Raw genomic sequence first — 271,741 nt, 5'->3', positions numbered from 1 at the left:
AAAATTTGCTGCCATCTATCAAGATAATGAAAATGAAAACAAGGGTGGGTATTTCATCAAGACCATGATCCCAAACACACAGCCTAAGAAACTCTCAACTGATTTCAGAAAGGGCAACTAAAGCTGCTAGAGTGGCCTAGCCAATCACTGGATCTGAATCCATTAGAAAATTTATGGAATGAACTGAAGCTCAGAGTTCATAGTGCCTTAATGATGTGAAGAGTGTTTGTGTGGTAGAATGGGCCAAAATCACACCTGAGCAATTCGTGAGACTAGTATCTCCACACAGGAGGCGTCTTGAGGCTGTCATCATCATCAAAGGTTTTTGTACAAAGTATTACATACATTTCAGTAAGCAGGTTCAATTACTTTTCCATGTGTCATTTCTCAGAGACATCTATTGTTTGATTTTTTTGCCTATGAGGATTTGATCAGACTATTAAATATACATATTTTTGGTCTTTAGTTAACTCTATAAGCACTATCCAGTGCATTCATTGTTCATTAATTAACTCTATAAAATAAATTCTCTAATGCATAACATGGTCCATGTTACAAGTGACTGTCACAAGTATTCTATAAATGGTATTATCTTCTGCTAGACCTTTGAAGCTCATTTTTCGCGAGAACTTTGAATGTTCCTCTGATACTTTGGTGGACCAGTGTGACAATGTAAAAGTAGTAAATGTGTTTTTTGACCCTGTAGAGTGACAATTTTGATAAAATAATAAAGACCTCTGTATATGGCAAGTAATGATTTTGCTAAGCAGATCTTGATATTTTCTTTTCCTGAAACCCAATTAACATGGCAGTGAGGAAAAATGGTTTAGCAGCATGTTGAGATTAATTGCTCTCATTACTAGGGATGAGCGATATTGCCCGATATCGTATCGGAAATCCGATTTCCGATATTTAAAAAATATCGGATATCGGAATTTCCGATATCCGATATCAATGCAAGTCAATGGGAGAAAAAAATCAGAATTACAAAATGGCCACTACAGTGCTATATAATGGATAAAATGGAGGGGAAACACCTCAGGATAATGGGGAAGGAGTTTGCAGAGGCAGAGGAGCAAAAAAATCGCTAGAAAATTGCACAGAGGGAAACCTGTAGCAGGAAAACATCTTCTTAACAGCGGTGTTTTTTCTTTGGGTTAGGATTAGTTGGGGTAGGGTTAGGGTTTATGGTTAGTAGGGTAAGGGTTAGGGGGTAGGGACAGTTAGGGTTAGGGTTAGTGATTTTGCATTATTATATTAAAACTGCCGTTGGTGGTGTCAATATGCCCTTTGACTGACATGTGTCCGTGTTCAGCTCACCTTGCTTTGCAGGGAGTTTCCAGGAGCACCACGTGGAGGAATGGATACACTCCCTTTAAACTATGCTTAGTCTTCTGCTGATTATATTACTGTTATTCAGTAATTCTGCATATTGATATTCTGCTTTTGGTTCATGTACATCTGCTCCTACTGCTTCCTAAGCCTCTGTCTATGGTTATCCTGCTATTGGCTGGTCGCAGAATGTCCCAAACCCAGAGGAAATACGCAGAAGTAACAGTAGGCTCAGGAACTTGAGAGAACCAGCTGGTGAGTCTGGAACCCGTATAGGCAGCAGAAATCAGCATAAGAGCCAATGGAACTAACGGGCACCAGCTGACGTTACCAGAGGCCGATAACTAAGCAGGAGGTAACCTATGCCAGAATGCACTACCAAGGACCTGCAGACGTTACTGGAACTCGGATACCACAAAGGAGGGACCTAAGCCATTGACTCTACTGAGAACCAGCTGACGTTACTGGAACCCAGATAAGCAGCAGAAGGTAACAGTGCCACTGGCTGTACTGGGCAACAGCTGACATTACTGTAGCCCGGATACCACAATGTAGTAGTGACATAAGCCAAAAACACTGCCGAGAAGCCTAAAAAAAGGCCACAAAGACGCAAGTTCAAGAGCAAAAAGACAGGAGTCCGGGGACATCTCCATCTGTCTTCTTGTCTTGGGTCTTCTCATCTGTCTTCCTGTCTTGGGTCCTCTACCGGAGTAGTGTCTTCTCGGCAGAAGGTGCAAGAGCCACATTTGCCCCCGCAACCCGGACACAGTCTTCTTTACTCCGCAGTCGCAGCAGGGGCAGAGGAGGGCCTACTGGCACTGTCGAGACCAGCCTTGAGCGCCAGGTCCTGGAGTCCAAGTAGGGGGCTCCTACACTGCCGACACCACGGATAACAGCAAACTGAGCCGGAATGATATACGGCGGGGGCGTCGAACAGTGAGGTGGACACAACCGTGTAACGGCGAGCGTTGGCGAAACACGGTTTGGGGCAGGAGGTACCCGTGCCCTTGGGCACTCCCGAGAACCAGCTGGTGATGCTGGAACTTGGTTTACCCCTCGGGGGAGGCACCTGTGTCCGCACTTCACTGCCAGGAAACAGCCGGCATGGCTGGATCCTGCCTCTTGTGCTTCTGCCTATAGGTGTTTGGCTAAGCTCGGGCCATGTATCCAACTTGGAGACCCAAAACTTGAAGGGGGCAGATCTATCCTGAAGCACACTGACAGGGGTGGAGAGGTATTGTGCCATCATGTCACAGTAACGTTGCCTCCTAGTGCGTTGCACTGTCTGTGCTGATGATGCCTGAACTGTTTGCAGGTTCAGAAACCATTGGAACAGGTTGGGTATACTGAACCTGTCAGTAGCAGATGTACTGCTTCTGCTACCGGCTTCGGAACGGATTACGCTGGGCCCAGGACGCACTGAGGTGCCTGCTAGTGCACGCGCATCACTGCTATGCGGTGGAAAAGAGTACATGAGTGAATTAACCAGTGCATCTTGGTACTCCTGCATTTTACGCGCCCAGTTCAACGGTGTAATTAGGCTTTGAAGGCTGTCCCGGTAACGAGGATCTAAGAGGGTGGCCACCCAGTAGTCATTTGTGTGGAGAATATGAGCCACGCGTGGGTCATTTCTCAGACACTGCAGCATGAAGTCATTCATGTGCTGAAGGCTGCCAACTGGCCATGCATCGCTGTCACCAGCTGGAGGAATGTCCTCTGGCTGCTCTGCATCACCCCATCCATGCTCTATCTGGTGACTACTAGTAGAGCGCTCTGTACTTTCCTCCTCTGGCTCATCCTCATAGTCCTCCTCATCCTCCTCGCTTGCTGTGTCCTGCCTGGACCTTTGTGACGCACCCACAGAGCTTTGTACCAACCGGGCCGATGAAGATTGCCTGGTTGGTGCAAGTGTCTCATCATACTCCTCCTCCTCCAGAGAAACCTCATCCCTTAGTCCTTTAAGTGATGATTCTATAAGGCATATAAGGGGAATAGTCAGGCTGAGTAGGGCAGCATCCGCGCTCACCATCAGAGTGGAGTCCTTAAAGCACTTCAAAATGGTGCATATGTACTTCATGGATGCCCACTCTGTGGTTAAACAAGGGAGGGGGCGCAGACATAGGGCTTCACCTGGTATAAATCAATGAAAATGAAAAAAGTACTCTGAAGTACTCACCCTTTATGGGTTGTGTTCAGACACAACTACTCACAACATTTTTTGCAGTTGTATTGCTGCTGCAGAGCTCGTGCAGGTGGAAACGTCCACTAAGAATCACAAGTTGAGGATCAAGAAAAGCACTTCTGAGCAACCGCGCTGCTACAGTGACACGAATTCTTCAGAAATCCATATAAATATTTCAAGTTCTTTATTAAATGTACTACAAACACTACGCATTTCAAGGAGACAAACCGCACCTCTTCTTCAGGTTACAGTACATTTAACTTGTCACTCTGTGGTTGTAAAGTGGGAGGGCTGAGATGTGCACCTGCTGCAGCTGCAACTCCATAATTGCAGGTTGCTGCTCACACAACCTCCGCAGCATATGCAAAGTCGAATTCCACCTGGTGGGGACGTCAACAATGATGCGGTGCTTGGGCAGGCCCAATCTGCGCTGCATGGCTGAAAGACGCGATGCAGCCATGCTTGAACGCCGCAAATGAGAGCACTCGTATCTGACTTTGTGCAGCAGCTCCTCAAGGTCAGGATAGTTCCTAAGGAAACTCTGCACCACCAAGTTTAGGACATGGGCAAGGCATGGAATGTGAGTCAGACCACCTAGGCCCAGAGCCGCGACCAGGTTTCGTCCGTTGTCACATACCACCATACCTGGCTGGAGGTTGAGCGGCGCAAGCCACATGTCGCTCTGCTCCTTGAGCGTGTTCCACAGCTCGGTTGCGGTGTGGCTAACATCACCCACATAAACCAATTTCAACATGGCCTGTTGATGTTTGGCCGATGCAGTGCTGAAATCGGTTGTTGTGGTACGTCTGGGTGCAGGCGAGTCTGACGAGGAGTATGAGGAGGAGTCAATTTGTACGGAGGAGAGGCCTGCAATCCGTGGAGTTGGCAGGACCCACGCACTTGCACTGTCTACTTCAGTTCCAGGCTCAACTACATTTACCCAATGGGCGGTGATGGAAATGTAGCGGCCCTGGCCATGCTGACTGGTCCACGCGTCGGTGGTCAGGTGGACCTTGCTACTAACTGCATTTTGTAGCACATGGTTAATTTTACACTCCACATGCTGTTGCAGGGCAGGGATGGCTTGCCTGCTGAAATAGAAGCGGCTGGGAACGCTGTATTGTGGGATTGCAAACCCCAACATATCGATAAAGGCTGGCTTGCTCACCAGCCAGAATGGTAGCATTTCCACTGCATGCAGTTTGGCAATGCGAGAATTCATGCCCTGTGCTCGTGGGTGGTATGCCGAGTACGGGCACCTTTTCTCCCACACCTGTGTGACAGATGGCTGCACACTGGATTGGGAGTGTGAGGATGACAGCGATTGGGATGCTGATGCTGACGAAGTACAGACAGTGTGCCGCCGTACAGCACTGCCTGCAGATGCACCCTGGCATTCTGGCGAGGAAGCGGGAGCAGCTGTTTGCGAGCTGGAGTAAGAGGTGGCCGCTGTGGCTGAAGAGGTGGAAGGTGGGGAACCAGCTGCAGGTGGCGAATCATCTTGGGTGTGATGTTGCCACTCCACAGGGTGCCTCTTCCTGACATGCGTCAACATATTGGTGGTATTAAGGTTGTTGACGTTCTTCCCTCTCCGCACAGTTTGTCGACAAAGCTTGCATCTGACTACTGTAACGTCATCTGCAACTTGATCGAAAAAGGCCCATGCACCACAACTCTTGGGCGCACCCCTTGTGTTCTTTAAAAGAGCCCTGCTTCTAACGGGGCTGAAGTTGAGGGAGCTGACAACCAATTTTTCCCTCTTCCTCTCTCACGTGGACGGCCACGCTGCGCCACACCTGCAAGCTCTTCCTCTGAGCTATCCCCACTTGCTTGCTGCCCCCAGCATGCCATGATGGGTCAAGGACCTCGTTATTCAATACAATTTCGTCAGCAGAAACTGGCAGCTGAGTTTCATCATCATCTGCTGACTGGGGTCTGGTCACTGTGGGCACTGGCCCACCCTCCACTTCTTTCTCAGATGGACGCAGTGGTTGCGCATCTGTGCACACTACCTCTTCTTCAGCTGCAGGAATGCTGTCTGGCTGGCACACAGATTCCAAGCCAACAGATTCTGAGAAGAGGATTAAGGTTGGCTCCTGGCCCTCTGAATGTCTGGGCAATTTAGTGGGCGGTGAAGAAGCAGATGGGTGCTGCTCTTCAGTGGCCTGACCCGATGTGGTGGAGAGGTCCTGGGAGGATGCTGCGCTCATTGAGGTGGATTCCTCAGCTGCCATCCAACCAACAACGGTTTCTACTTGATCCTCTCTTATCAGCCTATGGCCCTGTGCTCCTAACAAGCTGCGCATAAATGACTGCTGCCGGGTGAAAGTAGGTGCTGAGTGACTTGGGCCTGCTGCTTGCTCTGGATGTGCACCATGTCTATCTGCTGATGCACCTCCTCCGCGGCCGCCGCGGGGACGTCCCTTACTCCCTGCCTTCTTCATCTCTATCGATGGATTCAGAACGGCAAGAAAGTAATTATTAGGAATTAGTGTGCTTATTCCTGTAGGACTACAAACAGGTGCAGTCATATGTAAAAGTTTGGGCACCTCTACTAATGTTAACCTTTTTTCTTTATAACAATTTTGTTTTTTGCAACAGCTATTTCAGTTTCATATATCTAATAACTGATGGACTCAGTTATATTTCTGGATTCAAATGAGGTTTTTTGTACTAACAGAAAATGTGCAATCTGCATTTTAACAAAATTTGACCGGTGCAAAAGTATGGGCACCTCAACATAAAAGTGACATTAATATTTTGCAGATCCTCCTTTTGCAAAAATAACAGCCTCTAGTCGCTTCCTGTAGCTATTAATGAGTTCCTGGATCCTGGATGAAGGTATTTGTGACCATTCCTGTTTACAAAACAATTCCAGTTCAGTTAAGTTTGATGGTCGCCGAGCATGGACTGCCCGCTTCAAATCATCTCACAGATGTTCAATGATATTCAGGTCCGGGGACTGGGATGGCCATTCCAGAACATTGTAATTGTTCCTCTGCATGAATGCCTGAGTAGATTTGGAGCGGTGTTTTGGATCATTATTTTGCTGAAATATCCATCCCCTGCGTAACTTCAACTTCGTCACTGATTCTTGCACATTATTGTCAAGAATCTGCTGATACTGAGTTGAATCTATGCGACCCTTAACTTTAACAAGATTCCCGGTGCCGGCATTGGCCACACAGCCCCAAAGCATGATGGAACCTCCACCAAATTTTACTGTGGGTAGCATGTGTTTTTCTTGGAATGCTGTGTTTTTTAGCCTCCATGCATAACGCCTTTTTGTATGACCAAACAACTCAATCTTTGTTTCATCAGTCCACAGGACCTTCTTCCAAATTGTAACTGGCTTGTCCAAATGTGCTTTTGCATACCTCAGGCAACTCTGTTTGTGGCGTGCTTGCAGAAACGGCTTCTTTCGCATCACTCTTCCATACAGCTTCTCCTTGTGCAAAGTGCGCTGTATTGTTGGCCGATGCACAGTGACACCATCTGCAGCAAGATGATGCTGCAGGTCTTTGGAGGTGGTCTGTGGATTGTCCTTGACTGTTCTCACCATTCTTCTTCTCTGCCTTTCTGATATTTTTCTTGGCCTGCCACTTCTGTGCTTAACAAGAACTGTACCTGTGTTCTTCCATTTCCTTACTATGGTCCTCACAGTGGAAACTGACAGGTTAAATCTCTGAGACAACTTTTTGTATCCTTCCCCTGAAAAGCTATGTTGAATAATCTTTGTTTTCAGATCATTTGAGAGTTGTTTTGAGGAGCCCATGATGCCACTCTTCATAGGAGAATCAAATAGGAGAACTACTTGCAAGTGGCCACCTTAAATACCTTTTCTCATGATTTGATACACCTGACTATGAAGTTCAAAGCTCAATGAGGTTACAAAAGCAATTTAGTGCTTCAGGAAGTCAGTAAAAAGTAGTTAGGAGTGTTCAAATCAAGAAAATGATAAGGGTGCCCATACTTTTGCACCGGTCAAATTTTGTTAAAATGCAGATTGCACATTTTCTGTTAGTACAATAAACCTCATTTGAATCCAGAAATATAACTGAGTCCATCAGTTATTAGATATATGAAACTGAAATAGCTGTTGCAAAAACCAAAATTGTTATAAAGAAAAAAGGTTAACATTAATAGGGGTGCCCAACCTTTTACATATGACTGTATAAGAAACACTAATGGCACTGTATGATGATGGTGTGTCTGCTACACTTTATTTGAATCTAGTGTGGCTTACACAAAGAGTAGTGTGTTTGTGGTATTGGTGTACACGTTATGGTCGGATGTCACAGCGCAGTAAATGACACTGCTGTGATACCAAAAAAAAAAGTATTCTCCGGGACTGGGTCAGGTGCTGTGTGGCACCAGCCACAGAGGTTGTTTGGGTCCCTCACAGCACAATCCCTATATAGTGTTTAACTTTTAGGAAAAAATAGGGGAAGGGGATTTAAGGGATGAAAAGAAAAGGCAGTGAGACACACACTACACAGTGCTGCAGCAAGAGGAGCTGCAGCAGCTGCAGTGAATGTAGGTCGCCCTCGCACACCCAGGGCAGCGGGGTACTCGGTACCAGGCCAGTGTCAAGGCGAGAATGTGTCACAGCAGCGGTGACCCGCTCCGTGGCCCTGGACGCCCAATATCAATGGCGGTGATATTAATGGTGTCAAAGTTTACATGAATAGTTCGTGTCGCCACCCGTGGTGTTTGGCAAGTAAGATGGTAAGCCAACACTGCATACAGATCCGCTGGGACTGATGGTGTGGTGCAGCAGAGATGGTATAGCTCCCCACAGGTGGAGCTGTAGTCCCAGGGCAGTGTAGGTGCAATGGATGAGGAGAGGCGCAGAATGGTATGGAGGCTGGTACCCAGGTGTAGTGGTTCGGGAATAACTGGAGGACACCAGATTGTGCGGTTCCAAAGCTTTACTCACTGTTTGCAGCTCACACAACTGCCTGCCTCCGTACTGTGTTCTCCAGGTCAGGGCTCCAGCCAACCTCCAGACAGGATAGGATTCTCCCTTCCACACTCCGCCAACATGTACCTTACTGAACGATTCCTCCAATGCGCCTTTAGGTGCGAAGCACTCCAGTACTTAGTTACCCTGGAATGCCTCTCTCTAGGTGTTCCTAGTCTTTACTTGTATGACAGACAGCTCAGCCTGCTTCACGGACTCCTCACTGTGTCCCGGCTCACTATTCAGTTGCTGTTGTGTCCCAAGTCTATGATGGGAGCAAGGCATTAGCGGCTCACTACTCCTACGGTGTCTGTTGCCGGACATAAAGATCCAATCAACCTCGGGGACTGGGCCCCGGCCTTTGCGCTCTCTGGACTGGAAGGGTTCTCTCTCTTTCTCAACCTGCTTCCCACCGTCCTTCTATTCTCCTTTGTTCCGATCTGTTCTATCTCTCTTATGGAATCTGTAGTCTTCAGTCTACGTCTCTTTCTCCTTCTCTTCCTTCCCTAGGGAGCTCGTTCCACTAAGACCAGTCCTCAGCCTCTCCTGACTGACTGCCTTCCTCCGTCTTGAGCTCCTCTTAGGCTGACCTGCTGTCAGCCTGCTCTCTCTCTGGGACTCACCCCAGACTGACCTTCTGTCAGACTGACTTGAAATCCTACACCTTCCCTCTCTTTTATATCTAACTCCACCTGCCTCCCCAGCACCTCTCGTGTTATGAAGCCAGGGACCACAAAAGACCTTATGACCTTTCCAGCATAAAGCATGGATGGGTCCCTGCTGAACTATCCTGTGTGTGGGGTGCAGGTGTTGGAATGCGGAAAGGAGTTCCCAGCCTACCTGGATGGTGGGGCACTACACCTTAGGAGAAGGTGCAGTACCTCTGTGGTGACTGAAGCCTCAGGGGCGCCACATACCCCCCCGTTAAACACAGCACGTCCGCTGGCTGTAAGACAACAAAAGCTACAATACAGGAACACGCAAATATTTTTAAATGCTATTCAACAATACTTATCTAATCTTCCTAATATAGGAGGTACATTTCTTAAACGTTACAAACAGGTTAACTTCCTATCTTAGTATCAAAAATTTACTTAAGTGCAATTCCTAATTCAAAGTGCTATACTCAACACATTTTCTTTATTACATTTTCTATCAATTATTCTCTTTTTCTTCCTTTCTTCTACTGGACGCAAGACACTGACCATCTACTCTTGGCCTGTCATATGTCAATTTCAATTCTTCAGTCTTTATTCAATTCTCACATTCTATCTCAAAACTTTTCTAATTCTCTGTATCAAACATGCTATAAAAGACATTTACTTTTTATAATACACAACATTATCAAATACGTTATCATAAAACATTCAAAATTCTTGTAAGGTGCTTAACACTGCTCCCAGCCGGGCTTTCTTGCAGTGTCCCTTGAGGTAGACATCATTCTTCGCAAAGTGTCTTTATATGTAAAACCAAGAAAGGGCACCTAAAGAGGTGCAACTATTTACAATAAAAGTTTTTGGATCAATCAGCATCTATTATCTCCACAGTTCCATTTCAAAAACAACGCTGCCAATCAAAAACTGGGCAATATGATGAACAAAAAGGCACAACTGGTGCAAACAAACCCTCCTGGGTAACGAGATTTGGAAAATTATAATTCTTCTACTGGTGATCCCCTCCTGGGGTTCTGGAAGCTGAACTGAAATTGGAACCATCACCTAATGTAACACTTTGGGTATCTTTGTCTTGGGGTAGAGGTGACATACTGGTTGGGGTTGACTGTTCTGCCACCAAGAAGTCGAGTTCTTCATGATCCCGCTGATTTCTTGCCAAGCGCATGTACTCCACTTCCCATAGAGAGGGATAGGGATTGGTGGGGCCCAGGGAAAGGGCCATGGAGATTTCTACTCTCTGCGGGGATATGGGTCCTTCCAGGTCAATGGGGAGTTCAGGGGATGGTGCTGCAGCCCGAGGCTGCCAATCAGGAACAACTTGATCATCCCCCCATCAACCCATTAGGAAGGCCAGGGTAAATACCTGGGAGTTCCCGACGGTGCGGCCTCTGTTTCGGTGCAGGCGTGATGGCAACGGGTGCTGCCCGGCGAGACACCGGGGACAGCGGTGGGGCCAGCAGCAGCTCCGGGTCCGCGGGGGTCGCTGGCGGGACCTGCGCAGCCACGCCATGTCCGGGCAGGAGCTTCTCTTCCTCCGCTTCAGCTCCTGGAGCTGTGTATAACTCTTCCGGTATCAGCGGCAAAGACGGGACGGAGTACGCTGCCGATGGCATGGCAGCGGCTCCGAGCTCTGCAGGGTCTGTCAGGAAAAGATCCGGTGCGGCAGCGGTGGGTACCGGTGTTGCGGGTACCGCAGGTGTGGGCCCTTCCTGGGCGCGCTGCAGGTCTAATGTCCATAGCGCTTCTCGCCTCAGTTGCAGGTGGCGTGTCAGCTGGATAATCTCGTCCTCCAGCTGTTGGGGATTCATTCTTGAGATCGGGTCGGAGCCTTCAGCCATGGCGCCAGGGAGATTCAGTTCCCCATGCTCCGCAGGCCTCCTTCCCTCACTCTCCAAAATGGCATTCTGGCGTTCTTCCTCTTGCTCCGCCCTTCAGCTCGCCACTGGCTTTCTCTGCCCCTCCTTCTGGGGGCGGCGTCTTCTTCCCGTGCCTCCATACCAAGCCAGTATACGAACCCCTCAGGGGGGTGGGCCATGCATCGGTCACATAGCAATTCAGGCAGGGACGGCCCAAGACTCTTCGCGGTCTTTTCTTAGGACCTCCCATCTCTTCACGCCCTTCTTCTCCGCGCCAGCGGCCATTTCTAATGTCCATTTTACAGTCTAATAAATTTGGTATTCTGCACATTTTCAAAAGTTGTAAATCCAAGGCACACAGAACCCGATGGCATCGGGTCTCGTCATCCTGTTGGTGACGCCAAAATTGGGTCACCCTCGCACACCCAGGGCAGCGGGGTACTCGGTACCGGGCTGGTGTTAAGGCGAGAATGTGTCACAGCAGCGGTGACCCGGTCCGTGGCCCTGGGCGCCCAATATCAATGGCGGTGATGTTAATGGTGTTAAAGTTTATATGAATAGTTCGTGACGCCACCCGTGGTGTTTGGCAAGTAAGATGGTAAGCCAACGCTGCATACAGATCCGCTGGGACTGATGGTGGGGTGCAGCAGAGATGGTATAGCTCCCCACAGGTGGAGCTGTAGTCCCAGGGCAGTGTAGGTACAATGGATGAGGAGAGGCGCAGAATGGTATGGAGGCTGGTACCCAGGTGTAGTGGTTCGGGAATAACTGGAGGACACCAGAGTATGCGGTTCCAAAGCTTTACTCACTGTTTGCAGTTCACACAACTGCCTGCCTCCGTACTGTGTTCTCCAGGTCAGGGCTCCAGCCAACCTCCAGACAGGATAGGATTCTCCCTTCCACACTCCGCCAACATGTACCTTACTGAACGACTCCTCCAATGCGCCTTTAGGTGCGAAGCACTCCAGTACTTAGTTACCCTGGAATGCCTCTCTCTAGGTGTTCCTAGTCTTTACTTGTATGACAGACAGGTGTAGCCTGCTTCGGGGACTCCTCACTGCGTCCCAGCTCTCTATTCAGTTGCTGTTGTGTCCCAAGTCTATGATGGGAGCAAGGCGTTAGCGGCTCACTACTCCTCCGGTGTCTGTTGCCGGACATAAAGATCCAATCAACCTCGGGGACCAGGCCCCGGCCTTTGCGCTCTCTGGACTGGAAGGGTTCTCTCTCTTTCTCAACCTGCTTCCCACCGTCCTTCTATTCTCCTTCGTTCCGATCTGTTCTATCTCTCTTATTGAATCTGTAGTCTTCAGTCTACGTCTCTTTCTCCTTCTCTTCCTTCCCTAGGGAGCTCGTTCCACTAAGACCAGTCCTCAGCCTCTTCTGACTGACTGCCTTGAGCTCCTCTCAGGCTGACCTGCTGTCAGCCTGCTCTCTCTCAGGGACTCACCACAGACTGACCTTCTGTCAGACTGACTTCAAATCCTACACCTTCCCTTTCTTTTATATTTAACTCCACCTGCCTCCCAGCACCTGTTATGTTACGAAGCCAGGGACCACAAAAGGCACCCTATGACCTTTCCAGCATAAAGCATGGATGAGTCCCTGCTGGACTATCCTGTGTGGGGTGCAGGTATTGGAATGCAGAAAGGAGTTCCCAGCCTACCTGGATGGTGGGGCACTACACCTTACGAAAAGGTGCAGTACCTCTATGGCGACTGAAGCCTCAGGGGCGCCGCAAATGTGCTCTGCACTGTCTCACTAAGCACCTCACTGAGAGCCTGCACAACACAAAAAATGAAACTGAGCGGGGTCAGTGAGGAAAAAGACTGAATCTGTAACACACAGGGGCTGCTAAAGTCGCTGAAAAACAATTTCTATCGCTATTAGATCCGAGATCTCTCCCTATCTCCAACAGCAACCTGCTTTCACAGTAGAGTGAGGCTAAAATGGCAGGCACAGCCTTTTATACTGCCTGATCACACCATCCAGCCAGCCAATCGCTGCGCAGCCCCTAACTAGCATGTTTGGACGCCTCCTACCAAGCTTAGGGGAGTTACACAATGTTCTCAGCAATTCTTCAGCTCCTGATTGGCTCCACAGAGCGCTCAGAGGCTGAAGGATTATGGGATTTCCGATTTCCGATGTGAAAAAAATATCGGAATCAGAAATCGGAATTCCGATATCGCAAATATCGGGCCGATTTCCGATATTTCAATATCGGAAAGCTCATCCCTACTCATTACTAATTTTACAGATTTTGGATCATTTTAAGATTGAATAAGGGAGTCGGCTTTTGTGCTTCATTACCTAGATAAGCAGTGTGATGCAATGGCCAAAGAATTGGTCACATATGTGAAAATACCATACATCACCCATTTGCAGAAATAGTACATTTAGTGGCAGATTTTTCATGCTTTAATTAAAATAGTCTAAAAAACCCTCAAATCATTGGACTACATAGTTGAAATTGTATGCTATTGAATTACAAGTGCAATGGAAGGTGGCCTGCACTTAGAGCTCTGCTGCTTCTCTGCCTCTCCCCCGCCCACTGCCTGCCTCCTGTTTTTGACTGACAGGTGACTAATGTTTCAGAAAAATAGAGAATTATTTATTAATAACAACTTAATGCAAAAACATTTAAAAACAATTAAAATCTACCAATAGGTAGGAGGCTTAACTTCTTTGTCCCAATATATATGAGCCAAGAGGATACCCATGCACAGAATAATAAGTTATGTATCGAATGCAGATGTGATACAAAAGGATGAGTTAATAGAGATCAAATGAAAAGTCACCAGAAAAAGTATTGTGTTGAATGGAGTAAATAACTAATGCAGTGAAAAATACAACATAAATCAGTGTATAAAAAACAGCTAACGAATCGCATGTGGAATATCAAAAACATTTATTGAGTGGTGTGCACTTTTTAAGAAATTTGTGTATAGAGAGCGGCTCATGTAACCTCACCTTCAGCATTTACTGACACCGGGCACTAATGAAGTGTGAGCTGTCAGTTAGTGCCAGGGGCGCGGCTAGAGCTGCCACTCTGTATGTACAGATCAGTGACTGAACGGTGCCGGCGTCGCACTTATGACTGAAAGCTAAATGCTGCCGGGGGATAAAAACGTCAATTCCTCCTGACAGTGTGTCTCTCATTTCGCACGATGCTAGAACGCTATCATCCTGCAAATTAACCCCATATTTGCAGGTTAATAGCATTATTTTACATGATAATCATAAATTTGATGCAAATTACACCAGCACAATTTCTCTTTTAAGCATGGTAATACCCAATAGAAAATAAGAGTGTGTGAAGTGACTTTTTATGCATGTTATAAAAATGACTGCAACATAAATGTATTTATTCCACACTTTTTTTTAAGACAGATATGACCTGTCTAAATTATGTGAGTTTTGGAAATGCTTTCATTTAAATGCATTCATAAATATTTTGTACTTCACACCACCTTTTCTTGGGATTTTAACCCCTTAGTGACAGAGCCATTTTGCAGCTCACTGACCAGGCCAATTTTTTCAATTCTGACCACTGTCAATTTAAGGGGTTATAACTCTGGAACGTTTTAATGGATCCTTGTGATTATGAGACCGTTTTTTCGCAACATATTGTACTTCATGTTTGTGGTAAAATTTCTTTGATATGACTTACGTTTATATATGGAAAAAATGGAAATATGGCGAAAATTTTGAAAATTTTGCAATTTTCAAACTGTAAATTTTTATGCCCTTAAATTAGAGAGATATGTGACACAAATTTCTTATTAAATAACATTTCCCACATGTCTACTTTACATCAGTACAATTTTGGAAACAAAATTTTATTTCGTTAGGCAGTTATAAGGGTTAAAAGTTGACCACTGATTTCTCATTTTCAAAACAAAATTTACAAAACCATTTTTTTTAGGGACCACATCATATTTAAAGTCATTTTGAGGGGTGTACATGACAGAAAATACCCAAAGTGACACCATTCTAAAAACTGGACCCCTCAAGGTGCTCAAAACCACATTCAAGAAGTTTATTAATCCTTTACGTGCTTCACAGGAACTGAAGCAATGTGGAAGGAAAAAAATTAACACCTTTTTTTTTGCAAAAAATTTACTTCAGAAACATTTTTTTTATTTTCACAACTGTGAAAAGAGAAAGTGAACCACAAAATTTGTTGTGCAATTTCTCCTGAACATGCTGATAACGATATGTGGGGGTAAACCACTTTATGGTGCATGGCTGAGCTTGCAAGTGAAGGAGCGCAGTTTGACTTTTTCAACGCAGAATTGGCTGGAATTGAAATTGGATGCCATGTTGTGTTTGGAGAGCTCCTGATGTGTCCAAACAGTGGAAACCCCCACAAGTGACCCTATTTTGGAAACTAGACCCCTTAAGGAACTTATCTAGATGTGTGGTGAGCACTTTGAACCTCCAATTGCGTCACAAAAGTTTATAAGGTAGAGCCGTGAAAATAAAAAATCATTTTTTTCCACAAAAATGATCTTTTTGCCCCCAAATTTTTATTTCTACAAGGGTGACAGGAGAAATTATACCCCAAATGTTGTTATGCAATTTGTCCTGAGTACACCCATACCCCATATGTGGGGGTAAACTACTGTTTGGAGCACGGCAGAGCTCGGAAGGGAAGGATCACCGTTTGACTTTTTCAATGCAGAATTGGCTGGAATTGAGATTGGACGCCATGTCGCATTTGGAGATTCGCTGACGTGCCTAAACAGTGAAAAAATCCCACAAGTGACACCATTTTGGAAACTAGACCCCCCAAGGAGCTTTTCTAGATGTATGGTGAGTACTTTGAACCCCCAAACGCTTCACAGCAGTTTATAACGCAGAGCCGTGAAAATAAAAAATCATTTTTTTTCCACAAAAGTGATTTTTTTAGCCTCAAATTTTTTTTATTTTCCCAATGGTAACAGGAGAAATTAGACCACCAAAGTTGGTAAATAGTGGAAACCCCTCAATTCTAGCTCCAACCCTAACCCCAAAACACCTCCAACCCTAATCCCAACCCTTATCCCAACCCTCACCTTAATGCTAATCCCTAACCCTTATCCTAACCCTAATCCCAAACCTAACTCTAATCCTAACCCTAATTCCAACCCCAACCCTAATTCCAACCCTAACCCTAATTCTAACCCTAACCCTAATGGAAAAGTGAAAATAAATTTATTTTCTTTATTTCATTATATTTACCTAACTAAGGGGGTGATAAACGGGGGGTATTTACTATTTTTTTTAGGGTTTATCACAGTGATCAAAATGTACCTTTAATGAATCAAATCTTCCAGCTGGCAGATTCGAAGGGGCGCACTGCACATACACTCGCCATTTTCTTCCAGGACCAAGATGGCGGCGCCCACCGGAGGAGGCAGGAGGGCCTGGGGACCCCGAGGACCACTGGGAAGTACCAGGGGGGTCGGAGACCCTATTTCTCTATCCTCTGATGTGCAAGCACATCAGAGGAGAGAGAAATTACATGCAAAATTGTGGCTTCTTTCTTTTGCAGTCGCCGTTATACGGTTAATAACGGTGATGGCAAAAGCGGGGTTGGTAAAAACTGACCCGAATCATGTTCTCTGGGGTCTCGGCTACCCCCAGCAGCCGAGACCCTGGAGAGAATCAGACTCTGGGGGGCGCTATTCAGTTTCTCCACAACGCCGGTAATTAATGGCGCTGTGGTTTAAGTACCCTTAGCAGCCGCCATTAAATTGCGTAGCGGCGGTCATTAAGGGGTTAAGCTTTGTAGTACAGTAGTGTTCACAATAATAGCAGTGAGTTAATCACAAAATTGTTATACTAGCTTTTATTTCCAGCATTGGGAACATTGCACACTGTTTTCTAATTCAAAACACAAAGAGAAATATAGATAATTTTAAACTATTCATAGAAAATTAAAAAATGAACATTATTATTATTATTTATTTATTATTATTATTATTATTATTATTATTGAGCCATTTATTCCATGGCGCTTTACATGTGAGGATGGGTATACATAATACATACAAGTACAGTAATCTTAAACTATTCAAGTCACGACTGGTACAGGATGAGAGAGGACCCTGCCCGCAAGGGCTCACAATCTACAATGGGATGGGTGAGGATACAGTAGGCGAAGGTAGAGCAGGTCGTTCTGCGGTTTGGTGGATCGGTGGTTACTGCAAGTTGTAGGCTTGTCGGAAGAGGTAGGTCTTCAAGTTCTTTTTGAAGGTTTCCATGGTAGGCGAGAGTCTGATATGTTGTGGTAGAGAGTTCCAGAGTAGAGGGGATGCGCAGGAGAAATCTTGTATGCGATTGAGGGAAGAGGCGATAAGAGGGGAGTATATAAGGAGATTTTGTGAGTATCGGAGGTTTCGTGCAGGTAAGTACCGGGAGACTAGGTCACAGATGTACGGAGGACTCAGGTTGTGGATTGCTTTGTATGTCATGGCTAGGGTTTTGAACTGGAGTCTTTTGGTAATGGGGAGCCAGTGCAGGGATTGACAGAGGGGAGAAGCCGGGGAATAGCGGGGGGACAGGTGGATTAGTCGGGCAGCAGAGTTAAGAATAGATTGGAGGGGTGCAAGAGTGTTAGAGGGGAGGCCACAGAGCAGGAGGTTGCAGTAGTCAAGGCGGGAGATGATGAGGGCATGGACTAGGGTTTTTGCAGATTCTTGGCTGAGGAATATACGGATCCGTGAAATATTTTTGAGTTGAAGTCGGCAGGAAGTGGAAAGAGCTTGGATATATGGTTTGAAAGAGAGATCAGTGTCAAGGATAACCCCGAGGCAGCGAGCTTGTGGGACTGGAGAGAGTGGGCAGCCGTTTACTTTAATAGATAGGTCCATTGGGGGGGTCACGTGAGATGGGCGAAAGATGATTAATTCTGTTTTGTCCATATTAAATTTTAGAAATCTAGCGGAGAAGGATGAAATAGCAGACAGACATTGAGGGATTCTGTTTAGTAGGGAGGTGATATCTGGTCCAGAGATGTAGATCTGTGTGTCATCAGCATAGAGATGATACTGAAAGCCATGAGATTTTATGAGCTGTCTGAGGCCGAAGGTGTAAACGGAGAAGAGCAGGGGCCCTAGGACTGAACCTTGCGGGACTCCGACGGATAGGGGGCACGGTGAGGAGGTGGTGTGCGAATGGGAGACGCTGAATGTCCGGTCTGCTAGGTATGACGCAATCCAAGATAGGGCCAAGTCTGTGATACCAAGAGATGAGAGGGTCTGTAGTAATAGGGAATGGTCCACTGTGTCAAAAGCAGAGGACAGGACATTGAGCCATTCTAAAAAATAGCAGTATCTGCATTTGTCTTTACAAACTCACAATATGCAAATTTTTTTGAGGATTTAGCATTCTGTGAATCACTAACCTAAATCTACAGTTTTTTATAACTGCTTCACATCTATGTGGCATAAAGTCAACCAACGTCTGGTTCCTGTCACCTGTTATTCCAGCCCAGGATGCTTTGACTACATCCCAAAATTTGGGGCATTTCTTGGCATTACCTCAGAAATGGCATTTTTAATGTAACCCCGCAATTTTTCTATCGGATTAAGGTTCGGGGATTGAGCTGGCCACTCCATAACCTCAATTTTGTTGGACTGGAACCAAGATTTTGCTCGTTTACTGGTTTGCTTAGGGTTGTGTTGCTGAAACCCCCATTTCAAGAGCATATCCTCTTCAGCATAAGTCAACATGACCTCTTCAAGTGTTTTAATATATGCAAACTGGTCCATGATCACTTGTAAGCAGAAAATAGGTCGGGCACCATAGTAAGAGAAACATGCCCATATCATGATGCTTGCACCACCATGCCTCACTTTCTTCAGAGTGTACTGTGGCTTGAATGCAGAGTTTGAGGGTCATCTGACAAACTGTCTGCGGCCCATGGACACAAAAAGAGCAATTTTTCTTTCATCAGTCCACAAAATGTTTCTCCATTTTTCTTTATGCCAGTTGATGTGTTCTTTGGCAAGTTGTATCCACTTCAGTACATGGCTTTTTTTAACAGTGGATCTTTGCAGGGACTTCTTGCTAAGAGATTAGATTCACACAGGTGTCTTCTGTCAGGCTATGTGCACACATTGCGGATTTTTAGCATTTTTGCCGTGTTTTTTTGCCGCAAAAACTCTTGCACAACGCAACTCATTGTATTCAAAGGCATTCCGCACATGCTGTGCTAATGCTGCATATTTTTCCGCGGTGGTATCACATCGCGGAAAAATACGCAGCATGCTCATTCTTTTTGCGGAATCGCTGGAATTCCGCACACATAGGAATACATTGATCCGCTTACTTTCCACATGTGGCTATGCCCAAAGTAAGCGTAAAATGTGTGGATGGTACCCAGGGTCTGGAGGAGAGGAGACTCAAAAATCTGCAGATCATGAATGCAGAGTCTGTTTGTTTTCTTAGAATCAACTGTACCATCTGGTAAATTGTTTGACATATGGGAATATAATATTATACCAAAACCAGCAATGAATCTGGTTAGTCATATTGGACTACTGTTATTTTGAACACTACTGTAAGTACTGAAAATTGTAAAATGTTTAGAAATTTGGCATAAAAATGTATAAATTGTTTAACATCTGTTGGGGCCACAACATTAAACCAATTTCCACCTACTTTCATGAAAGAGGAGAAGCTGGTATAAAAAGGTTGAAAATTATAACATTTGGAACAACATTAATAATAATAAAAATAATAATAATAATAATAATTTTTATTTATATAGCGCCAACATATTCCGCATTGTGTTATGGAAAAACGTGCAACTTTTATGCAAAAGTTTTTGGTGTAAAGTGTTTAATGAATTTGTCCCTTAGTTTATACTGCATTTCCAATATAGTAAGATATACCGTAATGCCTGAGATACCTATAGCACTATAATATGCCTATTTTTTGATCATGTGGTAATAGAGCCATATGGTACCACATTTGACAAAATAAGCTTTACCATATTAAAAGTATCCCAGAGATTGGAACCGCGCCCTTTCAAGTGAACCGTACGCATTAGTTTGGCTTGCATGATATTACTTACAGATTAAATCTCCATGTAATTCCTTGCCTTAAAACACATTATCCGTTCTGTTATTTACAGCGAAATGCATTTGTTTGAAAAAGAAGAATAAAGTCTGTGAATGTGATCCTGACACGCTAAATCCCTTCCAATCTGCAGCGACCATTGCTTCATGTTGGCAGCACATTCTGTGGTTATAGAGGAGAGCTCTATTGTAAAGTAATCAGTAGAAATATGAAGCTTTCACTAATTATATAAATATAATGATTCCCCCCATGCCCCTTCCACACATTATAATGCCCTCATAGTTCTCGTCCCACATGTTATGATGTCCCCACAGTGTACTTCCCACACAGACTCCACAGGGTATTTTCTATACTTTATGATACTCCCACAGTGCCTTCCTTATAAATTATTATATTTCCACAGTGCCCTTCCACACATTATGTTGCCCCATTACACGTTATAATGACCAAAAGAACCCCTACTTTATAATGCCCATCCCATATAAATTATGACACCCTAAAATATGATGATCTCCCAGACAGAATTATGCCCTGGCTGTGCCCTCCAAACAGTAAAATACCCCCATAGAGTCCCACCACACATTATGCTGCCCCTGAACTGCCCCCTCCTCCTACCTATATGGTGCCTTTTACTACAGCCCATTGGTGACTTAAAAAAATTCTTATCACCACTCTGTCCTGCGTGTGGCCAAGCACAGAAGATGCAATGTAGAGACATAATTGAGCTTCTTGTTCCACCATTAAAATGGGCCTAGTGCAATGTAAAAACCGGGTCAGTGAGACAAAAACACCTGTTTATAGAAAACACCTATCGAATCAAACATGACAGGAGAATAGATTGCTAGTAGTCATCAAAGGATGACTAATCAAATCCAGGTATTAGTCCATAGGACAAATACATAGGGCTGAAGTATTTAGTTCACCACAAATATGTATATGGATTTTAGATGAAGCCAGTGAAACTAAGTTATTCATTGAGACCTTTTGGGCTCATGGACTCAGTCTCCCTGTCTAATGGATGGTGAGACCACTTCTATTGCACAAAAGGATATAGATCCCAGAATGCCTCCCTGTACTGAGTTGACGTGGCGTGCCAGTGGTGTATCCCTGCCGTATCTGATGTCCCCCAGATGTTCTCCATTGCCCACACGTAGTTTTTTTGGTTTTGTTTCTTGATTGAGACCTCAACTTGTTAATTTTTCTTGGTTGAGCTTACGCTTAATCTCTCCCTATCCCGTGCCTAATACACAGCAGCAAATATGCACTTACAGGTGTTCTACGTTGAAAACAAGTAATCTCCTACAGGTGCTTCTCACAAAATTAGAAAATCATCAGAAAAGTTTATTTATTTCAGTTCTCGGGTGCTCGTTGCCCGGAATACTCCGGTACTCGGACAGAACAATGAGCCCAATGTAAGTCTATGGGAGACCCGAGCATTTTTACCGCAATCCCCCCGGAGGTCCTTTTAAGGTCTAAAAACGTCTGAAAATGATGGAAACACTGCTCAAATGACAGGGGAACATCATGGCAACTGCCCCTGGAAGAATTTCTGACTCCTAGGTCACAGTTCTAAACAATGTTGTCAGAGTTTCACGTCCTTTCTACAGGCGTACCAAAAAACCTACAAAAACGAAACCAAAAGGGATTTTGTTGGGAAATATGTTAAGGAACATCCTTTCCAGGTTAATGACTTTTATCTAAGCCAAAATAAATAACCCCCAAAAAAATGTTTCTGCACCACTTGGGCTATGTTCACACACAGCGCTTTTGAGGTATTTTGCAACTTTAGCATCGCTTTTAACCAATACAAATGCATTCACTGGAAAATGTCAATGTAACATTTAACAACCCTAGCTGGCCATATGGTGTGTGACATATAAGCAGACACATCTTGTTTCATTTATGAAGGAGGGATGCTTAAAGTCAGAGAGCCTATTTTTACAGGGGCCTCAGGCGGAATTAATCTTCTTAAAGGGCCATTATGTTAGGAACGGCGGAACGCACTAAATAAAAATATAAATAAAGTGCGTTCGCCGCTCGGGGTCCACCGTGCAGTAGGTGAAATAACCGCTGCTAAGTGGTGGCAGGAGCAATATGGCGGAATTGCACACAGGGTTATACTCCAACCAGGTGTGCAGAGCAATCTCAGTTTATCTCATGGAGATGCCAAAGCACAAATAAGAAAGACTGAGCCTGTTGTAGTCACAGTACTCAGTAAAAAACGCACACACGGTATACGGTTACAGGAGTAGCCCAAGACGGCAGCACTACGTCCGTCTAGACCTACCGTGTGAACGGCATTGCAACTGCAAATGCAAGGAGGCTGCTACTGCAGCGCGGCGTGGACACTGCCGCCAAATGACAAAGGCAAGGCGCAAGCGCATGTCTGATGCTAGCAGCTGTGCAAGTTGAAGCAGAGGAGCACTGGCACTGAGACTAACTCAGTTCCTATTCACATGTGTAATATCAGAGGGAAGGGGTTTCAAATGAGTCAGTCACCAGAATCATGCATCCGTCCTCATACACACAGCAGCAAGTATGACTATACTAGCACATGGCGGAACAGCCATGCGTGCCTTTTATAGCAGCCGGGACCTTCTGCACGCCTCCAGATCTCTGAGATGGACCAATGAGAACAGGAGCGGGACCTGAGCACATGACTCCCGATCTCCAATGGGAGATCGTCCCATGAGCATGCCCAGTAAGAGGACAGAAGGACTTAGCCTCAGGAGAGATTTGCTGCAAGGCAATCTCCTCTGCAATCTCCTCTGCAGTGGAAAAATAGGAGGAGACTGCAGAATGTGAGGATCTGGATCCCTGCGGAGTAAACACAGGAATCTGACTCCTAACACATTATTAAACAGTGGGTCTCCTATGCTGTCATTGCCTATGCAGTGAGTGGATAGGCTGCTAAGAATTACGACGCATCCCAATACCCCTTTTACGAGAGGTACAGGAGGGCTTCCTGAAAAAATGTTGCACTGAATGCAAGGCCTGGCCTGCTCCAAAGCAACATGCACCGCAATAAGCTTTTCAAGCCACGTACTGGATGGTCACAGGAAAATCCACTTCACATTATTCATTTTGTACTTCCATACTCTTTTCTTATGCATTGAATGCAAGGCCTGCCCTGCTATCAAGTCATATGCACCCCAATAAGCCTTTAATCCCACATACTGGATGGGCACAGGAAAATCCACTTCACATTATTCATAATTGGACAACAACTTTTGGGGTCCATTTTCTCCTGGTACCCTTGGGAAAATAAAAAAATGGGGACTAAATGATCATGTTTGTGGAAAAAATACGACTTTTTTATTTTCACGCCCGGGCGTTATAAACTTCAAAGTTCAAAGTGCTCACCACACACCTAGATAAGTTCCTTAGGGGGTCTAGTTTCCAAAACGGTGTCATTTGGGGGGGGGTTCCACTGTTTAGGTACATTAGGGGCTCTCCAAAGGCAACATGACACCCGCAGACCATTCCATCAAAGTCTGCATTCCAAAACGTCACTACTTCCCTTCCGAGCCCCAACATGGACCCATACAGTAGTTTTTTCCCACATATGGGGTATCAGGGTACTCAGTACAAATTGGACAACAACTTTTGGGGTCCATTTCCTCCTGTTACCCTTGGGAAAATAAAAAAATTGGGGACAAAATGATCATGTTTGTGGAAAAAATATGATTTTTTTTATTTTCACGCCCGGACATTATAAACTTCTGTGAAGCACTGGGGGAGTTCAAAGTGCTCACCACACGTCTAGATAGGTTCCTTAGGGGGTCTAGTTTCGAAAATGGTGTCATTTGTGGGGGGTTTCCACTGTTTAGGTACATTAGGGGCTCTCCAAAGACAACATGACACCCGCAAACCATTTCATCAAAGTCTGCATTCCAAAACGTCACTACTTCCCTTCCGAGCCCCGATGTGTGCCCAAACAGTAGTTTTCTCCCACATATGGGGTATCAGTGTACTCAGGACAAATTGCACAACAACTTTTGGGGTCCATTTTCTCCTGGTACCCTTGGGAAAATAAAAAAAAATGGGGACTAAATGATCATGTTTGTGGAAAAAATACATTTTTTTTTATTTTCACGCCCGGGCGTAATAAACTTCTGTGAAGCACTGGGGAGTTCAAAGTGCTCACCACACATCTAGATAAGTTCCTTAGGGGGTCTAGTTTCCAAAATGGGGTCAATTGTGTGGGGATTCCACTGGTGCTTTCCAAACGCGACATAGTGTCCGATCTCAATTCCAGCCAAAAAAGTCAAATGGCGCTGCTTCCCTTCCGAGCTCTGCCATGCGCCCAAATAGTGGTTTACCCCCACATATGGGGTATCAGCGTACTCAGGACAAATTGCACAATAACTTTTAGGGTCCTGTTACCCTTGGGAAAGTAAGAATTGAGGGTGAAAAGATCATTTTTGTGGAAAAAATATGATTTTATAATTGTACGGCTGTACGTTATAAACTTCTGTGAAGCCCTTGTAGGTTCAAAGTTCTCACCAAACATCTAGATAAGTTCCTTGGGGGGGTCTAGTTTCCAAAATGGTGTCATTTGGGGGGGTTTCCACTGTTTTGGTACATCAGGGGCTTTCCAAATGCGACATGGTGTCCGATCTCAATTCCAGCCAAAAAAGTCAAATGGCGCTGCTTCCCTTCCGAGCTATGCCATGCGCCCAAATAGTCGTTTACACCCACATATGGGGTATCAGCGTACTCAGGACAAATTGCACAATAACTTTTAGGGTCCTGTTACCCTTGGGAAAGTAAGAATTGAGGGTGAAACGATCATTTTTATGGAAAAAATATGATTTTTTAATTGTACCGCTGTACGTTATAAAATTCTGTGAGGCCTTGTGGGTTCAAAGTTCTCACCACATATCTAGATAAGTTTCTTGGGGGGTCTAGTTTCCAATATGGGGTCACTTGTGGGGGTTCCCACTGTTTAGGCACATCAGGGGCTCTTCAAAGGTGACATGGCGTTCGATCTGAATTCTAGCCAATTTTGCATTGAAAAAGTCAAACGGCGCTCCTTCCCTTCTGAGCTCTGCCATGGGGGACAGTGCCATGGGGGACATGCCAACAGTGGTTCCCCCCACATATCAGGTATTAGCATACTCAGGACAAATTTCACAATAACTTTTGCAGTCCAATTTCTCCTTTTACCCTTGGTAAAATAAAAAAATTGAACCTGAATTATTTTTTTTGTGAAAAAAAGTTAAATGTTCATATTTTTTTAAATATTCAAAAAATTCCTGTGAAGCACCTGAAGGGTTAATAAACTTCTTGAATGTGGTTTTGAGCACCTTAAGGGGTGCAATTTTTAGAATGGTGTCACTTTTGGGTATTTTCTATCATATAGACCCCTCAAAGTGGCTTCAAATGTGATGTGGTCTGGAAAAATAAAATGGTGTTGTAAAAATGAGAAATCGCTGGTCAACTATTAACCCTTATAACTTCCTAACAAAAAAAAATGTTGGTTCCAAAATTGTGCTGATGTAAAGTAAACATGTGGGAAATGTTACTTATTAAGTTTTTTGTGTGCCGTATCTCTGTTATTTAAGGGCATAAAAATTAAAAGTTGGAAAATTGTGAAATTTTCACCAAATTTCCATTTTTTTCACAAATAAACGTAAGTTATATGAATGAAATTTTACCACTAACATGAAGTACTATATGTCACAAGAAAACACTGTCAGAATCACCGGGATCCATGGAAGCATTTCATAGTTATTACCTCATAAAGGCACAGTGGTCAGAATTGTAAAAATTGGCCCGGGAGTTAACGTGCAAACCACCCTTGGTAGTGAAGGGGTTAAATCAAGTTTTAGTATTAAATTCATTTTTTTTATATTTTTATTTTTTTGTCATTTTTTTCCCAATCTGTAGTAAAAAAAAAACTATTAGAAATTTTATAATTTTAACAGTGCCCACTGGGGCTTTTTTAGACTCTAAATTACTGTTGTTTGAAGAAATCCACATGTACATTAGCAGCAGTAAATAGACTATGATTTTTATATTGAAGCATCTAATGTCAGAATTACCAGGATCCATGGTAATCCAATGCAAGCGGAAATACGCAGCCAAAGCCACAGTACTAAATGCACACATTTCTCGTCTGCATTTTTGGCTCGTGGGAGACGGAAGTTTTCCGTAACCTGATGGCATTGACTGTACCAAGATACTCTGTCCCCACCAGACACTATTTCTCTTGGTCTGCCGTAACGAAGACATTACAGAAGCAAGCACGTGTCCCACAACATTACCCATGCCCTCAACAATGCTGGTACAGGGAAAGTGCACCTAGCCAAGGACACGTGGACAAAGTGCTTGTGAGCAGGGGCACGACATCTCGCTGACGGCACACTGAATAATTAGCGTTGAATAAGTCATGAGCCAGTAGGACATTGGGAGACGATGTCACAGATGTATGGAGGAGACAGGTTCTGGAAGACTTTGTATGTCATAGTTTTGTTTTGTACTGTAGCCTATGGGCAATAGGAAGGCAGTGAAGGGCCTGGCAGAGAGGAGAGGCGGGGTAATAATGGAGGGACAGTTGGATTACTCTTGCAGCAGAGTTTAGGATAGATTTGAGTGGTGAAAGAGTGCTAGAGGGGAGGCCAAAGAGTAGAAGGTCGCACTAGTCGAGGTGGGAGATCATGAGGGCGCGCACAAACATTTTAGATGTTTCTAGGAATGTACCGAAATGTGTTTGAGTTGTAGTGGGCCGGAGGAGGCAAGGGCTTGGATATGTAGCTTGAAAGAGAGGGCAGAGTCAAGGATAACCCCAAGGCCACAAACATGCGGGACTATTTGTCACGCTGCGCATTACACAGGCACATGTCCCACAACATTATCCGTGCCCCCCACAATGCTGTTACTTGGAAAGTCCACCTAACCACAAACACGTGGACAAGTGCTTGTGGTCAGGGATGGTACATCTCACTGATGATACACTGGGTTAACATAGTGGAATCCGGGACCCACTCCAACCTTGGTATGGTGCACATCCTCCCCACCCTGAGTATTGTGGGCCCTATGGCAATGTGGGTTGCCCCCACAGTCTGCAGCTACTGCACCGCCTCCTTCTCCACCTTCACCTCCTCTTCAGCCTCCATCTCCAAAAGTAGCACATCAGTCAAATGCTGGAAGAACTGCAGCACTGCCTCATCAAAGTGGCAACAGGCTGTGCTGAAGCTAATGTGCTTAGGTGAAAAACCACACAATGATGAAGGGTTAAGGACAGCTCTGAAAGAGCAGGCAGATTTGTGGCTGACCCTGCTGAACCCACAGCCAGGCATGGTTGTGTGTGACAATGGCTGGAACTTGGTGTCTGCTCTGTGGCGAGACGAGCTCACACACATGCCATGCCCTCATTGGTCAACATTTTCTGAAAGCGACACAGAGCTACCAGATCTGCTATGAAAAGTCCAACGCTCTGTGGACCCATTTTAGAAAGTCAGCTACAGCTTCATCCACCCTTGCCGTGCTTCAGCAGCGCTTGCAGCTTCTGGCCCATTGACTGGTGTGTGATGTCCCCAGGCATTGGAACTCTACACTGAAGATGTTGGAAAGGATTTGTGAGCAGAAGAGGGCAGTTGGTAACTACTCTACCAGCATCAACAAGGTTGTCAGTATTCAGTTTTGACTTCACACATAAGATCTCAGGAGTGGACATGGATGTCAAACATATGTACCAGCCTCCAAAACTTTGAGGAATCCACAAAGATGGTGAGCATAATGACCCCATAATTAATGTCTCCATCCAGCTTCTCTGTGTTCTAATATGAATATTTATAGTTATTTATGTAGCGCAAACATATTTACAGTTTAACAGTTTCAAACACAACAGTCCTAATTAGCTACAATACCAATAATACAATTATGAAACCAAAATAAAATGACTCTGCTCATGACAGCTTACAATCTACACACACTAAAGAACAACGATAACAAAAAATGCAATAATTTTACAGAAAAACAATGACCCTGCTCGTGACTTCTTACAATCTACTCTAATTAACAATGATAACAATAATACAACAATTATACTGAAATAAAACGACCCTGCTCGTGAAAGCTTACAATCTACACTAAGTAACAACAATAACAATAAATAAACCCCCAAAAATCAATCCTGCTTGTGACAACTTGCAATCTACAATGAGGTGGGGGAAATAAAAACTACAGGGCTGTATTTACAATAATGTATTTACAATGATGTATTTACAATTATATTAATGAGGTTAGTAAGTCAAAAGTCATGGAGGCCTGAGGACAAGGAGGAGGAGAGCATGGTCAGTCATCCTCTTGGTGAGGACATGGAAGTATTGACTGTTAGGAGTCTTGAAGGCATGGCTGAGTTGATGTTACGCTGCTTTTCCTGTAACCCTCACGTTCTCAAAATTTTGGGTGATGGGCAAAACTGATGGTGACACTTCTAGACCCATGCTACCAGGAGAACTTTATATCTCTTAATCCAGAGGCAGACAGGTGTACTAAAATGTTGGAGGACCAGAGGGCCCTTCTTGCAGAATTATTAAAACAAAAATTCCATATGAAAATGCAGGCAGCATAGGTCACAGTTTGCTAGCCAAGCAAGGAGTACAGGTAAGAGGGACACAATTCCAATCCAGCAGAGGCAGTGTAACACTGGCAAAGTTCGGGGAGACCCTCCCATCGCCCTGGCTCTGAGGCGCGGGGGGACTCTCCCGAGAAGTGCAAAGTTTCTGGAAATGCTGAGGGAGTAACTTGCTGACCATACCAATGTCTTCTGTCATTCCTCTGTGCCTTATAATTATTGGTTATCCATGCTGAACACGTGGCATGAACTTGCTCTCTCTACTGCGCATGTGCGCTGTACTCATGGTCAAGGAGCGCTCGCTCTCTGGCGGTCACTGGGCACATGCCCCCTCTTCCTGGGTAATGTTGCCTGTCTGTTCCCCTATTCCTTCCCCTAGGAAACAGGGGACGCAGCGTTGACAGTTCTGGGCCCGCATCACAGGTACCCACAGCCCGGTCATCCTAACTCTGTACATATCTAGCCATTCAGTTATTAATGCAAGCATCATAGAAACCATGTTCTTCCAATTTTCATCCAGAACCGTGTCATTTTGAAGGACCTTGTGGCTCATATCAATCCACTAGATTATACCATAATCATACTTCAAAATTTCAGTGGAAAATCATTTCCCCAGTGATAGTTTGTGCATGTTCTGACTTACAGTACGTAACATCATTTGGGTGATAATAATTATTCATACTGTAGGGATTTGCTTTGGTAGGCAATGGCAGGGACACAGGAATGAGGCAACACACAGGCTTAGAGTCCAACTTCAGTGGTTTAATGTCACTTTAAGACAGCAGGTTAACAGAAAATAACGGAAAAACACAAATATACTCCAGCCTGGAGAACCACTGGTCCCAGACTCACCCTTGCATGGGACAGGCTTAACTAAGTGGCTGCCAGGTCAGAGACATCCGCCAGGTGCCATTCCCAGGGTTTGTTTGGAGTCTTGCTGCTATAGCTCTGCAGCACGTGCAGTCCAACAAACAGATTCAGGCTATCTCAAGCCAAGTTCCTGTATCTTCCACACACGCTCAACATGTGCCAAATACCAGCCTCCATTACATAGTCCATAACTCCTCCCACAGGTGAGTTAGAATCACATAGGCTGATCACGTGACCATGACATCATCGCAGGTCCTTGTCTTTAGGGAAAATCCTGGCCAAACATTAACCTGCTAGGAGAAATGTATCTCCCATCCAGTAAAACACTGTTGTGAATTTGCTTTCTCGTCTCCCTCTAGTTATTACTGAAGGTAGTGGAACTGGTCAGATCGACAGAGGGGTTGCGAGTTCTCTTTCTGGGCTCCCTCTGGTGGTTACTGGTGGTAATCGAGCTGATCTGATTGACAGAGGTTTGCCACCTGATAATAATGATGATGACGATTGGAGATCTGGGATTTCAGATTTGGATTTAAGACAGCCAACTCACTCTATCCCTGCTGGTGATTTGCTTCCTGTACCTCCTGAGGTCTGATTTCTCCTGCTCTGTCCCTGCATGTTCAGCTAAGTGGTTTATTTGCTATTCTGTTTGCATTTAATCTGGTTTTGTCTATCTCTTCTTGGTGCAGGTCAGCCAGCTCCGGCTGAGGCTGTGCTGAATCACCGCCCATATGTTACTGCTTGTGCCAGTTTGTTTTATTCCCCTTTAGATTGGTCTCTTTTTGCTCTGCTTTCAGAATATGCCAGAGTGCTGATATAGTGGGGGATGAAGTCGCGTGACTTCAGTGTTTTTTGCATCAGACGTGTTGAACTTTTTGCAAGGTTTTTTGTGTGATTGCAGACAGTGTCTTTCCTTTCCTGTCCTGTCTAGTCAGTGTGGGCCCCATCATTTGCTCAGTCTATTTTCCTGCCTGTGTTTGTGTTTTCATCTTGTCTCACTGACAATAAATATTTGGGGGCTATCTATTCCTTTGGGGTCTGCTCTGGGGCAGTTTAGATTTCCCCTTTCTTGCTTTAGGCTTACTTAGCTCCCCGGCTGTGCCGAGGCATCTAGGATCATCGTAGGTACGCTCCACGGCTACTGCTAGTTGTGTGGATAGGATCAGTGATCTGCAATCCACTTCGGTACCAACCTCTCTGGTTTTCTGTGGCTTGGCTCGGTGACCCATTCATACAGTCATATGTTAAAGTTTGGGCACCCCTATTAATGTTAACCTTTTTTCTTTATAACAATTTTGGTTTTTGCAACAGCTATTTCAGTTTCATATATCTAATAACTGATGGACTCAGTTATATTTCTGGATTCAAATGAGGTTTATTGTACTAACAGAAAATGTGCAATCTGCATTTAAACAAAATTTGACTGGTGCAAAAGTATGGGCACCCTTATCATTTTCTTGATTTGAACACTCCTAACTACTTTTTACTGACTTCCTGAAGCACTAAATTGGTTTTGTAACCTCATTGAGCTTTGAACTTCATAGCCAGGTGTATCAAATCATGTGAAAAGGTATTTAAGGTGGCCACTTGCAAGTAGTTCTCCTATTTGATTCTCCTATGAAGAGTGGCATCATGGTCTCCTTAAAACAACTCTCAAATTATCTGAAAACAAAGATTATTCAACATAGCTTTTCAGGGGAAGGATACAAAAAGTTATCTCAGAGATTTAACCTGTCAGTTTCCACTGTGAGGAACATAGTAAGGAAATGGAAGAACACAGGTACAGTTCTTGTTAAGCCCAGAAGTGGCAGGCCAAGAAAAATATCAGAAAGGCAGAGAAGAAGAATGGTGAGAACAGTCAAGGACAATCCACAGACCACCTCCAAAGACCTGCAGCATCATCTTGCTGCAGATGGTGTCACTGTGCATCGGTCAACAATACAGCGCACTTTGCACAAGGAGAAGCTGTATGGGAGAGTGGTGCGAAAGAAGCCGTTTCTGCAAGCACGCCACAAACAGAGTCGCCTGAGGTATGCAAAAGCACATTTGGACAAGCCAGTTAACATTTTGGAAGAAGGTCCTGTGGACTGATGAAACAAAGATTGAGTTGTTTGGTCATACAAAAAGGCGTTATGCATGGAGGTTAAAAAACACAGTATTCCAAGAAAAACACTTGCTACCCACAGTAAAATTTGGTGGAGGTTCCATCATGCTTTGGGGCTGTGTGGCCAATGCCGGCACCGGGAATCTTGTTAAAGTTCAGGGTCGCATGGATTCAACTCAGTATTAGCAGATTCTTGACAATAATGTGCAAGAATCAGTGATGAAGTTGAAGTTACGCAGGGGATGGATATTTCAGCAAGACAATGATCCAAAACACCGCTCCAAATCTACTCAGGCATTCATGCATTGGAACAATTACAATGTTCTGGAATGGCCATCCTAGTCCCCAGACCTGAATATCATTGAACATCTGTGGGATGATTTGAAGCGGGCTGTCCATGCTCGGCGACCATCAAACTTAACTGAACTGGAATTGTTTTGTAAACAGGAATGGTCACAAATACCTTCACCCAGGATCCAGGAACTCATTAATAGCTACAGGAAGCGACTAGAGGCTGTTATTTTTGCAAAAGGAGAATCTACGAAATATTAATGTCACTTTTATGTTGAGGTGCCCATACTTTTGCACTGGTCAAATTTTGTTTAAATGCAGATTGCACATTTTCTGTTAGTACAATAAACCTCATTTGAATCCAGAAATATAACTGAGTCCATCAGTTATTAGATATATGAAACTGAAATAGCTGTTGCAAAAACCGAAATTGTTATAAAGAAAAAAGGATAACATTAATAGGGGTGCCCAAACTTTAACATATGACTGTAACAGAATTACCAGCCTAACTGTAGACTCTAGGGTTCTCCAAAGAAGGAAAAAATTTAAAAAAAAAAGGATTTTTTATTTTATATATATATTTTTTCCTCTTTTTTTTTCTGGAGCTGCAGGAGGAGATTTTTTTTCTCTAAATGGAGACTAAGCAATTGTCTAATCGTGTTGAGCAACTCGCTGCTGAAGTGCGGGGAATTTCTGCCTATCTCGCTCAATCATCTGCTGTTGAACCAAAAATCCCTACTCCTGATGTGTTTTTTGGGGATCGGTCTAAATTTTTGAATTTTAAGAATAATTGTAAATTATTTTTTGCTTGGAAACCTAACTCATCGGGGAGCTCTGTGCAGCAGGTTAAAATTGTCATTTCCCTGCTGCGCAGTGATCCATAGGATTGGGCCTTTTCTTTGACACCCGGAGATCCTATTCTGGTGAATGTGGACACGTTTTTAAAGCCTTGGGGTTGTTGTATGATGAACCTAATGCTATTGATCAAGCTGAGAAAACCTTATTGGCATTGAACCAGGGTCAGGATTCTGCAGAGTTATATTGTCAAAAATTCCGAAAGTGGCCGGTCCTTACTAAATGGAATGATGATGCCCTAGCAGCTCTCTTTTGGAAGGGTTTGGCAGAAACCATAAAAGATTCCCTCTGGTCAAGACGATTCTATGTCATTGACCATTCAAATTGATCGGCGTTTACGTGAACGTAAAAATACACGAGAGGCATTACCGCCTTTCGAATGAACATGTGAACCCATGCAATGTAAGGGTTTTGACTAGGGCGCAACGTCAGGAGTTTAGAAGGCGTAATAAGCTGTGTTTTTTCTGTGGAGACGCCTCTTATACTATTTATTTCTGCCCTAAACGAGAAAAGCGCTTTGCTCACACATTTGCAGTGGGCAGTGTACAGCCTAAGTTTCTTTTGGCGATTACCCTGATCTGCTCCTTGTCTACATTTTCCGCTAAGGCTTTTGTAGATTCAGGAGCAGCTTTGAATCTGATGGATTTGGACTTTGCTAAACGTTGTGGTTTTCCCATGATACCCCTGCGGACTCCTATCCCTTTGAGGGGTATTGATGCTACTCCCTTGGCAGAGAATAAACCCCAGTTTTGGACCCAGGTGATAATGCGGGTTGCCCCGGACAACCAAGAAAATTGTAAATTTTTGGTATTGCACAATTTGCATGATACTATTGTTTTGGGTTTTCCTTGGTTGCAAACTCATAATCCTGTTTTGGATAGGAAATTTGTTTCTGTGGTGAGTTGGGGTTGTCAATGTGTTCTTAGTGACACTCCTGTTTTCTCCACCTCTCCCCAGTCTCATGATATTCCTGACTATTTGGCTAATTTTTCTGATGTACTTAGTGAGAGTAAGTCTGTGTCTTTGCCTCCTCATAGGAGTTATGACTGTGCAATTGAGTTAATGCCCGGGTGTAAATTTCCCAAGGGTCGACTTTTCAATTTATCGGTACCCGAACATGATGCTATGCGATATTATATCAAGGAGTCGTTGGAGAAGGGTCGTATTAGACCATCCTCTTCACCTTTAGGTGCTGGGTTATTTTTTTGTGGCCAAGAAAGATGGTTCATTAAGGCCATGTATTGACTATAGCTCCCTTAACAAAATCACTGTTAAATATCAGTACCCGTTACCCCTGATTTCTGATTTATTTTCCAGAGTTAAAAGTGCCTGTTGGTTTACTAAGCTTGACCTCAGGGGGTGTATAATCTTATTCACATCAAGCATGGGGATGAATGGAAGACGGTGTTTAATACTACGGAGGGACATTTTGAGTACCTGGTGATGCCTTTTGGGCTCACTAATGTCTTCCAATCTTTTATGAACGATATTTTCCGGGACTTTGTGGATAAGTTTTTGATCATTTATCTTGATGATATTTTGATCTTTTCCAGTGATTGGGATTCTCATGTAGAACATGTCCGGACTGTGTTCTGGATTTTGAGGGAAAATTCTCTGTATGTTAAGTAGTGTTGAGCGATACCTTCCGATATCATGAAATATCGGATCGGATTGGATCGGACCGATACCCAAAAAGTATCGGATATCACCGATTCCGATACCGGAAACCAATGCAAGTCAATGGGACAGAAATATCGGAATTAAAATAAAGCCTTTCTTTCCTTGTAGGTTAATTCTACATGAAGAAAAATAGCTAATAATAATGAAGAATGTATTGGTGGAGGTGGAGGAGACATTAAAGGCATAGAGGTTTAGCCCAATCAAATGGAATAGCAGGAATATTTTTTTTTTTTAAGACGTTCGGAGTTACAAAGATATTGACTATGTTAACCTTTTTTATATTTTGTCAGATATGTATGTTTCACTACTTCCATGCTCTTCACCTTCTTTTTTACTTCTCACACACTTTTCTCCTTCATGATCCTCAGCAGCAGCAGCATCTTTTTCATCAACATCTTCTTCACCTTATTCATCTTCTTCTTCTTCACCTCTTCCTATTATTCTTTTTTTTTACATTCTTCATATTCTTCTTACACACAGAGACCTCACAGACAGCCGTGAACAGTGCAGAGAACTGTGCACTAGCACTGAAAGGCTGCAGAAAGGCTCTGCTGTCTACTCCTATATAGTGTTTGCAACCAATGTAGAAGGATACTGATGGATGCAAACTAAATAGGAGAATTAATGAAAAATGAGCAGCAATAAAACAAAAATAAAAATGCATGAGGCAGTGATGCACGCTGAGCGGCCTACAACCAGATTTGACTGCTGAGGCGTCTAGGATCATCATAGGTACGCTCCACGGCTACTGCTAGTTGTGTGGATAGAATCAGGGGTCTGCAATCTGCTTCGGTACCAACCTCTCTGGTTTTCTGTGGCTTAGCCTGGACCTGCTCTCCTCCTCAGTGTCCCATTCATTACAAAACACCCTTTGCTGTTACATTCTACGGGATAATGGAGAAGAGGCAGAAGTTCAGGGGTGCGGCACCTCAGTTGGTGGACATGTAGTGGGGTGGACTGACCTATGGACCTGTCTGATGAAGAAGGGAAATGTAAAAGGTGATGTGTGCAATGCTTTATTCTGATTTGAATGTATATGTGTGGGACAACAGCTAGAATTAGTAAAAGACGGTGTAGTACCGAGTTTTGACCACTAGATGGTGAAATAGGGTAGTGAGAAAAGGACTTAACAGCAGCTTTAGGCTAGGGAAACGCAGAGTAATGGTGGACCGAGTCACAGGACTGGGAAGGGGATTTCCAGAATAAGGAGATAAAAGGAAAGAGAGTCCCAGGGTTAGACAGATCTCTCTCAGTAGGCGACAGAGATAGAGAAGAGCTCAGGAGAAGATAGAAGAAAGCAAAGTCTAGGAAGAGACAGAGGAGAGAGACAGATAGTTGGGGAGTGGCCCTGACAGTGCAGCTGCAGAACGAAGGATACATGACAAAGGAGGCCTGGGGTACCCGACGGCTGGACACTGAAGGAGTAGTAAGTGTCGCTGTGGACAGACTTGGTCGGGGGAAGTGCTGTGGGCCTAATGGCAGCCATGGGAAGGAACCCAGGGGTCTTCGCCAAACAGGAGTAGGAGGAGGTGACAGGTACCCGGGACTAGGAGCGTAAGTTGTCGAGTTTGCTGTGGATGTCAAGAGGACACCCAATAAAGTTGGACCTGGTTGAACGAGTTTCTGCATCTGTCGTCAGTCCATCTCGCAGCCAAAAGGGTCTACCCCCCCAGTCGGCACACGGACTACAAAATCTTAGGTAGCACGTGTGCACCTGCTCCAACTCAAGGTAGCCAGCAACGCTCCATCGCTTCCCCCACTGTAAGACCATCGCCACCGTTAAGCACACAACCAGCACTAAATGTGGAGGTGTCGTCGCAAGGCCAAAGCACTCAGGGAATCACAATGGTTTTGCAACACAACACTGAATCTAGGCCATCATCACCAATACCATCACCAACCCCCACTCACTCTGTCCGGTCCACCGCTACTTCCCCCATATGCAGCTCTCCAGTCCAGCTCACCCTACCAGACACTCTGAGTAGGACAAGAAAGTACTTATCCTCTCATCCACGTATGTGGCGCCCCCAGGAGTATGGTCACCACAGGGGCTTTGCCTTCCTCCAGGGGAGGGTAATGCCAGGCTTGGAGGCAATGATGGGTCTCTCTCGCAGTCAATCCATACATGCAACACAGTTCCACTCCAGGCCAGCAGGGGGAACTCTGAACCAGGATTAAGGGGAGGAGTGCTCTCTGAGGGCCAGGAGGAAGGGGAGGTCAGTTAGTCTGTGGAGGGTGAAGTGTGCAGACGTGGAGAGAAAAGCTGGAGGTTGAGCAAGGAAGGAGAGCTCCCTCAGCTTGAGAGCGCATGAACTGGAACCTGGTCTCCATGGCTGTACGGACACTAATGGTCCTACAGCAGATACCAGGGAAGTAGGAGGCTGTAAATTCCCTACTCCCATTTAAGACTTGAGGCACAACAGCAGCTTGGATAGAGAGCCAGGACTCAGAGAAGGGACTCCCTGAGAGAGGCTACAGCTGTCTGCTGTGCAAGTACGGTTCTTGGGAACATCTGACAGGAGAAACTTCAGAGTAACTTAGTACTGGAGTGCTTCATTCAAACAAGAGTTAGGAAGGAGACTGCACAGCCCATCTGCTGAGAGAGAATCCCTGAGTTGCTAGCCTGCTCCGTTACATCTGTAATCAGGACCCTGGACTGCAGTTATCAAGTAAAGCTACAGAAATTGCACCCTGCTGTGTCTTGTCTGCTTCCTACCCTAACGACACTGCTACATCCCCGTGCCAACCACCTCTACACTGACCTGGGACTATAGCTTCACCTGTGGGATGCTTTTACATCCTTGCTGCACCCTACCATCAGTCCCAGTGGATCTGCATGCAGCGTCGGCTTAACACCTCCCTTGCACAGGTGGCGCCACGAACTATTCTATTCCATTAACTACATTTCCCCATTATTTGGGCGCCCAGGGCCACGGACCGGGTCACCGCTGCTGTGACACATTCCCCCGACACCGGCCCGGTACCTAGTACCCAACAGCCCTTGCTGGGCGACCCACGTACACTTTGTTTGAACGCCTACATTGCCAAACTAATCTTATTAGAGATAAGGGGAGGGGGGAAAATAATAAATTACTGATAGGGGTTTGTTATAAGTCTCCAAAAATAATGGAAGCAACAGAGAATATCCTCATAAAGCAAATAGATGAAGCGGCAAATCAAGGAGAAGTCATTATTATGGGGGACTTCAACTACCCTGAAATACATTGGGGAACCGAAAACTGCAGTTCCAGAGAAGGTAATAGGTTTTTGACCACTATGAGAGACAATTACCTTTCACAACTGGTTCAGGACCCAACAAGAGGGGGGGGGGGCACTGCTAGACCTAATATTAACCAACAGGCCAGACTGCATATCAAATGTAAGGGTTGAAGGTCACTTGGGTAATAGTGATCACAAATTAATAAGTTTTCATGTATCCTTTAATAAGATATGTAGTAGAGGGGTTACAAGGACACTAAACTTCAGGAAGGCAAATTTGCAACGGATGAGAGATGATCTTGGTGCAATTAACTGGGACGATATCCTGAGACATAAAAATACACAAAGAAAATGGGAGACGTTTATTAGCATCCTGAATGGGACCTGTGCACAATATATACCGTATGGGAATAAACATGCTAGAAATAGGAGGAAACCACTATGGCTAAATAGAGCTGTAAGGGGTGCAATAAGAGATAAAAAAATAAAGCATTTAGAGAATTAAAGCAAGTAGCTAGTGATGAGGCATTAAATAAATACAGAAGATTAAATAAATTCTGTAAAAAGCAAATCAAGACAGCAAAGATTGAGACAGAGAGACTCATTGCCAGAGAAAGTAAAAATGATCCCAAAATATTCTTTAACTACATAAATAGTAAGAAGCTAAAAAATGATAGTGTTGGCCCCCTTAAAAATAGTCTGGGTGAAATGGTGGATGAGGATGAGGAAAAAGCCAATATGCTAAATGACATTTTTTCAACAGTATTTACACAAGAAAATCCCATGACGGATAAAATGATCAGGGATAAAAATTCTCCATTAAATGTCACCTGCTTAACCCAGCAGGAAGTACGGCGGCGTCTAAAAATAACTAAAATTGACAAATCCCCGGGCCCGGATGGGATACACCCCCGAGTACTGCAGGAATTAAGCACAGTCATAGATAGACCATTATTTTTAATCTTTAAAAATTCCATAATAACAGGGTCTGTACCACAGGACTGGCGTAAAGCAAATGTGGTGCCAATATTCAGAAAGGGGACGAAAACTGAGCTTGGAAATTATAGGCCAGTAAGTTTAACCTCAACTGTGGGTAAAATCCTGGAGGGTTTTCTAAGAGATACTATACTGGAGTATCTGGAGACGAATAACCTCATGACCCAATATCAACATGGGTTTACAAGGGACCGTTCCTGTCAGACTAATCTGATAAGCTTTTAAGAAGAGGTAAGTTCAGGACTGGACCAAGGGAATGCAGTGAACGTGGTGTACATGGACTTTTCAAAAGCTTTTGATACGGTGCCACACAAAAGGTTGATACATAAAATGAGAACAATGGGGATAGGGGAAAATATGTGTAGGTGGGTTAAGAGCTGGCTCAGGGATAGGAAACAAAGGGTGGTTATTAATGGAGCACACTTGGACTGGGTCACGGTTAGCAGTGGGGTACCACAGGGGTCAGTTTTGGTCCCGCTTCTTTTTAACATATTTATTAATGACCTTGTAGGGGGCATAGAGAGTAGAATTTCAATATTTGCAGATGACACTAAACTCTACAGGGTAATCAATACAGAGGAGGACAATTTTATATTACAGGAGGATTTATGTAAGCTAGAAGCTTGGGCTGATAAATGGCAAATGAGCTTTAATGGGGAAAAATGTAAGGTCATGCACTTGGGTAAAACGAACAAGATGTATAATTATGTGCTTAATTGTAAAACACTGGGCAAAACTGTCACTGAAAAAGACCTGGTTGTATGGGTGGACGACAAACTCACATTTAGTGGCCAGTGTCAGGCAGCTGCTGCAAAGGCAAATAAAAATAATGGGATGCATTAAAAGAGGCATAGATGCTCATGAGGAGAACATAATTTTACCTGTATATATGTCACTAGTGCGACCACACTTAGAATACTGTGTACAGTTCTAGTCTCCAGTGTATAAAAAAGACATAGCTGAACTGGAGCGGGTGCAGAGAAGAGCGACCAAGGTTATTAGGCAACTGTGGGTCTACAATACCAAGACAGGTTATTACACTTGGGGTTATTTAGTTTGGAAAATTGAAGGCTTAGGGGTGATCTTATTACAATGTATAAATATATGCAGTGACATTACAAAGACCTTTCTAATGATCTTTTTACTCTTAGACCTGTGACGGGGACAAGGGGGCATCCTCTACGTCTGGAGGAAAGAAGGTTTAAGCATACTCACAGACGCGGATTCTTTACTGTTAGAGCAGTGAGACTATGGAACTCTCTGCCATATGATATTGTAATGAGTGATTCCCTAATAAAAGTTAGGAAGGGACTGGATACCTTTCTTGAAAAGTATAATATTACAGGGTATACACACTAGTTTCCTTAATATTGCGTTGATCCAGGGAGCTAGTCTGATTGCCGTATGTGGAGTCGGGAAGGAATTTTTTGCACCAATGTGAAGCTTACTGTTTGCCACATGGGTTTTTTTTGTCTTCCTCTGGATCAACATGTTAGGGCAAGTTAGGATAGGATATGGGTTGAACTAGATGGACTTAAAGTCTTCCTTCAACCTTAATAACTATGTTACTATGTTACTATGTTACTATGGTGCCCTACCGTTTGGTTGAAAGCAAAGCTTTCCGCGACCTCATGGCCTACGCTGTCCCACGCTATGACCTACCCAGTCGGCACTTCTTTTCTCGAAAAGCCATCCCTGCCCTCCACCGGCATGTGAAAGACCGCATTGTCCATGCACTAAAACAGTCAGTGAGTGGAAAGGTGCACCTCACAACAGATGCATGGACCAGTAGGCATGGCCAGGGCCGTTACGTGTCCATCACTGTGCACTGGGTTAATGTAGTGGATGCAAGCTCCACTGGGGACCGCGGCGGTGGAACAGTGCTGTCTAGTCCACGGTATAGGAAACAGTTGGCTGTAGGCCTCCGATCATCCTCCTCCTCTATCAGCGAAAGCTCGTCCACAGAGTGCAGTCGCACGAGCACTCCATCTGCAGCTGGCAGTGTTGCGCACGAGGTGTCTCACTATGGATCAGCTAGTGATAAGCGTCAGTAGGCTGTGTTAAAGATGATGTCTTTGGGCGACAACAGACACACCGCGGAGGTACTGGCCGACTACTTGCAGCGACAAACTGAGTCATGGCTGCGTAGTCTACTTCTGGAGGCAGGCAAGGTAGTCAGTGATAACGGCCGTAATTTTGTTGCAGCCATAGTCCGTGCAAAACTCACACACATATTTTGCCTGGCTCACACTTTGAACCTGGTGGTGCAGTGCTTCCTTAATAATTATCTGGAGTTAACATCCCTGCTCCATAAGGTGCGAAGACTATGCTCGCACATCCGTCACTCGGCCACACACTCCAGTCGTATGCAGAAGTTGCAGCGATTGCTCCACCTCCCCAAGCACCGCCTAATCATAGACGTTGCAACAAGGTGGAACTCCACCATGCACATGGTTCAGAGGCTGTGCAATCAGAGGCAGGCTGTAATGGATTTGTGGGAGGATACACGGGCTGGCAGTTTGAGGGAAGACATGGAATTGTCAGGTGTGCAGTGGTCAAAGCTAAAAGACCTCTGTAAAGTCCTTCAGTGTTTTGAGGAATGCACATGGCTGGTAAGCGCAGACGATGCCATCATAAGCATGAGCATACCACTTATGCGTCTGCTCATGCAAAGTTTGATGCACATTAAGGATCAAGGCGTCTGCAGTGGAGGAGGAGGGAAGCCTTGATGACAGTCAGCCATTGTCTGGTCAGGGAACTGTCCTGGACGAGGTGGAGGAAGAAGAGGAAGAGGAGGAGGAGGGGGATGATTATTTTGGGCAGGAGGTTGCTTCTCAGGGGGCAAGAGAAAATGTTGGCATTCCAAGGTCAGGTACAGTGTTTGTGCGTGACTGTAGGGATGTGGATTTGCCAGAAAGTGCTCCTCCACCTACCACTGGCAGTGCATCATTGACACCTGGAACATTGGCCCAAATGTGTGATTATGCCTTGCGGTTCCTAAAAAGGGACCCCCGCATTGCCAAAATGATGAGAGATGACGACTACTGGCTGGCCAGCATCCTCGATCCACGCTACAAAGGCAAATTACACAACATCATGCCACAGAAGAACCTAGAGATAATATTGGCTAACAAACAAGCAACTCTGGTAAGCAGGTTGTTTGAGGCTTTCCCAGCACACAGCAGTGGTGCTGTTTCTCCCACGAGCCGTAGTGGGCACAATGGAAGAGGTGTTCGTGGTGCACACAGCCGAAATGGCGTTGGAGACAGGGGTTTAATGACCATGTTGTGGAATGATTTCTCAAGTACCGCTCACATGATTGTTAATACTGCATTGATTAAAAGTGACAGCAGTTGTCAACAATGGTTACAAACTACTTCTCCTCCCATATCGATGTTATCCCTCACAAGTCATTCCCCTTTGACTATTGGGCCTCTAAACTGGATGCCTGGCCTGAATTGGCACAATATGCCTTACAGGAGCTCGCTTGCCCTTCTGCTAGTGTGTTATCTGAAAGAGTAACATAGTAACATAGTTTTGAAGGCTGAAGGAAGACCTTATGTCCATCTAGTTCAGCCTATTTTTAGTGCAGCTGTTCTGCATTGTTGATCCTGGGGAAGGCAAAAAACCCACAGAGTAGAAACCAATTTTCTCCATAGGGATAAAAATTCCTTCCCCTAAGCTGGGTCAACCATCTACCTATAATATTATGTTATTCTTAACCTTCTATACTGTTACTCACAAGAAAAGCATCCATTCCTTTCTTAAATTCATTCAGTGAGTTGGCCATCACCACTTCCTCAGGAAGAGAATTCCAGAGCCTCACTGCTCTTACCGTGAAGAACCCTCTTCTATGCTGGTGCAGAAATTGTCTTTCCTCCAAGCGAAGAGAATGCCCCCTTGTTCTTGTCACAGTCCTTGGAACAAACAGTTCATTGGAGAGATCTCTGTATTGCCCTCTGATATACTTGTACATATATATTAAGTCTCCCCTAAGTCTTCTCTTTTCTAGAGTAAATAGACCTAATTTTGATAACCTTTCTGGGTATTGTAGTGAACCAGCTCCAGTTATCATTTTAGTAGCCTGCCTTTGAACCATTTCAAGTTCAATAATGTCTTTCTTGAGCACCGGCGTCCAAAATTGCACACTGCACACTGAGTCTTCAGTGCTGCTCGATCAATCCTGACAGAAAAAAGGACCCGTCTGTCTACCCAAAATGTTGATGATCTAACCTTCATTAAAATGAACCATGCATGGGTTGCAAAGGATTTTGCCCCACCTTCCCCTGATGACACATAGGTTCCCAGAAAACTGCCTCGCTTTTGTCCTCCTCTTCCTCGGACTTGCCCAATTCCGCCCTTTGCAGCAGCTGAAAGTCCAGCCAACACATCAACATATGCCATTTTTCAAACCTCCCTAAGTGGGCTGCCCACCCCCCCTAATGGCTGGGGTCAACACCTGGCGCACCCGGGCAAGAGCCATTGCTCTGAACAGGTAGATGGGCCCACAGATGGCCGACGGCACTGGCACAGTGCCCCTCATAGTACAATACAGTGTGTGTCTCTGAAGGTGGGGGGGACACTCACCGTCAGACACATCAGCGTACTATGAGGGGCCCTGTGCCAGTACCATCGACCACGAGTGTGCTCCCCCTGCTTGGTCATGGCCACAGCAGTTGCAAGTTGCAATACTTAACTATCCCTTCTCCACTGCTGTGTAGTCTGGGCAGTTAAATCCTTCACAGGGACAGCCACTAGAAATTTGGTGTATAGATCGATGATGGTTAAGATGTAGCTATGCCCTGTCCTGCTGGCGACTACCTTCAGATGATCAATGGCTACCATTTGTAATGGACGTCAACTTACAAGCGGATTCAGTGGTGCTTTATGATCACCTTTCACAGTTGTGATAGTCACAGACGTGTGACATTCCTGCCACCATTTTTCAATGTCTCCTCTCATGCCAATCCAATAGAATCGCCTACGCCCTCTGGCTTCTGTCTTTGGCACTCCAAAATGACAAGACACATCATGATAGGCAGTGAGGACCATGTCTACATCTCTCCCTGTGATCACAGCTTGATGGAGACGAGTAACGGTGATGTGATACACGCTACTGCGATAAAGTAATCCTTTCTTCACAAAGAACCGTTTTCGCTGTCTCCACAGACACAGCAATTGAGGGTCTGCATCGCCTCTGCAACATCTACCAGGAGGTTTTCCCGCGATGAATAATTCCCAAATTTCTGCTAACACTCGACTTTCCGTCTGCACTTGTATCCATGTAGTTTCCAGTAACTGAGAGTCTGGACTGGCTTACTGAGATTGAAATATATACGAAGATTTAAAAGTACCACAACACTTTATGCTGTTGTACGCTTCGACTACCTTTCCCTTTTTCTACTTGTTAAATTCTGGTGTAATACATATTGAGCCTGTGAGTGTCTGTGTCTGACTCCGGAAGTATAGACGGAAATTTACAATTACCCCTAGACTGGATACACCTGGTATGTGGTGATACAGTACCTTTGTTCCAAATTTTGTATTACGATATCATCCATAGTGAGTGAGCGTGAGTGGTTTACGCGCCTTCTATATATATGGTGAACTGAAGATACCAATTTTTACCCTATGCTCAATACAACTTGTATCTTGTTATACAGTACCTTTGTTTGACATTTAGTATTACGGTCAAATCCATACTGAGTAAGCATCTGAGACTGACTACGGGACTATGTATACAAAGATTTCAATTGTACCCTACAATATATATATATATATATATATATATATATATATATATATACTTGCTATCTTGTTATCCAGTACCTTTTTTACAACAGTTTTTTTTATGGTCAAACCCAGACTGAGTGAGCATCTGAGGGTGACCCCGGAAATATATACCGAGATTTCAAATTTGGCCAGCACTGTATACAGCTGTACGCTTGTGTTACATTACCGATTTACAGCTTTTCATATTGTGTAATCCATACTGGGCCTGAGGGCGTTTGTGTCTGCCTCCTGAAATGTATATGGAGATTCAGAATGTTTACCCTATACTATATATATCTTGTATCTGATGAAACTTGTATCTGATGATACTGTACCCTTTTTCACCCTTTTTATTTTATTGGGTAATCCATACTGAGCCTGTGAGCATCTGTGTATGACTCTTGAAATATATACGGAGATTTACTGTTATCCGTAGACTGTATAGAGCTGTTCGCTTCTGATACAGTACCATATATCTGCTGGTATTTTGGGTCAATTTTCTAAAACACGAGGAATTATGGTGAAAGAGGACGTGGACGTGGGCGTGGGGGGCACCTGGTACTGATGGTGGTGGTGGTGCATCTGCTGGTAGTGCCAAAAACACAATAGCAGCTAAGGCAGGAGGTATTGAGCCTGCATCATGGTGTAGCTCTGGAAGGCCTGTGAGGCTCTGTTTTCAGGGAGTAGGTAGACTGCTTTTAAAGCCGGAGCATCAGGAACTGTTTTTGGCTTACATTGCTGAAATAGCCTCCAGCTCTATCACCTCCTCTTCTGAAGTTTAAAAAAATGCAAGCACTGAGTCGTAAGTGCAGGCTTCTGGTCAGGAGCAACCACTATCCTTGTGTCCTTCACCCACACCTAAAGTGAAGGATGCGGCAAAACACACTTCAGATTACTCCATGGAGCGCTTTTCATATACAATGCCTGGGTTAATTAAAAATGGGGCCCATGATTTACTGAAGCATTCAAAATGGGGGACATCTGACACTGGAGCATCAACCATGAGGCCCACCATATACTGGAGCATTCCAAATGGGGCAGATCAGACACTGGAGCAGCATCTATGGGGCACATGATACACTAGAGCATTAGAAATGGGGCCCATTATATATGGAGCATTATTAGGGCCCATCATACACTGGAGCATCATCCATGAGGCCCATAATATACTGGATCATTCCAAATGGGGGACATCAGACACTGGAGCAGCATTTACAGGGCCCTTTATACACTGGAGCATTACAAATGGAGCCCATTATATATTGAGCATTATTAGGGCCCATCATACACTGGAGCATCATCCATGAGGCCCATCATATACTGGAGCATTCCAGATTGGGGACATCAGACAATGGAGCAGCATTTATGGGGCCCATTATACACTGGATAATTAGAAATGGAGCCCATTATATGTGGAGCATTATTTGGGCCCATAACACACTGGAGCATCGTCCATGGGGACCATCATATACTGTAGCATTATGTGGAGCTCATCATATACTGTATGGAACATTATATGTGGCCAATTATTCTGTATGGAGAAATATAGGGGGCTCATTATTCTGTATGGCGCACAATGTGGTGGCCATAATACTGTATGGAGTAATATACTGTCCTTTATTTTCTCTATTGTACAATTTAAAATAGATCAGTCATGTCATGTAAACAGTGAAGTATTTGTTATTGTAATATACCTATATTTCTGTGCCGTATCGGAGCATCATGAGTTGCGGTATGTGTTAAAGGGGCGCACTGACACTCTATGGCCCAGGGCACATGAAAACCTGGAGCCAGCCCTACCCCCCACAACTTTAGCCTAATAACCCCCTGTTTTCAATGCAAAACTATTATTATGAAGTAAATTAAGGTTGACAAGCTTCAGTAATAAGAATTAATGTTTTTGGCATTGAAATGGGCACTGTAGGTGTGTTTACTGTCCTCCACTCCATGCCGACTTTGCTTCCCCATTGACTTGCATTGGGTTTCGTGTTTCAGTCGGCCTACGACTTTTCCCTATAGTCGGCCGATTTCATTCCACCCGACTTTTGAGAAAGTAGGGTTTCATGAAACCTGACTCGACCAGAAAAAAGGAAAAGTCGCTCATCTCTACTGCCCACCCCATCAACATAGGAGGTGAGACCACGCCTAAGAGTTAAATGACCTGAGCTGAACAGGTTGAAGATGGTGCCTGAGTGTAATACAAATTGGGACTGTGATTAGAACTGTCAGAAAAGAACCCGAAGGAGAATTTGCGCACCTCCAGAGATGGCGACTGTCGGGAAGGAGGAGGTTGGCACTAAATTGGACTACCAGGGGCAGCTATGCCGAGCCTGCCCCTGGGGGGGAGCGGTGTACATCAAGTGACAGCCGCCCCTTCCAACTGAATGCTGGAAAATGGGTGGAGGGGCCAGCCGATGCCCCACCCTGGAATGGGAGTGACACCACTTATCAGGCTTGGTGCAGCTGTTTGGCGCCATTGAGCCCCGGAACAATGGACACGATGAGACGCTGCAGCTGTCGTGACCTTGGATGGGTTGAGTAGCAATGGCGGCGGGAGATCGAGGCCTGCCGCATCACCTGTGCCTGGGAGTCACAGCCGATGTACCGGACACTTACCCGTAAAGAAGATCCCCGGACTGAGTTGGAGCTGCTGTCATCAGGACCTGCGGAGCATAGGGAGAAGGCATGCCCGCCAACAGCACCAGCAGTGCCGAAGCAGCCATTGAAGAAGCCATAGCTAACGTGTCTTGCGGAACCATCGGACCTGGAGGCCGGTCCTGCCGGACGGCGGGATGAAGAACAGCAGTGGACACCAGATGACGGGACCGGAAGCAGCAGAGGAATGACGGGGCCCTTCCCATGGGTGACGGCTGGTGACATCGAGCCCATCCAACGGGAGGACGCCGGCGGCATTGTGGAAACTCCGGTCGCTCAGGTGCCCGAGTCCCCGGAGGAGCTGCAGAGCAGCTGGAAGGAGGCCGTGGCACCGGGGAAGGTGAGTGACTCCCTGCCCTGGCTGGCTGCACTGTAGGCAGCCCCCGCTTCCCCTCCCCATCCGGATGCAAGGCCCAAAGTCCCCGACAGTGATCCCCAGCTTCCTCGCCCAGCTCCGCCCTGTCGTACGTTACCGGCCCAAGGTGGTGTGAGGCCTAAGGTCCGTGCTCCTGAGTCTCAGCCTCCCCACCCAGCCTCCCCTCACTCATCGACATCGGCGCCTGATGAATCTGCGGCCAATGCTGGGCCAGCTGACATCCGCGCCATCGACCCCCGGCCTCCTTGCCCTGCTTCTCCCAGTCCTGCGTCACCAGCGCAGAGCGGGTCTGCAGCCTACATGGGGCCGTCTGTCTGGATCACCGATATCACCCAGAAAAAGAACAAGGAGCGGGAGATCTGGGCAGCCCTCCATGAGAAGGGGGAAACCGCCATGTCTGCCCCCGGAGCCACGGGCGGCTCGTATATACAAACTTTGAGCAGGTCTACGGGTTTATTAAAGAGGCAGAGACTGGCTACAAAGTTTACCTCAATGCAGCCGCCATTAAGCATGGGAGGGCTCTGCAGATGGAGGACTGGGTGTCCTTCTATAAGGAGTACTGTCTCCGCAGCTACTATGCAGTGGCTATGATCGTGTACCCCAAGGAATACGAAACCCTGTAAAGGGGAGGTGGACTCCTGGGTCTTGGGCACTAAGGACACTCATGGCCCAGGGACTGCCAGACATCCCGGGGGCCCCACGGCTTTGGGGTGCCTTTCTGCAGGCGAAGAAGATCAACCATCAGGAGATGGCCCGGAGCACCGCTGATGTTCACGGACTACTGGGACAGCTGCGCGCCGTTGCGCAGCTCAGGGGACTGTTCCGCTTCTCCTTGGGGTAAGAAACCCTTTTCCTGATGCAGCAGGGATGTGTTGGGGGTACTTTTCACAAAGGAAGGTGAGCTTTCATGTTTCCAAATATTTATAAAGGAAAAAGAGTTAATTAATAATGCTGGTTAAATAAATATTTGAAGGTAGAAGTAATGAAGCATATTTAACGGAAATACGTAATTTAAATGTTGCCAGAGGAGTTGGTAAAGTTATTTTATGAAAATGCGCTCAAGAAGGTCCAAACTGTGAAGAAAAAGAAAAAGCTTGCCATGATAAATCATAAAAGAAAGAGTGAGATGGTTTGTGATTTGGAACAAACAGTGGTCCACAGGTCAGGTCCTTGGTGGAAAGATACCCATAACAGAGGAGGGGGGAAACGGTGACCTGGTAGGCAAGAGCCTCGGTCATTCCGCCCCTAGAGTGGAGCGCAGTTCTGAAAGTGAGAAAAGTGGGGGAGAGCACCCGTTGAGGAGTCCGGGTGGGCCTACCCCAATGAATGGAAATTGTCATAGAGGAGTACGCTCCTGCGGGTAGTCATCTGCTATTCAGAGTTTAATTGCTCCCGGCTCTGCCCAGCATCCCATGTAGAGCTATAGAGCTCCGGGCTCTGTTCGGCAACCGGCCACACAGACAAAAAGAAAGTGGGGAAGAAAAAACGAAGGATACGGGATTGTCGGGGATGACAATGGTCAAAGGAAGGAGTATGTAGGGGGTGGACTGACCTATGGACCTGTCTGATGAAGAAGGAAAATGTAAAAGGTGATGTGTATAATGCTTTATTCTGACTTGAATGTATATGTGTGGGACAACAGCAAGAATTAGTAAAAGATGGTGTAGTACCGGGTTTTAGCCACTAGATGGAGACATAGGGTAGTGAGAAAAGGACTTAACAGCAGCTTTAGGCTAGGGAAACGCAGAGTCATGGTGGGAGGAGTCACAGGACTGGGAAGGGGATTTCCAGATTAAGGAGATAAAAGGAAAGAGAGTCCCATGGTTAGACAGATCTCTCTCAGGAGGTGACAAAGACAGAGAAGAGCTCAAGAAAAGATAGAAGAAAGCAGAGCCTAGGAAGAGACAGAGGAAAGAAACGGATAGTCGGGGGGTGGTCCTGACAGGACAGCTGCAGAACGAAGGATTCAGGACAAAGGAGGCCTGGGGTACTGGACGGCTGGTGTTGTGAGCTCATTTTTCCCTTCACCATTGAGGTCTGATGAACTCCCTCCTCTAGTGAAGGAAGGTAGTGAGACTGATTACCAAACACCTGGGCAGCTAGATGATGACTGGGTGGCTGGAATTGAGGACTGGATATAAGGCTGCCGACGCCCGTCTTCCTGGCTGGTGATTTTCCTGCTGGATTCTTGGAGACCAGTCTGATTCCTGCATCTCAAGCTAAGTTTTTCTGCTCTGCTTTGTACTCTTCAGTTTTGTTCTTGTTTTGCCTTGTTTTTTGGGAGTTCTGCCATCCCCGGCCGGGGGTGAGCTGAATTCCATTTTTGTCTCTGATCTGTTAATATTTTGCTCTGTCTTCAGAATATACCTGAGTGCTGATATAGTCTTTTTGAAGCCTAGCGACTTCAGGGCCTGTTTTTCCTATCAGTCGGTTGGCTCATTTTGATAGGGTTTTTGCGGATGCCAGACAGCAGCTTTCCTATCCTGTCCTATGTAGTCAGCTTGGGCCCCATCATTTGCTCAACCTCTCTTTCTATCTGTGTTAGTGTTTTTATCTTGCTTCACCGTCATTATATGTTGGGGGCTGCCTATTGCTTTGGGGTCTGCTCTGGGGCAGTTTAGTTTTTCCCCTTTCTGTCTTTAGGCTATATAGTTCTCCGGCTGTGATCGAGGGGTCTAGGGCACCGAAGGAACCCCCCACGGCTACTGCTAGTTGTTGTGGATAGGTTCAGGGGTCTGCAATCCGATAGCTGCCAACCTCTCTGGTTTTTCTGGACTTAGCTGGTATTTTGTTTTTTCCTCCTGCGGTGACTCATCATAACAGGCTGGACATTGAAAGAGCAGTAAGTGTCACTGTGGATAGACTTGGTCAGGGGAAGCACTGTGGCTGTGGGTCTAACGGTAGCCATGGTGAAGAAACGCAGGGGTCTTCGCCAAACAGGAGTAGGAAGAGGTGACAGGTACCAGGACCTAGGAGCAGAAGCTGTCGTGTTTGCTGTGGATGTCAAGAGGACACCCAATAAAGTTGGACCTGGTTGAACGAGTTTCTGCATCTGTCGTCAGTCCATCTCGCAGCTGAAAGGGACCACCCCCCAGTCGGCACACGTACTACAGAGAGGCAGCAGCTCGGGTGGTGGTGTAGAAGTCACATCTACGACCACCACGCTCTCCAATTGACACCTCTTGAAATGCAGCCAAAATGACAAAATCTCTAGCTTCTGTTATAGAAAATACAGGGGCTCCTTTTTGACGTCATCGTCCAACAAGTTCAGTATTAGTAGGTGATGCCTTGTCAGAATCCGGCCCAGGAACACCATCAGTAGTTGCGAGTCCTGGCCCCCTGCTCTTCCAGGTGCTCTTCCTCTGGCTCTTCCATTCATGATTTAATCTAGAACATTTTGCCTTCGTAATCCAGAGACAGAGTACAACACCGCCCAAGCGTTCACCCTCTGCTCCTCAGACTTTCTATCTGCGCAGTGACTGACACTAGTCAGAAGATGATGATGGTGGTAGCATTTAAGACAGTAATGAAGCAGCCATAACAACTTGAAACAGAAGTATTTTTACCCAGATACCACACTGTTCAATATGTGGCCCGTATTTTTACCCCCAAATAGTGTAGAGAACTACGGTAAAAGACAGTAAATACAAATACGTGGAATGTAGGCCTGAATTGCCACAATTTGTAGTCCACAAATACACCAGACATCTGACAGTGATACCAGACTGTTCAATATGTGGCCTGAACTTTTTTTTTTTAAAGTCTTTAAAAAAATAACAGACTAGGGAAGACCTAACAGTTGGACTGGCAATTTTCATCATGTTGGTGTTACTAGGAAAGGTTGCTCGCCTTCTGTCTGCAACCACCACATGGTTTCTTCCTGCCTGAAGGGGTGCTACGCCTCGCTGTGTGCTGCTGTCCTTGCTCTGCATGTCCTCCTGCCAGGTTGGGTCAGTTACTATATCATCCACCACCTCATCTTCCACTTCCACACCCTGGTCCTACTACTGACTTTCCGGCAAATGTGTCTCATCATCGTCCACCTCTTTGAACCGTGGCTGCTCAAATATTTGGCCATCGCTACATGGAATCTCATCTTGCCCCGCTTCAAGTGGACCGGGCGAGAGGCCCGAATCTATAAATGGAAAAGTGAACAGCTCTTCGGAGTGTCCGAGTGTGGGATCAGTTGTCTCAGGGCACTCGGCATGGTGGGAGGAAGGAGGATCAGGGTGAGGAATATGCGGTCCAGATTCACGGCTACTCAAACTTGACCGTGTGCAAGACAGGGTGCTTGTGGTGGTGGCCATGTAACTGGAAGTATTATCTGCTATCCAACCAACAACTTTTTCACACTGCTCTGGCTTCAATAGTGCTGTCTTGCTGTGGTCACCTAGGTCTTAAGACTCTAAGGTCCAGCGAGAAGAAGTGGGTGTTTTTGTTGACCCAATTTCAGCTTGCCCATAGCCGCAGCATGCACCATCACGACCACTTCCCTGTCCTTTGCCACGTTCCTTGCCCATTGTAAATGGACTAGAATATTATACACATTCACTACAAATGGCTGATTTGGGAGCGAACTTGTATGTGATACGTGTGCAGGAAAACCACACTTTAAACTATCTGGACTGTAGTTACAAATGTTATTTTGGTTATCCAATTGGTGCCACTAAGTACTGTAACAGACAGCACAAAACACTAGAATATGCAGACCTAAAATGCCCAAATTTGTAGCACACGGATGTATGAGGCGTGTCACAGATATACCACACTGTAAAATATGTGGCCTGTTTTATTGAAAAAAGCAACATAGTGCTGTTTATAACTTAAGTAACAGACAGGAAAGCACAGGAATACCGGCCTAAAATGCCCAAATTTGTAGCACATGGATGTATGATGCGTGTCAAAGATATACCACACTGTAAAATATCTGGCCTGCTATATTTAAAAAGCAACATAGTGCTGTGTATAACTTGAGTAACGGACAGGAAAACACTGGAATACCGGACTAAAATGCCCAAATTTGTAGCACTCAGATGTATGAGGTGTGTCACAGATAGACCACACTCTAAAATATCTGGCCTGTTTTATTTAAAAAAGCAACATAGTGCTGTATATGACTTGAGTAACAGACAGGAAAGCACAGGAATACCGGCCTAAAATGCTGAAACTTAGAGCACAAAGATATATGAGGCCTTTCACGGAGATAACACACTGCCAAATATATGGCCTGTTTTTTTAAAAAAATGCAAAATAGTGCTGTATATAACTAGAGTGTCTGCAGAAAAAATGGAATTCTGGCCTAAAATGCAAAAACTTAGAGCACAAAGATATATGAGCTGGCACGGAAATACCACACTGACAAATATGTGGCCTGTATTTTTTATGCTAATTTTTGTGCTGTATATAAGTAGAGTGACACACAGGAAAACACTGGAATACCGGCCTAAAATAGCCAAACTTAGAGTACGCAGATATATGAGCTGGCACGGAGATACCACACTGACAAATATATGGCTTGTATTTTTTTTCTTTTTTATGCTAAATAGTGCTGTAAATAAGTAGAGTGACAGGCAGGAAAACAATGGCATACCGGCCTAAAATGGCCAAACTTGGACAATGCAGATATATGAGGCCTGGCACGGAGATACCACACTGCCAAATATGTGACCTGTATTTTTCTTTTTTATGCTAAGTAGTGCTGTATATAACTACAGTGACACACAGGAAAAAACTGGAACAACGGCCAAAAATGGCCAAACTTGGAGCTAGCAGATATATGAGCTGACACGGAGATACCACACTGACAAATATGTGGCCTGTACTTTTTTCTTTTTTATGCTAAATACTGCTGTATATAACTAGAGTGACACACAGGAAAACACTGGAATACTGGCCTGAAATGGCAAAACTTGGAAAACGCAGATATATGAGCTGGAACGGAGATACCATGCTGCCAAATATGTGGCCTGAATTTAGGCCTAATATGCAAAAATTTTGAGCAGACGGATGGATGAGGCGTGTTAGGAAAAGGATCCGGCTGTATTGTTCAGTGTCAAAAATGCAAATGGAGAAAAAAAAAGGGCTCTGGATTGCTATGCAATAAAATAATCTCTATTAACATGGTAAAAAAAATGTTCCTAGCCAATTAGACCTGGGGTTAGGTATATACAGTTAATATATCCTATAGGCAGCAGCTGCAGCAGCAGACAGTAAGGAAATGGACCCTCTTGATGTATGCAATGATATCTACAGTATATACACACATACAGTGCCTGCAGGCCTTGCACTGATATGTATCGAGCAACGTACAATCCCCTACCTACCTAACATTGCAACCTATATACTCCAAAATTAGTCCTTAGAAGGACTGTTGGTTTAGCTGGATTTGAGTACTTTAGGATGGTAGACACACTGACTAATAAATCCCCAAATCTGACCCTTTCTCGGCAGCAGCTCTCCTGACACTATCTAAATCCGGAGCTGAATGCGCCGAGCAGGGCGGCGTCCGGTCCCTTATACCCCCCCTGATGATGTTGTGCGGCCAGCCAATCACTGCAAGACCACAACAAAGATGGCAGTTGTAATGTATAATAATTAGATCTGTCTCTTTAAGCAAGCCAGACTTATGGGACTTGGGGGGTGGAGACAAGAGGGATGAGAAGGGAAGTTTCAGTTTCACTTCTGTGTAGCATGGGAATGCAACTGTTATGCTGTGTGCTGGAGGACGAAGAATAAAACATATCTAAAGTTTAATACCTTGAATTCTTCATAACGTGTGGATATTACAACTGGCGACGAGGATGGGATATAATCACCTACTGCTGTGAGTACAGACTATATTTTACCGCTTCACACGCCAGCACCACTGAGAGACTCTATCATGGCTGACTACTTGCACACATTCCCACAATTTGATATGACTGATGTCATTAATCTCTCCCATAACTGGAGAAAATGGCTAAACAGATTTGAGAATTTCCTAGAAGCCATGGACATAAAGGAGGAGAAAAGAAAGAGAGCTTTGCTCCTGCATTGTGCAGGCACAGGAGTCTATGACATATACAGTACGTTACCTGCAGCAGAAACAGACACATACAGCAACTGCACTAAAGCTCTCACTGGCTACTTCAACCCCAAACAGAACATCAGATATGAAAGATATAAATTCAGGATTGCCAAGCAGCTTCCAGAAGAGTCCATAGACACTTATGTCACACGGCTGAAAGAGTTAGCACATGGATGTGCCTTAACAGATGTAGATGATGAAATTGTAACTCAAATAATTGTCACCTGCTCGTCTAATAACCTAAGGCGTAAGGCTCTGCAGCAGGATATCTCTCTACATGATTTGCTCAAAATGGCCCGTGCTATAGAAATAGCAGATCATCAGGCTACCGTAATGGAGAATGGGGATAAATTACATGTGCATAATCTCAAACAGAAAAATTTACCAGACAAACAAGCCCAGAAACAGAAGAAATGTTATAGATGTGGACAGGATTTCCCTCACCACCAGAACAAATGTCCAGCTATGGGACAAACCTGCAGTAAATGTGGAAAAGGGAATCATTTTGCAGCTGTTTGCAAATCAGCGCACTACAAGCCTCCGCTGCCTATGACAAAATCTGCAGATGTAAAAGTGATAAATCAGGACACAGAAGAAATGTCTGCGACTGAGAACTATGTGTTCACTACCTCTGTCACTGGTTCAGTACAGTCTCCCTGTGTTACACTCTCAATCTGCAACACTGACATTACCTTTACAATAGATACAGGAGCTTCAGTGGATATCATAGATGGCACTACATATGAACAATTGAAAACAAGGCCAGTCTTACAACAAGTGCAGACTAAAATCTTTCCTTATGGATCTAAAACACCTCTAGCTATAATGGGACAATTTGATGCTGAAATTAGATATAAAGAAAACAGGCAGAAAACCACTTTCCACACATTACAAGGATCGGGAGGATGTCTTCTCAGCTATCACACTGCCTTGGAGCTAGGGCTCATCCAGATTATTCATACCATAACTGACCCTGCGGATATGGATGTACAAACTATGATGAACAGCTTTCCCTCCCTATTTAGTGGTTTGGGAAAACTAAAGGACTCTCAAGTACACCTTCATGTGGATGACAATGTTCGTCCAGTAGCCCAGCTTCACAGGCGTATTCCATTTCACGTGAGACAGAAGGTAGAAAAGGAACTCCAATTGCTCATGGATGAGGACGTTATTGAAACTGTTACTGGTCCCACTCCGTGGGTCTCTCCACTTGTGGTAGTTCCAAAACCAAAGACTCCTGATCAAGTGAGACTGTGTGTTGACATGCGCCTGCCCAACACCGCTATCCAGAGGGAACGATTGATGACATTATTCATTTATTAAATGGAGCCACCGTCTTCTCAAAGCTCGACCTCAATAAGGGATATCATCAATTAGAACTGAGTCCAGAGTCCCGATATTTGACCACATTTTCCACCCATGTGGGCCTCAGAAGATACAAAAGATTGACTTTTGGAGTCTGCTCAGCAGCAGAAATATTTCAGGATGCAATAAGGAGTGTCATTCAACACATCCCAAATGCCTTTAATTACAGTGATGACATATTGGTTTTTGGTAAAACTCAAGCTGAGCATAATCGTGCTCTATATGCTATCTTCGAATGTCTGCTTTCTGCTGGACTCACTTTAAACAAAGAGAAGTGCGAGTTTGACAAGGGTTCATTAGAATTCTATGGTCACATCTTCTCGGCAAAAGGAGTACAACCAGACCCCAAGAAAGTGGAAGCTATCAGAACAGCCTCAATTCCACAGGATGCCAGTGAAGTGCGTTCTTTCATTGGAATGGCAAGTTACTGTGCTAGATATATTCCGAATTTTTCAACAATCAGCAATCCACTACGGGAACTTACAAAACAAAGTTATATTTTTCAATGGTCTCAAGACTGTCAGGCCTCTTTTGAAACAATTAAAAATGAACTCTGCTTGACAACCACTATGGCTTATTTTGATCCAGCTCTTCGAACTGAACTGATTGTGGACGCCAGTCCCGTGGGACTGGGTGCTATTCTAGCGCAGTACAAGGATAACAATCAAAATCCTCACATCATTTCTTATGCAAGTAAGAGTTTAACAAACACTGAAAGAAAATATTCTCAACCTGAAAAAGAAAGCTTGGCAGTTGTCTGGGGATGTGAACACTTTCACTTATTTCTCTATGGAGCTCCCTTCACCATTGTCACAGATCATCAAGCACTTCTTACAATTTTTGGAAATCCCAGAGCTAAAATGCCTGCATGAATTGAACGATGGGGCCTACGTCTACAGGACTACAACTATAAAATTGTTCACAAACCTGGAAAATACAGCAATCCGGCTGATTATCTTTCAAGACATCCTACTAATGATGATATACCTGTGCATTCCTCCATTGAAGAATACCTACGTTTTGTTACAGATCATGCCGTGCCAAAAGCACTTTCTCTTGATCAATTTATAAATGAAACAACAAAAGACAAGACACTCTGTGCCCTAATACAAATCATCCAAAATCGAAGGTGGCATGAAATTCAAAAGGAAAAATTTCCTGATTCTGAGATTGATCTGAAGGAGTTAAAACTATTCTCAAACGTACGTGAGGAATTATCAGTCACTGAAGAACACCTCATTCTTCGAGGTACCAAACTAGTTGTACCTAAGACTCTGCGTAACTTAGTCATACAGATAGCACATGAAGGTCATTTAGGAATTGTTGGCACAAAGAAGTTACTCAGAGAAAAAGTGTGGTTCCCAAATATGGATCACTTGGTGGAAGAAAAGATTAGACGCTGTTCTACTTGTCAATTAATCACTCCATCATCAACCTTAGAGCCATTACAAATGTCTCCGTTACCCACTGCTGTCTGGGAGGAAGTGGCAGTTGATATATATGGACCATTGCCAAATGGCCAATACATTCTCGTAACAATTGATGAATATTCTCGATACCCTGTCATTTCATTTATCTCTTCAACATCTGCTAATAATGTTATACCAGAGCTGGAAGACATTTTCTTGGCATATGGTATTCCAAGAGTGGTCAAAACAGACAATGGACCTCCATTCAATGGACATGTGTTTACACAATTTTCTGAATACTTGGGATTCAATCACAGGAAAATCACACCTTGCTGGCCGCAAGCCAATGAAATTGTGGAACGTTTTATGCGCACTCTGGGGAAGCGTATCAAGGCAGCGAGTCTGGAGCACATCCCACTGAAACAGTCATTATACAAATTCATGCGTAATTACCGCAATACGCCACACTCCACTACTAATGCTGCTCCAGCTCATTTAATGTTCAGCAGAACCCTGCGTATACGTCTCCCTGATGTGACCAGCCATCCCCGACCGAGTGACTCCTCAGTGAGATCCACAGATTTCTCCAACAAACAAGCCATGAAACATTATGCAGACAGAAGGCGAAGGACACAGTCAAGTGCCATCGAAAGAGGGGATGTCGTGGTGGTACGTCAAAGACCAACCAACAAGACCTCACCTGTATATGGTCCTGCAAAATATTATGTTACTAAAAGGAAAGGCAGCATGATCACAGCTGAACGAGATGGACACTCCATAACGCGAAATTCTTCATATTTTAAAGTCATACCGCAGAATGATGACAATGAACTCTCTTTGGTGGAAGATTTGGTATCCGATGGTGGAGAGGACCAACAAGAGGTAGCTGGTCCATCAATAATGAACCCTCTCAATGAGCCCAGACGTTATCCTACACGAGAGAGAAGAGCTCCATCGAGGCTTATTGAAGAAGTGTAATTACAATTTTGTTTTGTTTTTTTTTGTTTGTATCTCTGGTTTTGGAATTGAACAAATAAGACAAAACGGTCATATGATTTCTTTGGACGTTTTCATGTTGTTGCATTTATCAGTAATATGGGTTATTTATAAAAAAAAAAAAGGGGATGATGTAATGTATAATAATTAGATCTGTCTCTTTAAGCAAGCCAGACTTATGGGACTTGGGGGGTGGAGACAAGAGGGATGAGAAGGGAAGTTTCAGTTTCACTTCTGTGTAGCATGGGAATGCAACTGTTATGCTGTGTGCTGGAGGACGAAGAATAAAACATATCTAAAGTTTAATACCTTGAATTTTTCATAACGTGTGGATATTACAGCAGTGTATCAGAGCCTGGCAGACAAACCCTGCATGGTGATTGGGCCTCTAAAGACCTCCAAAAATGCTAGGTTGAGACCAGAGTACCCGCTGAGTTATCCCGGAAATGCTCTGTGCTCACCGAGTACCATGATACTCGGACGAGTAACGAGTAGTGGCGAGCACGTTCGCTCATCACTAATCATTACAAACAGAGTGATTTGTTGTGAATTCGCTTTCTGGCCTACCTATGGTTACTGCTGAAGGTGGTGGAGCTGGTCGGGTTGACGGAGTGGTTGCGAGTTCTCTTTCTGGGCTCCCTCTGGTGGTTACTGGAGGTAATGGAGCTGATCTGATTAACAGAGGCTTGCCACATGATAATGAGGATGACGATTGGAGATCTGGGGTTTCAGACTGGATTTAAGACAGCCGACTCCCTCTTTCCTTGCTGGTGATTTTTTTCCTGCCTCCTGAGGTCTTAGTTTCCAGCTCAGTCCCTGCATGCTCAGCTAAGTGTTCTTTTGCTATTCTGTTCACATTTGATCTGGTTTTGTCTATTTCAGTTTTGTGTGGGTCAGCAAGCTCCGGCTGGGGCTGTGCTGAATCACCATCCATATGTTACTGCTTGTGCCAGTTTTTTTTGTCCCTTATTAGATTTGCCTCTTTTTGCTCTGCTTTCAGAATATACCAGAGTGCTGATATAGAGGGCGAAGTCGTGCGACTTCAGTATTTTTGCATCAGACGTGTTGGACCTTTTTGCAGGGTTTTTTGCGTGATTGCAGACAGTGTCTTTCCTTTCCTGTCCTGTCTAGTCAGTGTGGGCCCCATCATTTGCTCAGTCTATTTTTCTACCTGTGTTTGTGTTTTCATCTTGTCTCACCGACAATATATGTTTGGGGGCTATCTATTCCTTTGGGGTCTGCTCTGGGGCAGTTTAGATGTCCCCTTTCTTGCTTTAGGCTTAGTTAGCTCTCCGGCTGTGCCGAGGCGTCTAGGATCATCGTAGGCATGCTCCACGGCTACTGCTAGTTGTGTGGATAGGATCAGGGGTCTGCAATCCGCTTAGTTACCAACCTCTCTGGTTTTCTGTGGCTTAGCTTGGGCTTGCTCTCCTCCTCGGTGACCCAATCATAACAGTGATCTATTTCAAGTGTTTATTTCTGTTAATGTTGATAATTATGGTTTACAGCCAATGAAAACCCAAAAGTCATTATCTCAGTAAATTAGAATACTTTATAACACCAGCTTGAAACATTTTTTTATAAAAACCAAAATGTTGGCCTACTGAAATGTATATTCAGTAAATGTACTCAATACTTGGTCAGGGCTTTAGCTCGTCTGCATTGTTAGGTCTGGTGTCTCATCTTCCTCTTGACATTACCCCATAGATTCTCTATGGCGTTAAGGTCTGGCGAGTTTGCTGGTTAATCAAGCACAGTGATACTGCTGTTTTTAAACCAGGTATTGGTACTTTTGGCAGTGTGGACAGATGCCAAGTCCTACTGGAGAATGAAATTTTCATCTCCAAAAAGCTTGTCGGCAGAAGAAAGCAAGAAGTGCTCTAAAATTTCCTAGTAGACGGCTGCGCTGACTTTGGTCTTGATAAAACACAATGGACGTATACCAGCAGATGACATGGCTTCCCATCTATCACTGATTGTGGAAACTTCACACTAGACCTCAAGCAGCTTGGATTGTCTGTCTCTCCACACTTCCTCCAGACTCTGGGACCTTGATTTCCAAGGTCTAGAGTGAAGTATCCACAATCAATGATGGTTTCGGGAGCCATGTCATGGTGTAGGTCCACTGTATTTTATCATGACCAAAGTCAGCACAGCTGTCTACCAGGAAATACCATACCTAGTTTAAAAACAACAATATCTCTGTGTTTGATTGGCCAGCAAACTTGCCTGACCTTAACCCCATAGAGAATCTATGGGGTATTGTCAAGAGGAAGATGAGAGACACCAGACCTAGCAATGCAGACGAGCTGAAGGCTGCTATCAATGCAACCTGGGCTTCCATAACACCTCAGCAGTGCCACAGGCTGATCGCCTCCATGCCAGACAGCATTGATGCAGTAATTGATACAAAAAGAGCCCAACCAAGTACTGAGGGCATTTACTGAACATACATTTCAGTAGGCCAACATTTTGGTTTTTAAAATTATTTTTTCAAGATGGTGTTATAAAGTATTCCACTTTACTGAGATAATGACTTTTGGGTTTTCATTGGCTGTAAGCCATAATCATCTACATTAACAGAAATAAACACTTGAAATAGATCACTCTGTTTGTAATGACACTATATAATATATGAGATTCATTTTTGCATTGAAGAACTGAAATAAATTAACTTTTTGATGATATTCTAATTTTGTGAGATGCACCTGTATAATAAGACCATGTCCACACATTCAGTATTTGGTCAGTATTTTGCCTCAATATATGTAAGCCAAAACTAGTAGTAGGTAATACATTCAGGAGTGGTGACGTGCTTCTATTATACTTCTCCTCTGATTGTTCCATTCCTGGTTTTGCCTTACAAATACTGATGTAAAATACTGACCAAATACTGAACGTGTGAACATGGCCAAAGGATAAGTGATAAATTATTGATTGGTTGTGGTCCAACTGCTGGGACCTGTACAGATCTGCAGAATGTGCAACTTTTATGCCCATTAATATGGAGTGACATGTACAACCCCTGACCATTCATTCTCTAAGGGACTGCACTTGACTTTTCTTGAAGCCCTCAAAGAGAATGAATTGAGCTGCGGTCAAACATCCCAGCTGCTGCTCCATTTAAAAAAGGGGATAAAAGTGTCCTGTCAGGGATAAAAGATCCCTGTTCTCCCGATAGGAGCAGTTTCCAATGGTCGGATTACACTGATCAATAAGTTGTCACCTATCTAACCTGTGGATCAGTGATAAATTGTTTTCATCAAAGAACCCTTTAATAGAAACTTCAGTAATTGTACATCCCAGGTATTGTGGCGCACAGTAGATGTGCAGGAGCCGCCTGAGCTTTACAGTCGATGCTCCACTATGACTGGGATAATGGCTAACAGGTATTTGCATATAGCTGTAGGGTGGGCCCCTAGGGTCTATTCACCCTGTGGGCCTCCCAGTCTGACTCTGGTGCCAAGTACTGCTCATATAAGAGGGTATATTAGGAGAAGGGCACAGGGGCCCACCAGAGGATTCTCCTGTTCTCCTATGGGCCAGTCCAACCCTGATTAGGAGCCTTATGATCATGACATTTCACACCAGACAACTGTGATCAGTGACGATAAATTTCAAAACTGCTGACAATACTGGGAAACTGGGTTTCCATTAAGTGATGATACTTTTGCAAACTGACAATAATAGGAAAGCTGCATATCAGTACAGTGAAAGTACTTTCTGGGTTTCTGTGCTGATAAGCTGAGATACAGTTCACTGATTATACTTTCTAACACTGCTAGCAATCAGAAAGTCATTTTGCATTTCAGTGATAATACTCCTGTGACTGCTGGTGATTTTGTTCATCTGTGAACAGGTCAAGTAAAGCTGCTTATGTTGCTACCACATAATGGAAATTTAACTATAGAAAAAGATGGTAATTTAAGTATACAGAATCAATTATAATCTTAGCAATAATAACAATTTCAATATTCTATGTTTATGCTTCTATGTTTATTTTACTCACCCAGCACCATTAATTCCACAGACATTATCATCACTGTCCACTTTGAGACTCACAATCTACAGGGTGGGCCATTTATATGGATACACCTGGGTGGGCCATTTATAAAGTTGTATCCAATATGGCCGATTTCAAAAATGGCCACCATGGTCACCACCCATCTTGAAAAGTTTTCGCCTCCAAAATACTAATGTGCGACAAACAGGAAGTTGATATCACCAACCATTCCTATTTTATTTAGGTGTATCCATATAAAAGTCCCACCCAGGTGTAGCCAAATAAATGGCCAACCCTGTAGATTCCCTATCAGTATGTCTTTGGAGTGTGAGAGGAAACCTGAGTACCCATAGGAAACCCACCCAAACAAGGGGAGAACATACAAATTCCTTGCAGTTGTCCTTGGAGGGATTTGAACCGAAGACTGGAAGACTGTAGTGCTAACCGCTGAGCCACAGTGCTGCTCATGTTCTATCTCTCAGTTAAACGACTATTAATGTCTTTCTGTCTTAGCTCAAAGGGCATCACTCCCAATGATACTCCTGTCACTGTAATATGCTCATCAAGCACTTTTGATTGTTATACTGGCACCAACGGGGGTCACCGGTGTTTCCTGATAGACAGCAAGTCCTTCACAAGTGGGTCATTTAATGCCCTGTGGGTGTTTGTCTCCCTGTCACCCTCGCTCCCTTCTGCAATGCTTCCACAGTCCAAACCCTGTACCGTACATCTACAATACACTAAAAGCAATAACGCAGTTCACTTCGGTCTCCTCTTCACAATGACAGGCGTCTGACCTGTGGTGTTTGGATGTCGGGTTTTGACTGATGAAGATTGGGCTTTGGTTCTGACTCTTGACCAATGTAGTCTGAGTTTTGGGTCTTGAGCGGCAAAATCTTGACTTCAGTACTTAACCAATGATACCTCGTCTGTTCAGGTTTCGAGCCACTGTCTGATTGCTCTGCCTCTGTGTTCCACCATTCACCCACGCTCTCTGTCTCATTTGCTGGCACCAACTGCCTTCCCACCTTACTACCCCGGCCTTTTATATTTGATAATTGTGCTACATCTACCACCTGACACAGCATCCCTTTCAAGATCTTCCCTCCAGAAATGCTTCTTCCATCTTTTAGTTTCAGCCTACTCGGTTTGCTAAACAGGGGGTGACATTTGCTGAATGTAGAACACCAGTATATAGTTAACCACAATAGTTACAAATATATTGACTCAAAAATGCCATATAATAAAAAAGGAGAACCTGAGTCACCATATATTAAAGATATGCCAATTTTATTTATACAAAGTTTATCTAATAAATATCAATTACAAAAACATTAAAAAATTCTAAACATGTATGGAGAGTAATGTAATCCACAAGAATGACAGAAAATAAGCAGCCGGAAGTTAGGACCAGGCCAGCATATTGGAAAATAGACAACCACTATCAATAATCTTATCATATAGCCTCATGGAAAAAGAATGGGATGGATCAAGCCATCCACCCACATGAAATGTGAGGGATTGAATGAATCCACCTAAGCTAAGCCATGTATCTGTAACAGACTTGCATATATCATGGATACAGTTGCCATTGAACGATATGCGGTACCAAGAAATGTAAGAGATAACGAGTTAATTACCCATGAGAACAGTAACTCCTAGTCCAAGATGCGGCCATGTCACGATCCCGCCACTGACACCGGTATGTCACGGACGGAGGGATGCGACGCACTGCCGACACATGGCTATCACAGGCACAGGGGGGGCTTATCTTAGTTATCCCACCGCTGGCACCATGTGATAAAAACAGCAAGCTAACCTTGCCCTAACAATTTATCGCAGGGGGGTTATTTTGGATGTCCCACCACTGCTAACAATCTCCCATGAACTGCAGGGATTTATGTATATCCCACTTTTCAGTTCCACTTGGGAACTCTCAGCTCTCCGGCACCCCCCTTACCCTCAGGTCAATCAGGGAACTACACCTGGGCTAATTGGTCACCAGCTGGCTGCTTCAATGAGGTCTGGCCACCCGGCACGCTGCAGTGAGGGAATTATAAAATGCTCTGGCCGCAGCCACCCAGTTAGTTTATAAAATCCCTTCCGTCACTCTCAGCAGTAACCAGGGTCCTGATCACGCTTTGCCTCTACCAGCTCCAGAGTTTCTCTGATTAAGCTATAAACTTAATAGAGGGGTTCGGAGCCAACCCAATTCAGTAGCAATTATCTTAAAGGCACGTGTTTGTTTTTAGAGCATGAAGACAGACTAATAAAGTTATAATTTATTCCCCAAAAGGGGGGCAGTGATTACATAGATAAAAGATGTTACAAAGTTGAGACATTAGGTATGTACAATACAAATATAAAATAAATGGGATTAACATAGAGATCAACACTTACAGTTGCTTAATGGTCTTTAGGCTAACCATGTGGGGAGGTGGGGCCACATGTCGCCCTGCATCTGGGGTCCTTTTGGCATCAAACCTCCAGCTCTAATGACCAATTTTAGGGAGGGAGTACCTTATAGCTTTGGATTTGTGACATCACGAAAGGGCGGTCTGGTGATGTTCCTCCCCCTGCTCTAGTAGTTACAATTCTGACTACAAAACTTATTATAACTGTATCTCGCAGAGGGTACCTCATATAAACATGCACATGGTATCATTTTCTTTAGGCTGTCGAAGGGTATAATTCAAGTCCAAACATGCAGTAGTTATTTCACACCGTTTAGGAGGAATCCATTTCTCGGATTCCGTGGGTGCTAGAACCGTGAAAATTATGGGCCAGAACGCTGGGTCGATGCATTTTGCAGAAATGTAATTTTCATATCTCTGCCGCTTATGGTTTTCAAGATCCAGTCTCTTTAATATTACCCATATTTATATCCAGCCGCATGGTGCTTCAAACAAAGACATTCTTTCCCCTTAGCTTAAGTAACATTCCTTAGCTGGAGAGGAGAGAAATGCTGGCACAGGAAGTGTCGGGTGTCCTATTACAGATGCAGGCAGAGGAGACACACAGCTGCAGCTGCTAAGGGTGGAAGGAGGGGGGTCACATCTGCAGCATGACAAGCAGAAGTCTCATCTGTAGTGTAACAATGGGAGATTCTGGAATGTTCCAGTGAAGTCATATCTTACTTATCATTACAGGCCACGACCCCCGATACGCATTTGGCGAGTGTAATGGTCACTTCTTCAAGGGAAGATTATTGATAGCGTGTTGTGAATTCACTTTCTGGCCTGCCTCTGGTTGCTAGTGAAGGTAGTGGAGCTGGTTGTATTGACAGAGGAGTCGTGAGTTCTCTTTCTGGGCTCCCTCTGGTTGTTACAGGAGGTAATGGAGCTGATCTAATTGACAGAGGCCTGCCACCTGATAATGAGGATGACGATTGGACATCTGGAGTTCCTGACTGGATTTAAGACAGACGACTCAATCTATCTCTGCTGGTGATTTTTCCTGCCTCCTGAGGTCTTAGTTTCCAGTTCAGTCCCTGCATGCTCAAGCTAAGTGTTCTTTGCTATTGTTCACATTTGATTTGGTTTTGTCTATTCAGTTTTGCGTGGTCAGCCAGCCCCGGCTGGGGCTGTGCTGAATTTCCATCCTTATGTTACTGTTTGTGTCAGTTTGTTTTTTGTCCCTTATTAGATTGGCCTCTTTTTGCTCTGCTTTCAGAATATGCCAGAGTGCTGATATAGTGGGAGAAGTCGTGACTTCAGAGTTTTTGCTATCAGAAGTGTTGGACATTTTTGCAGGGTTTTTTGCGTGATTGCAGACAGTGTCTTTCCTTTCCTGTTCTTTCTAGTTAGTGTGGGCCCCATCATTTGCTCAGCCTATTTTCCTACCTGTGTTTGTGTTTTCATCTTGTCTCACCGACAATATATGTTTGGGGGCTGTCTATTCCTTTGGGGTCTGCTCTGGGGCAGTTTAGATTTCCCCTTTTCTTGCTTTAGGCTTATTTAGATCTCCGGCTGTGCCGAGGAGTCTAGGATCATCGTAGGCACGCTCCACGGCTACTGCTAGTTGTGTGGATAGGATCAGGGGTCTGCAATCCGCTTATTTACCAACCTCTCTGGTTTTCTGTGGCTTAGCTTGGGCTTGCTCTCCTCCTCGGTGACCCAATCATAACATAGTGGTTGTTGTTTATTTTCCGGCTGCTTATAGCAACATTTGGTTGTAATTGCCAAAGGATGTTGATGAGCTACAAGTTTTGCTCACCATCCCCATACACTTCCAAATTTCCTTGTCTTTGCTATGTGTGTTTTTTTTCTCTTATCAAGAGAATAGAGCTGACATCCTTTCAGTCTTTCAAATCCTCCAATTACTGTTATAATGAGCTTACTTTTACAGCAAGAGCACACTGAAATTATTCTGTTACGGACTTTTAGATTTTCTCTGTGTTGAAAAATATATCTTTGAGACACTGTATTCACACGAAAATGCAATACTTAGTACTTTCATAAATTGGCATGTGACAAAGACCATAAAAAGATATTAGGTTTGTACAGGGTTGCCACCAGGAATTTCAGGGCCCCATACGGGCAAAATTTTAGATCCCTCTTGAGACTCCACCCAGGCTCCTCCTTAATGCCGCCTACACCCCTCAAACCTTCCACAGTTCCACCACCCACTCTTGCAAAAACTCCACTTCTGCACCACATCCTCACCAAACATACATTAACGGTTCCCACTGAACATCATATCACACACTTAGCCATCAGCTTTTGTTTTGGCCAAAATATTTTTAAGCCCGTCACCATGACAAGGTACTTTTTTTGTCCGGGCTCTACTGTACTCTAACCTATTAAATATTTCTTGAAATTTCCAATTCTTTTTTAAGTATATTTTTATTTATTTTTAATCGAATGTCTCACATACATTTTTTTAAAATGACCAAAGATACTCCATACAAGGAACAAATATAACTACACCATGACCAGACCACATATTACCACTACATATAGTGACCAAATAATACCACTTACAAGGAACAAATACTTCCACACCATGACCAGACCACATGTTACCCCACATAGTACCCAAATAATACCACATACAAGGAACAAATACCGCTACACCATGGCCGGATCACATATTACCACCACATAGTAACTGAATAATACCACATACAAGGAACAAATATGGCCACACAATGACCAGACCACATATTACCACCACATAGTGACTGAATACTGAAATACTGATCATAAATAAAAAAAAATACAATACTAATATTATCCTCTGTATATAGTGTACAGGTAATACAGTGATTACAGTGACATTATACACAGGAGCTCTGTATAGTGCCAGTGTACAGGTAATATAGGGATTACCGGTGACATTATACACAGGAGCTCTGTATATAGTGTATAGTGTACAGGTAATACAGTGATCACCAGTTACAATACACACAGAAACTCTGTATATATTGGCTGTGTACAGGTAATACAGTGATCACCAGTGACATTACACACAGGAGCTCTGTATATACTATATAGTGTTCAGGTAGCATAGTGATCACTAGTGACATTATACATAGGAGCTCTGTATATAATGCCAGTTTACAGGTAATATAGGGATCACTGGTGACATCATACACAGGAGTTCTGTATATATTGTATAATATACAGGTAATACAGTGCTCACCATTGACATTATACACAGGAGCTCTATATATAGTGTATAGTGTACAGGTAATACAGTGATCACCAGTGACAATACACACAGGAACTCTGTATATATTGGTTGTGTACAGGTAATACAGTGATCACCAGTGACATTACACACAGGAGCTCTGTATATACTATATAGTGTTCAGGTAGCATAGTGATCACTGGTGACATTATACATAGGAGCTCTGTATATAATGCCAGTTTACAGGTAATATAGGGATCACTAGTGACATCATACACAGGAGCTCTGTATATATTGTATAATATACCGGTAATACAGTGCTCACCATTGACATTATACACAGAGCTCTGTATATAGTGTAAGTGTACAGGTAATAGTGATCACCGGTGACATTATACACAGAAGCTCTGTATATAGTGTCTGTGTACAAGTAAGGCTGGTTTCAACATGCTGCATTTCGGCGCGCACGGCGCACCGTCAAAAGTGCGCAGCACGCTACTTTCACACTGGCAGCGCATGATCTGCGCACCCTATGCTAAAGATAGGGTGCGCCGATCGCATGCGTGCAAATGCGAAAGTAGGCGGTGATCCCGGATGGGGCGGGCAGGGAGCCAGATCAGGGTGGGGCTTAACGACGCAGTGCGCAGCGTTGTTTTAACGCGAATGTGAAACCAGCCTAAGACAGTGATCACCAGTGTCATTACACACAGGAGCTTTGTATATACTATATAGTGTACAGGTAGCACAGTGATCACCAGTGACATTATAAACAGAAATCCTGTACATAGTGTCAGTGTACAGGTAATACAGGGATCACCAGTGACATTATAAACAGGAGCTCTGTATATAGTGTTACTGTTCAAGTAACACAGGGATCACCAGTGAGATTATACACAGGAGCTTTGTATATAGTGTCAGTGTACAGGTAATAATGATCACCAGTAACATTATACACTGGATCCCTATATATAGTGTCAGTGTACAGGTAATACAGGGATCACCAGTGACATTAGACACAGGAACTCTGTATATAGTGTCAATATACAGGTAATGCAGTTATAACCAGTGACATTATACATAGGAACCCTGTAAGCAATATATAATGTAAGTGTACAGGTAGCACACTTACTCACCATTGACGTCTCTAGTTGAAGTCCTTCATCTTCCCTTTTCATTTAGCGCAGACCACCATCACGTCTTTTAGTCAGAACTTGACTTTTTCACCAACTACTACACTACACCACAAAACACATCACAACAGTAATAATATCCACAATTAGCCCCTACAGTAATAATGTCCCACATCTTGGCCCCTTCCTGTAATAACAGTGTCTCAATTCTGACCCCATTGTGGGTCATTCCTGGCCCCCATTGTGCCTCATTCCTTCCCCCATTGTATCTCATTCCTGACCCTATGTGTCCTCATCCTGCCACCAGGCCCCATATGTCCCATATTGGCCCCATTTGTCTCCATCCTACCCCCAGCCCCATATAATGTCCCATCCTAAACCCATATGATCTCCCTTTTTGCCTGCAGGACCATATGATATCACATTATGGGCCCATATGTTCTCCCACCCACCCTGCCCCCAGGTCCCATACAGTGTTTACAGAAAGTATTTAGACCCCTTTAAAGTTTTTTAAATTCTTTGTTTCATTGCAGCCATTTGGTAAATTCAAAAAAGTTCATTTTTTTCTCATTAATATACACTCTGCACCCCATATTGACTGAAAAAAAAAACAGAAATACAGAATTTTTTTCAAATTTATCAAAAAGAAAAACTGAAATTTCACATGGTCATAAGTATTTGGACCATTTTCTCTGACACTCATATGTAGGTCACATGCTGTCCATTTCCTTGTGATCCTCTTTGAGATGGTTCTACTCCTTCATTGGAGTCCAGCTGTGTTAAATTAAACTGATAAGACTTGACTTGTAAAGGCACACACCTGTCTATATAAGACCTCACAGCTCACAGTGTATGTCAGACCAAATGAGAATCAGGAGGTCAAAGGAACTGGCCAAGGAGGTCAGAAACAGAATTGTGGCAAGGCACATATCTGGCCAAGGTTACAAAAGAATTTCTGTAGTACTCAAGTTTCCTAAGAGCACAGTGGCCTACAAAATCCTTAAATGGAAGAAGTTTGGGACCACCATAAGTCTTCCTAGACCTGGCCATCCTGCCAAACTGAGAAATCATGGGAGAAGAGCCTTGGAGAGAGAGGGAAAGAAGATCCCCTAGATCACTGTGGCTGAGCTCCACAGATGCAGTAGGGAGATTGGAGAATGTCCCACAGAGTCACCTATCACTGCAGCCCTTCACCAGATGGGCTTTTATGGCAGAGTAGCCCGACAGAAATCTCTCCTCAGTGCCAGACATATGAAAGCCTGCACAGAGTTTGCTAAAAAAAAACACATCATAGTAAGAGGCCAAATATTTCACTTACTTCTTAGATTACTTAAGTAATATCAATTGTAAATTTTACAATAGCTCAGAAACTGGTGAATTCTCGCAGCACACAATGCATGTTCTGGAGGGATTCAAAAGTCTGCAGTCAGAATGACTGCAGACTTTTCTTTTTAGACCAGACAGTATAGTCCTCCATACAGTTTTATGGGCACCACATAGTCCCTTATACAGTAATATGTACACTACATAGTCTTCCATACAGTATTATAGACACCTCATAGTCCTCCATACAGTATAATGGGCCCCATATATTGCTCCATACAATATAAACTGCTCAAAAAAATAAAGGGAACACTTAAACAACAGAATTTAACTCTAAGTAAATCAAACTTCTGTGAAATCAAACTGTCACTTAGGAAGCAACACTAATTGACAATCAATTTCACATGCTGTTGTGCAAATGGAATAGACAACAGATGGAAATTGGAACAATAATGAAGCCTAGGTGCACTACTGATGAGGGTTGGTCTATTTATAAGCGGGTGCAATGCCAGTGGCAGGCAAAATGGACAACACAAGAAAAAGTACCACTGTAGGGAATGCACACCACAATACTAATTAAAAAGGCAAAACTTTATTAACAATAACAGTTTAATACATACTTAAAACCAAAGCAAAGTTCCCCCCATGTGTGATATAATAATCACAGGCAATAAATTCAATGCAATGTAACAGATAGAAATTATTGGCAATTATCAAGACACACTCAATAAAAGAGTTCTGCAGGTGGGGACCACAGACCACATCTCAGTACCAATGCTTTCTAGCTGATGTTTTGGTCACTTGTGAATGTTGATTGTGCTTTCACACTCATGGTAGCATAAGACGAACTCTACAACCCACACAAGTGGCTTAGGTAGTGCAGCTCATCCAGGATGGCACATCAGTGCGAGCTGTGGCAAGAAGGCTGGAGGCGCTACCAGGAGACAAGCCAGTACACCACGAGACATGGAGGAGGCCGCAGGAGGGCAACAACCCAGCAGCAGGACCGCTACCTCAGCCTTTCTTCAAGGAGGAACAGGAGAAGCACTGCCAGAGCCCTGCAAAATGACCTCCAGCAGGCCACAAATGTGCATGTGTCTGCACAAACGGTTAGAAACCGACTGCATGAGGATGGTCGGATTGTTCCACGTCAACAGATTCGGGTGAAGCTCACAGCCCAACACCGTACAGGACGCTTGGCATTTACCACAGAACACCAGGATTGGCAAATTCGCCACTGGTGCCCTGTACTCTCCACAAATGAAAGCAGGTTCACACTGCGCACATGTGACAGACATGACAGAGTCTGGAGATGCCGTGGAGAGCGATCTGCTGCCTGCCACATCCTTCAGCATGACCGGTTTGGCAGTGGGTCTGTAATGGTGTGGGGTGGCATTTCTTTGGAGGGCCTCACAGACCTCCATGTGCCCACCAGAGGTAGCCTGACTGCCATTAGGTACCAAAATGAGATCCTCAGACCCCTTGTGAGACCATATACTGGTGTGGTTGGCCCTGGGTTCCTCCTGTGAGCAGTTACTGCAAGATGAAGTCATTGAAGCTATGGACTGGCCCGTCCGTTCCCCAGACCTGAATCCGATTGAACACATCTGGGACATCATGTCTTGCTCCATCCACCAGCGTCACGTTGCACCACAGACTGTTCAGGAGTTGGCGGATGCTTTAATCCAAGTCTGGGAGGAGATCCCTCATGACAACATCTGCCGACTCATAAAGAGCATGCCTAAGGTGTCAAAGGGAGGTCATACAGGCACGTGGAGGCCACACATACTACTGAGCATCATTTCCTTGTCTTGAAGCATTTCCACTGAAGTTGAATCAGCCTGTAATTTGATTTTCCTTTTTGATTTTGAGTATCCTTCCAAATTCAGACCTCCTTGGGATACTAATTTTGACTTACATTGATCATTTTTAAGTTTTCTTGTTCTCAACGCATGCCACTATGTAATGAATAAAGATTTGCAGCTGCGATATTTCATTCAGTAATATCTACTGTGGTGCAGTGATCACTGTGTCCACTAGGGGGTGCTGTGTGGGTGCCCCAGGACAGGCATACAGGCATGTCCATTGTGGTAATGGAAATAGAATGAACGGCAGGATGGTAAATGACCGTTATGTATCCCAGGGTGGGTGACCCTGGGATGGAAGGTTGAATATGTGTTAATCAGCTGAGGTACTGCTGAGATTTTTGTTACAGTGTGTCAGGGAAGGCTTCCAGGTGGCTGGTGAGACGGGTGGGACCAGTCACCTACAAACCCACCCCGGGGTGTGTGTCTGAAGTAAAGCCTATGTGTGTGGTTGTGAATCTGAAGGACCTGCAATGAGGTCATAGCCATGTGAAGCTGTGGGTGTGGCTACGGACCATATAAGGTGACCAGGGTAGGTCACATGAGTGAATGCCTGGATCTGATTGGTCTGTGTGGAAGGTCCCGGAAGGCCGACTTGCTAGGTGTGATACCTTCCTGAAGCGCACATGTGGACGCCGCTGACCGTGTGTGGCCTATGTGTAATAGCCTGTGTGTACTGGACAGTCACCAGGAGGGAAGAGACGTCAGGACTGAGAAGCAACAAAGAGGCAACCCTGGACAGGGGGAAATAACTGAGAGACTGTAGAGCCTGTTTGCTGAACAAAGCGCAGCCTGTGTGACCACAGGGCTAAGAGAGCGGAGCTCTACATTGAACCCTCATTTGGCCTGATGTAAGACTGTTGCTGCTATATGGTTTATGCTGCACAATAAACCAGATGTACTGATTTATGTGAACAACCCGTGCCTGACGTGGTTAATCCGCTGCCGAGTGAGTGTCCCTCAACATGACCATTGGGCGCTACCTTACAATTGGTGGAGAATGCTAAGGGCACTGTTGTAGCCTTGTTGCTAGGGGCAACGGACGAGGTCTGCAAATCTCGCTTGCTAATCTCTCCTGCTGGAGGCAGCAGGAGATTTTGCCATCCGCACAGCAGGGGAACAGCTGGCATTACTTAACCCCACTAACACAGGAGCGAGTGTTTCAATCTGTGCGGACGGCACTTCCAGGCTACAAGTGGCTGTGTTGTAGCCCAGGATAAATGCTCCGAGCAGGCTGAGGCCTACTTGGAGTGAGGAGAAAAAGCATTGTAGTGTGAGTTTGGAGGCAGCAGGAGACTTTGCCATCCACACAGCAGGGGAACAGCTGACGTTACTGAACCCCATTAACAAAGGAGCGAGTGTTTCAATCTGTGCGGACGGCACTTCCAGGCTGCAACTGGCTGTGTTGTAGCCCAGGATCAATGCTCCGAGCAGGCTGAGGCCTACTTGGAGCGAGGAGAAAAAGCGTTGTAGTGTGAGTTTGGAGGCAGCAGGAGACTTTGCCATCCACACAGCAGGGGAACAGCTGTCGTTCCTGAACCCCACAGACACCGGAGCGAGTGTTTCAATCGGTGCGGACGGCACTTCCAGGCTACAACTGGCTGTGTTGTAGCCCAGCATGAAGCATGCAGCAGGCGGAGGACAACTTGCAGCAGGTTTTATAGAGGTTGTAGACTACCACTGATTGTCACCGTGCTCCACTATGGCCTCCGGCTCCACTGTCTCTAGTATTTCCCCTGGCCAACAACCCCGGCAGTTACAGCTCTGAAGTGGCGTCTGCACAATCCACACTTGTTCCTGTGTAACTGTGGCTCAGTCCCGTCTGTTGATCCCCTGATGTGTGTCTGGCAAGCTCTCCTGCTCAGTCCTCATTCACACTACTAGTAATATGAATGTGGACAGAGCAGGAGACCTTGCCGGACACACATCAGGGGATCATCTGACGGGACTGAGCCAGAGTAACTCAGAGCAAAGTTACAAATCTGTAGTAGTTTGCATGTGGATGGAGCAGGAGACATTGCCGTCTACACAGCATGGGAACAGCTGGAATTACTGAACCCCACAGACACAGTAGCAAGTGTGTTTTTCTCTGTGAAGACGGCACCTCTGAACACCAACTGGCGTTGTTGGAGACCAGGATGAGGCATGGAGCAGGCTGAGGCCTGATGGTGTTGGCATGTGGAGGCAGCAGGAGACTTTGCCGTCTACACAGCAGGGGAACGGCTGGCATTACTGAACCCCACAGATACAGTAGCGAGTGTGTTTTTCTCTGTGAAGATGGCACTTCTGAACACCAACTGGCGTTGTTGGAGCCCAGGATGAGGCATGGAGCAGGCTGAGGGCTGATGGTGTTGGCATGTGGAGGCAGCACTAGACTTTGCCGTCTACACAGCAGGGGACCAGCTGGCATTACTGAACCCCACTAACACAGGAGCTAGTGTGTTTTTCTCTGCGAAGACGGCACTTCTGAACACCAACTGGCATTGTTGGAGCCCAGGATCAAGCATGGAGCAGGCTGAGGGCTGATGGTGTTAGCATGTGGAGGCAGCAGGAGACTTTGCCGTCTACACAGCAGGAGAACAGCTGGCATTACTGAACCCCACAGACACAGTAGCGAGTGTGTTTTTCTCTGTGAAGACGACACTTCTGAACACCAACTGGCGTTGTTGGAGCCCAGGAAGAGGCATGGAGCAGGCTGAGGGCTGATGGTGTTGGCATGTGGAGGCAGCACTAGACTTTGCCGTCTACACAGCAGGGGACCAGCTGGCATTACTGAACCCCACTAACACAGGAGCTAGTGTGTTTTTCTCTGTGAAGACGGCAATTCTGAACACCAACAGGCGTTGTTGGAGCCCAGGATCAAGCATGGAGGAGGCTGAGGGCTGATGGTGTTGGCATGTGGAGGCAGCAGGAGACTTTGCCATCTACACAGCAGGGGAACAGCTGGCATTACTGAACCCCACAGACACAGTAGCGAGTGTGTTTTTCTCTGTGAAGACGGCAATTCTGAACACCAACTCGCGTTGTTGGAGCCCAGGATCAAGCATGGAGGAGGCTGAGGGCTGATGTTGTTGGCATGTGGAGGCAGCAGGAGACTTTGCCGTCTACACAGCAGGGGAACAGCTGGCAATACTGAACCCTAACACAGGAGCTAGTGTGTGTTTCTCTGCGAAGACGGCACTTCTGAACACCAACTGGCGTTGTTGGAGCACAGGATAAGGCATGGACCAGGCTGAGGCCTGATGGTGTTGGCATGTGGAGGCAGCAGGAGACTTTGCCGTCTACACAGCAGGGGAACAGCTGGCATTACTGAACCCCACTAACAAAGGAGCGAGTGTGTTTTTCTCTGCGAAGATGGCACTTCTGAACACCAACTGGTGTTGTTGGAGCCCAGGATCAAGCATGGAGCAGGCTGAGGACTGATGGTGTTGGCATGTGGAGGCAGCAGGAGACCTTGCCGTCTACTCAGCAGGGGAACAGCTGGCATTACTGAACCCCACAGACACAGTAGCTAGTGTGTGTTTCTCTGCGAAGACGGCACTTCTGAACACCAACTGACGTTGTTGGAGCCCAGGATGAGACATGGAGCTGGCTGAGGCCAACTTGCAGCACTTTTTATAGAGGTAGTAGACTACAACTGATTGTAACCGTGCTCCACTATGGCCTCCGGCTCTACTGTCTCTTGTATTTCCCCTGGCCTCCAACCCCGCCAGTGACAGCTCTGAAGTGGCGTCAGCAAAATCCACACTTGTTCCTGTGTTACTTGGGCTCAGTCCTGTCAGTTGATCCCCTGATGTGTGTCCGGCAAGGTCTCCTGCTCTGTCCTCAATCACACTACTAGTAATGGGATTGTGGACAGAGCAGGAGACCTTGCCGGACACACATCAGGGGTTCAACTGACATGACTGAGGCCAAGTAACACTGGAACAAGTGTGGATTATGCAGACGCCACTTAAGAGCTGTCACTGGCGGGGTTGGAGGCCAGGGGAAATACTAGAGACAGTGGAGCCAGAGGCCTAAGTGGAGCAGGGTTAAAAATCAGTAGTAGTTTGAATGTGGATGGAGCAGGAGACTTTGACGTCCACACAGCAGGGGAGCAGCTGGCATTACTGAACCCCACTAACACAGGAGCTAGTGTTTTTCTCTGTGCAGACGACACATCTGAGCGACAACTGGCTGTGTTGAAGCCCAGGGATTATAGTTCAGGTGGTAGAAACATGAACACAACAGGAGACCAGGATACAGTTGCCAACCAATTATTTAATCGGGAAGAGGACTGGCAAATTCTGGGGAGATCCAGGCCTTGTTCATTTTCAGAAAAGTAAGCTGGTTGACGTTATCGGAAGAAAGTCGCGTGCAACGGTCTGTTAGTACACCACCTGCGGCACTAAAGCGCGTTCAGATAATACACTGGCAGCAGGGCAAGCCAGCACCTCCAATGCATACTGGCTAAGCTCTGGCCATGTATCCAGCTTAGAGACCCAAAACTTGAAGGGGGAAGAGCCATCTGGGAGTACACTCACAGGGCAAGATATGTAGTCTGTCACCATCTGACGGAAACGTTGCCTCCTGCTGACTGGAGCCGTCAGTGATGGTGTAGACAATTGTGGCGGACACACAAAACTTTGCCACATTTGGGCCATAGTGGTCTTGCCTTGTGCTGAGGCGCTGCCTCTGCTCCCTCTTTGTGCCGAGTTTCCTCCACTGGCTCGACGCACAGAGGTGCTTTGTAAAGCACTAGCACCACTGCTGTCGGGTGGAATGGAGAACATGATGGACTGCACCAGTGTGTCTTGGTACTCCCGCAGTTTACGCTCCCGGTTCAACATTGGTATGAGGGTTTGCAAGTTGTCCCTGTAGCGAGGATCTAGGAGGGTGTACACCCAATAATCAGCCATGTAGAGAATGTGGGCGATGCGGCGGTCGTTTCTCAGGCACTGCAGCATGAAGTCAACCATGTGCTGCAGACTCCCAACTGCCAAAGAACCGCTGTCCCCTGCTTGAGGCGTGATCGCTGCCTGCTCTGTATCACCCCACCCTCGCTGTACATACTGACTAGAGCTTTGTGTACCTCCCTCCTGTGGAGAGATGTCTTCCTCCTCCATCGACTCCTCCTCATCCTCCTCACAAAGTGTCCCCTGCCGAAGCCTTTGTGAGGAAGCACGTAGCGCAGACTGTCCAGAAGCAGATGGCATTTGGGACTCCTCATCCTCCACCTCTTCCAAAACCTCATCACTTAGTGCTTGCAGTGTTTTTTGAAGCATGCAGATAAGGGGGACAGTCATGCTGACTAGTGCATCATCTGCACTCGCCATCCGCGTGGAATCATCGAAGGCACGCAAAACGAAGCAGATGTCCTTCATAGAGGCCCACTCAGTGGTGCTGAAGTGTGACCGGCGCACATTGAGACTTGTTTGCGCCTGATGCAGCTGGTACTCCATGACTGCTGCCTGCAGCTCACACAACCGCTCCAACATATGTAACATTGAATTCCACCTGGTGGGTAGGTCACATATGATGCGATATTCCAGAAGGCGTAATCGGCGCTGCAGAGCAGCAAGGCGCGATCTTGCCGTGCTGGAACGACGCAAGTGAGCGCACTCTATGCGGACCTTGTGCAGAGGTGCATCAAGATCCGGATAGTCCCTCAGAAAGCTCTGCATGACCAAGTTGAGCACATGTGCCAGACATGGGATGTGAGTGAGGTTGCCTAGTCCAAGAGCTGCCACCAGATTTCGGCCATTGTCACACACTACCAAGCCCGGTGGGAGATTCGCTGGCACAAACCACACGTCGCTCTCCTGCTTGATGGCATTCCAGAGCTCCTGCACTGTGTGGCTTCGATTCCCCAATGAAATTAATTTCAGTACGGCCTGTTGACGTTTGGCCACGGCTGTGCTCATATCGGTCGTAACAGGCTCCTGCTGCGCTGTTTCAGAGGAACTGGAGTAGGAGGAGGAGTCAATATGTACAGACTGGATTCCTGCAAAACGTGGAGTTGGCAGAACACGTAGAGCGCCACTCTCCAGATCTGTACCCGGCTCCACAACATTGACCCAATGGGCAGTGAGGGAAAGGTATCTTCCCTGTCCATGGTTACTGGTCCACGCATCAGTGGTCAGGTGGACCTTGCTACTGACGGCGTTTAGTAGCGCATGTTTTATGTTTGCCTCCACATGTTTATGCAGGGCAGGGACGGCTCGTCTTCTGAAATAAAAGCGGTTGGGCACGGTGTATTGTGGGACTGCCAATGCCATGAAGTCCCAGAAGGTGTCAGTCTCTACCAGCCTGAATGACAGCATTTCAAGGCCAGTAGTTTGGCAATGCCAGCATTCAGAGCCTGTGCTCGGGGATGGTTTGCCGAGTATGGCCGCCTTTTCTCCTATGCCTGTGCTATTGATGGCTGCCGAGTGGCCTGGGAGTGTGAGGATGACTTGGAACGTGGTGCTGTGGGTGGAATGTCACAGGGTCTCCGGACAACAGTGCCAGAGGTTCTTCCTTGGCGATCCTGTGAGGAAGCCGAACCAGCTGTGTGTGAGCTGGAGGAAGAGGCCCCAACACGAGCTGAAGAGGTGGTAGGTGGTGCTGTTCGTTGGCCTACGTCTTCAGTGTGTCTGTGTAACTCCAGCTCGTGCTTGGTCCGCACATGTTTCCACATATTAGTGGTATTGAGGTTGCTGACATTTTTCCCTCTTTTGACTCTGATGACACAGCTTGCCTTTGACAAAGCAAATGTCATCTGCAACTGTGTCAAAAAAGGACCACGCACTGCAAGTCTTGGGACCGCCCGTTTTGCCTTTTGAAAGTGGAATGCTCCTAACTGGTGCCGAAGTGGAGGCTACAGGAAACCAAGTCTGCCCCCTCCCTCTCCCTCCGGTTTTGGCCGTTCGGGGAATCTCTTCCTCAGAGCTGCTCCCACCACCTTCCTGTTCCTCACACCATGATGGGTCAAGGACCTCATCATCTACACTCCCCTCTTCAAACACCTGCTTCTCCTGGGTTGTCTCGCCAGCACCGTACGCACCAGAAAGTGGTAATTGAGTCTCGTCATCATCTGATGCGTACTGAGGTGTGCTGACCATAGGCACTGGCCCACCCGCCTCTTCAGATTCAGAGGGACAAAGAAGTTGCGCATCACTGCATACTCCCTCTTCTTCACATTCTGGAATGCTGCTTGGCTGGCCCCCTCTTTCCAAACCAACAGATTCCGAGAACAGCAGTAGAGACTGTGATGGCTCCTGTCCAGGGCTCTCTGACTGCCTGGGCACTTTGGCAGGTGGTGAAGAGACAGATGATTACTCTTCGGTGCTCTGGCCCTGAGAGGATGTGGAAGTAATTGAAGTCGATGCGATAGCTGCCATCCATCCGACAACGGCTTCGATTTGTTCCTCCCGCAGCAGTGGGGTACGGTGAGGTCCTACAAAGCTGCGCATAAAGGACTGTTGCCTGCTAAAACTGGGGGATGCTGACTCACTGGTTCCAACAGCATTCACAGAATCCCCACGTCCTCTCCCTGCAGAATCCCCACGTCCTCTCCCTGCAGAATCCCCACGTCCTCTCCCTGCTGAATGTCCACGGCCACGGCCACGTGCCTTATTCCCTGCCTTCTTCATCTCGCTAGACTGAGAAAGATAGGCAGAAATGTACAAAGGGGGGCCTTAGTGTGCTTATTCCTGAACAGCTGGTTACAGGTATAAGAAACACTAATTTTATGAAGTGTGTGTGTCGACTACACTTTAATGGGAGATAATGTGGCCTACGCAACTTTCAAATGTAGTGTTTGGTGAACTTTGTTGCTTTTTTTTGGGGGAAAAAAAACTAAAAGGATGTGACCAAAGATTTGAAAATCAGAGTATCACCAACTTTCTGGAGCTATTGCAAAGCAGGCAGGTAACCTACAATGCAAAAGATGAGGCTTCAAAAAAATTGGGTAATACTAATCTGGCTGCAGCTGAAGGGCACAAGCCAGAAAAAAGGCTCCTCTATCTACTCCTATATAGTGTTTGCAACCAACCAATGTAGATGAGTAGGAATGGATGCACACTAATAGGAGAAGAAAAATGAGCTGCAAATAAAGAAAAATGTGTGAGGCAGTGACGCATGCTGAGCGGCCTACAACCAGACGTAGCTGCAGGACACACTACTCAGCGTGAGCTGCACTCACACACAGTCAGAGACCTCTCAGACAGCCGTGAACAGTGCAGCTAAGTGGGCACTAGCACTGAAAGGCTGCAGAAAGGCTCCGCTGTGTACTCCTAGAGTGCTTGCAACCACCGTATATGGATACGGATGGATGCACACTAATAGGAGAAAAAATTAGCTGCAATAAAAGAAAAATGTGTGAGGCAGTGACACGCTGAGCGGCCTACAACCAGAGGCTGCAGAAAGGCTCCGCTGTCTACTACTAGTGTTTGCAACCAACGTATATGGATACGGATGGAAGCACACTAGATATAATTTTTGAATAATAAGCAGCTCAAAAAGAAAAATATGTATGAGGCAGCAGTGAGGCACACTGGGCGGCCTACAACCAGACGTGGCTGCAGGACCCACTCCACAGCGTGAGCAGCACTCACACAGCCCTTGCAGACAGCTGAGAACACTGCTGCTAGGGAAAAGCAAGCTACAGTGGTGGTTTATGTAGCCTGGGTAAAGCACAATATTGTTTTTAGAATCGCTATTTCTAACTGTCCCTCACAGTCTTCAACAGCAGCCTGTCCCTAACTGAATTCACAGCAGAGTGACCAGAAATGGCGGCGGCGGTGGCTTTTATAGTGCATCATGACATCATTTCAGCAGCCAATCACAGCCATGCCAATAGTTAACATGCCTGCATGCCTAACAGGATGTGCCCACACTTCTGAGGATTCCCATTGGCTGAATCAAAGCGAGCAGGCTGATAGCATTATGGGAACTTCCGATTCCGGTATCCGATATGAAAAAAGTATCAGAAGTCAGTATCGGAATTCTGATACAGCTAATATTGGCCGATACACGATACTTGCGGTATCGGAAAGCTCAACACTAGTGGCGAGTATAGAAGTCGCCAACTCCACGCAGTTGGAGTGGCTGCGCCACCTAGAGTCCGAGCTCTCGGCAGTCAAGGCCCTGCACTGAGTGGATGAGCTGGAGAAAGAAGTCTGGGAGCCCAGAGGTCACCTGTCAACATGGCAAAATATGAATAAGACCCTCAGGGAAGTACTGTGGAAGTACTTAAAGAAACTGTGAAAGGTCTTCTGCGGGAGAAGCAGTTGGTGGACGAAGACTTACAGTGGCCGGGCCCGAGTTATGACAAGATGGAACTTCCAGTACCCATCTTGGCAAGGGGTCTCAAAGAGGTAAAATGTCCTGAAGATTTGGAGCGGAAATCTGAACAAGATAGTCCCCTGTTCGGGACAACTGTAATGAGGGAAGAGTCCGTAGTAAACCCAGAGCCTTCTGTCCAGGAAGAGAGCAAGTCCACGACCTTCAAGTGCGTGATTGACATACCCGAAGACGTGCAAGAAGCCTGTACCGATGAAGGTGTGCATGAGGCTTTTAAAAAGGCGGTCAAAGCTTGTAAGGTGCACTGGGCACTTGAGACTCGGCAGTTGGTGGTACTATCAAACAGGGAAGACACAGCCAACCGGGTAGCTGTTCTGATGGATATGCATCTGCAATGTCTGCATGCTAAATAGATGCTTAGGTGGAGTAATATGAAAGCTACTCGACGTCTAGAGCTGGTAAGGGAAGCTAAGAATCGGCTGGGCTTGGGAGAAGATGTAATTCCGGTACTCAAATATCTGGTGGAGAGAGTCATTGGAAGGTTCGGTAAAGTGATGCAATACCTTGTGGATATCTCCAGTGTGGCGAGGTTGAGGATTCCTCCAGATGATGAAGTTCAGGTACCTGGTGAAGAGGGCATGTGTTATGAATGAGTCACCGAAGGAGGAAAAAACAAAAATACAAGCTAAGTCCAGAAAACCGGAGAGGTTGGTAGCTATCGGATTGCAGACCCCTGATCCTATCCACAACAACTAACAGTAGCTGTGGGGGGTTCCTACGATGCCCTAGACCCCTCGATCACAGCCGGAGAACTAAATAGGCCTAAAGAAAGAAAGGGGAAATCTAAACTGCCCCAGAGCAGACCCCAAAGCAATAGGCAGCCCCCAACATATAATGACGGTGAGGCAAGATGAAAACACTAACACAGATAGAAAGCTAGGTTGAGAAAACGATGGGGCCCAAGCTAACTAAAAAGGACAGGATAGAAAAGCTGCTGTCTGCAACCCGTAAAAAACCCTACCAAAAAATGTCCCAACCGTCTGATAGGAAAAACAGGCCCTGAAGTCGCTAGGACTTCAAAAAGACTATATCAGCGCTCAGGTAAATTCTGAAGACAGAGCAAAGAGACAAACTGATCAGAGACAAAAATGGATCTCAGCACACCCCCGACCGGGGATGGTTGAACTCCAAAAAACAAGGAAAACAAAACTAATAAGTTCAACAGCAGAGCAAAAACTTATCTTTGGGAAGCAGGAATCAGACTGGTCTCCAAGAATCCAGCAGAGAAATCACCAGCGACTCAGAAGGGCGTCGGCTGCCTTATATCCAGTCAGAATTTCCTGCTACCCAGTCATCATCTACCAGATCAGGTGTTTGGTAATCAGCCTCGCTACCTTCCTTCACCAGAAGAGGGAGTTCATCAGACATCGACGGTGAAGAGAAAAATGAACTCACAACAGGCATGATTCCCATCATTGTGGTTGGCTCCATGGAAAGCCTAAGGAACTTCCGGATGCTCCTGGAATACTGAGTGATGTACCTGCAGGAGATAGAGCAGTTGAGACTGGACCGACTGCAGGTTAATAAAGAGATGCGGAACATCAGATGGTGGCAGCCTGCATCCTGAGGTATAAGGACCAGAAGGTACCTCCCAATTAATGAGATGGCAGGTGGCCAACGACCTTCAGCAAAACGTGAACGTCGCATATCTGCAAGTGGCAGTTCTTCTCACAGTATGAGACTGAGACCTAGACAGTAGCTCCTTTGATGTTCTAAATGGGTCAGACCAGACAGGGGGCTAGACTCTAAGTGATACTTATGACTGCACCAACTGGGAGAGCCGGCCATGGAGAGAAAAGTCAGAGGATGGAGCAGACAGGCAAAGCGTGGAGATTAAAAAGTGTCTGGTGATGCAGACGGACTTTGACTGGAAGACCAAAGCCCAAGACCGATATACTGACCGCTGGGGGCGGGGGAGGCCTAACGTAAAAATGATGCCGTATGATGCCCAAAACAGACTGAGATGGTCCTCTTGACTGGTAGGGCAAGGTGACATGGGTGCCCGGTCTCGAGACCCCTGGGTGATGTCATGTGTTCAACCCCACAAGTTTGAACAAAAGGGGGAGGTATGTGGTGCAGTGATCACAGTGTCTGCTAGGGGGCACTGTGTGGGTGCCCTAGGACAGGCATACAGGCATGTCCATTGTGGTAATGGAAATAGGATGAACGGCAGGATGGTAAATGACTGTTATGTATCCCAGGGTTGGTGGCCCTGGGATGGGAGCTTGAATATGTGTTAATCAGCAGAGGTACTGCTGAGGTTTTTGTTACAGTATGTCAGGGAAGGCTTCCAGGTGGCTGGTGAGATGGGTGGGACCATTCACCTACAAACCCACCCAGGGGTGTGTGTCTGAAGTAAAACCTATGTGTGTGATTGTGAATCTGAAGGACCTGCAATGAGGTCATAGCCATGTGATGCTGTGGGTGTGGCTACAGACCATATAATGTGTCCAGGGTAGGTCACATGAATGAATGCCTGGATCTGATTGGTCGGTGTGAAAGGTCCCGGAAGGCCGACATGCTAGAAGGTGTGCTACCTTCCTGAAGCATACATGTGGATGCCGCTGACCGTGTGTGGCCTATGTGTAATAGCCTGTGAGTACTGGACAGTCACCAGGAGGGAAGAGACATCAGGACTGAGAAGCAACAAAGAGGCAACCCCGGACAGGGGGAAATAACTGAGAGACTGTAGAGCCTGTTTGCTGAACAAAGCGCAGCCTGTGTGACCACAGGGCAAAGAGAGCGGAGCTCTACATTGAACCCTCATTTGGTCTGATGTAAGACTGTTGCTGCTATATTGTTTATGCTGTACAATAAACCAGATGTACTGAATTATGTGAACAACCCGTGCCTGACGTGGTTAATCCGCTGCCGAGTGAGTGTCCCTCAACATGAACACTGGGCGCTACCTTATACTACGATGTGGTATCTTAGTGTTCCCTTTATTTTTTTGAGCAGTGTATAATGGCCCCCACATAATGCTCCATACAGTATAATGAGCCCTATATATTGCTCCAGACAGTGTTATGAACCCCATACCCATATATTGCTCTATACAGTATAATTGGCCCTATATATTGTTGTACATACAGTATAATGGCCCATATATAGCTCCATACAGTATAATGGCCCCATATAATGTTCCAAACTGTATAATGGCCCTATATATTGCTCCATACAGTATAAAGACCCAATTTATTGCTCCATACAGTATAATGGCTCCATATTTTGCTCAATACAGTATAATGAGCTCCATATAATGCTCCATGCAATGAAAAAAATCATTCACCTCTCCCATTCCCTGCTGGCCGCTGCTCTGATACCTCAGTGCCTTCTGACTCTCCGTACTGCTCAGCTCAGAGAGTGCCCTGTAGTGATGTCATCGTGCTCACTGCTGTGAGAAGTTATAGTCAGAAGATGCAGAAGAGACCAGAGCTACAGGGAATGAGGAGAGGTGAATATTGGAGAGGGTGGCCCAGTGCCAGCGATGGTACCGGGCACCCCCGACTCATGGATACCATACCGTGCCAGCGCATGGCAATAGATTTTAATTCAATGTGCGTCATAGGATGCATGTTTAGTTAGGGGGCAAATGGAAGAATCCTGCTCCTGGGGCCCAGTGAGGAGGGGAGCCCGAACTGGGTCCCCTTTCTTGCCGGGCCTCATACGCCACAAAGGACAGTAATGCCGTGATGCCAAACCCTGGGTGTGTATTATGGAACTATACAAAACAGATGTGTAGTTTGTCCATGTGAATGAGGCCTACATTTTTGGCATGAAATAAATCTTGACCTAGTTCTTTGATGAGACACTGATTTATGTGCATTGACACAAATTTAAGAATAAAAATGTTTTACTTTTTATAGTTAAAGAAAAACTATTTCCAATAAAGACTGGTAAGTATTAGTAATTTGGTTATTATTTATTTGGAACTTGGAAATGCCAAAATTAGAAATAGATGAAATAAAATTAAAAAAAGTTTGGAATCAATTAACGAGGGATGAAGGCCAGCTCGTAATATTGAGGAAAATTTCCAAATCCACTTATTGTTGGTGTCAAGTCTAGTTCATCTATGTCCACAGGTGACCGGAGGCAAAAGTTCTGTAGAATGGTTGTGAAAAACAGGAAGAGCTCCATTCTTGCAAGACTTTCTCCAAGACACATCCGTTTTCCTGGAAGGTAAAGGAATAGTTCAATAAATCAAAAACTTGCTGTATGCACGCCTAAACAGTCATAGATCTCATAAGTAAAGGTAAAAAATTTGACAGTGAAAAAAAACCCAAAAAACTAAATTTATACATTACTAACTACATTTTTTAGAACTGATGAGGCTTGGTTTTTTCCTTCAATTATCCTTGTCTGGATAGCTGTATACTTCTGGTGTTAAAATGAACATTTTATACATCAAACTGATGGGTGAGAAAGCTCATGAGTAGAAATGAATGGATTGCTTTGAGCGACCCCAGTCCATGGTCCATGTCAAAAGTCTCTGGACAATTGAAAGGAACTGTGTGAATTTCCTTACCCTCTAGTATCCCAGGCTCAGTATATGATTACTGGGTTGGCAGATGTCATCTTTGCAGCATGTGGCACAAGTCATCTGAGATAAGGACGTTTTGCCAGTCTTGGAAGATAGATAAGGCAATTTTGTTCTGCTATTAATGAACTTTCTGACTTAATTGACTTGCCAACATTTTAAAGCCTAAACCAGGGACATTTAACACCTTGCTAACACCAATCTTCATTCTGCCCAGAAAAAGGCTAATTTCTACTTTTGGGTAAGGTTTCTATAAGTCACTTAGATTCTAGACCTTCTTCACACATCAGTATAAAACACGTACATAAAAAAACAGTACTAATACCATTAGTGTTTTCCATTGGTGTGTCTTCCGTGTGTCAATTTTTATCATCAGTGTGGCCATTGGTATTTTTCCGGTATAGATAAAGAAAGAAAGAAATTCCAAAGTTTTTCTTAAACTTAACAATGTGAAACACGGACAGAACATGGATGGCGCACGGATCCCATCCGTGTGCTGTTCGTTTTTTTCATGGACACAGGTTTGCATTGGTCTTTGTCATCCTTGCTGCTGGAAAAGAACTATAGATTATATTGGGTACATGTGATATCTGTGAGAAAAAAGCGGATGCCACTTGTTCTGGAAACACAAACATGTGAAAGTAACCTTAATTTGGGTTTACTTTCACATGTTACATTTTGGACTTGTTTTCCTATTGGATTTGCTGATCCATAAAATGATATTGATTATGATCACTCTTATAACTTGAGATATTGACCTTATAAATCCCATAATTTGTTCTGAATTATTCTTCATCTTCTTATTGAAAAGTTCACTTTTTAATGCATCTCCATGTAACTTAGAATCATAGAATCATAGAATGGTAGAGATGGAAGGGACCTCCTGGGCCATCTGGTCCAACCCCCTGCTCAAAGCAGAATTCGCTAAATCATCCCAGGCAGATGCTGTCAAGCTTCTGTTTGAAGACTTCTATTGAAGTAGAACTCACCACCTCTTGTGGCAGCCTGTTCCACTCATTGATTACCCTGTCAAGAAGTTTTTTCTAATATCTAATCTGTGTCTCCTCCCATTCAGCTTCATCCCATTGCTTCTAGTCTTTCCTTGTGCAAATGAGAATAAAGATGATTCTTCTACAATGTGACAGCCCTTGAGATATTTGTAGACAGCTATTAAGTCTCTTCTCAGTCTTCTCTTCTGCAAGCTAAACATTCTCAAATCCTGCAACCTTTCTTCATAAGACAGGGTTTGCAGACCGGTCACCATTCTGGTTGCTCTTTTCTGAACTTGCTCCAGTTTGTTGATGTCTTTTTTAAAATGTGGCACCCAAAACTGGACACAGTGTTCCAGATAAGGTCTGACCAAAGAGGAGTAGAGGGCAATAATGACTTCACGTGATCTAGACTGTATGCTTCTGTTAATACATCCTAGAATTGCATTTACCTTTTTTGCTGCTGCATCACACTGTTGACTCATGTCTGTCATCTATTAGTATACCCAAGTCTTTTTCACATGTGCTGTTGCTTTGCCCTATTCTTCCCATTCTGTATATGACTTTTTCATTTTTATTGCCTAGATGTAATACTTTGCATTTTTCCTTGTTTAAACCATTCTGTTAGTTGCTTCCCACTGCTCCAATTTATTTATATCTTTTTGAATCCTCTCTCTCTTCTCTAGTATTAGCTATCCCTCCTAGCTTTGTGTCATCAGCAAATTTAATCAGTTTACCCTCAATTCTTTCATCTAAATCATTAATAAAGATGTTGAACAATACAGGGCCCAGGACAGAGCCCTGTGGTACCCCACTTGAGACATTTTTCCAACTGGATGTGCAGCCATTTATGACCACTCTTTGGGTCCGATCACTACGCCAGTTATGAATCTACCTAACAGTTGCCTTGTCCATTCCATACTTAGCCATTTTTTCAATAAGGATTGTGCGAGATATGCTTTGCTGAAGTCAAGATATACTATATCTACAGCATTTCCCTGATCCACCCAATCAGTGATTCTGTCATAGAAGGAAATTAAGTTAGTCTGACATGACTTAATAGTTACCAACCCATGCTAACTCTGTTTAATCACTTCATTCTTATCCAGGTACTTACATACATGTTGTTTAATAATTTGTTCAAAGATCTTTCCTGGTATAGAATCCTTTTATAAAAAAAATAATGTTTATGCACACTACCGTTCCAAATTATGGGGTCACCCAGACAATTTTGTGTTTTCCATGAAAACTAAAACTTTTATTAGTCAAATGAGTTGCCAAATGAATTTAAAATCTAGTCCAGACATTGTCAAGGTTCAAAAAAAATATTTTTATGTGAAATAATAATTTTCTCCTTCAAACTTTGCTTTTGTCAAAGAATGCTCCCTTTGTAGCAATTACAGCATTGCAGACCTTTGGTATTCTAGCAGTTAACTTGCATGGCATTGTGAAATGGAGTGATAGCCTTCCTTATTCAAAATCCCTTTTACCTTGTTCAAATCTCACACTTTACCAGCATCAAAGCAACCCCAGACCATCACATTACCTCCACCATGCTTGACAGATGGCGTCAGGCACTCTTCCAGCATCTTTTCAGTTGTTCTGCATCTCACAAATGTTCTTCTGTGTGATCCAAACACCTCAAACTTGGATTCATCTGTCCATAACATTTTTAGCCATTCTTCCTCTGTCCAATGTCTGTGTTCTTTTTCCCATATTAATCTTTTCCTTATATTAGCCAGTCTCAGATATGGCTTTTTCTTTGCCACTCTGCCCTGAAGGCCAGCATCCCGGAGTCACCTCTTCACTGTAGACTTTGACACTGGCATTTTACGTGTACTGTTTAATGAAGCTGCCAGTTGAGGACCTGTGAGGCTTCGATTTCTCAAACTGTAGACTCTAATGTACTTGTCTTGCTGCCCAGTTGTGCAGCGGGGCCTCCCACTTCTCTTTCTACTCTGGTTAGAGCCTCTTTGTGCTCTCCTCTGAAGGGAGTAGTACACACTGTTGTAGGAACTCTTCAGTTTCTAGGCAATTTCTCGCATGGAATAGCCTTCATTTCTATGAACAAGAATAGACTGTCGAGTTTCACATGAAAGTTCTTTTTTTCTGCCCATTTTGAGAGTTTAATGGAACCAACAAATGAAATGCTCCAGGTTCTCAACTAGCTCAAAGGAAGGTCAGGTTTATAGCTTCTCTTATCAGCCAAACTGTTTTCAGCTGTGCTGACATACTTGCACAATGATTTTCAAGGGAATTCTATCCATCCATTAGCCTTCTTACACAGTTAGCAAACACAAAGTACCATAAGAACACTGGAGTGATGTCTGTTGGAAATGGGCCTCTATACACCTATGAACATATTGCATTACAAACCAGACGTTTGCAGCTAGAATAGTAATTTACCACATTAACAATATATAGAGTGTGTTTCTGAAACATTTAATGTTAACTTCATTGGAGAAAACTGTGTTGTTCTTTCAAAAATAAGGACGTTTCTAAGTGACCCTAAACTTTTGAATGGTAGTGTATTTATGTGGCATGATTATTTTTTGAAGGAAATTTATTTGCTTTGGAAAGAAGCATTACACAATGTCAAAAGCCTGTTGAGGTAATGAGCTAAAATCCTGGGTCAGGAAAAGTAGGAGTTGCAAATTAAAGCAGATATTGATGGAGTCTATGAATGAGAATCTACCCTCTAAAAAATCAGAATACACAAAAATGGTCATTTATTTTGTTTTAGTTGCATCTCTTGGTTTCTCAGGGTCAGCTAATCCAGTCTAATTTGTTAGCCATAGCTAAAATATATTTAAGTCCATTTGAAATCATCAACTCATCCACAAATATTAGGACAAAATAATGAGTTATACTGTGTGACTCGATGCTGTTAATACTCAACAGTTTTAGCTTTTACCTGAAGAAAATGGTATGAACCCATCATTCCGTCTAAACTTGCCATTTTCATCCAGGAAATGTCCCGGATTGAACTCCTTTGGGTATTTAAAATGTTTCGGATCATGGAGAACAGAACTGAGCATTGGGAAGACAGTTGTACCCTAGGAAAAAAAATAACATTACATAAATGTTAATTGTTAAAACCATTTTTGTAAATTCATTAGTGTTCATAATACTATTGAGCTGTATTATTGTTGTTACGTGATCCATATCACTTGGCGCCTACCAGTGAACACATGAAAGTGCAGTTTTACTGTACCTTTGGAATATGGAAATCTCTAAATGTCACATTACGGGTTACTTTGCGTGGGAGTCCTATAGGTACAAGGTCAACGTATCTTTGAATCTCATGGACTACAGCATCCATATAGGGCATACGAGATCGATCCTCTACACATGGAGCCCTGTCCCTTCCAATGACTTTGTCAATCTCTTGATGGATACGTTCTGTAAGGATGAACGACAACTGGGGTTAAGACACACAAGTAACTTAGCCAATGACCTTATTAAATAATAAATGCATTTATTTTATTTTTGTATAATTGGAATTTCAGATTCATGGAAATTGGGAAAGGAGACTTGCAACAATTGGGACCGAAGAAAAGGCTTATTAGAAAGTTGAAGTTAATTAGTATTTTGTAGACTTTTCTACCTTCAACATCGGGATGCTTGAGGAGAATCAATAGTCCATAACGGAGTGTTAAGCTGACAGTTTCTGTCCCAGCACCAAACAAATCTAAAGTGCTAAAAACCACTCCTTCCATGTGAAACTCAGTATCAGCCTTGTCTTTTTCCTGTGCAAATAAGTAGAAATGTTAGATGCATGAACTAGAGGTTGATTATTACTGTTAGTCTTCTATTTGTTATTAGGTCTATAATATATCTCATAGCTCGAGGGGAAGTGTCTGCTCAAGTGTATCCTGTATTGCAGGGGTGGGCAATTCATTTTGCTGAGGGGCCACATGAGGGACCATGACATTTGTGGAGGCCAAGCCAATAGGCTGAAATTAACTCTGCTCAATATTAATATAAACATAATCAATATAATTATTTATTTTAATTTTAATCAATATTATAATATTAATATTAATTGTATCATTTAATATCGAGCAGAATTATGTTGACACCCCCTATATACCATGTGAGTCCACATAGCCCCTATATACAGTATGAGACTACACACAGCCTGCCAATATTCAGCATTAGACCACCTGTACTGTATATGAGTCCACACATAGCTTTCATATATATAGTGTAATCCCAAACACAGCCCTCCAAGATACAGTATGAGCCTCCACAAACTCCCTATATACAGTATGACCCCCTACGCGTACCACTCTATATATAGTATCATACCAAACACAGCACCCTTATATGCAGTATGAGCCCCCACAGTCTCCATATATAGAGTATGAGTCCCCATAAAACCCCCATGTATATTATGAACCTCCACATAGCCCCCTATATACAGTACGAGCCCCAACACCTTCACATATATATTAAAAAAAACACAATCACCCTACTCCCTTTACCCCGGACGGCGGCACTTTCCTCTGGTTTTTGCTGTCTTCACTGATTCTCTGCCCAGAAGACAATATGGAGTGATATCATCACGTATGCTATCTCAGTCGCACGTGATAAATGGTGGAAGAAGGAGTGGGCCTCCCCCTCCTTTGTAAGAATAAGTCCTTACTGAGAGCTGGAAGAGCCAGGAAAAAGATGGAGACAATCCCCTTATCAAGCTAAGGTTGAAGTAAATACACATATTCACCATATATTTGTTGATTCTATTCCCTCATTGCCCTGAGGCTGATTCAATTTACCTGTATGCATGTCTGCTAGGTTTGCAAATGGATATGATCTCATTTTATATCCTCCATCTGCCTTTCCAAAGTACATCTTATAAGTTCTATTCTAAAAGTTGAATCTGTGGGTTCCTAACTTTCACAAGATGGCTGCCTGGTTCATCATGGCAGCTCAGTATATTATAACTGACCATTCTCTTACATCCTTCACCATTATATTCACAGAATGCAGACAGCTGTGAATTTGGGACACTGGGCAAGGGATGGCAGCTGCATGGTGTGGTACGTGGGCCATTTTTTCATACCTTCAGGTGTGCTGGTTCGCGTGCCACACTTGAACAGCCAGAGGGCCAGTTGTAGCCTGTGGGCTGCAATTTGCCCAGATCAGCTCTACTGTAAACATTGGATGCTGGACTATTGCTTATATATATATGCAGTTACCTATATCTGGTAAGACAAAAGCATGGGATAGACTTGCCAATATTTGGGGCACAGATTTAGATTGCAGCAGCACCAATTCATACTGTATGAATATCTTGGCCAAAGTAATACGGCTTGTGTTTGACCTCATCTATTAGACTCTAGGGCACATGCCCCATCAGCACTTTCCTATCCAATTCCTAATTTAATATTTATGGGACCAACTTGCCTCTTCCATCTTAATGAGGAAGCAATCAATGAAATCCCTAGGATTGTTGGGATCAACAGTCTCCTTATGCATTTCCACACGTTTTTCAACAAAATCCTTCATATCGTCAGCAGCTTTTAATAACCTTTGGTGAGGTCCTGGCATCTTTTCCATGACGTTAGGAAATATATTGTACAGCTGAAAGAAATTGATGTAGTAAAGTCATAGCATGTAGACTTTTAACATTTGGCATTGTTGTGTTTAAGTTCTGGAAACAAATTCTTCTTTACCTGCCCCCATATTGAGCTGAATCCTTGAAAAGTTTGTGCTAGAAGGCCAAGAAGCTTCAGAAATTCTTTATCCTCATACTCAAATCGATCTCCAAACACCACTGAACAGATGACATTAGAGACAGCTTTGGAAAAATAGAATGTTGGATCCAATGGTTGGCCTGTTATGGGAGAGGACACAAATATATAAAGGATTTTTTGCTGCAGGGTGTGTGCATTTCATAGCAGTGCAAATGGACCAGTACATCCACTCTTGAGGCATGTGTTTTCAAATTCATTGGCTGATGCTCGCTCCTATTTCTAGTGTCTAGCCATTAATATACAGCTGTCAATATCTGGCTCCTATTGGACCCTTGAAATGCAATCAAGGATTGTTGATTAGCTACCATGACAGCCAGAGAGATGTCCTTTGGCTGCCATTTTGGTACTCCTATGAAGCTGGATTTCATAGAGGACCATGAATAATACTATATACTGCTACACTGTGGTATTGTGATAAGTACAGTAGAACAATTTTTCAAGGGATCTCATGTTCAAGTCCACTAATAGAACCAAGTAATAAAGTAAAAGATAAAGTTTTTTTTTAAATATAACAAAAACCTACCTAAAAAAATGATAAAACTACCTTGTTTCATCTACTACCATGACATCTTAATTCATCGACTGGAGTGTTTTCTATTCACACCAATAAAAAGAAGAGTTTTTGCATTTTCATGGAGCTGGATTTTTCTTTCTTTACAGCCGTAATTTTACTGACCTGGAGAATCATGAATCCAGATCAATTTTATCAAACAAATTTCTACATCAACTGAAAAAAAATGAGAAAAAAAGGAAGGAAAAAAAATAAAGGTGCAAAAATAAAAAATTGCTTTGTCCTTTAAGGGTTAAAACTGCTATTAAAATTAAACTGATCCGCTGAAATCCACACTATTCAGTACTTGTACACCCTAGATTTTAATATGAGTTCCCAATGCTAGACTATTTTCTATTTGATGAATTATTTCCAAAAATGTCTGTGCACAGTAATCCATGATCAATTTAATTGATAAACCAGTTATTGCTAATAGTGCAGCTGTTTTGCTTTATCTAGATTTATAGCTGTTACTGGAGGTGTAATTACCTTGTCTACCCATCAATGATAAAGTATGACTCAGCTAATTTTGTCCCAGTCTACACCGCAAAGCTGATAAATAAACTAAAAAATCCCTCAAAAAGTATCAGCCTTCCTACAATGCCTGCTCTCGCAAAAGATGCTAAAAGTGACAATATTTCTGGACTCATATTTATTGTATAGTCATAGACACATAAAGATTAAAAAATAAAGTATGATTCTAGAACATTTTCTCTTTTTAGTCAGCTACTAGCTGAAGATCCCGGTGTAGTCCGGGCATAGTAACTAACTGCTGTCCTGCTTTTTCCCTCCGAAGCCTAGCTCTTCACTCGTCGTCCCGCATTCTCCCTCAGCAACCCTGATCTCCATCCACCATCCTGCTCTCTCCCTCCGCAGTCCTGTCTCCACTAGCCATCTTGCTCTCTCCCTCAGCAGCCCCACTTTCACTCAGTAGCCCCGCTGTCTCTTTCCGTAGCCCAGCTCTCCATCTACCGTCACGCTCTCTCCTTCCACAGCCCCACTCTCCACCCGCCATCCCACTCTCTCCCTCTGCAGCCCCGCTGTCCATTCGCTGCCCTGTTCTATCCCTCCACAGCCCCGCTCTCCATCCGTGTCCCGCTCTCTCCCTCGCAGCTTCGCTCTCCACCCGTGTCCCGCACTTTCCCTCTGCAACCTCGCTCGCCACCTGCCAGTGGGCGGGGCTATGTGAAGAGGGCGAGGCTTGATACATACACTCAGCTATATATATATATATATATATATATATATATATATATATAAATTAAAAACATATGAAACATGCATAAAGGTGAACAAGACTGTAGGGCAGTATTCACACCACCCATGGACTGAAACAGAGAAAAAACAGTATGACAAACGCGCAAAAATACTCTGCTGTAAAAAATATATATACCAGTACATAGCAGGTGCTCGTAAAAGATAATAACAAACACAGGGTATTTAGTTGATATGTTTTTTTGCAAAAAATGCATACCAAGCCACTCCACCACATCACGGTAACCCATTTTGGAGCAGTCCTATCTAATGAATTTAAAAACCTGATCATGTGAACAGTGCCTACATGAGCAGGGTTCAGAGAGGCACTACCAGGTGAGGATACGCTGTGCAGGAAGGCTTTTTATGCATTTCTCAAAAGAGAGGGGCGGGACTCTCCCAAAACCTGCACTAAGCAAGAGACTAATAGATTAAAAACATATGAAACATGCATAAAGGTGAACAAGCCTGTAGGGCAGTATTCACAACACCCATGGACTGAAACACAGAAAAAACAGTATGACAAATGCGCAAAAATACTCTGCTGTAAAAAATATATATACCAGTACATAGCAAGTGCTAGTAAAAGAGAATAACAAACACAGGGTATTTAGTTGATATGTTTTTTGCAAAAAATGCATATCAAGCCACTCCACCACATCACGGTAACCCATTTTGGAGCAGTCCTATCTAATGAATTTAAAAACCTGATCATGTGAACAGTGCCTACATGAGCAGGGTTCAGAGAGGCACTGCCAGGTGAGGATACGCTGTGCAGGAAGGCTTTTTATGCATTTCTCAAAAAGAGAGGGGGGACTCTCCCAAAACCTACACTAAGCAAGAGACTAAGGCTAGTTTCACACTAGCGTTTTTCTGCGCTGCGTTTGGTGCGCACATCAAACGCGTGATAAAAACGCATACAAATGCTTGTAAACACTGCTTTTTTTGTAGCATTTTCGTGCGCGTTAAGAGAAAAAAAATGCAGCGTTTGTCTGCGTTTTAAAGCATTTCCATGTATATGCGTTTTTTATGCGCATGATGTCACAATCACAGGAGGAAAATCCTTGACCAATTAGTGCAACAGAATCCACCAATTGGACAGCAGTGGGCGTGTGTTATGGGAATTCTTTATATAGACCCTGTTTACAGCTACATTCTTCACATTTGCTTGCTTTTTATCTTGACGACTTGGATCTGCACTGGAAGAGTTTTCACTTCAACTTGGATCTGGACATCAGGATGGCTCAGGCTTATGCAGTTGCTTGCCATCAACAATGGGAGAGAGAGAGACAGCGAAGACGGCAGCAGCGGCATTTGTGGATACATCGGATTGTTGAACTCCGGGAGAGTCATGGAGCGTACCACACCCTCTACAGCAAGCTACAGGCAAACCCGGAAAAATTTATGGACTATACACGGATGTCCCAACAAAGCATGTATTTGCTGGGTCGTGTCCAAAATGCCATCCGGAGACAGGACACACATCTCCGTTGTGCGATTCCTCCCGAGGAACGGCTCCTGGTCACATTACGGTATGCGTAGTATTTCAAAGCCAATGCCTGCATAATTTTATTTGTTCTCATATGTACTATTCCAAAGCTGGCAGGATTATTGTTCTGCAATGTACTTAACCAAAGGCTGCAGCATTATTTGTATGCCATGTAGTAAATAAAAGGCTGCATATTTATTTTTAGACTTTTTCTTTTTTAAAAAAATTTAATTTTTTGTTGTTGTAAAAATCCAGATACACAAATATTAATTTTTGTTTTTTCTCTGTTTCACAGATTCCTGGCTACTGGAGAGACCCTCTCTTCACTTCACTTCTAGTACCGGCTTGAAATATCTACCTTGTCTGGAATTGTTGCGGACACCTGCCGGGCTTTGTGGGACGTTCTCTGTGGGACTTTCTCTGTCCCGAATTTCTGCCCCTCCCCACCATGGAAAAGTGGATTGAAAATGCAGGAAGATTCTGGACAGTGTGCAATTTCCCCAACTGTTTGGGTGCGGTGGATGGGAAACACATCCGGATTATAAAACCCAAAAGAACTGGATCAGGGTACTATAATTACAAAAAGTACTTATCTACAGTACTCATGGCCATTTCTGATGCAGACTGTAAGTTTGTTGCAGTGGACATTGGGGCATTTGGGCGTGGGAATGACACCCAGGCTTTTAAGAACTCGGACATGGGCCGGAGGTTGTATGGCAACCAGTTCAATTTCCCCATGCCACGGCCTCTTCCCAACACCGAAGGTCTGCCACAGCCCTTTGTAAGGGTTGGAGATGAGGCATTCCAGATGTGCCAAAACCTCCTCAAACCCTACTCCAGCCGGGACTTGGACCACACCAAATGAATTTTTAATTACAGGCTGACCAGGGCAAGAAGAACTGTAGAGTGTGCCTTTGGTATACTTATGTCCAGATGGTGCATTCTCGGCACAGCCATTAATCTTAAACTGGAAACAGTGGATGAGGTGGTGAAGGCCTGTGTGGTTCTACACAATTTTGCCATGGTTAGAGAGCACCCAAACTTTGAACTCCATGATGCCGCTCCTAACCCCTTGCCTGAATTTAATCAGCACCCTCTCAGGTCATCCGTTGAAGTTGGCCAAATGAGGGACCAATTTGCGGCTTACTTCAACTCAGATGTAGGACGGGTGGCCTGACAACAGCAAATGGTGTAATAAAGTTTACTTTTGTGTGGATGTTAATAAAAAACCTTTGTTGATACCTTTACCGAGTGCACTCTGTCTTTTTACACTTCAATATAATAATCAACTGGTCAGGTGTACGATTGAATTCATGATGCTGTTTTTGTGCATCATTAATTTAATAGTACTCAAGACCAGGTGACTATACATACACACAATTTGCATGATCTTCATTATCTTCACACTTTGAGTTCAACGTGATGCGACGGTGGAGACCATACAACTAATATTTGTGTCACCTGTCCTTATGTTAAAAATAGTGATTTTTGAATGCAGTACCATCCATAACTATTTATGAGACCTAACGCTGTGACTATCGATATGTTATATTATCCTCACTGTGGCTAGTTTGAACTCAACACTGTATACATAGTAAAGTTGATGCAACTTCTACAATTCCCTGGCCTGGTGGCATGCTGAAGTGAGGATGCCAAAAGTAACGCATCCAGACTTCATAAGTAGAGTTGAGCGATACCAGCCGATACTTGAAAATATCGGATCGGAATGGATCGGCCGATCTTAAAAAAAAAGTATCGGTATCGCCGATTCCGATACCGGAAGTCCCGTTCAAGTCTATGGGACTTCCGGTATCGGAATAAGAAAAACCCTATTTTTGCCTTGTACAGCCTCTCTGGGGTCTGTACGGGCCTTTCGGGGGGCTGTGCAGGCTCCGGTGGTCTGTGCCGGCCTGCCGGGGGGCTGTGACGGCCTGCCGGTGGTCTGTGCAGGCTCCGGTGGTCTGTGCAGGCTTCGGGGGTCTGTGCAGGCATCGTCCGATGGGACTACAAGTCCCATCGGGCGATGCCTGCTACCATGACAGTGATTGACACATCATCCGGCTAATGTGTTGAATGTAAAAAAAAAAAAAAAAAAAAAAAATTACATGCTACATACATGCTACATACAACATGCATACTACATATATACTACATGCAACATACATACTACATATATACTACATGCAACATGCATACTACATACATGCTACATACTACATGCATGCTACATACATGCTACATACTACATACATGCTACATATATAATACATGCATGCAACATACATACTACATGCAACATACATACTACATATATACTACATGCATGCAACATACATACTACATATATACTACATGCATGCAACATACATACAACATATATACTACATGCATGCAACATGCATACTACATATATACTACATGTAACATACATACTACATATATACTACATGTAACATACATACTACATACATGCTACATACTACATGCATGCTACATACTACATACATGCTACATATTACATACATGCTACATACATACTACATACATAATACATATATACTACATGCATGCAACATACATACAACATATATACTACATGCATGCAACATGCATACTACATATATACTATATATACTACATGTAACATACATACTACATATATACTAAATGCTACATACATGCAACATACACACTACATGCTACATACATGCAACATACATACTACATACATGCTACATACATACTACATACATGCAACATACCACATGCATGCAACATGCATACTACATATATAATGCATATATACTACATGCATGCAACATACATATATACTACATACAATACATACATATAGACATACAGTACATATAACATAGAGTACATACTCACCGTCACTTGTCACTTTGATCCCCGAAGCCATTGTCACCTGAGGGATAAATATCAAAATAAAAAAACACCAATATACTTACCCCGTTCCGCAGAAGTCCACGAGGGTCCCACGTCCATCTTGCGTGGAGAACAGCAGCATCAGCTGATGCTACCATTCTCTACCAGCTCCAGGAATACAATGACGGAAGGTAGGTATCCTTCCGCACTGTATTCCTCCACCACTTTAAAAAAAAAAAGTCCCTAGTCTCACTTTATGTCATTGTTGCGTGAGAAATTCCCACACAGCAATGGCATAAAGTGAGACTAGGGACTTTTTTTTTTTAAAGTGGTGGAGGAATACAGTGCGGAAGGATACCTACCTTCCATCATTGTATTCCTGGAGCTGGTAGAGAACGGTAGCATCAGCTGATGCTGCTGTTCTCCACGCAAGATGGACGTGGGACCCTCGTGGACTTCTGCGGATCGGGGTAAGTATATTGGTGTTTTTTTATTTTGATATTTATCCCTCAGGTGACAATGGCTTTGGGGATCAAAGTGACAAGTGACGGTAAGTATGTACTCTATGTTATATGTACTGTATGTCTATATGTATGTATTGTATGTAGTATATATGTATGTTGCATGCATGTAGTATATATGCAGTATATATGTAGTATGCATGTTGCATGCATGTGGTATGTATGTAGTATGTATGTAGTATGTATATTGCATGTATGTAGCATGTAGTGTGTATGTATGTAGCATGTATGTAGTATGTATGTAGCATGTAGTGTGTATGCTGCATGTATGTAGCATGTAGTATATATGTAGTATGTATGTTACATGTAGTATATATAGTATATATGTAGTATGCATGTTGCATGCATGTAGTATATATGTATTATGTATGTAGTATGTATGTAGCATGTATGTAGTATGTAGCATGTATGTAGTATGCATGTTGCATGTAGTATATATGTAGGATGTATGTTACATGTAGTATATATGTAGTATGCATGTTGCATGCATGTAGTATATATGTAGTATGTAGCATGCATGTAGTATATATGAAGTATGTATGTTGCATGCATGTAGTATATATGTAGTATGTATGTAGCATGTATGTAGTATGTAGCATGTATGTAGCATGCATGTAGTATGTAGCATGTATGTAGTATGCATGTTGCATGTAGTATATATGTAGTATGTATGTAGCATGTAATTTTTTTTAATTTTTTGTTTACATTCAACACATTAGCCAGATGATGGGACTACTACTGTCCCATCATTGGCTAATGTGTCAATCACTGTCATGGTAGCAGGCATCGCCCGATGGGACTTGTAGTCCCATCGGACGATGCCTGCACAGACCACCGGCAGGCCGGCACAGCCCCCCAGCAGGTCGGCACAGACCACCGGAGCCTGCACAGACCAGCGGCAGGCAGGCACAGCCCCCCGGCAGGCCGGCACAGACCACCGGAGCCTGCACAGACCACCGGCAGGCCGGTACAGACCCCCGGACAGTCGGCACAGCCCCCCCGAAGGCCCGAACTGATGGCGCATCATGATGCGCACAGACAGCGCATCATGATGACGTCATTTCGGCAGCCAATCAGAGCCACTTTTGTGGCTCATTGCATTTTGGACTTCCGATTCCGGTATCCGATACGAAAAAAGTATCGGTACTCGGTATCGGAATTCCGATACGGCAAATATCGGCCGATACCCGATACTTGCGGTATCGGAAAGCTCAACACTATTCATAAGGTTATCACACATTGTCAGGAGAATACACATAAGAGGTTAACTGCAGCATCGCTACAGTCTGATAGAAATATATGCAGACTGAAGCGACACTACAGGTTAAAACTCATGTGTATTCACCTGCACAGGTGTGATAGTTATGCAACAAGGCCAGGGTATTGTACATATGGCAGGTATTTTCCACATCATCTCCTCAGTTTATCAACACACACTGAATAGGGGATGAGGTTAATTACAAGGTCTAGCAATAATAACGTTGCATAGTATCACCAAAAATTAAATGATGTTAAAACACACCATAGTGAAGTTACTGTTTTGGATACAAGGCAAGGTAACTATAGATAGGCCTTGCACTCAACACCATCCTCTATTCAGTCTGTGCTATATTACCAGACTGAAGAGACTGTTGTTGAAAATACAAGTCATATAGATTTGTGTTTTTGACTACACATATCTCCAAGATTGACACGCGAAACATGTATCATTAATGGAGCTATGTGTTGACAAAAAAGAAAAATGTACGTCGCAGTGTGTGTACGGTGCAGTGTGTGTAGCCGGCGAAAGACACATTAAACACAACTTATTTTGTGACAGCAACATTGCACATTTATTAAAAGCTAAAAAAAAAATTATTTTTATTTAGACGGACGATTGGGGGAAGAGTGGGATACTTTGGGGGTGTGGAGAGACGAGGAACGGCTGGAAATTGAGGAAGGGGTGAACGGGCTACTAAAGTAGTGGGGAAGGGAGCTCAGGAATGGAACTGGAGGCAGGTTGAGAAACACTGGAAGGAGAGGGGGGACTGACTAACAAAGTCTTTTTTGTTTTTTCTTTTTTGGGGCAGGAGTCACCTGCCTGTACTGACTACCAGTTTGTGACCGCCTTACATTTGTTGACCGCCTAGAGATGCTGCCTCCTGTCTTTGCAGAACAAAATAGGGAATGTGGGTCTCCCCTAAGCGGCTCGGTGGAGGCGCTGGTGGTGCTCCTTGCAGGAGAACCTGTGGTGTCGGTGCTCATTGAAGGCGAAGTTTGCACGGTGCTTCTGGTGGGAAAATAGGTGGCAGTGCTCCTATCAGGTGAAGCTGTGGCGGTGCTCCTGTGATGAGGAGTGGTGGCGGTGCTCCACCTAGGAGAAGCGGTGGCGGTTCTCCTGTGATGAGGAGTGGTGGCGGTGCTCCGAGTTGGTGAAGCAGTGGCGGTGGTCCTCTGAAGAGGAGTGGTAGCGGTGCTCAGAGTAGGTGAAGCGGTGCTCCTCGGGAGAGGAGTGGTGGCGGTGCTCCGAGTAGGTGAAGCGGTGGTGGTGATCCTCTGAAGAGGAGTGGTGGTGGTGCTACGATGAGGTGAAGAGGTGGCGGTGCTCCTCTGATGAGTGGTGGAGGTGCTCCTCAAATGATGAGGAGTTGTGGTGGTGCTCCGATCTGGAGATTATGGTGTCTCTGTGGTCAGACCAGGAGAAGAGGTGGCGGTGGCCCAACCAGATTTTGCGCTGGTGGTACGCCAAGAAGTGGTAATGGTGGCAGTACTGGTGCTCCAGAAAGGAGCAGCGCTTGACATGGTGGTGGCAGGGGTGGAGTGTCCAGCAGCACTCGGCATTTGTGTGGTGTAGTGGTGTCTGGCTTGACTAGGAATGCAGATGGCCGTGCAGTGATATGCAGCAGAAGTTGGTACTGTGGTGAAGCAAGTCAGTGGTGGCACAGGTGGGAATAACAACACTGACTGCTTCACGTGCTGATTCTGCTGCATAGCCTGCAAGTAAGCAGTGTTGCAGGCGTGTAACACATTCAGCTGTTGCTCAGAACTAAGGTGATCCCCATGCCCCGTTCAATTTTAATAAAAAAATGGTGCGCTGGTCTATTGAGGTCGGCCTCCAGCCGGTCAAGGCGCTGGTCGGAAGAGCGGATGAGGTGTTCCATGTAGTTAAAACCACGTTCCATTAGTGCAAAACCACTTTCCACTCTTTCGGACAGCGACTTGAGGCTAGCATGAAAGGCCTCACTCAAGTGCATGAACTCAGGCAAGACAGGCCTGTGCGAGGCCCTCTGCCGCTGGTGGGTAGTGCCCGCATAACCAGTGGCAGAGACCTGGGACAGGGGAACACCTGATTGACTAGCTTCCTGGTCACCAGCTGTCTGTGTTGCTGACCTGCAACTTGCTTCCTGGCTGTCTGATGGCTGGGACGGGTCCGAGGCCGATCGATGAAGAACCGCTCCAGGGACAGGTTGCAGGGTGCTGCTCCCGGTGCTGTGGAAAGAAAAGTCAAACATTAGTATCATGCATTTACAAGAAGGTTCATCTGTTGAATCTAAAAACACTGATTACATTCACTGAAACCCCCCCCCCCCAAAAAAAATAAATAAATAAATAAAACTTACGCTCTGGTGGCAAGGACGGGTCGTAGGAATTCCAAAGCACGATGATATGTGTACTTGGATCTGCTCCTTGCCGCTGAGCCACTGCGAGCCTGTCCCTCAGCACGAACATCAGTGTTGAAACGGTCCTTCATCGAGCGCCAATGTGTTCACTGTTGAAAAAATAATAAAACAAACATTATTGAATGCACTGATGGCAACATCTGTATCATCACACACACCTGAGTGACCTAGTCAAACAGTAAATGCTGCATCCAGAAAGAATTAAATACACAATGCATTGACTGTTGAACCTGAGGACACTTGTGTGTTCACTGCAAGAATATATCTTGCACTAAACACACAAGTATCATCAGGTCCAAAAGTTACAGCATGAACAATACATCATTCCAATTCACAATGCATTGACTGTTGAACCTGAGGACACTTGTGTGTTCACTGCAAGAATATATCTTGCACTAAACACACAAGTATCATCAGGTCCAAGACTCAATGCGGCATCACACAACAGGGAAATACTTACTAAACGCATTTTTGGAAATTGCAGAGGCGAAGTCCCAGCCCTCCATCAACGCTGCGGCCACCTCATTCCAGAGCTGTGGGGTCACCACAAAGTCCTTGCACTGCTGGTCACGGCTGTCCCACAACGGGACACGCTCCTGGACAAGGCTTATCAGTTGCTTGTTGTCTATGTAGAGGTCTTCATCCCATTGTGGAACCTAGAAAAGAAATACATTTAGAATCGAGGAAACTGTAGAGAATGGGATAGAGAAGAAGAAAAAAGAGAAGATGAAAAACATGTCAGAAATACATGAATAGCAAACATATTTTAAAAAATAAAAAAGGTAACTTGAAAGAATGGATACTTACATTGCATCTCCTCCCGCCGGGACTTGTCTACGCTGCTCCGTCCGTTCTGCCTCACTTGCCTGGTCCGATGCTAAAGTCTGAAAAAGAACAGAAATAATTATCCATTTGTAGAGGCAGGTAAACTTACACAAAGGCTGCAAAATGCTCACCTCACGATCCGCGTCTGCCAATTCTTGCCTGGAAGGGCTGTATTGCGATTCTGAAGACATGCTGTAAAAATTTTAAAAAAAGCATTAGTGCATAATATATTTTAAGTACAGGCTCACATAAAATAATTTTAGAATACTCACATTATAGCTGATCTTCTCTCCCAAGGAGTGGATTCTCTCTGGCTGGGTGGGTGTTGTCTTGTCTGCAGTATGTCTGGAGAGTAATGATCTGGCACTACAGACCCCTTCTTTTATCTACCCTCCTCCAAAACAATGTTGCTTGTTTAGGGTGGATTAAACAAGTGTCTAGACATTGTTTACTCTGAAATCGCGCGCGCCCGCAATGCGCTGACAAGCGCACTGTACAGCGCACGTCAGCGCCACCATAGACTATAATACTATTTTTTGCGCATTGCGTGCGCTGACGCGGGCACGCGCTTTTTTAACGATGTTGGATGGAACACAAAATGCAACATGTAGCGTCCGGCGCGTCTGATCGCACACCTGAAAAATGTGCAGCGCACTGAAATGCTGAGGCTTGCGTGCAATCGCTGGACACTGCGCCAGCCATTTTAAAGATAGGGGACAATTGCGCGTGCGACCGATAGCGCACAATGCGCTGTGCAATAAAACGCGCAATTTTACCACGATTTACGCGTGCGATATTCAAGCACTTTCCAAGCGATTTGAAGCATCGCTTGAAAAGTGATTGACAGGTTGGTCACACTCGTCAAACATAGTGTTTGACAAGTGTGACCAGCTTTTTACTATTGAGGCTGCCTATGTGGCATCAATAGTAAAAGATAGAATGTTAAAAATGATAAAAAAAATTAAAAAATCGGGGTATATTTACCTTCCGACGTCCCGCGCTGTCTCAGCAACGCTCCCGTTCCCAGCGATGCCTTGCGAGACCTGTGATGACGTTGGTCTCGCATTGCTATAGTGATCTCACGGGACCGCTAGAGTCACGCGAGACTACGTCATCACAGGGCCTTGCCGCAAGGCATTACTGGGAACGCTTAGGCCGGGAATGCAGCGCGGGACATCGGAAGGTAAATATACCCCGATTTTTTATTTTTTTATTCTTTTTTTTTTTACAGGGGTATGGTACCCAGGGCCAGGAGGACAGTCTCCTCTCCTCCACACCGTGGGTACCAACCGCACATGAGATGCTTAACTTCCCGCATGGTGGGCATAGCCACATGTGGGAAGTAAGCGATTCTCATGCATTCCTATGGGTGCGGAATCGCGGAAATTCTTTGCGATTCCTCACAAAAGAATGATCATGCTGCGATTTTTTCCGCGATGCGATTCCGCCGTGGAAAAAAGCGCAGCATTAGCACAGCATGTGCGGAATGCCATAGGAATGCATGGGGGGCGTTCTGTACACGATTTTTAAACGTTTTCGCCGTGTTTTCACGCAGAAAATTGCTGCAAAAACGCTTAAAAATCGCATCGTGGGCACACAGCCTAAAGGTGAACAAGCCTGTAGGGCAGTATTCACACCACCCATGGACTGAAACACAGAAAAAACAGTATTAAAAACGCGCAAAAATACTCTGCTGTAAAAATATATATACCAGTACATAGCAAGTGCTAGTCAAAGAGAATAACAAAAACACAGGGTATTTAGTCTTTTTTTACAAAAAATGTATACCTATCAAATCCACCACGTCACGGTAACCCATTTCGGAGCGGTCCTATCTAATGTATTTAAAAACCTGATCATGTGAACAGTGCCTACATGAGCAGGGCTCAGAGAGGCACTGCCAGGTGAGGACGCGCTGTGCAGGAAGGCTTTTTATGCATGTCTCAAAAGAGAGGGGCGGAACTATCCCAAAACCTTTACTAAGCAAGAGACTAATAGATTAAAAACATATATATATATATATATATATATATATGTTGACTGCATGTGCAAATATTGCCAGCGGTTTACTTATACTTAAGAGTCAGAATTTGAGTTTTCTGAAAGTATATATTCATGTAGTTCTCACCTTTGCTCTTTTGGAATTCTTCCATAAGGAATTGGGCCTCTTCTTGAATCCTCTGTTCAATGCTTCTTTTACCCATTCCAAAGTTCCTCAGTGTCATCAATGAGAAGCGTCGCAGCTGTTTCCAGCGTTCACCATTACTAGCTACCAACCCTAAAAAAGAATGTAAAATGACTTTTAAGAATACCCATAATGATACTGTAAGTTAGAAATTAAAGAGAACATGTCAGCAAGTTTATGCTGTTTGAGAGGACAAATAAGCCTAATTTCAAGGATGTGTGTTGTAGTTTCAGTACAATCAGTGTTTTATCAGAAGGAGATTATCACTTCCTGACTAGGTTTCACATGCTGGGCAGGCAGGCTGATCTTTGTTACCCTGTCCCGACCACTGATTGGTACTTTTCTGACAATTCATAGTGAACACAGGAAGCTGACGATCAGTCATATGGGTGAGGTTACACACAGCTGAGCATTTGAGCTCTTATAAATCTGCAGCAGATAAAACAGGACTTTTATCAAAACTGCACCAAGCAACCCAGTAAATGACACATTGCAGGGATCAGCGTCTTTTGCCCTATATTATACTGTTCTCAAATTACATAGCAGAAACCTGCTGACAGATCGCCTTTAACCCCTTAACGACCAGCAATACGCTTTAAAATGGTGGTTGCTATGGAGTCTTATGCCTTCGTTGTCATTTTAAAATGAAGATCGGGAATAAGGGTATAGCATACCCATGAGTTGGAAAATCATAATCAGACATGGATTTTCAGAGCCCCGATCACATGATCACCGTTATTCGGCGAATAACGGCGATCACAGAAAAAAACTGTGCCTGCTATTAAAATAATGTTTCTCTCCTCTGACATTAAAACATAAAAACGCCAAAACATACTGTAAAAAACAATATAAATGTGGCATTGTTGCAATCGTAGTGACCCAAAGAATAAAACTGCCTTATCAATTTTACCACATGCAGAATGGAGAAAAAAAAATCCCTGAATTTCTGTTTTTTGTTCATTCTTCCTCCACAAAAATCAGAATAGAAAGCGATCAAAAAATGTCATGTGCCTGAAAATGGTATGAAAAAAAACGTCAGCTCGTTCCGCAAAAAACAAGACCTCACATGACTCTGTCGGCCAAAATATGGAAAAATTATAGCTCTCAAAATATGGTAAAACTTCTTCTTGCAAAAAAAGCGTCTTTAAGGCTATGTGCACACGATGTGGATTCTGCTGCGTTTCCGCAGCGGTTTTGGCCCTGCGGAAACGCAGCAGTTCCGCAGACCAAGTACAGTACAATGAAACCCTATGGGTTTTCAAAAATGCTGTGCTGACGGTGCGGTTTTTTCCGTGTGGTTTTGCTGCGGTTTACAAACCGCAGCATGTCAATTGTTGGGCGGTTTCCGCAGTGGTTTCACACCTTTAACATAGTAGAGGTGTGAAACCGCAGACCAAACCACAGGAAAACCGCAGGTGACTTTACCTGCTGTTTTACCTGCGGTTCCGTGCGGAAAAAAACGCAGCTGAATCTGCAACGTGTTCACATAGCCTTAGGCTATGTGCCCACGTAGCGTTTTTTAAACGCTCAGGAAACGAGTTTTCCTTCCCAGAAAACGCGCATTTTTTCCGCGCGTTTTTGCCGCGATTTTTGCACAAAAAACACGCGTTTTTGATGCGGTTTTTTTTGCGCGTCTTTTGGACTATAGGAAATAGCCAAAAACGCGGACCTAAGTGGAAATTAATGAACATGCTGCGTTTTTTACCGCTAATGAAAACAAGTTCAAAACCTTCATAACTATAAAACGCGGTCAGGAACCAGTTAGACAACAGTCATAGTTCCCCCACCAAAAATTAGGACTTATTGAATAATAGTGGAGTACTCCCAATAATATGCAATAAAAGAAAAAAAGTGGAGTAACCTTAAACCACAATGGAAATATAAGAGAAATGAAAAATCAATCTTTATTAACATATCTTAAAACAGTATCAAACATTTATAAGCACATAATAGAGGTAGATATACAAGGAATAATCCCAGTGTAGCGTGAGGTAAACATACCTACACATAAAGTGACAGCAAGCAAAAGAACCATATGCTACAAATATAGTAAAGCTTAGTCTAAGCACCAAAACATATTGTACAGCTTATCCAGAGACAATGTCTCTATATACCTATAGAAACCGGGTGCTCTATATGGCATAATGCTAGAGTTATATAAGCAATTACTGGCTCAAGAGAATGTATCAATCAATTCTAGGATCATACCCGATACCCATAATGCTCATGCCACTTACCCATAAGGGAATAATACTGCAGGGAGGATACCGCGCTAAACCCCGACGCGCGTTTCGCCTCGGCTTTCTCAAGGGGAAGTGCCTATCTATCCTCAAGCACCCATATATACATGCAGCATTCCAGGTGTTACTAATCAGAAGCGGCGCATGCCCAGTGTAGCCGCATGGTAACCACGCGATGACCTGCCGCCATCAGTGAGCAGCACGCGTGCGCGGTGAGAAACACCGCTAGACGTCATCAACACGCGCGGCCCACAAATATGATGGCCGGAGCATCGCGACCAATGTCGGGCACACCGCGCATGCGCGCAGGATCAGCGCCATATTCCCGGAGACACTGCGGGCTGCCATAATGGTGGGGTCTGGACGGATCGTTTAGCTGCTCACAAGCAAGATACAAGAGAGAGAGAGAGGGGGACATCATAATAAGAAGAAAATCCATAATTACTAGAGAAAAAATCCAAAAAGGTCCCCAATATATACTTGTAGTAATATACAGCCAATCAAAAAAATAATATAAACAGTGCCATAAATATGACGCCATATAAAAAGGGGCAGTAATGCAGATATACAAAAAAGGAGGTTATTGTACATCAAAATAATTCTAAAATAGAAACAGATTGCACTCCAAACCATACGTATAAATGACAATTATGATACATATAATTAAATATTAAAGTGAGATGAATATCATAATGTATAATGATACAAAACATCATACAATCATCATTAGTTTACCAGTACAAAAGTGTAGATTTCTTCTTTAATGTCTAAACATAACAAGATAAATAATATATAAAGAAGAACCACACCAACCACCCCCCCCACAACCCCCCCCCCCAAATAATGGCAGTTCTTCAGTGAAGCATGGGAAATTGAAGATATCAAAACACATTAAGCTTTGTTTGTCCTCTAGGTATCTAAGTCAGCCATGTTTCACAAAATTACAAGCGGTATAATTTCCCAGAGAAGATGACTGCTGATCCAAATAGCTGTAAAAAATGTCGTGGAACAAACTCTTCCGCATCCAGACATGGATGCCAGAAATAATGCTGTGAAATAAACTAGAAAAAACAGACACTGAAAAATTAAAACCAAATTAAAAACACAACATGGACACAGACAGATACATAATCAGACCACAACGGAAATAAGGGTGAACTAAATCATAACCAAAATCACTAAGATCCCAATGGATCTTAAGGAATGACCGTGATATTTAGGAACCCAAATTGAGGTCTAATTAGACCAATCCCTAATTGAGAAAAGGAACAAAGGTATTGGTTTCATTCAAGCCAGCAGGAGCTAAAGTATCTAATGTCACGATCCACCTGCACTCATGTTGTGCAAGGATCTTCTTAACATTGCCCCCACGAATGCCACAGTCAATCCTATCAATCCCACAGACTAATAAGCCCTTAGGATTAGCACTATGAAACAATTTAAAGTGCTTCGGAAGTGTTTTTAAACAGGAAATATCCTGAATGTCTCTAGATGCCATTATGTCCCTGACATGTTTGCGTACCCGAACTTTAAACTCTCGTGATGTAAGTCCAATATAGATTTTATTACAAGGACAAGTGGCATAATACACCACATTTGATGTGTTACATGTAATATAATTCTTTATAGAGAAAGTCTTTTTTCCATCAGACGTGGTAAAGGATGTAGTTTTATAAATGTTCGGACACGCAACACATCTCCCACAAGGGAAACATCCGTGTGTACGAGAACCACGAACTGCTGGTAATATGGGTACATAATGGCTTTTCACTAGATGGTCTTTTAAATTCCAACTCCGTCTAGGAATGATTCTAGGCCGTGATGGCAAATGTGCTGCCAAAGTGGTATCAGTGTGTAAAATAGGCCAACATTTATCAAAGATTTTCCGCATCCGATCCCACTGGCAGTTAGATGTGCACACAAAACAGATAGTATCCTTAGTTTCATCTTGCCGGGTGCTGATGGATTTAGCCAATAGATCATTACGTGAGGCCTGCTTGGCCCTCCTATACCGCTGTTTGATGCATCTATTGCTGTATCCTCTAGCCTTAAACCGATGCCCCAAATCCTTAGCCTGTTGCTCAAACATTGTCTCTGTAGAGCAGATACGTTTTGTTCTTAAAAATTGCCCAATAGGGATGGCACGCCGGATCCGTTTTTTCCCCATTGACTTACATTGGCGCCACATTATGCCGCATGGGCACGCGGCGCGTCCGGCTTTTGCCGGATCCGGCAATAAGTGACGGTGCGGCGTCTGGAAAAAACATTACATGTAAAGTTTTTTGTCTGCATCGCTAAACCGGATGATCCCGGATACGGCATCATCTGTTTTTTTGTATAATGGAAGCCTATGGGCGCTGGAATCCATTTTTTTCCGGATCCGGCGGCCGGATCCGGTTTTTCTGTCTGAGCATGCTCAACAATGCATCAACTCATCCTAAAAAGTTGGCAAACAAACCCCACAGAAAAGGTATAAAAATCTGATAGGTAGGGCTTCATTCATCCATTGTCCTTCAAGACACCAGAGGAGCCATCCATCCATTCATCAGGAGTTGCCAGCCATCCTGCCAGCTATCCAATGGGGGTTGCCAGTCATCCTGCCATCCATCCATCAGGAGTTGCCAGCCATTCAGCAGCAGTTGCCAGCCATCCAGCAGGAGTTGCCAGCCACCCATCCTGCCAGCCATTCAGCAGGCGTTGCTACCCACCCATCCTGCTAGCCATTCAGCCGCAGTTGCCAGCCATCCATAAAGGAGTAGCCAGCCATCCTGCCAGCCATTCAGCGGGAGTTGCCAGCTATCCAGTTTCAGAGTGAGTTTCTCAACGCAATGTCCTTTTTTTTGTTTTTCATAATTTTATAGTATTTAATTTTAAAAACAACTGAGCCAAAAAATATTACTTAAAAAAACCATTATATCAAAAATTTTCAAAAACCTTGGCATCTGTAGTATTTTGTCACTGTATGTTTTAGGCAAGGTACCTTTATATTAAATAATTTGGGTTGTGTGTCGCCGGAAACCACCCATGGTGATTAGTGTTGTGGTCTAGATAGGGGTTTCTAGTTTTCATTTTTAAAAACCATGTTGTTACCAAATGGGGAATTCACACATTGGTGTTCGCACATTTTCAAAGTGTTTTTAAATATTAACATCAGTGACCAATATATATTGAGTTGTGGGTGGGGATTTAAAGTGGGTATGAGGGTATTTTAGGTACTATTTGGTTGGTTGAGGGTATTGTTTAGGTAAAAACTGTAGAGAGAAGGAATTATTAAAGGGGATGGTGTATCGAAATGGTGTTATAAAAATTTTGTAGGGTGGCATAAGTGTATTTTCTTTTGGGGGGGAGCAAGGGTTGAAATATAAGTACCCACACCAAAAAAATATAATCAGTCCTGTTTATTTCTTGCATGAAGTTGCCCAGGCCACTTGTTATACCGCTGCCACCGCAACACAAACTGTTTACGCCCAGACAGTGCAACTCATCATATAAGTATGAAGGTCTGAAAGATTTAACTATGCTTTGGGTAGGAGCTAACAAGTGTTTTTACTTACACTAGAATTGTCCAAAAAATAATTAGGATCTGGCACTTCCGAGATACATATGATCAGAAAAATTTCCGGACTTACATAATAGCATTTGTCCAATAGCGCATGCGCCGCTTTGATCAGGCAGAGATATCATCGGATCAAGCGTCTTATATATTGTGCTATGTGATTGGACATTGGCACTATTTAAACACCGCCCGCCCGCCATTGGGACACGCCCCCGGAAGAAGCTTGTTGTGAAATGCGCATTGGGGTGGAGAAGGCTGCAGCACCCACCGTTACTTGTGCCCACAGTGGTTAGGTAATGTCATTTATGGCTTATTCATCTTATTTTTTCATTTGGCTCACCGGATAGCTGGTTGTTTACTTATATCGGTATAAGGACTTAGACTTAGTTGTCATGTTGCCGTTGTACCTCATTATTTAATCCTGGCTGTTCACTTTTATTGGTATTGGGACTTAGACTTAGTTGTCATGTTGCCGCTGTATCTTATTATTTAAATACATTGGCTTTTCTCACTTTTTCATTTTGTGAGGATTTATTGAGTTAATTATGGTTCTTTAATTGTTTTCCATACCTGACTTTATATTACCTACACATGCCTTATTACTATTACTGTTAGGGTAAATGTGCGCCTCCTACTGGGCATTTTTTCTAATTTTTATGTGTAATTAATAAATATGTCATTTTAATATTATTTCTCTGGATCTCTTCATTTTTTTTGGCAAATGCTATTATGTAAGTCCGGAAATTTTTCTGATCATAAGTGTTTTTACTTGCCGATTGGTTTGCCAGGATACGTGGGCCACCGCTGACACCAGGACAACAGGACACAGAGTGCTGACGCAGACCCTGCCACCCATCATGTAAGTATGAAGGCCTGAAAGCTTTAACTATGCTTTGTGCAGTAGCTAGTCTTTCTACTTGCAGATACTTTGCCAGAGATGTCTTCTTCTGGGAGCCCTCCCTCACATCATCAGCGAATTGAGGTAAATTTTTTTATTTTATTTCTTTGTTTTTAAATTTTTGGAACACATAACCCTTTTTGCAATTTGTTTTAACAGGAAGCTGCAGAAGAGGCTCTTCTAGAAGGAGACAGACAGGGTGGAGAAATACCTGAAGCGGACTCTCAGAGTGTAAGTATCTTTACATGCATCGCACAAACAAATCATCGTACACATCACAGTACACACAAATCATATGCCAATAACATATTATTCCTTTTTATTTTTACATTATACGTTTCCGTTTCTGGTGCTCGACCCAGAGGTCCTCAAAGCGCCTCCCAGAGTCGTCGGCGAAATTGTGGCCGCGGTCGCCAGAGAGTAAGTTTTGATATTGATTTTTTGTTTTGTTTTTGTTTTAACTTTCATGTTGATGATTTAATTTTCAAGGGAAACAGCGTGCTCCTGACTCTGAGGGTGAGGATGCAGAAATAGATATAGACCTCCTCATCGACCAAGTCCGAGAGTGTGAACCACTCTGGAACATGATTGACCACCACCATGCAGATTTAATCGTAACCTGACAACTCTGGGAGGAAGTTTGCCAGTCTGTTGTGGTGAATTGGGAGGACCTCCATCCCTGGGGCCAGAATCAAGCACGTGAGTATTCACAGTTTAATTTATGTTTCAGGATGTAATGTGTTGTATCCTAATCAATTTGTGCTTTCACTTTGCAGGGGAAAAAGTTCAGAAGCGGTGGCGGTCCATCCGGGATCGCTTCAAGAAGGAGATAAATAAGGAGATTTAGGCCCCGAGTGGATCAGGAGGATGCAGGAGCAAGTACAAATACGCATGAGCCCTGTCATTCCTCAGGTCGACAATGGTGTCTAGAAGGTCAATATTCCTACCACCATTTACTAAGTAAAACTGTGTATATGTCTAACCTTTTTTTTCAGCAAGGGCTAACTTCTTGCACGATATTAATTCCAAAATATTTTCCTTTTTTCAACAGCACCTTCATCAGCACTCGGGGTCCAGAAGAATTGAACCCTTCTGGAGCGATTCCGCAGGAGACCGCCACCGTGGACCACTTCACCACAACCGACCGAGCCTTCCCTCGTGTGTGATCCATCAGCCCCATCCACCAGCGCTGGAGCATCTTTGCAGACTTCGTTACATGAAGCTGCTGGTTACGAGGTAGCTTTCCCTTTACCCCACCCCTCTGACACTGCCTTCCCTGGAACATCTGTGCGTTCTATGCAGCAGCGTCAGAGGGGTCAGGAAAGGACATATGCGCCGGAGTTCTTCCATCTAAATGCATCATTCCAGAATGCGTTAAAAATTATGTCAGAACAAATTAGTTCTGGCTTCACTGTTGTTAGTAAAAATATGCTCGATTTGAGCAGGCGTCTGGATAGGATGCATTTAGATTCAAGACAATCTCCTCATCATACTTTTTTCGAGCGGTAGTAGAGCGCATGGACACCCTATCTCCTGACCAGCAGATGCATGTAATGCAAGCCTGCTAGGTTGCTCTAGCTCAGGCAACATCACAAGTCCCTCCACCCACCCCAGTCCTTCCTCCTGCACCTGCCCCACGTCCTTCCTCTGTCCTTCCTTCCCCTACTGTACCATACCAGTTTCATCCCCAGTACCAACCTCCTGCCCCTTACCAGCCTCCTTCCCAGTACCATTTCCCTACTCCAGCCCAACCTGTACTCCCTGCCCACTACCAACAGTCTCCTTCCACCTCCATGTCCCAAGTCCAACCTTCCATCCCCAACACCTCTTTTGTCTCCCAATCCACTTCCCAGAGTTTTGTTTCTGCCACGTCTGTTGGTTTCTCTACCCCTACACATACTTTCTCCCCTTCACCTTCTTTCCCCAGCGTACCTTCTCCTCTTGTGTCTGACCCCTCCCCAATTCCAACCACCTTCCATAATCCCAGTGTCGAAGTGGTCCCTGAGAGCCCCTGCAGTAGTATTTCCACCCAAAAGTTTTGTTAATTAATAATAATTTTTATTTATATAGCGCCAACATATTCCGCAGCACTTTACAATTAAGCGGGGACATGTACAGACAATAAATTCAATACAAGTTAAGACAATTTAAACAGTGACATTAGGAGTGAGGTCCTTGCTCGTAAGCTAACAATCTACAAGGAAATGGGGGAGGGGGGAACAGTAGGTGAAAAGTGCTTGTTATTTCAGGTCTGGCAATTATAATAAATAGGGATTTTCATATAAAGCTGCATGATCCGGTCATCAGCCCATGTGTTTAAGTGCAATAGTCAAGTATCAAGTGCAGTTATCGTGTGCATGGAGGGTGTGGAGACAGATGAATAGTAGGGTGCAGATTCAGAATAATATTTAGAAGGAGGGAACAGGGCAAAGTTAGTTTACTGAGTAGTTGATGTGGTAGGCTTGTTTGAAGAGATGTGTTTTCAAAGCGCACTTGAATAGGTCGGGGCTAGGTATCAGTCTGATCGTCTGGGGAAGTGCATTACAGAGAGCCGGCGCAGCACGAGAGAAGTCTTGGAGACGGAGGTGCGAGGTTCGGATTACGGGGGATGTCATTCTTAGGTCATTTGTAGAATGGAGGGCACGTGTAGGGTGATAGACAGAGATGAGAGAGGAGATATAAGGCAGTGCAGAACTGTGGAGAGCTTTGTGGGTGAGAGAGATGAGTTTATACTGGACCCTGTAATGAATAGGTAGCCAGTATAATGACTAGCACAAGATGGAGGCATCGGTGAAGCGGCTGGACAGAAATATGACCCTGGCTGCCGCACTCAAGATGGATTGGAGAGGAGAAAGTTTGGTAAGAGGGAGACCAATCAGAAGAGAGTTGCAGTAGTCCAGACGAGAATGAATAAGAGCAACAGTAAGAGTCTTAGCAGTTTCAAAGGTGAGAAAAGGTCGGATTCTGGAGATGTTTTTAAGATGCAGGTGACAAGAGCGAGTGAGTGATCGGATATGGGGAGTAAAGGAAAGTTCGGTGTCGAATATGACCCCAAGACAGTGGGCATGCTGCTTGGGAGTTATGGTTGAAACCTCCAGGGTTATTTCGATGTTAGGTAGAGTGAGGTTAGTAGAGGGGAGAAACACAAGAAGTTCAGTTTTGGAGAGATTTAGTTTTCAGATAGAGGGAGGACATGATGTTAGAGACAGCAGACAGACAATCCTTGGTATTTTGAATTAGGGTAGGGGTGATGTCAGGGGAAGAAGTGTATAATTGGGTGTCATCAGCATAGAGATAATACTGGAACCCAAATCTGCTGATTGTTTGTCCAATAGGGGCAGTGTATAAAGAGAAGAGGAGGGGGCCTAGGACTGAGTCCTGCGGGACCCCGATAGTAAGGGGACGAGGAGAGGAAGAGGAGCCGGCAAAAGATACAGTGAAGGAGCGGTCAGAGAGGTAGGAGGAGAACCAGGAGAGGGCTGTGTCCTTGAGGCCTATAGAGCGGAGCATAGTGAACAGGAGCTGGTGATCCACAGTGTCAAATGCGGCAGAGAGATCCAGGAGAATCAGAAGGGAGCAATGACCTTTCGATTTAGCTGTTATTAGATCATTAGAGACTTTAGTGAGGGCAGTTTCAGTGGAGTGTGAATAGCGGAAACCAGATTGTAAGGGGTCGAGAAGAGAGTTATGCGAGAGATAGCGGATTAGACGGGAGTGGACCAAGCGTTCCAGGAGTTTAGAGATGAAGGAAAGGTTAGAGACAGGTCTGTAGTTAGCAGTGCAGTTCTGGTCCAGGGATGGCTTTTTAAGTAAAGGGGTTATGATAGCATGTTTAAATGATGGGTTAATTTATGATGGGTTGCAATAAAAAAATGTTTGGACATGGGGTTGCAATAAAGATTGGGTTTATGGGGTTTTCATTGATTTCCTGAACAACAGTTTTTTTGGTTATATAAACTGTGTTAAAAAAAATATTTTTTGGATTGAACCAGCTTCAGTGTATTTGATTTATTTCATAATGCAGAAGGTGAAATTATGTGTAAAATGTGGATTACTGGTTTTAAAAAAGGTACATACCAACCAAACATGGTCAAATAAAGGTTTAAGAGTTGGTAAAAAACGGGACAATACAGGGAGCAAAATACTTGGTTAATAAAGGTTTAATACTTTGAAAAAACAAGGTATATGCTGGTCTAAGACAGGGGAAAACAAGGTATAATACCTAAATCCAACAAGGCACAACGTAAATAAAGGTACAATACTTACACACAAGGTACAGCTTTGCTAGTACAGTCTCATACCATGACATCCTGCCATTCAGCTCTACCTTCAGGTGACATAAAATACTCAGCAGATTTGTCCTTCATTCTGGACACTGCAACAGTACTTCGAACATTAACAGCGCGATAATCAGGCAAGGTGGTTTGTACATCATTGTCTTCAATGGCAATCTGTTCCTTGGTAATGACAAAATTGTGTAGGACCACACATGCTTTGACCACCTCATCCACAGTTTCAGTTTTCAAGTTAATTGCGGCCAACAGTGCTCTCCATTTTGCGGTCAGAATTCCAAACGTACATTTCACCATCCTCTGCGCTCGTGTCAACCGATAACTGAACACTCTTTTGATTGGCGTCAAGTCTCTGCTTGAGTACGGCTTGAGCAGGTGTTCCGACAGTTGGAAAGCATCATCCCCAAAGCATATAAATGGCAGTGGTGGCCCAGAAGTTTGAGGTAGCGGTCTTGGAGGTGGAAATTGGAATGTCTTTCCATACAAATTACGCCCCATTGCTGACAGTTTAAAAACTTGGGAGTCTTTGGAGTAGCCATAGGCCCCAATGTCCACCGCAATGAATTTGTACTTGGCGTCTGCAATGGCCATCAGGACTATCAAAAAATATTTTTTATACTTAAAAAATTTGGATCCCGATAAAGCTGGTTTTGTGATCCTGATGTGCTTTCCGTCAACTGCACCCAGGCAATTAGGAAACTGACAGATGTTGTAAAATTGGTCAGCTATTTCCAGCCACCTCTCCATTGTGGGCTGTGGGATAAACTCTTTCTGTAGACAGTCCCACAATGCGCGGCAGGTGTGCTTGACGATACCCGATAAGGTTGAAATCCCAATCCTATACTGGTAATGTGGCAAAAAAGGGATTCACCAGTTGCAAGGAATCTGTTAAAAAAGGCAAAAACAATAATTAATACAAAATACCAGCAACAACATTACAGTTACAGGAGGAGAAACATTAGCTTTAACAGGAGGAGAAATATTACAGTTATAAGTCTGCTTTTGAGGAGAAAAAATAGAAAATGGCTTACCGTAGAGTCACCATCAAACGCTCTGCAGGTGAGATGGAAAAGCGGCAGTAGGTGTCATATCTCCGGATCAGTTTTCCAACCCGGTCCACCAGAAAGTCAAAGCTGTCCGCTTTCATCCTCACATAATTAGAAAACTTCTCCGGATTTCCTCGCAACTCCAGATATAAAGTGGAAAACACCCCACGTGTCATCCTCAGTGCAGTTATAGAGTGAATCCAAATCCGAATGACGAGACCGCTGAGCAGGCTCCTCCACGGTCGAAGGAGAACAGGAGATCGCCGAATGCAAGGCTATGGACTCCCGCTGTGCAGTGGCAGGAACCCGACGCCTAACATTACCCCCCCTCCTAGGGCCCCCTCCCCTCTGAGCCTCTCTATGCTCAAATGCCGCGATAATGAGTGGAGCGTGGATGTTCTCCACTGGTCTGAGCCTCTGGACCATGACCCTTCCAGTCCACCTAATAAAACTTTTTGCCACGCACCACCCTATGTCCCACAATGGCGTTGACCTCAAACTCATCTGAAGACAAGTTTGATGTGCCGGCAGATGACTCAGAAAACCGGGACATGTGAACAGGTTTGAGAAGGAAAACGTGGAAGGCGTCAGAGATGGCCAAGTGTGGTGGAAGAGCCAGATGGTAGACCACCAAGCTGATCCACTCAAGGACTTTGAAGGGACCAATGTATCGCAGAGCGAACTTGGTGGACTTGGCCCACAGCCTGATTCTTCAGGCAGAGAGCCACACCAAGTCGCCAGGGGCAAAAGTTGGAGAGGGACGCCGATGTGTGTTGGCGGACGCCCTCATTCTCTCCTTAGATGCTCAAATGGCATCCTGGGTGCGATCCCAAATGTTACGAGCCTCCACTACCCAGTCTGCCACCCTGGAATCAGTGGAAGACACTGGCATCGGGACCGGGACGCGCGGATGCTGGCCGTAATTACGAAGGAACTGAGTCTGACCAGTGGAATCAGCCACTGCATTATCCAATTCAGCCCACGGTAGTAAGGATGCCCAGTCATCCTGCCTGGCCAAGACAAAATGTCGCAGGTATGTGACCAGACTTTGGTTGGCTCTCTCAACCAACTCGTTCGTCTCGGGATGATAGGCGGGGGACAAGTTTAGCTCGATACTGAGTAGACTGCAGAGGTCCCTCCAAAACCGAGACGTAAATTGGGGACCTCGGTTGCTAACTATCTTGTCCGGCATACTGTGTAAATGAAATACGTGCTTTATGAACAGCGCGGCGAGACCACGAGCAGAAGGCAGCCGCGTGAGTGGCACCAGATGCACCATTTTAGAAAAATGATCGGTGACCACCCAGATGACCGTGCTGCCACTGGATTTGGGCAGGCCGACCACAAAATCCATGCCAACCATCTCCCAGGGTCTGTCTGCCACTGGCAAGGGATATAGTAACCCAGCCGGCCTCTGCCTAGAGGACCTGTTCCGAGCACAAGAGACGCATGCCTGAATGTATTCTGTCGTGTCCCGAGCCATGTGCGGCCACCAATAAGTCCTTGCCAGGAGTTCTGTGGTCCGCTTATTGCCAAAGTCACCACCCACCCTGGACGTATGTGCCCACGCGAGAACCTCTGGCCGCAGGTGAGGAGGCACAAAGGTCTTGCCCGGTGGCACTGACTCGAGGGCGACCGGGGCCACGGTCCTCAGACTCTCAGTGGGGACGATTAGCCGAGGCTCAGCCTCCTCCTCCTCCGCTGAGACCACAGAGCGAGAGAGAGCATCAGCACGGACGTTCTTCTCACCGGACAAGGTGAAGCAGAAGCGGGAGAAGAAGAGCGACCACCTAGCTTGATCAGAGTTCAAGCGCTGGGCTGTTTGTAAATAGACCAGGTTTTTATGGTCGGTGTACACCTGAAAAGGGAACCGGGCTCCCTCCAGGAGATGTCTCCACTCGGAAAAGGCCAACTTCATTGCCAGCTACTCCCTGTCCCCGATGGAGTAGTTTCTCTCCGCCGGTGAGAAGGTCTTTGAGAAGAAGAAGCAGGGATGCTTCCGACCTTGAGCATCCTTCTGGAAAAGGACTGCTCCTGCACCGACAGTCGAGGCATCCACCTCTAGGACAAAGAGTTTATCCACATCGGGACGGTGGAGGATAGGAGCGCCAACAAAATGGGTCTTAAGAGACGAGAAGGCCTCGGAGACCTGTTCTGACCAAACCTTGGGATTGGCTCCTTTTTTGGTGAGGGCGACCAAAGGAGCTACCAGTTTGGAGAAGTGGGGAATAAACTTATGGTAGTAATTAACAAACTCCAAAAAGCGCTGCACCGCTTTAAGAGAGTGGGTATCCTGCCAGTCCATTACCGCCTGCAATTTGGCAGGATCCATAGCCAACCCCTGGGCCGAGATGATATAGCCCAAGAACGGCAAGGACTCCTGCTCAAATTGGCACTTCTCCAACTTCGCAAAGAGAGAATTCACCCGCAAACGGTCGAAGACCTTGCAGACGTCTCTCCAGTGAGAGGTAAAATCTGGAGAAAAGATGAGGATGTCATCCAGATAGACCACCACCGAGGTGGAGAGCATATCGCGAAAGATGTCATTTGCGATGTCCTGGAAGACAGCAGGTGCGTTGCAGAGGCCGAAGGGCATGACCAGATACTTATAGTGGCCATCCCTGGTACTAAAGACTGTCTTCCACTTGTCTCCTTCACGTATGCGGATCAGGTTGTAAGCTCCCCGCAGATCTAACTTAGTGAAGATCCGGGCCCCTTGCAACCTGTCAAACAACTCAAAGATCAAAGGAAGAGGGTACTTGTTTTTCACTGTTATAGCATTGAGACCTCTGTAATCAATGCAGGGACGCAGCTCTCCACTCTTCTTCTATACGAAGAAGAACCCTGCCCCTGCTGGTGACACCGACTTCCTAATAAAACCAGGTTCTCCTGGATATATTGTGACATGGCCTCCGTCTCCGGGAGAGAAAGCGGGTACACGTGACCTCTAGGAGGCTCCGCGCCTGGCAAAAGGTCTATTGGACAGTCATAGGGGCGATGCGGCGGAAGCGTCTGTCGATTATTTAGAGAAGACGTCCGCGTACTGCTGGTAGTGTGTGGGGAGCGTGGAGAGATCCACGGGCACTTCCATAGAGGCTACTTGGACACTGCTCCCCATGCACCTTCCCTCACAATCCTTTCTCCAGCCCAGTATTCTCCCCGAGGACCAATCTATATGAGGGGAATGGTAACGGAGCCAGGTAACTCTGAGGAGCACCTGGTCGATGCCCTCTGGCATAATGAGCAGGGACAACGTCTCGCAGTGAGATGGGGGATTGAGAGACCAAGGGGTGCTGTTTGGTGGGTAATCTGGGATGGTAAGTTTGAACCGTTGACCACCCTGATGGTTACGGGGTGAGGAAGTGGTACCAACGGAATTGCGTGCTGTTGGGCGAAGGCCGAGGACATAAAGTTATCTTCTGCACCAGAGTCCACGCAGACCTCTACCTCCCAGGTGGAAGCACCGCTCTCTAACGTCCCTCAGAAGGCCGGCTTGGAGGAGAAAGTTCCCATATCAAGTAGGCCCCCTCCAGCTACAACTGGACATGATCGTTTTCTTGACCGCTGAGGACACCTGTTAGCCGGGTGACCAAACTGTCGACACTGGTAACAGCGTGCGGAGATCTGCACCGGGCGCGACTTGAGACCGGTGTGGGACCCCTCCATGGGTTCTGGAGATAGAACTCCCAGAGCGGGGGGTTCAAGAGGTTTAGAAAAGGTGGGAGCAAGCCTAACCCTTTGTCTGGATTGAGCACGCTCCAGCCCGCGCTCGGTAAAGCGGAGATCAATGCGGGTGCAAATAGAAATCAGCTCCTGCAGGCTGACGGGAACCTCCCTGGTAGCTAGAGCATCTTTCACATGCTCCACCAAGCCTCTTCAAAACACAGGGATGAGTGCCTTATCAGGCCGTTCCAGCTTGGAAGCCAGTGTCGGAAAGCGGACGGCATAATGGCTGACCGAGAGGGATCCCTGTGTAGTGCTAGTAACTGGAGAGAGGTGTCGTGAGTGACCCGTGGCCCCAAAAAGACTTGCTATAGTGACATCAGAAACTGAGCAGCGCTCAGAACCACGGGGTCAACACGCTCCCACAGTGGCGTGGCCCATTCTAACACCCTGCCCGACAGAAGGGAGATGATAAACCCCACCTTAGCCCGCTCTGTAGGTAATCGTGCGGCCAGTAACTCAAGCTGGATAGAGCACTGGCTCACGAAACCCCTACAGGTGGCGCTGTCACCCGAAAACATGTCTGGCAATGGGAGACAGAATAATGTCAGTGCAGGAGTTGGCCTGGGCACACGAGAGACAGCCTCTGTGACTGTCTGGACAGCGGCTGCAGTAACATTTGCAGCTGAGGTGGGACTCTCGAGAGCCGTCAACCTGCCCTCCAGCTGCCGAATGTGCTGCAGTAGCTGCTGCTTGTCCGCCATTACTAGACAGACCCTGGTGCTAGTATAATGTTAGGGCTGGCGGAACGCACCAAATATTAAATAATAGTAGGATGTTCACTGCCCGGGGTCCACCGTGCAGAGGTGTTACACTGCTGCTACGTAATGGCGGACACTCAATATGGCGGTATAATGCACGCGGGTTGAACGTCATCCGGAATGCGCTGGGCGGACTCTGTTGCTTCACAGAGATGCCGAGGCATTAAACACAAATGCTGATCCTGTTGAAGCTCGCAGAGCTCAGCGAGATGCACACACGGTATAGGGTCAGGACTCTGGCAAAGGGTCAGTGTCCCTCTAGACCTACCGTGCAAGCGGTGTCACAACCGCGGATGCCAATAAGTACTGCTGACTGCAGTGTGGCGACAGACACTGCCGCGGTACGATAATGCCCTGTAATGGGCCACACTATCGGACGCTAGTACATAGGAATGATATGCATTGTGGCCTGTAGCTTGCCACTGACTGGCGCTGACACTATCACTGGTTCTCTGTCCACACACGTAATATCAGAGGGAGGGGAATCTTAATGAGTCATTTGCAGTTCCATGCATCCGTCATCATTCACACATGTAGCAACTAGAGTCTATACTAGCACATGGCTGAGCGGCCATGTGAACCTTTTATAGCCGGGACCTTCTGGAAGCTTCCAGATCCCTGTGATGGACCAATCAGATCTGGAGAAGGACCTGTGCATGTGACTCCCGATCTCCAATGGGAGATCATCCCTTAAGCATGCTCAGTGGAGCGACGGAAGGACTTAGCCTCTGGAGTGGCTTGCTGCTGAGCAGCCTGCATTGCTATTGCTGGCCCAGAGGTGGCAGCAACAGCCAGACCCACAGAGCTGGTCCGAGCAGAGCGTCGGGAATGACGAGACAGCCGAGCAGGCTACTCCGCGGTCGAAGGAGAACGGGAGACCGCCGAATGCAAGGCTCTGGACTTCCGCAGTGCAGTGGCAGGAACCCGACACCTAACACGATTTGCCTCAAAAGTAAAATCCACATATATCTGCAAGATGTTTGCAATAACAGCTTCCATTTTTCCTCTTGCTCTCCAACAATCTCCAACATCCTATCAAGCAAGGGGTGTAAAACCCATGTATATATAGGTTTCCTGTAGTTTTCCAGTAGCCAATAAAGTTTTGTAGGCATTTCTAAAAACCGGATCCGGCAAAAGACTGATGAAACGGGTGGAAAACTGGATGAAACCGCATGTGCCAGATCTGGCTTTTTGCTGGATCCAGTCAATGGATCCGGCAAATAGCCGGATCCGGCGCATGCGGTTTCCGCATTTTATGCCGGATTCATTGATACGACACGGCGACGCAGGATGCTGGCTTCTAATAACCTGAAGTGTGGAAGTAGCCTTAGGTGATTTTTACTGATCAGTTTTTACGGAGCACTGCACTGACCTTCCAACATCCCAGCAAAGTCAATGAGTTTCCCAGAATTGCTATTGGGACATGACCTTTTGTGAGGATCCTTTTTTTTGGTAGAAAACGGATCATCACACAGAATGAGCACGTCAATTTATGTTGCATTTTTCAGATCCAATATATATACTGCACATGCATTTATTTTTATACTGTTATTTTTTATTTCTAAGAAATTTAAACATAGCAGCCTATATTTATTAAATATTGCACTATAAAACATTGCAACAAAACTATAGTGTGCAAAATGAATAGGGAAAATGTGAATTTGGGTGGAAAATATTTTGGCATGGGGAGGCCCCATTTATAAGTTCGCACCGTGGCCCATAACTTTGTAGTTATGCCACTGTCTCTGAAATATGTGATTCAGACAGAACCACTGGCGGAAGATTCCCTATAATGAGGAAGATGGAGGCACTTTTTCCGACGTGCTTAAAAACGCAGTCCACCATAGTTGTGCACCTCTGAAAGGAAGGACGATGCTGAATAGAGGCCAGACAGAGTCCAGAGTAACTCTGCTACCTCATTATAGTGAATGGATCTCTCAAGAATTTCATCAGTCACTTAGCTCAGAGATTTTGATGAAAACCTCAAAGTACAGTATGTGCTCAGCGTAGAGCACCAGATAAATGTGATCACAAATGTTATGAAAAATGTTCCCAATAAATTCTTCAACTCAATCCACAAAAAAAGTCCCCACTCAGGTCTGTCATCTGTTAACAGAAATATAGGGGTCTTCCACGTTACTGATATCACAAAGGCTCTTGAAAAGACAAAAAAAAATCAGCAAATTTTGCCCTCGCCCTCCCAAATCCAAATTTCCCACTCCTTTCTGAGCCCCAGTGTGTATAAACCACCTTTAGCATTCACATTTGGCAGGAGTATAATTTCAAAAATTGTGTCACTTGGGGGTGATTCTGCTCTCTAGAACTTAAGGGGCTCTTATATGGAGTCCGCAAACTATTCGAAAATCTGCGCTCCAGGAGGCAAATAGCGCTCCATTTCTACCAAGACTTTCTCTATGGCTAAGCAGTACTGTACAGCCACATATGGTGTATTTCTATATTCAGCATAAACTGTGGGACACATTCTGGTGCCACTTTTACCTACTTCTTGCGTGAAAATGTTAATTTTTTTTGTGGTAAAAATGTAATTATTTTTTCTTCACTGCCCAATGGTATAAAATTCTGTGACACACCTTTGGTATGAATATGATCATTGCACTTCTAACTTAATTCATTGAGAGGTGTAGTTTGTAAAATGGGGTCACTTATGGGGCATTCTACTGTTCTTGCACCTCAGGGCTCTCCCAGAAGGTCATTGCACCCTCAAACCATAATAGTAAAATCTGCACTATAATATGGGGCTCCTTCCCTTTTGAGCTTTGCACTGTGCCTCAAAAGTAGATTTCACCCACACATGGGGTAATGGCACACTCATGAGAAACTGCACAACAGATTCTGGTGTCCATTTTCTCCTGTTAACCTTGAGAAAATAAAAAATAGACTAAAAGAAAAAATGTGTGGGAAAAGATGTTTTTTTCTAATTTTCTTAGTTCTGTTATAAACTTCTGTAAAGCACCTGGTGGTTCAAGGTGCTCACCATACATTTAGGTAAGTTCCTTGAGGGGTCTATTTTCCAAAATTGTATCAAATGTGGGGGATTTCCACTGTTTAGGCTAATCAGGGGCTCTCCAAATGCGACATGGCGTCCGATCTCAATTCCAGGCAATTTTGGGTTAAAAAAGTCAAATGGCACTCCTTCCCTTCCGCCCAAACAATGGTTTACCCCCACATATGGGGTATCAGCATAGTCCAGACAAATTGCACAACAACTTTAGGGGTCCAATTTCTCCTTTTATCCTTTGGAAAATAAAAAATTGGGGGCGAAAACAATTTTTGTGGAGAAATATTATTTTTTATTTTCACGATTCTACGATATTAAGTTCTGTGAAACACCTGGGGATTCAAGGTGCTCACCATGCATCTAAATACATTTCTTGAGGGGTCTAGTTTCCAAAATGGGTTCTTTTATGGGGGGTTTCCACTGTTTAGGTTAATCAGGGGCTCTCCAAATGCAATATGGTATCCGCTCTCAATTCCAGCCAATTTACCGTTCAAAACCTCAAATGATGTTCCTTCTCTTCCGATCCCTGCCGTATGCCTAAAGAGTGGTCTTCCTCCACATATGGGGTATTGGTAGACTCAGGAGAAATTGCACAACTAATATTGTGGTTTGTTTTCTCCTGATACCCTTGACAAAAATGAAAAATATTGTGTCCAAAGAAAAATTCTTGTGAAGCACCTGAAGGGTTAATAAACTTTTTGAATGTGATTTTGAGCACCTTGAGGGGTGCAGTTTTTAGAATGGTGTCACTTTTGGGTATTTTCTGTCATATAGGCCCCCAAAGTAACTTAAAATGTGAGGTGGTACCGAAAAAAAATGGTTTTGTAAATTTTGCTGAAAAAATAAGAAATTGCTGGTCAAATTTTAACCTTAAGGGTGTGTGCACACGCTGCGGATTCTGCTGCTGATTCGCAGCAGTTTTGGCCCGGCAGGTCCGCAGCAGTTTCTGCTGCATTGTACAGTACCATTTTGGCCTATGGAAAATGAAATCCGCAGTGCACACTGTGCGGAATTTTCCGCACGGATTTGCTGAGGTTTCAAAACCGCAGCATGTCAATTCTTTGTGCGGATTCCGCAGCGGTTTACCACCTGCTCCATAACAGGTGGCAAACCGCAGGGGAAAACCGCAGGTTAAACCGCACAAAAACTTCAGATAAACCACAGGTATTTTGACCTGTGGATTTACCTGCAATTTTTCTCAAATCTGCGTGGAAAATTCCGCAGAGCAATCCGCAGCGTGTGCACACACCCTTATAACTTTCTAACAAAAAAAAATGTTTTGAAAATTGAAATGTTAACTATTTTGTGTGACATAACACTCTGATTTAAAGGCATAAAATTAAAAGTTTGAAAGTTGTGAATTTTTCAAATTTTTTGCCAAATTTACATATTTTTCACAAGTAAACACAAGAAATTTTGAAGAAATTGTACCACTATCATAAAGTACAATATGTCTTGCAAAAAAAATCTCAGAATCAGTGGGATACGTTGAAGTGTTCCAGAGTTACAACCACATAAAGTGACAGTGGTTAGATTTCAAAATTAAGGTCTGGTCATTAACCTACAAAGTGGCTTGGTCCTTAAGGGGTTGAAACAAAAAAGATGACGATATGATATCCAGTATTGAGCGCAAGTGCTCGCTACTCAAGTTTGCTTTGGATATCTCAGGTGTGCACCGAGTATCACAGGTCCTTGAGTGACATGCTTGAGTCCTCTCCCTAAATGTTTTGCGGCTGTTGGACAGCTCAAAATAAACATGTTGGGATTGGCTACTATGCATGGGAAGTTCCTGCATGTTTTTTTGTGTCTAACAGCAGTAAATCATGAACTCGAGCATGTCTTTTGAGCACCCGAGATACTCGCTGTATACCCAAGCAACCGATGCAAACAAGTAGCGAGCACTTGCACACAACACTACTGACGATGTGTTCTATATGACAATCTAATGTTCTGTGTAGTACCTTTGGGTTCGAAATCCTCACCATACCTCTGGACAAAATCCTCAAGTAATTTCAAAAATGAGGTCATTTGAGGGAGGTTTCTGCTGTTTAGGCACCTTAGAGGGCCTGCAAAAGCAACATAGTGCCCGTAATTTATTTTAGCCAATTTGTGTTTCAAAATTCAATTACCGATCCTTCTGTTCCGAGCCCGGCCATTTGTCCCAACAGAACAGAAGGTGAAGTGCTTCTAACCAGTGAAGGAGTAGGAGAATTCAAAGGCTGCGATCTTCTGGCTCCTCTCTGTCGCAGTAAACCCATGACAGCCTCAGTTCCTGTGAAGCATCTGAAAGGTTAATAATCTTCTTGAATGTGGTTTTGAGCACCTTGATGGGTTAAGTTTTTAGAATGGTGTCACTTGAAGGTTTTTTTTGTCATATAATAATTCCAGCAAGTTTTACATTCAAAAAGTCAAATGGTGCTCCTTCCCTTTTGAGCTCTGCCGTGTGCACAAACAGTGGTTTTCCCCAGTGGGGTACGGACATGCTCAGGAGAAATTGCACAACAAATTTTGGGATCTGTGAGAATCATGTGGGAATAGTGGATGAGGGCAGGTATATCTCGCCCAGATACCTTTCCTATGTGGCCTAGTCTGGTCAGTGTCGCACCTGCTTACTAATGAATAATGGGAAGTGGATATAAAAGGGTGCAAGGTGGTTGTGTGAGGGTCTCAGCCTGGGAACACAGAGAGCCTGTCTGTGTGAGAGACACACACGTGAGTGGAAGCAGTGCCCACTGCAACTGTGGTTTGGCTGGGCGGGAGAAGCCCGCCAGTTGGTAGTTAGGTTGTACTTTGTTTAGTTAGTGCCGGACAGGCAAGGATTTGTTTTATGTTTTATTTCCTTTTGCGTTGCTTTCACCTTGAATAAACCTGACCCAGTGTCAGTTATACCCGAATCCAGCTCTGCGCCTGAGTTTCATACTGAACGCACGTGACCTTTGACCCCAGCAAAGGAGATCCCGGAGTGTTTTATCACATTGTGGTGGAGAACGCGGGCATCACATTGCAAGCATGAGCATGGAGGACGTGGTGAAAGCGCTGGTACAGTCCACCGCCGTCCAGCAAGAAGCTAATCGGGTGATGATGGCCCAGCTGAAGGAGTTGGTGGACATGACAGCTACCGATCGTTCGCTTCTCCAGCAGGTGGCGCAGCGCTTGGCAAGCTTACCTGAGCTTAACCTGGAAGCCGAGTCGAGAGTGATTCACGTGAGTCGGTACTGGCAGAAGATGACGACCGAAGATGACGTCGAGGCATACCTGTCCACGTTTGAACGGACGGCGGTGCGAGAAAAATGGCCGAAGGCACGATGGGCCGGCCTGATTGCCCCGTTTCTTTCCGGTGAGGCCCAAAAGGCTTATTATGACTTAGAGCCTGAAGCTGCGCAGGACTTTGACAAACTGAAAGCCGAGATCTTGGCCCGGCTGGGAGTGACGACCGCTGTCCGTGCACAGAGAGTGCATCAATGGACTTATCAGCCGGATAAACCACCGCGGTCACAGATGTTCGACCTGATCCACGTGACGAAGAAGTGGCTACAACCCGAGGTGCTGACAGCGCCAGAGATAATCCAGAGAGTCGTCATGGACAAGTACCTGAGAGCTCTACCGCCAGCCCTGAGGAAGTGGGTAAGCCATGGAAATCCTATGACGGCAGATCAACTGGTGGATCTGGTTGAACGTTACTCCGTGGCGGAAGGACTCCGAGACGACGCTACCCCACCTCGTTCTTCATCATCTCCACGTGGAACTGGTAAGACTGTTCCAGGGAGTAGGGGAGATGGAAAAATCCCTAAGACAGTGGGGGAGGAAAACGGGACTGCCCGCACTGTGAGGCCGAGAGTAACGAACTATGATCTAAGCAAGGGGCCCGTTAGGTGTTTCCGCTGCCAAGAGATGGGACATATTGCTGCGAACTGTCCGGTCACTACTGAACCCATGCAGTGCGACATCACAGACTCTAAAAACCGCATGTCTATGGTTGCACGGGTAGTGAGTGTGAATGCCGGTCAAAAGGATGTGGAAAAACACTTGTGTGATTTAACTGTTGATGGCAAAAATGTGGTGGCATTGTTAGACTCGGGAAGTGTGGTGACTCCGGTGAAGGCCAGTCTGGTGTCAGCCCCGACTGGACCATCAGACAAATTTTCTGTAACGTGTGTGCATGGAGACACCTGTTCGTACCTCACCACGGTCATATGCATTACTACTTCCTATGGGTCTGTGCAACATAAAGTGGGACTCGTCCCGGCGTTATTGCATGATGTTATCCTGGGCCGGGATTTTCCCCACTTCTGGCAATTGTGGGAGAATCAGTTGATGCCCTCGGGTAATCGGGTACATGATTCTTCTCCCAGGGCGCATGTGGGTCCAGAACCCCTGGAAGAGGTCTCCCCGAAAGACTCGGGGGAAGAGTCTGCGGGAGATGACCTGCAGTTCCCGTTTTCAGTCATGGCGGGTGATACGGAGGAGACCGGGGAAGAGGAGGAGGCCGACAGCCGTCCACCTCCCCGTTTGCCGGATTTGGAAGTTCAGAAAGATGACTTCCAAAGCGAGCAAATAAAGGATCCTACCCTTTCTCAGGCTAGGACAAATGTAAAAGTGATAAATGGGGTGCCCGTTGAACCTGGCTCTAGGCTGGCATATCCTTACATGGTTCTGGAGAATGATTTACTCTATCAGATAGAGAAAAAGGGGGAAGATACGGTGCAACTATTAGTCATGCCAAAACCCTACCGGCGGCAGGTGCTGGACCTGGCCCACGGACATGTGATGGGAGGTCACCTGGGAGTCCAGAAAACCACCGAAAGGATATTACACTGTTTTGTTTGGCCAGGCATGCACCACGATATTCGAGTATATTGTGAGTCTTGTCCTGACTGCCAAGCCTCTGCACCTAAGCCCCGGTTCTGTAGCCCTTTGGTACCCCTACCTATTATTGAAGTCCTGTTTGAGAGGATTGGGATGGATTTAGTTGGGCCCCTTCCACGGTCTGCACGTGGACACCAACATATCCTGGTCATCTTGGATTATGCCACTCGTTACCCGGAGGCCATCCCTTTGCGTAACACGGCCACCAAGACGATTGCCAAGGAACTGGTGCATGTGTTTAGTCGGGTCGGTATACCAAAACAGATACTCACCGACCAGGGGACCCCCTTTATGTCCAGGGTAATGAAGGAGCTCTGCCGATTGTTACAAATTGAACCGTTACGCACATCCGTGTATCACCCTCAAACAGACGGGTTGGTCGAACGGTTCAATAAAACTCTGAAGCAGATGCTGAGAAAGGTGATAGACAAGGATGGGAAGAACTGGGACTATTTACTTCCGTATTTGCTTTTTGCCATCAGGGAAGTACCCCAGTCTTCCACGGGATTCTCGCCTTTCGAGTTATTGTACGCCAGACGTCCTCGCAGACTGTTAGACGTTGCAAAAGAAACCTGGGAGGGTCAGGTCACTCCGTTTAAAACAGTTATAGATCACGTCACACAAATGCAGGACCGTATTGCGGCTGTTATGCCTATCGTCAAAGAACACATGATACAGGCTCAAGGAGCCCAAAAAAGAATCTATGATAGGGGCGCCAAGATCTGTACGTTTGCACCCGGAGATAGGGTGTTGATCCTGGTCCCCACGGTGGACAGTAAGTTCCTGGCAAAGTGGCAGGGCCCCTTTGAGATTAAGGAAAGAGTTGGTGAAGTAAATTACAAAGTATACCAGGCAGGTAAACGGAAACCTGAACAGATTTATCATGTAAATCTGATAAAGCCCTGGAAGGATCGGTCTGCCTTGTCAGCGGAGCTGGCCCGTCCTGTCTGCTCGCATACCGTACCGGAGGTACGGGTTGCAGAGACTCTCTCGGAGCGGCAAAAGACGGAAGTCAGGCAGTTTCTACTTCACAACCAAAAGTTTTTCTCAGAAAAACCCGGGCAGACTATGCTAATGAAACATGACATTGTAACGGAACCTGGTGTCACAGTTCACGTAAAGCCCTACCGAATCCCGGAAGCGCGCCGTGAAGTCGTTTCCCGAGAGGTGAAGGCAATGTTAGAGTTAGGAGTCATTGAGGAATCGCACAGTGCGTGGTCCAGCCCGATTGTGCTAATTCCTAAACCGGACGGCACCATCCGGTTCTGCAATGACTTCAGGAAACTGAATGCGGTCTCAAAATTTGATGCCTACCCCATGCCCCGGGTCGACGAGTTAATAGATCGGTTAGGAAAAGCCCGGTATATTACGACCCTAGACCTAACAAAGGGGTATTGGCAGATCCCTCTGGTGAAGGCTGCCAGAGAAAAGACAGCATTTGCTACGCCGGAAGGTTTATTTCAGTATGTGTATATGCCGTTTGGACTGCACGGGGCACCGGCGACCTTCCAGAGACTGATGGATCGAGTCTTGAGGCCACATAGGCGGTATGCTTCGGCCTATTTGGATGACATTGTCATTTACAGCTTGGACTGGGAGACTCATCTCCAGAAAGTACAAGCTGTGATTGATGACCTGTGGGAGGCAGGTCTAACCGCGAACCCCAAGAAATGTCACATCGGGCTAGAAGAAGCCCGGTATTTGGGGTATGTAATTGGGAGGGGTGTTGTTAAACCCCAGGTTGATAAGATTCAGGCGGTTCAGGACTGGCCACAACCTGTCAACAAGAAGCAGGTGCAAGCCTTCCTGGGGATCGCCGGTTATTATCGCCGGTTCATACCCAATTTTGCAGCCATCGCTACCCCCCTGACGGATCTTACAAAAGGGAAAGACTCCGTCATGATTAAATGGAGTTTAGCGGCTGAAGAAGCCTTCCATAGCCTAAAACGGGCACTTTGCTCTCAGCCCGTACTGGTGACTCCGGACTTCCGCAGTGAGTTTGTGGTACAAACGGATGCCTCTGATACCGGTATCGGGGCCGTACTGTCACAAGTGAGGGACGGAGTGGAACACCCAGTCCTCTATCTCAGCAGGAAGCTGAATAAACATGAGCAAAGGTATGCAGTCGTAGAAAAAGAGTGCCTCGCCATTAAGTGGGCTCTAGAGGCCCTCAAATATTACCTGGTGGGCCGAAAGTTCAGGCTGATCACTGACCATGCCCCTCTCAAGTGGATGCACTTGAACAAGGAACGGAATAGCCGGGTGACCCGGTGGTTCCTTGCCCTGCAAGCCTACACTTTTACGGTGGAGCAGCGCCCAGGGGTACAGATGGGAAATGCAGATGCCCTGTCCCGAGTGCACTGTTTGGCGGGTGTCATTGCTCGACCGGAGTGGTCTGAGCAGAAGGGGGGGATATGTGAGAATCATGTGGGAATAGTGGATGAGGGCAGGTATATCTCGCCCAGATACCTTTCCTATGTGGCCTAGTCTGGTCAGTATCGCACCTGCTTACTAATGAATAATGGGAGGTGGATATAAAAGGGTGCAAGGTGGTTGTGTGAGGGTCTCAGCCTGGGAACACAGAGAGCCTGTCTGTGTGAGAGACACACACGTGAGTGGAAGCAGTGCCCACTGCAACTGTGGTTTGGCTGGGCGGGAGAAGCCCGCCAGTTGGTAGTTAGGTTGTACTTTGTTTAGTTAGTGCCGGACAGGCAAGGATTTGTTTTATGTTTTATTTCCTTTTGCGTTGCTTTCACCTTGAATAAACCTGACCCAGTGTCAGTTATACCCGAATCCAGCTCTGCGCCTGAGTTTCATACTGAACGCACGTGACCTTTGACCCCAGCAAAGGAGATCCCGGAGTGTTTTATCACAGATCTAATTTCTCTTGTTACCTTTATGAAAATAAAAAATGGGTGTAAACTAAAATTTTTTTGAAAAAAACTAAGGCTAAGTGCACACGTAGCAGAAAATTTCTGCTAGAAAACCTGACTCCCTTCCCAGAAACCGCGCACTTTTTGCGAGTTTTTTTGCGCGTTTTTTATCCGCGCGCTTCCAAAACGCTTTGAACTAGCCAGAAACGCGGAAAAATCTGCAAAATTAATGAGCATGCTGCGTTTTTTACCGCGATGCGTTTTTTTCGAAGTAAAAAAATGCATCAATGTGCACAAAAAGTGCAAAATGCATAGAAATGACTTATATGAACACATATTTAAAATGACATGAATATTATTACTATTATTATTTATTACTATAGCGCCATTTATTCCATGGCGCTTTACATGTGAGGAGGGGTATACATAATACATACAAGTACAGTAATCTTAAACAATACAAGTCACGACTGGTACAGGATGAGAGAGGACCCTGCCCGCGAGGGCTCACAATCTACAATGGGATGGGTGAGGATACAGTAGGTGAGGGTAGAGCTGGACGTGCAGCGGTTTGGTGGATCGATGGTTACTGCAACTTGTAGGCTTGTCGGAAGAGGTAGGTCTTCAAGTTCTTTTTGAAGGTTTCCATGGTAGGCGAGAGTCTGATATGTTGTGGTAGAGAGTTCCAGAGTAGAGGGGATGCGCGGGAGAAATCTTGTATGCGATTGTGGGAAGATGACATAAGAGGGGAGTACAGAAGGAGATCTTGTGAGGATCGGAGGTTTCATGCAGGTAAGTACCGGGAGACTAGGTCACAGATATATGGAGGACTCAGGTTGTGGATGGCTTTGTATGTCATGGCTAGGGTTTTGAACTGGAGTCTTTGTGTAATGGGGAGCCAGTGCAGGGATTGACAGAGTGGAGAGGCCGGGGAATAGCGGGGGGACAGGTGGATTAGTCGGGCAGCAGAGTTAAGAATAGATTGGAGGGGTACGAGAGTGTTAGAGGGGAGGCCACAGAGCAGAAGGTTGCAGTAGTCAAGGCGGGAGATGATGAGGGCATGGACTAAGGTTTTTGCAGATTCTTGGTGGAGGAATGTACGGATCCGTGAAATATTTTTGAGTTGAAGTCGGCAGGAAGCGGAAAGGGCTTGGATATGTGGTTTGAAAGAGAGATCAGTGTCAAGGATAACCCCGAGGCAGCGAGCTTGTGGTACTGGAGAGAGTTGGCAGCAATTTACTTTAATGGACAGGTCCGTTGGGGGGGTGAGATGGGCGAAAGATGATTAATTCTGTTTTGTCCATATTAAGTTTTGGAAATCTAGCGGAGAAGAAGGATGAAATAGCAGACAGACATTGAGGGTTTCTGTTTAGTAGGAAGGTGATATCTGGTCCAGAGATGTAGATCTGTGTGTCATCAGCATAGAGATGATACTGAAAGCCATGAGATTCTATGAGCTGTCTGAGGCCGAAGGTGTAAACGGAGAAGAGCAGGGGCCCTAGGACTGAACCTTGTGGGACTCCGACGGATAGGGGGAGATGAGAGGGTCTGTAGTAATAGGGATTGGTCCACTGTGTCAAAGGCAGAGGACAGGTCCAGGAGGAGGAGGACAGAGTAGTGTCGCTTGGCCATGGCGGCTAGTAGATCATTGGTGACCTTAGTTAGGGCAGTTTTAGTGGAGTGGTGTGGCCGGAAGCCAGATTGCAAGTGGTCAAGGAGGGAGCAAGAAGAGAGGTGGGAGGATAGTTCAAGATGGACGTGTTGTTCCAGTAGTTTTGAGGCATAGGGGAGAAGTGATATAGGGCGATAGCTAGATACAGAGGATGGGTCAAGAGAGGGCTTTTTGAGGATAGGTGTGATTGAGGCATGTTTAAAGCTTGAGGGGAAAACACCAGTTGTTAGTGATAGGTTGAAGAGATGGGTTAGGGTTGGGATGAAGACTGCGGTGAGGTTTGGGATAAAGTGGGATGGGATCGGGTCAAGGGCACAGGTAGTGAGATGTGATCTTAAGAGTAGAGTGGAGAGTCGATCTTCTGTAATGGTGGAGAAGTATGTATGATTAAAACCCCGCCCACCCATGGCCGAAACACCACCTACTTGCAGTCAGCCAATTAAATTAATGAATACGCAGAGCTTGGATCAGGTGGGCGGGATTACACCCTCTGAACACTGGAATTTTATGCCCAGGGAGAGCCATTCAGAGAAATAAGTGGCTTTCACTGGGGTGTCAGCTCCAATTGTTCACAGCAGAGAGCCAACTCTTTGTCTCGGTTCGATCATGAAAGATCCATCACTAGTGTGGAGAGCAGTGTGTGAAGTAGCAGCCCAAAGAAGCTGCTAGGGACAGCATGGGCCTAATACTCGGGGCAGTGGCTTGCCGAAAATACCCTTCTGCGTGATTCCATCTAATGGCTTGGGGCAACCTTGAGATGGACAACGGGGGCCTGGGGCAAACACAGCATGTAAAAGATGTACTCAGACTACATGGGGCAGAAGGTATGGCAATCCGTATATATTGATAGCAGCGGAGAAGACTCCCTAGAGCTAGAAAAGCCAGTGAGAGGGACACATTCTACCTATACCTAAAACCAAGGCTGAAGTTGTATCCGGTACCTATGGGAAAGATGGCAATCCTTTGGGCCTTATCCTCTACATCTGCCAGGAGGACAGTGGCAGCATGGAGGAGAATGGGGGCTGCACAGAGGGCATTGGAAGCACAGAGGACGGGTGCAGCACAGAGGAGGACGGGCAGCATGGAGGAGGACGGTGGCAGCACGGAGGAGGGGGGGGAGACAGGGAGCTGAGCCATACATAGAAGGGGCAGCCGAGCCACACGTACTGGGAGGGGGGAGAGCCACACAGCAGGACAGGGATGAGGGGACAATGTACACCCGGCTTATACTCGAGTCATTAAGCTTAGCCAGATTTCCGTGGCAAAATTAGGGGCCTCGGCTTATACTCGGATCGGCTTATACTCGAGTATATACCGTAGTATACTCCAGCCTCCACATATGCTGAAATGAGATCAATTCATGTTCTCTTCATAGCTACAGTATATGTGTTGGGATTGGCCAAACGCACCAAATGTAAATTATAATAAGGTGCATTCGCAACCCGGGGTCCACCGTGCGGTGATGAAGAAACTGCAGCCAGAGGACAATGGAGGTGCGTAGCCGTGAGTAAGCACAGTAAACACACCGAGTTAAACGTCACTCGGTGTGAACAGAGTGCAAAGTGCCTGAGTGCGGAAACTGAGAGCAGGCTAAGCTATGCACTGTTAAACATCACAGGAGAAAAGAGGGATTGAAGCTAGTGGGGTCCCTATAACTCACCCCCCACTACGCTGGGGATTGAACCTGCATTGACACACAATCACTTTTGAGCCCTCGCCTGAGGACCCTCGGTGCAGCCGCTAAGTTCAAGCGGGAGTTCCCACCCTACACTGCCTGTCTAGAAACACACTCACAGTGCTATTAGCGGCACACGTGCACACAGGGTGGTAGCTGTCCCACCTACACACTCACACACAGCAAATACGCATGATACTAGTGCACAGGCATGTGCCATTGAGAGCCTTTTATACCTTTCAGAAGCTGCCACCTCACCAGAGCAGCAGACGTCCGAGCACCAATGAGAAGGTGCCACATCATAGACAAGCTCAGTAGGATGAAATCCGAACTTAGTCTCCAGAGCACAACACTGCACGTGTATACCAGTAGTCACCATAGGTTTAACTGCTTAACTGGAGAGCCAGCAGCAACTACACATGCAGCATGAGCTTAGGCAAGGCACCGAGTCTAGAGTCTGTGCTTATCAGTCATCCCAGCGGCCGAACCTGAATAGGAGACTGATGCACCAGACAAGGCTTGGGATCTATCCCATGCAGTGGGAGAATCTATCATTACTCCCCCTCTAACCTCCCCTCCCTGGCAGCATTTGCCATTCTTAGAAGCTGCCATATGCTTTGAGGCATGGATCTGTTTTTGCTAATCGACTCTAGCTCTAGATGGTACATTGAAGGCCCAGGTACCACTGGGCAAATTCTGACACAAAATCTCACAAAAGCTGCCCCATTTCAATATGCTCCCCATTACCCAATCAATCTGGGGGGAATGGAGGCGCAGCCACGACATTCCCAAAAGTACCTCATCCATACCCTCCAGAATAACCAGAAAAGAAATTATCTCCTGATGGTTTGGAGACACAGTTAGGGAAAGGGGTACTCTCCGATGGGAATTTGGGGTTGGCAAAACGGACCCATTAGCTACCCTAAAAGACATTGGCTTAGGTAGCATTCTGGGGGGGAATTGAGGCGCAGCCATGGTATTTCCAAAACTAACTCATCCATACCCTCTGGAATAACCAGAAAAGAGATTATCTCCTAATGGTTTGGAGACACAGTGAGGGAAAGGGGTACTCTCCGATGGGAAATTGGGGTTGGCAAAACGGACCCATTAGCTACCCGAAAAGACATGGGCTTAGGTAGCATTACCAATGGGATAGCGTGTCATTGGGCGAAGGTAGCGGACATGAAATTGCCCTCAGCCCTGGAGTCAACGCAAGCCTGTGCCTTGAGAGTAGCCAACCCAAACGTCAGAGAAACCCCCAAAGCCAACTTGGGTGACACCTCAACAGGAACTAGTGAACCTTTCCCCAAAGTCACTTGAAGCTGTGACTCTTTCTGATGTTTGGGACATTTATTGGCAAAGTGACTGACTTGCCCACAGGCAAAACATGTCGGCTGCGAACATACAGAGTGGGAGATTGGCTCTGCTCGAGAGACGTCCATGGGCTCTACAGGGTCATCAACCTGAGTTGGGGGACACATGGGGTTGGCAAAGTTCGGAGAGAACAGAACCCTAGATTTAGTATGAGCTTGCTCCAAATCATGCTCAGCATGCCGCAGATCTATGCGAGTGTCCACTGATATTAACTCTTCCAGGGAAGTTGGTATCTCCCTAGTGGCCAAAGCATCCCTGACATGATCTGCTAAGCCCCTCCAAAAATACAGTTGTGGCCAAAAGTATTGACACCCCTGCAATTCTGTCAGATAATACTCAGTTTCTTCCTGAAAATGATTGCAAACACAAATTCTTTGTTATTATTATCTTCATTTAATTTGTCTTAAATTAAAAAACACAAAAAGAATTGTCCTAAAGCCAAATTGGATATAATTCCACACCAAACATAAAAAGAGGGTGGACAAAAGTATTAGCACTGTTTGAAAAATCATGTGATGCTTCTCTAATTTGTGTAATTAACAGCACCTGTAACTTACCTGTGGCACCTAACAGGTGTTGGCAATAACTAAATCACACTTGCAGCCAGTTAACATGGATTAAAGTTGACTCAACCTCTGTCCTGTGTCCTTGTGTGTACCACATTGAGCATGGAGAAAAGAAAGAAGACCAAAGAACTGTCTGAGGACTTGAGAAACCAAATTGTGAGGAAGCATGAGCAATCTCAAGGCTACAAGTCCATCTCCAAAGACCAGAATGTTCCTGTGTCTACCGTGCGTAGTGTCATCAAGAAGTTTAAAGCCCATGGCACTGTGGCTAACCTCCCTAGATGTGGACGGAAAAGAAAAATTGACAAGAGATTTCAACGCAAGATTGTGTGGATGTTGGATAAAGAACCTCGACTAACATCCAAACAAGTTCAAGCTGCCCTGCAGTCCGAGGGTACAACAGTGTCAACCCGTACTATCCGTCGGCGTCTGAATGAAAAGGGACTGTATGGTAGGAGACCCAGGAAGACCCACTTCTTACCCCGAGACATAAAAAAGCCAGGCTTGAGTTTGCCAAATCTTACCTGAAAAAGCCTAAAACGTTTTGGAAGAATGTTCTTTGGTCAGATGGGACAAAAGTAAAGCTTTTTGGGCAAAGGCATCAACATAGAGTTTACAGGAGAAAAAAAGAGGCATTCAAAGAAAAAAACACGGTCCCTACAGTCAAACATGGTGGAGGTTCCCTCTTGTTTTGGGGCTGCTTTGCTGCCTCTGGCACTGGATTGCTTGACCATGTGCATGGCATTATGAAGTCTGAAGACTACCAGCAAATTTTGCAGCATAATGTAGGGCCCAGTGTGAGAAAGCTGGGTCTCCCTCAGAGGTCATGGGTCTTCCAGCAGGATAATGACCCAAAACACACTTCAAAAAGCACTAGAAAATGGTTTGAGAGAAAGCACTGGAAACTTCTAAGGTGGTCAGCAATGAGTCCAGACCTGAATCCCATAGAACACCTGTGGAGAGATCTAAAAATGGCAGTTTGGAGAAGGCACCCTTCACATATCAGGGACCTGGAGCAGTTTGCCAAAGAAGAATGGTCTAAAATTCCAGCAGAGCATTGTAAGAAACTCATTGATGGTTACCGGAAGCGGTTGGTCGCAGTTATTTTGGCTAAAGGTTGTGCAACCAAGTATTAGGCTGAGGGTGCCAATACTTTTGTCTGGCCCATTTTTGGAGTTTTGTGTGAAATGATCAATGTTTTGCTTTTTGATTCATTCTCTTTTGTGTTTTTTCATTTAAGACAAATTAAATGAAGATAATAATACCAAAGAATTTGTGTTTGCAATCATTTTCAGGAAGAAACTGAGTATTATCTGACAGAATTGCAGGGGTGTCAATACTTTTGGCCTTAACTGTAGGTATCAAGACTTTATCCGGCCACTCCAACTCGGTAGTCAAAGTACGAAATCTGATGGCAAACTGGCTATGAACGAACCCTGAGTAAGAACCAGGAGCTGCAGTGCAGTATCATGGGCTGCTTGTGGCCCCAAAAAACCTCTTTCAGGGCCCCCAAAAAATGAGTGGTGCTAAGGGTCTGATGATTATCTCATTCCCATAATGGCGTAGCCCATTCCAACGCCCTACCTGACAAAAGGGAAATTATAAATCCTACCTTGGTACTCTCTGTTGGGAATCGTGAACCCAGTAACTCCAGGTGGATTGAGCACTGTTTCACAAACCCTCTACAAGCCTTGCTGTCCATGGAAAATTTTTCAGACAGCGAAAAACGTAAATGTAACACAGAGGAAACAGTGGCTGCAGCAGTAACCTTAGAAGCTATTTTGGTGGCTGCTTTTGCTACCAAAGTGGCAAGATCTACCGCTGAAGTCGAGAGTGGTCTCCTGCTCTCAAGCTGCTGGACATACCGCTGAAGACGTTGATTGCCATTGCTGGCCAGATCCTGGTGCTAGTATACTTTTAGGATTCATGGAATGCACCAAATGTAAATTATAATAAGGTGCGTTCACAACCCGGGGTCCACTGTGCGGTGATGAAGAAACCGCATCTAGAGGACAATGGTGGAGTGTAGCCGCGAGTAAGCAATATTAACACACTGAGTTAAACGTCACTCAGTGTGAACAGAGTGCAAAGCGCCTGACTCTGTTACTCCACAGAGCAGTGCGTAAATTGAGAGCACTCTAAGCTATGCCTTGTTAAATGTCACAGGAGCATTGAGGGATTGACGTTAGTGGGACCCCTATAACTCACCCCCCACTATGCTGGTGATTGAACCTGCACTGACACACAGTGGCTTTTGAGCCTGCGCCTGAGGATGGCAGGTGCTGCCGTTAAGTTCAAGCGGGAGTTCCCACCCTACACTGCCTGCCTATTAACACACTCGCAGTGCTATTAGCAGCACACGTGCACACAGGGTGGTAGCTGACACACACCCACTTGCTATGAGTGGTCGGCACTCATTGCAAGTGAGCATTTCTGCTACACACAGGCGATCTGATTATCGCCTGTGTGCAGCAGAAACGATCAAAGTACTGCAGCTTCTAGTATGCCATGGAGACTATTGAGCATGCAAAAAGTGAAAAAAAAATGTTTTAAAAAATATAAAAGTTCAAACCACCCCTCCTTCGATTCATTAAAAATAAAACAATTAAAAAAGAAAAATCAATTATACACATATTTGGTATCGATGTAAAAATAGAACGGCGTAATGAGAAAAAATATTCATAACGCCAGAACTACTTTTTTTGTCGCCACTATATTGCAATAAAATGCAATAACGGGCGATCAAAACATTGTATCTACACCAAAATGGTATAAATAAAAATGTCAGCTCAGTGCACAAATACTAAGCCCTCACCTTGTCTCAGATCATGAAAAATGGAGACTCTACAGGTCTCGAAAAATGGCGCCAATTTTTTAACAAATGTTGGATTTCTTTCAACACTTAAATAAAAGAATAACCTATACATGTTTGGTGTCTGTGAACTCGTAATGACCTGGAGAATCATAATGGCAGGTCAGATTTAGCATTAAGTGAACATGGTAAAAAAAACAAAACAATGGAAATGCATTTTTTTTTTTAAATTTCACCGCAGTTGAATTTTTTTTCCTGTTTTGTAGTACAAGATATTTTAAAACCAATGATGTTATTCAAAATTACAACTTGTCCCGCAATAACCAAGCCATCTCATGGCCAGATTGACAGAAAAATTAAAAAGTTATGGCTCTGGGAAGAAGGGGAGCAAAAAACGAAAACGCAAAAATGAAAAATGGCCCAAGGGTTAAGGGGTTTGTACTTTAAGGGAATCTATCATCAACACATTTGACCAATCTAAACTATTAAAATGGGTCTGCAGGTTGTAGACTGCTGAATAAAGTCTTACCTGTGGATCTCATATCAGAAGCCTTGTGGCTGATAAATCATCTTATATCACTTTATGTAAATCACCGCTTCCAGGCTCTGGGGAGAATGCTGCCTCAAAGATACCTCTGCCTCCAGAGCTTATTTTACATGAATGGGGAGTTACCAATGTGATGTGTGATGGCCGTTCTCTGCTCTCCTGATCCCACTGCAAAGCTCTGTTAGATTATACCTGACACATCTGCAGGTTCAGCTTCCAGCTCCAGGCAGACAGGGCTGTAATAGTGCTGCAATATGAAAAGCTCAAAGAGAAGCAAAAATGTGTGCTTGCAAGACGACAAGATTAATTTCTTCTGCTGTGTGTTAGTTACTTGTCTCACACTAGTAGCTCCCCTTCAAATAAAATAATCTCTGGAGGTGGAGTTACCTATCAGACAACGTGCTCCCCATGGCCTGGAAAGATCAATTACATAAAGTGATAAAAGATGATTTATCTACAACAAGGCATCTGATATGAGACACACAGGAATGACGTTTTCAGCAGGTTATAACCTGTATGCCCATATTATTAGGTTAAATAGGTCAAATGTAGTGACAGATTCCCTTTAACGCATGGATGTCAAATTCAAATACATAGAGAGACAAAATTAAAAACTTGGATAAGTCAGCGTAATCAATGAAGGAAAAGGGTATCCAAAAGTAGTGCACAAATATACTGTTAACCCTCAACTGGTGAGGTGGGGTTTTTGTCACACAACTGGTGATATGGGGTTTCCTTTACCCCAGTGTTTAGAAATCTCTTATTTTTACAGAAAATGCAAAGATCACGTTTGTATTAATCATTTTCTTATTGGCGATTGATTACACATGAGTATAACAAATTTTTGACACCCACAAGTATCGGAAAATGTAATACTTTGATGATTCAATCCAAGGGCATTATGAAACATGACTTTTAGGATAATGTAAATAAAAATCACAAACGTGAGTGGTGATGTGGGGTTCAGCAAGGCCAAGACAGCACTTAGCGACAGCTAGCTCTGTTATGCGTGGCCTGAAGAGAGAGGCCTTGACGACATCCTGTTGACAAGGAAATGGATGGAAGCTAGTGAGACACGTATCCTCATACCAGCATTTTTCAATGAATGGCAGCCGAACAAAAATTCCCTGAGGTGTGGCAAACCCTAAAATGTATTTATGATAATAGTAAAATACACCAACACAAAAAAACCCTGTGTGTGAATAATTCAATGCAAAAAAAAATGCATAAAAAATAGTCTCATAGAGACTATAGATAGCCAAAGGGAACTAGATGAACCCTGTTCTGACACTAAGGCTGATCATACCTACCCCACCAGCGGAGGTTGGCATAATGACCCAACATAATCTATGGCATCACTGGCCAAATATAATCACCCTAAGGGCCAGCCACATTTGACCCATGGGCCAGAGTATGACATGCTACTTTAACCCCTTCACCTCTGAGCATGTTTTCACATTCATGACCGTGCCACATTTCAAATTTTCTGACCAGTGTCATTTTATGTGGTAATAACTCTGGAATGCTTCAACAGATCCCACTGATACTGAGACTGTTTTCTAATGACGTATTGTACTTCACGATAGTGGTAAAATTTCTTCTATATAACTTGCGTTTATTTGTGAAAAAATGCAAATTTGGTCAAATATTTGTAAATGTTGCAATTTTCAAACTTTTAGTATTTATGCCCTTAAATCAGAGTTATATCACACAAAATAGTTAAGAAACAACATTTTCCACAAGTCAACTTTACATCAGCACAATTTTTGACACAATTATTTTAGGAAGCTATAAGGGTTAAAAGTTGACAAGTGATTTCTCATTTTTTTAGCAAGATTTGCAATCCATTTTTTTCAGGACACATCACATTTGAAGTGACTTTGAGAGATCAATATAACAGAAAATACCCAAAAATGACACAATTCAGAAAACAGTACCCTAAAGGTGCTCAAAACCACATTAAAGAAGTATAGTAACCCTTCAAGTGCTTCAAAAGGAATTTCTGGAATGTGGTAGGCAAAAATGAACATATAACTTTTTGTCACAAAAATTTTACTTTAGACCCAACATTTTTTACTTTTGCAAGGGTAATCAGAGGAAATAGACCACAAAATTTGTTGTGCAATTTCTCATGAGCATGCTGATACCCCATATGTGGGGGAAAAAAAAAATCACTGTTTGGCCGCACAGCAGGGCTCAGAAGAGAAGGTGCACCATTTGACATTTTTAATGTAAAATTTGCTGGATTAAATAGCAGACCCCATGTTGCGCTTGGAGAGCTCCTGATGTGCCTAAACAGTGGAAACTGCTCACATATGACACCATTTTGGAAACTAGACCACTTAGTGAACTTATCTAGATGTGTGGTGAGCACAAAGAAACAACAGGTGCTTCAAAGCATTTTCTTGCGTTGAGATGTAAAAATAAAAGATTTGCATTTTCCCCACAAAAATGTATTTAACCCCAAAATTTTGCATCTTCACAAGGGTAACAGGAAAATTGTATCATATAATTTGTTGTGCAATTTCTCCTGAGTATGCATTTCCCCCATATGTGGGGGTAAAATACTGTTTAGGCTAACGGCAAGGCTCAGAATAGAAGGAATGACGCTTTAGAATGCAGACTTTGATGGAATGGTCTGCTGGTGTCATGTCTCGTTTCAACAGCCCTGATGTGCCTAAACAGTGGAAAACCCCCACAAATGAAACCATTTTGGAAGCAAAACCCTTAAAGGAATTTACCTAGATGTGTGGTTAGCACCTTGAACCCCCAGCTGATTTACAGAAGTTTATAACGTAGAGCAATGAAAATAAAAAAATTCACATTTTTCTCACAAAAAATGTTATTTTATCCACATTTTTTTATTTTCATAAGGATAGCAAGAGAACATGGATCCCAACTTTTGTTGTGCAATTTCTCCTGAGCTCACTAATACTCGATATGTGGTCAAAAACTACTTTTGAGGCACAGTGCAAAGCTCAGAAGGGAAGAAGCAACATATTGGAGTTCGCATTTTGCTGCACAGATTTGATGGTGCCATGTCACATTGGCAGAACCCTTGAGGTGCCAGAACAGCATAAACTTCCCATAAGTGACCTCATTTTACTAAAATTTGTCCCACAATTTCTGCTCAATGTAGAAATACCCAAATGTTGCTGCACAGTACTGCTTAGCCATATAGCGAAACTCTGGAGGCAAATAGGGCTCCATCCCTCCAGAGTCTTGCCATATGGCTAAGCAGAATTTTCTAGAATAGTTTTTGGAATCCATTTACAGAGCCCTCCCTCAAGTTACTCCATTTTGGAAATTATACCCCATTGGGAATTTATTTACAGGCATTGTGACGATTTTCACTCCATGGGAGTTTTCCAGAAACAAGCACCAGTGGATGCTGCTAAGTGAAAATTAAAAAAGTGTCGTTGTAGTGACCAGAACGTTGTGCTCAGCTCATGCACCTGTAAATTAGGCGGGCTCTGATCACTACTGAAATGCAAAACATGTGTATGCTAAATGTGGATTAGAGACACTGGGGCTTAGAAGGGAGGGGGCATTTGGAATTGGGAGCACAGAATTTGCTGAATTTCTTTTGGAGGGCGATGACCATTTCACTTTTCCTAAGCCTTTGTGCTACCAGAAATGTAGAAGCATCCTATATTTCTGTTAACAGATGACGGACCTGAGTGGGAACTTTCTTTTTTTGTGGATTAAGTTGAAGCTTTTATTGGTAACATTGGGATCACATTTATCCTATGCTCTACGCTAAGTACTTACATCGAGGTTTTGCTTTAAATCTTCAAGTGACACTATTCAGATGAAACTCCTGAGGGAGGCACTCACTATAATGAGGCAGCAAAGTTACTCCAGACTCCTTATGGCATCTGTTCAGCATTGTCCTTTTTTCCAGCGGTGCAGAAAACTGTGGCCGATGGCTTTTTTTATGCACTCCTAATAAACGGACACCATTGGATCCTATGGCGTCTAAAGCAGTGCCTCCATCTGCTTCGTTATAGGGAACCTTCTGTTTGAGTCACGTATTTCAGAGATTTTAATGGAAACCCCAGTGTCAGCACTCAGCGCAGAGCACATGATAAATGTGAGACAAGTATAACTGCGATCTTTGTGAGGCAGAATGAAAAAATCATCAGCAAGTGAAGAATTGGTTTTATTTATTTTTTACACCATTCATCCTGCAAGTGACTAGACAACTTTATTCTTTGGGTTGGTGCGATAACAATGATACCAGATACCATATCAGAATTTTATGCTTGGCTGTTTTCATGTGAGGAGACTGCAGGCACGTAGGATGCAGTAACGGACCATACACAGACCAAGGATGATAGAGGTTTATTTTACAACAGAAAACTCCATGCAGGGAGAAAACGGAGGGATATTATTTTCTAATACAGCGGATGGCTATTGGGGATAACTTAAGTCACAAGAATAAGTAAGGCAGACAGTACAATTAAATACTACTTATCCCTCATGTTTCAGTCACGGTTAAACTTCTGACTGTGACTGGAACCACTTAGTATGCTTCGCAGTGGAGGTCTGACACAGTCCTGAGGAAGCTGGTACAATGTATCCTGATGATGGTGTGTTCTCTTGTGGTCTTGACGATGGCGGCGACTTCTCGGGATCCTGATGCAGGTCTTGGGTCCATAAGATGAAGCGAAGAAGAGGGAAACTTCTTTTTCCCTCAGCGGTAAGTGTGCCAATACTACGGAGGCTTGCAGCACTGCCCAAGCACAGTTTACAATGGGCAGCCTGGTTCGCTGTGTCGACTCGATACACGCCTAAGATCAGGTCACAGACTTTGTCTCACGGTCAGTGCTGTCGGTGGGGGCGGCTGTGGCAGAGTTGTCAGCTGTGTCAGCGGTCTCAGCGAGTGCAGAGATGCCAGCGAGGACAGCAGTGTCTGAGCGGTACTCAGTCGGTGGTCTCCTGTCAAAGCGCTCTGCTATCCCAGGTTCTGCTCTACTCTGACTAGTCGCCTCTCAGCTTATTTTACCTCACAGGTCTCTTCAACGCTCGACGTTCCCAGCCAAACTGTTTGAATCCTCGCACGCAAACCTTCTTTCACAGCTTAGCCATGCCCCTTTCGCTCGAGTACAGGGAGCAGTCTCACGCTTTAAGCTTTTCCCCCAGTGACTTAGGTGACAGCCCCGACAGTTCCAGACCTATCACAGAGGAGATATGCCTAACTTGTTCCTTCCCCTTACAGTCACACACTAAAAGATGTTTTTTTGGTTTTCAAAAACTATTTTTTTCCATCATCATATTAAGACAGCTATAAGTTTTCCATATTTCTGCTGACAAAGTCATGTGAGGGTTTGAGTTTTGCGGAACAAGTTGATGTTTTTATTGATACCATTTTCAGGTTCATGACATTTTTTGATCGCTTCCTTTTCTGATTTTTGGGAGGCAGAATAAACCAACAATGCAAAAATTGTTTTAGGGGTTTTTTTTTAAAGCTGTTCTGCTTGTGGTAAAATGCTAAGGGGACCCTTTCTCTCCACACATCATGATGTGACTGGTTGATATCTCTATCTCTTTCTATCAGTCTGTCCTACGCAGTTTTTACCCATCTGGATCTCAGTTTCTTTTTATTGTGTTTTGTTGTATCCTTTGCTTTTCGGATACTACAGAAAATTGCTTCTGTTCTATTTATCAATCATTAGGCGTTATCACGGATATGGGGGCTTTATAGCACTAAAAAATGTAGCATTTTTCCAACTTTAACTGTTCATGTTCATTACCCATGAATTGTACAGAATTGTACATTATTGATTGCCTTTTGTTTTAGAGTAGTTATTTTTTTAGGACACTTCTTTTGAGACTGCAATATCTTTAGCACATCTCAGTGCACACAGTGAAGGAATCTGGATTTGACCTTACATGGTCCTCCGGTGGATATTTATGTTAAGCCATTTGGTTTTTTAATTGTTTTTAAAAATGTGTTTTTTGGTTGTCTTTTATTTTTGATTTTCAAAAAAAATCTAATTTATTTTTACTTATTAAGGTGATCCTTGCCGTAATTTACACACTTTTTGCTTCTCTTCTTGACTTATGCCTTTTTAAGTGTGTGGCAAGTGATCCCGTATTGATATCTATACATATTTGTAGTGACCTCAGTTTGTCTTTCTTAACCATTTTATTTACATTCCTCTGTTTGATTGTGTTTTATTCCACTTTTTGTTCAACGGTATGATGATAAAGCATTGTTTTTTGCATCATATTTTTTATAATTTTATTTTCTATGATGTTCACTAAAATGGTTAACTAGTGGGAAAGTTTAAGATCCAGTTGTCCTTGAGGCGGCGATACCAAATATGTGTACATTTATTTTTTTTTTTCACAATAATATTTATTTATGGGTAATATATAATATAACCAGCTAAGCATCACACCACACACACTGTCAGGAATCGAAACCAGCACCTCCTGTCCACGACCCAGCAGCTCTACCTCCTGAGCTATTCAAGTCAGCTGAACAGCTCCTTGCTAAAACCCAGATACCAGTGACTGTTGTTCCTGATCCGCTGCAACAGAATACAACTCCAAGTAAATCAAATTTCTATGAAATCAAACTGTCCACTTAGGAAGCAACACTGATTGACAATCAATTTCACATGCTGTTGTGCAAATGGAATAGACAACAGATGGAAATTACTGGCAATTATCAAGACACACTCAATAAGGGAGTAGTTCTGCAGGTGGGACCACAGACCACATCTCAGTACCAATGCTTTCTGGCTGAAGTTTTGGTCACTTTTGAATGTTGGTTGTGCTTTCACACATATGGTGCAAAATGGTGTTGGTGGATGGAACAAAACATGATGTCCCTGATGTGCTCGGTTGGATTCAGGTCTGGGGTTTGGGCAGGCCAGTCCAAACCATCAAAGCATTCATCATGCGGGAACTGCTGACACTTCAGCCACAGGAGGCCCAGCATTGTCATGCATCAGAAGGAACCCAGGGCCCACTGAAACTGCATATGATCTCACAGTGGGTCTGAGGATCACATCCTGGTACCTAAAGGCAGTCAGGGTACCTCAGGCTAGCGCATGAAGGGCTGCACCTACCCACACCATTACTCAAACCATTACTGACTCACTGCTGGTCATGATGGTGGTTAATGGAGGCAGCAGAATGCCCTCCATGGCATCTCCAGACTCTGTCATGTTTGTCACATGTGCTCAGTGTGAACCTGTTCTCATCCATGAAGAGCACAGGGCGCCAATGTTGAATCTGCCAATCTTGATGTTCTCTGGAAAATGCCAATTGCCCGGAAATGTGTGGACATCGGGCCCACTTACCACACTCATGGTGTCTGTTTCTGACAGTTTGAGCAGACACATGAATGTTAGTGGCCTGCTGGTGGTCATTTTGCAGGGCTTTGGCACATATCCTAGTGCACTGGCCTGTATCCTGGTACAGTATCTGCTCCAGGTTACTGATACTGTGCTGATAAATACAACTACCCTTCTTGACATAGACGTGCCATCCTGGATAAGGTGCAATTTAGCCTCATGTTCCTGTATTATAAAGTAGTAAATCATTGTCGTTTTAATCATACAATGATTTTAGAAACAAAATCTATTGTTGCTCCTTACCTTGGCCTCCAGAAGTTATCCTCTCTATCAGTGGCGTGTGTCCCCTAGCGCCAAAATCCTCTGCATTGTCAATGAGAGCCTCCTTCACTGCATCAGGACTGCACAGTATTACAATGGGATCCATTCCCATGTGGAGAGTGTATATTGGTCCATACTTTTCACTCAGCTAGTGGAAGAGACAAGCAAAACAGGTCAACACAATTTGGATATTATACTGTTCCATGGACCAAGTATCCCACATTTCTGAATTATATACTATATGAATAAAACTACGTAACTAAAGTTAAAGTGACAGATTGGGGAGAAGAAATCAGTACCTCCTGTTAACTTGCAAATTTTTTGTTCTTTATATTATGCATAGGAATGAGTGGACCCGTAGGTATCAGTGTTCTGTGAGTTTAGCCCGAATTTTTTTTTAGAAGTCTGGTTTGGGACCAGAACTTGAGCTGAACTTGACCCCGGACTCCGAACCCCATATTCGTCAATGGGGACTCGAACTTCAGTCCTGTAAAATGGTCAGAGTAAGGGCTGGGGGCTGCAAAATGAAGCAAAATGCGGGTAACAGCAGGATAATTGCCCTGCAAACAAATATGGAGTATAGAAATTACTTAAATGGTTTCTGTCACGATAGCAACCATGGTACAATATTAAGTAAATGTAAAATATAAACATTTTAACCATGCCCCCACAGAGACTGAAGCTTGCTACTTAAAAATTTCACCCACAGAGCATGGCTCACATTAGCCCCATAGAACGCTATTAAAAATTTTACCCACAGATCGTGGGCCACAGTACTCCCGCAAAAGCTGATTTAATATGTCATCCACCAACCATGGGGAACAGTACCACAACTGAAGCTTATCAAGAATGTCACCCACAGAGCAGGCTTTCACAATTCCCCCACAGATCCAAAATTTCAGCTCCAGTAGGCTACATTACAGCAGCCGCCAAAGAAAAGCTGGTAGGATGATTTTGGATTGAGCTGGCAGTCCGCCACAAGAATTGCTACCTGCAATCCCAGCCTATTTGCCATGGGACACCTCCCCAATGCTGTTGCCTAAGGACGGCTGCATGTGAGCAGGTTGCCAGATGCAGTGACGGACAGGAAGCAGAGCAATGGTTAACAAGTTTAATAACAGGGGAATACTCCATGCAGTGAGGCAATGGGTTAAACAGGGGAATAAACAGTACAATTAGCAAAGGATAGTCTGAGGTAAAGAATAAAGGGTCAGGTAACCACAGTTCCTGTGAAGCACTTGTGTCAGGAGTTCCTCAAGCTGTAACTCCTGCTGGGAACTCAATAGCGCCAGCAATGGCTGGGGCGGTGTCTTTTCCTGGAAGGTCCTGTGGGCATCAATGTCCCATCTTCTGGCGGCAGCGGTCGGTCTCCGGTACCTTCCGCTGAGCGTAGTCCATATGTTGAAGTGGCTAACAAGGGTGCAGGCCACAGTACTGTGCGAGCCCAACGTGGCTCGACAAATAAACCCTGGCAAAGTCAGGGAGCAAGTATCTGTCCCGTATGTGGTCCCTCTTATTTGACACACTGTGACAGAGTCAGCTTTCGCTGAGTCGTTTTCCAGAGTGGACCTTCTGGGTCGTGGCACCCACCCACCGAGGGCAAGCTGACCTTGTGAGGAACCACCCTCTATACAGGGAGTGTCAGGGGCAAGACCAAGGGGGTGAGCCACCATGACTGCTGGAACCAGACGGCCGGCTCAAGGAGACACAATGTGTAAGTGTCTGATGACAAGGGACATGCAGGAAACAAGACAAGGCAAAGCGTGGTGTTATGAATGAGTCACCGAGGAGGAAAAACAAAAAGCAAGCTAAGCCCAGAAAACCGGAGAGGTTGGTAACTAGCGGATTGCAGACGCCTCGTCACGGCTGGAGAACTAAATAAGCCTAAAGAAAGAAAAGGGAAAATCTAAACTGCCCCAGAGCAGACCCCAAAGCAATAGACAGCCCCCAACATATATTGTTGGTGAAACAAGATGAAAGCACAAACACAGATAGAAAGATAGGCTGAGCAAATGGTGGGGCCCACACTAACTAGAAAGGACAGGAAAGGAAAGCTGCTGTCTGCAATCATGCAAAAACCCTGCCAAAAAGATGTCCAACACGTCTGATAGAAAAAAGCCCTGAAGTCGATAGACTTCAAATCCCTATATCAGCACTCAGGTATATTCTGAAGACAGAGCAAAATAGATCAACTGATCAGGGACAAAACAAGCTGAAATAATCAGAGACAAAAATGGGAATTTCAGCACAGCCCCAGCCGGGGCTGTCTGAACACAAAAAAACTAGGTAAACCACACAGAAACTCAAATGAACAACAGCAGAGCAAAACTTAGCTTGAGAAGGCAGGAACGAAACTGGAAACCAGAAGCCCCAGACAGGAGAAATCACCAGCAAGAAAATAGGGAGTCGGCTGCCTTAAATCCAATCAGAGACTCCTGATGTCCAATCGCAGTCCTTCTCCTCAGGTGGCAGGTTTCTGCCATTTAGATCAGCTTCATTACCTCTTGTCACCAACATAGGGAGTCCAGATAGAGAACTCACGACTCCTCTGTCAGCACAGCCAGCTCCATCCCCCTCACCAGAAGCCAGAGGTAAACCCTAAAATGAGTTCACAACAGCGTGGATTCAAGGTATCTTCATTAAGGCGAACTCAGGGTAACATCAGGTGCAAAACGTGATAATAGGAAAACATAGCAAGGTGCGTGCGTGGCACGCCAAGGTCCATGGCATGGTACATGCTAAATGGCACACCTAGGTACAGGCAAGGCTCGATGGCATCGGACTCCGAACAGCTGGCAACGATTGACAGGATCAGGGCATCAGACTGCGGACATCAGCTCCGGACATCAGGCCGCAGTCGTCAGGCTTAGAATCTCTGGCAGCGATCAGCAGGTTCTGGGCATCTGGCAGACAAACCAGGGTTCAGGTAAGGAGGCACGACAAGTCCGCTGACAAGTCCGTGGCCGATGGTGTCACTACAATCTTTGCGCAAGCGCCGTAGGTCACAGTCGTGCGTCCTCCCTCCTCCTTGAGCTCTGGCGGTGCCCTGACCCGGAAGCACCGCCGGACCAATGAGAGGCTGTAGCCGGGTATATCAGGCCACCCTCCTTTAGTGGAGGCACCTGATCTTTGTGTTTCCACTGTGTATTAGGCCTGTATTCCCTCTCTGCCTAGTTAACCTACTCTCACCGTTTTGTTTCTCCAGTCCTGTCTCCTGCGTCCCGCTCGTCCTGCTGTCATATGGTCCTCTACTGCTCCTGCAGTCCTGCTCCAATCCTGCCTCCTGCGTCCCGCTCCATCCTGCTGTCCTGTGGTCTTCTCCTGGTCCTGCAGTCCTACTCCAGTCCTGTCTTCTGTGTCATGCTCCGTCCTGGTATCCTGTGCCCTCTCTGTCCTGTGAAGGGGCTTCCTGCTTCCCTAAGAGCCTCCCCTCTTGGTATTGGCTGTCGTGGTAATTGAACCCCTGGGCCTGCTCCTAACGAACCCTGTACAGGGGTCGGCATCACCTGGTTTGCTCACCCAGGGGCCTCTCGGTACCACGATCCAGGAGGCTTGCCTCACCGAGCCATAACAGTAAGATCAGGCCATGGATCGCACCTGTGCCTCTGCTACCACCCAGAAAGAGTTGTTCTTTTTGAGGGAGAACCAGGGACGTATAATGTCCTTTATGAAGTCAATGGATTCTCGCTTGTTGGCCCTACAGGCCGCCAACCCAGGAAATGCTACCCAGCTAGCCAGTCTTCAACAAGAGCTCGGTCAGCAGCATGATACTCAGGCCCATATTTTAACATATATGGCTTCTGTTTGCTTGCTCTACAGTCTGCTGCCGTGGCACAGAACTCCTCTCATGCTTCTTCTCCTCATCCTTCTCCTGGCCTCAGTAAGCCACCTCGGTATAGTGGCGACCCCAAACTCTGCCAAGGGTTCTTAAATCAGTCTAGCCACCACTTTGAATTATTACCTCAACAATACCCCTCTGACCGGGCCAAAGTGGCCTTCATTATGTCCCATCTGGAGCGGGAGGCTCTGTACTGGCTGAACCATCTCGGGGAACGGGATGATCCCATAGTTTCTAACCTACCGGTCTTTCCAGATACTTTTCATAGGGTCTTTGATGAACCAGGCCGTTTAGCCTCCCTTACCGAGTCCCTCTTTAATCTTCATCAGGGTACTCTCACGGTCAGACAATACGCCATTCACTTTTGAACTCTTTCCTCCGAGTTGGGCTGGAATAACGCAGCACTGGTAGGGGCTTTCTGGAGAGGTCTGTCAGGCAGGATTAAGGATGAGCTTGCGGACCGGGATACCCCGACCACTCTGGAAGATCTTATCTCCTTGGCCACCCTCATAGATCTACAGTTCCAGGAGCGCTCCCGGAAGTCGGCTAGAGAGAGTAGGTCCATTAGACTGAACCCATGCAGGTAGATTAACTCAAGTTGGCCGAGCTATGTCGGAAGGAGAGACAGGCTCAGGACCTATGTTTCTATTGCGGAGGGACTTCGCACTTTCTCCGTTCCTGCCCAGAGAGACCGGGAAACTCATCCACCTAGGTCAGGTAAGAGAGGCCTCCCCAGGTGCTAGTAATTCATCTCAACCCCTCACTATTTCTGTTCTTCTGGTTTCAGGACAGAGACATGGATCCGAGGTGGTCTACGTGGATTCAGGGTCGGCAGGTAATTTTATTCAGCGTGAAGAGGTAGACAAGTACCAGATTCCTGTGGTAACCCTCGGCTAATTGCTTCAGTGGTTGGAAAACCCTTACAGGAGACCGTCACTATGGTCACTGAGGAGGTGGAGTTGCCAGTCAGGGCCTTACATTGTGAAAAGATGGCCTTTTATGTATTGCCTAAATTATCCCATGTACTGCTCCTTGGCTAAGGCCACATCAGCCGGTCCTTGACTCGTCTTCGGGCGAATTTCTCCGTTGGGGGCACTTGTGTCATGCACTGTGCCTAAATCTTATTCGTCCTTCTGCCACTTTACGACCATCTCCCGATCTCTCGGGGATTCCTTCCGCCTACTGGTCCTATGCTAACATCTTTGATAAAAAGGAGGCGGAGAGTCTTCCCCTGCATTGGCCTTTTGACTGCCTGATCGAACTAATCCCCGGGACCACTCCTCCTAGGGGTAGGATTTACCCACTGTCCCCTGCAGAGACCTTAGCCATGTCCGAGTACGTCCGGGAGAATCTTGCCAAGGGATTTATATGGAAGTCCTCCTCTCCTGCAAGAGCCGTTTTTTCTTAGTCAAGATAAAGGATGGATCCCTGCGGCCGTGCATTGATTACAGAGGCCTGAACGATATCACGATCAAGAATACGTACCTTCTTCCACTCATTACGGAGCTATTTGACCACCTCAGAGGGGCTCAGATTGTCTCCAAATTAGACCTTAGAGGAGCCTATAATCTGATCCATATTCGCGCTGGCGATGAGTGGAAGACCGCCTTTAACACTCGAGATGGACATTACAAATATTTATAATGCCCTTTGATCTCTGCAATGTTCCTGCGGTGTTTCAAGAATTTGTTAATGAGATTTTCCGGGACCTCCTATATTCTTGTGTCGCAGTGTACTTGGATGACATCCTCGTGTGTTCGCCTGGTATTGCAGCATCTTTGGGAGAATTGCTTGTACGCCAAAATCGAGAAGTGTCTCTTTGAACAGACTTCTTCACCATTTCTGGGCTACGTTATCTCTGACCCTGGATTGAGGATGGATCCCGAGAAACTGTCCGCTATTCTCAAATGGCCTCGCCCCATTGTAATAAGGTCTATTCAACGGTTTCTTGGATTTGCCAACTACTACAGGCAATTTATCCCTCATTTTTCCTTGGTAATCAAGCCTTTTTCTGCTCTTACCCATAAGGGGACAAACCCCAATTCCTGGACTACGGAGGCAGAGTAGGCCTTTCAGACTAGTCGATTACTCCCCTGTGGGTTCTTCTCCAAGGAATTTTCCCCATCAGAGTGTAATTACTCGACTGGAGACCGGGAGCTATTAGCCATAAAATTGGCCCTGGAGGAGTGGCGTCATCTACTGGAGGGGGCTGTCCATCACTTTGTAATATTCTCCGACCACAAAAACTTGGCCTATCTCCAGTCCACCCAGAGACTCAATCCTCGACAGGCCAGGTGGTCCTTGTTTTTGGCCCACTTTGCTTTCGAGCTCCACTTTGCCCGGCAACAAGAACACCAAAGCCGATGCGTTATCCAGGGTCTTTCAGCTAACTGAGACAGTGGAGGAGCCTTCACATATTATTGAACCCGCTAAAATCATCACTGTGGCTCCTGTGAATCTTCTCTCTCTGCCACCAGGCAAGACTCTCCTGTCTGAGGATGTTAGAAGAAGGGTCTTACTCTGGGGTCATTACTCTAAACTTGCTGGTCATGCCAGGATAAAGAAGACGTTCGCCCTCATTTCTCGCGACTACTGGTGGCCTACTCTTTTCAAAGACATGGTTGACTTCGTTGCCTCCTGTCCTTCCTGTGTAAAAAACAAAGTACCACGATGGCCACCCTTTGGCTTGCTACTTGCCAGTTCCCGCGGTTCTCTGGAAACACATTGCCATGGATTTCATCACCGACCTGCCCCGCTCATCCTGGTAGTTGTGGACTGCTTCTCCAAAATGGCACATTTTGTCCCTCTGCCCGGACTACCCTCAGCTCCTGAATTAGCTAAAGTCTTCATCCATCAGATCTTCAGGGTCCATGGATTACCTCGACGTATAGTGTCTGACCGAGGAGTTCAGTTCACCTCCCGGCTTTGGCGGGCACTTTGCAAACTCATGGCTATATCACTAGATCTCTCCTCCACTTACCATCTGCAGTCTAACAGGCAGGCGAAATAACCAGGCTTTGACAGGTTACCTGCGCCATTTTTCCAACACCCATCAAGACGACTGGGTTGACCTTCTGTGCTGTGCTTATTTACTACAACATTTGGAAAATAGGTACTTGATTTCCTCACATCCTAGTTGTTGCCTGTACTAGATTATATTTTAGCACTGTCACTATTTCTTGCAGACCCTGGATCCTACAGGGATTTTTCTCTCTTTTATTGCTCGTTTACATCTTTAATATACAGCTGGATTAAGGTAAATCCTGATTGTATATGACTATTTTGATACTCTTTAGAAGCCATATGTGAATGATGGAATTCTTTATTATTGATATTTCGCTTGTACCACTTTATAGTTTGATATTTTAAGCTACCGTATATACTCGAATATAAGCTGAAATTTTCAGCCCATTTTTTTGGGCTGAAAGTCCCTCTCTCGGCTTATATTTGAGTCATATACACCAGGGGGTGTCAGGTCATACTTACCAGTCCTGGCGCTGTCCCTGCAGCACCCAGCTTCTCCGCGATCTCCCTTCCTTCCTTCAGCAGTTACATGGTACCGCTCATTAAACTCATGAATATGCGCATATTCATGAGTTTTAATGAGTGGTACCACGTGACTGCTGAAGGCAGGAAGGGAGATCGCGGAGAAGCTGAGGGCTGCAGAGACAGCACCAGGACGGGTAAGTATAGCGATACTCACCTGTCCTGCGTCCATGGCTGCTTGCTGCTGTCTGGCACGTCATCTGTCAGTGACGTTCAGACAGCAGAGGGCGCGGTGACGTGGTTAGTGCGAGCCGTGCCCCCTGCAGTCTGAACATCACTGACAGATGACGTGTCAGACAGCAGCAAGCAGTCATGGACCCCGGACAAGTGAATATCTCAGGTGCCACCAGTGACACCGGCACCTGGCCCCCAGCGACGGAGAGGTGAGTATGTCATTTTTTTATTTTTAAATGCAGCAGCACATGGGGCCATAATCTATGGAGCATCTTATGGGGGCAGCAATGGGGGCATAATCTATGGAGCATCTTATGGGGGCAGCATATGGGGCCATAATCTATGGAGCATCTTATGGGGGCAGCACATGGGGCCATAATCTATGGAGCATCTTATGGAGCAGCATATAGGGGCATAATTTATGAAGCATCTTGTGGGGGCAGCATATGGGGGCATAATCTATGGAGTATCTTATGGGGGCAGCATATGGGGGCATATTCTATGGAGCATCTTATGAGGGGATAATCTATGGAACATCTTATGGGGCCATAACCTTTATGGAGCACTATATGGGGCATATTATTCTATGGAGCATCTTATGGGGGCATTATTAACCTTTGCGCAGCACTATATGGGGTGTATTTTGTATGGAGCATCTTATGGGGCCATCATGAACTGTATGGAGAATTATGTGGGGCTCCTGATTCAATATGGATATTCAAAAACATTTAACCTACTGATGTCTCAATTAATTTTACTTTTATTGGTATCTATTTTTATTTTTTAAATTCACCAGTAGCTGCTGCATTTTCCACCCTAGGATTATATTCGAGTCAATAAGTTTTCCCAGTTTTTTGTGGCAAAATAAGTGGGGGGCGGCTTATACTCGGGTCGGCTTATACTCGAGTATATACGGAACTCCTTTTAGGGACTATTTTTTTGTTCTCTAATGCCATTATGTTCTTCTATATAATTTTGTTATTTTATATGTCTTATTTGTCCTTCTTTTGTTTTACAGCGACTTATGATTAAGACCCCGTTGGGGTCGAAACGTTAAGTTGTGTTGCAATCGTTCCCTTCCCCCTTACTTTTCCAGTGTATTGTGAGCACTATATATTGTATATGCACAATAATGTTTTGACATTCTTTGAAAGATATTCCACTATTAGTGTGCGGTGAATTTTGAATTCTCCACTATGTATTAGGCTTGTATTCCCTCTCTGCCTAGTTTACCTACTCTCCCTGTTTGTGTTCCTCCAGTCCTGTCTACTGCATCCCGCTCGTCCTGCTGTCCTGTGGACCTTTCCTGCTCCTGCAGTCCTGCTCCAGTCCTGTCTCCTGCATCCCGCTTTGTCCTGCTATCCCGTGGTCCTCTCCTGGTCCTGCAGTCCTACTCCAGTCCTGTCTCCTGCTTCCTGCTCTGTCCTGCTGTCCCATGGTCCTCTCCTGGTTCTGCACTCCTACTCCAGTCCTGTCTCCAGTGTCCTGCTCTGTCTTGCTGTCCTGTGGTCCTCTCCTGGTCCTACAGTCCTATTCCAGCCCTGTCTCCTGTGTCCCGCTCCATCCTGCTGTCCCGTGGTCCACTCCTGGTCCTGCAGTCCTACACCAGTCCTGTCTTCTGTGTCTTTCTCCATCCTGGTATCCTGTGCTCTCTCTGTCCCATGGAGGGGCTTCCTGCTTCCCTAAGAGCCGCCCCTCTTGTTACCGGCTGTCATGGTACTTGAACCCCTGGGCCTGCTCCTAATGATCCCTGTATAGAGGTCGGCACCACCTGGTTCGCTCACCCGGGGGCCTCTCTGTACCATGATCCAGAGGGTCTACTCCAGGAGGCTTGCCTCGCCGAGCCGTACCAAGTGTGGCCTGCCATGGCACCGGTGCTCTGTGTGAGGAGGGGAAGCGGAGCGCGCCGCTCAAATGACTGCGCACTGCTCTCTGTTCGCTCCAATCTGCTTTACTTAGTGCGCTTTTCTCTTTTATCCCCCGTCTCCCTTGGTCAAGAGGAAGGTCCGGCTCACTAATGCTTCCCCAAGGCAACAGGGCATGCGGCTTCGTTAGTTATGGCCTCGGCAAGCAGGTACCCGGGGTGTGGTCATCCCCCTTACATGCACACGATCAGTGATTGGCAATAATTTGGATGCAGCACATGTCCGCTGCTTCCAAAGCATTGCCGGCTTTTGAACGCAGGTGATTCTGCATGTGTTCACTGAACCGTGCGGAATCACCCTCTCATCCAATGCATTGTACGGGTGATATTTATCTTGCTGAGGCTCATGTCTCTGCAAAATAAATAGACATGCTGTGGTCTGGAAAGATGCTACCAGTGATGAGCGAACGTGCTCGCCACTACTTGGTACTCACCCGAGTATCACTGTGCTCGGTGTACTCAGAGAGCACCGAGTATTTCCGGGATTATTCGGCGGGAACTCGTGTCTCCAACCAGCATTTTTTGTGGACTTTAGAGACCCAATCATGGTGCAGGGATTGTCTGCCAGGCTATGAAAAGCCGCAGCCATCTTTGTTGTGGTCGTGCAGTGATTGGCTGGCCGCACAGCATCATCAGGGGTATAAGGGACCGGACGCCGCCCTGCTCGGCGCATTCAGCTCCAGATTGAGAGAGTGTAGGGAGAGTGGCTGCCTTGATATGGTCAGAATTGGGCATTTCTTAGTTAGTGTGGGGTCTACCATCGTAAATACTGACATCCAGCTAAACCAACAGTCCTTCTAAGGACTAATTCCGAAGTATATAGGTTACAGTGTTAGGCAGGCAGGGGAGTGTACGTCGCTGTATACACATCAGTGCAAGGCCTGCAGGAATTGTATGTGTGTATATTGAGCATTGCATATACCATATCTGTGCATGCTGAAATTTTGGACAGTTTATGGCTTTTTTCTCTTTTTTGCCTAGCTGTCAGTTTTGGTTAAATAAAGCAGTATTTAGGCCAAGAAAAACCATACAGGCCACACATTTTTTGGTACGGTATCTCTGTGCCAGCTCATATCTACGTGTGCTGAAATTTTGGCCAGTTTACGGGTTTTTTCTCTTTTTGGCCTGGCTGTCAGTTTTGGTAAAATAAAGCAGTATTTAGGCCCAAAAAAATATGCAGGCCACACATTTTTGGTGTGGTTTCTCCATGCCAGCTCCTATCTGTGCGTGCTGAAATTTTGGCCAGTTTACGGCTTTTTTCTCTTTTTTGCCTGGCTGTCAGATTTGGTTAAATAAAGAAGTATTTCAGCCAAAAAAAAACATGCAGGCCACACATTTTTTGGTATGCTTTCTCCGTGACAGCTCATATCTGTGCGTGCTGAAATTTTGGCCAATTTACGGCTTTTTTGTCTTTTTTGCCTGGCTGTCAGTTTTGGTTAAATAAAGCAGTATTTAGGCCATAGGCCAAAAAAACAACATACAGGCTACACATTTTTTTGGTGCGGTATCTCCATGCCAGCTCATATCTGTGCGTGCTGAAATTTTAGCCAATTTTCGGCTTTTTTTCTCTTTTTTGCCAGTTCATGGCTTTTTTCTCTTTTTTGCCTAGCTGTCAGTTTTGGTTAAATAAAGCAGTATTTAGGCCCAAAAAAAACATACAGGCCACACATTTTTTGGTACGGTATCTCTGTGCCAGCTCATATCTGTGTGTGCTGAAATTTTGGCCATTTTACGTCTTTTTTCTCTTTTTGGCCTGGCTGTCAGTTTTGATTAAGTAAAGTAGTATTTAGGCCATAGGCCAAAAAAACAACATACAGGCCACACATTTTTTTGGTGTGGTATCTCCATGCCAGCTCATATCAGTGCGTGCTGAAATTTTGGCCAATTTACGGCTTTTTTCTCTTTTTTGCCGGGCTGTCAGTTTTGGTTAAATAAAGAAGTATTTAAGCCAAAAACAACCATACACATTTTTTGGTGTGCTTTCTCCGTGATGGCTCATATCTGTGTGTGCTGAAATTTTGGCAAGTTTACAGCTTTTTTCTCTTTTTTGCCTGGCTGTCAGTTTTGGTTAAATAAAACAGTATTTAGGCCAAAAAAAAACATACAGGCCACACATTTTTTGGTGTGGTTTCTCGGTGCCAGCTCCTATCTGTGAGTGCTGAAATTTTTGAAAGTTTACAGCTTTTTTCGCTTTTTTGCCTGGCTGTCAGTTTTGGTTAAATAAAGCAGTATTTAGGCCAAAAAAAACATACAGGTCACACATATTTTTGGTGTGGTATCTCTGTTCCAGCTCATATCTGTGTGTGCTCAAAGTTTGGTCAGTTTACGTTGGTTTCCTTTTTTTGGCCTGACTGTCACAGTCGTTATATCCAGCAGTCTTTTGCATCCGCAAAATACAAAAAAAATACAGTCTGTTATCTCAGACTGAGGCCTGGTGTATCTGTGGTGGAAAATTCTTTGCTTTGCAGGCATACTTATCACATCTAATTTTTCTCCCAAGAAATCCATTTGTATTGAGCTTTTCAAATATTTCAGTAGTCCACTTAAAAGGGGCAAGGCAAGGGGCAAGGGACGGGGAAGTGGACGTGATGCTGATAGTGCATGCAGAGGAAAAGGCCGTGGTCAATCTGAAAGTGGGCCACAGCAAAGACCCACATCTTCGCACTCGACCTTCCACCACCTTGTCTTCTACACGGTCAAGTCTGAGTAGCCGTGAGTGTGGACCGGATATTACTCACCCTGATCGTACTTCCTCCCACCATGCCGAGCGCCCTGATACAACTGATACCACACTCGGACACTCTGAAGAGCTGTTCAGTTATCCATTTGGAGATTTGTGCCTCTCGCCCGCTCCACTTGAAGCGAGGCAAGATGATATTTCATGTGGTGATGCACAAATCTTTGAGCATCCACGTTCACCTGAGGTGGACGGTGATGAGACACAATTGCCGTAAAGTCAGGAGGAGGAGCAGGGTGCGGATGTGGAAGACGAGGTGCTGGATGACATAGTGACTGATCCAACCTGGCAGGAGGACATGCAGAGCGAGGACAGCAGCACACATGGGGAAGTAGGCATGTCACCCCAACAGGCAGGAAGAAGCAGTGTCGTGGCCGCAGACAGAAGGCGTGCATCCATTCCATGTAACACCAACAGGACAGAAGTTTCCTTTTCTTCTGTTAGATCTTCCCGAGTCTGGTTATTTTTAAAAGGCTCTGCTGATAACCCAAAATAGGCCATTTGCAGCACTTGCCATGCACGCATCAGCAGGGGTAGCAAAACTACCAGCCTGACCACCACCGGCATGATTAGGCACATGGCAGCAAAGCACCCAACTTTGTGGGCCGAAACCCAGGCTCCAAAAACACTGTCTGCAGGTGACAACACTGCTTCTTCCACTGTTTTGCGTCCAAGCCAATCCCCAGTTCACCGTGCCTGTGAAGATGCCTCGGGCCCTGCACCTGTTGTGGTCCACAGTCAACCAGCACCATCATTAAGCCTGTCCACATCCTTGTCCCAGCCCAGCCTTCAGTTGCCTATACCTCAGCCATTGGAATGCAAGCGGAAATACCCAGCCAATGCCCCACAGGCCACAGTACTTAATTCACACATTTCTCATCTGCTTGCACTTGAAATTTTGCCTTTTAGGTTCGTTGAGACGGAATCTTTCCACAACCTGATGGCGGCGTCCAGCCCAAGGTACTCGGTCCCCAGTCGCCACTATTTCTCCCATTGTGCTGTACTGGCATTACACCAGCATATGTCCCAAAACATTTCCAGTGCCCTCAACAATGCTGTTACTGGGAAAGTAAACCTCACCACGGACACGTGGACAAGTGCCTGTGGGCAGGGATGGTACATCTCACTGATGGCACACTGGGTAAACATAGTGGAAGCCGGGACCCAGTCGGACCTTGATATGGAACACATCCTCCTCACGCCGAGGATTGCGGGCCCTACATCAATCAGGGATGTCCCCACAGTGTACAGCTCCTGCACCTCCTCCTCTTCTTCAGCCTCCATCTCTGAAATGAACACATCAGTCTGAAGCTGGAAGCACTGCAGCACTACCTCATCCAAACAGAAACAGGCTGTTCTGAAGCTAATCTGCATAGGTGACAAACCACACAAAGCAGAAGAGTTGTGGACAGCGCTGAAAGAGCAGTCAGATATTTGGCTGACACCGCTGAACCTACAGCCAGGCATGGTTGTGTGTGACAATGGTCGGAGCCTGGTGGTGGCTCTGAGGCAAGGTGAGCTCACACATGTACCTTGTCTGGCTCATGTGCTTAACCTCGTGGTTCAACATTTTCGCAAAAGCTACCCGGAGCTGCCGGATCTGCTAGTGAAAGTACACCGTCTGTCTGCCCATTCTAGAAAGTAAGCTACAGCTTCAGCCCCATTTGCCGAACTTCAGCAGCGTTTGCATCTTCCGGCTCACCGACTGGTGTGTGATGTCCCCACACATTAGAACTCTACACTGCAAGTGTTGGAAAGGATTTGTGAGCAGAAGTGGGCAGTTGTTGACTAACAGCATCAACAAGGCCATCGATATTCAGTTGCAACTCCACAAATAAGACCTAAAAAGTGGACATTGATGTCAGACATATGTACCATCCTCCAGAACTTTGAGGACTGCACCAAGATGGTGAGCGGCGATGACGCCATAATTAGCGTCACCATCCGTTTCTCAGAATTCTGTAACCTCTCTGCTCACAATTAAAGATGATGCATTGCAGGCAGAGCACAATGATATGTGTGGCGCCCCTGAGGCTCAGTCGCCACAGAGGAACTGCAACTTCTCCTGAGGTGTAGTATCCCACCATCCAGGTAAGGTGGAGACTCCTGACCACACTCCAACACCTGCACCCCACACCACAAACTAGTGTAGCAAAGCACCTTCGGCGGCTCCCTGCTTGGAGTATAGCAAAGCACCCATTGGTGGCTCCCTGCTTGGAACACGAAACGTGCTGGGAGGTGGGTGGAGTTAGATTACACTACAAGGAGCAGGAAGAGTTTAGGTGGAGAGGTCAGTTGGTTAGGGAGTTGGAGAGAAGAAGATCCCCGGAGAGAGGGATAGATGGATGGAAGTGCTGCAGCAGATCCCAGTGACCTGGGTCTGCTGGCACAGGAAAGGGAGACTGAAAGCCTGACTCTACATAGAGAGGAAGATCAGTACGGAACATGAGGAGTAAAAGAAAACAGAGGACGTGGGTGAGAAGAGAACCCTTCCTAGAAGTTCTAAGCACAAGGCCGGGGTCCGGTCCCTGAGGTTGTATGGATACTAATGGTCCTGCAGCAGACACCGGAGGAATAGAAGTAGTGACCACTTTATTCCCACACAAGACTTGGGGGCACAACAGCAACTGGATAGGGAGCCGGGACTTAGTAGCAAGGAGTCCCCGAAGCAGGCTACAGCTGTCTGCCGTACAAGTAGAGTTCATAAGAACATCGGACAGGAGGCACTCCAGTGTAACTCAGTACTAGGAGTACAAGGAGCGGGAAGAGTTTACATGGGTGTGCATACAGTTGTGGCCAAAAGTATTGACACCCCTGCAATTTTGTCAGATAATACTCAGTTTCTTCCTGAAGATGATTGCAATCACAAATTCTTTGGTATTATTATCTTTATACCACCGGCAGCGCCCCCTGTAATCTCTATGTTACCACCGCCGCTGTGTGAAGCTTTGGGAGCTGAAGAGGAGCTCCCGTCTGGACCTGACGCGGCTGCGCAGGTCCCACCCAGGGCTGCCACTAGGAATTTCGGGGCCCCATACTGGCAAAATTTTCGGGGCCCCCTTTAGACTCCGCCCAGGCTCCATCCAGCCCCACCTCCACCACTCGAACTGTCCACAGTCCCACCGCTCTCTCTTGGATAAACTCCACTTCTCACCTATCACACATTAACAGTTCCCATCACCAGGTCACACATATAGCCAGCAGCTTTTGCTTTGGCCAAAAGATTGTTTTAAGTCGCCACCATAACAGGGTAGACACTTTTGGCCAGGCCCTACTCTACTGTAACCTATTAAATATTTGTTAAAATATGCAATACAATTTAGGTATATTTTTATTTATTTTTCAATTTTTTAAAATGACCAATAATATCACATACAAGGAACAAATACCACCGCACCATGTCCAGACCACAACTTACCACCACATACAAGGAACAAATACCGCTACACCATGTCCAGACCACATATTACCACCACATAGTGACCTATAATAAGACATACAAGGAACAAATACCGCCATACCATGACCAGACCACATATTACTACCATAGTGACCGAATAATATCACATACAACGAACAAATACCACCGCACCATGAACAGACCGCAAATTACCACCACAAAGTGACCAAATAATAGAATATAAAAGGGACAAATACCACTGCACCACGCCCAGACCACATATTACCACCACATGGAGACTGAATACTACAATACTGACATTAATTAAAAAAACATAATACTATGACCATAAGAGACATTATACACACAAGATCTGTACTTAGTATGCAGTGTCTGTGTACAGGTAATATAGTGATCAATGACATTATACACAGGAGCTCTGTATATAATGTACAGGTAACACAGTGATCACCGGTGACATTATACACAGGACCTCTGTACATAGTGTCAGTGTACAGGTAACACACTAACTCACCAGTGATGTCTCTAGGTGAAGTCCTTCATCTTTGGTTTTCATCTTTCATCCAGCACAGATCGCCATCACGTCTTCCAGCCAGGACTTGTCTCTGCAGGAAATAACACAGTTATCTAGAGCTCCGCTTGCAGAACACATTACTTATTTTTTCCCAACTTCTACATTACACCACATGAAGAAAAAAAGGCGACATAGTATCACTCTACACAGTAACAGGACCGCCCCCCCATTTACAACAGTATCCTCAAGAAAAGAAAATAAATACATCACTGCAGTAATAATATCCCTTAATTAGCCCCTATGGTAATAATATCCCCCATCCTGACCCCCGTGTGTCTCATTCCTGGCTTCAGCCATATGTTCTCCCATCCCACCCTCATCAGTATCCATTCTGCCCCATATGATCTCCCCTCCTGACCAATCTGTCTAAATCGTATCCATCCTGCCCCATGACCCTGCTCCATCTATCTCCAATCATGCCCGGTGTCTCACATCCTGCCCCCTCCTGTGTCTCACTGTCACATTCTGCCCCCTCCTGTGTCTCACTGTCACATTCTGCCCCCTCCTGTGTCTCACTGTCACATTCTGCCCCCTCCTGTGTCTCACTGTCACATTCTGCCCCCTCCTGTGTCTCACTGTCACATTCTGCCCCCTTCTGTGTCTCACTGTCACATTCTGCCCCCTCCTGTGTCTCACTGTCACATTCTGCCCCATGTCCAGCATTCTGCCCCAGTGTCTTGCATTCTACCCCCAGCGTCCACCATTCTGCCCGCAGCGTCCAACATTCTGCCCCAGCTCACAGCCTGCCCCCATGTCCAGCATTCTGCCCCCAGCGTCCAGCATTCTGCCTCAGTCTCCAGCATTCTGCCCCAGCTTCGAGCATTCTGCCCCATGTCCAGAATTCTGCCCCAGCGTCCAGCATTCTTCTGCCCCATGTCCAGCATTCTGCCCCATCTCACAGTCTGCCCTCATATCCAGCATTCTGCCACCAGCGTCCAGCATTCTGTCCCCAGCGTCCAGCATTCTGCCCCATGTCCATTCTGCCCCCAGTGTCCAGCATTATGCCCCATGTCCAGCATTCTGCCCCCAGCGTCCAGCATTCTGCCCCATGTCCATTCTGCCCCCAGTGTCCAGCATTATGCCCCATGTCCAGCATTCTGCCCCATGTCCATTCTGCCCCATGTCCAGCATTCTGCCCCCAGCGTCCAGCATTCTGCTCCCAGCATTCTGCCCCCAGCGTCCAGCATTCTGCCCCCAGCATTCTGCCCCCAGCGTCCAACATTCTGCCCCCAGCGTCCAACATTCTGCCCCCAGCATTCTGCCCCCAGCGTCCAGCATTCTGCCCCCAGCATTCTGCCCCCAGCATCCAGCATTCTGCCCCCAGCGTCCAGCATTCTGCCCCCAGCATTCTGCCCCCAGCGTCCAGCATTCTGCCCCCAGCATTCTGCCCCCAGCATCCAGCATTCTGCCCCCAGCATTCTGCCCCCAGCATCCAGCATTCTGCCCCCAGCATTCTGCCCCAGCGTCCAGCATTCTGCCCCATGTCCATTCTGCCCCCAGCATTCCTGCCCCATGTCCAGCATTCTGCCCCCAGCGTCCAGCATTCTGCCCCCAGCGTCCAGCATTCTGCCTCCAGCATTCTGCCCCCAGCATCCAGCATTCTGCCCCCAGCATTCTGCCCCCAGCATCCAGCATTCTGCCCCCAGCGTCCAGCATTCTGCCCCAGCATTCTGCCCCCAGCGTCCAGCATTCTGCCCCCAGCATTCTGCCCCAGCGTCCAGCATTCTGCCCCATGTCCATTCTGCCCCCAGCATTCCTGCCCCATGTCCAGCATTCTGCCCCCAGCATTCTGCCCCCAGCGTCCAGCATTCTGCCTCAAGCATTCTGCCCCCAGCGTCCAGCATTCTGCCCCCAGCATCCAGCATTCTGCCCCCAGCATTCTGCCCCCAGCATCCAGCATTCTGCCCCCAGCATCCAGCATTCTGCCCCCAGCGACCAGCATTCTGCCCCGGGCCCCCTGGATAGCCGCTCTCATAAAAAAAAAAAAAAATTCTTCTTACCTTGTTATCTGGCTGTGCTCCAGCGGTGAGGCTCCCTCCCTCTCCCAGTCCCACGTGGCACACTGACTGAATGAGGAAGTGGAGGAGCAGAGCAGTGTGTGACGTCAGGTGAGGGCGGAGCTGTGGCTGGACCATTGTGCAGGGGGGGATTTCGGCACTGGCTGGACCATGGTGCGGGGGGGGCCTGCCCGAGGGGCCCGGGGGGCCTGGCAGGCGCTGAGTCTGAATTTAAAATAAAGCTGCAGAAGCCTGTATAAAATGTAGGGGGGCCCCAGCGCGGATCGGACTGCCAGCATGGTCGGGCCCCCTAATCACCGGGCCCCATACACATGTAAGGCCTGTCATGCCCTGATGGCGGCCCTGGTCCCACCTGAGACCCCCGTGGACCGGACAACTGCAACCACCACCACTGCCACTCGGGCCCGCACCATGCCTGCACCAGGAACAGGACTGCACCACCGGGAGGCACCAGGTATAGATGCTGGCCCTCCTAACGCGCTATCCCCTGAATTCTCCCTGTCGGAGGCTGGCTTGTTAGAGCTTGAAATGGAGGTGCTGGACGAGTCATCCACGGGCCCTAGGCTGATGGAGATATTGAAATGGAAGAAATCCCTGCCGAAGAGGGTGCGGTTGGAACAGGCATGCACCATACGACACCTTCAGGGCTTGGCAAAGTCTGGGCCACTTTGGGACATTGAAACGCACCATGGGATCCCTTGGCCACAATGCCCCCACGTGGCCTCCTACCAACGCCAACAGGCCGCGGCCTCCCCGGATGCTAGACCAAGGATCGGAGTGACAGCATCACCCACCAACGAGGAACGGTATTCCTCAGTACCAGCTACTACTCCTACTGAATTACTGGTAGCTGAGACATCACCGGCAACTGTTGAAATCACCACCCCTGCTGTACCTCCGGCAGCAGCTGTTCCCAGAATTCCTACCGAGGTTCAGCGATTCATCAACCCATCTGGACACCCAGAGCATCTCCCCTGGAAACAGCCCAAGCAATCAGCTTCTAGAAACCCAGGAGGAGATAACCAGCCATGATGTTGATCTAAACTAACTTTTATTGCCCTGGAGGGTATTAGCAAGTTCCTAGTTTTTTCTATTTTTGATTATGATGTTTATTTGTTGATCCCGTTGTTGCCCAGTTTTATTGGCAGCGCTTTTCATACTTGAACTGTGGAGATCATGGACGCTGAGTGATCCAGAATGGTAATTGTAAATAGTTTGCACCTCTTTAGGTGCTTTCTCTTGGTTTTACATAGGAACCTTTCCCTTGGAACAAGGACTACCTCGTTATAAGGACATTTCCAGACATGATGGCTGGACCAATGTCTATTCTTTGCACTTATGAATAATGCTTAGTATTTTTGAACAAGAAACTAGAAAGTGATAATGTGTAGTAACAGTATTAATGACAGATTTTATAGGGTTCGATTGAGAAAGAAATATAGAGAATGTTTTACAATACATGAATAAAGATGTGAAAATTGAGTAAAAGTGTGCAGGTGACGAACCAGGTGTTGACGGTTGTAACTCATGAAGAAGGTAGAAAATGTGACAGATAACAAAGAAAAGAATATGTGTTACCCAAGCTGATAGTGAATTTGCTTCCATAGCACGTTAAAATTAGGTAGCATAACTTTAAATATAGATAGACAGTTCAATTGTTTGCAAGTTCAAGAAACAGTGCCTCCCACATTGGGAAGTTTAGTATAAGACCTGTTTATTATGCAATATAAAAATTTAGTATGTTCCTGTTTTGTCAACTGTGTTTGCCTTGCAGCCCGCGGACATGCTGTGTTTAACGGGGGGGTGTGGCGCCCCTGAGGCTCAGTCGCCACAGAGGAACTGCACCTCCTCCTGAGTTGTGGTATCCCACCATCCCGGTAAGGTGGAGACTCCTGACCACACTCCAACACCTGCACCCCACACCACAAAGTAGAGTAGCAAAGCACCTTCGGCGGCTCCCTGCTTGGAGTATAGCAAAGCACCCATTGGTGGCACCCTGCTTGGAACACAAAACGTGCTGGGAGGTGGGTGGAGTTAGATTACACTACAAGGAGCGGGAAGAGTTTAGGATGAGAGGTCAGTTGGTTAGGGAGTTGGAGAGAAGAAGATCCCCGGAGAGAGGGATAGATGGATGGAAGTGCTGCAGCAGATCCCAGTGACCTGGGTCTGCTGGCACAGGAAAGGGAGAGAGAGCAACATAGACTGAAAGCCTGACTCTCCATAGAGAGGAAGATCAGTACGGAACATGAGGAGTAAAAGAGAACAGATTACGTGGGTGAGAAGGCAGGGGTCCTGCAGCAGACAACGGAGGAATAGAAGTAGTGACCACTTTATTCCCACACAAGACTTGGGGGCACAACAGCAACTGGATAGGGAGCCGGGACTTAGTAGCAAGGAGTCCCCGAAGGAGGCTACAGCTGTCTGCCGTACAAGTAGGGTTCATAAGAACATCGGACAGGAGGCACTCCAGTGTAACTCAGTACTAGGAGTACTTCATTTAAAGGCGCTATAAGAGGAGATGTTCAGAAAGGCACATGTTGGCGGCGTGTTGGAAAGGAGTATTCCATCTGGCCTGGAGGTTGACTGAGTCCCTGACCCGGAGGACACGGCACGGAGGCAGGCACCTGCTTGTACAACAGACTGTGAGTGAAGCTTTGGAACTACATGCCCTGGTGTCCTCCACTTATTCCCTGCGCCAATCTGTCCAGCACTGCTACCCCCCTCTGTGCCTGACTTGATATCAGGGAAGACCTTCCATTCAATGCAACATTTTTTCAGGAGGCCCTCTTGTACCTCTCGTGAAAGGGGTATTGGGGTGCGTTGTAATTCTTGGCAGCCCAGCCACTCACTGCATAGGCAATAACAGCATAGGAGACCCACTGTTTAAAAATGGCCCTGTAACCAGATTAATGCAGCCCGATGCCACTCTATACATAGGTTTGTGACTTTAAGAGTCTTTCCTTCAGAAATTAAACAAGATGTGTCTCCTTATGTGTCACACACCACATGGCCAACTAGGATTGTTAAATGTTACAATGACATTTCCCTGTGAATGCATTAGTATTGGTTGAAGGCAATGTTAAAGTTGAAAAACGCATCAAAAACGCCTCGTGTGAACATAGCAAAAGTGGTGGAGGAACATTTTGGTCTGGGGTTAATTATTTTCCGCTATATACAAATCATTAACCCGGTACGGATGTTCCTTAACATATTTCACAGCAAAATCTGTTTTGGTTTAGTTTTGGTATGTTTTTTGGTGAAACCGGTAAAAATGGCATGAAACTGAAAAAAATTGTTCAAAGCTGTGAACTAGGAGTCAGGAATGCTTCCAGGGGTGATCCCCGTGATGTCCCCATGTCATTTGAGCAGTGTTTCCATCATTTTCATACGTTTTTAAACCTTAAAAGGACCCCCGAGGGGGATCACGGCAAAAATGCTCGGGTCTCCCATAAACTTACATTGGGCTCGTTCTGTCCAAGTACCTGAGTGTTCCAATTTGCTCAACCCGAACAATGAGCACCTGAGCATGTTAGTGCTCACCCATCACTAGATGCTACGCATGTCCGTCTCCGCGGGTGAGCCGTGGGCATCAGTGCACGCGTAGCGGGCATGGGATTTCTTGAAATCCCATTCACTATGCTGTAACATCTGGATGCTGCGGGTTGTGGGGTAAAGAAAATCGATCGTTTCCTTCCTGCACTATGACTGGCACTTTACATGTGTAAATGGTGGGCATAGACATGTGTCTCTTTATATAACTTATGCCATCCTTTTGTGAGTGGTGTTACTGCCACACATATTATTTGAGGCTTTTGTCTGATGCAAAGAGTGATTGTGAGCCTGATCGTGCATTCGGATGTTTTATCCTTCCCCTTTCACACTCATCTTGTATTTTGTATTTAGAGTCATTGTTACCCAGTTTTATATATGTGAGATAATAACATTTCTTATTGATTATTTGTAATAATTGTGTCTCACTATATTCATTTATTGAGTTGACTGCTCCATTTCTTCTGTAGGATTACATTATGTTTGGGAGCTACTCTACCGCTAATTGCAGACTCCATTAGCTGGAGTTTTTGTGTATCCAAAAAGTCAGTTTTTGTTAACCATTTTTGCAAGTTTGCATTGCTTTCAATGGTGAAAAAACCATTCACCAGGAAATGTAATTTTACCAATTTAATACCTTATCTGACCATGTAGTGCGAGACTTGATCAGACCCATTAAAAGTCACAATTTTGCATTGCAGCTGGGTTTGCATTGTAGTAGGTCATGGGTCTTCCAGCAGGACAATGACCCTAAACATACACTACCCTTCCAAATTTTGGCATCACCCAGACAATTTTGTGTTTTCCATGAAAACTCATACTTTTATTAATCAAATGAGTTGCCAAATGAATTTAAAATCTAGTCCAGACATTGACAAGGTTCGAAAAAAAGATTTTATTTGAAATAATAATTTTCTCCTTCAAACTTTGCTTTTTCCAAAGAATGCTCCCTTTGCAGCAATTACAGCATTGCAGACCTTTGGCATTCTAGCAGTTAACTTGCTGAGGTAATCTGGAGAAATTTTGCCCCATGCTTCCAGAAGCCCCTCCCACAAATTGGTTTGGCTTGATGGGCACTTTTTGCCTACCATACAGTCAAGCTGCTCCCACAACAGCTCAATGGGGTTGAGATCTGGTGACTGAGCTGGTCACTCCATTACAGATGGAATACCAGCTGCCTGCTTCTTCCTTAAATAGTTCTTGCATAATTTGGAAGTGTGCTTTGGGTCATTGTCCTGTTGCAGGATGAAATTGGCTCCAATCAAGTGCTGTCCACAGGGTATTGCATGGCATTGCAAAATGAAGTGATAACCTTCCTTATTCAAAATCCCTTTCACCTTGTACAAATCTCCCACTTTACAGCACCAAAGCAACCCCCGACCATCACATTACCTCCACCATGCTTGACAGATGGCGTCAGGCACTCTACCAGCATCTTTTCAGTTGTTCTGCGTCTCACAAATGTTCTTCTGTGTGACCCAAACACTTCAAACTTGTATTCGTCTGTCCATAACACTTTTTTCCAATCTTCCTCTGTCCAATGTCTGTGTTCTTTTGCCCATATTAATATTTTCCTATTATTAGCCAGTCTCAGATATGGCTTTATCTTTGTCACTCTGCCCTGATGGCCAGCATCCTGGAGTCGCCTTTTCACTTGAGATGTTGACACTGGCATTTTGCGTGTACTATTTAATAAAGCTGCCAATTGAGAACCTGTGAGGCGTCGATTTCTCAAACTACAAGCTCCAATGTACTTGTCTTGTTGCTCAGTTGTGTAGCGGGGTCTCCCACTTCTCTTTCTACTCTGGTTAGAGGCTGTTTGTGCTCTCCTCTGAAGGGAGTAGTACACACCGTTGTAGGAAATCTTCAGTTTCTTGTCACTTTCTCGCATGGAATAGCCTTCATTTCTAAGAACAAGAATAGACTGTCGAGTTTCATATAAAAGTTCTTTTTTTCTGGCCATTTTGAGAGTTTAATGGAACCAACAAATGTAATGCTCCAGATTCTCAACTAGCTCAAAGGAATGTCAGGTTTATAGCTTCTCTAATCAGCCAAACTGTTTTCAGCTGTGCTAAAATACTTGCACAAGGGTTTTCAAGGGTATTCTAACCATCTATTAGCCTTCTTACACAGTTACCAAACTCAAAGTACCATAAGAACACTGGAGTTATGGTTGTTGAAAATGGACCTCTATACACCTATGAACATATTGCATTACAAACCAAATGTTTGCAGCTAGAATAGTCATTTACCACATTAACAATGTATAGATTGTATTTCTGAATCATTTAATGTTAACTTCATTGGAAAAAACTGTGCTTTTCTTTCAAAAAGAAGTAAATTTCTAAGTGACCCTAAATTTTTACATGGTAGTGTACAGTACATCAAGAAGGACCCAGAAAAAGATGAAAACAAAGCACTGGAAAGTTTAGAAGTGGTAATTACAGCTCCAGTAGCATAATGTCTCCCACCACTACCTCTTATACAGATGTCAGAGAGAGACTGTGAATGGACACATTAAATCAGTTAATTTTGCTTGCTTTGATAAATTTCTGAATACAGAACACTGTAAATATAAAAAAAAGAGTCAGTCAATAAGTCCATGGTTAAAAGCGACAACAGCAAGATAGATTTTTTTTAAGGCAATAATCACTGACTAGATGCCTCTGATATGCTATACCTACTGCCACACCTCACCATATACGAATTGCTGATAAGAGTGGTATTATTGTAGAATACTGAAGAGATTTTAGCCGGCAATGAAAAGGTTTTTTCTTGCACGTGACCCTAAGAAAATCTTGTGAAACACAAGTAACATTGGCAGCTTGGATGAATTTCAGAGTACAGATTACCATAAAAAACATGAATCGGTCAATGTGTCCATGGTGAAAAGTGACAGCAGCAAGGCTTAGATTTTATAAGGCAATAATCCATGATTAGGTGCCTGTGATATGCTATACCTACTGCAACACCTCACCGTAGACAAAGTGCAGATAAGAGCAGTATTATTATAACAGAATAGAATCTATTTGAATTATCAGTGAAAAAATTAATTAGTTTAATGTAGCAGCATCAAGGAGTGTTATTTTATCAACCTTGCTGGGGAGTATAGCCTTTTGCATCTACTCAGCTTGATATGGAGGTTACCAGGATCTTGTGTACTTACTGTACAAACTCCCCTTTCCCGGCTGTGAAAATTCTGGATGCAGTGTGTTGTGAGTTCATTTTCCCCTTCGTCACTGAGGTCTGGTGAACTCCCTATTCTGGTAAAGGAAGGTAATGAGCCTGATTATCAGGCACCTGAGCCTAATGAGGAGGACTGGCTGAGTGCAGTCACTGACTGGATATAAGGCTGCCGACGCCCTTCTGCCCTGCGGGTGATTTCTCTGTGGACTTCTAGGACACCAGTCTGATTCCTGCTTCCCTAAAGCTAAGTTTTCTGCTTTGCCTGTTTGCATTTATGTTTTGTTTTTGTTTTCCTTGCTTTTCTGGATTCTGCCATTCCCTGCTGGGAAGAGCTGAATCTCCTTTTGCCGGTTGCTCTGTCTTCAGAATATTCCTGAGTACTGACATAGCTTTTTTGAAGCCTAGCGTCTTCAGGGCCTTTTTCACTGTCAGTCTGTTGGCTCTTATTTTCATAGGGTTTTTCACGGATTGCAGACAGCAGCCTACCTGTCCTTTCCTATCTAGGTAGTTTAAGCCCCGTCTTTGCTCAGTCTATCTTTCTGTCTGTGTTGGTGTTTTCATCTTGCTTCACCGTCATTATATGTTGGGGGCTGCCTATTGCTTTGGAGTCTGCTCTGGGGCAGTTTAGATTTCCCCTTTCTTTCTTTAGGCCTATTTATTTCTCCGGCTGTGATCGAGGGGTCTAGGGAATCGTAGGAACCCCCCACGGCTACTGCTAGTTGTTGTGATAGGATCAGGGGTCTGCAATCCGATAGCTGCCAACCTCTCTGGTTTTCTGGACTTAGCTAGCATTTCTGTTTTTGCCTCCTATGGTGACTCAATCATAACAGAATCACCCGCCATACCGCAGATCCTAGGGTACTCAATAGCAGGAAAGAATTGTGTTTAAAAAAAAAAAAAAAAGGTGTGTGTATATTCTTTCCTCTATATCTCTGAGGCCGTAGGGGGAATTTTTTTTTTCTCTCAATGGAGATAAAGCAATTGTCTGATCGTGTGGAGCAGCTCACTGCGGAAGTGCGGGGAATTTCCGCCTACCTTGCTCGTTCGCATGCTGTTGAACCAAAGATCCCTACACCTGATGTATTTTTTGGGGATCGATCTAAATTTTTGAGTTTCAAAAATAATTGTAAATTATTTTTTGCTTTGAAGCCTAACTCGTCAGGGAGCTCCGCGCAGCAGGTTAAAGTTGTCATCTCTTTGCTGCGTGGCGATCCCCAGGATTGCGCGTTTTCTTTGAAACCAGATGATCCTATTCTGACTAATGTGAACGCATTCTTTCAAGCTTTGGGGTTGTTGTATGACCAACCTAATGCTATTGATCAGGCTGAAAAGACCCTGTTGGCATTAAACCAGGGTCGAGATTCAGCAGAGTTGTACTGTCAGAAGTTCCGAAAGTGGGCGGTCCTTACTACCTGGAATGATAATGCCTTGGCTGCTCTCTTTCGGAAGGGTTTGTCAGAAGCCGTAAAAGATACTATGGTGGGATTTCCTGTTCCCTCTGGTCTGGACGATTCTATGTCATTAGCCATTCAGGTTGATCGGCGTTTACGTGAAAGCAGGATTGCACGAGAGGTGTTGCCACCGGTTGAACAGACGTCTGAACCTATGCAATGTGATAGAGTTTTGTCTAAGGCGCAACGTCAGGAGTTCAGAAGGCGTAATAAGCTGTGTTTTTTCTGTGGAGATGCCTCGCATATTATTTCTGTTTGTCCTAAACGAGAGAAACGCTTTGCACACACGTTTTCTGTTGGTGGTTTTCAACCTAAGTTTCTTCTGACAATTACTCTGATCTGCTCCCTGTCCACATTTTCCGCCAAGGCTTTTGTGGATTCGGGAGCAGCGTTAAACCTAATGGACTTGGATTTTGACTAAGAAGGGTGCTGATGTGTTGAATTGGTCTCCGGAGGCTGTTGCTTCCTTTCAGGAGCTGAAGCGAAGATTTACCTCCGCCCCGGTTTTGCGGCAACCTGATGTCTCACTCCCGTTTCAGGTAGAGGTGGATGCTTCTGAGATTGGTGCAGGAGCTGTTTTGTCACAAAAGGATCCTGTAACATCTAAAATGAATCCCTGTGCTTTCTTTTCCCGAAAGTTCTCTCCATCTGAACGTAACTATGATGTGGGGAATCGGGAACTGTTGGCCATGAAATGGGCATTTGAGGAGTGGAGACATTGGTTGGAGGGAGCTAAACATCAAGTTGTGGTCCTCACTGACCACAAGAATTTGATTTACCTAGAGTCGGCTAAACGCTTGAACCCTAGACAGGCTAGGTGGGCCTTGTTTTTTACACGTTTTGATTTTGTGGTCTCTTTTCTTCCTGGAACTAAGAATGTCAAGGCAGACGCCCTCTCTAGTAGTTTCTTTGCTGATTCTCCTGTGGTGACCAAGCCTGCTGCCATCTTAGGCGAAGGGGTAGTTCTTTCTGCCATCTCGCCCGATTTGAGACTTGCTCTGCAAGAGTTCCAGGAGGACAAACCTGAGCGTTGTCCCAGTGGAAAGTTGTATGTTCCTGACCAGTGGAAGTAGAGAGTGATGTCTGAAGTTCATTGCTCTGCATTGGCTGGTCATCCAGGTATTTTTGGTACTAGAGATCTGGTGAGTCGCTCTTTTTGGTGGCCCACCTTGTCTCATGATGTCAGGAATTTTGTGCAGTCCTGTGGGACTTGCTCCCGGTCTAAATCTTGTTCTCGCTCTAGTGGGTTGTTGATGCCTTTGCCGGTCCCCAGGAGGCCATGGACCCATATTTCAATGGATTTCATCTCTGATATGCCGGTCTCTCAAAGAATGACTGTTATTTGGGTGATTTGTGATAGGTTCTCTAAGATGGTTCATCTTGTACCACTCCCTAAGTTGCCATCTTCCTCTGAGTTGGTGCCCCTGTTTTTGCAACAGGTGGTTCGCTTGCACGGGATTCCTGAAAACATTGTATCTGACAGAGGAGTTCAGTTTGTGTCTAGATTTTGGAGGACTTTCTGTTCCAAGCTGGGAATTCAGTTGTCCTTCTCCTCTGCTTTTCACCCTCAGACCAATGGGCAGACAGAGAGAACAAACCAGACCTTGGAGTCGTATTTGAGATGTTTTATTTCCGCTGATCAGGATGATTGGGTTTCATTTTTGCCCTTGGCCGAATTTGCTTTAAATAATAGAGCTAGTTCTGCCACTTTGATGTCACCTTTTGTTTGTAACTTTGGGTTTCATCCTCGATTTTCTTCAGGGCAGGTGGAGCCTTCTGCCTGCCCAGGTGTTGACACTGTGGTGGAGAGAATGCACCAGATCTGGGACCAAGTGCTGGATAAGTTATCTCTCTCCCAGGAAAAAGCCCAGCGGTTTTCCAATCGACATAGGACCATTGGTCCCCAGTTTAACCCTCCGTCAGGTGCAATATAGATTCTCCTCAGTTCATGCGCAATGTGCCTGACAAGCACAGGTCAGAAAACCACCTATAGTAGCTACATATTTCAATTTCAGGACTATAGAGGTAGTCAGTGACCTTCATAGGAATGTATTAAAAGAGATTACACCAAATCAGATGCAAAAAAAAACATTTATTAACCATAAACTTATTAAAACTAAAAGAAACACTTTTCGGTATTACCGCCAAATAGGCTCCAGTTATCTTTACTTAACTATTGCTTAAATATAAAATTATGGAAAAAAACTTAAAGGATATTGCACTTAGATGTTACTTAATTATTTTCTACTTATCTTCAGTGGTTTCAATTGCAGCAGAAGCAGCACAGGTACACTTAGAAAAGCAAGGCTGGCAGACGAAAGTTGCATGGGAAAGGCAGATTGATCCTTTACATATTTTGCAGTCATATTTAGAAAGCCTTCTGAAACCAGATACAAATGAGCAGGTAGTACAACTGCGTCTTTTAGAAGGTGGTAGAGTCGGTGTTTGTTCTGGAACGTCCATGGGACGATATCTCTTCAACCGGTGTTGCAGGGCAAGGGGCATTCCAACCGTCTTTGTACTTCTTAGGCTTAGCTCTCCACTCACCAGTTCATTAGCCAATTGTTTTAGGTACATTCTTCTGCGCATTTGTTTAAGTTCATTACCGAGGTAAATTACTTGTGAGTTGATGCCACCCACATTCAGCATTGTAAAGAAGATTACCATCGGCCAGCGTTTGGTATTTCGACTTACATTGAAATTGCCACACATTTGGTCAGCAGTGTCAACGCCGCTTTTCGTCAAATTATAAAAAGTTATGATTTCTGGTTTCCTTAGCTCCCCAGACTCTGGATCAATGGTGTAATCATTATGTAATGAAGAGACCAAAATCACATTTTTCCTCTCGCGTGGGATGTAAGAAACTAAAATCTTTCCATTACTGAACCCAAACATAGTGCTATACTGTTGTTTGCCTTTTGTATATAGAAAATCTGGCGGCAACTGCCTTTTGTTTTTTCTAACAGTTCCCACATATGACAGCTTTTTCGTTTTTAAAAAATCAATCAGATCAAAGTCAGTAAACCAGTTGTCAGCAGTGATATTTCGACCAGATCCAAACATTGGCTCAGCAATTCTCTTTACCACATCACTAGGCTTGTTGCTCACATTGAAAGGACCTGGTGGCTGTCTTCCACAATAAACTTCCATGTTCATAGTGTACATCATCCTTGCATCAACCATGGCAAAAATTTTAATTCCATATTTGTTTGGCTTTGATGGTATATATTGCCGAAAACCACATCTTCCACGGAAACCTGGAAGCATCTCATCAATAGTGAGGTTTTGTCCCGGGCAATAGCTTTTTTGACAATTCATAATAAATTGTTGAAATATGTCCCGAATTGGTGCAAGCCGGTCATAACCTTTTCGTTCTGTCCGGGTACTTCGATCATCGAAACGGAGGCAACGGATCAGGACTTTGAATCGTTTCAGATTCATCACAAGGCTGAATTTTTCGATGCCATCACCGTCTGTCCCCCACAGCTCCTCCAAACTTTGCCTATTTGCTCTGAAAGCACCAGCCAATAAATGCCTTGAGTTCAATCACATCAGTGTTTTTGATGTCCCTCTCTCTGGAGAATTGCTCTTTGATTGTGTCAATATACTGGTTAGTGAACCGAACAATAGTTTCCAACATGCTATCTGTAATTAGATTACTCCAACATTCCACTGCAGTTTTAGCTTTTCTAGCACTTCCAATAACTCCAGGAAGGTGTGTAATAATATTGTGGGATTCTCTGCGCTGTTTGTTCTTGGGTGCCTTTTTGTTCCACTTTGTATTTTTATCTTTGCCCAAATAATAAGCTAGATCTGTGTCTGTTTCCTCTGTATCAGTGTCATCACCATCCTGCTCTGTTCCAGAATCAGTGTTACATTCTGCTACCTCATCTTCAGATGAAATGTCACTAGATTCCTCTAAATCCTCAGTTACTGCTGGTTCTTCCTCATCATCTTCTAACAAAAAAATCTTCATTTCTTCTAAATGAAGGGGTTTAGATGAATCATACTGTTTTCTGGCCATTGCAGCAGAAAATCTGAAGCAAGAGAGAAAGAGTATGTGTTAGGGCTAGAGTTGAGCGAAACGGGTCGAAAAAATTCAAAAGTCGCCGACTTTTGGCAAAGTCGGGTTTCATGAAACGAAACCCGACCCTAGGATGAGGTCGGCCACGAGGTCGGCGACTTACGCGCCAAAGTCGCGTTTCAAAAGTTTGTTTTGCGCTCTTTTTCAGCCAATCAGGATCCACGGACACTGTGGGCAACGTGATGACCTAGGCACGGGTCACCACCATCTTTCAGAAGGGCATGCAAGTGATTGGCTTGCTTTGGTGGGCGTCACAGGGGGTATAAAAGGGCGTGCACGCCGACCGCCATCTTACTTCTGCCGATCTTAGTATAGGGAGAGGTTGCTGCTGATTCTGTAGGGAGAGCGTTAGGCAGGGAAGAAGACAAAAAAACTGCTTCTGCTGCTAGCGATTTGGCCTGCACAACACACAAGTCACTGTGTGTGCAGTGCAAGGGGAGGCTATATTGTGGTGTATCAGTGGTGTTGGTTGTTGGGCTGCCTTTTAAGGCTTCCTGACACGCTGGCATTGCTGTTTACCCACTGCTCCGCAAACTGCTTTTTTAAAAGCAATCCAATCTCCCTTATCCTCTCGTCACTTTGGTCACAGGCAGCTGTGCCATCGAGCGTGTCACATAGCGCTCAGATATCAGTGGGCCGCACACAATCCACAAGTGTCCAGTGTCCAAAAGTGTACGCAGAGATTCAAAATCTCCATTATCCTCTCGTCACTTTGGTCACAGGCAGCTGTGCCATCGAGCGTGTCACATAGCGCTCAGATATCAGTGGGCCGCACACAATCCACAAGTGTCCAGTGTCCAAAAGTGTACGCAGAGATTCAAAATCTCCATTATCCTCTCGTCACTTTGGTCACAGGCAGCTGTGCCATCGAGCGTGTCACATAGCACTCAGATATCAGTGGGCCGCACACAATCCACAAGTGTCCACTGTCCAAAAGTGTACGCAGAGATTCAAAATCTCCATTATCCTCTCGTCACTTTGGTCACAGGCAGCTGTGCCATCGAGCGTGTCACATAGCGCTCAGATATCAGTGGGCCTCACACAATCCACAAGTGTCCACTGTCCACAAGTGTACGCAGAGATTCAAAATCTCCATTATCCTCTCGTCACTTTGGTCACAGGCAGCTGTGCCATCGAGCGTGTCACATAGCGCTCAGATATCAGTGGGCCTCACACAATCCACAAGTGTCCACTGTCCACAAGTGTACGCAGAGATTCAAAATCTCCATTATCCTCTCGTCACTTTGGTCACAGGCAGCTGTGCCATCGAGCGTGTCACATAGCGCTCAGATATCAGTGGGCCGCACACAATCCACAAGTGTCCAGTGTCCAAAAGTGTACGCAGAGATTCAAAATCTCCATTATCCTCTCGTCACTTTGGTCACAGGCAGCTGTGCCATCGAGCGTGTCACATAGCGCTCAGATATCAGTGGGCCGCACACAATCCACAAGTGTCCAGTGTCCAAAAGTGTACGCAGAGATTCAAAATCTCCATTATCCTCTCGTCACTTTGGTCACAGGCAGCTGTGCCATCGAGCGTGTCACATAGCGCTCAGATATCAGTGGGCCTCACACAATCCACAAGTGTCCACTGTCCACAAGTGTGTGCAGAAATTCTAAAACTCCCCTGTCCTATAGACACCTTGTACCTTGTTTTACATTACTATATAGTTTGTTGGATTTTGTCTACATTTCTACCAAAAATGAGGAAGGCTGGTGGAAGAGGCCGTGGAATTGGGCGGGGGTTGGCAGCTGGTAATGATGGAGTTGGTGGTGGATCTGATGGTAGTGGCAAGAGCAAAATAGGACCGAATGCAGGAGGTGCTGACCCTGCGTCATCGTCTGGCTACATAAGGCCTCGAACGCTTAGTTTTCTAGGAGTTGGCAAACCGCTTTTAAAGGCAGAGCATCAGGAAAAAGTTTTGTCTTACATTGCTGACTCAGCCTCCAGCTCTATCGCCTCCTCTTCTTCAGTTGTAAAAAGTAAAAGCACTGAGTCGTCATTGGAGGCTCATGTTCATGAACCACACCTTTCCTTGTGTCCTTCACCCCAACCAAGATTGAAGGATGACGCAGGCCATACTACTGATTACTCCATGGAGCTGTTTTCACATACCATGCCTGGATTATCAAGTCAAATGGTGAATTACCCAGGCCAAGATGAATCTGACATGGAGTGCACTGATGCACAGCCGCTGATGGATGATTCTGCTGGTACATTCACTCAGAGCACTACATTGTCCTCGCAGTGTACAGAGCCAGATTTTGACCCTGATGAGACTCAGGTGCCCCTTCCCGCACACTATACCACCATACATGGTGACACAGAGAAAGGTGCACATGACATAGAAGAGGAGGTGATGGATGACCCAGTTGTTGACCCAGATTGGCATCCATTGGGGGAAGAGGGTGCTGCTTCCAATAGCTCAGATGAGGAGCATCCACAGCAGACATCGACATCGCAACAGCTGTTATCTGGCAGGCCCGGAGCACTCCAAAGACAGGTTCCAAACATCAAAAGAGTTGCTGGACAGCTTGTCCAGAGGGTCAAAAGATCACAGCGTGCTAGGCCGCAAAATGTCTGCCAAAGTAGGAAGAGTGCAGTGTGGCACTTTTTTGAACAAAATCCTCATTATCAGGCCAATGTTATCTGTAAGAAGTGCGCAAAGACCTTTAGCCGAGGGAAAAATCTGAAAAATTTGAATACCAGTTGCATGCTTAGACATTTAACCAGCATGCACTTGCAAGCGTGGACACAACACCAAACCTCAAGTGCCACATGTGCAACTGATCACAACGAAGTTAGTCAGCAACGCTACATTGTTTCCCCCACTGTAAGCCCACCGGTTAGCACAGCAGCAAATGTTGAGGTGTCGTTGCAAGGCCACAGCAGTCAGGGAATCCCACTGTTATATCAACGAAAGACTGATTCTAGGCCATCAGAGAGAACACCAACTCCATCACCATCATCAACCCTCTCTCAGTCCGCCCTGTCCACCGCTACTTCCACCATATGCAGCTCTCAAGTCCAGCTCACCATCCCAGACACTATGAGTAGGTCAAGAAAGTACTCAGTCTCTCATCCGCGTACACTGGGTTTGAACGCCCACATTGCCAAACTAATCTCGTTTGAGATGATGCCCTTTCGGTTGGTGGAAAGCACAGCTTTCCGCGAACTCATGGCCTATGCAGTACCACGCTATGACCTACCCAGTTGCCACTTCTTCTCTCGCAAAGCCATCCCAGCCCTCCACCATCATGTGAAAGACCGCATTGTCCATGCACTCAAGCAGTCAGTGAGCGGAAAGGTGCACCTCACAACTGATGCATGGTCCAGTCGGCATGGCCAGGGCCGTTACGTGTCCATCACTGCGCACTGGGTTAATGTGGTGGATGCAGGGTCCACAGGGGACAGCGGTGGTGGGACAGTGCTGCCTAGCCCACGGTATAGGAAACAGTTGGCTGTAGGCGTTCGACCCTCCTCCTCCTCCTCCTCCTCCTCCAGAAGCGAAAGCTCGTCCACAGAGCGCAGTCGTACGAGCACTCCATCTGCAGCTGCCACTGTTGCACACGATGTGTCCCCCTATCGAGCAGCTAGTGGAAAGCGTCAGCAGGCTGTGTTGCAGATGATGTGTTTGGGCGACAGACACACCGCCGAGGTGCTGGCTGAGTACTTGAAGCGACAAACTGAGTCATGGCTGGGCAGTGTACATCTTGAGGCAGGCAAGGTAGTTAGTGATAACGGCCGTAATTTTGTGGCAGCCATAGCCCTTTCAAAACTCAGCTACATACCTTGCTTGGCTCACACCTTGAACCTGGTGGTGCAGTGCTTCCTCAAAAATTATCTGGAGTTAACAGCCCTGCTCTAGAAGGTGCGAAGGCTGTGCGCGCACATCCGCCGGTCGCCTGTACACTCCGTTCGTATGCAGAAGCTGCAGCGATTGCTCCACCTTCCCAACCACCGCCTCATTATCGACATTGCAACAAGGTGGAACTCCACCCTGCACATGGTGGAGCGGCTGTGCGAGCAGAGGCAGGCCATAATGCATTTGTGGGAGGATACACGGCCAGGCACTTTGAGAGCAGACATGGAGTTGACAGGCGTGCAGTGGTCGAAGCTGAAAGACCTTTGTAAAGTCCTTCAGTGTTTTGAGGAATGCACACGGCTGGTAAGCGCAGACGACGCCATCCTAAGCATGAGCATCCGACTTATGCGTCTGCTCATGCAAACTTTGACGCACCTTAAGGAGCAGGCGTCTGCAGCCAATGTTGATGAGGAGGAAGAGGAGGAGGGAATCCTTGATGACATTCAGCCATTGTCTGCTCAGGGACCTCTCCTGGACGAGGTGGAGGAAGAAGAGGAGGAGGAGGAGGAGGATGATGGGGATGATTACTTAGGGGAGGAGGATGCATCTCGTGGGGCAAGTGAAAATGTTGGCGTGCCAAGGTCTGGTACAGGGTTTGTGCATGACTGGAGGGATGTGGATTTGCCAGAAAGTGCTCTTCCACCCAGCACATCATTGACACCTGGAGCATTGGCCCACATGTCAGATTATGCCTTGTGGATCCTAAAAAGGGACCCCCGCATTGCCAAAATGATGAACGATGACGACTACTGGTTGGCCAGCATCCTGGATCCACGCTATAAAGGCAAATTACAAAACATCATGCCACAGGAGAACCTTGACCTAATATTGGCTAATAAACAAGCAACTCTGGTAAATCGGTTGCTTGAGGCATTCCCAGCACACAGCAGCGGTGATGGTTCTCACACGAGCCGTACGGGCCGGGGGCAGCTTGGCAGAGGTGTTCGTGGTGCACACAGCAGAAGTGGCGTTGGAGACAGGGGTTTCATGACAATGTTGTGGACTGATTTTTCAAATACCGCTCACACAACTGGTAATACTGCATCAATGGAAAGTGACAGGAGACAGCAGTTGTCAACTATGGTTACAAACTACTTTTCCTCCCATATCGATGTTCTCCCACACAGGTCATTCCCCTATGACTATTGGGCCGCTAAACTGGACACCTGGCCTGAATTGGCCCAATATGCCTTACAGGAGCTCGCTTGCCCAGCTGCAAGTGTGCTATCGGAAAGAGTCTTCAGTGCAGCTGGATCAATCCTGACAGAAAAAAGGACCCGTCTGTCAACCCAAAATGTGGATGATCTAACCTTCATTAAAATGAACCACGCATGGGTTTCCAAGGATTTTGTCCCACCTTCCCCTGATGACACATAGGGTGACAGAAAAATGGCTTGCTTTGGTCCACCTCTTCCTGGTACTTCACCTATTTCGCCTTTTGCATCAGCTGAATGTCCAACATCAACATATGCCACTTTCTAAAACACCCTAACTGTGCTGCCTCCCCCCCCCCATGGCCGGGGTCACCACCTACCGCACGACACCGTGCGAGTGCCGTTGCCCTGGACAGGTGGGTAGGCCGACTCTTGGGCGCGGGCACTGGCACAGGGTCCCTCATAGTGCAATCAAGTGTCTCTGACGGTGGTGGTGCACACCCGCCGTCAGACACACCGCTGTATTATGAGGGGCCCAGTGCCAGTACCGACGCCCACGAGTGGGCCCCCCTTGCTTGGCCAGGGCCCCAGCATTTGCAATCTTTACCTCTCCCTGCTCCTCCGCTGTGTAATTTGGGCCGTCAAATCCATACTGTGCCTGACACCGTCTGAGCCTGCCTCCTGAGACATATATTTTGAATGTGTACGCTATCCATACATGTTATCCAGGGATACGGTACCCTTTCTAACCTTTGTGCAATGACGTGCAGTCCATACTGGGCCTAACACCGTCTGAGCCTGCCTCATGCTGTATAGCCATATATTTTGAATGTGTACGCTATCCATACATGTTATCCGGGGATACGGTACCCTTTCTAACCTTTGTGCAATGACATGCAATCCATACTGGGCCTAACACCGTCTGAGCCTGCCTCATGCTGTATAGACATATATTTTGAATGTGTACGCTATCCATACATGTTATCCGGGGATACGGTACCCCTTCTAACCTTTGTGCAATGACGTGCAATCCATACTGGGCCTAACACCGTCTGAGCCTGCCTCATGCTGTATAGACATATATTTTGAATGTGTACGCTATCCATACATGTTATCCGGGGATACGGTACCCCTTCTAACCTTTGTGCAATGACGTGCAATCCATACTGGGCCTAACACCGTCTGAGCCTGCCTCATGCTGTATAGACATATATTTTGAATGTGTACGCTATCCATACATGTTATCCGGGGATACGGTACCCCTTCTAACCTTTGTGCAATGACGTGCAATCCATACTGGGCCTAACACCGTCTGAGCCTGCCTCATGCTGTATAGACATATATTTTGAATGTGTACGCTATCCATACATGTTATCCGGGGATACAGTACCCTTTCTAACCTTTGTGCAATGACGTGCAATCCATACTGGGCCTAACACCGTCTGAGCCTGCCTCATGCTGTATAGACATATATTTTGAATGTGTACGCTATCCATACATGTTATCCGGGGATACGGTACCCCTTCTAACCTTTGTGCAATGACGTGCAATCCATACTGGGCCTAACACCGTCTGAGCCTGCCTCATGCTGTATAGACATATATTTTGAATGTGTACGCTATCCATACATGTTATCCGGGGATACGGTACCCTTTCTAACCTTTGTGCAATGACGTGCAATCCATACTGGGCCTAACACCGTCTGAGCCTGCCTCATGCTGTATAGACATATATTTTGAATGTGTACGCTATCCATACATATTATCCGGGGATAAGGTACCCTTTCTAACCTTTGTGCAATCACGTGCAATCCATACTGGGCCTAACACCGTCTGAGCCTGCCTCATGCTGTATAGACATATATTTTGAATGTGTACGCTATCCATACATGTTATCCGGGGATACGGTACCCTTTCTAACCTTTGTGCAATGACGTGCAATCCATACTGGGCCTAACACCGTCTGAGCCTGCCTCATGCTGTATAGACATATATTTTGAATGTGTACGCTATCCATACATGTTATCCAGGGATACGGTACCCTTTCTAACCTTTGTGCAATCACGTGCAATCCATACTGGGCCTAACACCGTCTGAGCCTGCCTCATGCTGTATAGACATATATTTTGAATGTGTACGCTATCCATACATGTTATCCGGGGATACGGTACCCTTTCTAACCTTTGTGCAATGACGTGCAATCCATACTGGGCCTAACACCGTCTGAGCCTGCCTCATGCTGTATAGACATATATTTTGAATGTGTACGCTATCCATACATGTTATCCAGGGATACGGTACCCTTTCTAACCTTTGTGCAATCACGTGCAATCCATACAGGGCCTAACACCGTCTGAGCCTGCCTCATGCTGTATAGACATATATTTTGAATGTGTACGCTATCCATACATGTTATCCGGGGATACGGTACCCCTTCTAACCTTTGTGCAATGACATGCAACCCATACTGGGCCTAACACCGCCTGAGCCTGCCTCATGCTGTATAGACATATATTTTGAATGTGTACGCTATCCATACATGTTATCCGGGGATACGGTACCCTTTCTAACCTTTGTGCAATGACGTGCAATCCATACTGGGCCTAACACCGTCTGAGCCTGCCTCATGCTGTATAGACATATATTTTGAATGTGTACGCTATCCATACATGTTATCCAGGGATACGGTACCCTTTCTAACCTTTGTGCAATCACATGCAATCCATACTGGGCGTGAGAACGGCTGGCGAGCTGTTAAGCAAGCTACAGCACCTGTCCAGACAAGTACAGGGATTCCCTAGCGAGGAGACTTATTTGATTGTTTTCAATGTTGGGACAGCAATTTTTGGGGAGCACTATACTCTGGAGAATGATAGATGGGGCCCACCATACACTGGAACATTCCAAAGGTGGACATCAGACACTGGAGCAGCATTTACAGGGCCCATTATACACTAGAGCATTAGAAATGGGGCCCATTATGTTTGGAGCATTATTTGGGCCCATAAGACAGTGGAGCTTCATCCATGGGGACCAACATATACTGTAGTATTATGTGGAGCTCATCATATACTGTTTCAAACATTATATGGGACCAATGATTTTGTATGGAGAAATAGATGGGCCTCGTCATGAGATGTAAAAAGTGAGGTATTTTTCATTGTACTATACTGCTATTTCTCTGCCGTATCGGAGCATGATGAGTTGTGGTATGTGTTAAAGGGGCGCTCTTTCGCCCAGGGCACATGAAAACCTGCAGCCAGCCCTCCCCCCCCACAACTCTAGCCAAATAACCCCCATTTTTCAGTGCGTAACTTGTATTATGAAGTTAATTAAGGTTGACAAGCTTAAGTAAGAAGAATTGATGCTTTTGGCATTCAAATGGGCACTGTAGGTGTGTTTCCTGTCCTCCTCTCACTGCCGACTTTTATTCCCCATTGACTTACATTGGGTTTCGTGTTTCGGGACGACCCCGACTTTTCCCTATAATCGGACGATCTTGCTCGACCCGACTTTTGGAAAAGTCGGGTTTCACGAAACGAAACGCGACCCTAAAAAACCAAAAGTCGCTCAACTCTAGTTAGGGCGCAATGTGCCTTAGAAGCCACCCTCCTTTTGTCTAAGAAAACAGTACTTATGTACACTAACTTAGCATTAATCCTTCATAAAACAAGCTAAATACACAATCGTGATGAATAAAAAAAGAAAATACTAACCTTTCAATTTGTGTTGAAATCAGGCGCAATGTGCCTGAGAAGCCAAAGTGTTGATATCTGCTCACTAGAAGGTCTGCTGAGTCACTGTGATATCAGGTTTCACAGAGCCTGTAGAGTCAGGAGATAACTAGGAGGGGTGGGGTTTTCTGATAAATGGGCAAGGAGAGAGAAGTGAAACTAATTACTGTGTGCCTGCCAGATCTATTGCGCCTGAAGGAGGGTTAAGACTGGTGATATGGTGTGGTTATCATCCAAAAATATTGCTATGAAGGTGGCTTCTCCTAAGTTTAAGCCTAGATTTATTGGACCTTACAAGATTTTGGAGATTATTAATCCGGTCTCTTTTCGTTTGGCTCTTCCTGTCACATTTAAAATCCATAATGTGTTCCATAAGTCCTTGTTGAAGAGGTTTGTTGAACCAGTTGTTCCTGGGGTGGCACCTCCAGACCCTGTATTGGTTGAAGGTAACATGGAATATGAGGTAGAGAAAATACTGGACTCCCGTCTGGCTAGACAGAGACTCCAGTATTTGGTTAAGTGGAAGAGTTTTGGTCAGGAGGATAATTCCTGGGTCTCTGCCTCTGATATTCATGTCAAAAGATTGGTGCTTGCCTTTCATCGGGCTCACCCTGATCACCCTGGTGGCGTGGTTGAGGCTTCGGTGACCCCTCCTCAAGGGGGAGGTACTGTTGTGAGTTCATTTTCCCCTTCGTCACTGAGGTCTGGTGAACTCCCTATTCTGGTAAAGGAAGGTAATGAGCCTGATTATCAGGCACCTGAGCCTAATGAGGAGGACTGGCTGAGTGGAGTCACTGACTGGATATAAGGCTGCCGACGCCCTTCTGCCCTGCGGGTGATTTCTTTGTGGACTTCTAGGACACTAGTCTGATTCCTGCTTCCCTAAAGCTAAGTTTTCTGCTTTGCCTGTTTGCATTTATGTTTTGTTTTTGTTTTCCTTGCTTTTCTGGATTCTGCCATTCCCTGCTGGGATGAGCTGAATCTCCTTTTGCCGGTTGCTCTGTCTTCAGAATATTCCTGAGTACTGACATAGCTTTTTTGAAGCCTAGCGTCTTCAGGGCCTTTTTCACTGTCAGTCTGTTGGCTCTTATTTTCATAGGGTTTTTCACGGATTGCAGACAGCAGCCTTCCTGTCCTTTCCTATCTAGGTAGTTTGGGCCCCGTCTTTGCTCAGTCTATCTTTCTGTCTGTGTTGGTGTTTTCATCTTGCTTCACCGTCATTATATGTTCGGGGCTGCCTATTGCTTTGGGGTCTGCTCTGGGGCAGTTTAGATTTCCTCTTTCTTTCTTTAGGCCTATTTATTTCTCCGGCTGTGATCGAGGGGTCTAGGGCATCGTAGGAACCCCCCACGGCTACTGCTAGTTGTTGTGATAGGATCAGGGGTCTGCAATCCGATAGCTGCCAACCTCTCTGGTTTTCTGGACTTAGCTAGCATTTCTGTTTTTGCCTCCTACGGTGACTCAATCATAACAGCAGTGTGAGAATTCCCTATGTGATGACAACCTGAAAGTCTACAACAGGGCACTTGATCATATAATAATAGAACCCATTGGCTCTTTTGGTTTCAAAAATTTTTCCTTCAACTAGAATGTGGGTCCACAGAAAAGCATTTTTCCCATTACTAAGGAGTGGGTCTCATACACTGGTAAAGTGTATGCACTATGTGCAAGGGATATAAAAAATTAGCAGGCACTCCTATACCCCTTTGAAGAGATGTAGTGGAGGGACTCACAAAACATTTTTTCCCATTCTTAAGGTGTGGGTATAATAGACTGGCAATGCCCATGCACTGAGTGCATGGGTTGAAAAACATTTATCCATGGGAAGTTTACATATACATAAAATAATGTTCAAGGTAGGCCTCTAAAAGTTGTCAATGCGGGCATCATAAGCACCCATAAAAGTTTCTAGCAAAGGTAGCATGATCACCCTGTTTATATGTTCGTGAACGAGGAGGATGACACAAAAAAGATGAAATCTTGAAGTGTATACCAATGTTTTGGTGGAAAGTGGTGCATGCGAATAGACCAGAAAAATTGACAAAAAAAACTTGACTTTAGTTTATATTCCACTGCTGTCATCTGGTCGTGTACAGAAGTCTGGCCCAATCTAGCAAATGTTCATTTTAATACAAGTCAGCCTGTCAGCATTTTCAGTTGACAGGTAGATGCTCCTATTGGTTAAAATATCCTCAGCGACACTAAAAACCCACTCTGACAAAACGCTATTGGTAGGGCAGGCCAGGACCTACAAGTGTGGCGCCCCTGAGGGTTCAGTCGCCACAGAGGTACTGCACTTCCTCCTGAGGTGTGGTACCCCACCATTCAGGTAAGGTGGAGACACATGACCACACTCCAACACCTGCATCCCACACAGCATAGTAGTGTAGCAAAGCACTTTTGGTGGCTCCCTGCTTGGAACACAAAGAGTGCTGGGAGGTGGGTGGAGCTTAGTTGCACAAGAGAGTGGGAGATGATTAGGACTAGGTCAGTCTGTGAGAGGAGATCCCCTGAGTGGGATGGATGGAAGGAGGTGCTGCAGCAGTCTCCTGTGACCTGGAGCTGCTGGCACGGGAAAGAGATATAGAAAGCCTGATTCTCCAAAAGGAAGATAGTTTGGTGCGGAACGTAAGGAGAAGAAGAGAACTAAGGACTAGGGTCTGAGTGGAACCCTTCGTCAAGCTTTAAGCACATGGCCGGGGTCCGGTCCCCGAGGTTGTATGGATACTAATGGTCCTGCAGCAGACACCGGAGGAATAGAAGTTGTCACCACTTTATTCCCACACAAGACTTGGGGGCACAACAGCAACGTGAGTGAGCCGGGACTTGGTAGCAAGGAGTCCCCAAAGCAGGCTACAGCTGTCTGCCGTACAAGTAGAGTTCAAAGGAACATCTTAAAGGAGGAACTTGGGTTTAACACACAACCACAAGTACTTCATTACAAGCGCTAGAAAGGAGACGTTCAGGAAAGGCATATGTTGGCGAAGTGTTGGAATGGAGAACTTCATTTTGCCTGGAGGTTGGCTGAGCCCCTGACCTGGAGGACACAGCACCGAGGCGGGCACCTGTATGCACAACAGACTGTGAGTAAAGATTTGGAACTACATGCCCTGGTGTCCTCCGCTTATTCCTGCGCCAACCCACTCAGCACTGCTACTTCTCTGAGCTTAACACTGCACCATTACGCTCTCCTCACTATCTCTCCATCTACACTGCCCTGGGACTACAGCCCTACCTGTGGAGAGCTACACCATCATTGCTGCACCACACCATCTGTCCCAGATAAGCAACCCTGCAGCGCTGGTCAAACTGACCAGTAACCACAGGTGGCGTCACGAATCATCTCAATAGCTTTATCCCCATTACTCTACCCCTTTTACATGGACGCCCAGGGCCACGGACCGGGCCACTGCCGCTGTGACATCTCCCATAGAACTCCACGGGCCCGGTAACGAGTACCCCATGGCCCTGGCGGGCGACCCACAAGTCATAGAGAAACAGATAATGCCACATGTCTAGCTTGGATACCTAATAGTTGTAAGGATAGAGGAATCACGCAGGAGGCTGGTAGGGACTTCAATGAACTCCTTCAGCATCTTCCAAAACTTTTCCCTCCTTGTTAGACTACCCCACACATCAGGGTCCGGGTGCTGAAAGGTCGGAGAAAACTGTCCCAGACCTTTGAGAGTGTTCGCCTGTCTTTGCTGCATCTGGTGTGTGTCTCCCTAGTCTCCACTTCTTAGTTATCCAAGGAATTGTGACCTTTACTGCCAGCATTGTCAGATGGGAATTTTTTTAATAATTCTTCAACTAGGTCCTTCTGGTACTGCAACATTTTATTAGACCTCTCCACCATGGGAAGGAGAGATGAAAAGTTCTCTTTGTAGCATGGGTTGAGAAGGATGACCAACAAGTAATTAGTGTTGGCCAAAATGCGAACAACACGGGAGTCATGGGAAAGGCAGTGCAACAAACTCAGAAATGTGTGACAGACAGCCAACAGAAGACTTCCCTGTCCCCACCAAGAGGGCAACTATCTATTTTGTCATACTCATTCTCCTCATCAACCCCCTCTCCTCTTCGTCTTCAGGCCATCCACACAGGACAGATGGGATGAAGGTGGTGTGGGTACTACCGTTTGTAGCGCAGGCAACCAGCACCTGTTCCTCCTCCTCCGCATTATCACCCAATCCACATTGAGAAGAGGAGATGAAGATGGGCTGTGTAGCATCACCAAGGCTAGTTTCTTGCTCCATCTCAACTTCCTTTGGCTGCAAAGACTCCTCCTTAATTGTGGGATGGTGATGCTGATTATGGTGTCATCGCCGCTCACCATCTTGGTCGAGTCCTCAAAGTTTTGGAGTATTGCACAGATGTCAAACATCTATGCCCACTGATCAGCTCTTATGTGCAGAGGCTGCAGCACTGCCAGTGCAGTGGCAGCTACTGCTGACTTGCAGAAATGGACACACAGGTGGCATACTTTCACATGTAGCTTAGGAAGATCTTGGTAGGTTTTGAGAAACTACTGAACCACTAAGTTGAGCATGTGGGCCAGGCATGGTACATGTGCGCTGCTGCCAAGCTTCAGAGCTGCCATCAGGTCACAAGACAAGACACACATGACAGTGCCTGGCTGTAGATTCAGGGGCAAGAGCCACAGATCAGTCTGGTCTGTTACACCTTTCAACATCTCCGCGGCGGTGTGTGGTTTGTCACCAAAGCAGATTAGTTTCAGCAGACCTTGTTGCCGCTTGGCTAAGGCAGTGCTGCTGTGTTTCCAGCTTGCGATTGATGTTGACATTTGTGAGATAGAGGGTGAGGATGAGGTGCAGGAACTGCTGCAGAAGGTGGGACAACCTTGTTTGAATCAGGGCCCACAATGCTCGGTGTCGGTAGCACGAGTTTTGTAACAGGGTCCGGCTAGGTCCCGGATTCCACAATGTTCACCCTGTGTCAATGGTCAATGTAGCAGTCTAAGTGTCAGTGGTTAAGTGGACCTTTCCAGTCACAGCATTGGTCAGTACGCGGCTGATGTTATGGGACATGTGTTTGTGTAAGGCGGGGACGGCATACCAGGAGAAATAGGGTTGGCTGGGTCCCATGTGCCAAGGGACAACCCCTGTGGTGATATTTAGTCTCCACAAGCCTAAATGGCAACACTTCCAGGGCAAGCAGTCTGGAAATGTGGCCATTTAGTATTGTAGTCTGTGGGTGGGTGGCTGCGTATTTACGTTTGTGTTCTAAAGACTGGGGTAGGGACAACTGAATGCTCCACTGGGACAAGGACTTGGACGGTTGCTGATGATGGTTGCAAGTGTGCAACAACAGTTGCAGAGTGGGAGTCATTTTCACCTTCATCATGGACAGGGGATGGGCGTTACCATAGAACAGGGTTAGAGGCAGTGGTGTCACCCGCAGACACTGTTTCTGGACCCTGGCGTTCAGACCAAGTAGTCGGGTGCATTTCTTGCATTTGCCTGAGCACATTCATCATTACTAGTATATTGTTGATAAATATGTTGTCAATAAAAAAAAAATTGATTCACTCTTTATAACAACTTTACAAAGGAGTAGGGTGCATTCTTTATGTTGAATGGCAATTTAAATATTATTATTAGAAAGGGTCTTCAATCACATTTAAAGTAGTCAAACAAAAAATGATATACCCAAAGAAATTGGATGCTAGATCAGCATTTAAGGGCAAGATATTTTTTTCTTATACTAAATGGTACTGGGGGGGTCATAATTAATCTATCAATTAATGATGCATAATTGATCCAAAAATGTTGAACTTGATAGACCTGTTTTTTTTTTGTCTGTGTAAATATGTTTAAATCTACTCAGCTTTAATTTCCTAATTCTTGGATTCTAGAATAACTCACCATTCATTGTAGATACATAGTCTGTCTGCCACTATATAGACTTACCTTATGTAGTGACTTAAATACTTGTTTGGTGCTGAGTTGAAGAACATTTCCCAGGATGGGCAATGGTGTAGGTCCTGGAGGCAATTTTCTTTTTCTCTTGGCTTTTGTGGATTGTGTTATGCTGAGAAGAATGAAGATCACACAACCTATTAGAAACAGAGTCGTTGCTTCAATGAAATCCATTTTGACAAAGATTTTTTGAATTAAATGTAACACTAGGTGTGTCAAAACTTCTTATAGATGAAATGTCTCATGAGCGAAATATTTGGGATGTTGATACCAAGTTACTCATTAGCCACATAAATGAACTTAGTCCTTTGACTAGGATCCAAGTACATTGCCAAGACTGAGAAGCAAATGGCAGAACTGGGACAGATAGGTGAACTCAGTTCTTTCTGTTCAATCCATTGTCAAGACTGATAAGCAAATCTCAAAATATTTACTCGTTGCACTGTAAATGCAAAGATTAAGAAAAATGTAATTAAAACATCTCAGCCCCCCGTGATATTAATTATGGAGATGTCAGGACTCTGGATTCCCTGTTCATCTTTTGGGCTTTATAGCCCTTTTTCAATATGGCATCTGCTGCCTCGCTTCTGCTCATGTGATCCGCCTTCCCTGCCTTATAACCCAAGTTTGCCTTCCAGTCCATGCTTGTGTATTCTGCTTGAATCCCTGGCTCTGTGCTGCAAGAGACTTCTCCTCTACAGAAGATCCAGTTCAGTCCTTCTAGCAAACCTCTCCAGCTCTCAGTGTTGCATCTGCAACAAACTGTGTGCATGTGTTTCTCCGCATTTGCCTGAAATTGCCCGCTTAGGAAACATAAGCTCGGCCTGCTTCACCTAATTTTGTTTGTCTGCAGTGGAAGTATATTTTACTGTTCTGGCTTTCCTAAGAGGCTCATAGCTTTCACTGTTTTCAGGACTCTTATGCAGAGACTGCCTGCCCTGTTGTGAACTGTGTCTTATTATCAGCATTCTCTAGTGCGTGCCTCTCCTAAGAGACTTTTACTAGCAGCAGTGCTGCATATGTACTACTTCTAGTATCTCCTTGCTTGCTGTTCGTTCTTGAACTGTTGCTCACTTGCGGCACCTGTGTTTATTTGTGTAATACAAACTTGTTACCGTACAGTTGACTCATTTGTCTCACGCCAAGAGGTTCCTGAGTGTTCCACTATAATTGTTAGAGGATGCACAAGCCACATAAGGAATCTGCTGAGATAATGGCTGCTGAGCCTAAATTTGAACAGTTGTTTCCCATGATAAGATCTTTGCAAAAGGATGTGGACAGTCTGCAGAGCAAGTTAGGAGGCTTGGAACGTAATGAGCAGGTGTTTGGACAGACTCTGCAGAAGTACTCAAATGGCCGCTCAGGAAGGCAAATTTAAAAGCATGGAGTCCCATTATGGACAGGCTTTTCAGGACTTAAGTGCTCAGATGATGAAATGAGTGGCCTTACCCCCTGGGCAACCACAGGCAGCCAGTCCACCTAAGCTGACACAATTCCAATACAATGGCGATCGTGAAAAATTTTATGCCGATCGATCAAAGGTGCTAAGCAGCATCATGTTATTGAATCACGAGCACTCGCCTAGGCGAATCCAATGATCAAGTCATGTGATCCACTTCTAAATGTCTTGGGTGATTTTTTTGGCTGCTATGGCATTAATGTTTGATGAACCTAACTGCCGCACCTCTGCTGAGACTGCCTTACTGTCTTTACGCCAGGGTAATGTTTCGTTATTGAATATGCCACTGATTTTAGAAGGTTAGCTATGGACACTAATTGGGATTGTTATGCACAATTGCCTATTTTTAGGAGAGGTCTGTCTAGCGTTATAAAGAGCAGATACTGTCCTGGATGGCTGATAAGGCCTCAACGAAATGTTCTAGCAGCACCCAATCGTCCATGACAAAACAGTCTACTGTCCATACAGAGAACGATGGGTCATCCTATTCTCAACCTGTTCCTAGTTCATCACCTGATCAGGAGTCACAGGAAACATTTGACCCCAACCTTGGTCACTCCGAGGATCTGTTTGATCTATTTCCTTTCATTGCCTCTGGCGTCTCAATGCGCGACGTTGAAGAGGAACGTAAGGAGGTATCGTCTGCTGATGATGATGGCCAAATATTTGAAAACCCCATGGCCAGAAGAAAGCCACTTTCATCCACATGATATTCCGGGTGAAGAGGTGGAGGCTGATGGTGATGACACACAGTTGCCATTTTGCCAGTCACCAATATCAACACGGAAGGAGGATGACACGGACGACGAGGTGGTCGATGATGAGACCACCGATCCGATCTGGACTGTTGGCACGCATAGCCAGCACAGCAGCACAGAGGAAGAAGGTGGATATGTAGCATTAACAAAGGCACCAAGGGCTACTGGTTTGAGCAGAGTGCGAGGTGGGTCAACTGTTGCCAAGAGCAATCCCGCTGTGCCCCAAGTCAAGGCAAGGGTGCATTCAGCCACTGTCTAGAAATTTTTTTCCGATAGTCCTTCTGAACCAAATGTTGTCAACTGTAGCATCTGCCACACAAAGCTGAGCAGAGGCCAGGGCAAAGGCAACCAAAGCACCGCCAGTATGCGGAAACACATGGCAGCCAAGCACCCTAGTCGGTGGGCTGAACAACAGGGTACCAAATCAGTGTCTGCGACTGTGGGTTAAACCACTGCCATGTCGCCTGTGATACGTCCTTTCCAATCAGCTGGCAGGAAGCAGGTGATCATTATACCCCTTGCTCACAAGCTGCGGTTGCACAGACACAGGCCACAACAAGCTCATCCACTTGTTTGTCCCAGGAAAGCATCCAATTGTCCGTTCCCCAGATGTATGAAAGGAGGCATAAATAAAAAAGCCACGCACCCACAAGCACAAATACTGAATGCGCACATTGCCAAGTTGCTAGCCGTGGAGATGTTGCCGTTTAGGCTTGTGGGGACACAGTCTTTCTGTGATCTTTTGGCTGTGGTTACCCCATGATACTCGGTTCCCAGCTGGCACTATTTTTCCCGGTGTACCGTCTCCGCTTGACACCAGGACGTCTTAAACAATCTAAAGCGTGCTCTCACCAATGCCGTAACCAGGAAGGTCCACCTTACTACAGACATGTGGACAAGTACTTGTGGCCAGGGACGATACATCTCTGTCACGGCACACTGGCTCAACCTGGTGGAGGGTGGGACAAAGTCTCAAACTGGACCATCACATATCCTACCCACACCACGAATAGCGGGCCCAATCTCAATCAGGGTTTCCGCCTCATCATATACGTCCAGTCTCCCCTCTTCCTCCTCCTCCTCCGCCTCGTCATCCTGTACTGAATTACCCTCCACATCACTACAGTTGGGAGCTGTGCAGTAGCGCATCGGCAAAGCGGCAACATGCTCTGCTGAAGCTGATCTGCTTAGGTGAAATACCACACACTGCAGCAGAGCTGTGGCAAGGACTAAAACAACAGAATGATCAGTGGCTCTCCCCACTGCAACTCCAACCTGGTCTGGTTGTCTGCGACAATGGGCATAACCTGGTGGCGGCTTTAAAGCTCGGGAAGCTGGTACACGTGCCATGCATGGCTCACGTGCTGAACCTAGTGGAAAGAAATTTATAAAAACATACACTGACTTGCCGTACCTACTTGAGATGGTGTGCAGTATTTGTGCCCATTTCCGCCATTCCTCAACCGCTGTTGCCGGTCTTGCAGCGCTTCAAATGCAATTTAATTTGCCAAACTGGGTCGCCCTCCCAGGGCTGTGGGGTACTCGGTACCAGGCCGGTATCAGAGGAATGTGTCACAGCAGTGGGGACCCGGTCCGTGGCCCTGGGCGCCCAAGTAATGGGGGGAATGTAATGATTCGAATGAATAGTTCGTGACACCACCTGTTGTGTTCGGCAAGTGAGATGTTAAGCAGACGCTGCATGCAGATCCTCTGGGGCTGGTGGTGTGTTGCAGCCAAGATGGTGAAGCTCCCCACAGGTGAAGCTGTAGCCCCAGGGCAGTGTAGATGTGGGGGAAGAGGAGACGCACAAGCGGTGTAGAAGCTGGTACCCAGATGTAGCAGGGCTGGATGCATTGGCGCAAGAATGAATGGAGGACACCAGGGCTTGTAGTTCCAAAGCTTTACTCACAGTCTGTATTACACACAGGTGCCTGCCTCCATGCCGTGTCCTCTGGGTCAGGGACTCAGTCAACCTCCAGGCAAGATGGAATGCTCCCTTCCAACACTCCGCCAACATGTGCCTTTCTGAACATCTCCTCTATAGTGCCTTTAAGTGTGAAGTACTCCCAGTACTGAGTTACACTGGAGTGCCTCCTGATAGATGTTCCCAAGAACTCTACTTGTACGGCAGACAGCTGTAGCCTGCTTCGGGGACTCTCTACTCCTGAGTCCCGGCCCACTATCCAAGTTGCTGTTGTGCCCCCAAGTCTTAGATGGGAGTAGTGCATTTACAGCCCACTACTCCACCGGTGTCTGCTGCAGAACCATTAGTGTCCATACAACCTCGGGGACTGGGCCCCGGCCTAGCACTTAGAACTTCTAGGGAGGGTTCTTCCTCTAACCCACATCCTCTCTGTTCCCTTTTACTCCTTCGTTCCATTCTAATCTCTCTCTCTCTTATGGAAGATCAGGTTTCAGTTCAATGTCTTTCTCCTTCTTTCCTTTCCCGTGCCAGCAGACCCAGGTCACTTAGGTCTGCTGCAGCACCTCCTTCCTCCATCCCTCTTCCAGGGATCTCCTTTCCTCACTCCTCTCTGAGTGGCTTCCTCTCTCAGACTGACCTGTAATTCTAAATCTTCCCGCTCTTTTATGTATTCTCAACTCAACTCGCCTCCTAGCACGTTTCGTGTTCCAAGCAGGGAACCACCAAAGGTGCTCTGCTACTCTCTAAGCAAGGAGCCGCAATCTGGCTTTGATGAACTACTCTGTTGTGTGGGGTGCGAGTGTTGGAGCGTGGTCAGGAGCCTCCAACTTACCTGGATGGTGGGGCACCACACCTCAGGAGGAGGTGCAGTACCTCTGTGGCGACTGAGCCTCAGGAGCGCCACAAAACCACAGACTCATTTGCGACTTGCCAACACGGTGGAACTGAACATATCATATGTTGGCAAGGGTAAGTGAGCAGCAGAGGGCACTTGCTGAATACCAGCTTAAACATGCCCGTCACACTGAGACTCAGCCAAGACACATAACAACTGTTGAGTGGGTGTGGATCGCTGATATTTTGAGGTGCTTGATAACTTTGAGTACTACACTAAGCTTGTGAGCGGTGATCAGGCTATTATCAGCGTAACGATCCCTATGCTATGTCTGCTGAAAAAAATCACTGCAGAATCAAAAAATGGAATCTTTGCATGCCCAGTAGCTGTGTATGGAGCAATATTTCACAATGGGTGATCCTAGCCAGCCAGGCCAATATCATCAGGTAACATTAGGGGATGAAGATGATGATGAAAATGAGGAGGGAGAGGACTTCGTTTTCAGTGGTACCGAGGGGACACCTCATGCTACAGAGTGGAATCCCAACCCCAGCTTCATGTCTGTCCAGCATGGGTGGGCTGGAGAGGAGAAGGTGGAGGAGGAGAGTCAATGTGAGAAGAGGATGGGTATTGTTCCTCCTTCTGGGGTCACAGAAGAATTGCCTCTTTGCAGCTTGGCACACTTCATATCTGACTGTCTGTGCCAAGACCCTCGAGTAATCCACATTTTCAATAGCAACCTATGCTGGCTGTCCACTTTTCTAGACCCACGATACAAGGACAAATTTCCTTCGCTACTGTTCCAGTCACAAAGGGGTTTCACAATGGAATCCTTCAAGAAGGCAGTTGTCGATCATTTGATGGCAACAGCACCCTCAGACACCACTGCTAGCAGCGGTACCAGCTCTGTGCAACAGCATGCATTAATGGGGAGAGACACGCCAAGCAGTTCCAAAAGAGGTGGTGGTAAAATGTCCACAAACTGGACCATCTTCAATAAACCGGCTCATTACCAAGGACTAGCTGGAACAGTAGCAATGTCAAGGAGGGAGAAGTTGAACAAGATGGTCAACGACTATCTAAGTGACCATACTTGCATTTTGTACCGTTTAATTACTGGGTATCCAAGCTGCATAGTTGGCCAGACCTCTCCTTATATGCCTTAGAGGTGCTGTTCTGCCCTGTTGCTAATGTGATGTCAGAGCGTGTTTCAGTGCCCCTGGGGCAATCATCACAGATACACGCACACAGTTGACTAAAGAGAATGCAGACAGGCTGACTCTGATAAAATTTAACAAGGACTGGATTTTGCAACAGTATTTAAGCCCTCCAGATGACAATATCCCGACCTAAAGTCACCCAAAACATTATTTTTTTTTAAATTGGTGATCACATCCATCCCTTCCCATATAAACCCCTTTTCTTCTTCTTACATGTTATCAAATCCGGCTTCTGCCACATGTACCTCATGGTCAATAACAATAAGCTAAAAACAATGTTGAGTTAATTAATATTTCCCATTGGAGGCACTTGTGATGAGAGTGAGACCCTTCTTCCTTCATCAACCATGGTATCATGCCCCTTGGGCTAATTTTTGGAGACACTATGGCTATGCCTGGATACTGGGCACTGCAACCTCTATGCTAGTAGTCTTAGCTTCGTCATAATTGTTTGGCCCTTCAGACCTGCCTTGCTTCCTTCATCAACTATGATAAAGCCCCTTGGGCTAATTTTTGGAGACACTATGGCTATGCCTGGACACCACTGGGCACTGCAATCTCTATGCTAGTAGTCCTAGCTTCGTCATAATTGTTTGGCCCTTCAGACCTGCCTTGCTTCCTTCATCAACTATGATAAAGCCCTTTGGGCTAATTTTTGGAGACACTATGGCAATGCCTGGACACTGCAACTACTATGCTAGCAGTCCTAGCTGCTTCATGATAATTGTTTGGCCCTTCAGACCTGCCTTGCTTCCTTCATCAACCATGATACAGCACCTAGGGCTAATGTTTTGAAGACACTATGTCTATGCCTACACATTGGGCAGTGGCAGTGGAACAACAAGGACAGTAGTCTAAGCTTTATTATTGTGAATCCCTTGTGATGATGATGATGGGTGTCTTCTTCCAGCGTTAACCATCACACAGCCCCTATGGCAGATCGCTCTCCTTACACCACTTACACACTTCGCTTTCAGAAGATCACCTCCATCATCACTCGCTCTTATGGCACTTCTGATATATCACTAGCACTGCGTAAGTGGCATACAAGTCCCGCTCTGCCAGCAAAAAACCACAGGACTTCAAATAGTGTTTGTACATTCTAGTGAAGCAGCGGTGTAAAACCACTCGTGCAGCCCCTGACCAGGTGCCCCCATGTTTTATACATTTGTTTACAGCATACATTTTTTAACATTTACACATTTTTTAGTCTTTTCCCCAGCCCCCAGACCACTTTGTAGGGTCCAGCAGACAATTACTCGCATTTTCCATTGACTATCATTGGACTTGCTAATCGTACCGAATACCCGAGTATTACGGTATACTCGGTATGAGTACAGCGAGTCCGAATACTTCAGTACTTGCTCATCCCTAACCACTTCCTAATCAACCGGCCCAATCGGCCTAACAAGGTGTTAGCAGCTGTAGGGGAATATGATAACAGTGATGATTAATCAAATGTCTCTGAATTTAGCCTACCGTTGAATGCTGTTTTCCATTGTCTCTCTATGACTACTCCTTCCACGGAGCAGAAGGAAAAGAGCTCACATTGTTCACTCCCTATTAAGATCTTGTGTTCTTGACTTTGGAATGTGTGACTATACGGCTGTGACGCTTCTGGGAGGCGAGTACTAGAGGGGACCCTCTGGACCGTGGAACAGACCTACCCCTGGGCAAGCTGACCTAATGAAGACAGAACCCTACACATGGATTGTCATGGGCAAGCCAAGAGATCTCTTGGACCACAGTAGCCGATGCCAAGAAGGGCGGCTCAGATAATGAACGGGGAGTAATACAGAGAGAGACTGTGGGAAAACATTGGACACAAGCATGCAGGAGCCAAGGTTATGGATCCAGGGAGGACGGACGGACCCAGGACGATCACTGTAGGAGGACGCCAGGAAAGGACTCCAGGGGAGCTGAAGCAGGAGACAACTGCAGAGAGAGAGTGTTAGAGGGAAGAGATATATGCTGCCAGAGCAGCGCACAGGAGAATGGGAGTATAGGATGTAGACAGAGCAGTGTAACAGGGCACAGGCGTACAGGATGCTGGCAGAGCAGCACACAAGGGTATGAGCATACAGGGGTGCAAGCGCACGAAAGAGCCTGAGTAACTAAGCGGAAAGCTATATGATAACCAGGCACCTCCACCTAGGGGAGGTAGCCTAAAATACCCTATGCCTTACCCAGATAGGTTGCCGAGGATTTCCGAGTCAGGGCATCTCATGGCATAAAAAGCTGGAGAGGTGCGCAACTACCCTGTAAGGATCCCAGAGCGCATGCGCAGATGCTGGGAAGTCCTGGCAGAGTGCGTGACCGGAAGTCGGGGGGAAGCACGGCAGGGCTGAGTGAGGACAGCGTACCGGAACCCAGGATCAGAACCGGAGGAGCCATTCGCAGCAGAAGGAGGGCGGGCAGCAGTGAACCTGGAAGAGGGTCGACGAGCAGCGGCAGGCACAGCAGCTATAACAGTGACCTTCTATACATAGCCCACTTATACTCCCCACTTAACTATAAATTAAAAACACCACACTGTATGACATTGAATATAATGGCCACAGCAACCTCATTTATTAAAAAACATATAAACATAAATAACATTAAACAACATTAACTTGACTCTGAGGGAAATTGAAGATTCAACCATTTTGAAAACTGCAACAAACAGCTCCACCATGCCAGCCCCAGCTGCACTGCAACCAGCCCAGGGGGACCCAGCTGACTGTTGCCCATGCCAAAAATGTCCCACTGAGACCTCTCTCAGTAGGGACCCGTTTTCAATTTTAACACCCGTTTAACACTGATGAGAGTCACTTATCCCTGCAGTGTGCTCCCCCATCCTCCTTTTGTGTAAGCAACTGTCATAATCCATGTTGGATTGTGGCAGATCTAGCACATATAACCTTTTTTTTCCTTCAAGCCTTTGGCTTAAGGTTAGTTTTGCCCTCGGTGGCTGCTGGGGTTACTACAACTGTGGTTACTTTAGTGTCGGTTTTGCCCCCAGTGGCTGCTGGGGTTATTACACGCAAATTACCCAGCAGGTGTGATTACCCTGGCTCCTTCCTATAAAAGGGTGTCAGGTGTGCTGAATCACTGTTGGTGATATAGTTCATTCCCCAACCAACCTTGGTGGAGAGAGGAGCTGTTCAGAGCAGTACCTTGCAGCTCAGCTAGAGCTTTGGATTAGCAGCTATTCAGGTGGAAGCTGTATATGGGTGCCGTACTCTGTTGCTTGGAGCAATTGCAGCAGAGCAAAGCTAAGTTGTGTGTTTTCCCTGTTTTTTTGTATTTACCTTATGTGTATTAGTACAGCGGTGGGACCAGTGTCTGCACCATCCATCTCCCTAGAAAGGGATAGGTGTAGGGTGAGCTAGGGACACAGGTATCCTGCTCGGTGACAGGTGAGGAGCCTGTATAGGGAACGTTAGGGGTGTTCAGGGACACTGCCTCAGGGGAGTGCAGGAGGTCTCCACGTCCCCGTTCCCTATTGCAGGGCCCACCGCTGTAACTGTTTCCCCGGTGTTCCTCTTTTGTCTAAATTCACCCAGCCCTGGAGGCGGTGTATCCAAGCTTCCCAATTAGAGTTGAGCGAAACGGATCGGTCAAATCGAAAAATCGCCGACTTTCGCCAAAGTCGGGTTTCATGAAACGAAACCCGACCATAGCATGAGGTCGGCGACCCGAGCGCCAAAGTCGCGTTTCAAATAATGCTTCCAGTGCCTTTTCTCAGCCAATGATGGAGGACGCACACTGTGGGCAACGCGATGACATGGGCAGCGGCCACCACCATCTTAGAGAAGGGCATTGAAGTGATTGACTGGCTTTGTGTGGCGTCACAGTGGCTATAAAAGGCCGTGACCGCCGACCACCATCTTACTTCTGCCGATCTTAGAATAGGGAGAGGTGCTGCTGCTGATTCTGAATAGGGAGAGCGTTAGGCAGGGAAGAAAAAAAATTGCTTCTGCTGATAGCGCTTTTCACTGTACAGTTAGTGTGCAGTGAAAGGGGAAGATTTTTGTTGTGTGCAGCAGCGCTGGTGGTGATTAGGCTGCCTTTTCAGGCTACCTGATAGCTGCATTGGTGTGTGCACACTGCTGTTCAAACTGCTTTTTTCAAAGCACTCCAACTTTTATTATTTTGTTCTGCTCAGTTACCGAGCGTTCATTTTTTCACACACCGTATAGCAGTGTACGCTCCTCACACACCACCGTGTACCAGCTGGTATCACGGACAAATACAAGCTGTGCGTGACTCTAGAAAAAAAAGAGGAGATATCTGTGTGTGACTCTGTAAAAAAAAAAAGAGATTTTCCATTTTTTCAGACCTACACTGTATAGAGCTGTCCGCTTTTCAAACAGTATCGTATATCTGTTGTTTGATTATGGTCAAATCTATACAGAGACAGCGGGTGTGTGACTCTGGAAAAAAAAAAGGAGATTTTCCATTTTTCCAGACCTACACAGTATAGAGCTGTCTGCTTTTCAAACAGTATCGTATATCTGCTGTTTGACCACGGTCAAAACTATACAGCGACAGCGTGTGTCACTCCGTATAAAAATAGATGGAGATTTAAAATTTTCCATACAAACACCGTATAGAGGTGTACGCTCCTCACACACTACCGTGTACCGGCTGGTATAACGGACAAATATAAGCTATCTGTGAGTCCATCAAAAGATAGACGGATATTTTCATTTGTCCATACATACCCAGGCTACAGCTGCCCGCTTGTCAAACAGTATCCTACATCTGCTGTTTGATTGCAGTCAAATACATACTGGGAGAGCGTCTCTGACTAAGGACATATATACGGAGATTTAATTTTTTACCTACATCTTATACAGCTGTACGCTCCTCATACAGTACCATATACAGTGGGGAAAAAAAGTATTTAGTCAGTCAGCAATAGTGCAAGTTCCACCACTTACAAAGATGAGAGGCGTCTGTAATTTACATCATAGGTAGACCTCAACTATGGGAGACAAACTGAGAAAAAAAAATCCAGAAAATCACATTGTCTGTTTTTTTTTTCATTTTATTTGCATATTATGGTGGAAAATAAGTATTTGGTCAGAAACAAAATTTCATCTCAGTACTTTGTGATATATCCTTTGTTGGCAATGACAGAGGTCAAACGTTTTCTGTAAGTCTTCACAAGGTTGCCACACACTGTTGTTGGTATGTTGGCCCATTCCTCCATGCAGATCTCCTCTAGAGCAGTGATGTTTTTGGCTTTTCGCTTGGCAACACGGACTTTCAACTCCCTCCAAAGGGTTTCTATAGGGTTGAGATCTGGAGACTGGCTAGGCCACTCCAGGACCTTGAAATGCTTCTTACGAAGCCACTCCTTCGTTGCCCTGGCGGTGTGCTTTGGATCATTGTCATGTTGAAAGACCCAGCCACGTTTCATCTTCAATGCCCTTGCTGATGGAAGGAGGTTTGCACTCAAAATCTCACGATACATGGCCCCATTCATTCTTTCATGTACCTGGATCAGTCGTCCTGGCCCCTTTGCAGTGAAACAGCCCCAAAGCATGATGTTTCCACCACCATGCTTTACAGTAGGTATGGTGTTTGATGGATGCAACTCAGTATTCTTTTTCCTCCAAACACGACAAGTTGTGTTTCTACCAAACAGTTCCAGTTTGGTTTCATCAGACCATAGGACATTCTCCCAAAACTCCTCTGGATCATCCAAATGCTCTCTAGCAAACTTCAGACGGGCCCGGACATGTACAGGCTTAAGCAGTGGGACACGTCTGGCACTGCAGGATCTTAGTCCATGGTGGCATAGTGTGTTACTTATTGTAGGCCTTGTTACATTGGTCCCAGCTCTCTGCAGTTCATTCACTAGGTCCCCCCGCGTGGTTCTGGGATTTTTGCTCACCGTTCTTGTGATCATTCTGACCCCACGGGGTGGGATTTTGCGTGGAGCACCAGATCGAGGGAGATTATCAGTGGTCTTGTATGTCTTCCATTTTCTAATTATTGCTCCCACAGTTGATTTCTTCACTCCAAGCTGGTTGGCTATTGCAGATTCAGTCTTCCCAGCCTGGTGCAGGGCTACAATTTTGTTTCTGGTGTCCTCTGACAGCTTTTTGGTCTTCACCATAGTGGAGTTTGGAGTCAGACTGTTTGAGGGTGTGCACAGGTGTCTTTTTATACTGATAACAAGTTTAAACAGGTGCCATTACTACAGGGAATGAGTGGAGGAAAGAGGAGACTCTTAAAGAAGAAGTTACATGTCTGTGAGAGCCAGAAATCTTGATTGCTTGTTTCTGACCAAATACTTATTTTCCACCATAATATGCAAATAAGACGAAAAAAAAACAGACAATGTGATTTTCTGGATTTTTTTTTCTCAGTTTGTCTCCCATAGTTGAGGTCTACCTATGATGTAAATTACAGACGCCTCTCATCTTTTTAAGTGGTGGAACTTGCACTATTGCTGACTGACTAAATACTTTTTTCCCCACTGTATCTGCTGGTACTTTTTTTACATTTTCACAAAGAAAAGGAAGTATGCTGGAAGAGGCCGTGAACGTGGGTGGGGGAGCAGCACCAACATGCACTTGCAAGCGTGGACAGACTACAAAACCTCAGGTAGCACATGTGCACCTGCTCCGACTGAAGGTAGCCAACAACGCTCCATTGCTTCCCCACTGTAAGACCACCGCCACTGTTAAGCACACCACCAGCACTAAATGTTTAGGTGTCATCGCAAGGCCAAAGCACTCAGGGAATCACAATGGTTTTGCAACACAACACTGAATCTAGGCCATCACCACCAATACCATCACCAACCCCCTCTCACTCCGTCCGGTCCACCGCTAGTTCCCCCATATGCAGCTCTCCAGTCCAGCTCACCCTACCAGACACTCTGAGTAGGACAAAAAAGTACTCATTCTCTCATTCGCGTACACTGTGTTTGAACGCCTACATTGCCAAACTAATCTCATTAGAGATTATGCCCTACCGTTTGGTTGAAAGCGAAGCTTTCCAGGAGCTCATGGCCTACACAGTACCACGCTATGACCTACTCAGTTGGCACTTCTTTTCTCAAAAAGCCATCCCAGCCCTCCACCTGAATGTGAAAGACCGCATTGTCCATGCACTCAAGCAATCAGTGAGTGGAAAGGTGTACCTCACAACAGATGCATGGTCCAGTAGGCATGGCCAGGGCCGGTAAGTGTCCATCACTGTGCACTGGGTTAATGTGGTGGATGCAGGCTCCACTGGGGACAGCGGCGGAGGAACAGTGCTGCCTAGCCCATGGTATAGGAAACAGTTGGCTGTAGGCTTTCGACCCTCCTCCTCCTCCATAAGCGAAAGCTTGTGCACAGAGCGCAATCGCACGAGCACTCCTTCCGCAGCTGGCAGTGTTGCACATGAGGTGTCCCACTATCAAACAGCTAGTGGTAAGCGTCAGCAGGCTGTGTTAAAGATGATGTCATTGGGCGACAACAGACACACCGCGGAGGTACTGGTCGACTACTTGCAGCGACAAACTGAGTCATGGCTGGGCAGTCTACATCTTGAGCCAGGCAAGGTAGTCAGTGATAACGGCCGTAATTTTGTGGCAGCCATAGCCCTTGCAAAACTCACACACATACCTTGCCTGGCTCACACTTTGAACCTGGTGGTTCAGTGCTTCCTTAATAATTATCCGGAGTTAGCATCCCTGCTCCATAAGGTGCGAAGACATCCGTCGCTCAGCCGTACACGCCAGTCATATGCAGAAGCTGCAGCGATTGCTCCCCAAGCACCGCCTAATCATAGACGTTGCAACAAGGTGGAACTCCACCCTGCACATGGTTGAGAGGCTATGCGAACAGAGGCAGGCTGTAGTGCATCTGTGGGAGGATACACGGGCAGGCAGTTTGAGGGAAGACATGGAATTGTTGAGTGTGCAATGGTGAAAGCTGAAAGACCTCTGTAAACTCCTTCAGTGTTTTGAGGAATGCACACGGCTGGTAAGCGCAGACAACGCCATCATAAGCATGAGCATCCTACTTAAGCGCCTGCTCATGCAAAGTTTGACGCACATTAAGGATCAGGTGTCTGCAGCGGAGGAGGAACAGGACAGTCAGCCATTGTCTGGTCAGGGAGCTGTCCTGGACGAGGTGGAGGAAGAAGAGGATGAGGAGGAGGAGGATGAGGGGGATGATTATTTTGGGCAGGAGGATGCTTCTCAGGGGGCAAGAGAAAATCTTGGCATTCCATGGTCAGGTACAGGGTTTGTGCGTGACTGTAGGGATGTGGATTTGCTAGAAAGTGCTCCTCCACCCAGCAGTGGCAGTGCATTATTGACACCTGGAACATTGGCCCACATGTGCGAATTTGCCTTGCGGATCCTAAAAAGGGACCCCCGCATTGCCAAAATAATGAAGGATGACGACTGCTGGTTGGCCAGCATCCTCGATCCACGCTACAAAGGCAAATTACACAACATCATGTCACAGGAGAACCTAGAGATAATAGTGGCTAACAAACAAGCAACTCTGGTAAACCGTTTGTTTGAGGCTTTCCCAGCACACAGCAGCGGTGCTGGTTCTCCCACGAGCCGTAGTAGGCACCATGGAAGAGGTGTTCGTGGTGCACCCAGCAGAGGTGGCATTGGAGACAGGGGTTTCATGACCATGTTGTGGACTAATTTCTCAAGTACCGCTCACACGACTGCTAATACTGCATAGATTAAAAGTGACAGGAGACAGCAGTTGTCAACTATGGTTAAAGTCTACTTCTCCTCCCATATCGATGTTCTCCCTCACAGGTCATTCCCCTTTGACTATCGGGCCTCTAACCTAGAAACCTGGCTTGAATTGGCACAATATGCCTTACAGGAGCTCGCTTGCCCTGCTGCTAGTGTGATGTCTGAAAGAGTCTTCAGTGCTGCTGGATCAATCCTGACAGAAAAAAGGACCCGTCTGTTGACCCAAAATGTTGATGATCTAGCCTTCATTAAAATGAACCATGCATGGGATTCAAATGATTTTGTCCCACCTTCCCCTGATGACACATAGGTTGCCAGAAAACTGCCTCGCTTTTGTCCTCCTCTTCCTCGGACTTGCCCAATTCTGCCATTTGCAGCTGCTGAATGTCCAGCCTACACATCAACATATGCCATTTTTTAAACCTCCCAAACTGGGCTGCCCACCCCCCCAAGGGCTGGGGTCAACACCTGGTGCACCCGGGCAAGTGCCGTTGCTCTGAACAGGTGGATGGGCCCACTGATGGCCGACGGCACTGGCACATGGCCCTCATAGTACAATACAGTGTCTCTGATGGTGGGGGGGCCCACTCGCCGTCAGACACACCAGCGTACTGCGAGGGGCCCTGTGCCAGTACTGTCACACACGAGTGTGCCCCCCATGCTTGGTCATGGCCACAGCACTTGCAAGTTGCAATACTTACCTCTCCCCAGGGGTGTACCTAGCCTCTATGCTGCCTGAGGCGTAGTGCAGAACGCCCCGCCCCCATAGTAAATTTTTTAAAGTCGGTAGAAATTAATCTGGTTCATATCCTGTAAAAATGAGGACAATAGTGGACATTTTAATAGAAAAAAAATGGTGTCCAAACACAAGAATATCACATGATCACACACATAAAAGAGCCTTACAGAGGAATCCAGAACAAGGATCATTAGTGGCAATGGCAGGCCTGGCATAAGCATACAGACACACAATGATGTCTGCAGAGTGGTAGCCCTGCAGGCAGATGCAGTCCTGCATTCTTATAGCACAGGAGTCAGCACTGATTGCCAGCCTATTATCTCTGGCACACACCTACAAAACTCTAGGCAGCTCCAATGTGGCTGCTGCCTGACACTGACTAGTCAGACATGTCCACCATGCACTGTCCACATACAATGACCTGAAGTCTGAGCATCAACAAGTCGCCACTGCACTAAAGTGGTAAAATGGTGAGTCTTCCCCAACAGACCACGCCTCCTCCCAAAACGTTTAGCCAATCACAAGCGCCGCTCACAGGGCTGTCCGGAGCTAATAGCAGGGGCCTTCCTACTGGGTTGAGTAAGGGATGAGAGAGCGGGAAGGGGGATGAGCGCAACCGACGCTCAGAAGAAACATGGCTGAATGCCTGCATGTACCGAGGGGCAGCATTGGACGTGGTTTGTAAGTTATGGCCAGTCAGTCCTGCAGCAGAGACGTATGTGAAAGGGACAATGCATCCTGCACCAGGGCGTAAAAAAAGATCATGGGGCCCCAAAGCAGAAGTTCTCATGGTTTCCCCCCTCCAAAAAAAAAAAAAACCTGTCTGGGTCACATAGGTACAAATCTCACAACTTTGCTTCCGCTGCAAAGTAATTTTCCTCCTATTGAAGCCCCCAGATTCCTTTCATTGCCCCCATAAAGTATGATGCTAACAAAGGTGCTCCACAAACAATATGACCCCCACAGTGATTCCTCCACACGCACAGTATGATGACCTTACTGTACCCCCTCAACTATCACGCCACAGTATGATCCCCAACTGTGAGCCCTACATAGCCCTCCATACTGTATAAAGGACCAATGTACAGTGTAATGGCCCCAACACAGCCCTCCATAAAGTATAAAGGCTTCCTCCTAGCCCTTCAAGTAATATCATGCCCCCCCACAGACCCCTCCAAATATTATAATTACTTCCATATAGTATAATTGGCTTTATATAGTCCTCCATATATTATAATGCACCCCCACAGTCCTCCATATATTATAATGCACAATCCATAGTGTTCCATATAACATAATGCACCCCTATAGTCATCAATATAGTATATTGCCAGCATGTGATATTGTATCAAAGACAAGGATACAACCTTTGACGCATATGAACGTCAAAGGTGGTGAAGGGGTTAAATTACATTGTATACAGCACACATAATACTGGACAACACATGTTCATTACATACACATCATACAGTCACACAGACACACACATCATACATGTCCTCCGTCTTCGTACACACAAGCTATATAACAGATGCACAGTAGGTACACATCATATACACAGAACATGCATGCAGGACAGGTGTATATACACACACTTCAGAATACGCAAAATATATCTAAACACACAGACACAACCCCCCCCACACACACACTCACAGACACATGCAGACACAACCCACACACAGTTAACACAGAGACACAACCCACACCGACACACAGACAACCCACACACCACACAGAGAGACAACCCACACACCACAGAGAGACACAACCCACACACCCACACCGACACACAAGAGACAACCCACACACCACACAGAGACCACAGAGACACAACTCATACACCAGACAACACAGAGACACAACCCACATGCAACACACAGACACACCACAGACACAACCTACTCACAAATACTCAGAGACACAACCCACACACACGCAGACACAACTCACAAAGACACAACCCACACACACAGCCCACACAGACACAAAAAGACACAACCCCCACACACACAACCCCCAAACACACAAAACCCACAGACACAAAACCAACATACACATACACAAAACCCACACAGAGACACAAACACAACCCACACACATACAACCCAGTCACACAACCCACACACACATGCATAAACACAACCCACACAGTCAACACAGAGACACAACCCACACACACAACACAAGGACACAACCCACACACAAGCTGACACACCAGACACAACCCACACAACACACAGAGATTCAACCTATACACAAAGACAGAGAAACACAACCCACACACATGCAGATACAACCCATACACGTGGAACCAACCCACAGAGAGACACAACCCACATAGAGAGACACAACCAACACAGAGACACAACACACACACACACATAAAAAGACTCATCCCCCCACACAGACACAACCCCCCACACAGACACAAACCACACACACAATTGCACAGATACACACGCATACAACCCACACACAGTCAACACAGACACAACCAATACACACAACCCACACCAACACACAATAGACAACCCACACACTACACAGAGAGCACAACCCATATACCACACAATACAGAAGACACAACCCACATACAAGCAGACACACCACAGACACAACCCACACCACACAACACACCTACATACAAAGACACACAGATGCCATTTTTTGCGTGTTTGCTAAGCATTCATAGCTAGTGCACGTGCAGTATGCTTTGCCCAACTGCGGGCAAAGCCGAAAAGCCGGACTGCGCATGCGCCAGTTAACTAAGCCCCGGAAGTATTTTGCTGTGTTTCGGGGCTTAGTTAACCAGCGCATGCGCAGTCCGGCTTTTCAGCTTTGCCCTCAGTTGGGCAAAGCATACTGCGTGTGCGCAAGCTATGAATGCTTAGCGCACGCGCAAAAAATGGCGTACACCTACTCCAATTCAGCAATAATTTGCGGACGGCGGGCAAGTATGGGGAGGTGGCACACATCGGGAACACCGCCCATCGGACCGGTCCGACCTTGTTTTCATCGCCCGCCAAAGGGTAGGTGACAGATTCCCTTTAACCCTGAGGGTGAAAGCTGCCACCCACCTGTAATGGTAAGTGCATATTCCCCCAGCACAGCAGGAGAGAGCAGGACATCAGGGAGAGCAGAGCGGCCAAATGCAGGCACAAGCCAGCATCTGAATGAATGGCCCCCCGCAGATGCCGCCCCCTTTTTATCAGCAGGTGGTGCTGCCTGAAGCAATCCACTCAAGTTGCCTCATGATAGGTGTGGCCCTGCCTCTTCCTGCCCTACCACTGTGTAGTTTGGGCAGTTAAATCCTTCATAGGGACGGCCACTAGAAATTTGGTGAAATGATCGATGATGGTTAAGATGTAGCTATGGCCTGTCCTGCTGGCCTCTACCTTCAGATGATCAATGGCTACCATTTGTAATGGAGGTCAACTTAAAAGCAGATGCAGTGGTGCTTTATGATCACCTTTCACAGTTGTGATAGTCACAGACGTGTGACATTCCTGCCACCATTTTTCAATGTGTCCTCTCATGCCAATCCAATAGAATCGCCTACGGCCTGTGGCTTCTGTCTTTTGCACTCCAAAATGACCAAACACATCATGATAGGCAGTGAGGACCATGTCTACATCTCTCCCTGTGATCACAATTTGATGGAGAAGAGTAACTGTGATGTGATCCACGCTACTGCGATAAAGTATTCCTTTCTTCACAAAGAACCATTTTCGCTGTCTCCACAGACACAGTAATTGAGGGTCTGCATCGCTTCTGCAACATCTACCGGGAGGTTTTCCCGCGATGAGTAATTCCCAAATTTCTGCAAACACTCGACTTTCCGTCTGTACTTGTATCCATCATGTAGTTTCCAGTAGCGGAGAGTCTGTACTGGTTTACTGAGATAGAAATATATACGAAGATTTAAAAGTACCACAGCACTGTATACTGGTGTACGCTTCGAATACCTTTCCCTTTTTCTACTTTTGAAATTCTGGTGTAATACACACTGAGCCTGTGAGTGTCTGTGTCTGACTCCGGAAGTATAGACGGAAATTCACAATTACCCCTAGACTGGATACACCTGGTATCTGCTGATACAGTACCTTTGTTCAAAATTTTTTATTACAGTATCATCCATAGTGAGTGAGCGTGTGTGGTTTACGCCTTCTATATATATGGTGAATCAGAGATACCAATTTTTACCCAATACAGCACCTTTGTTCAACACTTAGAATTACAGTCAAATCCATACTGAGTAAGTGTCTGAGAGTGACTACGGGACTATGTGTTAGGCATCGGATTCCTGCAGCTGCAGTCCAGAGCCATACATCCAGTGGTCGCCCATTCCTTTCTGACCACTCAGGGACCTGCACAGCAATCTCAGTGATCTAGGCGCCCTGCTCAGACCAGCTCTCTGGGTCTGGATGTTGTTGTTACCTCTGGACCAGCAATGGAAGCGCAACCTGCTTTGCAGGAAACCACTCCAGAGGCTAAGTCCTCTCACCGCGCTACTGGGCATGCCCACGAGACGATCTCCCAGTAGAGATTGGGGGTCACGTGCTCAGGTCCTTGTCCTGATCTGATTGGCCCATCTCAGAGGTCTGGAAGGTCCCGGAAGCGCATGGCTATAAAAGGCCCAAATGGCCACTCGCCCATGCGCTAGTATAGACTATACTTGCTATGTGTGAATGGTGATGGATGTATGATTCTGGTGACGAACTCATTATGAAACCCCTTCCCTCTGATATTACGCATGTGGATAGTGAATTAGAGTTATAGTCAGCGCCAGTCAGTGGCAAGCCATACGCAACAGTGCATACCGCACCGCTACACTAGCGTCCGATAGTGTGATGCTTCACAGCACTGTTGTACAGCGGCAGTAGTTACCGCCGCGCTGCAGTTAGCAGCACTTACTGGCATCCACGGTAGCGATGCCGCACGCACGGTAGGTCAAGACGGACACCAACCTCTGCCTTGGGCCATGTCCTGTGACCATATACCGTGTGTGCACGCCAGCTAAGACCTATGAAGCTAACAGGCTCAGCGTTTATGATTTATTTGTACTAAAGCGCCTCTGTGAGTTTAACAGAGTCCGCTCTGTGCACCTCGGGTGACATTTAATCTGCCATTACTCAGCAGCGGTTGTTACACCTACTGCACGGTGGACCCCGGGTGGCGAACGCACTTCCTATTATTTATATTTAATGCGTTCCGCCGTCCCTAACATTATACTAGTGCAAGGGTCTGGCTAGTAATGGCAGACCTGCTGTTTGGAGTGGCGGAAGGCACTAAATAAAAATTATAAATAAAGTGCCTTCGCCACCCGGGGTCCACCGTGCGGCAGATGGTAAGACCGCTGCTAGGAGGTGGCAGAATATAAGGCGGTAGAGTGCACGGGGTTAATACGTCACCCTGGTGCTCTGGATAAGCTCAGTTAAACTCACAGAGCTGCCAGCAAAAACAGAAATAGAAAAGCGCTGAGTCTGTTTAACTCACAGGGACTCAGCGACACAGACGCGGTAATTGGTCACAGGAGAGGTGAATGCTGACGGCACCAACTCCGTCTAGACCTACCGTATACGTCTGTGGCAGAGACGTCGCAAACGTGGACATACACTGTGCTGCAACTGCAGCGCGGCAGGAATGCAGCCGCAAAGAGGACGCTGCTATCAGGCAAGCGCAATTCTGACGCTAAGCTGCTGTGGCAGGGAAGCAATGGCGCGCTGGCGCTGTAACTGACTAGACCGACACTCTGTCACCATTCGTATTAACCAAGGGAAGGGGTTTCATAATAAGTCAGTCATCAGTCCATGCATCCATCACCATACACACACAGCATAATATGCTACACTAGCGCATGGCGGAACGGCCATGCGCACTTTTTATAGCGCACGAAACCTTCCGGAAATTTCTAGGAGTCCAGGAAGAGCCAATAGGATCCGGAGCGGGACCTGAGCACCTGACTCCCGAAGTCCAATAGGAGCTCGTCCCGTGAGCATGCCCAATAGATGGAATAAAGGACTCCGCCTCTGGAGACAGTTGTTGTGAGACAATCTCCTCAGCAATCCCTTCTGCTGCAGCAGATGGGCAAGAGACTGCAGCATGTGAGAATCTGGGTCTCTGTATAGACGTGTCAGAAACCAGATTCCTAACACCTGCAGCAGCTGCAGCGGTACATTCAGCAGCTGGAGAGCAGGTTGGCAGCTATCGAGAGCTCCACCTCAGCTGCGAATGCTACGGTAGCCGCTGCTCAGGCAGTCGCAGAGGCTGTCTCACGCGTGCCCACACTCACGCCTATGCCAACAATATCTCGCCTCCCGCTCCCCGACAAGTTTTCAGGTGACAGCGCCACCTGTAGGGGATTCGTGAGTCAGTGCACTATCCAGCTTGAGTTACTGGCTGCACGGTTCCCTACAGAGTGGGCTAAGGTGAGGTTTATTGTTTCTCTTTTATCTGGCAGGGCATTAGAGTGGGCTACGCCATTGTTGGAGCGTGATGATCCCGTGGTTCAGGGGGTTGCTCAGTTCCTCGCGGCTCTGAAGCAGGTATTTTTGGGACCACGGATCATGCACGACACCTCTCTCCAATTATTGGCCCTAACACAGGAGTCTCTCTCGGTCAGCCATTATGCCGTCCGATTCCGGACATTGGCTTCCGAACTAGAGTGGCAAGATAAAGCACTCATCCCTGTGTTTTGGAGAGGGTTAGCAGAGCATGTCAAAGATGCTCTAGCAACCAGAGAGGTCCCCACTAGTGTTGAGCATTCCGATACCGCAAGTATCGGGTATCGGCAGATACTTGCTGTATCGGAATTCCGATACCGACTTCCGATATTTTTTCAATATCGGAATTCGGCATCGGAATCGGAAGTTCAAAGTTGATTGACAGACTGACGTCATCATGATGCGCGGTGTGTGCGCATCATGATGCGCCGTCATTTCGGGCCTTCCGGGGGTCTCTGCCGGCCTGCCGGGGGGCTGTGCCGGCCTGCCGGGGGGCTGTGTGGACTGCCCGGGGTCTGTACCGGCCTGCCGGGGGGCTGTGCCGGCCTGCCGGTGGTCTGTGCACCCTGTGGGGGTCTGTACCGGCCTGCCGGGGGGGCTGTGCCGGCCTGCCGGTGGTCTGTGCACCCTGTGGGGGTCTGTACCGGCCTGCCGGGGGGCTGTGCCGGCCTGCCGGTGGTCTGTGCACCCTGTGGGGGTCTGTACCGGCCTGCCGGGGGGCTGTGCCGGCCTGCCGGGGGGCTGTGCTGATGTCCGGGGGTCTGTGCAAGCATCGTCCGATGGGACTACAAGTCCCATCGGGCGATGCCTGCTACCATGACAGTGATTGACACATTAGCCAATGATGGGACAGTAGTAGTCCCATCATCCGGCTAATGTGTTAAATGTTAAAAAAAAAAAAAAAAAAAAAAAAAAATACTACATACATACTACATGCATGCTACATACATACTACATGCTACATACATACTACATATATACTACATACATACTACATACATGCTACATACATACTACATGCATGCTACATACATACTACATGCTACATACATACTACATGCATGCTACATACATGCTACATACATACTACATATATACTACATACATACTACATATATACTACATACATACTACATACATGCTACATACATACTGCATGCTACATACATACTACATACATACTACATACATACTACATGCATGCTACATGCATGCTACATACATACTACATGCATGCTACATGCATGCTACATACATACTACATGCTACATACATACCACATACATACTACATACATACTACATACTACATATATACTACATGCATGCTACATACATACTACATGCTACATACATACCACATACATACTACATACATGCTACATACATGCTACATACATACTACATGCATGCTACATACATACTACATGCTACATACATACTACATGCATGCTACATACATACTACATGCCACATACATACCACATACATACTACATACATACTACATACATACTACATGCTACATACATACTACATATATACTACATGCATGCTACATACATACTACATGCTACATACATACCACATACATACTACATACATGCTACATACATACTACATGCATGCTACATACATACTACATATATACTACATGCATGCTACATACATACTACATGCTACATGCATGCTACATACATACTACATACATACTACATGCTACATACATACCACATATATACTACATACATACAATACATTCATACAATACATACATAGACATACAGTACATATAACATAGAGTAACATACTTACCAATACTTGTCACATTGTTCCCCGAAGCCATTGTCTTTTCCGGAATAAATATTAACATAACAAACCACAAAAATACTCACCCACGATCCGAAGCAGTCCACGAGTGTGTCCCACGACGATCTTGGGTAGAGAACGGCAGCATCAGATGATGCTGCCGTTCTCTACGGGCTGCAGGAATCCAATGACGGAAGGTAGGTATCCTTCCGCACTGTATTCCTCCGCCACTTAAAAAAAAAAAAGTCCCTAGTCTCACTTTATGCCATTGCTGCGTGGGAAATTCCCACACAGCAATGGCATAAAGTGAGACTAGGGACTTTTTTTTTTTTTAAGTGGCGGAGGAATACAGTGCGGAAGGATACCTACCTTCCGTCATTGGATTCCTGCAGCCCGTAGAGAACGGCAGCAACAGCTGATGCTGCAGTTCTCTACCCAAGATCGTCGTGGGACACACTCGTGGACTGCTTCGGATCGTGGGTGAGTATTTTTGTGGTTTGTTATGTTAATATTTATTCCGGAAAAGACAATGGCTTCGGGGAACAATGTGACAAGTATTGGTAAGTATGTTACTCTATGTTATATGTACTGTATGTCTATGTATGTATTGTATGAATGTATTGTATGTATGTAGTATATATGTGGTATGTATGTAGCATGTAGTATGTATGTAGTATGTATGTAGCATGCATGTAGCATGCAGTATGTATGTAGCATGCATGTAGTATATATGTAGTATGTATGTAGCATGTAGTATGTAGCATGCATGTAGTATATATGTAGTATGTATGTAGCATGTAGTATGTATGTAGCATGCATGTAGTATATATGTAGTATGTATGTAGCATGTAGTATGTATGTAGCATGCATGTAGTATGTATGTAGCATGCATGTAGTATGTATATGGTATGTATGTAGCATGTAGTATGTATGTAGCATGCATGTAGTATATATGTGTTATGTATGTGGTATGTATGTAGCATGCATGTAGCATGCATGTAGTATGTATGTAGTATGTATGTAGTATATATGTAGTATGTATGTAGCATGTAGTATGTATGTAGCATGTAGTATGTATGTAGCATGCATGTAGTATATATGTAGTATGTAGCATGTAGTATGTATGTAGCATGCATGTATTATATATGTAGTATGTAGCATGTAGTATGTATGTAGCATGCATGTAGTATATATGTAGTATGTAGCATGTAGTATGTATGTAGCATGCATGTAGTATATATGTTATGTATGTAGCATGTAGCATGCATGTAGCATGCATGTAGTATGTATGTAGTATATATGTGGTATGTATGTAGCATGCAGTATGTATGTAGCATGCATGTAGTATATATGTAGTATGTATGTTGCATGTAGTATTTATGTAGTATGAATGTAGCATGTATGTAGTATGTAGTATGAATGTAGCATGTATGTAGTATGCATGTTGTATGTAAGAAGCATGTAATTTTTTTTTTTTTTTTTTTTTACATTTAACACATTAGCCGGATGATGGGACTACTACTGTCCCATCATTGGCTAATGTGTCAATCACTGTCATGGTAGCAGGCATCGCCCGATGGGACTTGTAGTCCCATCGGACGATGCCTGCACAGACCCCCGGAGCCTGCACAGACCACCGGCAGGCCGGCACAGACCACCGGCAGGCCGGCACAGCCCCCCGGCAGGCCGGCACAGCCCCCCGGAGCCTGCACAGCCCCCCGGCAGGCCGGCACAGCCCCCCGGCAGGCCGGCACAGCCCCCCGGAGCCTGCACAGACCACCGGCAGGCCGGCACAGACCACCGGAGCCTGCACAGACCCCCTGGCAGGCCGGCACAGCCCCCCGAAAGGCCCGTACAGACCCCAGAGAGGCTGTACAAGGGCAGGAAAGGGTTTTTCTTATTCCGATACCGGAAGTCCCATAGACTTGAATGGGACTTCCGGTATCGGAATCGGCGATACCGATACTTTTTTTAAAGATCGGCCGATACCATCCGATACGATACTTTGAAGTATCGGACGGTATCGCTCAACTCTAGTCCCCACAAATCTGGAGGAAGTGATTGCCATCTCCACCCGCATTGATCTCCGATTTACGGAGCGCGGGCTGGATTCCAGACAAAGGGTTAGCTTGGCTCCTCCCACCTTCACCAAGCCGCTAAGATCTCTCGCTCAGGAGCTTACACCCTCCAAACCTATGGAGGTGTCACGCGCCGGCCCCAAGCCACGTCCGGTGCGAAACTCCGCACGTTGTTACCAATGCCGGCAGTTTGGTCACTCAGCTAGCACGTGTTCTCTGCCGTCAGAAAAACGATCACGTCCAGTGGTCGTAGGTGGTGGTCAGGCAAATATGAAACCCTTTTCTCCCAAACCGGTATTCCGAGGGACATTAGATAGCGGGGCCTCCACCTGGGAGGTAGAGGTTACCGTGGATTCCGGGGCTGAGGGGAACTTTATGTCCTCGACCTTCGCCCAGAAACACGCTATTCCACTGGTGTTACTGCCCCAACCTCTGACCTTCAGGGTGGTTAATGGTGCACCTTTACCATCTCAGGTGACCCACCAGACGGCCCCACTTGGGCTCTCAATCTCACCCTCTCATCGTGAGATTCTGTCCTTGTTCATTTTGCCAGATGGCATCAACCAGGTGCTTCTCGGAGTTCCATGGCTCCATTGTCACTCCCCTCATATTGATTGGGCTTCGGGGAATATACTGGGTTGGAGCAAGGACTGTGAGGGAAGATGCCTGAGGGGCAGTGTTCAGGTAGCTTCCACTGAAGTGCCCACGGATCTCTCCGCGCTTCCTAAACCTTACCACCAGTACGCGGACGTCTTCTCTAAAAAAAATCTGCGGAGACGCTCCCGCCGCACTGTCCTTACGATTGAATGATAGATCTTCTGCCAGGCATGGAAACTCCTAGAGGATGTGTGTATCCGCTGTCACTCCCTGAGACAGAGGCTATGTCTCAATATATCCGGGAGAACCTGGCTAGAGGTTTTATCAGAAAGTCGGTGTCGCCGGCTGGAGCAGGGTTCTTCTTCGTGCAGAAGAAGAGCGGAGAGTTACGTCCCTGCATTGACTACAGAGATCTCAACGCCATAACAGTTAAAAAAAAATACCCTCTCCTGTTGATCTCTGAGCTATTTGACAGGTTGCAAGGGGCCCGGATCTTTACGAAATTTGATCTACGGGGGGCATACAACCTGATCCACATTTGCGAAGGAGAAAAGTGGAAGACAGCCTTTAGTACCAGGGATGGCCACTACGAATATCTGGTCATGCCCTTCGGCCTTTGTAATGCGCCTGCTGTCTTCCAGGATTTCATCAACGACGTCTTCCGCGATATGCTCTCCACCTCGGTGGTGGTCTATCTGGATGACATCCTCATCTTCTTGCCAGCTTTCACCTCCCACAGGAGAGACGTCTGCAGGGTCTTTGACCGTCTGCGGGCGAACTCTCTTTTCGCCAAGCTGGAGACGTGCCAGTTTGAGCAGGAGTCCTTGCCGTTCCTGGGCTACATCATCTCGGCCCAGGGGTTGGCTATGGATCCGGCCAAACTGCAAGCGGTAATGGACTGGCAGGAACCACACTCACTCAAAGCGGTGCAGTGCTTCCTGGGTTTCGGCAACTATTACTGCCAGTTCATACCTCACTTCTCCACACTGGTAGCTCCTTTGGTTGCTCTCACAAAGAAAAGAGCTAATCCTAACGCTTGGTCTGAACAGGTCTCCAAGGCCTTTTCGTCTCTAAAATCCCATTTTGCTGGCGCTCCCATCTTACACTGTCCCTATGTGGATAAACCATGTATCCTGGAGGTGGATGCCTCTTCCGTCGGTGCAGGAGCAGTCCTTTTCCAGAAGGATGCTCAAGGTCTGAAGCATCCCTGCTTCTTCTTGTCTAAGACCTTCTCACTGGCGGAGAAGAATTACTCCATCGGGGACAGGAAGCTGCTAGCAATGAAGTTGGCCTTTTCCGAGTGGAGACATCTCCTGGAGGAAGCCCGGTTTCCCTTCCAGGTGTATACGGACCATAAAAATCTGGTCTATTTATAAACGGCCCAGCGCTTGAACTCTCGTCAAGCTAGGAGGTCGCACTTCTTCTCCCGCTTCCGCTTCACCTTGCACTATCTGTCTGGAGAGAATAACGTCCGTGCGGATGCTCTCTCACGCTTGGTGGTCTCAGCGGAGGAAGGGGAGGCTGAGCCATGGCTAATTCTCCTTTTGGAGAGCTTTACGACAGTGGCTCCAGTTGCTCTCAAGTCAGTGCCACCAGGCAAGACCTTTGAGCCTCCTCAGCTATGACCGGAGGTTCTCGCCTGGGCACACGCATCCAGAGTGGGTGGTCACTTTGGCAATAAGCGGACCACAGAACTCCTGGCAAGGTCGTATTGGTGGCCGCACATGGCTCGGGACACTAAGGAATACATACAAGCATGTGTCTCATGTGCACGGTACAAGTGCTCTAGACAGAGGCCGACTGGGTTATTGTACCCTCTGCCGGTGGCGGATAGACATTGGGAGATGGTTGGCATGGATTTTGTGGTTGGCCTGCCCAAGTCTGGTGGCAGTACGGTCATCTGGGTGGTCACCGACAATTTTTCTAGAATGGTGCAGCTGGTGCCACTTGCACGGTTGCCTTTCGCTTGTGGTCTTGCCACACTGTTCATAAAACATGTATTCCGTCTGCCTGGCATGCCGGACAAAATTGTTAGTGATCGAGGTCCTCAGTTCGCATCCCGGTTTTGGAGGGAGCTCTGCAGCCTACTCAGCATTGAACTAAACCTGTCCTCCGCTTACCATCCCAAGATGAACGGCTTGGTTGAGAGAGTTAACCAAACCTTCGTCTTGTACCTGCGGCATTTCGTCTCTGCCAGGCAGGATGACTGGGCATCCTTGCTACCATGGGCTGAATTTGCCCTGTATAATGCAGTGGCTGATTCCACTGGTCAGACGCCGTTCCTTCTAAATTATGGCCAACATCCGCGCATCCCTGTCCTGATGCCAGTGTCCTCCGCTGACTCCAGGGTGGCAGACTGGGCAGTGGAGGCTCGTGGCATTTGGGATCGCACTCAGGATGCTATTCGTGCCTCTAAAGAAAGAAAGAGGGCATCCGCCGACACACATCGGCGACCCACTCCAACCTTTTCCCCGGTGACTTGGAGTCGCTCTCTGCTCAAAACATCAAGCTGCGGGCCGAGTCCACCAAGTTCACGCCGCGATACATCGGACCTTTTAAGGTTCTCGAGCGAATCACCTCGGTGGTCTACCGCCTGGCTCTTCCTCCACATCTAGCCATTTCTGACTTTTTCCATGTGTCCCTTCTCAAACCTGTTCACGTGGCCCGATTCTCTGAGTCATCTGCCGGGTCATCAGATTTGTCTTCGGACGAGTTTGAGGTTAATGCCATTGTGGGACGCAGGATTGTGCGTGACAAAAAGTTTCATTTGGTGGACTGGAAGGGTCATGGTCCAGAGGCTCGGACCTGGGGAGAACATCCACGCTCCGCTCCTGATCGCAGCCTTTGAGTGCAGTGAGGCTCAGAGTGGGGGCCATGTTAGGCGTCAGATTCCTGCAGCTGCACAGCGGGAATCCAGAGCCATACATCCAGCAGTCTCCCATTCCTTACCGACCACTCAGGGACCTGCACAGCAATCTCAGTGATCCAGGCACCCTGCTCAGACCAGCTCTCTGGGTCTGGATGTTGCTGCCATCTCTTGACCAGCAATGGTAGTGCAACCTGCTTTGCAGGAAACCACTCCAGAGGCTAAGTCCTCTCGCCGCGCTACTGGGCTTGCCCACGAGACGATCTCCCAGTGGAGATCGGGGGTCACGTGCTCAGGTCCTTGTCCTGATCTGATTGGCCCATCTTAGAGGTCTGGAAGTTCCTGGAAGCGCATGGCTATAAAAGGCCCGAATGGCCGCTCGCCCATTCGCTAGTATAGACTATACTTGCTATGTGTGAATGGTGATGGATGTATGATTCTGGTGACTGACTCATTATGAAACCCCTTCCCTCTGATATTACGCATGTGGATAGGGAATTAGAGTTATAGTCAGCGCCAGTCAGTGGCAAGCCATACGCCACAGTGCATACCACACCGCTACACTAGCGTCCGATAGTGTGATGCCTCACGGCACTGTCGTACAGCGGAAGTAGTTACCGCCGCGCTTCAGTTAGCAGCACTTGCTGGAGTCCGTGGTAGTGACGCTGCACGCACGGTAGGTCAAGATGGACACCAACCTCTGCCTTGGGCCATGTCCTGTGACCATATACCGTGTGTGCACACCAGCTGAGACATGTGAAGCTTACAGGCTCGGCGTTTATGCTATATTTGTACTAAAGCGCCTCTGTGAGTTTAACAGAGTCCGCTCTGCGTGCTGGGTGACGTTTAACCCGAGCGCAGTATACCGCCATATAGCGAGTCTGCCATTACTCAGCAGCGGTTGTTACGCCTACTGCACGGTGGACCTCGGGTGGCGAACACGCTTCCTATTATTTATATTCAGTGCGTTCCGCCGTCCCTAACACTATGTGTACGGAGATTTCAATTGTACCCTATAGTATATATACGTGCTATCTTGTTATCCAGTACCTTTTCTACAACATTTTTTATTATGGTCAAACCCAGACTGAGTGAGCGTCTGAGAGTGACTCCGGAAATATATAATGAGATTTCAAATTTGGCCAACCCTGTGTGCAGCTGTATGCTTCTGATATAGTAACCTTTTTTGCTATTTAGATTCTGGTGTAATCCATAATGAGCCTGTGAATGTCTGTCTGTTACTCCGGAAATATATTTGGAGATTTAAGATTACTCCAACACTGTATACAGCTGTACGCTTGTGTTACATTACCCATTTACAGCTTTTCATATTCTTGTGTAATCCATACTGGGCCTGAGAGCGTTTGTGTCTGCCTCCTGAAATATATACGGAGATTTACTGTTATCCCTAGACTGTATAGAGCTGTACGCTTCTGATACAGTACCATATATCTGCTGGTATTTTGGGTCCATTTTCCAAAACATGAGGAAGTATGGTGGAAGAGGATGCGGACGTGGGCATGGGGGCCACCTGGTACTGATGGTGGTGGTAGTGCATCTGCTTGTAGTGTCAAAAACACAATAGCAGCTAAGGCAGGAGGTGTTGAGCCTGCGTCATGGTTTAGCTCCGGAAGGCCTTTAAGGCTCCCATTTCTGGGAGTAGGTAGACTGCTTTTAAAGCCGGAGCATCAGGAACTGTTTTTGACTTACATTGCTGAAACAGCCTCCAGCTCTATCGCCTCCTCTTCTGAAGTTTCAAAAAATGCAAGCACTGAGTCATCAGTGCAGACTTCTGGTCAGGAGCAACCCCTTTCCTTGTGTCCTTCACCCACACCAAAAGTGAAGGATGCGGCAGAACACACTTCAGATTACTCCATGGAGCTCTTTTCACATACCATGCCTGGGTTCATTAAAAATGGGGCCCATCATATACTGGAGCATTCCAAATGGGGGACATCAGACACTGGAGCAGCTTTTATTGGGCCCATTATACACTGGAACATTAGAAATGGAGCCCATTACATATGGAGCATTATTAGGGCCCATCATACACTTGAGCATCATCCATGAGGCCCATCATATACTGGAGCATTCCAAATGGGGGACATCAGACACTGGAGCAGCATTTACAGGGCCCATTATACACTGGAGCATTAGAAATGGGGCCCATTATATATGGAGCATTATTTGGGCCAATCAGACACTGGAGCATTAGAAATGGAGCTCATTATATATGGAGCATTATTTGGGCCCATAAGACAGTGGAGCATCATCCATGGGGCCCATCATATACTGGAGCATTCTAAATGGGGCAGATCAGACACTGGAGCAACATCTATGGGGCACATTATACACTGGAGGATTAGAAATGGGGCCCATTATATATGGAGCATTATTAGGGCCCATAAGACACTGGAGCATCATCCATGAGGCCCTTCATATACTGGAGCATTCCAAATGGGGGACATCAGACACTGGAGCAGCATTTACGAGGTCCATTATACACTGGAGCATTAGAAATGGAGCCCATTATATATGGAGCATTATTTGGACCCATAAGACACTGGAGCGTCATCCATGGGGTCCATTATATATGGAGCATTATTGGAGCCCATTATACACTGGAGCATTATCCATGAATCCATGAGGCGCATCATATACTGGAGCATTCTAAATGGGGCAGATCAGACACTGGAGCAGCATCTATGGGGCACATTATACACTGGAGCATTAGAAATTGGGCCCATTATATATGGAGCATTATTTGGGCCCATAACACACTGGAGCATCGTCCATGGGAACCATCATATACTGTAGCATTATGTGGAGCTCATCATATACTTGTCACGCCGTTCTGTCTGTATTTGCTTGTCGGCGTAACAATGACTGTGTTTGCTTTAACCCCTTACTCCTTTCCCCCTAATTGAGCTGGGATACTGCTGGCTATTACTTGTATGGAGCCTGTTCAGTTCCCTGCTCTGCTGTGTAGCTGCACATGTGTTGTTAGGTCTTTGCTCTGCTGCTTGACCATTCACATGTGTGGTCCCTGGTCACCGCTGTGGAAGCTGTCCGCGGGTTGTGAGGTCATTTGCAGCTGGTGCATGACTTTCCACGTGTGTCTAGGCTTGCAGACAATGCCAGGTGCTCTAGGCTGCAGTTCCTGCACTGATTGTGCTGCAATGGTTTCTGTGTGTGCTTAGGGCGTGCGCAGCCACACCTTCCCTGCTTTTATCAGGGTTAGTGTTTGTACTTGAAATGCTGCCCCCAGCCAATTGCTGAGGGGCAGCTCCTTTATAAACTTACCTGCCCTATAGGCGGGGCCAGAGCTACTCAACTCACAAAGCTTCTGGACTTTGCTATGTGTGTCTCGTGTCTGTGGACCTTGTCTGTCTCGTTTATGGTACCAAATTCTCTGCCTTGATTCCTGCTTTGTCCTTTTGTCCTGTTCCCTCGCCCTGCCCTGGAGGCGGTATATCCGGGCCTGAATCCCTGATCCTGTACCTGTCATGTACCTGACCCCGTCTAAATTCGCCCTGGCCTAGAGGCGGTGTATCCAGGCTTGAATCCTTGATCCTGTACCTATCCCTTACCTGACTATGTCTGAACTGTCTGCTGTGTTATGTTCCTGGAATCCCTCTGTGTTTGGAGCCCCGCACCCAGTGACTCTGAGACTCTTGCAAACGGTGTTCCTGCTGAGCATCTATTATGCTGTGCTCTGACTACCATGCGGTGCTAGCTCCATGCAGGCCCAGCAATCCTGCGGTGTTAGTACCATCACCATCATTCCTTCCTAGGTCCGATGCCTGGAGCCTAACGACCGCAGTCTGGAACCTGATGACCGCTGCCTGGAGCCTGGAGCTGGATGACTGCAGTGTTGCCTGTAGGTCGTGTTGGATGTCCGGAACCAAACGACTCCCGTCTGATGTCTGTCGGTGACTCTGATGTCCTGTGGGTGATCCTGATGTCCTGCCTGCGTCTGGATGACCTCTTGTGTCCTGATGTCCTGATGACCTCGTGTGTCCTGATGACCTCATGTATCCTGATGACCTCGTGTGTCCTGATGTCCTGATGACCTCGTGTGTCCTGGTTTTGTCTATGTACTGTGACTTTACTTTAAGTAAACTTTACTTTATTTATACCTGAAGTTGTGCGGTGTCATCAAGTCCTACGTGTCCTTGTTCACATGCTCAGCTGTCACAGAATCCCAGTCGCTGCTCTTCCCTAGTTCAGATAGGCCCAGGTCCCCCTCTGTGGTATAGAGGGTCCATATTGCGTCCCCGGGGGATGTCCGCCCCTCGCCATCGACGTGGAGGCACCTGCTGGCCGCGTCTGCGGCTGCAGTCGTGACAATACTGTATGGAACATTATATGTGGCCAATTATTCTGTATGGAGAAATATATGGGGCTCATTATTCTGTATGGAGCACAATGTGGTGGCCATAATACTGTATGGAGTAATATACTGTCCTTTTTTTGAGCTATTGTAGAATTTAAAATAGATCAGTCATGTCATATAAGCAGTGAAGTATTTGTCATTGTACTATACCTATATTTCTGTGTCGTATCGGAGCATCATGAGTTGTGGTATGGGCACACGAAAACCTGGAGCCAGCCCTAGCCCCCACAACTTTAGCCAAATAACCCCCAGTTTTCAATGCGTAACTATTATTATGAAGTAAATTAAGGTTGACAAGCTTCAGTAATAAGATGATGTTTTTGACATTGAAATGGGCACTGTAGGTGTGTTTACTGTCCTCCACTCCCTGCCGACTTTGCTTCCGAATTGACTTGCATTGGGTTTCGTGTTTCAGTCGGCCTCCAACTTTTCCCTATAGTCGGCCGACTTCGTTCGACCCGACTTTTGCGAAAGTCGGGTTTCAAGAAACCCTACTCGACCCTAAAAAAGGCAAAGTTGCTCATCTTTATTCCCAATCCCTGTTTAAAATTCGACCTGCCCCTGGAGGCGGGGTATCCGGGCTGGAATCACATACTGTTCTGTTTTAGTTACCGACCGGTGGGTCATGTCACACAGGACAGGTAAACGTGACAGCAACATCCTTCAAAACCCCCATCCTTTTCTGCCATAGCGAGCAGGCATGACCTCTTATGCCTGTGAGTCCCACCACACCAAAAGTGCCTTTTCGACTGTATCTAATGCCCACATATCTATACTAATATCATTTAAATGGACCCCATCTGACAGCAAAAGTTCCCTGGAGTGCAACAGACCCTTATATACTGTATATTAATATATTATTAAAATACTACTAAAAATTGTTGGGGGTAGGGAATTTATAACATACAGTATGAGGTCGGACAAAAGACTGGTACCTTGCAGACTCCCATCGACCAATCTTTTTCACAGCTTTATCCTCCAAACCCCAGCAAGCAGCCTCAGTGGCTGCCCCAACCTGAAATGAATGAGAACCAAACTCTAAACTATTCAAACCACAACGAGACAATCCGCGCCTGAAAATGGTAATAAACTGATATACCGATAACGCAGATCCATCTTGATATACAGTAACAAAAAGGAACCCGAGGTTGGACCTCTCACCTTTAAAAATGAAGAAACCCATCTCATCAGACATTCAAGCAAACCGTCCACATCCCACAATTCCACCAAACAATCCCTACCGGCCGTATCGGTCTTTGACCACCTCAAATAGCACCATACAGCCTCCTCTGAGCACACCACATCCTGTGATAACAGACATTTAACATTCCTGCTCATCAGCTCACTTACCCTAAATGTACCAAAAAATGTCAGAACAAAGGCCGCCCCAAATAGCCGACATTCATATTCCAAACTACACACAGCAGAAAGGCAACGTAAAAGCTGACCCAATATTTCAAACGATACCGGGCACCACCAATCCTTTACCAGACAGCTCCTCCGGAATGCTTTCATCACCTGGCGAACCAAAGAATCCTTGAAAAATTCCCTCCAACCCAGTAATTTAAAGAAAAATGGCAAACATGCATACTAGCTAGCACCGAGATCGACAGACCCTCTTGAAATGCTCTGCCGATCATAAACAACAATAAATAGGGACGGTCAGCTTTCATCACCTGCTCGCCAACTGACTCCACGAGCTCCTGCCAAAGATGCCACGCAGAAACATACCGAGACCAGGTACTGGGGTTAACAGAACACATCACCAGATTCAATGCTGAATGGACACTAGATCCCACAACCACCTGGGCCAATCGGTCTCCAACCGCTCTCTATCCGGCGCCAGTTCCGAAAGCGATCCCACTGGAAGCAAGACAATGCATCAGCTATTAAATTCTGAAGACATGATCAACACAAAACCAGACATTAAAATCCAAGCACCTGAGCATTAGGTGGCACAAGAGAGACAGAACCAGCAATGATCCAGCTGACAAGTTGTTAATACAATGCACTACACTCCCCAAACCTCCAAAGACCACAATAGGAAACATTTCCAGCAATACCATATTTCTTGTTAAACCTGCAGCTTTCCATGATTCCATCCACTCTCCAACACACCATTTCCCACTGAAATAGACCCCAAAACCACAAGCGATGCGGCTGTGAACAAAACTAGATACACATTAGACATGACTCGATCCATCCATACCGAAATGCCATTACAAGATTGAAGAAAATCCTCCCAGACAAATCCGCCTTGTGCTCTGAATTCAATCTCACAAAATGCAACAGATGTTTTATGCCTGCCGTCGCCTGAGCTAGCCGACGTGAAAAAACTTGTCCCATTGGTAAAAATCTACTTGCAAAATTCAACTTACCCAAAAGAGATTGCAATTGGCGCAGGCGCAATTTCTTCGCCCGCAATGCCTCCTGCACAGAAAACTTCAGATCTGACAACTTATCCTCTGGCAAGCGGCATTCCATGCTGACAAAATCCAATTCAATTCCTAAAAACTTCAAAACCGTGGAGGGGCCCTCTTTTTTCTGAGGGGCCAACAGAATGCCAAAACGAGATGCTGCCTGTTCAACCATCTTAAGCAGCAAAGAACAAACTGAGGACCTGGCCGGCCCAATGCACAAGGAATCATCTAAATAGTGCAAGACTGAATCCAAACCGTATTCCTCCCTCACTACCCATTCAAAAAAACAACTAAACTTTTCAAAACAGAATCGAACATCCCATCGGTAAACAACAATCCATGTAATAATGGCCATCCCAAAAACAACCAAGTAAATAAAAACTCTAAGGGTGCACAGGTAGCAGACTCAATGTCTGTTTTTGCCATGAGAGATCTTTTTCCCAGCCTCCCCCCCAGTCCACAGCTTTGTCAAATGAAACATACGATACAGACACTAAATCCAGATCAATATCATCATTAGCTGAACTGCCTTAAGGGTACGACAAGTGATGGATTAACATATTTTTAAACCAATTTAATTTTGTGATTTTGTCCAGGTTCTTGTAATGGGAAGGCTGATTCTTTGTACCGAATCCATTCTGTGGATTCTGTATCTGGGTCTCTGCCCAAGGCCATTTTATTGGGTGCCAACTTCATTGCAGTAGTCCATGATCTGGACCTGTGGACAGAGATCAAGTAGGCCTATGACGGTGACATATTTTTTGTTAACCTACCTGTAGATCTCAGTCTTGTCCTTAAGGGAGGCTTGTAGTTCTGTGACCGACGTATCTACATTCCTGAGGCCGTACGTCTGAAGATCCTGAAGTTGGTACATGACTCCAAGTTGACTGGTCATAGGGGAGTGCAGAAGACAACAGAATTCCTGAGCCGATTTTTCTGGTGGCCAACTTGCCTGAAGGATACTAAGGACTATTTTCTCTCTTGAGAGGTATGTGCTCTTTATAAGACTCCTCGTGCTTCTCCTATGGGTCTACTTCACCCACTCGTCCGTGGTGGTCAATCTTTATGGACCTCATTGTGGATCTTCCTACATCTCGTGGCATGAATACAATCCTGGTGGTGATTGATCGTCTCACTATGGCTGCTCATTTTGTTCTATGTGTCGGTCTTCGCTCGGCTAAGGAGACTGTGAACTTAGTGATACAGAATATTTTTCGGCTGCATGGGGACCCAGATGAAGTTATCTCTGACCGTGGAGTACAATTCACCTCAAGATTCTGGAACAGGTTTTTTCTGCACTTAATATTAATGTTCATCTTTCTTCCACATATCACCCTCAGAGAAATGGTCAGACCGAGTGAACCAATCAGACTTTTGAGCAATATTTATGATGCTACATCTGTCATCTTCAGGATGATTGATTGGAGCTACTTCATCTAGCGGAATTCTCCTACAATAATTCTCAAAATGCCTCTACTATGGTAACGCCTTTCTTCGCTAATCTAGGTTATCATCCGAGCATCTTTCCTAGATCTCTGATGGATGTTCTGGTTCCGGCAGTGGAGGAGAGGTTGACTGCTTTGAGGGAGAATCTAGAAGTCCTTAAATAATCATTAACTTCAGCTCAGGAATGTTACAAGAGATCGGCTGATAGATTCCGAAAGCCAGCACCCATGTTTAAGGTAGGAGACTCATTGTAGTTATCCTCTAAGAATCTAAGACTGAATGTTCCTTCACAGAAACTGGGACAGAAGTTCATCGGTCCTTTCAAGATCAGTGGTATCGTGAGTTGTGTTGCCTGCAGTCTAAAGCTGCCGAGGACTATGAAGGTACACACAGTATTTCATGTCTCTCTACTGAAGCCTGTCCCTCCTAATAGCTTCCAGGGAGGTGTTGTGCCCCCTCCACAACCCATATTGATAGATGGTCAGGAGCAATTCTTGGTGGATGAAATCATTGATTCCAGGATCCGCAGAAATAGACTTCAGTATCTTATAAGATGGCAGGGGTATCTGTGGCGCCCCTGAGAGTTCAGTTGCCACAGAGGTACTGCACCTCCTCCTGAGGTGTGGTGCCCCACCACTCAGGTAAGGTGGAGGCACCTGACCACACTCCAACACCTGCATCCCACACAACACAGTAATGTAGCAAAGCACACTTTGGTGGCTCCCTGCTTGGAACACAAAGCGTGCTGGGAGGCGGGTGGAGTTTAGTTTGCATCAAAAGAGCGGGAAGAGTTTAGGATTCAGTCAGTTAGTGAGTCTGACAGAGTCAGAGGAGGAGTGAAGATCCCCTGAGTGGGATGGATGAAGGAAGTGCTGCAGCCGACCTCAGTGACCTGGGTCTGCTGACACAGGAAAGGAACATTGATAGAAAGCCTGACTCTCTCCATAAGAAAGAAGGATTAGTACGGAACATGAAGAGAGGAGGACTAAGGATTAGGGTTAGAGCAGAACCCTTCCTAAGTTCACAGCGCAAGGCCGGGGTCCGGTCCCCGAGGTTGTATGGATACTAATGATCCTGCAGCAGACACCAGAGGAATAGAAGTTGTCACCACTTTATTCCCACACAAGACTTGGGGGAACAACAGCAACGTGAGTGAGCCGGGACTTAGCAACAAGGAGTCCCCGAAGCAGGCTATAGCTGTCTGCCGTACAAGTAGAGTTCATAGGAACATCTGACAGGAGGAACTCCAGTGTAACTCAGTACTGTGAGTACTTAACTATAAGCGCAAAAGGGAGAAGTTCAGAAAAGGCACATATGTTGGCGGAGTGTTGGAAAGGAAGACTTCATCTTGCCTGGAGGTTGGCTGAGCCCCTGACCCGGAGGACACGGCACCGAGGCGGGCACCCGTACCTGCAATAGACTGTGAGTAAAGCTTTGGAACTACATGCCCTGGTGTCCTCCACTTATTCCTGCGTTAACACACCCAGCACTGCTACATCCATGTGCCTAGCCCTGCACCATCCACGTCTCTCCCCTATCTCTTCATCTACACTGCCCTGGGACTACAGTCCTGCCTGTGGAGGGCTACACCATCATTGCTGCGCCACAACATCTCTCCCAGAGGATCTGTCTGCAGCGTCGGCTTAACATCTTCATTGCTGAATACCACAGGTGGCGTCACGAAACATTCATTAATAAATTTTATTCCATTACTCAACATTCCCCTTTTACAATGGACGCCCAGGGCCATGGACCGGGTCACTGCCACTGTGACAATTCCCATTGAAACCTACGGGCCTGGTACCGAGTAGCCCATGGCCCTGCCAATGTGGGGTGCTCCATTTCTGGAGTCACGAACAGGATGACTAGGCCCGGTGCCACCGGGTTCTGTGTGCCTGAATTTATTGGACTTAAAGATTGCTGACAATGTGCAGAATAACCAAATTGATAGACTGTAAAATGGACTCTAAAAATGGCCGTCGGCGCGGAGAAGAAAAGACCGCGAACTGTCCTGGGCCTCCCCTGCATGAACTTCTATGCAACTGCAACATGGCCCACCCCCAGAGGGGTTCGTATACTGGCTTGGTATGGAGGAGTAGGAAGAAGACGCCACCCTCAGAAGGAGGAGCGAGAGCCAGTGGCGGGAAAGGAGTCAAGACAGGAAGAAGAAGGAGAGAACGCCATGATGGAAGAAGGAGGGAGGCCTGAAGAGCGCAAGGAGGTTGAGCTGAACCTCCCTGGCGCATTGACTGAAGGCTCCGATCTGACTTCCACGATGGACCGCCAGCAGCTGGAGGCCAAGATCGCCCAGCTGATACACCGTCTACGGCTGAGGCAGGAGGCGCTCTGGATAATGAACTGGCAGCAGGCCCGGGAGGGGCCTACACCATCGGTACCTCCATGCCCGGTACCCTTACCATTGGTATCCCCTGTCGCTGCTGTCGTACCAGTACCTTCACCTGCGGTACCTGCCGCCGCGGCACATGATCTCTCCCAGGCAGCACCTGTGGAACTCACGGCCGCTGCTATGCCACTGGCAGCGCCTGTCTCCACCCGCGTGCTACCATCACTGCAGAGCGCGGTCTTTCGGGAGGAGTTCTCTGAGGACCTGGGAGCCGGAGCGGAGGAAGTTGAGCTCCTGCCTGGACCTGACGCAGCTGCGCCGGTCCCACCGGAGACCTCTGCGGACCCGGAACCGCCATCTGCTCCACCGCTGCCTCCGACAGCTAACTGGACTATTCCGGTGGATGTTCCTGCCGTTGGTTGCCGTTCCAAACCTGCACCGGAGCCGGAGCATCGCCAGAGGGCCCCATGTACATCCACTGTCCCTGCACCTGGCAGCCGAGCAGAGAGAGTGGGAACAGCGGAGGCTGACTGTGCTGGGCCCTGATCTGGACCGGAAGGAAAAGGTTCGTGCCGGTCACTACGGTCCCCGGGACTCAGCAGGATGGGGTCAGGTCCTGAATGTTAATCATGAGCCGGGGTTTGTTTTAATCGCCGACCACAAGTGGATCTCAGACCTATTCTTCAGCAGGAGGGATGTGGAGTCTCACCTTAGGAAGGGACACCCTGCCAGAGACCTACAACCGGGGGAATACTGTCATGTCGGACACTGTTCGCACCAGGGTGTCCGGCAGACAGCGGTAATACCCTATCCTACCACATGGTTCTCAGCGGCTCTGGTTGGTCTTCTGATCCGGCTTGGATTGGGTTAACCAGGTTGTCATTCTGGCTGAGGGCTTAGCCACGCCCTCTGTCTTTAAATTGCTCTGTGTGACTATGGGCGTCGCCGACTATAGCTCTTGCCTTGTGCTAAGCGATACCGGTCTGGAGTGGTGGTCTAAGGAGCATACGGTTGCTGGTGTAGTATATTCCATTGTTGCCATTTTGCCTCCCCGTGTTGTATAATTTGGTTGCCCTTGCACATTACTGTATTCCCCTGTGTGTACGCGGTGTGGTGCATTTCCGTTATCCCTGTCCATACTTATTTGTGGGGTCTGGTGTTTGGTCTCCTCACTGGGTGGAGGGTGGTGGGTTCAGCTTAGGGCTGGACAGGAGACAAGGACAGGGTGGAGGCCCAGGCAGGCACACCTTCAGTGTAAACCCTGGGTTGAGGGACAGACAGGGTTTCCCCTAGTCTGAGGGACACCGCAGGGGCCCCGGGGTTTCAGCCTAAAGTTACCTAGGCTTCCCATGACATTATAGTCGGCCCAAAAAGAGAAAAAAAAAATAGGAATTATTTACCATGGATCCTATAGTCTCCATAACCAAGCAGCTGGAGGCTCTGTCCATACAGGTCACTGAACTGAGGGGGGCGGTCCAGCAACAAGGCCTCTCAGTTCCTGCTGTGCAAACTGAGGCAGCAGTCAGGGCAGCTGAACCTAAGTTACCTCTCCCTGAACGATTTTCTGGTGATCGCTGTAAGTTCGTTGTATTTCGTGAATCCTGCAAATTGTATTTTCGCATGCGTCCTCTCTCCTCAGGAAATGAGGCTCAGCATGTGGGCTTGGTAATTTCCTTGCTGAGTGGTGACCCACAAGCATGGGCGTTTTCACTACCTTCTGATTCACCAGCATTTGAGTCCGTAGACTTTTTTTTTCTGCTCTGGGTTTAATCTATGACGATCCTGACAGACTGGCGTTAGCAGAGTCTAAAATACGCTCTCTACTCCAGGGTGAGCGACTGGCGGAGGATTATTGTACGGAATTTCGTCGCTGGGCTGTGGACACGCGATGGAATGACCCTGCACTAAGGAGTCAATTTTTGCATGGGGTTTCTGAAAGGGTAAAACAAGCTCTGCTAATGTATGAGACTCCCGCTTCTCTGGAGGCTGCTATGGTGCTTGTAGTACGCATTGATCGCCGTTTTCGTCAGAGGTCGCAGGAGACATTGCCTGTGGGGGAGGGGCAGTCTCTGGTGAGGTCGCCTCAGGTGTATCCGTGGAACCTATGCAGATCGCTGGTATATCACATACACATAATAACAAGCATAAATGTCCCTTGCCCAGAAAGCAAGGGGTCTGTTTTTTTTGTGGCAAAAAAGGACATTTTATTAATGCTTGCCCCCTGGTACCTAAGAAAGACATGCCGGCGGAAAACTGCTAGGCTCAGAGGGTTTGGAGGAGTCTAGTCTGAGCCTTTGCATATCCTCCGTGGTGGTCTCCCAGTGTATGCTCCCTGCCAAGGTAGTTATCGGGGGCCAAGAGCTGTCGATTACTGTATTTGTAGATAGTGGTTCAGCCGCTAATCTCATTGATGAAAAGTTTGCGCGTACTGCGGGATTTAAGGTGGAGACGCTGCCTAATCCTATCCGGGTGGTTACCATCAATGCCTCCCCTCTCTCACAAGGGGAGATTAAAGAGTTTGTGGCTGATGTAAAACTCCACACTGGGGTCCTACACCCTGAGCGGGTAACATGTAAGGTGCTCAGTAATTTACCTGCTCAGATAGTTCTTGGGTTTCCATGGTTGTCTATGCACAATCCGGTGATTGATTGGAAAACCCAGGACATAATTCAGTGGAGCAGATACTGCCAGGAGAGTTGTCTGGCCACATGTATCTCCGCTGTGACTCCCAGCATCCCGGAGCCACTGCTGGACTTTGCTGATGTATTTTCTGAAAGAGGTTGTTCAGAGCTGCCACCGCACCGACCCTATGACTGTGCTATTAGGTTAAAACCGGGGGCCAAGTTACCAAAAGCCAGGATGTTTAATATCTCAGGTCTTGAGAGGCAAGCTCTCAAAGAATACATTGCAGAAAGTCTAAGCAAAGGGCACATCAGGCCTTCATCATCTCCATTGGCGGCGGGGTTCTTCTTTGTCAAGAAGAAAGATGGCGGATTACGCCCGTGTCTGGATTTCAGGGAACTCAACCAGATTACGGTTCGAGACCCCTACCCGATGCCACTGATACCCGATTTGTTCAACCAGGAGTCTGGTGCCAAATGGTTTTCCAAGCTTGACCTCAGGGGGGCGTACAATCTCATAAGAGTCCGTCAAGGGGATGAATGGAAGACGGCATTTAATACCCCTGAGGGTCATTTTGAGAATTTGGTGATGCCATTTGGGTTGACGAGCGCGCCAGCAGTATTTCAACATTTCATAAATGACGTCTTTTCTCATCTCTTGGGGAAATTTGTTATTATTAGGGATGGGTGAATCTACTCGTTAGGACTCGTTACTCTGCGAGTAGTAGGGGACTCGCAGGAGTCGGTACTCTGCGAGTTTCCAAGCGATTACTCGCACAGTAACGAGTCCAATACAAATCAATGGCAATCCTAGTTTTTTCAGAGTTTAATACAAGCAATCCTAGTTTCTTAGCAATTTTGTGTCCCCCTGCTGACACAAAATCGCTAAGAAACTAGAATTGCTTGTATTAAACTCTGAAAAAAAAAAAAATAGGAGTCTTAGCGATTTTGTGTCCCCCTGCCGACACAAAATCGCTAAGAAACTAGAATTGCTTGTATTAAACTCTGAAAAAAAAAATATAGGAGTCTTCTCTCTCTCTCTCTCTCTCTCTCTCTCTCTTTCTCTCTCTCTCTCTCTCCAGCACAGGAATCGCTGCAATACTCGCATCCCCATTCATTAACATTGGACTCGCTAGACTTGCAACGAATAGCGACTTTCCAACTCGGACTCGTTACAGTCTAGCGATTCCGAGTATTTCAGGATTCGCCCATCCCTAGTTATTATATACCTTAATGACATTCTTATTTACTCACGCGACCGTGATGCACACATAGAGCATGTTAGACAGGTGTTGCAGTTGCTCAGGGAAAACAAGCTCTATGCCAAGCTTGAGAAATGTGTATTTGTCGTCCAAGAATTACCTTTTTTGGGTTATGTAATTTCCGCCTCAGGGTTTAAAATGGACACCGCTAAGGTGCAAGCGGTGCTGCAGTGGGATCGGCCTGATAATCTCAAGGAGCTTCAGTGATTCCTGGGCTTTTCAAACTATTATAGGAAATTTATTAAGAATTTTTCTATGATTGCTAAGCTGCTCACCGACATGACTAAAAAAGGTACCAATTTTTCTGACTGGTCTGAGGCTGCTGTGCGCGCGTTTGAATTCCTCAAAAACATTTTTGCTTCAGCTCCCATCCTGGTTCTGCCTGATGTCTCCCTACCTTTTACTGTGGAGGTGGATGCATCTGAGGTTGGAGTGGGGGCGGTACTGTCTCAGGGTCCATCCTTGGGCGAATTGCATCCATGTGCCTACTTCTCCAAGAAACTGTCGCCGGCCGAGCGTAACTACGATATTGGTAACAGGGAATTGTGGGCCATCAAGTTGGCATTTGAGGAATGGTGACACTTCTTGGAGGGGGCTGTCCATCAGATTACTGTCATAACAGACCATAAGAATCTGCTTTATTTAGAGTCTGCTAAACGCCTGTCCCCCAGACAGGCTCGCTGGGCGTTATTCTTCACCCGGTTCAATTTTTTTGTGACATACCAACCAGGTTCTAAGAATACTAAGGCAGACGCCTTGTCCAGATGTTTTCCGGGTGGAGAGCCACGTGAGGATCCGGTGCCTATCCTCCAAAAGGGAGTTGTGGTCTCGGCTCTCACGACAGAGGTTGAGGCAGAGATTGCTGATGCTCAGGAGGAGGTACCGCCAGATCTGCCTCCTAATAAATCATTTGTGCCACTACACCTACGCTTAAAAGTGTTAGGGGAACATCACGATACTGTCCTGGCGGGTCACCCAGGAGTTAAGGGCACTCTGGAACTTGTATCACGTCATTTTTGGTGGCCCAAAATCCGGCAGGACGTGGCCTCATATGTGTCAGCCTGTACCACGTGCGCACGGGCCAAGACACCACGCTCCCATCCTGCTGGCACATTGCATCCTCTCTGTGTGCCCAGTAAGCCATGGACTGAGATTTCCATGGATTTCATTACGGATTTGCCCTCCTCGGCTGGGAACACGGTCATTCTGGTAATAGTTGATCGGTTCTCTAAAATGTCGCATTTCGTTGCTTTGCCATCTTTGCCCAATGTGAAGACCCTTGCTCAGGTATTTATTCGCGAGGTGGTCAGACTTCATGGTGTCCCATCTGACATTGTATCTGATAGAGGTACACAATTTGTGGCAAAATTTTGGAGAGCTTTTTGTTCATGCCTAGGGATTAAATTGTCTCATTCATCGGCTTTCCATCCTCAGTCGAATGGGCAGACTGAGCGTATGAACCAAAACCTGGAAACAATCATTATCAGGAATCGTCTGGGGAATCTCCTTTCTTTTGTGTTTATGGTCAACATCCCCAATTCTGTACCTTACACCAAGGGAGCTCTGCGGGCGTCCCTGAGTAGGACCAGTTGGGAGCACAATTGTCATCCGTTTGGAGTAGAGTAAAGCAGTGCTTGCTAAATGTAGGTTCTAGGTATAAACGTGTGGCTGACGGTAGACGTGTGCCTGGTCCGGACCTGTGTGTGGGTGATTGGGTGTGGATGTCTACAAGGAACATCAAGCTCAAAATACCATCGCTTAAGTTGGGACCCAGGTTCATTGGTCCATTTAGGATCTCCGCAATTATCAACCCTGTGGCATTTCGTTTAGTGTTACCTGCCGTATACAAGAAACATAATGTGTTTCACAAGGCGTTACTTAAGAAAGTCGTGGGTGCTGTTGATGTTTCTCCCGTGCCACCACCTCCCATCTTGGTGGATGGCACGTTGGAGTTTGAGGTGTCCAAGGTGGTTGACTCTCGGGTAGTGCGTCGCACTCTACAGTACCTGGTCCACTGGCGTGGCTATGGTCCTGAGGAGAGGACTTGGGTGCCAGCCTCGGACATACATGCGGACCGACTGATTACAGTGTTTCATCGCCGCCAGACGGACAAGCCGGGTCCTCGACATTGTGAGGTTCCTGGGGTCCCTCGTAGAAGGCGGGGTACTGTCATGTCGGACACTGTTCGCACCAGGGTGTCCGGCAGACAGCGGTAATACCCCATCCTACCACATGGTTCTCAGCGGCGCTGGTTGGTCTTCTGATCCGGCTTGGATTGGGTTAACCAGGTTGTCATTCTGGCTGAGGGCTTAGCCACGCCCTCTGTCTTTAAATTGCCCTGTGTGACTATGGGCGTCGCCGACTATAGCTCTTGCCTTGTGCTAAGCGATACCGGTCTGGAGTGGTGGTCTAAGGAGCATACGGTTGCTGGTGTAGCATATTCCATTGTTGCCATTTTGCCTCCCTGTGTTGTATAATTTGGTTGCCCTTACACATTACTGTATTCCCCTGTGTGTACGCGGTGTGGTGCATTTCCGTTATCCCTGTCCATACTTATTTGTGGGGTATGGTGTTTGGTCTCCTCACTGGGTGGAGGGTGGTGGGTTCAGCTTAGGGCTGGACAGGAGACAAGGACAGGGTGGAGGCCCAGGCAGGCACACCTTCAGTGTAAACCCTGGGTTGAGGGACAGACAGGGTTTCCCCTAGTCTGAGGGACACCGCAGGGGCTCCGGGGTTTCAGCCTAAAGTTACCTAGGCTTCCCATGACAAATACGTTACCTTTACCCGGCATGAGGGGTTGCGTGGCTGGTATGCTATGAATGTGCGTCACATACCAGAAGATTTCATTGCGGCCTACAAAAAGGAGCACGCCTATGTTCCCCCGGCCGGAATACCTCCCACCGTTGTGATCACACCTGCCAAGGTCAGGCAGGCTAAATCCACTCCTGTTATCCATTCTATGGTACAAGTAGTAACACCTAGAGTTGTGCGAAATGGGTGGGCCAATTTCAAAAGTCGCCGTCTTTTGCAAAAGTGGAGTTTCATGAAACGAAACCCGACCATAGCGTGAGGTCGGCCACAATGTTGGTGACCAGAGCGCCAAAGTCGCGTTTCAAAATATGCTTCCGGCGCCCTTTTTCAGCCAATGATGGAGGACGCACACTATGGGCAACGCGATGACATAGGCAGCGATCAACACCATCTTTGAGAAGGGCATGCAAGTGATTGGCTTGCTTTGTGTGGCGTCACAGGGGCTATAAAAGGGCATGCACGCCGACCGCAATCTTACTTCTGCTGATCTCAGAATAGGGAGAGCTGCTGCTGATGATGATTCTGTAGGGAGAGCGTTAGGCAGGGAAGAAGATACAAAACACTGCTTCTGCTGCTAGCGATTTTGCCTGTACAACACACCAGTTAGGGTGCAGTGCAAGGGGAGGCCATATTTTGGTGCATCAGCTCTGTTGATTATTAGGCTGCCTTATAAGGCTCCCTGATAGCTGCATTGCTGTTTTCACACTGCTGTGCAAACTGCTTTTTAAAAGCAAAAATACTTTTCATCCTCTTTTTTGCCCAGTTACCAAGCGTTCAATTTCCACACTTTTGTGTGCAGCAGTCCTGCTTATTAGGCTGCCTGCTGCCATACTTGGGACTGAGAGCATTATTGTCAGCTTGCTAAAATCTCTAGGGAGATTCAAATTCTCCCCAGTCCTATATAGACATTTTATACACCATCCAATTTCAGCCTGTTATATTGAGGTGTAATCTACACTGGGCCTGAGATAATAGTTCAGTGTCCTCAAGTCTATAGGGAGATTCATATTCTCCCCAGTCCTATATAGACATTTTATACACCATTCAATTTCAGCCTGTTATATTGAGGTGTAATCTACACTGGGCCGAAGATAATAGTTCAGTGTCCTCAAGTCTGTAGGGAGATTCAAATTCTCCCCAATACTATATACACCTTGTACCTTGTTTTACAGTACCATATTGCTGGTGGTATTTTGGGTAATTTTCCCAAAAATGAAGAAGTGTGTTTGAAGAGGCCGTGGAAGTGGGTGGGGGTTGCCAGCTGGTAATGATGGTGTTGGTGGTGGAGGTGGATTTGATGGTAGTGGCAAATGCACAATAGCATCTAATGCAGGAGGTTTTGAGCCTGCGTCATCGCCTGACTCCGCAAGGCCTCGAAGGCTCCCTTTTCTGGGAGTAGGTAAACCGCTTTTAAAGCCGGAGCTTCAGGAGCAAGTTTTGGCTTACATTGCTGACACAGCCTCCAGCTCTATCGCCTCCTTTTCTGAACTTTCAAAAAATAAAAGCACTGAGTCGTCATTGGAGGCTCATGGTCAGGAACCACACCTTTCCTTGTGTCCTTCACCCCTACCAAAAGTAAAGGATGCGGCAGGCCACACTACAGATTACTCCATGGAGCTCTTTTCACATACCATGCCTGGGTTATCAAGTTAAATCGTGAATTACCCAGTGCAAGAAGAATCTGACATGGAGTGCACTGATGCACAGCCACTGCTAGATTTATCTGCTGGAACATTCACTCAGAGCACTACAATGTCCTCGCAGTGTACTGAGCCAGAATCTGACCCTGATGAAACTCAGGTGCCCCTTCCCGCATACTATACCACCTTACATGGTGACACAGAGGAAGGTGCACATGACATTAAAGAGGAGGTGATGGATGACCCAGTTGTTGACCCAGATTGGCATCCATTGGGGGAAGAGGGTGCTGCTGCCAATAGCTCAGAAGAGGAGGAGGAGCATCCGTAGCAGGTATTGACATCGCAACAGCTGTTATCTGGCAGGCCCGGAGCAGTCCAAAGACGGGTTACAAAAACCAAAAGAGTTGCAGGACAGCTAGGCCAGATAGTCAAATTAGCACAGCGTGCAAGGCCTCAAAATGTCCTCCATAGTAGGAAGAGTGCAGTGTGGCACTTTTTTGAACGAAATCCTAATGATCAGGCAAAGGTTATCTGTAAGAAGTACGCAAAGACCTTAAGCCGAGGGAAAAATATGAGAAATTTGAATACCAGTTGCATGCTTAGACATTTAACCACCATGCACTTGCAAGCGTGGATGGACTACCAAACCTCACGTACCACATGTGCAACTGCTCCCAATGAAGGTAGTCAGCAACACTACATCGTTTACCCCACTGTAAGCCCACCGGTTAGCACCAGTGGCGGATTAAGTGGACTATGGGCCCGGGGCTGTTCATAAAACCTGGGCCCCTGTACCCCCCTTCCCACCTGAGCGCTGCGGTCCCCGTGCGGGAATTGACAGCCGTACGGACTGCAGCACTTGGTTTGCTGCGGGTCCATACGGAAAACCCGCCACCATTCCACCACGTGTGGACATGGCCTAAAAAGACGTTGCACATAAGCTGTAGGCCTACGGCCAATACGCACAAAATCGCCCAACATGATCCTGGCCATAGGGGATCCACTTTAATGTCCCCACTTTAATTTGAAGTCCCCTTACTTCATCCATTGCAGTCCCCTATCACCCACTCACTTCATCTGCAGTGCCGCTTCATCATTTGCAGCCCCTTATCCCCCCTTCCATTTTATCATGTGCAGTCCCCTTCCCCCCAACTTCATGTGCAGCCCCACTCCCCCATCATCATGTGCAGTTAATTTTACCCCCACATCATGTGCAGTCCCCCTTACCCCCAATTCATCATGTGCAGTCCCCCTTACCCCCAATTCATCATGTGCAGTCCCTCTTACCCCCAATTCATCATGTTCAGTCCCACTTACCCCTTAATTCATCATGTGCAGTTCCCCTTACCCCCAATTCATCATGTGCAGTCCCACTTACCCCTTAATTCATCATGTGCAGTCCCACTTACCCCTTAATTCATCATGTGCAGTCCCACTTACCCCTTAATTCATCATGTGCAGTCCCACTTACCCCTTAATTCATCATGTGCAGTCCCCCTTATCCCCCACTTCATCATGTGCAGCCCCACTTATCCCCCACTTCATCATGTGCAGCCCCACTCACCCCCCCTTCATCATATGCAGCCCCACTCACCCCCCTTCATCATGTGCAGCCCCACTCACCCCCCTTCATCATGTGAAGCCCCCACTCATCCCCCCTTCATCCTGTGAAGCCCCCACTCACCCCCTTTCATCATATACAGCCCCCAGTCACCCCCCTTCATCATATACAGCCCCCAGTCACCCCCCTTCATCATATACAGCCCCCAGTCACCCCCCCTTCATCATATACAGCCCCCAGTCACCCCACTTCATCATATACAGCCCCCAGTCACCCCCCCTTCATCATATACAGCCCCCAGTCACCCCCCTTCATCATATACAGCCCCCAGTCACCCCCCCTTCATCATATACAGCCCCCAGTCACCTTCATCATATACAGCCCCCAGTCACCCCCCCTTCATCATATACAGCCCCCAGTCACCCCCCCTTCATCATATACAGCCCCCAGTCACCCCCCTTCATCATATACAGCCCCCAGTCACCCCCCCTTCATCATATACAGCCCCTGGGCCCGGGTGCCACTGACAGAAGAGGTGTTCGTGGTGCACACATCAGAAGTGGCGTTGGAGACAGGGGTTTCATGACCATGTTGTGGACTGATTTTTCAAGTCCAGCTTACACGACTGGTAATACTGCATACACTGCATCGATTGAAAGTGACAGGAGACAGCAGTTGTCAACTATGGTTACAAACTACTTCTTGTCCCATATCGATGTTCTCCCTCACAGGTCATTCCCCTTTGACTATTGGGCCTCTAAACTGGACGCCTGGCCTGAATTGGCACAATATGCCTTACAGGAGCTCGCTTGCCCTGCTGCTAATGTGCTATCGGAAAGAGTCTTCAGTGCTGCTGGCTCAATCCTGACAGAAAAAAGGACCCGTCTGTCGACCCAAAATGTTGATGATCTTACCTTCATTAAAATGAACCATGCATGGGTTTCAAAGGATTTTGTCCCACCTTCCCCTGATGACACATAGGTTGCCAGAAAAATGGCTCGCTTTTGCCCTCCTCTTCCTCGGACTTCTCTAATTCCTCCATTTGCAGCTGCTGAATGCCCCACATGAACATATGCCAATTTTTAAACCTCCCTAACTGTGCTGCCTCCCCCCCCATGGCCGGGGTCACCACCTAGCGCACGCAACCGTGCTAGTGCCATTGCCCTGGACAGGTGGGTGGGCCAACTCTTGGGCGCCGGCACTGGCACAGGGTCCTTCATAGTGGAATCAAGTATCTCTGATGGTGGGGGTGCACACCCGCTGTCAGACGCAACGGCGTACTAGGAGGGGCCCTGTGCCAGTGCCATCGCCAACGAGTGGGCCCCCCTGCTCGGTCAGAATCACAGCACTTGCAAAATTGAAATACTTACCTCTGCCTGCTCCACCGCCGTGACGTCTTCTGCATTTCCTGACAGTAACATTTTGGTCAGAGAGCGCGATGACATCACGTCTGTACGCCCTCTGCCGAAACAGTCCAAGTGCAATGAGATGGAAGATGGGGACGACGAGGAGCCCAGACTAGTACAGGGATTCCCTAGCGAGGAGACTTATTTAATTGTTTTCAATGTTGGGACAGCTATTTTGGGGATAACTATACTCTGGAGAATGATATATGAGGCCCACCATACTCTGGAGCATTCCAAAGGTGGTCATCAGACACTGGAGCAGCATTTACAGGGCCTATTATGCACTGGAGCATTAGAAATGGGGCACATTATATATGGAGCATTATTTGGTCCCATAACACAGTGGAGCTTCATCCATGGGGACCAACATATACTGTAGCATTATGTGAAGCTCATCATATACTGTTTCAAACATTATATGGGACCAATGATTCTGTATGGAGAAATATATGGGCCTCATTACTCTGTATAGCACACTATGCGGTGGCCATAATACTGTATGGAGCAATATACTGTCAGTTTTTGGAGAATTTAAAATGGATATCAGTCATGAGATGTAAGTATTTTTGATTGTACTATACCGCTATTTCTCTGCCGTATCAGAGGATCATGAATTGTGGCATGAGTTAAAGAAGCCCAGTGACACTCTTTGGCCCTGGGCCCACGAAAATCTGGAGCCAGCCCTACCCCCCCCCCACAACTTTAGCCAAATAACCCCCAGTTTTCAATGCCTAACTATTATTATAAAGTAAATTAAGGTTGCCAAGCTTAAGGAATAAGAATTGATGTTTTTGGCATTAAAATGGGCACTGTAGGTGTGTTTCCTGTCCTCCACTCACTGCCGACTTTTCTTCCCCATTGACTTGCATTGAGTTTCGTGTTTCAGTCGGCCTTCGACTTTTCACGATAATCGGCCGATTTCGTTCAACCCGACTTTTGCGAAATTCGGGTTTCGTGAAACCCGACTCGACCCGAAAAAAGGCAAAGTCGCTCATCTCTAGTTACACCCGCTGTACCTCAGGCAGCAATTTCGTCAACTGCGACCACCTCCTATGTCAAACCCCAAGCAGGAAGAGGATGCCCACAAGTTCTCCCCTGGAAGCAGCCCAAGTCATCAGCTTCCAGCACCCCAGGAGGGGACCACCAACACTAACAATGCTTAATAACTAACTCCAGGGCCGGACTGGGACAAAAAAGCAGCCCTGCCATACAAACCCCACCAGCCCACATACTATAGCACTTATCAGCCCTGATCAGTGAATTTTTGCTATACTTTGTTGTCCCATCATCACTCTATTAAAGGAGTTAATTGAAGAGCCACATATTAATGGCGTCACAGTGCGTATGATTGACCACAGCTCCATTTACATGGTGCTCTTCAAAGCTACATTTCCCAGGATCATGGGGGTCCCAGCGGCCAGATCCAAAACAAACAGAAAGTCATACCCTATCCAAAAGATAGGAGAGAACTTCCAAATTTGGATAACCCTACATACAGTATTATGGGCACCACATAGTCCTCCATACAGTATTATGGGCACCATATAGTCCTCCATACAGTATTATGGGCCCCACATAGTCCTCCATACAGTATTATGGGCACCACATAGTCCTCCATACAGTATTATGGGCACCACATAGTCCTCCATACAGTATTATGGGCACCACATAGTCCTCCATACAGTATTATGGGCACCATATAGTCCTCCATACAGTATTATGGGCCCCACATAGTCCTCCATACAGTATTATGGGCACAACATAGTCCCCCATACAGTATTATGGGCACCATAGTCCTACATACAGTATTATAGGCATCACATAGTCCTCCATACAGTATTATGTGCATCACTTAGTCCTCCATACATTGTTATTGGTACAACATAGTCCTCTTTACAGTATTATGGGCACCATATAGTCCTCTATACAGTATTATAGGCACCATATAGTCCTCCATACAGTATTATGAGCCCCACATAATCCTACAAACAGTATTATGGGCACAACCGTCCTACATACAGTATTATGGGCACAACATAGTCCTACATACAGTATTATAGGCATCACATAGTCCTCCATACAGTATTATAGGCATCACATAGTCCTCCATACAGTATTATGGGCACCACATAGTCCTCCATACAGTATTATGGGCAAGACATAATGCTCCATACAGTATAATGCCCCATATATTGCTCCATACAGTAAAATGGGCCCCACATATTCTTCCATATGGTACAATGAGCCCACAAAATGCTCCATACAGTGTTATGGGCCCCATACATTACTGCATACAGTTTTATGGGCCCCATATAATTCTCCATACAGTATAATGGGCCCTCATACTGTATATTACTTCAAACAGTAAAATGGGCCCCATATATTACTTCATACAGTATAATGGACCCCTTATAATACTTCTCCCTGTCCCCACTGCTCTGGTCTCCTCAGTGTATTCTGCTTGACACAGAGTATGCGCTGTAGTGATGTCATTGTGCCCCCTGCACTAAGACGTCAAAGAGCTCAGACGCAGAGGGGGAATGATGGAAGAGGGAGCATCAGCAGCTGGCTCCCTTACTCATCATTGTTTTCAACTGTGTCGGCGCTGGCACCGGAGCCCCACTACTTACAAGCCCCATAGCATGCCAAGTCCCCGACGGCACTTGCCCGCTTTCGCCAGGTGGTGATGTCAGCCCTGATATGTCATAATTGAGCAACACCAAATATTAACCAGTAGGTGAAATGCTTTTAGGACACACACCCTTAAATCAAAGGAATTTATAAAAAGAAAATAATCAGCACACCGATTAAATAAGAAAAAAGTGGATCACTCTTTATTAGCCCATGTGGTAATATTTCAATTCCATAGCAGAGAAATTATGTGTTATAGATCCATACTTTGTCACATGGGCTAATAAAGGGTCCGCCACTTTGCACAATTCATCGGAGCACTTTTTATTTTCATAGATACACATACTTATATTTACACCATGTATACTGGACAGGAGGAGTATACACAAAGTACACAGCTCTACACTATATGCTGTGGTAAGGAATATAGAGTGGAGCTGCGTATATACTATATAGTGTAGAGATGGGCCAGTGTATAAAGTGGGGATTCCACACTATGTACACAGCAGCATACTATATGAACAGCTCTACACTATATACACACAACCCTACATTATAATTAACAGTATTATACTATACTAGAGGTGTGCCCGATGCTATCTCATCAGGAGGGAAGTGTGTGTGTGTGTGTGTGTGTGTGTGGTGTGTGTCCCGCCGCTGCCTGCCCACCCACCTCCGTGCAGTTGTGGCGCCCCTGAGGGTTCAGTCGCCACAGAGGTACTGCACCTCCTCTGAGGTGTGGTACCCCACCATTCAGATAAGGTGGAGACACCTGACCACACTCCAACACCTGCATCCCACACAACACAGTAGTGTAGCAAAGCACCCTTTGGTGGCTCCCTGCTTGGAACACGAAGCGTGCTGGGAGGCGGGTGGAGTTTAGTTGACATCAAAAGAGCGGGAAGAGTTTAGGATTTAGTCAGTCTGACAGAGTCAGTGGAAGAGTGAAGATCCCCTGAGTGGGATGGATGAAGGAAGTGCTGCAGCCGACCTCAGTGACCTGGGTCCACTGACACAGGAACGGAACATTGATGGAAAACCTGACTCTCTCCATAAGAAAGAAGGATTAGTACGGAGCATAAGGAGAGGAGGACTAAGGATTAGGGTTAGAGCAGAACCCTTCCCAAGTTCACAGCGCAAGGCCGGGGTCCGGTCCCCGAGGTTGTATGGATACTAATGGTCCTGCAGCAGACACCGGAGGAATAGAAGTTGTCACCACTTTATTCCCACACAAGACTTGGGGGCACAACAGCAACGAGAGTGAGCCGGGACTTGGTAGCAAGGAGTCCCCGAAGCAGGCTACAGATGTCTACCGTACAAGTAGAGTTCATAGGAACATCTGACAGGAGGAACTCCAGTGTAACTCAGTACTGAGAGTACTTCACAATAGGCGCAAAAGGGAGAAGTTCAGAAAAGGCACATATGTTGGCGGAGTGTTGGAACGGAGTACTTCATCTTGCCTAGAAGTTGGCTGTGCCCCTGACCTGGAGGACACGGCACAGATGCGGGCACCTGTATGCTCAACAGACTGTGAGTAAAGCTTTAGAACTACATGCCCTGGTGTCCTCCGCTTATTCCTGCGCCAACCCACTCAGCCCTGCTATATCTCTGTGCTTAACACTGCACCATTACGCTCCCCTCACTAGCGCTTCATCTACACTGCCCTGGGACTACAGCCCTACCTGTGGAGGGCCACAACATCATTGCTGCACCAGACCATCTGTCCCAGAGGATCTGTCTGCAGCGTCGGCTTATCATTGCCGAACACCACAGGTGGCGTCACGAATCATTCACTTATAAACTTTAATCATCATCATCCACACGCTCAACATTCCCCTTTTGCAATGGACGCCCAGGGCCACGGACCGGGTCGCAGCTACCGTGACATCTCCCATTGAAACCAACGGGCCCGGCTCCGAGTACCCCACTGCCCTGGGTGAGGGCGATCCACTGTCTCAGCCGGCAGGAAAGACGGTGGTTTGCGGCCTGTGCTGGAGATGGGGTCGGCAGGAAAGACTATGGTTTGCGGCCTGTGCTGGAGATGGGGTTGGCAGGAAAGACTGTGGTTTGCGGCCTGTGCTGAAGATGGGGTCAGCAGGAAAGACAGTGGTTTGCGGCCTGTGCTGGAGATGGAATGCAGCGCCACCAGAGGGCACCCACACCCCATCTCCAGCACAGGCCGCAAGCCGCGGTCTTTCCTGCCGGGTGTGACTGCACGGAGGTGGGTGGGCAGGCAGCGGTGGGATGCAGCGGGTCTCCTGGCGGCAGGGGTCCCGGCGGCGGGGGTCCGGTGGTGGGGGTCCTGGAGGTGGGGGTACTGGCCGTGTCCCACTGGTGGTACTGCGCAAGGGCCTGTTACCACCAGCGGGTGCCATATTGGAATACCCATCACTTTGGTATTCCAAGATGGCGGTCGGTGTACTTCCGGCGCGGCGCGGTGGATTGTGGGATTCGAGGACATCCAGACGGAAGTGGATGACGGACAATTTAAGGCAATTATATATATAGATTATGTTACATACTGCTGAATATATATCACATTAAGACTACCGTATATACATATGTATATATGGGTGCTGGGGCTGATGTATATACGGGTGCTGGGGCTGATGCATATACAGGTGCTGCCGAGGCTGATGTATATACCGGTGCAGTGCTGGGGGCTGATGTATTTTAATGTAAACGTGTTTGGGCTGGGTTTACACTCACCCAGACTGAATACAGGCAGAAGATTACAGGTGCGGGTAGGAGCTCCGCAATTCCTGTACTGTGTGTCCCAGTCCTTGAAACTTAAGGCTGCATCCAGGGGTGGGAGAGCAGAGCGCGCTCTCTCCGCTCACATAGAACGTCCTGATGTCAAAGTCAGCACGTTCTTTATCCCTGAAGCAGCGGTCCTGCTACATGCACTGCAAGCAATGACTGCTGCTTGCGTGCACCTGTGTAACCGGGCATACCTCCCAACTTTTGAAGAAGGGAAAGAGGGAAAAAGGGCGTGGCATGCACAGCGACAAATATTTGGCCATGCCCGACCACACCCATTTCACAACTAGTCACACCCATGTCCATGCCCCAACCACACCCATTTAGCACTGCTGATCACACTGACTGGTACTGAGGGCACAGTGGCTGGCATTATGGGCACAGTGGCTGGTACTGAGAAAAAGAAAGAAAGAACAGAGAGAAAGAAAGAGGGGACAGAAAAAAAGAACAGAGAGAGAGAGAGAGAGAAAGAAAAAAAGAAAGAGGGAAAAGAAAGAACAGAGAGATAGAGAGAAAGAAATATGGGAAAGAAAGAACAGAGAGAGAGAGAAAGAAAGAGACCAGAGAGGGAGAGAACAGAGAGAGAGAAAGAAAGAGACCAGAGAGGGAGAGAACAGAGAGAGAAAGAAAGAACAGAGAGAAAGAAAGAGGGAAAGAAAGAGAACAGAGAGAGAAAGAAAGGAAGAATAGAGAGAGAAAGAAAGATTAGAGAAAGAAAGATTAGAGAGCGAAACAAAGAACAGAGCGAAAGAAAGAGGGGAAAGAACAGAGAGAGAAAGAAATAGGGAAAATAAAGAAAAGAAAGAGGGGAAAGAAAGAACAGAGAGAGAAAGAAAGGGGAAAGAAAGAAAGAAGAAATAAAAAGAACAGAGAAAGAAAGAGTGGACAGAAAAAAAGAACAGAGAGAGAGAAAGAGGGGAAAAAAGAACAGAGAGGGAGAGAGAAAGAAAGAGGTGAAAGAAATAAAGAAAGAACGGAGAGAAGGAAAAAAGAACAGAGAGAAAGAAAGAGTGGACAAAGAAAGAAAAAACAGAGACAAAGAAAGATGGGAAAGAAAAAACAGAGAGAGAAAGGAAGAGGGGAATGAAAAAAAGAGCAGAGAGAAAGAAAGAACAGAGACAGAGAGAAAGAAATAAAGAAAGATTAGAAAGAAGGAAAGAAAGAACAGAGAGAGAAAGAAATAAAGATTCTATAAAGATACTATAGCAGCCCGGCTCCCACTGTAGTGCCCACCTGAGCCTCCTGATGCAGGACATATCATGATCCACTCACATGGCCGACATTCCCGATTCCAAGGCAATCCCGCTGTCCATGCTGTCGGAGGAGCACAAGGTGATCGATCTGAAGCATTCCCTGAAGTCCCTCTATGGTCCCGTCACAATCTCCTCACGAAATTACCTCATTTCCCGACAGCTTCCATCACGTCGCTTCCGGTAGAACATCACGTGCGAGTTTTAAAGTGCTCCATGGGGCTCTGCCGTGTACTCTTATGTCCGCGGGAGAAGTAAGTTCCTGGCTGCGGCAGTCTCTCTCTCAAAATCGGAACTGTCCCCCTGGATCTGGGACAGTTGGGAGGTGTTGTGAGTTCATTTTCCCCTTCACTACTGAGGCCCGAGGAACTCCCTCTTCTGGTAGAGAGGTAGTGAGCCTGATTGTCAAACACCTGGGTCTGATCATGATGACTGGCTGAGTGGAGTTACTGACTGGATATAAGGCTGCCGACGCCCTTTTTCCCTGCGGGTGATTTCTCTGTGGACTTCTAGGAAACCAGTCTGATTCCTGCTCCTCTAAAGCTAAGATTTCTGCTTTGCCTTTTTGCATTAGTGTTTTGTTTTCCCTGCTTTTCTGGATTCTGCCATTCCCTGCTGGGGTGAGCAGAATCTCCTTTTGCCTGTTGCTCTGTCTTCAGAATATTCCTGAGCACTGACATAGCCTTTTTTGAAGCCTAGCGTCTTCAGGGCCTTTTTTACTGTCAGTTTGTTGGCTCTTATTTTCATAGGGTTTTTCACGGATTGCAGACAGCAGCCTTCCTATCCTTTCCTATCTAAGTTAGTTTGGGCCCCATCTTTGCTCAGTCTATCTTTCTGTCTGTGTTTTGTTCTTTCTTCTTGCTTCACCGTCATTATATGTGCGGGCTGCCTTTTGCTTTGGGGTCTGCTCTGGGGCAGTTTAGATTTCCCTTTCTGTCTTTAGGCTATGTAGGCCTCCGGCTGTGATCGAGGGGCCTAGGGCATCGTAGGAGCCCCCCACGGCTACTGCTAGTTGTGTTGATAGGTTCAGGGGTCTGCAATCCGATAGCTGCCAACCTCTCTGGTTATCTGGACTTAGCTAGCATTTCTATTTTTGCCTCCTACGGTGACTCAATCATAACAGAATCACCCGCCATACCGCAGATTCTAGGGTACTCAATAGCAGGAAAGAATTGTATAAAAAAAAAAAAAAAAAAAAAAAAAAAAAAGTGTGTATATTTTTTCCTCTATATCTCTGAGGCCGTAGGGGGAATTTTTTTTTCTCTCAATGGAGATAAAGCAATTGTCTGATCGTGTGGAGCAGCTCGCTGCGGATGTGCGGGGAATTTCCGCCTACCTTGCTCATTCACATGCTGCTGAACCAAAGATTCCTACACCTGATGTATTTTTTGGGGATCGGTCTAAATTTTTGAATTTCAAAAATAATTGTAAATTATTTTTTGCCTTGAAGCCTAACTCATCAGGGAGCTCCGCGCAGCAGGTTAAAATTGTCATCTCTTTGCTGCGTGGCGATCCCCAGGATTGGGCGTTTTCTTTGAAACCAGATGATCCTATTCTGACTAATGTGAACGCATTTTTTCAGGCCTTGGTGTTGTTGTATGACGAAACTAATGCCATTGATCAGGCTGAAAAGACCCTGCTGGCATTGAACCAGGGTCGTGATTCTGCAGAATTGTACTGTCAAAAATTCCGAAAGTAGGCAGTACTTACTACCTGGAATGATAATGCCTTGGCTGCTCTCTTTCGGAAGGGGTTGTCAGAAGCCGTAAAAGATACTATGGTGGGATTTCCTGTTCCCTCTGGTCTTGACGATTCTATGTCTTTGGCCATTCAGGTTGATTGGCGCTTGCGCGAACGCAGAGCTGCACGAGAGGTGTTGCCATTAGGTTGAACAGATGTCTGAACCTATGCAATGTGACAGAGTTTTTTCCAGAGAGCAGCGTCAGGAGTTCAGAAGGTGTAATAAGTAGTGTTGAGCATTCCGATACCGCAAGTATCGGGTATCGGCCGATATTAGCAGTATCGGAATTCCGATACTGACTTCCGATATTTTTGTCATATCGGATACCGGAATCGGAAGTTCCCATCATGCTATGAGCCTGCTTGCTTTGATTAAGCCAATGGGAATCCTCCGAAGTGTGGGCACATCCTGTTAGGCATGTAGGCATGTTAACTATTGGCATGGCTGTGATTGGCTGCCGAAATGATGTCATGATGCACTATAAAAGCCACCGCAGCCGCCATTTCTGGTTCACTCTGCTGTGAATTCAGTTAGGGACAGGTTGCTGTAGAAGACTGTGAGGGACAGTTAGAAATAGCGATTCCACCAAACATCTAGTGCTTTACCCAGGCTACATAAACCACCACTGTAGCCTTCTTTGCCCTAGCAGCAGTGTTCACAGCTGTCTGCAAGGGCTGTGTGAGTGCAGCTCACGCTGTGGAGTGGGTCCTGCAGCCACGTCAGGTTGTAGGCTGCCCAGCGTGCCTCACTGCTGCCTCATACATCTTTTAATTTTTGAGCTGCATTTTTTACATAATTTCAATCTAGTGTGCTTCCATCCGTATCCATATACGTTGGTTGCAAACACTAGTAGTAGACAGCGGAGCCTTTCTGCAGCCTTTCAGTGCTAGTGTCCACTTTGCTGCACTGTTCACGGCTGTCTGAGAGGTCTCTGACTGTGTGTGAGTGCAGCTCACGCTGAGTAGTGTGTCCTGCAGCTACGTCTGGTTGTAGGACGCTCAGCGTGCGTCAGTGCCGCACACATATTTTTATTTGAGTGCAGCTCATTTTTTCTTCTATTAGTGTGGATCCATCTGTCTCCATCTACGGTGGTTGCAAACACTATATAGGAGTACACAGCGGAGCCTTTCTGCAGCCTGTCAGTGCCAGTGCCCACTTAGCTTCACTGTTCACGGCTGTCTGAGAGGTCTCTGACTGTGTGTGAGTGCAGCTCACGCTGAGTAGAGTGTCCTGCAGCTACGTCTGGTTGTAGGACGCTCAACGTGCATCACTGTCTCACACATATTTGTCTTTGAGTGCAGCTCATTTTTTCTTCTCCTATTAGTGTGCATCCATCCGTATCCATCAACATTGGTTGGTTGCAAACACTATATAGGAGTAGATAGAGGAGCCTTTTTTTCTGGCTTGTGCCCTGCCGGCGCAGCCAGATTAGTATTACCCAATTTTTTTGGAGCCTCATCTTTTGCATTGTAGGTTACCTGCCTGCATTGTAATAGCTCCAAAAAGTTGGTGATACTATCAGTTTCAATTCTTTGTTCACATACTTTGAGTTTGTTTCCAAAAAAGAAACCACAAAAAAAGTTCACCAAACACTACATTTGGAACTTGTGTAGGCCACATCAGCTCCTATTAAAGTGTAGTCCACACACACACACACACTTCATAAAATTAGTGTTTCTTGTACCTGTAACCAGCTGTTCAGGAATAAGCACACTAAGGCCCCCCTTTGTACTTTTCTGCCTATCTTAAGCAGTCTGGCAAGATGAAGAAGGCAGGGAGTAAGGCGCGTGGGCGTGGATTTTCAGCAGGGAGAGGACGTGGGGATTCTGCAGGGAGAGGACGTGGGGATTCTGCAGGGAGAGGACGTGGGGATTCTGGGCCTGCTGCGGGCACCAGTGGATCAGCATCCCCCAGTTTTAGCAGGCAACAGTCCTTTATGCGCAGCTTTGTAGGACCTCAACGTACCCCACTGCTGTGGGAGGAACAAATTGAAGCCATTGTCGGATGGATGGCAGCTAACGCATCAACTTCAATTACTTCCACAGCCTCTCAGGACCAGAGCACCGAAGAGCAACCATCTGTCTCTTCACCACCTGCCAAAGTGCCCAGGCAGTCAGAGAGACATGGACAGGAGCCATCACAGTCTCTACTTCTTTTCTCGGAATCTGTTGGCTTGGAAAGAGGGGGCCAGTCAAGCAGCATTCCTGAATGTGAAGAAGAGGGAGTATGCAGTGATGCGCAACTTCTTTGTCCCTCTGAATCTGAAGAGGCGAGTGGGCCAGTGCCTATGGTCAGCACACCTCAGTACGCATCAGATGATGACGAGACTCAGTTGCCACTTTCTGGTGCGTACGGTGCTGGCGAGACAACCCAGGAGAAGCAGCTGTTTGAAGAGGGGAGGGAAGATGATGAGGTCCTTGACCCATCATGGCTTGAGGAACAGGAAGGTGGTGGGAGCAGCTCGGAGGAAGAGATTCCCCTACCGGCCAAAACAGGAGGCAGAGGGAGGGGGAAGACTTGGTTGCCTGTACCCTCCACTTCGGCACCCGTTAGGAGCATTCCTCATTCCAAAGGCAAAACGGGCGCTCCCAAGACTTGCAGTGCATGGTCCTTTTTTGACACAGTTGCAGATGACATTTGCTTTGTCAAATGCAAGCTGTGTCATCAGAAAGTCAAAAGAGGGAGAAATGTCAGCAACCTCAATACCACAAATATGTGGAAACATGTGCGCACCAAGCACGAGTTGGAGTTGCAGAGACACCCTGAAGACGTAGGCCAACGTACAGCACCACCTACCACCTCTTCAGTTCATGTTGGGGCCTCTTCCTCCAGCTCACACACTGCTGGTTCGACTTCCTCACAGGATCGCCAAGGAAGAACCTCTGCCACTGTTGTCTGGAGACCCTGTCAGATTCCACCCATAGCAGCACGTTCCCATCCATCACAGCCATCGGTAGCACAGGCATGGGATAAAAGGTGCCCTTACTCGGCAAACCATCCCCGAGCACAGTCTCTGAATGCTGGCATTGCCAAACTTCTGGCAGTTGAAATGCTGTCATTCAGGCTGGTGGACACTGACACCTTCCGGGACTTAATGGCATTGGCAGTCCCCCAATACAACGTGCCCAGCCGCTTTTATTTCAGCAGGCGAGCCGTCCTTGCCCTGCAGAAACATGTTGAGGGCAAAATAAAACATGCGCTACTAAACGCCGTTAGTAGCAAGGTCCACCTGACCACCGATGCGTGGACCAGTAACCATGGACAGGGACGATACCTTTCCCTCACTGCCCACTGGGTCAATGTTGTGGAGCCGGGTACAGATCTGGAGAGTGGCGCTGTACGTGTTCTTCCAATGCCACGGATTGCAGGACTCCAGTCTGTACACATAGACTCCTCCTCCTACTCAAGTTCCTCAGAAACAGCAGAGCAGGAGCCTGTTACGACCGATATGAGCACAGCCGTGGCCAAACGTCAACAGGCTGTACTCAAATTAATTTATTTGGGGAATCAAAGCCACACAGCGCAGGAGCTCTGGAATGCTATCAAGCAGGAGAGCGATGTGTGGTTTGGGCCAGCGAACCTCCAGCCGGGCTTGGTAGTGTGTGACAATGGCCGAAATCTGGTGGCAGCTCTTGGCCTAGGCAACCTCACACACATCCCATGTCTGGCACATGTGCTTAACTTGGTCGTGCAGAGCTTTCTGAGGGACTATCCGGATCTTGATGCACTGTTGCACAAGGTCCGCATAGAGTGCGCTCACTTGCGGCGTTCCAGCACGGCAAGATCGCGCCTCGCTGCTCTGCAGCGACGATTTGGCCTTCCGGAACATCGCATCATATGTGACCTACCCACCCGGTGGAATTCAACGTTACATATGTTGGAGCGGTTGTGTGAGCAGCAGGCATCAGTCATGGAGTACCAGCTGCATCAGGCGCAAACAAGTCGCACTGTGTGCCGTTCACACTTCAGCACCATTGAGTGGGCCTCTATGAAGGACATCTGTCTCGTTTTGCGTGCCTTCGATGAATCCACGCGGATGGCGAGTGCAGATGATGCACTAGTCAGCATGACTGTCCCCCTTATCTGCCTGCTTCAACAAACACTGCAAGCACTAAGGGATGAGGTTTCGGAAGAGGTGGAGGATGAGGAGTCCCAAATGCCATCTGCTTCTGGACAGTCTGCGCTACGTGTTTCCTCACAAAGGCCTAGGCAGGGGACACTTTGTGAGGAGGATGAGGAGGAGTCGATGGAGGAGGAAGACATCTCTCCAGAGGAGGGAGGTACACAAACCTCTACTCAGTATGTACAGCGAGGGTGGGGTGATGCAGAGCAGGCCGAGGTCACGCCTCAAACAGGGGACAGCGGTTCTTTGGCAGTTGGGAGTCTGCAGCACATGGTTGATTTCATGCTGCAGTGCCTGAGAAACGACCGCCGCATCGCCCACATTCTCGTCTCGGCTGATTATTGGGTGTACACCCTCCTAGATCCTCGCTACCGGGACAGCGTACAAAGGCTCATACCAACGTTGAACCGGGAGCGTAAACTGCGGGAGTACGAAGAGTCACTGGTGCAGTCCATAATGTTTTCCATTCCACCTGACAGCATTGTTGCTAGTGCTTTACAAAGCAGCTCTGTGCGTCGAGGCAGTGGAGGAAACTCTGCACAAAGAGGGAGCAGACGCAGCGCCACAGCACAAGGCAAGACCACTATGGCCCAAATGTGGCAAAGTTTTGTGTGTCCACCACAATTGTCTACACCATCAGCGACGCCTCGAGTCAGCAGGAGGCAACGCTTCCGTCAGATGGTGTCAGACTACATGTCTCGCCCTGTCACTGTACTCCCAGATGGCTCTTCCCCCTTCAAGTTTTGGGTCTCTAAGCTGGATACATGGCCAGAGCTTAGCCAGTATGCATTGGAGGTGCTGGCTTGCCCTGCTGCCAGTGTATTATCGGAACGCATCTTTAGTGCCGCAGGTGGTGTACTAACAGACCGTCGCACGTGACTATCTTCCGATAATGTTGACCGGCTGACTTTTCTGAAAATGAACAAGGCCTGGATCTCCAAAGACTTTGCCATTCCTCTTACAGACTAAATTAGTGGTTGGCAACTGTATCCAGGTCTGCTGGTGTGTTCATTTTTCTACCACCTGAACTATAATCCCTGTGCTTCAACACAGCCAGTTGTCGCTCAGATGTGTCGTCTGCACAGAGAAACACACTAGCTCCTGTGTTAGTGGGGTTCAGTAACGCCAGCTGATCCCCTGCTGTGTGGACGGCAAAGTCACCAGCTCCATCAACATTCAAACCACTACTGATTTTTAACCGTGCCCAACTTAGGTCTCTGGCTCCACTGTCTCTACTATTTCCCCTGGCCTCCAACCCCGCCATCTACATCTCTGAAGTGGCGTCAGCACAATCTACACTTGTTCCTGTGTTCCTGTGGCTCAGTCCCATCAGTTTATCCCCTGATGTGTGTCCGGCAATGTCTCCTGCTCTGTCCACATTCCCATAACCAGTAGTGGGAATGAGGACAGAGCTGGCGAACTTGCCGGACAAACATCAGGGGATCAACTGACGGGACTGAGCACCAGTAACACAGGAACAAGTGTAGATTGTGCTGACGCCACTTCAGAGATGTAGCTGGTGGGGTTGGAGGCCAGGGTAAATAGTAGAGACAGTGGAGCCAGAGGCCTAAGTGGAGCATGGTTAGAATCAGTAGTAGTCAACAACCTCCATAAAAACCGCTGCCCATTGGCCTCTGCATGCGGCATGCGTAATCCTGGGCTCCAACAGCGTCAGTTGGTGTTCAGAAGTGTCGTCTCCACAGAGCCAAACACATTCGTTCAAGTGTTAGTGGGGTTCAGCACTGCCAGCTGTTCCCCTGCTGTGGAGATGGCAAGTCTCCTTCTGCCTACACCTGCCAAAATCCAGTAGGCCCCAGCCTGCTCGACGCCTGATCCTGGGCTCCAACAGTGTCAGTTGGTGTTCAGATGTGTCGTCTCCACAGAGCCAAACACATTCGTTCAAGTGTTAGTGGGGTTCAGCACTGCCAGCTGTTCCCCTGCTGTGGAGATGGCAAGTCTCCTGCTGCCTTCACCTGCCAAAAGCAACAGGCCCCAGCCTGCTCCTCGCCTAATCCTGGGCTCCAACAGCGTCAGTTGGTGTTCAGAAGTGTCGTCTCCACAGAGCCAAACACATTCGTTCAAGTGTTAGTGGGGTTCAGCACTGCAAGCTGTTCCCCTGCTGTGGAGATGGCAAGTCTCCTGCTGCCTTCACCTGCCAAAAGCAACAGGCCCCAGCCTGCTCCTCGCCTAATCCTGGGCTCCAACAGCGTCAGTTGGTGTTCAGAAGTGTCGTCTCCACAGAGCCAAACACATTCGTTCAAGTGTTAGTGGGGTTCAGCACTGCCAGCTGTTCCCCTGCTGTGGAGATGGCAAGTCTCCTTCTGCCTACACCTGCCAAAATCCAGTAGGCCCCAGCCTGCTCGACGCCTGATCCTGGGCTCCAACAGTGTCAGTTGGTGTTCAGATGTGTCGTCTCCACAGAGCCAAACACATTCGTTCAAGTGTTAGTGGGGTTCAGCACTGCCAGCTGTTCCCCTGCTGTGGAGATGGCAAGTCTCCTGCTGCCTTCACCTGCCAAAAGCAACAGGCCCCAGCCTGCTCCTCGCCTAATCCTGGGCTCCAACAGCGTCAGTTGGTGTTCAGAAGTGTCGTCTCCACAGAGCCAAACACATTCGTTCAAGTGTTAGTGGGGTTCAGCACTGCAAGCTGTTCCCCTGCTGTGGAGATGGCAAGTCTCCTGCTGCCTTCACCTGCCAAAAGCAACAGGCCCCAGCCTGCTCCTCGCCTAATCCTGGGCTCCAACAGCGTCAGTTGGTGTTCAGAAGTGTCGTCTACACAGAGCCAAACACATTCGTTCAAGTGTTAGTGGTGTTCAGTAACGCCAGCTGTTCCCCTGCTGTGTGGATGGCAGTCTCTCCTGCTGTCTCCGCATTCCAAAGACAGTAGGCCTCTGCCTACACCCTCCTATTTCCTGGGCTTCAACACAGCCAGTTGTAGCTCGGAAGTGCCGTCCACACGGAAAGAGACACTTGCTGCCGTGTCTCAGTGGGGTTCAGTAACGCCAGCTGTTCCCCAGCTGTGTGGATGGCAGTCTCTCCTGCTGTCTCCGCATTCCAAAGACAGTAGGCCTCTGCCTACACCCTCCTATTTCCTGGGCTTCAACACAGCCAGTTGTATTTCGGAAGTGCCGTCCACACGGAAAGAGACACTTGCTCCCGTGTCTCAGTGGGGTTCAGTAACGCCAGCTGTTCCCCTGCTGTGTGGATGGCAGTCTCTCCTGCTGTCTCCGCATTCCAAAGACAGTAGGCCTCTGCCTACACCCTCCTATTTCCTGGGCTTCAACACAGCCAGTTGTAGCTCGGAAGTGCCGTCCACACGGAAAGAGACACTTGCTCCCGTGTCTCAGTGGGGTTCAGTAACGCCAGCTGTTCCCCTGCTGTGTGGATGGCAGTCTCTCCTGCTGTCTCTGCATTCCAAAGACAGTAGGCCTCTGCCTACACCCTCCTATTTCCTGGGCTTCAACACAGCCAGTTGTAGCTCGGAAGTGCCGTCCACACGGAAAGAGACACTTGCTCCCGTGTCTCAGTGGGGTTCAGTAACGCTAGCTGATCCCCTGCTGTGTGGATGGCAAAGTCTCCTGCTGCCTACACAGTCCTACTACTACTGATTTTTAACCGTGCTCCAATTAGGCCTGTGGCTCCACTGTCTCTCGTATTTCCCCTGTCCTCCAACCCTGCCAGTTACAGCTCCGAAGTGGCGTCTGCACAATCCACACTTGTTCCTGTGTTACAGGTGTTCAGTCCGGTCAGTTAATCCCCTGATGTGTGTCCGGCAATGTCGCCTGCTCTGTCCACATTCCCATTATGGGAATGTGGACAGAGCAGGCGACATTGCCGGACACACATCAGGGGATTAACTGACCGGACTGAACACCTGTAACACAGGAACAAGTGTGGATTGTGCAGACGCCACTTCGGAGCTGTAACTGGCGGGGTTGGAGGACAGGGGAAATACGAAAATCAGTGAAGCCACAGGCCTAAGTGGAGCTTGGTTAAAATTAGTAGAAGTCTACAACCGATCTTAAAATTTCTTCAATGCAGCCTCAGCCTGCTCCGTGTTTGTCCCTGGGCTTCAACACAGCCAGTTGTTGCTCGGAAGTGCCGTCTTCACAGAGTAAAACACTAGCTCCTGTGTTTGTGGGGTTCAGTAACGTCAGCTGTTCCCCTGCTGTTTTGATGGCAATCTGTCCTGCTGCCTCCCAATTGACAGCACATCAGGCCTCAGCCTGCTAAGTGCTTGTCCCTGGGCTCCAACATCGCCAGTTGCTGTTCATAACTGACTTTGGCACGGGTACTCCCTCCTGCCCAGCTTGGTTCCAGCCCTGCCTGCTGTTTCCGGGAAGTGTCAATGTCAGTTTGCCACCCCAAGTTGCCATGTCGTGTTGCGGTTGGGTTAGCTGAGGCTAGGGTGCCAGCAGTTTAGGTGCTTCCTATGTGGACTGCGGGTTCTGGTAAGAAAGGCTTGTTCCGTAGTGCCAGTAGGACAAGCACCCCCTGTAGGACTGTGTGATTCGGTAACTGCGGCCAGCTTGCGGCATGCCAACTTTGCTTTTCAGGGGTAACTTCAGCTGCCCCTCCGGGTTCCAGCACCGTCAGCTGGTTCTCGGCAGAGCCTTTGGCCTAGGTGCCTCCATCTCGGTATCCGAGTTCCGGCAACGTCTGCTGGTCCTTGGTAGTGCTTTGTAGCACAGGTACCTCCTGCTTAGTAACCGTGTTCCAGCACCGTCAGCTGGTCCTCGGTTGTGCCATTGGCTCTTATTCCTTCTGCTGCCCCTCTGGGTGCCAGCACTGTCAGCTGGTCCTCGCTATTTCCATTTGCTCTTGCAGCTTATGCTACCCATCCGGGTTCCAGCAACGTCAGCTGGTTCTCGGCAAAGCCTTTGGCCTAGGTGCCTCCATCTCGGTATCCGAGTTCCGGCAACGTCTGCTGGTCCTTGGTAGTGCTTTGTAGCACAGGTACCTCCTGCTTAGTAACCGGGTTCCAGCACCGTCAGCTGGTCCTCGGTAGTGCCATTGGCTCTTGTTCCTTCTGCTGCCCCTCCGGGTGCCAGTACCGTCAGCTGGTTCAAGAGGACAAAGACCAGGAAGACAACCACCAAGATGCAGAACAACAAGAGAGAGAAGACAAAGAAGCATAAAAAAACAAAGCAGAAGAACATTAAGCATAAGACTAATACTCTGAGCAAATGATATTATCTTATTTATAAGCAGAAGAAGACTAAGCAGTGTATGGGGGTGAGTCCGTTCCTCCTCGTGGTGCCCCTGGAAAAGGCCTGCTACTGCAGGCCAAACTGAACGCGGACAAATCCTGTTGTAAATCTTTTGTGACAGGCAGAACGGAAGGTGTAAACTTCTAACTTTTCTAGATAACAACTACAGGAATGCCTGACACAAATAAGAATATGATGAAGAAGAATAGGAAGAAGATGAAGAAGTTGAATATGTAGAATAATAATTGTTGAATAAGAAGAATATGAAGAATGTAAGAAAAGGAAGAAGAAGAATGTAAAAAAAGGAAGTAGAAGAATTTAAAAAAAGGAAGAAGAAGAAGAATGTAAAAAAAGGAATAAGAAGAAGAATGTAAAAAAAGGAAGTAGAAGAATGTAAAAAAAGGAAGAAGAAGAAGAAGAAGAATGTAAAAAAAAGGAATAAGAAGAAGAAGAAGAAGGTAAAAAAGGAAGAAGAATAAGAAAGAAGAAGAAAGATGAAAGAAGAAGAAGACATACATGTCTGGCAAAATATAAATGAGGCTAACATAGTCAATATCTTTGTAACTCCTAACGTCTTTAAAAAAAAAGTTTAATTCCTGCTATTCCATTTGATTGGGCTAAACCTCTATGGCTTTAATGTCTCCTCCACCTCCCACAATACATTCTACATTATTCTTAGTTGTTTTTCTTCATGTAGAATTAACCTACAAGGAAAGAAAGGGTTTTTTTTAATTCCGATATTTTGGCCCCATTGACTTGCATTGGTTCCCGGTATCGGAATCGGCGATATCGATACTTTTTTTAAAGATCAGCCGATCCATTCCGATCCGATATTTTCAAGTATCGGCTGGTATCGCTCATCTCTAGTAATAAGTTGTGTTTTTTCTGTGGAGATGCCTCGCATATTATTTCTGTCTGTCCTAAATGCGAGAAACGCTTTGCACACACGTTTTCTGTTGGTGGTGTTCAACCTAAGTTTCTTCTGGCTATTACTCTGATCTGCTCCCTTTCCACATTTTCCGCCAAGGCTTTTGTGGATTCGGGAGCAGCCCTAAACCTAATGGACTTGGATTTTGCTAAACGTTGTGGATTTCCGATGACACCTCTGCAGACGCCTATCCCTTTGAGGGGGATTGATGCTACTCCTTTGGCTAAAAATAAACCTCAGTTTTGGACCCAGGTGGTAATGCGGGTCGCCCCAGACCATCAAGAAAATTGCAAGTTTTTGGTGTTACATAATCTGCATGATACTATTGTTCTGGGGTTTCCCTGGTTACAAATTCATAATCCAGTTTTGGATTGGAAATCTGTGTCTGTGGTGAGTTGGGGTTGTCGGTGTGCCTTTAGTGAGGCTCCGGTGTTTTCCACCTCTCCTCAGTCGCATGATGTTCCTGATTATTTGGCGGACTTTTATGATGTACTTAGTGAGAATGAGTCTGCGTCTCTGCCTTCTCATAGGAGTTATGACTGTGCAATTGAACTGAGCCCGGGGTGTAAATTTCCCAAGGGTCGGCTCTTCAATTTATCTGTACCCGAGCACGAGGCTATGCGATCCTATATTAAGGAGGCGTTGGAGAAGGGGCATATTAGACCATCCTCGTCACCCTTAGGTGCCGATTTTTTTTTTGTAGCCAAAAAGGATGGATCATTAAGACCTTGTATTGATTATCGTGCCCTCAACAAAATTACTGTTAAATATCAGTATCCGCTACCCCTGATTTCTGATCTATTCTCCAGAGTTAAAGGTGCTTGCTGGTTTACCAAGCTTGACCTCAGGGGGCGTATAATCTTATTCGCATTAAGCATGGGGATGAATGGAAGACAGCGTTTAATACTCCGGAGGGACATTTTGAGTACCTGGTGATGCCTTTTGGGCTCACTAATGCCCCTTCTGTCTTCCAGTGCTTCATGAACGATATTTTCCGAGATTTTGTCGATAAATTTTTGATTATCTATCTGGATGATATTTTGATCTTCTCCAAGGATTGGGATTCTCATGTGGAACATATTCGGACCGTGTTCCGGGTCTTGAGGGAGAATTCCCTGTATGTCAAAGGATCGAAATGCCTTTTTGGAGTACAGAGGATTTCTTTTTTGGGATTTATTTTGTCCCCATCTACTATTGAAATGGACCCGGCCAAGGTACAGGTCATTTACGATTGGGTTCAGCCCACTTCTTTGAAGGCCCTCCAGAAGTTTTTTGGTTTTGCTAATTTTTATCGGAAATTTATAGCAAAATTTTCTAGTATTGCCAAGCCATTGACTGATTTGACTAAGAAGGGTGCTGATGTGTTAAATTGGTCTCCGGAGGCTGTTTCTTCCTTTCAGGAGCTGAAGCGAAGATTCACCTCCGCCCCGGTTTTGCGGCAACCTGATGTCTCACTTCCGTTTCAGGTAGTGGTGGATGCTTCTGAGATTGGTGCAGGAGCTGTTTTGTCCCAAAAGGATCCTGTAACATCTAAAATGAATCCCTGTGCTTTCTTTTCCCGAAAGTTCTCTCCATCTGAACGTAACTATGATGTGGGGAATCGGGAACTGTTGGCCATGAAATGGGCATTTGAGGAGTGGAGACATTGGTTGGAGGGAGCTAAGCATCAAGTTGTGGTCCTCACTGACCACAAGAATTTGATTTACCTAGAGTCGGCTAAGCGCTTGAACCCTAGACAGGCTAGGTGGGCCTTGTTTTTTACACGTTTTGATTTTGTGCTTTCTTTTCTTCCTGGAACTAAGAATGTCAAGGCTGACGCCCTCTCTAGGAGCTTCTTTGCTGATTCTCCTGTGGTGACCAAGCCTGCTACCATCTTAGGTGAAGGGGTAGTTCTTTCTGCCATCTCGCCCGATTTGAGACGTGCTCTGGAAGAGTTCCAGGAGGACAAACCTGAGCATTGTCCCAGTGGAAAGTTGTATGTTCCTGACCAGTGGAAGAAGAGAGTGATGTCTGAAGTTCATTGCTCTGCTTTGGCTGGTCATCCAGGTATTTTTGGTACTAGAGATCTGGTGAGTCGGTCTTTTTGGTGGCCCTCCTTGTCTCGTGATGTCAGGAATTTTGTGCAGTCCTGTGGGACGTGCTCCCGGTCTAAATCGTGTTCTCGCTCTAGTGGGTTGTTGATGCCTTTGCCTGTCCCCAAGAGGCCATGGACCCATATTTCAATGGATTTCATCTCTGATATGCCTGTCTCTCAAAGGATGACTGTTATTTGGGTGATTTGTGATAGGTTCTCTAAGATGGTTCATCTTGTACCACTCCCTAAGTTGCCGTCTTCCTCTGAATTGGTGCTCCTGTTTTTACAACAGGTGGTTCGCTTGCACGAGATTCCTGAGAACATTGTATCTGACAGAGGAGTCCAGTTTGTGTCTAGATTTTGGAGAACTTTCTGTTCCAAGCTGGGAATTCAGTTGTCCTTCTCCTCTGCTTTTCACCCTCAGACCAATGGACAGACAGAGAGAACAAACCAGACCTTGGAGTCATATTTGAGATGTTTTATTTTTGCTGATCACTATGAGTGGGTTTCATTTTTGCCCTTGGCCGAATTTCCTTTAAATAATAGAGCTAGTTCTGCCACTTTGATGTCACCTTTTTTTTGTAACTTTGGGTTTCATCCTCGATTTTCTTCAGGGCAGGTGGAGCCCTCTGCCTGCCCAGGTGTTGACACTGTGGTGGAGAGAATGCACCAGATCTGGGACCAAGTGGTGGATAAGTTATCTCTCTCCCAGGAAAAGGCCCAGCGGTTTTCCAACCGACATAGGACCATTGGTCCCCAGTTTAAGGTTGGTGATATGGTGTGGTTATCATCAAAAAATATTGCTATGAAGGTGGCTTCTCCTAAGTTTAAGCCTAGATTTATTGGACCTTACAACATTTTGGAGATTATTAATCCGGTCTCTTTTCGTTTGGCTCTTCCTGTCACATTTAAAATCCATAATGTGTTCCATAAATCTTTGTTGAAGAGGTTTGTTGAACCTGTTGTTCCGGGGTTGGCACCTCCAGACCCTGTATTGGTTGAAGGTAACATGGAATATGAGGTATAGAAAGTACTGGATTCCCGTCTGGCTAGACGGAGACTCCAGTATTTGGTTAAGTGGAAGGGTTATGGTCAGGAGGATAATTCCTGGGTCTCTGCCTCTGATATTCATGCCAAAAGATTGGTGCGTGCCTTTCATCGGGCTCACCCTGATCGCCCTGGTGGCGTGGTTGAGGGTTCAGTGACCCCTCCTCAAGGGGGAGGTACTGTTGTGAGTTCATTTTCCCCTTCACTACTGAGGCCCGAGGAACTCCCTCTTCTGGTAGAGAAAGGTAGTGAGCCTGATTGTCAAACACCTGGGTCTGATCATGATGACTGGCTGAGTGGAGTTACTGACTGGATATAAGGCTGCCGACGCCCTTTTTCCCTGCGGGTGATTTCTCTGTGGACTTCTAGGAAACCAGTCTGATTCCTGCTCCTCTAAAGCTAAGATTTCTGCTTTGCCTTTTTGCATTAGTGTTTTGTTTTCCCTGCTTTTCTGGATTCTGCCATTCCCTGCTGGGGTGAGCAGAATCTCCTTTTGCCTGTTGCTCTGTCTTCAGAATATTCCTGAGCACTGACATAGCCTTTTTTGAAGCCTAGCGTCTTCAGGGCCTTTTTTACTGTCAGTTTGTTGGCTCTTATTTTCATAGGGTTTTTCACGGATTGCAGACAACAGCCTTCCTGTCCTTTCCTATCTAAGTTAGTTTGGGCCCCATCTTTGCTCAGTCTATCTTTCTGTCTGTGTTTTGTTCTTTCTTCTTGCTTCACCGTCATTATATGTGGGGGCTGCCTTTTGCTTTGGGGTCTGCTCTGGGGCAGTTTAGATTTCCCTTTCTGTCTTTAGGCTATGTAGTCCTCCGGCTGTGATCGAGGGGCCTAGGGCATCGTAGGAGCCCCCCACGGCTACTGCTAGTTGTGTTGATAGGTTCAGGGGTCTGCAATCCGATAGCTGCCAACCTCTCTGGTTATCTGGACTTAGCTAGCATTTCTATTTTTGCCTCCTACGGTGACTCAATCATAACAGGGAGGTATGAATGCTCCCCACCCTACACCTTGTACACACATGGCTCCGCACGCCTCATACACACATGGTTCCGCTTTGTATGCCTCATATACACACGGCTCCACTCCGAACACCTCGCGCACACATGGCTCCACTCCGCAAAACTCGTACACATGCGACTCTTCTCCGTACACCTTGTACACACGCCGCCACTCTCTGCACACATTATATACACATGGCTTCACTCTGTAAACCTTGTACACATGCGGCTTTTCTCCATACACCTCATACACACGCGGCTCCGCTCCATACACACACTGTTCTGCTCCGCTCCATAAACACAAGGCTCAGATCCGTACACTTTGTACTACATACAGGGCTCAGTTCCATACATCTCGCACACACATGGCTCTGGTCCGTAGACCTTGCACACATCTCCGCTCCGTACACCTCGTACAAACGCGGCTCCGCTCTGTACACACACGGCTCTGCTCCGTACACCCCGTACACACTTGGCTCCGCTCCGTACACCTCGCACACACTCGGCTCCGCTCCGTACACCTCGCATGCAATCGGCTCCGCTCTGTTCACCTCATACAAACAGGGCTCCGCTCCATACACACACGGCTCCGCTGTACACACACGGCTCCGCTCCGCACACCTTGTACACACACGGCTCCGCTCCGCACACCTCGTACACACACGGCTCCGCTCTGTACGCCTCGCACACACGCGGCTCTGCACTGCACACCTCTTACACACACAGCTCTGCTCACCTCGTACACACACGGCTCTGCTCCGTACACCTCATACACACACACGACTCTGCTACATCCACACAGAAATCTTACCTCATCCAGCACCATGACAACCAGCACAGCAGCGTCCTGCACACATTGAGGGCTGTGCACACAGGGCCTGTGATGAGGTAACAGGAGGGGAGGAGTTGGGTCACATGATCAGGGGCCTGGGACAGAGGCTAGTGATCATTTGACCCTTGACTCCTCCCCTGCTGTGACCTCATCACAGGTCCTATGTGCAGGGAGCAGTCTAGTGACGCTGTTAGAGGCTCAGGCTGCAGTGGATCTGTGGGAGTCGGTGAGGATGTGGTGCGTGGGGGGGCGTGGCGGCTTATCTCTCTGCAGTGCGGGCTGCGGGAAAGAAAAATCCTGCGACCGTCGGAAGCTATGGGCCGGCGGCAGGAGGAACAGGCCAGTGGCCGCACCAGATGAGCAGGCGCTGGCAGCCCGAGACCCACATGACAGTGGCCCAGCGGGAAAATGCCCGGTTGGGTACATTATCAATCCGGGCCTGACTAACTCTGTTACCCAGGAGGGTATTTGCACCTTTGTGCCTCAAAGCATTTTTGTTTTTTTTTGTTTGTTCATCATGTTTTTCCAGGTTGCCCAGTTTTATTGGCAACATTTTCCTAGAACTGTGGAGATCATGGTCACTGAATGATCCAGAACTTTAATGTATATAGTTGCACCTCTTTAGGTGCCCTCTCTTTGTTTTACATAGCCCTTTTTGGAATAAGGACTACCTCACCTGGAGCATGGCTCCCACCTAAAGGACACTTCAAGAAATCCCAGCTGGGACCGGTGTCCAGCACTTACAAGAATTAATGAAGTTTTGATGTGAAGTATTTTATAATGTGCCTTATGAAAGTATTAATAGTTAGAGAACAGCTTTTATATAGAATTTAGTTAATAGCAATAACTATTAGGAATGTTTTAATAAAGAGATGAAGGATTTGAATAAAGATAAAGATTTGAAAATGCAGGTGACGAACCAGGCATCAGCGGTTGTCACTTAAGGTTCAAAAGTAATAGTAAAATGTGAAGGAAAAGAAGTGATAAAGAAATGTGTTGATGATAATACTTGAATTGGTAGTGAGTTTACTGTGAATAGCACTTTGGATTAGGTACTGTATTAAAATATAGATAGTTTGCAACGTTCAAGAGTCAGTGCCTCCCACATTGGGAAGTTTAGATAAGAATTGTTCATTAAGCATTTAAAAATTTTTGTATGTTCCTTATTTGTAATATCTTTGTTTCACTTGCAGCCCGCGGATGTGCTGTGCTTAACGGGGGGTATGTGGTGCCCCTGAGGGTTCAGTCGCCACAGAGGTACTGCACCTCCTCCTGAGGTGTAGTGCCCCACCATTCAGGTAAGGTGGAGGCACCTGACCACACTCCAACACCTGCATCCCACACAACAGAGTAGTGTAGCAAAGCACCCTTTGGTGGCTCCCTGCTTGGAACACGAAGCGTGCTGGGAGGCGGGTGGAGTATAGTTTCCATCAAAAGAGCGGGAAGAGTTTAGGATTCAGTCAGTTAGTGAGTCTGACAGAGTCAAAGGAGGAGTGAAGATCCCCTGAGTGGGATGCATGAAGGAAGTGCTGCAGCCGACCTCAGTGACCTGGGTCCGCTGGCACAGGAAAGGAACATTGATAGAAAGCCTGACTCTCTCCATAAAAAAGAAGGATTAGTGCGGAACGTGAAGAGAGGAGGACTAAGGATTAGGGATAGAGCAGAACCCTTCCTAAGTTCACAGCGCAAGACCAGGGTCTGGTCCCCGAGGTTGTATGGATACTAATGGTCCTGCAGCAGACACCAGAGGAATAGA

General features: G+C 46.3%; 1 protein-coding gene across 1 annotated transcript; it reads right to left on the bottom strand.

The window, feature by feature from the left end:
- Positions 1-85,485: 85,485 nt before the first annotated feature.
- On the bottom strand, positions 85,486-195,242 carry LOC141052045 (cytochrome P450 2A3-like). Its single transcript, XM_073549224.1, has 9 exons — positions 194,975-195,242; positions 149,772-149,937; positions 106,182-106,331; positions 92,789-92,949; positions 92,520-92,696; positions 90,718-90,859; positions 90,325-90,512; positions 90,025-90,166; positions 85,486-85,756 (listed from the first exon to the last, which is right to left on the bottom strand). The coding sequence occupies exons 1-9, from the start codon at positions 195,155-195,157 to the stop codon at positions 85,575-85,577; spliced, it is 1,491 nt and encodes a 496-aa protein (XP_073405325.1). The 5' UTR covers positions 195,158-195,242; the 3' UTR covers positions 85,486-85,574.
- Positions 195,243-271,741: the final 76,499 nt, after the last annotated feature.

This window comes from Dendrobates tinctorius, unplaced genomic scaffold (genome assembly GCF_039654945.1).
Source record: "Dendrobates tinctorius isolate UK_male_01 unplaced genomic scaffold, ASM3965494v1 ptg000158l, whole genome shotgun sequence".
NCBI lineage: Eukaryota > Metazoa > Chordata > Amphibia > Anura > Dendrobatidae > Dendrobates > Dendrobates tinctorius.
This window is presented reverse-complemented; position numbering and strand designations above follow the sequence as displayed.

Excerpts from the sequence above, each read along its gene's own strand:
- LOC141052045 (XM_073549224.1), bottom strand. The coding sequence starts at position 195,157 with ATGGATTTCATTGAAGCAACGACTCTGTTTCTAATAGGTTGTGTGATC. Across the intron at positions 149,938-194,974 it reads TATTTAAGTCACTACATAAG|CTGAGTGAAAAGTATGGACC; the intron begins GTAAGTCTATAT and ends CTCTTCCACTAG. Across the intron at positions 92,950-106,181 it reads AGAATTCCAAAAGAGCAAAG|GCCAACCATTGGATCCAACA; the intron begins GTGAGAACTACA and ends CTCCCATAACAG.